This window comes from Emydura macquarii, unplaced genomic scaffold (genome assembly GCF_026122565.2).
Source record: "Emydura macquarii macquarii isolate MOO-44397 ecotype Brisbane River unplaced genomic scaffold, CSIRO-AGI_Emac_v2 contig_2935, whole genome shotgun sequence".
NCBI classification, from domain to species: domain Eukaryota; kingdom Metazoa; phylum Chordata; order Testudines; family Chelidae; genus Emydura; species Emydura macquarii.
Window position 1 is genome coordinate 219242 of NW_027133072.1, and position 288358 is coordinate 507599.

The 288358-nt window shown below is 46.9% G+C and overlaps 3 protein-coding genes and 5 pseudogenes across 6 annotated transcripts; 4 read left to right on the plus strand and 4 right to left on the minus strand.

Annotated features, from left to right (window-relative positions):
- Positions 1 to 1287: 1287 nt before the first annotated feature.
- Positions 1288 to 7362, minus strand: LOC137167556 (probable G-protein coupled receptor 174; annotated as a pseudogene).
- Positions 7363 to 16552: 9190 nt separating this feature from the next.
- On the plus strand, positions 16553 to 30451 carry LOC137167544 (zinc finger protein 154-like; annotated as a pseudogene).
- On the plus strand, positions 26802 to 42428 carry LOC137167557 (zinc finger protein 420-like; annotated as a pseudogene).
- An 11435-nt stretch (positions 42429 to 53863) lies between these two features.
- On the minus strand, positions 53864 to 54849 carry LOC137167548 (probable G-protein coupled receptor 174; annotated as a pseudogene).
- Positions 54850 to 61683: 6834 nt separating this feature from the next.
- On the minus strand, positions 61684 to 74909 carry LOC137167542 (zinc finger protein 436-like). The gene is made up of 4 exons (XM_067569757.1): positions 74751 to 74909; positions 69396 to 69568; positions 66601 to 66714; positions 61684 to 66292 (listed from the first exon to the last, which is right to left on the minus strand). The coding sequence occupies exons 2-4, from the start codon at positions 69532 to 69534 to the stop codon at positions 64956 to 64958; spliced, it is 1590 nt and encodes a 529-aa protein (XP_067425858.1). The 5' UTR covers positions 69535 to 69568; positions 74751 to 74909; the 3' UTR covers positions 61684 to 64955.
- Positions 74910 to 79265: 4356 nt separating this feature from the next.
- LOC137167553 (zinc finger protein 585A-like) lies at positions 79266 to 136877 on the plus strand (annotated as a pseudogene).
- Positions 136878 to 151755: 14878 nt separating this feature from the next.
- Positions 151756 to 217703, minus strand: LOC137167545 (zinc finger protein 271-like). Of its 4 annotated transcripts, XM_067569761.1 has the most exons (7): positions 187843 to 188020; positions 187047 to 187132; positions 185350 to 185446; positions 184544 to 184657; positions 183320 to 184316; positions 165069 to 165895; positions 151756 to 153123 (listed from the first exon to the last, which is right to left on the minus strand). In XM_067569761.1, exons 2-7 carry the CDS (start codon positions 187068 to 187070, stop codon positions 152669 to 152671), a joined length of 2514 nt encoding a protein of 837 aa, XP_067425862.1. In that variant the 5' UTR covers positions 187071 to 187132; positions 187843 to 188020; the 3' UTR covers positions 151756 to 152668. The 4 variants fall into 4 exon arrangements, with proteins under 4 accessions (XP_067425862.1, XP_067425861.1, XP_067425864.1 ...); XM_067569760.1 differs by lacking the exons at positions 151756 to 153123; positions 165069 to 165895 and having other exon boundaries at positions 181063 to 184313; XM_067569763.1 differs by lacking the exons at positions 151756 to 153123; positions 165069 to 165895; positions 184544 to 184657; ... (1 more) ...; positions 187047 to 187132; positions 187843 to 188020 and adding exons at positions 199644 to 200337; positions 213617 to 213620; positions 216693 to 217703 and having other exon boundaries at positions 181063 to 184068.
- A 14309-nt stretch (positions 217704 to 232012) lies between these two features.
- LOC137167541 (zinc finger protein 436-like) lies at positions 232013 to 237621 on the plus strand. Its single transcript, XM_067569756.1, has 3 exons — positions 232013 to 232139; positions 232523 to 236345; positions 237059 to 237621. Exons 1-2 carry the CDS (start codon positions 232049 to 232051, stop codon positions 234172 to 234174), a joined length of 1743 nt encoding a protein of 580 aa, XP_067425857.1. The 5' UTR covers positions 232013 to 232048; the 3' UTR covers positions 234175 to 236345; positions 237059 to 237621.
- The last annotated feature ends 50737 nt before the right edge of the window (positions 237622 to 288358 follow it).

The following is a 288358-nucleotide window of genomic DNA, read 5'->3' on the forward strand; positions in this document are numbered from 1 at the left end:
TTAGCAAGGTGATTTAATCACAATATCCCAACTGTTCCCTTTTGTAACATGCACAACTGGGATACTTTGTTTTTTAATTTTCCTGTAGGGTCTTCTTATAGTATTAAACAATAATGATCATACATAACAGTGCTTAATGTTACTCTCTGACTGCAGAACCTTGCAAATATCAATGAATGGCATGCCAATGTATGCATATGCATATGCACATACTATTTTAAAGCTGTCATGATCCAGCAATTCCTGAGGTTTTATTTTTAAACAGTCCAATAGCATTCAGTTACCCTCTCCTCTCCCACTCCCCCCACCTCCCTTTACTGTACATAAGGCACCCCAGACCTATTAGCTGAAAACAAAGGTTGGCTTCTTGGAATTCAGTGGGGTGGGTATTTGGTAAGTCAGACCCTTGCCTCAACCATTCCTGCAGCCACCTTGAAACATTTGTCACATATATATATATATAAGGCCCACACAGGCCATCTTACAGAAACACAGGTAGTCACAAAACCCCCTTTTCAATACTTTTATTTACAGCTAACAAGCCTGATCCTTACTGTGAGTGAGACTCCCCCAGACCTATTACCCGATAACTCTAGCCCCTGGCTGGCTTTTTGGAATTCTGGGGGTGTTGGTAAGTCAGACCCTTGCCTCAAACATTCCTGGGTTTTGGTTTTTTTTAATACTTTTTTCCCCCCACAGGATTTTACTATACACATTTCGTCTGATACCTTGCGCATCACGTGGCTGAAAACTGATAGAAGAGGGTAGTGGCAGGTCACATCTTTACACTCCCTGTCCTACAAACAGCAATAGCTGGATGCAGAATTAGTACTCTGGCATGACCTCTATTCAACAAGTGAAATCCCAACCTTAAATTCATCAGTTTCACATAAACAAAGCTATTTTATTCCGGCTTGGCCAGTTCAGGATTGGGCACCATATCAATTCTTTTTATAATACACATAATACGTTGTTTAAATTCAATATTCACAACAATTTTGCAAGAAAAAGGTGAAAGCCTCAAGTCCTTTGTCAGTTTTTTAATCGGTCAAATGATCATTGAAATCAACAGATGTTTGCCTGAGAAAGGTCCTCAGAATTTTCCCCGATGTACTGGGCCACATGAATATGATGTTGAACATTGACGTTCTTTCAATCATTTCAGAAAGTGCGATGTTAATATCATAGAATCAGAGTTGGAACGGACCTCAGGAGGTCATCTAGTCCAACGCCCCTGCTCAAAGCAGGACTAACCTCAGCTAAATAATATTCTACCACTTTACCTTATTACACAGTTCTGCAGTGCTTTTTCGCATAACTTCTGTTGTGTAACTGAATACTGTCATGCAAATCTTGTCTTGAAAGTCGTCTTCTGAATTCATCTGTAGTAAAGTAGTATATGACTGGGTCTACACAGGAATTCAAACTGGCAAGACACAAAGCCACTGCAAGAAATATTGAAATCACATTTCGGGCATGTGGGTTTTTTTTATCTGATGTGATTTAACAAGGAAATCTAAAGGAAAACTGATATGATAAGGTGCAAAGCAAATCAGAAATACCACAGCACAGGTGAGGATCATCTTTAAAGCCTTTTTTTTCTCTCCAAAGTCATGGGAAATGGAATTCTTTTCTTTTAATGATAGGATAGTCTTCCAAGAGCAATACAGAATTATCAGCAGAGGGGTTACAAACCCAATCATCTCACCTATGGTCATCATCACAATGGAGTTGGAAAGTTTAATATCATTTATGGGGAGGTCTGCAAAGCACTTATTACTGATATTCATCTCACTATAGTTAAATCTTAGAATAGGAAAAGGCAAACAGCCAATGCAGACTACAATCCACCCTGCGATACTGATGTACACATAGAATTATAGAATCACAGAGTTGGAAGGGACCTCAGGAGGTCATCTAGTCCAACCCCCTGCTCAAAGCAGGACTAAATTTAGCTAAATAATCCCAGCAATGGTTTTGTCAAGCCGCATCTTAAAAACCTCTAAGATGGAGATTCCACCACCTCCCTAGGTAACCCATTCCAGTGCTTCACCACCCTCCTAGGGAAAAACTTTTTCCTAATGTCCAACCTAGACCTCCCCTCCTGCAACTTGAGACCCTTGCTCCTTGTTCTGTCGTCTGCCACCACTGACAACAGCCTAGCTCCATCCTCCCCGGAACCCCCTTTCAGGTAGTTAAATGCTGCTATCAAATCCCCCCTCATTCTTCTCTTCTGCAGGCTAAACAAGCCTAGTTCCCTCAGCCTCTCCTCATATGTCTTGTGCTCCAGCCCCCTAATCATCTTTGTTGCCCTCCGCTGGACTCTCTCTAACTTCTCCACATCCTTTTTGTAGTGGGGGGCCCAAAACTGGACACAATACTCCAAATGCGGCCTCACCAAATGCTGACTAGAGGGGAATAATCACTTCCCGCGTCCTGCTGGCAATGCTCCTACTAATGCAGCCCAATATGCTATTAGTCTTCTTGGCAACCAGGGCACACTGCTGGCTTGTATCCAGCTTCTTATCCACTGTTACCCCCAGCTCCTTTTCTGAAGAACTGCTGCCTAGCTCATCGGTCCCCAGTCTGTAACTGTGCATCAGATTCTTCTGTCCTAAGTGCAGGACTCTGCACTTGTCCTTGTTGAACCTCATCAGATTTCTTTTGGCCCAATCCTCCAGTTTGTTTAAGTCCTTCTGTATCCTATTCCTACGTTCCAGGGTATCTACCAGTCCCCCCAGCTTAGTGTCATCTGCAAACTTGCTGAGGGTGCAATTTACCCCATCATCCATATAATTAATGAAGATGTTGAACAAAACCGATCCCAGGACCGACCTCTGGGGCACCCCACTTGTGACCGGCTGCCAGCTAGACATACAGCTATTGATCACTACTCATTGAGCCCTATGCTCTAGCCAGTTCTCGATCCATTTTACAGTCCATTCATCCAACCCATACTTTTTTAACTTGCTGAAAAGAATACTGTGACAGACCGTATCAAAAGCTTTGCTAAAGTCAAAGTATATCACCTCCACTGCTTTCCCCATATCCACAGAGCTAGTCACCTCTTCATAGAAAGCAGTCATGTTGGTCAGGCATGACTTTCCCTTGGTGAATCCATGTTGACTGTTCCTGATCACCTTCCTCTCTTCCAAGTGCTTTAAAATGGATTTCTTGAGGACCTGCTCCATGATTTTTCCAGGGATTGTGGTATGGCTGACCGGTCTGTAGTTCCCCGGCTCTTCTTTCCTCCCTTTCTTAAAGATGGGCACTATATTTGCTTTTTTCCTGTCATCAGGGACCTCCCCCAATTGCCACGAGCTTTCAAAGATAATAGCCAATGTCTCTGAAACCACATCAGCCAACTCCCTCAGCACCCTCGGGTGCATTCCATCTGGCCCCATGGACTTGTGTATGTCCAATCTTTCTAAATAGTCTTGGACCTGTTCCTTCAGCACTGCGGGATGTTCACCTCCTTCCCATACTGTGCCGCCCAGTGCAGCAGTCTGGGAGCTGACCTTGTCTGTGAAGACAGGCAAAAAAGGCATTGAGTACCTCAGCTTTCTCCATATCCTCTGTCACTAGGTTGCCTCCCCCATTCTGTAAGGGGCCCACACTTTCCCTAATCTTCCTCTTGTTGGTAACATACCTGTAGAAACCTTCTTGTTCCCCTTCACGTCCCTTGCTAGCTGCAACTCTAATTGTGCTTTGGCCTTCCTGATTTCATTCCTGCATGTTCGAGCAGCATTTTTATAATCCTCCCTAGTCATCTGACCAAGCTTCCACTTCTTGTAAGCTTCTTTTTTGTGTTTAAGTTCACCAAAGACTTCTTTGTTAAGCCAAGCTGGACGCCTACCATATTTGCTATTCTTTCTGCACATCGGGATGGTTTGCTCCTGTGCCCTCAATAAGGTTTCTTTAAAATACAGCCAGTTCTCTTGGATTCCTTTCCCCCTCATATTAGCCTCCCAGGGGATCCTGTCCATCATCTCCCTGAGGGAGTCAAAGTCAGCTTTTCTGAAGTCCATGGTCCGTATCCTGCAGTTCTCCTTTCTTCCTTTTGTCAGAATCCTGAACTCGACCATCTCATGGTCACTGCTGCCTAGGTTGCCACACACTTCTACTTCCCCTACCAAATCTTCTCTGTTTGTGAGCAGGAGGTCAAGAGAAGCATGGCCCCTAGTTGGTTGCTCCACCACTTGCACCAGGAAGTTGTCTACAACACTCTCCAAAAACTTCCTGGATTGTTGTACTCTGCTGTATTGCTCTCCAAGCAGATGTCTGGGTGATTGAAGTCCCCCATGAGAATCAGGTCCTGTGAACTGGAAACTTTCCCTAGTTGACCGAAGAAAGCCTCATCTCCCCCGTCCTCCTGGTCTGGTGGTCTATAACAGACACCCACCACAACATCACCCTTATTGTTCTTGCTTCTAATCTTAACCCAGAGACTCTCAACTGGTTTATTTCCAGTTTCATACTGGAGCTCAGAGCAATCATATTGCTCTCTTACATACATCATATATGCGTTTGCAGTCACTGAACTTGAAGGGATACATAAGAAACAAAAATTGTCTTACGCTGATGCAAACCAAGAAGTAGATGCTTGCATACATATTTACATACTTAAGGTAGAAACAAAATATGCAGACGCCTTCTCCAAAGGGCCATGTTCTAGACACGTAATAGAAAATCCTAGAGGCAGGGATAAAACTTGTGCTAAATCAGCAATGGCTAGATTGATCATAAATATCACAGCCCTTTTAGTTTCTTTCATGTAGCCATAAAAGATCCACAGAGCTAAAAAGTTCCCTATTAATCCAGGGACCAGAATCAAAGTGTATGTAATTGCATAGTAACACTTAACGTCAGTATTGTTGTAACAGATTGAGTTGTCAGTTGTCATGTTTATTTTCATTTAGCACAGATGCAAACTCTAATGAGACGTTTAGGTATTCAATGGAATTTCCAGCTAACTTCATATTTCTTAGAAAGATAATGATTAAAAAATATGGGAGAAGATGCAAATTTATCATTTATTTGTCTTGTTCCTTTGCATCCCCTTGCTTTTCTGTCCAGCACTATTTTGCTCTTCACAGTGTGGTTTTTTTGTCTAGTTTGTGTTCATTTAACTATGTAAGACTGTTGCTTACAAGGCTTGAAAACATTTATTCCTCTGAATCTTCTTGCTGACCAGGTTATACCGAGGTACAAACTGCATATGACATTTCCTTCAGCCTTAACTTTTACGTTGAGGTTTCAGTTTCTATGTCTTCTATTCTGATTTTGGAATCATGCTCGTTCCTTTACCTGCGACACGTTTCTTCCTTCGGCCTGTCCCGCCGGCGACTCCTGTGAGCCACCTTCCTCCACGGGCATGGACAGCGTGAGGCCGTCAGGCTTGTCGGGCGCTTGGGTCGGATTTTGGCGTGTCGAACAAAGGCTGGGGCAAAGGGGTGTCCTCCTCAGAACTGTCGCTAATGTAGCGCTTTCTACACCTCAGGGCCAAGAATTTAGAAGCCAAAACAAATCTCGAAGGCCTCACGGGGGTGGTGAAGGCATCCATGTTCCCCTCTCTGCGTTTTTCCACAGCTGTGAACCATGCGGTCTCGAAAACGAGACGCTTTAAAGGCCCCAAAACTTCCAGGGGCTGCGCTGCCACCACCCGAACATCCCCATTGGTGCACCTTTCCCTTCTGGGATGGCCTAAGCCCGTTCCACTTGGGGGATGGAGGCGCCCCGCTCCTCCCCATAACCTTGCTGGGCCAATCCCAGCTCTTGGCACAAATTCAAAAACCCTTGCTGGGCCAATCCCAGCTCTTGGCGTGAAGTACCCACCGATTGGCGGAGGGGTCGCACCGACCGCTTCTGGTCATGTGACCGTTGGGGGGGCCAATCCTGCTCTTGGGGTGGTCCCTCTGGGACAAAACCCTGTCCCATTGGTGGGGAGCGGAAGGGGGGCATTCTCGGAGGGATTGCATCGACCGCTTCCAGGCAGGTGCCCATCTTGACCAGGAAGTCATAACCCGAGGAGGGACTGATGCCAGGTGAATGGATGGTGTGGGACTTCTGGTGATAGAGGCGGGTAGGGCTGGGCTTACGGTCACGTGGACGTTTGATTGAAGGTAGGTCCTTTGTAGTACTATCCCTATCCAAAATGTTAACCCAGGTAAATGATCAAGAGTGCTAAGAACAGTAAGAGTAATAAATATAATTTGTAAAACAAACAAGGAGAAGGATGGAAACCACATTTACAAGTACTCCAGTTTAGGTCATCAGAAAAGCACCTAGCTCAACTCCATGAACTGCTAGGAGGGTATGTATGCATCTGCATGTTACATTGACATCAACTGAGAAAGAATTCTTTCAAACACCAAAAACACATATGAAATTTCTGAATTGTTCAGGTGTGTATGAAATATTTCACTGAATCCAGTCTCCTGTAGCAGCAGCTCAGTACATCATTTCAGGTAGAGAAGAGCTGCCCTGTTTAGGTATTGGGCGACACTGTGCCTTTAATGCTAGTCTTGGGACGCGGGTGGTAAGAGCTTCTCCTCCTTCTTTCTTAACCAGTCCCAGCTTCTGCACCCTGTCCCTGATGTTACCTGTCTGCCTCTCTCCTGCTGCCCCTGCCCTCTACCCATCCCGCCCTTCTGATTTCACCCTCCCCTTTCTGATCCTCCCCCCCAGGAAGCAGGTTCTGATGGTAGCAAGGGCAGAGGGAGGGCAGCGGCTTCAGCAGATCGGGGCGGGGGCTGAACTTCCTGGGTCAGACGCCGCCGCCGCCTCCTCCGTATAGCTGGAGGAGTGGCGTGTGTCTCCGGACTCCATTGTGATTGCGGGGTTCGGGCTGAGCCGCTTCTGCTGCTCCCCCGCGGGTCTGCGCAGGGAGCGCCCTTCACTAGCGCCCCTCTGTGCCCAGCCCGGGGGGACTTTCTCCGCTGGCTGGAACCAGCCCCTGGGGCAGCCCCGGGCTCTGCCGACACCAGCTCCCGAGCCGCAGACTGCAGGTGAGGGGAGAGACCCGGGGAAAGTGCCGGGGCCGGGCAGGAAAGTGACTCTGCCCAAACTGCCCCTCCTCGCCCCATCTCTGCTCCCGGGTCTGCGGGTCCCGGAGCAGCTGCCCGCACGCACGGACACAGCCAGGCTCTGACCCCTTAGCGCCTGCAGGGACCGATCCTGCCCCGGGAGCGCGAACGCCCCGCAGTAAGTGCTGCCCCGGGGGAGGGCAGCTGCAGGCTGAGCAGAGCAGCCTGAAAGGGTCACGCGCTGCAGGGCGGCGATGGAACGAGGGTTTCTCACCGATGCCGCGGCCTAACGGGATGATCCTTCAAACACCTTTGGTGGCTTGCGCAGCACGGCCATGGTGTCAGGGATTGTGTGATGGGGGCAAGGTTGTGTCCACATCCCTGCTTAGGCCGCGGCTGCTTGGTCCCAGCCTGGTGAGAGGCGGTGGGGACATGGTGGCCAATCCTATCCTGAGGTGTAGGGGGGGCTGGATGGGTGTCTGTCCCTGGGCAGGCCACGGGGCCTGGCTTGCTCCATGCTGCTGCCTATGCAGCAGGCAGGAAGAGGGGGCGTTGCTGACCGGGAGTAGGGGCCCAGCCCAGCCAGCCCCACAGCAGTCTCTGTAGGCACTGGGTTGTAAACTTTTGGTGGGGCCCAAGGATAGGTGACACCCCTCCCGCCCCTGCACGTGGGATCTGATGTAAAAGTGTATAGGACCGAAGCGACTCCTTTACAACAACAGCACTCCTGTTTCAAAGGGGATGTCCCATAAAGACAGGAGTGACCCTTCTGGCTTCCTGACTCCCCAAGTCTGTTCTCCTTTTCATGGTGACAGAGCAGCAAATATAGCTACAGGCTTTTCTGAAAGGAGTCTACTGGGGTCCCTGACCCCAAGCAGCTGGTAGCCCAGCCCCATGGTGATTTTTTGGGGGTAGAATCTTGTGCTGGGACTCAGTGTGAGGATCCATCTGCCCACCCAGCTAGATTCTGGGCCCCCCCTCCCCCCATCCTGAGTGAGCCCCTCTGGGTGTCAATCCAAGGGTACTCTAGGGTGCAGAGAGCTGCATTAGGCTAGACAGGGTCCCAGCCATAAAGCTGAGGGGGAGGGGATGCCATGCAATACATGGGTGGAACAATCGGGAAGATAATACAGGGGGACTGGAGAATAGATATGTGTGGGAAAAGGGATCAGGACTTGGGGAGAAACAAGGGCACATGAGACAGATGGGGTGGGGTTCAGGACCCAGTGTGGGGAAAAGTGGGGTGGGGGCACTAAAACAGGGGAATTAGATGGGTGGGGTAGAGATCATGGGGCAGATGGGTGGGAGGATAGGACCCGAGGGACCAAAAGTACCCCTCTGGAAGTAATGCTAATGGGAGATTAAAATAATCAGAAATATAAAATATATGGGTTTGTGATGACAGGGAGAACTTCATGGTGAATTGCCTGCTGGATGTGAGTCTCTTGAGACATCTAGGCAGGCTTCTGTGCAGTGTTGGGGAGGAGCTGGTGGTTATGGAACATATAGGTACCAGTGACATAGGGAAGGATAGGGGAGAGGTGTCCTGGAAACCAAATTTAGGCTGCTGAATAAGAGATTAAAGTCCAGGATCTTGATGCTAGCATTCTCAGAAATGCTTCAGTTCCACTTGCCAGACCAGTTAGATAGGCAGAACTGCAGGGTCTCAATGTGTGGATGAAACAAGGGTGTAGGAAGGAGGGTTTTAGGTTTTTAGGAGTTGGGGAACATTTTGAGAAAGGAAGGCCCCATACAGGAAGGATGGGCTCCACCTAGACCAAAACAGAACCAGCTTGCTGACATGTATAATTAAAAAGATCAGGGGATTTTTTTAAACTAAGGGCTGGGGGGAAGCCAACCGTTTGTATAGGAGCACAGTGCAGACAGAGGCATCCCATTGGGGAGGCTTTATTAACAGAGATTCTCTGTATCCTAGTAAAGAGAGGATGGAAATTGATAATGTCCGGGTAGGAACAGAAGAGAAAAGAAATCGAATGAAAAGGTGTCACATTCAATTACATCACATAATAGCAGACAACTAAAAAGTGTGAAATGTTATAAATACGTGTATACAAATGCTAAAAGTCTAAATACTAAGATGGGTGAACTGGTACTAAATGAGGAAAATTATATAGTAGGAATCGAAGAAAACTGTTGGAACAATGATAATCAAGGGATATAGTAATACCAGGGTATAAAATGATAGGAGGCCATGCTGGTCGGGGAATGGCACAGTATGGGAAAGAAAGCCTAGTCAAATATAATAACAAACTTAAATGAATCAAACTGTACCATGGAATGTCTATGGATAGAAATACCATGTTTGAATAATAAGTATAGCCGTAGGAATATGCTACCGACCACCTGATCAGGCTGGTGATGGTGAAATGCTCCAGGAGATTAGACAGGCTATAACAGAAAACTCACTAATAATGGGGGATTTCAACTATCCCCATGTTGACTAGGTACATGTCACCTCAGGACGGGATTCTGAGATTAAGATTCTAGATACCATTAATGACTGCTGCCTGCAGCAGCTAGTTCTGGAACCTGCAAGAAGAGAAGCAATTCCTGACTTGCTCCTTAGCGGAGCACAAGGTATTACCAGGTGAGCTGGGAAAAGGGGGAGCAAAGAGACGGCAAAATTTGTAAATGATATAAAATTACTCAAGATAGTTAAATCCAAAGCAGACTGTGAAGAGTTAAAGGGATCTCACTACAGTGGGTCTCTGGGCTGCAAAATGGCAGATGAAATTCAATACTGATAAATGCAAATTAATGTACATTGGAAAACATCATCCCAGCTATAAGTAAAAATGATGGGTGTCTAAATTAGTGCTTACCACTCAGAAAGTCATCTTGGAGTCATTCTCTGAAAACATCCACTGAAAATGCAGGGGCACTCATAAAGTTAAATGTTAGGAACCATTTGGAACGGGATATATAATTAAGACAGAACATTTCCCAATGCCACTATACAAATCCCTGGTGCACCCACACCTTGATAATACTGCATTGCCTCATCTCAGAACAGATGAATTAGAACTGGAAAAAGTAAAGGGAAGAGCAAGAAAAAAAATTACAGGTATGGAACAGTTTCCATATGAGGAGAGATTAAAAAGATTGGGACTTTTCAGCTTGAAAAATAGAGGACCAGGGTGGGGGATATGATAGAGGTCTATAAAATCATGAATGGTATGGAGAAAGTGAATAGGGAAGAGTTATTTATCCCCTTGACATGACACAAGCATGAGGGGGTCACACAATGAAATAGGCAGCACTACTTCAGACAGCAAACCTGTGGAACTCATTGCAAGGGGATGTTATGAAGGCCAAAACTATAAAACTATATGTTATGAAGGCCAAAAATATAAAGGGGCTCCAAAAGAATTGGAGAAGTTCATGGAGGATAGGTCCTTCAATGGCTATTAGGCAATAGGGTCAGTGATGCAACCCCATTCTCTGGGTGTCCTAAGCTTCTAACTGCCAGAAGCTGGGTGCAGACAATAGGGGATGGGTCACTTAATTGCCTTGTTCCATTCATTCCCTCTGAAGCATCTGGTAGTGGCCACTTTTGGAAGAGAGGACACTCAGCTAGCTGGACCATTGGTCTGACCCAGTATGGCCCTTCTTATGTTCTTAACACTAGAGAAGGGGGAAATGGCATGAGGAGACAGGACCCCAGGGGTAGAGAAGATGGAGCCCGGGACACATTAGAGGTAGAAAACAGGATGGGGCTAGACGGGGTGGGAGGCAGATTGGGAGGGAGGAGGAGGACCCTGCAGAGCAGATAGGCTAGAATAAATGAGGATGTTTGGGGGATAAGAAAGCCAGGGCAGGGGTTTAGGAAACAGGGAAAATGGGATGGCAGGAACCAAGGGTTTCAGAGCTGCTGTGGTAGAAGACAAGGTGGAGGTGCAAGAGGATTGGGGAAGGAGTGCCGCTGACCTTGGCATCACCTGCCCCAGGAGGGCCGTCATCCTTGGGCACGTCCCAGGGGAAGCTGCTGAGGACCAGGTGGGTGTCAAAATCTGCTGCCCATCAGGATCAGCTGCCTTGTGTTACTGAACAGGCTGCAGCAGTTTGAGGATGCATAGGGCTGGTCTAAACTGCAGTTGACAGGAGATATGCAAGCTATGTGATATGCCCTCTGGGTGACACAGCCTTTACTTTCGGGGAGGTGGATTAATGGTGTCAACTGGAGAGCACTTCCAGGATTGATTGAGCAGATGTCCACAACTCGCTCAATCGATCCTGCTGCATCGATCCCCAAGTTGCTGACAGTGTAAACATACCCTTAGTAACATCTTCTGAATCTGCTGCCCTCAACTTGCTCTTACTTGGCATCAGACTCTGCTACCTGTTGAAAATGGGAGGTCAAAGGGGGCAAATTGGAGAGGAGGGAGGTGCAGAATTTGTGCATGGGCCAAACAGTTTCCAGCACAGGGTAAAGGAGATGGAGAGAGAGGAAGGAGCTATCCCCCACTTTCTTATAGCTACACCTCCTCGTTTCTGCTCAGGAAGCTCATTCTGATGTAGGGGGATCTTCCTCTGTCAAAATGAGCTACCCCCACTTTACTTTTAGAAGAGCATCCTTTCTATGCTGAGACCTCTGTGCAGTCAGTTGAGAGGGAGAGCTGGAGGGGCTGAGCTGGGCGTGGCTGGGGCTGGCTAGACCCTGATTTAAATGTAACTTGGCACTTATAGTGCCTCCTGCAGGCCCAGGGGAGACATCACAGCTCCAGCTGGCAAGGAGATATGAAAATCTTCTGGAATCAAGAGAGTGCTTGAAAATTGCTGCTTTCATAAATAATGATGATTGATTTTAAAAAATTCTAACCTTCAGGGCTTTGGGAAAAAGCTTGAAATATTCCCTAAAAGATCAGAATCAAAAAAGGCAAATAAGAACCCCTAACATTTTTTAAAATGCTAGTTCTTTGGTGCGTGACTTGCTATTTGAATTCCTGGGGTTATCAATACTGTATTATCTATGGTTAGCAAAAATTCCAGTAGAAAGTTGCCTTTTCAGAGGCATGTTGTATGAGCTAGTGTTACCCCTTTTGAAGTCAGTCAATAGCCACAGTTGAGGACTGTGGGTGGTTGCAGGTGGGAGAAGAATTTGACAATGGAGTCTGATACTTTGTAAATAAACACAGCTGTATCAAAGATACCTATACATTCCTGTTTCTGTGAACACAGAAGGGAGCAAAAAAAAAAAAAAAAAAAAAGCTGGTGTCTTCTTTGCTCACAGCATCAAACTCTATCATCCAGTTTGTTAGGCTGTGCGAGTCTGAAATCTCTGTCACACTCACACGAAGTTCCTGAGTGGACTTGGTAGTGTCTTTGCTGTCCTATCTTACATGTAACCTGAGTGAGGGGTAGCTGCCACTTTCATCTGGTTAAGGGAGTGTGAAGAGGTGCTCTGTTCATCGCAGGTGTGGCACCACCTTCTGGCCGTTTTGGTAAATAGTTCACCATGTTGATGCCTCTCCCTGTAGTTGCCAGCCACCCCTCCACCTCTGTCTCTTCATCTGCAGCCCCGCTGTCAACCCAGGAGCTGCTGCAACCTATTCATGATTCAGCCCTCTAGCTAGGTCACTATCATGGCTTCTGCTTTCGGGGGAAGGGTGGGGGGTTGTGAGTGTCTTCTCCAAACAGGCTCAGACAGTCTTCAATTGCATTGCCCTGCCATTGCCACTTCCCCAGTAGCTGGTTGGGGAACCCAGGCCACCCTCTACTCCAGGTTCCAGCTCAGGGACCTCCTGGTCAGCGCTCAGTCTGCTTCATTTCCCGGAGCCCTTTCCTAACCTTCTCTGAGTCTGCCAGTTTCACCACCCCATCCTCCCAGGGAGCAACTGCAGGCTACACCTCTCTGCTGCTTCAGACACTCCTCCCACTGCTCAGGGAATGACTGCAGCCTTTCCCAGTTGCCTCTTCTTTTGCTGGGCTCCCGGCTTATATAGGCCCACCCTTAGGCTTTGTTTACACTTACACTTTCGTCAGTCAAGGATGTGAAAAAAGCACCCCCTAACCGACGAACGTTTTACCGATAGGGGCACCGGTGTGGACGGTGCTATGTCAGCAGGAAACGCTATCTACACCATATAGCTACCACAGCTCATCGGGGGTGGTTTAATTAGGCTGATGGGAGAGCTCTCTCCCGTCAGCACAGAGCGGCTACACGGGAGACCTTGCAGTGGTGCAGCTGTAGCGATACAGCTGCCCCGCTGTAAGGTCTCTGTCTACACCAGCCTTAGTAATTATCTTTGAGATCTCAAGGAGAACAGGTCAGGTCAAAGAGGACTGGAGAACAGAAAACACAACATCAGTTTTTTAAAAAGGGGAACAAAAGAGACCCAGGCAATTATAGATCTATCTGCTTAACTTCAATACCTGGAAAGACACTGGAACAAATTATTTAAAAATCAATTTGTAAGCATTAGAGAATAATAGGATTATAAGTAATAGCCAGCATGGCCTGTCAAGAACAAATCATTACAAAGAACCCCTATGTTCCTTCTTTCACAGAGTTATTGGCCTACTGGAAAGGGCAGAAGCAGTAGATGTGATATCTTGATTTTAGTTGTGCTTTTAAAATCCCACATGACATTCTCATAAGTGAAGTAGGGAAATGTGGTCTAGATGAAATTACTATAAGGTGTTCGTATTACTGGTTGAAACACTGTACTCGGTGTGTACTGTTCAACAGTTTGCTGACAAATTGGGAAGATACATTTGGTGAAGTCTTGCTAAACTCTACCCTGGGTTTGGTACTATTCAATATTTTCTTTAATGCCTTGTGTAAAGGAGTGGAGAATGTGCTTATAAAATTTGTGGATGACACCAGCTTGGGTGGGGTTGCGAGCACTTTGGAGGACAAGATTAGAATTCAAAATGTCCATGACAGATTAGAGAATTGGCCTGAAATCAACAGGATGAGATTAAATAAAGATATGTGCAAAGTACTACACTTAGGAAGAAATTAAATGCAGAGCTACAAAATGGGGAATAGCTGGCTAGGTAATAGCATTACTGAAAAGGATCTGGAGTTATATTGGATCACAGAGTGAATATGAATCAACAGTGTGATATTGTTTTGAAGGCTACTGTAATTCTGAGATGGATTAACAGGATTATTGTATGTAGGACAAGGAAGGTAATTGTTCCACTCTGTCGAGCACTGGTGAGGCCTTAGATGGAGTACTTATCCAGCACTGTGCGCCACACTTTAAGAAAAATATGGACAAATTGGAGTTAGTCCAGAGGAGAGCAAGAAAATGATAAAAGGTCTAGAAACTCGGGCCTATGAGGAAAGATTAAAAGAACTGGCATGTTTAGTCTTGAGAAAAGAAGACTGAGGGGAGGACCTGATAAGTCTTCAGTGTATTAAGGCCTGTTATAAAGAGAACTGTAATCAATTGTTTTCCACGTCCACAGAAGGTAGAACAAGGAGTAATGAGTTTAATCTGCAGCAAGGAAAATTTAAATTGGATACTGGGGAAAAACTGTCCAACTCTAAGGCTAGTTGAGTTCTGGAACAGGTTCCCAAGGGAGGTTGTGGAATCCCCATCACTGGAGGTTTTTCAGAAGAGGTTGGATAGATACCTGTCAGGGATGGTGTGGGTTTAATTGGTCCTGCCTCAGCACTGGGGGCTGGACTAGATGACCCCTGAGGACTCTTCCAAGCCTACATTTCTATAATTTGATGGTTCTGGCCCATGTCCAGCAGCTGTGGGGTTAACACAGTAATGCCAGATTGCTCTACTTACTGCAAAGAGAGAGGAAATTGTTCTGGCTCCCTCTTGCTGCTCAACATATCAGGGTTGAAATTTTTGGGTCAGAAGCTAGTGCTGTTGGTTCCATTGTGGTCTGCTTCCCAGTCGGGGAGGGCAGAGCGGGAGGGAGAGAGACTGAACGTGGCAGCAGGAGCAATACATGGGGAGGGAGGTTCCAGGCTCCCAAACCTGCCCAGATCCATTAGATGCAGCATCCTGTGGCAGACTGACTTTCCTGGGAAAAAGGTGAGGAGCAGAGAGAGGAAAATCCAATTCCTGCCTCTTTCTAGGCCCCATGCTGCTGAGGAATGTGCTGTACTCATGTCAATGTCATAGGAGTTCCCCAGAGCAGCTCCTTTGATTTTGCACTTTCATTGTCATGGGAGCACATAGTGACAACTACAGTTAGTGTTGGCTGCACGATTTCAGCCTAAAAGGACCTTTTTGGTTGCTCATAAAGTGCTCGGAGTTACTAGATGGACCATGGGACTGACCAAGTCTAGTAACTACTATGGTCATCTTTAGGGTAGACAGTTTCTGTCCTGTGTGAATTTATTTTTTAAAGCTTCATGAAAAACCACTTACCCTGTTTTTGGGAAGGGATCTTGGGAAAGAGGAAATTACATGTATACCCTTTCAATAAAGTGTGTGTTTTATCAATGCTGGTTCCTTAAAAATCTGGACTAGAAATTTTACATTTGATAGAGAAGTACTTCTTATGTTTGACATGATCTTGTCTGTAATATGGTAAAAATCTGTTTTGATGTAGATTTGGAGAGAGTGGAAAAAACAGTCACAAATATGGTTCAAGTGCTGGAGAAAAATCCTTACCATGAGAGACCTAAAGAACTCAACTTGTTTTGTTTGTCATATAAAATAAATATGTTCAAAGACTAAGAGGTATAAGTATCTTCTCGGTGGGAAGGGGGGAAATAATGGCCTCTTTAATCTGGTGGAGAAAGGTCTAATGTGAACCAATAGCTGAAAGCCAAAGACAGATGAATTCAAATTGGAAAGTAGGCGTACATTTTAATGCTGAAGGTGATTAACCACTGGAACAAATTACCAAGAGAAGTGGTGGATTCTCCATCACTTGATGTCTCCAAATCAGCACTGAATTACTTTCTGGAAAACATGTTTTAGGCATACACAGGGAACTGGGCTCAGTACAGGGGGATTAAATTAACATACAGGAAGTAAGACTAATTGATTTAATGATCTTTACTGGTCTTAAATTCCATGAATCTATGAATTTTAGGTTCTCATCCTGAAAATGGCACACACATTTAATATTAAGTATCTGCGTGGTCCCATTAACTTAACTTAATCTCTGTTATTGAGAGGGTTATTGTAGGCTTACTCCTTGTGGAAGGGTGCAAGCTATGAATAAAGTGATGCGGGGCCAGGATCTATCAATAGAGGACGCTAAATATAGACCCCTAAATGCATGTACAGGCAGCTGCATAAGTGGCCTGATGATCAGCAGTGCTGGACATGCACAACTGAGCGCCAGCATTGCAGGCTCAGTATCTTTGAAACTCCAGCTCTTACTGAGGAACTGAACGTGGATTTGGGAACTAAGTTTAAGTTGTTTTTTAATATCTTGGCTCATCTATTGACACAAAATGGCAGAGTCTAGAAATGGCAGCAGGGAAATTTTCTGGGAGAAAATCATGGTGTGAAATGGACTAAGCCATTACTGAAGCCTCCGCAGTCGCCCTTCTCACCCTGACAGGCTCTAGACTAACATTGATGTTTTGATCCAGGTCATCCCATCCCCTGAAGAAACAGGACAAAGATATGGTTGCAGAGGAGCTGGTAACCTTTGAGGAGGTGGCTGTGTATTTCACCGAGGGGGAATGGGCTCTGCTGCACTCGGCTCAGAGAGCCCTCTACAGGGACATCATGCTGGAGAATTTTGAGATTGTGACCTCGCTGGGTAAGGATTCCTGCCCCCCTCGAGTATGAGAAGCTGTGTGGGCTCTGAATCTTCTGGATTAGATTCTGTACAGGATTTTTTATTGGTCCCCCAGATTTCAGGGGGTCAGCTAAAGTAATCCCCAGCTCCTGTGTATGGGAGATTGTGCCCTTCACACCACCCCATTGGACAGAAGATTCAGGGACTTAACGATGGTATTATTCTTCCCATTAAGTAGGGTTTTCAAACGTGCTTCACCTCCGAATTGCCTGTATGCCACTTCATCCTTCTGTGTTAGCAGCAGGCCCTGGATTTTCTTGACTCTCCTACAATTCAGGAAGGGCACAGACCAGTGCCTTGGGTCTATGGCTGGCTGCTATTGGTGCCTCCAGGACTACCTTTTGAGCCAGTATACTAAATTATTGGGAAGAGGGTGTTGTGGCTGTGGTAGATCTCTGAAATGATGAGTCTTTTCTGTGAGAGGGGCTGTGTTCCGGGTCTGAGTGAGGGTTTATGAAAGAGTCTATGATCTGTGAGTATTCTGTACAGTATATCACCATCACAGTGTCCCGCAGTGGCTCTCTGAGCCCAAACCTCAAATTGGTTCTGTTATACCGGGGGTTTTCAACCTTTTTTTTTTTTAAAGAAACTGTACCCCTACGGTCTCAAGGTTTTACCTGAAGTACCCCTTCGTGATTTTTCCACCTGGCTCCAGTGGCATGCGCTCAGGGGCCAAGCCTGCATTTGCGCCTCCCCCCTCCCAAAGCCTCACGCCCCCTCCCTCACAGGGCAGGAGGGGTCCCCAGCTTTCACAAGATGACGCTGCCCCCCCCAGCTGCCCCAGGGAGGGGGGCCTGTACCTGTGGGGGAAAGGGGGAACATGCCCCTTACCTCCTCCTGCGTGGGGCGGTGGTGCCTGGCTCTGGCCAGGTTCCGCTGCCTCCCCTCAATAGTTATCTGCCGCATGGCACCTGGCTCTTCCTCTCCAACCTGCAGCCCAGTGCTGGCTCGGACAGGACAGGCTCTCCCCCGGCCTGGGGAACAGTACCGGGCTGGCCCTTCACAACTCGCTGTATGGATGGGAGGGCGGGGGATCCAGGAGGCTCCCAGCTGTACGTCGTGAAGGGCCAGCCCGGTGCCCACCTTGCAAGCCAGCACCCGGGGGCCTGGCCCAGCCCCCTTGGTATCTGACTGCCCGCCTCCTGCTCAGTCCGGCATGCAGCTGGGAGGCAGGCTGTAGCCACCCACTTCTCACCTAGTCCCTGTTCCCAGCTAGGAGGTGGGCTGCAGCCTCCCACCGCCTGCCTCCCACCGGGTCTGGAGCAGGGCCCCCCAAAGTGCAGGGCCCGGGGCAGTTGCCCCGAACCTCTTGTGTATCCCCTACAATGCTCTGAAGTACCCCCATGGGTACGCCTACCCCTGGTTGAAAACCTATTATATTTAAGCTATGTCTACACTCCCACTTTTGTCGGTATAATTTGTCATTCAGGGGTATGAACAACATAAGTTACATTGACAGAAATGCTGGTGTGGACAGCGCTATGTCGGTGGGAGAGCTTCTATTGCCAACATCTACCAGCACTTGGGAGGAGGGGGTTAATCATGTTGACGAGAGAGCTCTCCTGTGGGCAAAGAGCAGCTAACGAGAGATCTTATAGTGGCACAGCTGTACTGATGCAGCTGTGCTGCTGTAAACTCTCATGTTGACATGGCCTTAGATTTCACTTACATAGATTATCAAATGTAAACTCCGCAGGCACTATAACAGCCTTAACTTGGAGTCACAGATAGATGGGAGCTTACCTTTATGGTGCTTTCGTACACCAAGAATCACAGCAATATTCTGGTTAATCCCAGTCCCAAAGGACCAGGCCAATTGCACTTTAGACATTACAACAAAGATGGTGCTTATTATCAGTCCTATAATAAACTACCTAAAGATTTATTAACAAGGAAACGAGAGTTATTTACAGGGTAAGTACCAGAGGCTTCTATAATAAGCCAGGTCTCTGTCATTTAGGGCTAATTTAGGCTAAATACTGGAATCTCTATGCCTAGAAAACCTTGTGCTGCAGAGTCCAAGCAACACAGATATACAGTTCCTCTTCCTTGCTAGGGCTTTTTATTCCCTTCTCCCCCTTCTGCTCTGAGCTGCAACCTCAGCTGATGGAAGTAATTCACTTGCATCACTCCTCTTCATGGGGATGGGGAAGAGTAAACAACAAGGTCTTTCATCCTCTTTAATGTTTCTCAATAGCCCATCTGGTGCCAGTGGGCCTTCCTTGTTGGGCAGGACATAACACCCTCTGTTGCAGACCAGCATTTCACACTAATTAATCTCTCTCTCCTGTCTGTTGATCTACACCATTACAGAGGCTTAAAATGCAAATGATCAAATATTACCTTATAATATGGAATACAGATGGTATAAGTGAGATTAATGCATGCAGCAATTTACAAGCATTCCATAAAGTCTAAACACTAAACATGGTCTTATCATTCTAATATCTATTTTAACCATACTAACAAAGGTGAGTAGATTGATTCCAGCTGTGTATTTGTCAGTGTTCAGTTGAGGCATGGGGACCTCTGTAGGTGCTAGCACCTGGTATGCCAGTGTCACAATCAGTAAGGTAGAAAAAGGTGGAGAGGGTAGTTCTTGTGTTCCACACATTGCCCTTGGACTCCAGTGATGTGGGTTCAATTCTGTGCTTTGCTAGAAGCTCCCTGACTTAACTCTTTTAAGTCACTGAGGCTGTGGCTTTCAAAGAGACCCCAGAGAATTAGATGTCCTACCCCATTGACTTGTGTGTCTAGGCCCCTTTAAAAGTGCTGGCTTTAATCTCTCTGGTAACCAGTTACACTTTGAAATGGAAAACATGATCCACACTGTCGTCTTCTTTTAGATTGGAGCAGGGACTTTCTCTTCCCATGTGAATGTCTGGTGCAAAGTATGAAAGAAAGAATGCTCCAGTGATTTGGGCTTTGGCCTCAATCTCAGAAAAACTGAGTTCCATTCCCTGTTGTGCCACAGACTTGCCATAGGACTTTGGGCAAGTGACTTAGAGTGTGCGTTCCTCCAGTGTTAATATGTATAATACCCATCCCTGGGAAATAGGGAGGTGCTAAGGATAAATGCTGTACTATAGACAGTTACTATCATGATGTGGCAGCCAAATTGCTAGAACAATGGAGCCTTGATTTCCATTGGAAATTCCTGGTGTTTCAGTAATCAATATGTTTGGCTTCCTGCAGCACAAATTTTACAAGAATCCCTTATTCCAAAGTCACTCTCTCCTCTTGAGTAACCAATCACCAGCTTTCTGTTTCCTCTGCCTCATGGCCATGGAGGTTGGGGAGGATGGGCTTCTCAGTGCCAGACTCTCAACAGCAGCAGGGAATTAGGGAAGCAGTTGTTGGGCATCACTGATATGTCTCTGTGTTCCTCGGCCCCTTGGTTGGCTGGAGTTTTCATGTGTTTCTGGTGATGAAGCATGATTGCTGCTATTGTTTCTGCATAGATTAGCAGGACTCCGTCTGCAAATAGGGAGGATCCTCCACGTTGTGCACAGATTAGATCGAGTGGGTGAGCTGAGCAATCCTTGTGAAAGGGACAGTTCTGGTTTGTATCTGAAGTAGGAGTGGTCTGACGGCTGGAGGCAGGGTCAGGTCTGGAGTTGCTGATGTCCCTGTCCAATCCCGAGTGTGGCTGACTATGTGTGGGGGAATGGATGGTGTCTGTGAGAAACTAAAGATGTGTCTTCACTGCAGATTTAACCCAGGTGATTGACACCTGGGCCTGAGCACTCAGATTAGCCTAGCTGGGGTATGAGCCACCACATTGCAAAGCCCTGCCTGAGTTACTGTGTCCACATTGGTGCTGTACTCACCCTTGAGTGTATTTAAAACTTCTGGGGGCCCATCCCATGATTCTTAGCACTGCAGTGAGCTAAGCTACTCTATGGTTCTTTCTCAGTGAATTGTGGTAAAAAACATCTGTCCTTCTGGGCACACTGGAACAATTGTGGGAAGGCTTTGAAGGACTCTTAGCACTTGAGTGATTAGCCTGCTTCCTCACTGCAAAGCAGATGGATTACCAGCCTGAGTGAAAGCAGCACAGGGCTTTAGCCTTTACCCCCAGTTGAGCCAGCTAACCTGGAGTTACTTCTCTTTGAGGCACTGGATACTGTGTTTTGTTCTGGTGTCCACACTTCACGATATTGACACATTGGAAAGGGGCTTATGAAAGTGCCACAAGAAGATTTGAGATCTGGAAAATCTGCCTAGAGTGAGAAACTGAAGGAGCTCAATCTATTTAGTTTGTCCAGGAGAAAGTTAAGTGGTGTTTGAATACTGTCTATATGTACCTACTACGGAAGAAGATTTCTGCAGCAGAGAGTGCCTTAACTTAGCAGACAAAGTCAGAAATGAGATCTAATGGCCGGAAGCAGAAGCTGGATAAATGTAGTTCTGTGATAAATGCAAATGTTTAACAGTGAGCTGAGCTAGCCAATGGAGTAACTTTCCCAGAGATGTGATGAAGTCTCCATCACTAGGAGTCTTAAATCAAGCCTGGATGTCTTTTTCTAAAAAATATAGTCTAGCTCAACCACAAGAAATGGGGGAAGGGCCCAGAAAGAAACCAGGGAATCCACTAATTTGCAGACAACAAATGAAAAAACAGAAATTGTATGTGTGTTATAGGTTTAAAATTAGCGTTCCAGAGCTGAAGAGGAACATAGAACCCTGTACCATGCCCATGCTCCCCTAAGGAGTCCAGAGAGTTAGTAAATGCCACCCAGAGGAAATCTTCCCAGAGACATGAATGGACTAGGAATGAACGTGGACTTCACAGTCAGAGGATCCCCCATCCAACCTCTTCAATTGATATATGACCGTCTTGGCCATGGTGAGGAGGAGGAGGTCCCAAGACTTTGTGTAGTCACATATGGGCAGTATGTACATGAAAAGCAGAGAAAAGTACAGCCAGAACCTCAATAAAAGATTCTGAAAGAGGGGGTAAAGGGGATACAAATTAGCACACTGCAGATATGCATGCTCCAGGGTTTCCCTCTTTCCACAGAAGGAACGAGTGTCAGGAAGAGAACTATAAAGCTATGCAGCCACCATCCACATAGTGGTTCCCAGAAGTTGGGAGTGCGGTTCAGGAATTTTCCTGAGGACATTAGCAGTGGCCCGGCACCTGAGTCTCAGTATGGTTCTACACATCATACTGGTGATGGTGAAATTCGTACCCATAACCAAGAATTCATTAGCATTCAACATGCTGAGGAAGATGGACACCAGCCGATACAAACACACCTGATCCAGGCCTGGTATCAGTGCATAAATGTTAACAAGGTTTAAAAGCAACCCCACTACACAGACCAGGAAGTGCAGCAAGCAGTCCAGCACAACCTTGGCTATCCCAACACCTTGGGTCTTAGGTCCAGGAAGAATAGGAAGATGCTGTGAGGTGGCTAAAATACACCCTGTCCCCTCATCTTTCAGCTGCTAGCTGACCTCAATGGCCAGATGGGTGTGAGTCTCCTGAAAGAAAATCACAGAATACTTCCCTGTAGCAATGTAGGATCTGGCCCCTACAGCGACTCACCCTCTGCTGTGGTTGTTTATCAAGGCAAAGAGGGTATCTTTCATTGGGAAAGGAGTTGAAGATCCTCGCAGACAATGGCATCCCTACACCAATGGCACAGTGCAACAATCAGGCTCCACCCCCTCGTTCAGTAGAGTCCTATGGAAGCAGCAGGCCCATAGGTAGTGTTTAGACTGATATCCCTTTGCTCTCCTTTGTAAAGGCCCTCACAGAGTTGAGGATCAGTGAGTGACAAGGAGCTGCACACTTCTTTGGGACATTCACACTGCCTCCAGGAACTAGCATTGTCTGTCCTGTGACAGAGTGGGGGCCAACCAGCCCAAAGACTCCTAATTGCCCTGGCAGACACTCAGTCATCCCCACTCTGACTCCCATGGAGGGACAACTCCTCTCCCCACTCCACGTTACCAACTGGAGGCCTGGGACAGCTCCTCCCAAACCCCATCTCCTGAGGTAGGTGGAGAAAAAAGGGAAGACCCAGAGTGAGGGGGAAGGGAAGGCACAACGAATACCATCTGCTGGGCTACACACCCAGATGATAATTGGGGATTTCCTCCTGAGTAGTGAATAAATGAGGGGCTCGAGGCCCCCTTGGGGGCACCATACCATGGCAGGCTCAACAGAACTAATGGCCCCTTTGTCCGTGGCCCAAGCTCTGGTGCCAAGGGGCTTGACAGCAGCGTGGGTGGTGACACATTAACAAACTGGGTGCTTGCCAACTCAGCATGGGCAGCAATCTCCTCAGTGGTTTCACAATCCTTGAGTCATGGTGCTTGAATTGGCTTATGGCTGAGTTGCTTTGTCTCAGAGGAGAACACCCCAAAAGGCCCAGCACTCATTGCTAGCCAATGTCACCGCTGCAATGAGCTTGATGGCCAAAGAGCCTTTGTCATCATGTACTGGGTCTGGACCAGCACTGAAGGACATCCCCGGCATTGAGGCAGGGATGAAGGCAGGAGGAGAATGGGGACCCCACTGGCAATCTCCTCCCCTAAAGGCAGAGGAGGAACAACAACAATAATAATGTCCCTCCTTAGCTGTTCCACCTGCTGAACTTTCCCAGGGAGCACTAAAGAGGGTGCAGCAGCAGCTCCCCCTTCTGAATGGTAAAAGGGAGGGCCTCTTCCAATCTGAAGGAACCAGCTGCACCCCACCCTTACATTTAGCATTTGTTCTGTGCCTGCCCCCTGAGATCTTCTCCCAAGCATCATTTTCAGGGTCTGCAGGTAGGATGGTATCTGGCTGCTAGGACTGCAAGGCAGAGGCCAGCTATCGGCCACTAATCCCTCTACAAAAGGTCGGCTGCCGCCTCCTGCTGCTGCTGCCGCCTCCCTCTTCAAGGACCTCTTGCAAGTTGGTGGCAACAGCAGTGTAAGGGAACTCCGTATCCCCTTCTCTATCTCCCCAACCCCTCTACAGTCAAGGCCTGTAAGTGAGAAGCCTCAGCAAGGGGCGACTTGGGACTGGTCATAATGGCAACTGAAAAAAAGGGGAAATGTAATGTTAGGGCAACACTGTACACCTTCTTCTTGTCAGGAGGGGAAACCACACTAAAAAGGGAGTAAAACTGCAAACAAAAGCCAGGGGAATTCACCAGAAGTTTGCCTGTCCAGGCTACTCTTCGGTGAAAGGGGAAGGCATACACCCAAGGAAACAAAAAGGCGGGGGTGGGGAGGGGAATGGGCTGGAAAAGGTGGGGGTGAAGAAGGGAACCAAAACCAGTGAAGGGAAGGGGGAAGCAGTACCCCGTAAAGGGAAGGGGTCTCCCTCAGCATGGATGGGCAAGGCTGGGGAGAGGGAAAGGAAAACACAAGGGAGCCAGTCTACCGAAGGGGAAAGGAAAGGGAAGGTGAAGTACAAAATGGGAATGAGGATGGGGAGAAATCATCAAACAGACAGAGCAGCCTATCACAAGAACGGAAGGGAGAACATCAGCCAAACCAACCAAGCAAAGGGAAGGGGTAGCAGAATGGAGGGCAGGACTCAGCACAAGATGGAGGTTGGGATACAGCACAAAGAGGTTGCTGCTGCCAGGGGAGAACCAAGGTGACAGACAGGGAGCTCAGCTGCAGTAACAGCCATGGGAAAGCAAGCATGGAGCAGCAGCATAGCTGAACAACTCCATCTTCAGGAGCAGAAGCAATTTCAGCCAGCTGGAAGCCTCACCCAGGGATAGGCTGGGAGACAGGAACCAAGAATGAGGCAGGGTCCAAAGCTGCAGCCAGCCAGGGATTCACCCAGCTGCTCCGACAACTTTCTGTGCCTCCTTCTGGCTTAAGTAGTGCACCCAAGACAATCAGTGGGACTGGACACCTCTCCCAATCAGGAGCTTTGTGTGTGAAGCCCTTGGTGAGCTACAGCTTCACTGCCCCCTTCCAGGGAGCTGCCGCTTTGGGGGTCCTGCTTGGGGCCCTGTGAGCCTGGGTTAATGGGTTTGAGGCCTGTTCTGGTCTATGTTGCTGTGGGATGGGGAGGGGCGGGTGTGCAATTAGCAGTTGTGGACATGTAGTTATACCTCAGAATGTAGCAACTCTGCTCATCTCCCTGGGAGAATATGTTAATGCCATTCTCTAGGCAGAGATGATGAACCTTGGCTCCAGATGAGTGCATCATGGGATCTTGTACAATTCGTAGCCCAGTTTCTGTAGGGTGATGGTGGGAGTGGGGAGGGATAGCCGCCTCTCTAGGTGAGCTACTCATATCCTGTGTCTGGAAACAGTAACAGCACTGACCTTAATGAACAAGATCAAAACCTGTTTCCTTGCCCCACCCCCCTAGCTGGATTTCCAGTTTCCAAACCAGATGTGATCTCCCAGCTGGAACAAGGGGAGGAGCCATGGGTCCCTGATTTCCATGGCTACGAGGAAAGAGAGATCCTGAGAGACAACCACCCAGGTAAGGAGTCAGACTCAGAACCAATTATTGGATCCTCATGGTAGATGTCACTTGTGCCTTTTCATCAAGTCTGTCTGACTCTTCAGCCCCTGCCTTCATCTATATTCAGAGGATGAGGAGGGAGGATGGGTTCTCTCCTTTGGGAAAGGTTTTTTTCAGGCAAGAGAGTCCAATCAGCTCCTGGTATTTCAATCTCCTCAGCAGTTGTTTGGGTTTGTTCCCCTCTTTCCTGTTCCCCTTTCAGAGGTTCCCTTCCCTCCCCACCCTCCTCCCACCAGCACAGGTAATGACTCCTGACCGGATTCTCTCTCTATCCTAGCAGGTGGTGGGATGGGGAGTAAAAACGAGGAGAAGAATCTTCAGCAGGAAGGGTCTGAGCAAAGGGAACCACACAGGACTATATTGGGAAGAGATGAAGGTGACATTTCTGAGGGTCCTGAGCAGGGAGAAGCCCATGAGATTCAGCACAGGGCAGAGACGCAGCAGGGAAACCATCCCGAGGAGAGTCAGGGTAAATCCACTCAGAGGACCAAAGAGGTCAAGAAAATCAAAGAAACTGTTCAGCAGAGAATCTGTACTGGAGAGGGATGTGACGTGTGCAGTGACTGTGGGAAAAGCTCCCACTGGAGATCAGCCCTTATTAGACATGAGAGAATGCATATGAGAGAGCGCTCCTACAAGCACCGGGTCAGCATGGACAGTTTCAGTCAGAGCTCACACCTTATTAGACATCAGAGAACTCACATAGGTGAGAAACCCCATTGCTGCCTTGACTGCGGGAAAAACTTCAGTCGGAGCTCATGCCTTATAGAACATGAGAGAATCCACACAGGGGAGAAACCGTATAACTGCCCGGAGTGTGGGAAAAGCTTCAGTCGGCGCTCACACCTCATTAGACATCAGAGAATCCACACTGGCGAGAAACCCCATACTTGCCCTGACTGCAGGAAAAGCTTTAGTCGGAATTCAAACCTCATTGAACATCAGAGAATCCACAAAGGAGAGAAACCATATAGCTGCCCTCACTGCGGGAAAAGCTTCAATCGGAGATCAAGTCTCATCACACATTGTAGAATCCACACAGGAGAAAAGACCTATAACTGCCCTGACTGCAGGAAAACCTTCAGTCGGCGCTCGTATCTTATTGAACATCGGAGACTCCACACAGGAGAGAAACCCTATCACTGCCCTGATTGCGGGAAAAGCTTCCATCGGAGCGCAAACCTTCTATCACATCAGCGAACTCACAGCGGGGAGAGACCCTATGAATGCCCTGACTGTGGGAAGAGCTTCAGTCGGAGGTCAATCCTTATTAAACATCACAGAGTTCATACAGGAGAGAAACCGTATGACTGCCCCATCTCTAGAAAAAGCTTTAGTCAGAGCTCCAATCTTCTATAACATCAGTGAACAGGATAGAAACCCTAAAACTGACCTGACTGCGAGAAAAGCTTCAGTCAGAGCTCAAAAGGTACTGAACATCAGAGAACTGATTCAGGACATAACCTGTAACTGCCCTCACTGTGGGAAAAGATTGCTGCAATCTGTGGTATGACAATCACCAGAGAAACCATATGGGATGGAAACCCTACAAATTCATCAAGTGTGGGAAAAGCTTCAGTAAGCATTCCCAACTTCTACCACAATAGAAAATCCACATGGGAGAGAGACTGTATAGCTCCCCTCACTGTGGGAAAAAATTCAGTGAGAGGTCAATCCTTATTACTCACCAGATAATATGCACAGGGGAGAAAATCCAGTACCTCAAATGTGGGGAAAACTTGAGTCAGAAATCACACCTTATTAGTCATCAGGGAATCCATATAGGCCAGAACCAATATAACCACCAAGTCTGTGGGAAAAGCTTCATTAAGAGTTCAAAACTTGTGTCACATCAGAGAATCCATGTAGGACAGAACCCTATAACTGCTCTGACTGCAGGAAAAGCTTCAGTCACACTAAAGAGCTCACTGATCACCAAAGAATCGACACAGGCGAGAGACCCTACAAATGCGGTGAGTGTGGGGAAAACTTCAGTAAGCATTCCCAGATTCTATCACAACAGCGAATCCACATGGGAGAGTATCCCTATGAATATCCTAAGTGTGGGAATAGTTTCAGTCAGAGGTCAAGCCTTGTTACCCACCTGAGAATCCACATGGGAAAGAAACTCTTTAAATACCCTGAATTTGTGCAATGCTCAGGGAGAGCTCAGCCCTTCATAAACATCAGAGAACCCGCAGGGAAGAGTGCCCAGACTGCAGGAAAGCCTTCTAGTACAACTCAACCCTTTTCAAATGTAAGAAAACCACACAGGACAGAACCTTAAAATTGTCCTGGCTAGGGATGGGCCAACTGAATAACATCTTGGCTTATTGTCACAAATCTCATAGGGGCAGGCCGAAGTGGCCATTTAATGAGGACATGCAACAGTATTAAAGCAGAAAATGAAATCTTTCCTAGAACAGAGCCATGCAAAGTAAAATGCTGAAATAAGATTCCCATGTTATGATGGGATTGGATGATAACATTTTGGGAAGTCTAAATGGCCTCTGTTCAGCTCTTATATTTAAGCATGATGTTATGCACTTGTGATAAAGTGGTAATTTTTGTAATATTTTTATGAAGTCTGTATGTGTCTCAGTTTCCTCTATAAGCTGTATTGTTTCCCAGGGCAGGGAAAAGAACGGTGTGCTCTCTGGGCAGGCTAGCAGACAAAGGTGTGGGAGTCACCTCGTTGTGTGGCCTTAATCCACATATTAGTGGTGCATCTCTAAAGTCAATAGCAAATCCAATCACTAGGACATTGCCACCTACAACCACTGACCCTGAGGGGTATAGATTTCTCCACCTCTCTTTAGAGAAGCTAAACAAGATTCCCCTAGGTCAAGATCAAAGGCCTGGAGAGGTGTGTGGGCGGGATAAGTGTTGGCTGCTAAAGGCAGTCAGGATTCTCATCTGGAGTCTGACAGAGGAGATCAGATGGAGAGTCAGAGAATTCAATTTTGGTTACTCTGCTTCATAATAATGTCATAACTAAATGCTTTTTCTGTCATTTCAGGCCTTTCATATTTTGGAAGATGTAACAGTTCTTGTGGAGCCGTACTGGCAGAGAGAGATGTTATTCCAAGCTGCTGGAGGGAAAACTGCAGTGTATGCAGCAGAAGTATTCAAACAAATAGTAACCGAACAGCACATTCGTGAGTGGAGCGGACTAGTCAGCTATTCAGGAGGGCCTGGAAAATACGCTCTTCCCTGCAAAGAGACAAGCTATCTGGAGTTCCTGCTTCAAAAAAAGTTTGCAGCTGTCAGCAGCCAGGATTGGGTCAGAATCCTGAGGGAATTAATGATGCTGTGTTAGCTCAGACATGGCTTTCCTTGTTATTGCTGTACACAAAACTCTGTGAAATATGCAGCTTTACCCCACCCCTGCATGGACTCCCTCTAACTGGAATGGATTAGATTTGTAAATATAGAATAGTTTCCTGAACACACACACTCATTTCACTAGTTACAGGCAGCTGCATAGACCTAGAAGGAGTGATTGCAGAATGGCAAATTTCTAATTGCTGAAAGAAAACCAAGAATGACCAGAGCAAGTCTTTGTGACTTAACAGTTAACATAATCTTTACAGCTGTGTATGAAACTTTGAAATTCCAAGTTTCCATTTTGAACAACACCTGGAAGGAGGGGGAGGTGGTCATCAGTGGCCAAACACTGTCAGTCAGTGCTCACCAATTTTGCACAGTGTCTTAAAGCAGAAATCCCTTCCATTACTGTAATAATAAAATTTGAATGTGAATAGTGTACTTACCAGGCTCAGTGGTGGCTTCTGTCTCCAACAGGTTCGCTGCAGGCTCAGCAGTGGACTATTCCTTGGGGGAGGGAGACATCAAACATCTCTTCTGAGTAGAGACTGAGAATTTGCTATTGATCCTGATCTACAGCCTTTTCTAGGACTGATATTACAAGAGTCACTTCATGCTCTTGGCTGGAGGCTTGCTGCTGGCTACAGTCAGTCCCCATGCTGGATTCAGGGTCCAGCAGGTCATCATCCAGGCTCGCCAGGTTGTAACAAAGCATGGCCGGGCACTGTGGCCAGGACCTGGTCAAAGTCATCATCAAATGAGCATGTCATTGATGAGTTGCCCAAGGTGCAATTCTTATCCCTGATCTTCCTGTATTTTCTCTTTAGCCTCTTAATCACTCCATGCACTGATCACCTGCAGGGAAAATCTGTAGAAAGGCAAGCGTTAAGGCTATCTGCTGGTATGTGTGGTCAGAGGTGGATTATGATTTATTGGGGCCCTGGGCACAAAGGACATTTGGGCCCCCCACATCCTGGGGATCAAGGGGCACTGGAACCAGGGGTCTATGCCCACCCCACTTTTAAAAGTGGGCAGCTGTGGAGCAGGAGGGTCAGGGGCTGCACTTCATGGCAGGCTGATCAGGCGATCAGCTCCGCTGCCATGAAGAACAGCTCCTGCTAGCAATGCCAGCCTCTTCCCAGTGGGGGCTGAAGTGGGCCCCTTTCTTCTCTTCTCCCGGAGGCCCCGCCTCCTAGCCAGGCTGGAAGCCAGAGCAGGGCCATCTCATGCTTCTGTTCTGGTCCATCCCTAGTCTTGACTTAAAACATGCTCAAACTTACTAGATGGATCTGGGGTGTGATCCAATTTGGCAAACCCTATGTTCTTCTGTAGGGTTAAAAGTCTCTGTCCAGAGGTGAATTGATATGAGAAACTTGGTGAAAAAAACACTTAACCTGTTTTTGTTAGAATGGGTCAGGATGGGAGGAAATTACACTTTTGCATTTTTAAAGAAAAGTGTAATCAATTTTCAACAATTCTAGCATCTTAATTATTTGAGCTGTAAGCTTTACATTTGACATAATGAAAATTCCTAGTTCAGACACACACTTTTCTGTAGTCTGGTAAATATTTGTGTTGATACCAATGTGTTGTTATGATTGACTCTAACTCCAATGTGCATACACACAGATTGTTTTCTGTTTTTTTACTATCTCACGATGTGGTCCCACAAACAGTTACACATATGCTCCTCTTTGAGTATGTGAGCATTCACTTTGATTTCATTTTCTCTCTCTAGTACTGGGAGAGTTTCAAAATATCTTGGTGGTGCAGTGATAATTAGCGCCTAGTAGTTCTACCACAGATATGAGCCTACCTGTGGCGAAGTGAATAAATTGAATAATTTTACAATAACCTATAATGTTATAGGGAAAAGGTGCTCTGCCTGTGTCTTTTCCAGAAGTCAGGCTGCATGTATAGTAATAATTAACACCAAAGAAAAAAGTGCATGTTCTATCGTTGCTGTTCTTTTCTCTTCAAGAAAACAGGCGTGAACTTTAACAGGTGCATCAATAATAACAGCTTCAGCCCATCTAAACTAACTTCTTCTCTTTCCCTCAAAAGGACAGTTATTTTTAATAACATTTAAAGACTGTCAAACAAAGGGTGGTGGTTGGAAGCCCTTCTAAAAACTCTTCATCTAAAGAAAAAGCGAAGCAGGGATAATGTTAAAATGAAAGCCTTATTTAATACTTTACATTTCAAATGCTTTAACTTTTTTTTTCTTTTATGGGTCTTTAATAACAGGTTTAAATAAAAGTTAATGGTGTTTTCCATTTTACTAAGCATGCTTTGTTTACCAAATCTTGGACCTTGTATAAAACTGTTTGATTATTGTCTTATTGTGATTACATTTACATAGACATTCAAGCTAAGCATATTAGTCTAAATAGCTGAGGCAAGGATATTCTGCAAGGCCATGAGGGAACCTAGCAGTGCCATGTCCATGAGAAAAGCTTCAGCCAGTGCTGAAACCTTATTAAACATCAGAGAAAGCATACGGGAGAGAGACCCCATAGATGCCCCATCTGTCAGAAATGCTTCTGTGTCAGCTCAACCCTCATTAACCATCCGAGACTACACATGGGAGAGAAGTCCTATAAATGCTCAGAGTGTGGGATAAGCTTTTTTTGACTCACACCTGGTTATTCACCAGTAAATCCATATAGGAAAGAAACCCTATAAATGCCTGGATTGTAGCAAAAACTTTGATGACACTTTATTACACGTCAGAGAATCCACACAGGAGAGAATTCCTGCAAATTCTCTCTGTGTGGGAAAAAGTTCAATGACAGATCACATTTTAATAAACATCAGAGAACTCACTTGAGGGACAGACCTTATAAATGCCCAAATTGTGGGGAAAGCTTCAGTCTGAGCTCAATCTTTAAAACACATCAGAAAATAAACATGAGAGAAAAACTTATAAATAACTCAAAGTGTGCAGGATCTCCCATTTGAGGGAACAACACTTTGCTGAAAAGACCGATGCCTCCCTCCACACATTAAAGGAATCAAGGACCAATCTTTGATCACTCAGGATATATACACATGGGTACAAAAGAAAATATAACACTCAGCCATCATTTAAGCCTTGTTCGCAATACTCATCTACCTATTCATATCAATATCTGCCTCAATATGCACAGAGGCCGTATAAGTCTCAGAGGAAGAAGCCCAGGTTCCCCGGATGAAAGATGTCAGGCTCTCAACAAACTTCATCCCAACCCTCCACCTCGAAGAGACAGTTTTGATGGGTTGGTCAAAGTGCCCATAGAACACTCTCCTTGTTGCTGCTTCATGCTGGAAAACCCCACCCATCCCTTTGGGGACCGTCTTACTCCATTCTGCAATACCTGGGAATGGATAACTTCCGAAAAATGGGTACTGCAGATTGTCTCGGATGGATATTCCATCCATTTCTCCACCTTCCTTCCTCCCAAACACCCTTCCCCATCCGTCTTCAGGGACCCTTCTCACAAGAGCTTACTACGTCAAGAGATAGACCATCTCCTTAGCTTAGGACCAATAGGGCCAGTGCCCACACATCTAAGGGGTAAAGGCTTCTGTTCTTGTTACTTCCTGATACCAAAGAAAAAAGGGCATTGGAGACATCTGCTGGACCTCAGAGTGCTCAATAAATTTGTCAAGGCTCAGAAATTCAAGATGGTCACATTATTAATGATCATTCCCACTCTAGAAAGAGGAGATTGGTTCTCAGCCCTCAATCTTCAAGATGCATATTTCCACATCTCAATCATACCAAGCCGCAGGCGCTACCTCATGTTCATGGCTAGGCCAAGACCAATACTAATACAGAGTACTCCCTTTTGGCTTCTCATCAGCCCCCAAAGTGTTCTTCAGATCCTCTCAGTGGTGGCAGCACACCAATGCTCTCAGGACATCATGATTTATCCTTACCTGGACAATGGATCCTTACCTGGATCATGATGGACAATATGGCCTGCATGTATTCCGTAAACCAACACGGAGATGCCAGGTTACATTCCCTATGCATGGAAGCACTGAAACTTGAAATTGGTGCATCTTCCACAATATGTTAATATTGGTGGCCTACCTACCAGGAATACACAACATGATAGTGGACAGTCTGAGCTGCAAATTCACTCAAGTTCAGGAATAGGATTTAGATTCAATAGTACTCCACAACATATTTTGGCTATGGGGACCCCAGTGATTGATCTATTCACCACTTACCAGAACAGAAAATGCCACAGTATTGTTCCAGAGTGGGAACTGAATGTCACTCCATGGGCAATGCTCGCTTTCTCCCATGGGACAAAGGCCTCCTACATGCCTTTCCCCCATTTCCTCTATTAATGAAAATCCTGCTGAAAATAAAAAGAGAGAAAGCAACCATCATATAGATTGACCCCACCTGTCCCAGACAGATATAGTATCCTTACCAGTCACAACTGGCACTATGTCCACCGAGGACTCTCCCGACCACTTCATGCCTTCTATCACAGAACGAGACACATACTCTCCATCCCAATTGGTGGGTCCTATGACTCAAAGCATGGTTCCTTCATGGTTCCAACACAGACACATCTTACTCTAATGAGGTACAGGGAGTACTGCACAGTAGGCAGGGAAGACTCGTCATACCTACCTACAGCAATGGAAAAGATTCCAGGTATGGTGCCAACCCAAGGGTGTCACCCCAAATACAGCCACGCTACCAATAGTTCTGGACTATCTATTGACTCTAAAAAAACTGGGACTCTCTGTTACTTCACTAAAGGTTCACCTAGCAGCAATCACAACCTGCCACAGCAGGTGGAAGGGTACTCTACCTATTCCCATCCAACTATGTAGATAGCAAACCTCTTCCCACAGTCCAGACTTTCCACTCCTCAATGGGATCTCAACAGTGCTATAAGGACTAACTAGACTGCCATTTGAACCCATGGCCACTTGTTCATTAACTTACCTTTCCATGAAAACAACATTCCTCATCATTATCACTTCAATGAGAAGAATAGGGGAAATCGCGGCTCTGATGGAGCATCCCTCCTTCATTGTGTTCTTCCCTGACAAGGTCACGCTTAGACAACATCCAAAGTTCACTCCCAAAGTGACTTCTGCATTCCACATAAATCAGCTTATTCAGCTTCCAGCCTTTTATCCCAAGCGTTATCAGGATAATAGGGAACCCAGTGTCCATATGCTCAAAATGAGGAGAGCCTTAGACTTCTATTTGGACCAGATCAGAGCCTTCAGAAAACCCCTGATATTTTTCTTCTCTGTTGCGGATAGGTCAAAAGATACAGCGATTTCAGCTCCAAGGCTGTCTTAGTGGGTCTCAGGCTGCATTAAACTCTGTTACCAACTGCATAATGCAACACGCCATGCTCTACAAGGTCAGTCTTCTCATCTGTTGCCTTCTCTAAGGGTATCCCTATATAAGAAATCTTCAGAGCAGCTACCTGGGCATCTGCGCACACCTTTGAGGAACACTCTGCCATCCTGGGGGATTCAGCTGGAGATGCCAAATTTGGTGCCACAGTACTAGCATCCATATCAGACTCTACTCTGAAGTCTCAGCCACTAGTGGTGGGCACTGCTTGGGAATCACCTACAGTGGAGCACCCATAGGGATGCTACAAGAAGAAGAAAGAAGACCAAAAAGAGTAATTGTTACACACCTTGTGCAGTAATGATGGTTCTTCGAGATCTGTGTTCCTATGAACCACCCTCCTCCCTTCTACTTCGGAGTTCTAATAGTTGACTATGATAGAGAAGGAACTGAGAGAGGGAATGTTTGTGTGCACTGGCTAGCCTCATGGCAGGTGGGGAGCAGCACATGTGCGGGCAGGATATACTGCTACTAAAATTCTATAACCAGCAGCTTGGGGGTGCAGACACACCTACAGAGCAGCACCCATAGCGGGACACATCTCAAAAAACCATTGTTACTGCACAAGGTGAGTAACGTCTTTTTTAATTGCATTGGTAGCCCATTTCATGAGTTTGATGCATGATTTGCATGCATGATTTATCCCTGTCATTAAAGACAATAAATTTGCATGCTAAGATCTGTACTTCTGTATTTATTCATGCCATATATAATAATTAAAAAATGAGTTTCCTCTAAGCTTATAGAAACCTTTAAATTTTAAGAATAACTTAAATGTACTTCTTATACAGAGCTCCTGAAGGCTTTTTCAGGGGCATCTTTTATTTTCTACAGGGGAAAATAGACAGTATTAGGGAGAGCAAAAGTCTATGTTCCGTAGTCTTAGAATGTCATCAAACATTACATGTTAAGCATGGCAAAAGAAGTAACAGTATATCCTTTATATTGTTGCATAGATAGGGGTTCGATAGATATCTCTGGTGTCTCATTAAATATGTCCTTTATTAGTTGCTACTTACATTTAAGTCTTAAAACACAAGTACACTTTCACAATTAAACAATAAAACAAAGTCAACAATATCGCAGCTGGTCTCACTTCACTTCAGTTTGTTCTTAAATCTCACTGACTGACTGGTGATGTCCCACCTCATATATACCCACAAAGGCATGGCTGACAACATCCTAGGAGGGTTGAGGAAAATGTAGTTGTCAGAAAGTCTGGAACGTTCCATGAGAGTCTACAAAGGTCCAGAACATTCTAGGAGGTTAGTGAAAAATAATCCACATATGGAACACCTGAAACATTTTACTTCAAACATTCTATTTTCTCTTTTGTCATTAACAACAAAAACAGCACCTTGAGCCCGGCACCCCCCAAGCCCAGCATCCAAAGGTGTTTGCCTGGGTTGCGTGCCCCTAAATCCAACCCTAACAAAATACCTTGTTTAGCAAGATGTGATTGCTAAACCTACTAGTATCAATTAATATTAATATTATTCTTCATGTTAATAATGACATTGTAAATGATGATTTACTGTTAAAACAACATAGCAAAATGACATCCCTCTCCAAAATGTTAACCCAGGTAAATGATCAAGAGTGCTAAGAACAGTAAGAGTAATAAAAATAACTTTGTAAAACAAACAAGGAGAAGGATGGAAACCACATTTACAGTGGATTACAAGTACTCCAGTTCAGGCCATCAGAAAAGCACCTAGCTCAACTCCATGAACTGCTAGGAGGTTATATACATATCTACGTGTTATGTAGACATCAACTGAGAAAGAATTCTTTCAAACACCAAAAACAAATATGGAAGTTCTGAATTGTTCAGGTGTGTGAGTGTGTGTGAAATATTTCACTGAGTCCAGTGTCCTTTAGCAGCTCAGTACATCATTTCAGATAGAGAAGATCTGCCCTGTTTAGGTACTCTGTGCCCAGCCCGGGGGAACTTTCTCCGCTGGCTGGAACCAGCCTCTGGGGCAGCCCCAGGCTCTGCCCAGACCAGCTTCCGAGCCGCAGACTGCAGGTGAGGGGAGAGACCCGGGGAAAGTGCTGGGGCCGGGCAGGAAAGTGACTCTGCACAAACAGCCCCTCCTTGCCCCATCTCTGCTGCCGAGTGTACTTCCCATCAGACTCAGCTATCTGTTGAAAATAGGAGGTAAAAGGGGGGGGGGCAGAAGGGGCAAATTGGAGGGGACGGGAGGAAAGGGCAGAATTTGTGTTTCCAGAGCAGTGTAGAGAGGATGAAAGGAGAGGAAAAAGCTACACCCCCCCACACACTTTTTATGGCTAATCCCCCAACTTTCTCCCATGGGTAGCTCATTCTGACACAGGGGGTGATCCTCTGTCAGAATGAGCTATCCTGCAACTTTACATTCATTTAGAGGAATATCCCATCCATCAGAATTAGATAACCCAGGGGCAGAGCTTGGGGTAACTAATTCTGCTAGAGAAGCAAAACCTGATACACATAGGCTATGTCTTCACTGACAGCAGCAAATTCGCAGCCGTGGAGACGCTGCAATAAGTAGATGTTAGGAAGTTAATGTTAGGAAACTGTACGTAGCTTGCATATCTCCTGTCGACTACTGCCGAAATCCGTGGCCAGTGTAGACCAGGCCTGAGTCTTTTGTGGAACAATAATCCTATACCTTTGGCTGCAGAGGAAAAATTATTAAACAACCCATCCCCTGTCCATCCCTCCCAAATTTCTCCACCTCCAAGTCATTAAGGAGGATTTGCTGTAGGAAGATAACATCTGTTTTCAATGCTTTTAGATGAGTGATAATTCTTTCTTATTTCTTTTTATTGCATCCATTGATCTTCCAGGAAACACAATTTATAATATTAGCCACAAGAAATGCTTAGCTCAAATATCTCTATTTCAGATGCCTGAATAGGGCCATTGCTTGAGCCATTGTTAGTTCCAGATCTAAGAAAGGTATATCTGGATTCCCCTTCACTACCCCGGGGACCTAAAGGGGACTGGAAGGTGGGTCAGGGTAAGGTAGATCAGGAAAGGTGAAAGATAGGTATAACATGGGAAACAGAAAAACTGAGAAAAAGAAATGAATTAATCAAAACTGATTAAGAATCACTTTAACTCTTATCCAAACTGAAGTAGAATCTAAGCCCAGGAGGTTTATAAGGGGGTGGGCCTCATCATTCACTCTCCCCTGATCCCCGAAATACCCAGTAAATACCCTTTAGCTTTATAAAGAAGCAGTCGTCTCATATCAAGGGAGGGCATGGTTTCTGCACTATTCACAACAACAAAATAGGGGGAAGAAGGCTAGCGTCTAAATTTAAGAACAAATGTATAGTGGATAAATAAAAACATTATACAAATTGTTTAATCATATTCCAGCATAATGGTATCATTTTCAGATAAGGATTCATGAGCAGAACAGTTCTGCTGTAACTTTGCCTCTAGAGCTTTGTCCACGTTGGACAGAAAGTTGGCCTTCCCATCCTGCTGCTGCCATCTCCCACTTGGAGGACCCTGAAAGTTGTTGGTCTACCTGCTAAGCAAGGTGCATTCAAGGGCCCCCCCCCCCCCCCGCCACCTAAGTTGGATCTGACATAGTACTCGAGGAAGGGACCTGCCAGAAATTGTATTTGCAGGGGCTCTATTGGAGCCTTTCTGTGCCTCAGGGGAGGGGGCCAGCACCTCGTTATGCCAGGCTGTTGGGCAGTCTGTACAGATATGGCGCAGTTTCCAGCACAGGAAGCACCTTGTATCCCATGACATAGATCCCTCCACTTCACCACATTGTGCACCTGCTACTAGCTGGATGTTAACCTGTTGACAGAAAGACTGGATGTGCTGGAAGCTTGGGTCTTTACTGGAAGCTCGGGTCTTACTACCTAAGGGTAGAGCAACTATGTAGAAATCAATGTCCCCCAGAGGGTGGCAGGAAGGCCACACTTGAGAGAAAGGGAAGCATGGAGCTAAGCACCATCCTAGTCCCCAGGCCCTCGAGTGCTCCCCATTGAAATCCCCCTCTCGACCACTACTCTGTGGTGGCCTCCATGCCAAGAAAGAGAACCACTTTGCCATATGTTTTGTAGGCCTCCTCCACAATGGCAGAGTCTCCCCACCCCAGTCAACTTCCACATGGGGCAAAGTGGCCACCAGGAAGCAATGAAACCGATGCCTGCTGCTGAGGTCAGGAAAGGGCCCTGGACACCATGGATGGAATTAGTAGAGGCAGTTGGCACTGAGGCTATAGCAGATTCTGATGCTGTAGACATTAAATTAGCCACAGTGACTTGGTCATATGCCCAGGGTCTCTGGGGAGAAGGACCTCAAGTCTTGGTAGAAGATCTTGCTGGGGAAGGTGAGATGAACATATTCATTGCATCATTCTTGGCAAAGCCCTTGCTTTTCCCCTGAAAGGAGGAAGAGCCCTTTCCTAGAAACTTGGTAAGTAATGTTACTACACTATTTAGGGTTGTATCCATATGCCAGGCAACAACGGTGGCCGGGAAACTCCCTATCCCCTTTTCTCCCTCCCAAATCCCTCCACAATCAAGGCCTCTGGGCAAGAAGCCTCACTGAGGGACAACTTGGGCCTGGTCATGGTGGCAACTGAAAAAAAAGGTGAGGCATGTTGGTAGGGCAACATTGTTCTCCCTGTTCCCATTAGGGGGGAAAAAACAAAAAGGGAGTAAAACAGCAAATAAAAGCAAGGGGAATTCACCAGGAGTGCACCTGTCCTGGCTGTACTTTGGTGAAAGAGGAAGGCAGAGACCAAACTAAACAAACGAACAGAAAGGCAGGAGAGAAGAGGAATGGGGAGGAAAGGGGAGGGGAAAAGGGGAAAGAAAATAGTGAAGGAAAAGGGAGGAGCGGTCCCACCTAAAGGGAAGAGGATTACCTGGACTAGGAGTGGCAAGGCTGAAGGGAGGGGGAGATAGGGAGATACAAGGGAGAAGCAGGTGAAATTGAAAGAGAAGCAGGAACAAAAATGGAGAAGAGAGTGAGAACCAAGCAAAATGAAAAGAGACCAAATTAAAACAAGAGTGGAAGGGAGAACAGCAAACAAACAAAGGGAAGGGGCAATAAAATAGAGGACAGGACTCAGCACAAGATGGAGGTTGGGAAACAACACAAAGAGATTGCTGCCGCCAGAGTAGAGCTCAGGTGACAGAGAGGGGTCTCGGGTGCAACAACAGCTATAGTAAAAGCAAGCACCCCCACCTTCTCCTGAAGGAGCAGCAGGACCAGGGTAGCTGAACACCACCATCTTCCACAGCAGGAGCAGAAGCAGTTTCGGACAGCTGGAAGCCCCGTTGGCAAATAAGCTGTGAAACAAAAACTACCAACAAGGCAGAAACACTGAAGCCAAATGTGTAGGCATTGTCCAAAATGGCAGCCAGCAAGGGATTCATCTAGTTGCTCAGACAACTTTTTGTGCTTTCCTCTGGCTTGAGTGGGACATATGAGTCAACCAGCAGGTCTTCTCCCTGGGATGGAATGCACCCTTGTATTCTCACCTTGTACACCATTATAATAATCTTTGTACAAAATATGTCTTTTGAGGTATCATTTGAAAACTAATAACTTCCTGGACAATAATATCATGATAAAATGTGTGTAGCAACATCATATATAAAGTTAAGAATTCCCTCAGAATGATGTTGGTAGCATATGTTCAAATCCACATAGCCCCAATTGGGCAGGACTGGTCAAACATGTCTTAAACAAAGAATTATGTGTTTAACCTCAATGTACATATACATTGTAAACGGGATCCTCAGACGGTGAAGGGGGAAGATAGGAGACAAGGAAAAGCTGCATTTCAGCAAAAAAAAAAAAAAGGTGAGAAGAAACAATGTGCAACCTCTTTCACCACTAGACATCATGTTGCCTTCTTTATTGTTTCAATGAACTTTAAATAGGGGTAATCCTCAGGAAAATGCATTTCAAAGGGAGACTGAACTATAAAAGTGAGGGGCAAAACCACCCCTAAGTTATGTCTTCCTATCCATCTCTCTCCCATTCATCTAAGAAGACCAAAAAAAACCAACAGTCTATGGACTTTGGGAGCAGATCTTGACCTGAGAGTTTGGTCAGCAATGTTACTGGAAGCATGGGGTAAGAATTTCATCTTGAACCCAGTCTAGTTAAGTTTAGAAAGCATTTTATCTTTATTTCTCTTATAATCATTTCTGAGTTTAATTCCTTATAGTTGTATTCCCTTACAATATCTCTCTTTGTAGGTAAATAAACTTGTTTTATTCTTTAATTAAAACTAATCCTATGTCATGAACTGTGTGGGTAACTATCTATGGGGTACCAGACTATTATATATTGATCCCCTTAGGACAGTAATGGACTTAATGTATCTGGGGTGTCCAGAAGAGGACTGGACAGTGCAGAACAGTTTTTGGGGAAAATCTGGGACTGGGAGTGCAGGTAGTACACGTACCTACAAGTAGTAACCAAGGCTGCTGGAAGCCAGAGTGTGGCTCCTGGGGTCAGAGTTGCTGGATCAGGACTGTGGCTATACACACACACACACACTCAGGCTGTGACCTATATGCTGTTTGGGTGGAGCCCAGGTTGAGAAATAAAGCAACAAAACATTGTGAGGTACCCCAGGTTACAGGACAAGTGGTGACATAGCCCCTCACTGTCCGGATTGCACTCTGAAATGTCCTACTGCCCCAATCATAAGTTTTGTGGGTGGAGCCCTTGATGAGCTAGAGTTCCATTAGCTCCCCCTCCCTAAAGTGAGCTGGCGCATGGCAGCTCTGGTCTTAACCCTGCCTGGGGACTGGTAAGCCTGGTTTGAGACCTGTTCTGGTCTATGTTAAGGAGGGAGGTGTTTGTGTGGGGGGGTGTAGTTAGCAATGGTGGAGATGTAATTGTACCTCAGATGCCTAGGTAATATGGAAACTCTACTCAGCTTCCTTGGGGAAAATGTTAGGAGCATTCCCTGGGCAAAGGTGATGAACCCTGGCTCCATATGAGTGCATCATGGGATCTTGCACAATTTATAGCCCAATCCCTGTATAGTGATGGTGGATATGTGGAGGGGAAGAAGCCTCTTTAGGTGGGCTACTTATATCCTGGGTCTGCAAATAATAGCAGCACAGACCCTAATGAAAAAGATCCAATTTTTTTTCTTTGCCCCCAAGCAAGATTTCCAGTATACAAACCAGATGTGATCTCCCACCTGGAATTTGGGGGGGAGCCATGGGTCCCAGACCTCCAGGGCAATGATGAGAGGGAGAACCTGAAAGATGCACACACAGGTAAAAAATCAGCTAAACTGACTCAGAAACCAATTATTGTATTCTCATGGCAATGTCACTTACACATTTATATAAAGTCTGTCTGACCCTTCATCCCCTGCCTCCATCTATATTCAGAGAACAGGGAGAAAGGATAGATTGATCTTTTCCTCTCTCCTCTGGGAAAGGGCTTAGTGGGGAAGAGGGTGGAATCAGCTCCTAGTATTTCTCTCCAGCAGTTATTTGGGTTTGTTCCCCCCATTCCTGTTCTCCTTTCTGAGGTTCTCCCTCTAATCCTGCAGGTGATGGAACAGAAAGTGAGAACGAGGAGGAGAATCTTCAGCAGGAAGTTCCTGAGCAAGTGGATTCAAATGGGATCATATTGGAAACAGCTAAAGAGAATGTTTCCCAGAATTCTGAGCAGGGAGCAGCTCGTGACAGTCAGCATAGGCCAGTGAGGCAACTGAGAAACTATGCAGGGCAGAGTCAGGGTAAATCTACTCATAAGAGCAGACAGGTCAAGAAAATCAAACAACTGTTCAACAGATAATCCCCACTGGAGAGGGACCCTATATGTGCGATGACTGAGGGAGAAGCTTCTCTTGGAGATCAATTCTTATTAATCACCAGAGAATCCACATGGGAGAAAAACCCTATAACTGCCCTGATTGCGGGAAAAGTTTCAGTCGGAGCTCAAACCTTCTGTCACATCAGAGAACTCACAGCGGTGAGAGACCCTATGAATGTGCTGACTGTGGGAAAAGCTTCAGTCGGAGGTCAATCCTGATTACACAACAGAGAGTTCATACAGGAGAGAAGCCCTGTAACTGCGATGACTGCAAGAAAAGCTTTAGTCAGAGCTCACAGCTTATTCTACATCACAGGATCCACACAGGAGAGAAACCCCATGCTTGCCCTGACTGTGGGAAAAGCCTCAGTCACGGCTCAAACCTTTCTAAGCATCAGAGAATCCACACAAGAGAAAAGCCCTATAACTGCTCTGACTGTGGAAAAAGCTTCAGTTGGATATCAAACCTTACCACACATCATAAAATCCACACAGGAGAGAAGACCTATAACTGTCCTGACTGCCAGTCATGATGAAGATCTCACTAATCACCAGAGAACCTAAATGGGAGAGAAACCATACACATTCAGTGAGTGCAGAAAAAGCTTCAGTCAGAGCTCACACCTTCTCTCACAATGAGAATTCATAGGGAAGAGAGATGCTATGAATGCCCCAACTGCAGGAATAGCTTTGGTTAGAGGTCAATCCTTATCACATACCAGAAAATCTAGATGGGGAAGAAACCCTTTAAATGCCCAGACTTTGGGAAATCTTCAGTGTCAATTCAGCCCTTAATAAATATAAAAAACGCACAGGGGAGTGTGCCCAGACTGTAGGAATGGCTTTCCACACAGCCCAACCCTCATTAGATGTAAGAGAATCCACAGAGAACACAAACCCTAAAGGAGTCATGTCTAGGGATGAGTCACATGAAAAACATCTTTGCTTATTCCCATGAATCTCAGAGGGTCAGGCCAGGCTGGACTGGCCATGTAGTGAGGACTTGCCACATTATTGAAGCAGAGAATGAAATGTCCTTCCTTGGTTCCCACATTATGATGTGATTTGATTATAACATTTTAGGAAGTCTAAATATCCTTTGTTCAGCTCCTACATTTAAGTTTGGTGTTTTACAACTAGAACCATCTTTTTCTTATATGCTGTGACTTCTCATTCATCCTTGATAATGTTTTAGGCAGGGATCTACCAAAGGACATAGGTATTGTGAGCCTGAGCATTGCAAAGAGTAAATTTTAGGCACCTACAGAGGAATCAGAGGTATCAGAGCATTGGGATACACAAAGCCTGAGTTAGGCGACCAAGCTCCTTATAAAATGAATGAGGAGAGACGGGTGCTTTAGAATGTGATCCCCAAGTCCCAGCATATTAGTTGGAGAGACATCTAAGCTAGCCAATGTGAGATGCTGACAAGAGTGTATGTTCTAAGTCCTGCCCCTGTCATAGAAACAGATGCCTATCTCTGCTTCTGATTCATGAACTGAAGAAGTTAGATGCTTCTCTGCTGATGGGTCCCAGTCCAGTAGGTGTGTTCTGAGGCCACCTAACTCCACACAAAACACTGACGTGAGGAACCTCTCTCATAACCGTAGCCCACCACTAAGTCAGCTCACCAAGGATGTGGGAGACCCAGTTCAAGTCCTCCCTCCACCAGCTGAAGCAAAGGGATTTGAACAGGGATCTGCCACTTCTCAGAGAAATGCCCTAACCCCTGAGCTCTGGGATATTAAGATGGGGTGGTCTCTCAGTCTGTCCTAGTGAAGCAGATCCACTTGTATAAATACTTAAAGAATCATTGGGCTAGAGAGAGACTGAAAATGACTCTATACCTTCGTGGTTAAAGCACCTACCTTTAAGGTGGAAGACCCTGGGTCTGGTTCACTTGTGTTTCCCTATGTTTCCCTAAAGAAATAATCCTAAATCCTCCATGAAAAAGAAGATTGCACACTGAATAATAGCAGGAACGATGATAAATTCCACCTGCTGGAAAGTTTTGGGAAATCAATGTTTATTGTTAATAGTCAGTAGAGAATTTCTGTACTTCAAAAGTCAGTATTTGGCTTTGAAAAGTATAATTATTGTTTTCCTAGAAAACTGAACACACTGGAGTTCAGACCTATTCCATAAAACCAGACTCCTGGGCTGGTAGGAACTCTTAATTGGGAAATGCAAGTTATAAAACTAACAATTTCCATCCAACAACGATAAATATCATAATTTTAAATAGTAAAAAAGAAAAGAATTACATTAGAAATAGTAAAAAGATATAGAAGCTTAAAGCTTGGTGTATTTTTAACTATATTTATTTAATGTGTTAATATTTTATACTCCACACTGGCCTCATTCAAGTCTTGGTATGGGATCTTCACTAGTTACTATTTTAGCGTTGTCTGTTTTAAATACCAAAAGCAGGGTACTTAATGATAGTTCTTTTTCTTTATTTCAGCGTTACAGTGTTTTGCTATTGTTGTATGAAATTACCTTTAGTAATCTCTCTCTCTTCTGCCAATTAACTCAAACACGAGGATCTCCCTGTACTACATTATCTTTCTGTCTGTTCTCTAAGACAACACCCTTTACTAGTTTAATTCACTTTAATTTGAATATCTTGGTTAATCAAACTGCTTTCTGATCTTTCACAGTTGTGAAATTGACTATTAACTTCACCATATCTGAGATAACCCTCTTGCTCTGCACTGTTGTATAAAAATCAGACTGGGTGATTTGTGCATCCCAGCTTTTGTATGCATTACTGTAACAATTTCTGGCTAAACACGTGTCTAAACGCTGCTGAATTTTGAGTTCTTGTAACCATATGACTGTGAATTTGTTTTAATAATCATACTTAGCCTCTCAATACTATTTTCTTAAGACATAAGTATAAGTAGTAGTAATGGTTTTGCTGGCATTGGTTAATTTGGCTCTACTTTTAATTATATTGACCTATTCAACCTACCTAATTTTGTCCAAATTTGTTTTTAGTTTAAAAGTTTCAATATCAAGTTGAATTATAGTCATTGTAATCTAGTTACTTCAGTGACCTTATTCTGGTTTGTCTGAAACTATTTTGTTAAGTGTACCTCTTGGATTCTGTTAATGCTTAGCTACTAGTTAATTTCAATTAGAGTAAACAACCTGTGGAGATTGTTAGTATCCTAAGTAATTAATTGAATGCCATTGTGATTGATGTTCATAGCTTTTTCAGTTTTATACTCTGTTTTATAACACTAGTCTATTCAATACCGTTAATCTACCAAGTTTTAATTTACTATCAATTTTAAAATTTTGTGTTTAGTTAAGAGATTGTTTTAAGAATCTTTGTTGATTTAAGTTTTTATTGGTTTCTTCGGTAATTTTTGATTACCTTAAATAAATGTTTCTGTATTTCAAAGAGTCCCTTAGCATATAGGAAAAAGAATAATTGGCAAATTTTTATGTGGTTAAGCCCAAATGCAGTTGCATTGTTGACCAAATTAAACTGAAAATCCATACTGCTTCATGACTGTTTGCCAAACCAAATCAAAGTACCCATGATGTTTCATGGCCAGGGCAAAGGAAAAGTAGAAAACTACAGCATGTGAAACTATAGCACTAATATTGTAATGACAGCTGCCATATAATAAATAGAATTTTACAAACCTGAGCTCTTACAAACAGAAATATTAATCAGGAATGTAAATATCTTTCTTATGAACTACAGATTGTCTGGATAGAATGTATTGGAAAATCAGTTCTTATAAATAAAATGTTAAAAGGTATTGATTAAAATATGGGAATTCGTTATTGTACAAACTATCATTATAAATGAGAAAGTATTGTTATGGAAGCAAAATAAGGAAGTAATCAATAATGAATGAGTATATTATATTTGAAGTCCTTTATATTAATTCTCTAAACTTAGTTTTTGCTAAGCTTGCATTCTGCAGCTCAGATGCAAAGTTCATTTACCTGAGATGCAAGAACCTTATGAAACACAGTAGTCTCTTGGTTTTGTACTGCAGCTGGCTAATAAAATACATAAGGAGCTAGATGAGAGAAAGTCTGTAAGGTCTATGTTGTTAACCAATATTAATAGCATAGATAATATTAGCATAGATAATGTCATACATGTTTCTCAAATTGTTCTCATGTTAAGATCTTCCCAAAATATTTTTACTTATGTTAATCAAAGAGAGTGCTAAATAGTTATAATTCCAGGACTAGACAAACAAACCAAGACAACAAATGCCTTTACAATTTACTATTTTCTGGAACGCACTCCCTGGAATGTTCAAAACAAAATTCATCTAATTTCATCTAATCATCTAATCATCAAATTTCATCTAATCCACTGCTGTTTCCTCCAATTATCAATTTAGTAATTGTTTGATTTTTTCGGTAATTTTAATTTGAAAATTAGCAGGCATCCAAAATGCCACACTCCTGCCATTCTGGGAGATAACTCTCTGTATCGCTGGCTTATGAACCATTTTCTTGGGTACTTGTACAGGAGAAGGGAGATGTTTAACTATTAACTATAACTGAATAGCTGAAGAATGACAGTGGAGTGGCAGACTGAAGGGAAGGAGGAGGAGCCTCCTGAAAGTGCTGGTGGCTGCTGAGTAATATCTGCTTCATGTGATAAGTGCTTGCTTTCTTTTGCAAAAAATCTGTGTGAGTGCAAGGGAGAGATTCCCACCCAAAGGCTGGGAGCTGGAGATGCATGGACTTTCTGTATGTTATGAACAGTTTCTAAACAGTGCCCCAAGTGGTCAAGAGCTTAGGGCAAGGATGAGTTGTCTGTCTACTTTGATGTCAGAGTGTACTGGTGGAATATGAATGTGCTTTAACCAAGGAAATGAATACAGTGTGTCCATGTAAAGATTATATTAATAATTAACATTATGGGGGGAGCTTTACTTTCCAGCCAAATTGTACATAACAAAACCCTTAATTGATTTAACATAACAGTGCAAATTTCAGATCAATGGACCTGTGCCTGAATATGGCCAAAGTGCTGAATGCACACATGACTGTGCTGATGGATTCACAAAAAATGTGTTAGTGGAAGCTATTCTTCCTGTGTTGGTGGGTGGAAGGGCACAAGGGAGCAAAAGGAGGCTCCCAATATGCTGTATTCTTCAGAGGCTGCAGGACATGGCTAGGTTGGGGTGCTGGCTGTGAACATAGCAGCATAATGTTCTCCAGCAAATCTGTTTGCCTCTGCAACTGTGAGGGGGTCTCCAGGGTGAAACCTGGGCAGTGGGACCGCTGAGCCCTCCAAACACAACAACCTGGCCTGTCTCAGATACTGTGCTGCCGATGTCAAGCTACAAACCTCTGACAGGCACTGCACTTACACAGCCCTCCACAGGCAGGGACACACCCAACTGAGTGACATGAATGATTTCCAAGTCACTCATGAACCACCAATAGAGCGGCTCCAACCAGTTATCACCAGCACCAGTCCTAGGACTGTACTGCTTTACACTGCTCAAAGCTCCCCTGGTCAGAGCAAGTTCACTACTCTCTCATGGTAGAGTGGACATGCACTACCCTTATAACCTGAGCTGCACTTTCCCAAGCACTGCAACCAAAACACATTGTTTTAGGTAAAATATAAAACAGGTTTATTAACTTCAGAATGATAGATTTTAAGTGATTATAAGTGGTAAGCATAAAGGTCAGAGATAGTTACCTTCAGAAAAAAAAATAAACACGCATTTCCAAGACTATTTAGAAGGATTAGACATACACAAGTCCATGGGGCTGGATGCAATGCACCCGAGGGTGCTGAGGGAGTTGGCTGAGGTGATTTCAGAGCCATTGGCTATTATCTTTGAAAGCTCGTGGCAACAGGGGAAGGTCCCTGAGGACTGGAAAAAAGCAAATATAGTGCCCATCTTCAAAAAAGGGAGGAAAGAGGATCCAGGGAACTACAGACCAGTCAGCCTCACCTCAATCCCTGGAAAAATCATGGAACAGGTCCTTAAGGAATCCATTTTAAGGCACTTGGAAGAGAGGAAGGTGATCAGGAACAGTCAACACGGATTCACCAAGGGAAAGTCATGCCTGACCAACCTGACTGCTTTCTATGATGAGGTGACTGGCTCTGTGGATGTAGGGAAGGCAGTGGATGTGATATACCTTGACTTTAGCAAAGCTTTTGATACTGTCTCTCACAGTATTCTTATCAGCAAGTTAAAGAAGTATGGGTTGGATGAATGGACTATAAAATGGATAGAGAACTGGCTAGAGCATAGGGCTCAATGAGTAGTGATCAATGGCTCCATGTCTAGCTGGCAACCGGTCACAAGTGGAGTTCCCCGGGGGTCGGTTCTGGGGCCGGTTTTGTTCAACATCTTCATTAATGATCTGGAGGATGGGGTAGATTGCACCCTCAGCAAGTTTGCAGACGACACTAAGCTGGGGGGAGTGGTAGATACCCTGGAAGGTAGGGATAGGATACAGAAGGACCTAAACAAACTGGAGGATTGGGCCAAAAGAAATCTAATGAGGTTCAACAAAGAAAAGTGCAGGGTCCTCCACTTAGGAAGGAAGAATCCCATGCACAGCTATAGACTGGGGACCGACGAGCTAGGCAGCAGCTCTGCAGAAAAGGACCTGGGGGTAACAGTGGATAAAAAGCTGGATATGAGTCAGCAGTGTGCCCTGGTTGTCAAGAAGGCTAATAGCATATTGGGCTGCATTAGGAGGGGCATTGCCAGCAGGTCACAGGAAGTGATTATTCCCCTCTATTCGGCATTGGTGAGACCGCATTTAGAATATTGTGTCCAGTTTTGGGCCCCCCACTACAAAAAGGATGTGGACAAGTTGGAGAGAGTCCAGCGGAGGGCAACAAAAATGATTAGGGGGCTGGAGCACAGGACTTATGAGGAGAGGCTGAGGGAACTGGGCTTGTTTAGTCTGCAAAAGAGAAGAATGAGGGGGGATTTGATAGCAGCCTTTAACTACCTGAAAGGGGGTTCCAGGGAGGATGGGGCTAGGCTGTTCTTGGTGGTGGCAGATGACAGAACTAGGAGAAACCGTCTCAAGTTGCAGGGCAGGAGGTCTAGGTTGGACATTAGGAAAAAGTTTTTCGCTAGGAGGGTGGTGAAGCACTGGAATGGGTTACCTAGGGAGGTGGTGGAATCTCCATACTTAGAGGTTTTTAAGCTGAGGCTTGACAAAGCCCTGGCTGGGATGATATAGCTGAGGTTAGTCCTGCTTTGAGCAGGGGTTTGGACTAGATGACCTCCTGAGGTCCCTTCCAACTCTAATATTCTATGATTCTATGATTTTAAATCCTAAACTTTTAGTCTAAGCAAGAGCCAAATCAAACAATGTCTCACCTTGACAGATGGTACAAACAGGTTACAGTTCCTCAATACACGATTGGCGGAAGGGTCGCACCACCCACTTCCAGTCAGGTGCCCATCTGGGGTCCAATGCCACTCTCGGGGCAGTCCCACAGGGCGAAACCCTCTCCCATTTGTGGGGAGGGGGTGGGAGGCATTCTCGGAGGGGTCACACCACCCATTTCCGGTCAGGTGCCCATCTTGATCTGGAAGTCATAACCTGGGGTGGGACCGGATGTCTGATGGCCGGTTGGGGCAGGACTTCCGGTGACAGGCGGGCGGATGGGGCAGGACTTCTGGTAACAGGTGGATGGGGATAACATTTGATTGATGGTAGGCCCCTTGTACTACTTCTGTTGCTCCTGTAGTCTGGCAAAAATCTTTTTCAATGCAGATTTGGAAAGAGTGCAGAAAACAGCCACAAATATGATTCAAGGACTGGAAAAAAAAATACTTACTGTGAGAGACTTAAATAGTTCAATCTGTTTGCTTTAAATACAGTGTTGGTTTTAAAAGTATATATGTTGAAAGACTGAGAGGTGATGATTTCACATTCATCGAGAGAAAATAATGGGTACCCATGGGCTTTTTAATCTAGTGGATAAAGGTTTAACAGGAACCAATAGCTGGAAGCTGAAACACGCAAATTCACATTTGAAATTAGACATGAATTGTCAGCAGTGAAGGTGATTAAGTGCTGGAACAAATTACCAAAGTAAATGGTGAATTCTCCATCTCTTGGTGTCTTCAAATCAACACTGCATGTCTTTCTGGAAAATATATTTTAACCATATGCACATCGTTGGGATCTATCACAGGGGTAACTAAAATAATTTTAATGGCCTGTAACATACAGGAGGTCAGACTAAAAGATCAAATTTCCCTTCTGGCCTTAAACTCCATGAATTTATTAATTTGATTCTGCAAGCATGCACACGTAAGCATCATAGTAGTCCCATTGACACTATTTAAACACTCTTATGAAGAGGGTCTCTGTGGGAGGGACAGGATCTGTGCTATAGTAAAGTAATGAAAGCCATGAACTCTGAATACAGGTGCCTGAATTTAGACATCTACATCCATAATCAGGCCGCTGAATAAGTTGCCTGCTTATCAGCAGTGCTGGACACTCAAAACTGAACTGTAGTGTTGCAGGCTGAGTATTTTTGAAACTCAAGCCACCAAGTGAGAGAACTGAATATGGATTTGGGATCTACCTTCAGGTTGTTGGTTTTTAACATACTCACTCAAGCATTTCCCAAAAATGTCAGATTCTGTCAGCAGGAAAAAGGTCTTGGGGGAATCAAGCTGTAGCATGTAGCCTTTTCTGAAACCATTCCAAATTCCCTTCTTCCCTTAACAGGCTGCAGAATATTATACACATTTTGCTCCAGATCATCCTATCCCCTTGAAAGACAGAGGAAGGAAATGGCTGCAGTGGAGCTAGTGACCTTCGAGGAGGTGGCTGTGTATTTCATGGAGGAGGAATGAGCTCTGCTGGACCCAGGTCAGAGAGCCTTCTACAGGGCCGTCATGCAGGAGAATTATGAGCCTGTGACCTCGCTGGGTAAGCATTTCTGTCCCCTCAGATATCAGAAGTTGTGTGGTCTCTGTAGCATCTAGGTTGGCTTCTGTTCAGGATTCTTCATTGGTCGCCCATATTTCCGGGGTATCAACCCTGATATTCCCCAGATCCTGTGTGTGTGAGACTGTCTCCTCCCTACCCCCTCCCACAGGACAGGAGATTCAGGGACATAACAATGGTGCTACTTTTCTCATAACCAAGGTTTTCAAATGCACTTCACTTCCATCTTGCCTGTGTTCTGTCTCAGCCAGCTGTGTTACCAGGAGACCCCAGATGTTCTCAGTCAGGGAGGGCATGGACCAGTGTCATGTGACTGGGTCTGGCTTCCATTAGTGCCTCCAGGGCTACCACTTGTGCCAATGTGCAGAATTCTTGGAAGGAGGCTGTCGTTCCTGGTATCTCTTTCTGGACATGGTTGGTCTTTGTAAAGTGATGGTTCCTCACAGTGAGAGGGCCTGATATCTGGGACCCAGGGAAGGTTTATGAAGTAATTAATACTCTGGGAGTGTTCTGTGGAGTGCATTGCTATAGTAGAAAAAGTGAGAAGGGCTCTTCTTGTGTTTCAGGCACTGTACTTGGACTCAGGAGACCTGGGTTCAGTTTCAGGCTCTACCCCAGACTCCCTGTCTCACCTCTTTTAAGTCACTGAGGCTGTGACTTTCAAAGGGACCCAAGAAAGTGAGATATCCAACCTTCTTGACTTGGGATTGAAAAGCTGGATAAATTCAGGCCAATGATAAGGTGCAAATCTTTAACAGTCATTTAATACATCACAGAAAGATGTTTGCTTTTCTTTTTTGCAACAGTGTTACATTGTTGATTCATATTTAGTTTGTGATCCACTATAACCCCTAGATCCTTTTCTGCAGTACTCCTTTCCAGGCAGTCATTTCCCATTTTGTATTTGTGCAACTGATTAGTACTTCCTAAGTGGAGTTCTTTGCATTTGTCCTTATTGAATTTCATCCTGTTTATTTCAGACCATTTCTCCATTTTGTCAAGATCATTTTAAATTCTAATTCTGTCCTCCAAAGCACTTGCAACCCCATTCAGATTGGTATCCTTCGCAAACTTTATAAGTGTACTCTCTATCCCATTATCCAAATCCGTTATGAAGATATTGAATAGAACTGGACCCAGGACCAATCCTTGCAGGACCCCACTCAATATGCCCTTCCAGCTTGATTGTGAACCATTGATAACTACTGTTTGTGTAAACTTTTCCAGCCAGTTGTGCACCCACCTTATAGTAGGTTCATCTAGGCTATATTTCGCTAATTTATTTATGAGAAGATCATGTGAGAAGTATCAAAAGCTTTACTAAAGTTGAGATATATCATACTTACTACTTCCCCCCGCCCCCCCTTCACAAGACTTCTTACCCTATCAAAGAAGAATATTAGGTTGATTTGACATAAATTGTTCTTGACAAATCTATGTTGACTGTTACTTATTACCTGTATTTTTTCCTAGGTACTTACAAATTAATTGTTTGATTATTTGCTCTATTATCTTTTAAGGTACTGAAGTTAAGCTGGCTGGTCTAGAATTTTCTGGGTTGTCCTTATTTCCTTTTTATAGATTAGGTACTATATTTGCCCTTTTTCCACTCCTCTGGGATCTCTCCCATCCTCCACAAATTTTTCGAAGATAATCACCAATGGTTCATAGATCTCTTTAGCCAATTCCATAAGTATTCTAGAATATATTTCATCAGGCCCTGCCAACTTGAAGATATCTAGCTTGTCTAATTAATTCTTAACTTGCTGAGGGAGAGGGGGCTCTCTGGACACCTCTCCTCCCCCCATGTCCCACTGGCTATTGTTACCCTCTCTTCTTCCTCAGTTGGCGGCCTTTGTATAAGCTCTCTGAGGGTATCTGCCCACGGGCAGAAGGCTGGCTCCTCCTCTTCCCTTCCCCTTGCAAGAGAGGAGAATCTGGTTGGAAACCAGACCAGTCTCTCAGGAAGCCCCTAGATATTGAGATCTAAAGGCTCAGTCTCCCAGGACTGTTGCCCATTTGCAGGGCTTACCTTCTGCATCCCTCCCTGTGGCTTATTGCTTTGCTTTGCTTTCAGTCAGGGCAGCTTTGGGAGTGATGCATCTCATGGCTGTCTCCCTTCTCAGCTGGACTACGTCTGTTATCAGCAGCCCTTGGGCAGGGCAGGGCAGGGCAGGGCAGCCTTCTTCCTGTTCACTGTCCCTTCCTGTGGTAAATTCCCCCCTTTTAAGTGCCTCCTCTGAAGAAGCCTTGCAGGTATATCTCATTAACATGGAACATGCCTGGAGGAGCTTGTTAGCTTCCTTCATACCAATGTGAGGACATGTCCCTTCACATATTTGACTTGGCTGTCTGGGTGGAAATCAAAGGGTTGGATTGCATCAAGGGACCTGTGCTTTTGGCTTCTGCATAACCAGTAAAGTACTGTAGCAGTTATTTCTGCTCGATTGGTGAATCTAATCATTAGAAATAACCACCAGTTTTGGGGAGTGCCTGCCCCATTCTTTGCAGTTTACCTTAACTGAGTCAAGGTTAACTGAGTTAACCTACAGGTCAAGATCACAGACCTTAATAATGTCTCTTTTAAAAAATATAAACTCTCCTGAACTCTTTTTTTAGATATGCTTCCCATGGGATCCTATCTACCAATTCTCTGTGTTTGCTGAAGTCTGCCTTCTCAAAGTCCGTTGTGTTTATTCTGCTGTTTACTCTCCTACTATTCTGTAGAATCATGGATTCATCATTTCATGATCACTTTCACCCAAGTTGCCTTCCACCATCAGATTGCCAACTACTTCCTCTGTTTGTCAGAATCAAATCCAGAATAGCCTCTCCCTAGTCCTTTTCTCCACCTTCTGTAATAAAAATTGTCTCCAATGCATTCCAAGAACTTCTTGAATAATCTGTGACAGTTGGATAATCATGACTGTGATGCTGGCAAATCAAGTGGGCCAATAAGCTGGGCCACAGGAATACGATGTTGAACATTGACGTTCTTTCAATCATTTCAGAAAGTGCAATGTTAATATCATAGAATCATAGAATTGGAAGGGACCTCAGGAGGTCATCTAGTTCAACCCCCTGCTCAAAGCAGAACTAACCTCAGCTAAATAATATCCTACCACTTTACCTTATTACACAGTTCTGGACTGCTTTTTTGCATAACTTCTGTTGTGTAACTGAATACTGTCATGCAAATCTTGTCTTGAAAGTCGTCTTCTGAATTCATCTGTAGTAAAGTAGTATATGCCTGGGTTTACAAAGGAAAGCAAACTGGCAAGACACAAAGCCACTGCATGAAATATTGAAATCACATTTTGGGCATGTGGGTTTTTTATCTGATGTGATTTAACAAGGAAATCTAAAGGAAAACTGATATGATAAGGTGCAAAGCAAATCAGAAATACCACAGCACAGGTGAGGATCATCTTTAAAGCCTTTTTTTTTCCTCTCCAAAGTCATGGGAAATGGAATTCTTTTCTTTTAATGATAGGATAGTCTTCCAAGAGCAATACAGAATTATCAGCAGAGGGGTTACAAACCCAATCATCTCACCTATGGTCATCATCACAATGGAGTTGGAAAGTTTAATATCATTTATGGGGAGGTCTGCAAAGCACTTATTACTGATATTCATCTCATTATAGTTAAATCTTAAAAGAGGAAAAGGCAAACAGCCAATGCAGACTACAATCCACCCAGCGATACTGATGTACACATCATATATGCGTTTGTAGTCACTGAATTTGAAGGGATACATAAGAAACAAAAATCGTCTTATGCTGATGCAAACCAAGAAGTAGATGCTTGCATACATATCTACATACTTAAGGTAGAAACAAACTATACAGACACCTCCTCCAAAGGGCCATGTTCTAGACACGTAATAGAAAATCCTTAGAGGCAGGGATAAAACTTGTGCTAAATCAGCAATGGCTAGATTGATCATAAATATCACAGCCCTTTTAGTTTCTTTCATGTAGCCATAAAAGATCCACAGAGCTAAAACGTTCCCTATTAATCCAGGGACCAGAATCAAAGTGTATGTAATTGCATAGTAACACTTAACGTCAGTATTGTTGTAACAGATTGAGCTGTCAGTTGTCATGTTTATTTTCATTTAGTACAGATGAGAACTCTAATGAGACATTTAGGTTATCAGTGGAATTTCCAGCTACCTTCACATTTCTTAGAAAGCTAACGTTTACAAATATTGAAAAAGATGCAAATTTAACACATTTATTTGTCTTGTTCCTTTGCATCCACTTGCTTTCCTGTCCAGCATTATTTTGCTCTTCAGTGTTTTTTTTTTTTTTGTCTACTTTGTGTTCATTTAACTATGTAAAACTGTTGCTTACAAGGCTTGAAAACATTATTCCTCTGAATCTTCTTGCTGACCAGGTTGTCCTGAGGTACAGACTGCATATGACATTTCCTTCAGCCTTAACTTTTACGTTGAGGTTTCAGTTTCTATGTCTTCTATTCTGATTTTGGAATCATGCTCGTTCCTTTACCTGCGCCGCATCTCTTCCTTCGGCCTGCCCCGCCGGCGGCTCCCGCGAGCCGCCTTCCTCCATGGGCACGGACAGCGTGAGGCCGTCAGGCTCCAGCGTGTCGAACAAAGGCTGGGGCAAAGGGGTGTCCTCCTCGGAACTGTCGCTAATGTAGCGCTTTCTACGCCTGGGGGCCAAGAACTGAGGAGCCAAAACAAATTTCGAAGGTCTCATGGGGGTGGTGAAGGCGTCCATGTTCCCCTCTCAGTGGTTTTCCACGAGCTGTGAACCACGCGGTCTCGAAAATGAGACGCTTTAAAGGCCCCCAAAATTCTGGGGGGCGGGGCTGCGCCGCCGCCGCGCGAACATCCCCATTGGTGCACCTTTCCCTTCTGGGACAGCCTAAGCCCGCACCACTTGGGGGATGGGGGCGCCCTGCTCCTCGCCATACCCTCGCTGAGCCAATCCCAGCTCTTGGCACAAATTCAAAAACACTTGCTGGTCCAACCCCAGCTCTTGGCGTGAAGCACCTGCTGATTGGCGGAGGGGTCGCACCGACCGCTTCCGGTCATCTGACTATCTGGGGTCCAATGCCTCTCTCGGGGTGGTCCCTTGGGGTTAAACCCTCTCCCATTGATGGGAAGTGGGCAGGGGGCGTTCTTGGAAGGATTGCACCAACCGCTTCCGGGCAGATGCCCATCTGGGGTCCAATCCCATTCTCGGGGTGGTCCCCTCGTGCGAAACCCTCTCCCATTGGTGGGGAGCAGCTGGGGGCCATTCTCGGAGGGCAGTCGCACCACCCGCTTCCGGGCAGGTGCTCATCTTGATCAGGAAGTCATAACCCGAGGAGGGACCGGATGTCAGGTGACCTGAAGGGGGTGGGACTTCCAGTGACAGAGGTGGGTAAGGTGGGAGTTCCGGTCATGGGACCATTGATCGAAGGGCAGATAAGGTGGGCCTTCTGGTCACGTGACGTTTGATTGAAGGTAGGCCCTTTGTACTACTGGCGTCTGTGCCCCTCATTATTTTGAATGACCCAGCCTATCATCTGGTGCCCTGGCTTCTGAAACCCTGACCTGAGGTGAGAGCACCTGGCAGAAGCAGGGTTAATGAAAACATGCGCAGGTGCCAGATGGTGGTAGAATCTGCATTTGGCTGACTAAAGGCAGGAAGGCTCTGCCTTCAAACCTGTTGTTATGTTAGTGTGCAGAGTGCCAGGTCTGTGTCCTGCATGATATATGCAAGGAGTGGGTCAATCGTTGTTTTGGTTTATGGGCCTGCTACAGAAAGTGCACCTTTGATAAGATGGGTGGGGTACAGAAGAGTGTGGGAAGTGAGAGATGCCCAGTGTGCCCACTTTTGTGCTATGCAGGGAGAATGATTATCATAAAGAATAATATAAGGTCATCATCAGTGTGTTGTATAGGTCGGCCAGTGAGACTCAATCTATTTCACCATTGCTACTGGTTTTCTAATGATATGTGATATTGATCTGAAGCTTTCTTAGAAGTTTTGCTCTGAAATTCCTCTCTCTCTATTGTCTGCAAAGCACTCACAGATCAAGAGACTGAGCAGCAGAAATAACTTAATCAGCACATTCAGCCCAACTGTCATAATGTGAAGAAAGAAAATAACCCACCTCCCTCCACCAAAAATATATACTGTATTTCACATGTAAGAATGTAGTTGCTCATGGCCAGTGCACCTGCTCTCCTTTACCCATTGATGTTTGGTTGTGGAGTGCAGTGGACACACCTGCCCATGTACCTGCATGGAGTGTTTCATTCTCCACCCAGAATTGCTTATTGGGCAAGCTAGGACAAAACGCCTGAGAGCAGGGACTAGGGAAACATCAAGGTTTGAATCTGCAGCTGTCTGCTGCTGAATAACATGACAAGCAGCTGCTCCATCAGCTGTTACTCTTATAGTTGTAGCAGTCAGTCCTGCTGTCTCATAAAGCAGTCATAGCCAATGAAGGATTGCAATATTATACAGGAAGAATTGGATAACCATCAGGACTAGAGTAAAAGAAATTAAATGAAATTTAATAGTGCAAAATGGAAGGCTAGGCACTTTGGGACGCATAGCAGGAATTTCTGCTATAAACTGCTCAGCTACTGGAAACAGCTGAGGAATACAGAGACCTGAGTGTATTATAGAATGATAGATTCATAGAGTTGGAAGGGACCTCAGGAGGTCATCTAGTCCAACCTCCTGCTCAAAGCAGGACTAACCTCCGTTAAATAATCCCAGCGAGGGTTTTGTCAAGCCGCAGCTTAAAAACTTCTAAATATGGAGATTCCACCACCTCCCTAGGTAACCCATTCCAGTGCTTCACCACCCTCCTAGTGAAAAACTTTTTCCTAATGTCCAACCTAGACCTCTCCCCTGTTGCTCCTTGTTCTGTCGTCTGCCACCACTGACAACAGCCTAGCTCCATCCTCCCTGGAACCCCCTTTCAGCTAATTAAAGGCTGCTCTCAAATCCTCCCTCATTCTTCTCTTCTGCAGGCTAAACAAGCCTAGTTTCCTCAGCCTCTCCTCATATGTCTTGTGCTCCAACCCCTTAATTATTTTTGTTGCCCTCCGCTAGACTCTCTCCAACTTCTCCACATCCTTGTTGTAGTGGGGGGTCCAAAACTGGACACAATACTCCAAGTGCGGCCTCACCAGTGCCGAATAGACAGGAATAATCACTTCCAATGAGCTGCTGGCAATGCTCCTACTAATGCAACCCAATATGCTATTAGCCTTCTTGGCAACCAGAGCACACTGATGGCTCATATCCAGCTTTTTATCCACTGTAACCCCCAGGTCCTTCTCTGCAGAACTGCTGCCTAGCTCGTCGGTCCCGAGTCTGTAGCTGTGCATTGGATTCTTCTGTCCTAAGTGCACGACTCTGCACTTGTCGAACCTCATCAGATTATTTTTGCCCCAATCCTCCAGTCTGTTTAGGTCCTTCTGTATCCTATCCCTACCTTCCAGGGTATCTACCACTCCCCCCATCTAAGTGTCATCTGCAAACTTGCTGAGGGTGCAATCTACCCCATCTTCTGTTATTAAAACACTCTTTGTCACTCTCAAGGTGACCGGTGTATGGCTTCATTAGTCAAGGGAGCAAGGGGTAAGCAGGATCCCCCCGGATCACTATGGGCATTTCCACACCCCAAATCTCAATTTTTTGGTTGGGGAAGAAAGTTCCCGCCTGCATCATAGAGAACAGCCCTGAGTTACAAAATACACGAGTGTCATGCACCTTCCCAGACCACCCCACATAGATGTCTGTGAAATAACCCTTGTGATCCACAAGCCTCTGCAGGACCATGGAAAAGTACCCCTTGCGGTTTATGTACTCGGTCGCTAGGTGTGTAGGCGCTAAGATGAGGATGTGCATCCCATCAATACCCCCCCACCCGTTTGGGAACCCCATCATGACAAACCCTTCCACTATGTCCTGCACATTTTGTAGCAGAAGTCTATTGATGGCACTGCACACTTGATTCATGGCTATGCCCACTGTAGATTTACCGACTCCAAATTGATTCCCAACCGAGCAGTAACAGTCGGGAGTTGCCAGCTTCCAGAGAGTGATGGCGACTCTCTTCTCCATCATCAGAGCTTGTCTCAAGCGAGCGTTCACGCTGGTAAGTGTGAACGCAAGAGACCAGCGCACACACTGTAGTGTGTACACTCCACTGTGATTTCTAAAAGTCGCCGGCTGAAAATCGAATGAAACAAAGTCAACTTCCCGCAGCAGTGCAGATATAGCCGCAGTAGCATCAATTGAGTGGGTTTAGTGAAGACACGCTCAGTCGATTGCCGCCCGCTCTCCTGTTGACACTGGTACTCCATGGGAAGGAGAAGTGTAAGTTACATTGACAGGAGAGCATCTCCCATTGACTTAGCATAGTGAAGACAGTGCTACTCAATGTAAGATACATCAACCTCAGTTACTTACATAACATAATTTGTGTACTTTACATAGACCTGGCTGCATAATGAAGACAAACACTAATTCAAGAAAGAAAAACATTTTTCTTTTCTGATTGAGACGTGGAAGTACGGACAATAACTTTCTCTGATTGCTGTCAGGAGCAACTGAAATGCATAAGGGAAGCACTGAATGTCACACTGAAAATAAAACTGATCAGCTTTGTGGGAGAGACTTAAGGAGATAAGCACTCAACAGGTCTCTTCTCTTGGGCAAGACTAGCCAGAAATTGCTCTCCTCTGGCTCTCATCCTGTCAGCTGGGTAACAAAGAGCTATTTACCCACATGAAGTGCTTTGAGTGCCCCTCAGGTCCCTGGGCTCCTAGCATGGCTGCTGGCTGTGAGGGTTGGCTGTGAGATTTGTTTACTAAATTGCTTGAGAGGTCTATGTGTTTCTGTACCATTCTCTAAGGCACTGGTCCCCAAACTGTGGGGTGCAGCGCTCTATGAGGACATGGAGGAACATTCGGGGGAGGCACAGTGGGTCCCAGGCCAGCCCCCAATAGGGGCGGGAAGGCAGCACCACCCAGCCCCACTCTGTCCCCAGCTTCGCTCCACCATGGGCTACAGCTCTGTATGTGGCACGAGATCTGCTCCGGAGTGCTATCCATGGCCCCACTGCTGCCCCCACATCGCAAGCCACAGCTCTGGTCCTACCCACCTTCCCTGTCTTGCCCCCGGGACACAGCTCTGCTCCCAGCCATAACTCCCAACCACCACTTTCAGCCCCCACTCCTGCTCTGCCTCCAGCCAGCTCTGACCTCATTCCCTCAGGCCAGCTCTGCCTTTAGCTCCAGCTGCTCCCCCATTTCCAGTTCTGCCTCCAGCTCCACCTTCAGCCCAAGCTCCTCTGCTGAGCAAACTGTACAGTAATGAGGCGGGGAGGGAGGGGGGAAGTAGCCAGATTCCATTACTGGTAAGGGACCATGATTGGAAAAGTTTTGGGCACCACTGCTCTAAGGTCAGGAATGTGCTTACTATTCTAGCCAACCCCTAGTGCATCACTGTTCTTCCAAGGCTGACTCTAAACCTAGAACTCCATCAAGGCCTACAGGGAGATTTGCCACCACTCAGGGTTAAGTGCTGTATTACAATACAACTGTAGAAAGAGATTTAAAATATTTTGTGCCATGTACAGGCCGGGTGCTGCCACGTTAGGCCAACGAGAGGTATGAGACTCTCTCTGCCTGCTCTGCTTCCCCCCACCCTGACACCCAGTGTCCACAAAATGGTACCCACAGGAGAGACTTTAAGGGTTTAATTAAAGTGTTTGTAAAACGGTAATTCAATTAAAGGGTTAATTTCCCTGAAGTTTCCAGTTTCACAATCATTGCACAAACATGCCACTGCCTACCTGGCTTCCCATGCTGCTTGGTACAGTGTTTCTCTCCCAGTCTACTGTAGCCCTCCATCCTCCCCTGCTCAAGATGATGGCATGATGTCTGTTTAAAGAATGCAACACATTGCAACACAGACATGTTTTTTGTATCAGCAGATACAGAAAGAAAAAAAGCAATAGAGAAATGCCTTTGGGTCACAGGGTGTTCAGTGCTCAGAGCTTTTAGTTACTTTCAAATTTTCAACTACTTCCTGTTATGAGGATAAATGGCACAAATGAGGTTAAATAGCTATTTCATAATATATACTGTAGTAAATAAGGCATTTCTTGGTATAGTGTAAAGATCTTATAACTGCAAAAATCTATTGAGCTTCCAGTGTTCTTTATACTATCTGTAGGTGTTATAAGAGATATTGTGAAAGAGAATTTAAGGCACAGGGACTGCTGTATTTTGACATGCACATTGTAAGCAAATGCAACTGTTGCTAAGGTTGCCATATAGGTGGTGGTTTCCTTTCACTCTGGCAGCATCTGGGAATGGGGGAAAATCACCATCCTGGTGAAGAGCAGTGCTGAATCTATTCCCATTGTGGTCAACTGCCTTTTTGAATGAGACACTTCTCCCTCTTGGGAACTCACTTCAGGGTAACATCCTCCATATAAGGACTGCCGGAAGAGGTGTACTTACAATTACTCTCCTGGCCTCTCTGTGACAAGTTCCCCCGGAGTACAACCTGAGACGGGAGTACTGTTGTGCCCCCTTAACTCTCCAACCTGGGCTGTCCCTCACAAGGCTCTGCTAGTGACCAGCACAAACCCCTTCAGGTGCTGCTATCACTCAGCACAACAGCATGTGAAGCCCCACACCCAGCTAGATAGCATGAATCCTCCCAGAGCCACCCATGAATCTCACAGAGAAAGGCACCAGCCAATCAACCCAGCCCCCTGCCTTTTGGTCCAAGGTTGCCCTATCCTGCCCTTTTCAGAAGCCTGACCAAGATAAATGTATTACCCAGTTCGCCCTCCCTCAATGTGGAGAAGATACACACCAGCTTTTGTTAACTGAGCTGAGATTTTCCAAACATTTCAACCAACACACACTGTTTTAAGGTAAAATATAAAACAAATTGAATAACTACAGAAAGATGTATTTTAAGTGAGTATAAATGGTACACATAAGAGATCAGAAATACGTACCAAAGCAAACAAAGATAAACATGCAATCTAAATCTTAAACATTTAACACTAGGCCTTGAAGGACAATAGTCCTGTAACACCCTCCTGGGAAGAGACCACCACCTTTGTAGAAGAGATTTTTTAAAATTTACAGCATATACAGAAAAATCTCATAATTTGATACACACTAACAATATACCTATATGGTTAGCATGGTGGGTTTTAGCAGATCATGACTTTTCCTATGATATCTTACACAACACGCTTTGTATGAAATATATCATAATTATATATGAAGGATGAATATGGGTATTACAAGGGTGCTGCTTGGCGATACAGTGTGTCACACCCTCCTCTCAAGGGAGCCTGTGGACAAGGGAAAGGACATGCTGGAAAGGATGCTGGATGTGATGAAGGGGCAAATAGCTCTGCGGAACACCACTGTGATGATATATTCCTGGCCAGTGTGACAGAATGCAGAGCCCCTGGGTACCACTGAGCCCTTTGACCAGCTTGGGCTCCCTCTCACACTGTGCTGCTGTGACAAGCCATAAACCCCTGGCAGGTATTGCACTTACACAGCCCTCCACAGGCAGGGTCCACCCTCAGCTTAGTACAATGAATGCTTTCCAGTCACTCACAAACCAACAATAGAGAAGCTCCAGCTGGCTCCCGACCCCAGGACCATACCATCTTGCTCTGGTCGAAAGCCTGACCACGGAAGTTTATTATCCAGTCCACCTTCCCTCAAAGTGGAAGGAACGTGCACCAGCTTTTGTTACTAAGCAGAGTTTGTCTAAACATTGTAGTCGAAGTTCTACACACTAACAGGATTTGAATTAGCAATGTCTCACCCTTGTTAGCTGGTACAAGCAGTTCCTTTAAGCAGATGGGGTAGCCTTCCCTGCCTGGGACTCCCCTCTGTTGGGATGGTGCTGAATTACTATATAGTATCACAATGAACAAGTTTGGTGAGCCTGAGTGCTAGAGGATTTTGGGAGCAGGGCCTCGTGGCACTCAACTATGGAAAAATCACTGAAAAGGCCAAACTTGCACTTGGCATCAACATATGTCAGAAATGTTTGTCCAGACCCCTTGCTCCAATAACTCTGTAAATTTCCCTGAAGACAAAATCCTAAATCCTGCCATGAAGAAGGACACAGAAATTCCAGCTGCTAAAGAGTTCACCCGGTTTTTAGCTTCTTGATAACCAGTGTGGGGTCATTTTCGCTCTCTGTCTGGCCTAACAGCTCTTGGTATTTATACACAGCTGAACTGCTTCACGAGGACAGAATAGAAACACACATCAGTATATCTTATAGCTGAGTGGCGAGCGCTCTTCTCTGAGAGGAGGCAGATTCCTGTTCTAAACCCTTGGTTTTATTAGGTGGAAAGGGGACTTGAACTGGTCTCTCACATCATGGGTGAGTACCCTTAGCACTGGCCAAAAGTTTATGAGAGAGAATGCACTGCAGTTATTTGTTTGGAGCTAGGTGGCATCTGAAAACATCAACTGGACTGGCCCGATCATTAGAGGATCATGTCACTTCCATAGCTCATGAATTGGAAGCAAAGATATGCACCTATTCCCATGAGAGGGGTGGAACTTTGGACATATCACTCTCATCAGTATGTCACACTGGCTAGCACAGGCGGCTCCCCACATAAGGTGCAGGGATTTGGGAATCACATTCTAACACACCTATCTCTCCCTATTCATTTTATAAGGAGCTTGGCCACATAATTCAGTCTTTGTGGATCCCAGTATTGTTTCTCTGATACGCTAGGTACCCAAAAGTTATGCACTGCAACATACAGTGTAACACCTAAGTCCTTTGGTGGATTCCAGCCTAAAACACTATCCAGGATGAATGAGAAGTCACAGCATATAAGAAAAAGATGGGTTTAGGCATATAACATGGTATTTAAATGAAGCAGCTGAACACAAAACATTCAGATTTTCCCAAGAAGTCATAAAATCAAGTCCAATCATGACTTGGGAATGATATCTCAGCCAGAGTCTGTATGGTTCTGCTCTACGAAGGAGATTTCATTCTCTGCTTTAATAATGTTGAATGTCCCACTACATGGCCACTCCAGCACTGCGTGATCCTCTGAGATTTGTGGGAATAGGTACAGATGCAAAGACTTTTTCCATCCCTAGCCAACACAACTTTTAAGTTCTGTGTTCTCTGTGGATTCTCTTTACTCATTAGATGTATGTCTTTTGCTAAATGGTTTTCCCCACAGTTAGGGCACTCTTCCTCATAGATTCTTTAAGGTTTATTAAGGGCTGAGCTCTCACTGTACTTTTCCCAAATTCAGGGCATTTAAAGGATTTTTTCCCTGTGTGGATTCTATGGTGGGCAACAAAAACTGACCAACTAAGACTTTTTCTACACTTGGGAATTCATAGGGTCTCTCTCACCTTTGGGTTCTCTGATAAAATGTGTGAACACTGACTGAAGCTTTTTATGCTGGCACAGCATCTGTAGGGTTTTCTTCTGTGTGGGTTCTCTGGTGATTAGTGAGGTCTTTACTGAGAGCAAAGCTTTTCCCACAGTCATTGCGGTTTCTCTCCTTTGTGGATTCTTCTATGTCTAACAAGGTCTGAGCTCCAAGTGAAGCTTTTCCCACAATCAGGGAAGTTATAGGGTCTCTTTTGTATGGCAATTTATGGTGGTCAAGGGACATCTATTTAGAACATAGCAATGGACATCAGCAATATCAGGAGAAAAGAGCCAGAGTACCATGGAGAAGCACAGCTAGGAAAGAAACAAATTTTTTTCTGAGGGATTGTATACATTGAGGGACAATATATCCTAAAATTCTCAGTCTTTGAGTGACAATCTACACTCATTGCTATATTTGCTTTCCACAAGCTATGGTTAGTATAATTTTTATGAGTGATATTCCCAAATATTTGGATGCTAATATTTTAACTGTATTGTTAAATGTATTAAATGTGTTAACCTTAATTTGGGATATTACAGATTATGTACTATCTGTATGCATGACTTTTAAACCAAACTCTGTACTTTTGGAGAATGTAAGCATTATACCCAGATGGATAGAAACTCTTTCCTTAACCTGTGCATTAGATAACATTAACATTAGCTTTAGCTTTAATAAAAAAATTTAAATCTGATGTTCAATAAAATATGAGCTCCAATTTAAGCTTTTCGCACAGTCAGAGCAGTTATATGGTTTCTGTCTTGTGTGAATTCTCTAATGTGCAATAAGATCTTCGCGTTCACTGCAGCTTTTCCTGGAGTCAGAGCAGTTAAAGAGTTTCTCTCCTGTGTGGATTGTACGATGACTGTTAAAATGTGAGCGCCGACTGAAGCTTTTCCCACAGTCAAGGCAGTTAAAAGGCTTCTCCCCTGTGTGGATTCTCTGATGTTCAATAAGGTTTGAGCTCAGACTGAAGTTTTTGCCACAGTCAGTGCAATTAAAGGGCTTCTCTCCTGTGTGAATTCTCCTATGTCTAACAAGATCTGAGCTCCGACTGAAACTTTTCCCACAGTCAAGGCAGCTAAAGGGCTTCTCCCCTGTGTGGATTCTCTGATGTTGAATAAGGTTTGAGCTCTGACTGAAGTTTTTGCCACAGTTAGAGCAATTAAAGGGTTTCTCTCCTGTGTGGACTCTCCTATGTCTAACAAGATCTGAGCTCCGACTGAAACTTTTCCCACAGTCAAGGCAGTTAAAGGGTGTCTCTCTTGTATGTAGTATCTGATGAGTCATAAGATAGGAACTCTGTCTGAAGCTTTTCCCACACTCAAAGCAATTAAAGGGCTTCTCCCTTGTGTGGATTCTCTGATGTTCAATAAGGTGTGTGCTCTGTCTGAAGTTTTTGTCACAGTCAGAGCACTTGAAGGGTTTCTCTCCTGTGTGGATTCTCTGATGTTGAATAAGGTATGAGCTCCGACTGAAGTTTTTGCCACAGTCAGAGCACTTGAAGGGTTTCTCTCCTGTGTGGATTCTCTGATGTTGAATAAGGTATGACCTCTGACTGAAGTTTTTGCCACAGTTAGAGCACTTGAAGGGTTTCTCTCCTGTGTGGATTCTCTGATGTTGAATAAGGTATGAGCTCTGACTGAAGTTTTTGCCACAGTTAGAGCACTTGAAGGGTTTCTCTCCTGTGTGGATTCTCCTATGTCTAACAAGCTCTGAGCTCCGACTGAAGCTTTTCCCGCAGTCAGAGCAGTTAAAGGGTTTCTCTCCTGTGTGTATTCTCTGGTGTAAAATAAGGACCGGTCTCCACTGGAAGCTTTTCCCACAGTCACTGCAAATGTAGGGTCCCTCTTGATGGGGGATTCTCTGTTGAACAGTTTCTTTGTTTCTTTTGATCCATGTGCTCCTGTGATTGGATTTTCCCCGTCCCTCCTTTGGATGGTTTCCCTGCTGCCTTTCTGGCCTACACTGACTCTCACAGGTTTCTCCCTGCTCAGGACTCTGGGAAACATGTACTTCAGATCTTCCCAACAACATCCCATGTGGTTCCACTTGCTCAGGATCTTCCTGCTGAAGACTCTCCTCCTTCTCACTCACCTTCCCACCACCTGCTGGGATAGACAGATAATCCCGACAGGAGTTATTCACTGTGCTGTGCAGAAAGGAAACCTCTGAAAGAGGAACAGGAAAAGGGGGAGAATAAACCCAAATAATTGCTCAGGAGGTTGAAATATTAGGAATTGATTTCATCCGCCTACCTCAAAACCCTTCCCCAGAGAAGACCCATCCTTCCTCCATATCCTCTGACTGGAGATGAAGACGGACTGAAGGGTCAGATAGATTTCATGAAAATGCACAAGTGACATCTGCCATGAGGATACGGGAATTGGTTTCTGAGTCAATTTAGCTGATTCCTCACCTGTTTGGGTATCGCTGATGATCTCCCCTTCCTCATAGGTCTGAAGATTTGGGACCCACAGCTCCTCCTCTGACTCCACCCAGGAGAGCACATTAGGTTTGGAAATTGGAAATCCTGCTTGGGGAGCAATTGCAGCTCAGAGCAGAAAGGGGAGAAGGGAATAAAAAGTCCTAGCAAGGAAGAAGAACTGTATATCTGTGTTGCTTGGATTCTGCAGCACAAGGTTTTCTAGGCATAGAGATTCCAGTATTTAGCCTAAATTAGCCCTAAATGATAGAGACCTGGCTTATTATAGAAGCTTCTGTTACTTACCCTGTAAATAACTCTCGCTTCCTTGTTAATAAATCTTTAGGTAGTTTATTATAGGACTGATAATAAGCACCATCTTTGTTGTAATGTCTAAAGTGCAATTGGCCTGGTCCTTTGGGACTGGGATTAACCAGAATATTGCTGTGATTCTTGTGTATGAAAGCACCATAAAGGTAGGCTTACCTGGGTGGCAAGATAGATGGGAGTACCTAAGGGGTCTGTCTGTGACTCCATGTTAAGGCTGTTATAGTGCCTGCGGAGTTAATATTTGATAATCTATGTAAGTGAAATCTAAGGCCATATCAACATGAGAGAGTTTATAGCAGCACAGCTGCATCAGTACAGCTGTGCCGCTATAAGATCTCTCGTTAGCTCTCCTGTGGGCAAAGAGCAGCTCTCTCATCAACATGCTGGTAGATGTCAGCAGAAGAAGCTCTCCCACCAACATAGCGCTGTCCACACCAGCATTTCTGTCAATGTAACTTATGTTGTTCATACCCCTGAATGACAAATTATACCGACAAAAGTGGGAGTGTAGACATAGCTCAAATATAACAGGTTTTCAACCAGGGGTAGGCGTACCCATGGGGGTACTTCAGAGTATTGTAGGGGGTACACAAGAGGTTCGGGGCAACTGCCCCGGGCCCTGCACTTTGGGGGGCCCTGCTCCAGACCCGGTGGGAGGCAGGCAGCGGGAGACTGCGGCCCACCTCCTAGCTGGGAACAGAGGACTAGACTAGGTGAGAGGTGGGTGGCTCTAGCCTGCCTCCCGTCTGTGCGCCGGACTGAGTGGGAGGCCTGCAGTCGTGTGCCAAAGGGGCCAGGCCAGGCCCCCGGGTGCTGGCCTGCAAAGGGGCACCGGGCTGGCCCTTCACGACATGCAGTGGGAGCCTCCTGCACCCCCCACATCCATATGGCGAGTTGTGAAGGACCAGCCCGGTACCGCTCCACAGGCCGGGGGAGAGTCTGTCCTGTCCGAGGCAGCACTGGGCTGCAGGGATGGAGAGGGAGAGCCAGCCGCCATGCGGCAGGTAACTATGGAGGGGAGGCAGCGGAACCTGGCCAGAGTCGGGCACCACCCCCCAGATGCAGGAGGAGGTAAGGGGCATGTTCCCCCTTCCCCCCGCAGGTACAGACCCCCCTCCCTGGGGCAGCTGGGGGGGGGCAGCATCATCTTGTGGAAGCTGGGGACCCCTCCTGCCCTGTGAGGGAGGGGGGCGTGAGGTTTTGGGGGGTGGGAGGGCAAATGCAGGCTAGGCCCCCGGGCGCTGGAGACCCAGGATATGCCACTGGAGCCAGGTGCAATAATTACGAAGGGGTACTTCAGATAAAACCTTGAGACCGTAGGGATACAGTTTCTAAAAACAAGGTTGAAAACCCCCGGTATAACACAACCAATTTGAGGTTCGGGCTCAGAGAGCCACTGCAGGACACTGTGATGGTGATATACTGTACAGAATACTCACAGATCATAGACTCTTTCATAAACCCTCACTCAGACCCGGAACACAGCCCCTCTCACACCACAGACCCATCATTTCAGAGATGTACCACAGCCATAACACCTCCTCCCAATAATTTAGTATACTGACTCAAAAGGTAGTCCTGGAGGCACCAATAGCAGCCAGCCATAGCCCCAGGGCATTGGAGTATTGTGTCCAGTTAGGGCTCCTCACTACAAAAAGGGTGTGGACAAGTTGGAGAGAGTTCAGCTGAGGGCAACAAAAATAATTAGGGGGCTGGAGAGCAAGACTTATGAGAGGCTGAAGGAACTAGGCTTGTTTAGTCTGCAGAAGAGAAGAATGAGGGGGGATTTGATAGCAGCCTTTAACTACCTGAAAGGGAATTCCAGGGAGGATGGAGCTAGGCTATTCTCAGTAGTGGCAGATGACAGAACAAGGAGCAACGGTCTCAAGTTGCAGTGGGGGAGGTCTACGTTGGACATTAGGAAAACATTTTTCACTAGGAGGGTGGTGAAGCACTGGAATGGGTTACCTACGGAGGTGGTGAAATCTTCATCCTTAGAGGTTTTTATGTTGCGTCTTGACAAAACCCTTGCTGGGATGATTTAGCTGAGGTTAGTCCTGCTTTGAGCAGGGGGTTGGACTAGATGACCTCCTGAGGTCCCTTCCAACTCTATGATTCTATGATTGGTCTGTGCCCTTCCTGACTTGTAGAAGAGTCAAGAAAATCCAGGGCCTGTTGCTAACACAGAAGGATGAAGCGGCATACAGGCAATTCGGAGGTGGGGCACATTTGAAAACCCTAGTTAATGGGAAGAATAACAATATCGTTAAGTCCCTGAATCTTCTGTCCAATGGGAGGTGGTGTGAAGGCACAATCTCCCATACACAGGAGCTGGGGATTATTGGGGCTGACCCCCCTGAAATCTGGGGGACCAATAAAAAATCCTGCACAGAATCCGATTCAGAAGATTCAGAGCCCACACAGCTTCTCATACTCGAGGGGGAGGCAGGAATCCTTACCCAGCGAGGTCAGTGTCTCAAAATTCTCCAGCATGATGTCCCTGTAGAGAACTCTCTGAGCCGAGTGCAGCAGAGCCCATTCCCCCTCGGTGAAATACACAGCCACCTCCTCAAAAGTTACCAGCTCCTCTGCAACCATATCTTTGTCCTGTTTCTTCAGGGGATGGGATGACCTGGATCAAAAGATCAATGTTACTCTAGAGCCTGTCAGGGTGAGAAGGGCGACTGGGGAGGCTTCAGTAATGGCTTGGTCCATTTCACACCAAATCCACATTCAGTTCCTCAGTAAGTGCTGGAGTTTCAAAGATACTGAGCCTGCAACGCTAGCACTCCAGCACTGCTGATCATCAGGCCACTTATGCAGCTGCCTGTACATGCATTTAGGGGTCTATATTTAGCATCCTCTGTTGATAGATTCTGGCCCCGCATCACTTTATTCATAGCATGCACCCTTCCACAAGGAGTAAGCCTACAATAACCCTCTCAATAACAGAGATTAAGTGAAGTTAATGGGACCAAGCAGACACTTAATATTAAACGTGTGTGCCATTTTCAGGATGAGAACCTAAAATTCATAGATTCATGGAATTTAAGGCCAGTAAAGATCATTAAATCAATTAGTCTTACTTCCTGTATGTTAATTTAATCCCCCTGTACTGAGCCCAGTTCCCTGTAAATGCCTAAAACATGTTTTCCAGAAAGTAATTCAGTGCTGATTTGGAGACATCAAGCGATGGAGAATCCACCACTTCTCTTGGTAATTTGTTCCAGTAGTTAATCACCTTCAGCATTAAAATGTATGCCTACTTTCCAATTTGAATTCGTCTGTCTTTGGCTTTCAGCTATTGGTTCACCTTAGACCTTTCTCCACCAGATTAAAGAGGCCATTATTTCCCCCCTCCGACCCGAGAAGATACTTATACCTCTTAGTCTTTGAACATATTTATTTTATATGACAAACAAAACAAGTTGAGTTCTTTAAGACTCTTACGATAAGGATTTTTCTCCAGCACTTGAACCATATTTGTGGCTGTTTTTTCCACTCTCTCCAAATCTACATCAAAACAGATTTTTACCATATTACAGACAAGATCATGTCAAACATAAGAAGTACTTCTCTATCAAATGTAAAATTTCTAGTCCAAATTTTTAAGGAACCAGCACTGATAAAACACACACTTTATTGAAAGGGTATACATGTAATTTCCTCTTTCCCAAGATCCCTTCCCAAAAACAGGGTAAGTGGTTTTTCATGAAGCTTTAAAAAATAAATTCACACAGGACAGAAACTGTCTACCCTAAAGAGGACCATAGTAGTTACTAGACTTGATCAGTCCCATGGTCCATCTAGTAATTTCGAGCACTTTATGAGCAACCAAAAAGATCCTTTTAGGCTGAAATCGTGCCGCCAACACTAACTGTAGTTGTCACTATGTGCTCCCATGACAATGAAAGTGCAAAATCAAAGGAGCTGCTCTGGGGAATTCCTATGACATTGACATGAGTAAAGCACATTCCTCAGCAGCATGGGGCCTAGACAGAGGCAGGAATTGGATTTTCCTCTCTCTGCTCCTCACCTTTTTCCCAGGAAAGTCAGTCTGCCACTGGATGCTGCATCTAATGGATCTGGGCAGGTTTGGGAGCCTGGAACCTCCCTCCCCATTTATTGCTCCTGCTGCCACGTTCAGTCTCTCTCCCTCCTGCTCTGCCCTCCCCGACTGGGAAGCAGACCACAATGGAACCAACAGCACTAGCTTCTAACCCAAAAAGTTCAACCCTGATATGTTGAGCAGCAAGAAGGAGCCAGAACAATTTCCTCTCTCTTTGCAGTAAGTAGAGCAATCTGGCATTACTGTGTTAACCCCACAGCTGCTGGACACGGGCCAGAACCATCGAATTATAGAAACGTAGGCTTGGAAGAGTCCTCAGAGGTCATCTAGTCCAGCCCCCAGTGCGGAGGCAGGACCAATTAAACCCACACCATCCCTGACAGGTATCTATCCAACCTCTTCTGAAAAACCTCCAGTGATGGGGATTCCACAACCTCCCTTGGGAACCTGTTCCAAAACTCAACTAGCCTTAGAGTTGGACAGTTTTTCCCCAGTATCCAATTTAAATTTTCCTTGCTGCAGATTAAACTCATTACTCCTTGTTCTACCTTCTGTAATCAATTGTTTTCCACATCCACAGTTCTCTTTATAACAGGCCTTAACACACTGAAGACTGTTACCAGGTCCCCCCCTACCGCTCAGTCTTTTTTTCTCAAGACTAAACATGCCAGTTCTTTTAATCTTTCCTCATAGGTCCGAGTTTCTAGACCTTTTATCATTTTCTTGCTCTCCTCTGGACTAACTCCAATTTGTCCATATTTTTCTTAAAGCATGGCGCACAGTGCTGGATAAGTACTCCATTTTAGCCCTCAACAGTGCTCGACAGAGTGGAACAATTACCTTCCTTGTCCTACATACAATAATCCTGTTAATCCATCTCAGAATTACAGTAGCCTTCAAAACAATATCACACTGTTGATTCATATTCACTCTGTGATCCAATATAACTCCAGATCCTTTTCAGTAATGCTATTACCTAGCCAGCTATTCCCCATTTTGTAGCTCTGCATTTAATTTCTTCCTAAGTGTAGTACTTTGCACATATCTTTATTTAATCTCATCCTGTTGATTTCAGGCCAATTCTCTAATCTGTCATGGACATTTTGAATTCTAATCTTGTCCTCCAAAGTGCTCGCAACCCCACCCACGCTGGTGTCATCCACAAATTTTATAAGCACATTCTCCACTCCTTTACACAAGGCACTAAAGAAAATATTGAATAGTACCAAACCCAGGGTAGAGTCTAGCAAGACTTCACCAAATGTATCTTCCCAGTTTGTCAGCAAACTGTTGAACAGTACACACCGAGTACAGTGTTTCAACCAGTAATACGAACACCTTATAGTAATTTCATCTAGACCACATTTCCCTACTTCATTTATGAGAATGTCATGGGGGATTTTAAAAGCACAACTAAAATCAAGATATCACATCTACTGCTTCTGCCCTTTCCAGTAGGCCAATAACTCTGTGAAAGAAGGAACATAGGGGTTCTTTGTAATGATTTGTTCTTGACAGGCCATGCTGGCTATTACTTATAATCCTATTATTCTCTAAAGCTTACAAATTGATTTTTAAATAATTTGTTCCAGTGTCTTTCCAGGTATTGAAGTTAAGCAGATAGATCTATAATTGCCTGGGTCTCTTTTGTTCCCCTTTTTAAAAAACCGATGTTGTATTTTCTGTTCTCCAGTCCTCTTTGACCTGACCTGTTCTCCTTGAGATCTCAAAGATAATTACTAAGGCTGGTGTAGACAGAGACCTTACAGCGGGGCAGCTGTATCGCTACAGCAGCGCCACCGCAAGGTCTCCCGTGTAGCCGCTCTGTGCTGACGGGAGAGAGCTCTCCCAACAGCCTAATTAAACCACCCCCAATGAGCTGTGGTAGCTATATGGTGTAGATAGCATTTCCCGCTGACATAGCACCGTCCACACCAGTGCCCCTAGGTGGAGCCCATCCTTCCTGTATGGGGTCTTCCTTTCTCAAAATGTTCCCCAACTCCTAAAAAACCTAAAACCCTCCTTCCTATACTCTTGTTTCATCCACACATTGAGAACCTGCAGTTCTGCCTATCTAACTGGCCCGGCATGTCGAACTGAAGCATTTCAGAGAATGCTACCATCAAGATCCTGGACTTTAATCTCTTTCTCAGCAGCCTAAATTTGGTTTCCAGGACACCTCTCCCCTATCCTTCCCTATGTCACTGGTACCTATATGTTCCATAACCACCAGCTCCTCCCCAACACTGCACAGAAGCCTGCCTAGATGTCTCAAGAGACTCACATCCGCTGGCAATTCACCATGAAGTTCTCCCTGTCATCACAAACCCATATATTTTATATTTCTGATTATTTTAATCTCCCACTAGCATTACTTCCAGAGGGGTACTTTTGGCCCCTCTGTCCTTCGGGTCCTATCCTCCCACCCATCTGCCCCATGATCTCTACCCCACCCATCTGCTTCCCCTGTTCTAGTGCCCCCACCCCACTTTTCCCCACATTGGGTCCTGAACCCCACCCCATCTGTCTCATGTGCCCTTGTTTCTCCCCGAGTCCTGATCCCTTTTCCCACACATATCTATTCTCCAGTCCCCCTGTATTATCTTCCCGATTGTTCCACCCATGTATTGCATGGCATCCCCTCCCCCTCAGCTTTATGGCTGGGACCCTGTCTAGCCTAATGCAGCTCTCTGCACCCTAGAGTACCCTTGGATTGACACCCAGAGGGGCTCACTCAGGATGGGGGTGGGGGGGTCCAGAATCTAGCTGGGTGGGCAGATGGATCCTCACACTGAGTCCCAGCACAAGATTCTACCCCCAAAAAATCACCATGGGGCTTGGGCTACCAGCTGCTTGGGGTCAGGGACCCCAGTAGACTCCTTCCAGAAAAGCCTGTAGCTATATTTGCTGCTCTGTCACCATGAAAAGGAGAACAGACTTGGGGAGTCAGGAAGCCAGAAGGGTCACTCCTGTCTTTATGGGACATCCCCTTTGAAACAGGAGTGCTGTTGTTGTAAAGGAGTCGCTTCGGTCCTATACACTTTTACATCAGATCCCAAGTGCAGGGGCGGGAGGGGTGTCACCTATCCTTGGGCCCCACCAAAAGTTTACAACCCAGTGCCTACAGAGACTGCTGTGGGGCTGGCTGGGCTGGGCCCCTACTCCCGGTCAGCAACGCCCCCTCTTCCTGCCTGCTGCATAGGCAGCAGCATGGAGCAAGCCAGGCCCCGTGGCCTGCCCAGGGACAGACACCCATCCAGCCCCCCCTACACCTCAGGATAGGATTGGCCACCATGTCCCCACCGCCTCTCACCAGGCTGGGACCAAGCAGCCGCGGCCTAAGCAGGGATGTGGACACAACCTTGCCCCCATCACACAATCCCTGACACCATGGCCGTGCTGCGCAAGCCACCAAAGGTGTTTGAAGGATCATCCCGTTAGGCCGCGGCATCGGTGAGAAACCCTCGTTCCATCGCCGCCCTGCAGCGCGTGACCCTTTCAGGCTGCTCTGCTCAGCCTGCAGCTGCCCTCCCCCGGGGCAGCACTTACTGCGGGGCGTTCGCGCTCCCGGGGCAGGATCGGTCCCTGCAGGCGCTAAGGGGTCAGAGCCTGGCTGTGTCCGTGCGTGGGGGCAGCAGCTCCGGGACCCGCAGACCCAGGAGCAGAGATGGGGCGAGGAGGGGCCGTTTGGGCAGAGTCACTTTCCTGCCCGGCCCCGGCACTTTCCCCGGGTCTCTCCCCTCACCTGCAGTCTGCGGCTCGGGTGCTGGTGTCGGCAGAGCCCGGGGCTGCCCCAGGGGCTGGTTCCAGCCAGCGGAGAAAGTCCCCCCGGGCTGGGCACAGAGGGGCGCTAGTGAAGGGCGCTCCCTGCGCAGACCCTGCTGGGGAGCAGCAGAAGCTGCTCAGCCCGAACCCCGCAATCACAATGGAGTCCGGAGCCACACGCCACTCCTCCAGCTATACGGAGGAGGCGGCAGCGTCTGACCCAGGAAGTTCAGCCCCCGCCCCGATTTGCTGAAGCCGCTGCCCTCCCTCTGCCCTTGCTACCATCAGAACCTGCTTCCTGGGGGGGAGGATCAGAAAGGGGAGGGTGAAATCAGAAGGGCGGGATGGATAGGGGGCAGGGGCAGCAGGAGAGAGGCAGACAGGTAACATCAGGGACAGGGTGCAGAAGCTGGGACTGGTTAGGAAAGAAGGAGGAGAAGCTCTTACCACTCGCGTCCCAAGACTAGCATTAAAGTCACAGTGTCGCCTAATACCTAAACAGGGCAGCTCTTCTCTACCTGAAATGATGTACTGAGCTGCTGCTACAGGAGACTGGATTCAGTGAAATATTTCACACACACCTGAACAATTCAGAACTTTCATATGTGTTTTTGGTGTTTGAAAGAATTCTGTCTCAGTTGATGTCGATGTAACATGCAGATGCATACATAGCCTCCTAGCATTTCATGGAGTTGAGCTAGGTGCTTTTCTGATGGCCTGAACTGGAGTACTTGTAAATGTGGTTTCCATCCTTTTCCTTGTTTGTTTTACAAAGTTATTTATTACTCTTACTGTTCTTAGCACGCTTAATCGTTTGTCTGGGTTAACATTTTGGAAAGGGATGTCATTTTGCTATGTTGTTTTAACAGTTATTAACAAAATAAACAATAGCATTATTAACATCAATCAATTACATTTGTTAGTCTTTAAAGTGCTACAGAACTCTCGTTCTTTTTGCAATAATAGTATTAATATTAATTGATACTAGTAGCTTAAGTAAGCACATCTCAAAGGCGTCAATAGTACAAAGGGTCTACCTTCAATCAAACGTCGGGTGACCGGAAGGCCCACCTTATCCGCCCTTCGATCAACGGTCCCGTGACCGGAAGTCCCGCTTTACCCGCCTCTGTCACTGGAAGTCCCACCCCATCCGGTCACCTGACATCCGGGCCCTCCTCGGTTTATGACTTCCTGGTCAAGATGGGCACCTGCCCAGAAGCGGGTGGTGCAACCGCCCTCCGAGAACGCCCCCTGCCCGCTCCCCATAATTGGGAGAGGATTTCGCCCCGGGGGACCACCCCGAGAACGGGATTGGACCCCAGATGGGCACCTGACTGGAAGCAGTCCGTGCAATCCCTCCGAGAATGCCCCCCACCCGCTCCCCACCAATGGGAGAGGGTTTCGCCCCAGGGGGCCACCCCGAGAGCGGGATTGGACCCCAGATGGTCACATGACTGGAAGTGGTCAGTGCAACCCCTCCGCCAATCGGCAGATGCTTCACGCCAACAGCTTGGATTGGCCCAGCAAGCGTTTTTGAATTTGTACCAAGAGCTGGGATTGGCACAGCGAGGGTATGGGGAGGAGCGGGACACCCCCATCCCCCAAGCGGAGCAGGCTTAGGCCGTCCCAGAAGGGAAAGGTGCACCAATGGGGATGTGCAGGCGGCGGCAGCGCAGCCCCCCCGGAAGTTTTGGGGCCTTTAAAGCATCTCATTTTCGAGACCGCGTGGTTCACAGCTGTGGAAAACCGCTGAGAGGGGAACATGGATGCATTCACCACCCCTGTGAGGCCTTTGAAATTTGTTTTGGCTCCTCAGTTCTTGGCTCCCAAGCATAGAAAGTGCTACATTAGCGACAGTTCCGAGGCGGACGTCCCTTTGGCCCAGCCTTTGTTCGACACGCCGGAACCCGACGAGCCTGACGGCCTCACGCTGTCCATGCCCGTGGAGGAAGGCGGCTCGCAGGAGTCACCGGTGGGACAGGCCGAAGGAAGAGATGCGGCGCAGGTAAAGGAACAAGCATGATTCCAAAATCAGAATAGAAGACGTACAAACTGAAACCTCAACTTCGGGGAAAGGCGGGACTTCCGGTCACGGGACCGTTGATCGAAGGGCGGATAAGGTGGGCCCTCCAGTCACGTGACGTTTGATTGAAGGTAGGCCCCTTGTACTACTGAGAAATATTCCGTAACATCAGATGTATTCTATACACAAACACAAGAAGCCTGGGACACAAGCAGGAGGAATTGGAAATCCTGGCACAGTCAAGGAACTATGATGTGATTGGAATACCTGAGGCTTAGTGGAGCACTGTCATGAATGGGTATAAACTGTTCAGGAATGATGGGCAGGAGAAAAAAGGTGGAGGAGCTGCACTGTATGTAAGAGACAAGTCTGATTGCTCAGAGCTTCAGTATGAGAGTTGAGAGTCTCTGGGCTAGGTTTAGAGGCAAGAGCAACAAGGATGGTGTCATGGTAGGCATCTGTTATAGACCACCAGTCCAGGAGGATTAGATAAATGAGGCTTTCTTCAGACAACTAACAAAGGGTTCCATATCACAGGCCCTGGTTCTCATGGGGGACTTCAAGCACCTTGACATCTGCTGGGAGAGCAATACAGTAGTGCACAGACAATCTAGGAAGTTTTTGGAGACTGTTGTGGACAACTTCCTGGCGCAACTACTGGAGGAACCAACTAGGGTTTGTGCTGCTCTTGACCTGCTGCTCATGAACAGGGAAGAATTGGTAGGTGAAGTAGAAGTGGGTGGCAACCTAGACAGCAGGGACCATGAGATGGTCGAGTTCAGGATCCTGACAAAAGGAAGAATGCAGAACACCAGAATATGGATCATGGACTTCAGAAAAGCAGACTTTGACTCCCTCAAGGAGATGATGGGCAGGCTTGCGTGGGAGGCTAATATGAGGGGGAAAGGAGTGCAAGAGAGCAGGCTATATTTTAAAGAAACCTTGTTGAGGGTGCAGGAACAAACCATCCCAATGTGCAGAAAGTATAGCAAATAGGCAGGTGACCAGCTTGGCTTAACAGAGAAATCTTCAGTGAGCTTAAACATGAAAAGGAAGCTTACAAGAAGTGGAAGCTTGGTCAGATGACATGGGAGGAGTATAAAAATACTGCTCGAGCATGCAGGAGTGAAATCAGGAAGGCTAAAGCACAACTGGAGTTGCAGCTAGCAAGGGACATGATGGGGTAACAAGAAGGGCTTCTACAGGTATGTTAACAACAAGAATACGGTCAGGGGAAGTGTAGGCCCCTTACTGAATGGTGGAGGCAACCTAGTGACAGATGATGTGGAAAAAACTGACCTACTCAATGCTTATTTTGCCTCTGTCTTCACAGACAAGGTCAGCTCCCAGACAACTGCACTGGGCAGCACAGAATGGGGAGGAGGTGAGTGGCCCTCAGTGGTGAAAGAACAGGTTCTGGACTATTTAGAAAGGCTGGACATGCACAAGTCCATGGGGACGGATGCAATGCATCCGAGGGTGCTGAGGGAATTGGCTGATGTGATTGCAGAGCCATTGGCCATTATCTTTGAAAATTAATGGTGATTGGGAGAGGTCCCGGATTATTGGAAAAAGGCAAATCTAGTGCCCATCTTCAAAAAAGGGAAAAAGGAGGATCCAGGGAACCACAAACCAGTGAGTCTCACCTCAGTCCTTGGAAAAATCATCGAGCAGGTGGGTCCTCAAGAAATCCATTCTGAAGCACTTTGAAGAGAGGAAGGTGATCGGGAACAGTCCTCATGGCTTCACTAAGGGGAAATCATGCCTGACCAGCCTGATTGCCTTCTGTGATGAGATGAATGGCTGTGTGGTATGGTCTCCCACAGTATTCTTGCCAGCAAGTTACAAAAATATGGGTTGGATGAATTGATTATAAAGTGGATAGAAAGCTGGCTAGATCATCAGGCTCAACAGGTGATGATCAATGGCTCCATGTCTAATTGTCCGGTAACAAGCGGAGTGCCCCAGGGGTTGGTGCTGGGGCCAGTTTTGTTCAACATCTTCATTAATGATCTGGGGGATGAAATGGATTGAACCCTCGGCAAGTTTGCAGATGACACTAAGCTGGGGGGAGGGGTAGATACGCTGGAGGGTAGGGATAGGATACAGAGTGACCTAGACAAATTGTAGGATTGGACCAAAAAAAATCTGATGTGGTTCAACAAGGAGAAGCAGGAGTTTTGCAGAAAAGGTCCTAGGGGTTAGAGTGGACAAGAAGCTGGATATGACTCAACAGTGTGCTCTTATTGCCAAAATGGCTAATGGCATGTTGGGCTGCATTAGTAGGAGCACTGTGATAGCAAAACCCCTATCTCAGTTCCCTGGCCTGTGACCCATTCTACTTGAGGGAGCATCTACAGATCATGATTATATTAACCCTTGGCTTCCCCACCTCTCACCAGCTGCGGGTGAGGAGCCAATGGGGAGGGAAAGGTACATTCACAAGGTGTAGGAACTGTTGCTGGTGGGAATACAAAATAACTTACTCCAGGGCTGATGAGCATCAGGTCCCAGGGACATCCGTAGTTGTGGATGGCAATAAGAGACACGCTCCCTGGGATTCTGTGTCGATTTTTTTTTTTTTTTTGCTCTGGAAGTTCTTGTTATTTTCAGGAAGGAGCGAGGGCCTCTGATGAGTGTCTTGCAGATGAGGGATGATGCCAGCCTCCTCTGCTGGTTGCTAAGGGAGGGGAAGTGGCTCTCGTTCTTGCTGCTCAGCAGCAGATTTGTCGGGGGTTGAACTTCCTGTGTCAGAGCCTGGCTGCTGCTGCCTCCGTTGAGCCGGGAGCCCACCTGCCCCTGGCCCTGAGCAGTAGCTGCTGCTCCCCAGCGGGGTCTGTGCGGGGAGAGACCTTCGCTAGCGCCCCTCTGTGCCCAGCCCGGGGGGACTTTCTCCGCTGGCTGGAACCAGCCCCTGGGGCAGCCCCGGGCTCTGCAGACACCAGCTCCCGAGCCGCAGACTGCCGCAGGTGAGGGGAGAGACCCGGGGAAAGTGCCGGGGCCGGGCAGGAAAGTGACTCTGTGCCCACAGCCCCTCCTCGCCCCATCTCTGCCCCTGGGTGTCTGCGGGTCCCGGAGCTGCTGCCCCCACGCACGGACACAGCCAGGCTCTGACCCCTTAGCGCCTGCAGGGGCCGATCCATTCCCGGGAGAGCGAACGGGCCAGGACCGAGTCTCCCAGCTGAAGGGAGGGGAGGGCGGGGAGGAGAGAGGCTGGAAGGGGCAGCAGGAGCAATAAGTGGGGAGGGAGGTTCCAGTCCTCCACCCGTGCACCAGCTCCATTTCCTGCAGCATCCCGGGGCAGACTGACTTTCCGGGGACCTGGTGAAGAGCTGGGAGAGGAAAAGCCAATTCCTGACTCTGCCTAGTCCCGGCACTGCTAGGGGAATGTGCTGACCTGTGGACAGTGTCGGGGGATCTCCCAGAGCAGCTACTTTAATGGTGCTCTTTCATTACAGCTGGAGCACGCAGTGACAGTCTTGGCTGCACAGTTTCAGTCTGAAGGGACCTTTTCCTTTGCTTTTAACATGCTCGTGTTTATCTTGAGGGATTAGACAGTGGAGAGACAAGCTGGGTGAGATAATACCCTTATTGGACCAAGTTCTGTTGGTGAGAAAGACAAGCTTTCCAGCTACAGGGAGCTCTTCTTCTGGTCACAGCTCTGGGTAGTTTGAACACTTGTGTCTCTCACCAACAGAAGTGGGTCCAATAAAAGATATGACCTCACTCACCTTGTCTGTCTAATGTCCTGGGACCAACATGGCTACAGTAATACTGAAATCTTTAGGGTAGACAGTCTCTGTGACTCTGGGTGAATTTATTTTTTAAAGTTTGATGAAAAACAACTTAGTCTGTTTTTTAGAAGGGGCTGGGGAAAAGAGAGTTACAATTTCACTATTTTTTTTAAAATCACTTCTCATGCCTTAAGAATTTGGACTAGAAATTTTACATTTGGCAGAGAAGGGATTTCTAAGTCAGGCATGCTTCTCTCTGTAGTCTGATAAAAATCTGTTTTGATGTGGATTTGGATAGAGTGTAGAAAAGAGCCACAGATATAAGTGCTGGAGGAAAATCATTACAGTGAGATATAAAGAGCTCCGTCTGTTTAGTCTATCTCTGAAAATGAATATGTTGAAAGACTGAAAGGTGTCTTGATTACATTGTATAACTACCATCATGAAGAGAAAATGTGTACCAAAGGGCTCTTTAGTCTTGAAGATAAAATATGAATATGAAGTAGTAGCTAGAAGCTGAAGCCAGAGGTATTCAGATCATAGAAGATTAGGGTTGGAAGGGATCTCGGGAGGTCAGATAGTCCAACCCCCCCCCTGCTCAAAGCAGGACCAACCCCAACTAAACCATCCCAGCCAGGGCTTTGTCAAGCTGGGCTTTAAAAACCTCTAAGGATGGAAATTCCACCACTTTCCTAGGTAACCTATTCCAGTGGTTCACCACCCTCCTAGTGGAAATTTTTTTCCTATTATCCAACCGAGACCTCCCCCACTGCAACTTGAGACCATTTCTCTTTGTTCTGTCATCTGCCACAACTGAGAACAGCCTAGCTCCATTCTTCCTGGAACCCCCCTTCAGGTAGTTGAAAGCTGCTATCAAATCCTCCCTCACTCTTCTCTTCTTCAGACTAAACAAACCTAGTTCCCTCAGCCTCTCCTCATACGTCATGTGCTCCAGCCCCCTAATCATTTTTGTTGTCCTCCACTAGACTCCCTCTAGTTTGTCCATATATTTCCTATAGTGGGGGGCCCAAAACTGGACACAGTACTCCAGATGTGGCCTCACTAATGCTGAATACAGGGGAATAATCACTTCCCTCGGTCTGCTGGCAATGCTCCTACTAATGCAGCCCAATAGCCATTAGCCTTCTTGGTAATAAGGGCACACGGTTGACTCATACCCAGCTTCTTGTCCACTGTAACCCCCAGATTAGAAATTAGTCACAAATTTTTAATAGCGAAGGTAATTATCACTGGAACAAATTACCAAAGGAAATAGTGGATTTTCCATCTATTGATGTTTTCATATCAATACTGGATGAGGTTCTAGAAAATTAGGCTTTAGGTAAATACAGGTAATTGGGGTCAATCAAGGATAACCAGGTCAATTTTAATGGCCTGTGACATACAGGCCAATTAAATAATCTAATGGTCCTGTCTCACCTTAAAGTCTCTGAATATTTGACTCTTAAATTCTGATCCCACAACTAATCACAAACCTGTTTAATATTAAGCATCAGAAAGCTGAAAGAAGTGGTCTGAGTATTAACAACACTGGACACTGAAAACTGAAATGCCATGGTGCAAGTTCAGTCTTTTGAAACCTCCCCAATTGCTCTTTTCACCCTCACAGGCTGCAGAACAACATCCACATTTTGTTCTAGAACTAGATCATCCAACCATCCTGGAACACAAGGAAGGGAAATGGCTGCAACAGAGCCAGTGACCTTCGAGGCAGTGGCTGTGTATTTTACTGAGGAGGAATGGGCTCTATTGGACCCAGATCAGAGAGCCCTCTACAGGGATGTCATGCAGGAGAATTATGAGACTGTGACCTTGCTGGGTAAGGATTTCCATTTCCTCTCTTACTAGAAGCTTTGGAGTCTCTGACGCATCTGGGTCAGCTTCTGTGAAGGTTTCTTAACTGCTCCCCCATATGTCAAGGGGATCAGCCCCAATAGTCCCAAATCACGTGTGAGAGACATGGGACATGAGATTCAGAGACATAACGATGGTGCTACTGTTCCCACAAACAAGGATTTCAGGTGAGACAAACTCACTCTCTTCTACCCCTTCCCAAGGCTAATTCCATTTTCTGGGGCCTCTGACCTGTTTTAGGTCTGAAGGATAGACGAGTTCCTCATGATTTGGCTCTGCCTAAATCCACAGTCACCAGATTTTCAAATGTTCTTCATCTCAATTTTACCCATGTTCCACCTTGGCCCACTATGCTAGGAACGGCATGTACCAGTGTCATGGGGCTGGGTCCAGCTGCTGTTAGTGCCTCCAGGGCTATCTCTTGTGCCAGTGTGATGAATTCCCTGTCTGATCTCCTCTAAGGGCTGGTCTACACTATACAGTTAGGTCAACCTAAGGCAGCTTTGTTAATCTAATTATGTCAGTGTCTACACTACGGCCTTCCTCCCGCGGATGTAAGTGCTCTACTATACCGACATCATAACTCCACCTCCACGAGAGGCGTAAGGCTTATGTCAGTGTAGTTAGGGCAACATGGTGTCTGTGTAGTCACTGGGTCTCTTACATTGGCTGTGTCTGTCTTGTCAATTTCATGGCAGGAGCTCTGAAATTGACAAGAAAGCTGGGTAGCTAGAGCCCAGCTGCTTCCTGCTCCCCTGGAGAGCTGGCTGGCTGAGCCCTGCTCCTGGCTGGGAACAGTTGTCTGTCTCTAGACTGTCTCTGTTTCAGGCTCTAGAGCTGTGAAATTGACAAGGCTGCCATACCTGGAGGGGGTGGGGGGAAAGGGAGCTGAGAAGCCAAGGCAGCTTGACCTTGCTCCCTGTGGGGCGAAGCCCCAGGCGGCTTCCTTCTCTTCCCCCCACCCGCTCCCGGCAGGGCTCTCAGCTCCTAGGTGGATGGAAGCGCTGCTGGTGAGGATGTTCACCACTGACCCAAGAACGGTAGTGTGGACATCAGCCACTGCAGTAAATAATGCAGTGACTAGAAATAGACCTAACATAGGTTGACGTATCACTGTAGTGATAGACGGTTTGTGCCTCACTTCCCTGTCTAGTTCCTGGGTGGGGGATGAGAATAATTTTGTTAAATACTGTGATGTGCTCAGATATAATGCAGCAGACTGTGCAGGTAAGTACCATTGATAGCACAATGGGCCCGGATTTCCATGTGAGATTCCAGGTGCTGCTGTCATTAATGATCTTTGTTTCCTGCAGCAGCAGCAGCAAAAGGTTTACAAGTGTCCTTGTCTCAAAGTCTCTCTCTCTGCTGCTGGTAACCCATCCCCAGTTTAGCTGTTGCAAGTGCCCCAGGACTGTTGTAGTCCATGTGGTGAGTGGGAGAGCTCTTTGGTGACATATTGTCAATAGCAGCAGTCAGGAAGAGTTTCCTGTGCTTGGCTAATACTTTGGCCTCATGGCTGGGTAAAAATTTCATTAAGTAAGTGATAGCATTTAATGAGGTTCTGAGTTTCTGGGGATAAAGCATGATGGTAACTGTTGCTGCTTCTTCATAGAATAGCAGGACTGTCTGCCTTTGAGCACTGGTGGGAATAGAGCGGTTCCTTTGGGTCTGTGGTATGCAGAGTAGCTGGAGTGGATGAGCTGAGCAATCCTTGCTAAGGGGAGAGTTCTGGTTCATGCCTGAAATAGGAAGCAGCATGTCTGGGCTGGGGACAGGGTATATGTGTGGCTATGTGTGGGAATAGACATTCTCTGTGAGAAACTTTGGAGATATCTTCATAGAATCATAGAAGGTTAGGGTTGGGAGGGATCTCAGGAGGTCATCTAATCCAACCCTCTGCTCAAAGCAGGACCAACCACAACTAAACCAACCCAGCCAGAGCTTTGTCAAGTTGGGCCTTAAAGACCTCTAAGGATGGAAATTCCACCACCTCCCTACATAACACATTCCAGTGCTTCATCACCCTCCTAGTGAAAACGTTTTTCCTAATATCCAACCTAGGCCTCCCCTACTGCAACTTGAGACTGTTGCTCCTTGTTCTGTCATCTACTACCACTGAGAACAGCCTAGATCCATCCTCCCTGAAACCCCCCCCTTCAGGTAGTTAAAAGCTGCTATCAAATCCCCCCTCATTCTTCTCTTCTGCAGACTAAATAAGCCTAGTTCCCTCACCCTCTCCTAATAAGTCATGTGCTCCAGCCCCCTAATCATTTTTGTTGCCCTCTGCTGGACTTTTTCCCATTTGTCCACATCCTTCCTGTAATGGGGGCCCCAAAACTGGACACAGTACTCCAAATGAGGCCTCACCAGTGCCAGATAAAGGGGAATAATCACTTCCCTCAGTCTGCTGGCAATGCCCCTACTAATGCAGCCCAATATGCTATTAGCCTCCTTGGCAATAAGGGTATACTGACTCATATTCAGCTTCTTGTCCACTGTAATGGGAAGCAGAAAACTGGACACAACACTCCAAATGAGACCTCACCAGTGCCAGATAGGGGGCAATAATGCAGATTTAACCCAGGTGATTGATACCTGTGTCTGAGCACTAGTGTTAGTCTGGCCAGGGTGTGAGCAGCCACACTGGAAAGCCCTGCCTGAGTTAAAGTGTCCACAGTGGTGCTGCACTCACCCGTATGTGTTGCTATAATTTTTTGGGGCATGTCTCATGGTTTTTAGCACTGCAGGGAGCTGAGCCACTCTGTGATTCTTTCCAAGTGAATTGTGGGAGAATTTGTCTGTCCTTCTGGGCATATGGAGGGAATTGTGGGAAGGCTTTGATGGACTATTAGCCATTGGCTTCATTGCAAATTGGACAAGTTATCAACCTGAGTAAAAGCAGCACCTGGGCTTTAGCCTATGTCTCCAAATGAGCCAGCCAACTGGGATTTACATCTATTGAAGGGATTAGGAGACTGTGACTAGATACTGTGTCCAGTTCTGGCATTCACACTCTAAGAAGAATGTTGCCAAATTAGATAAGGGCTTATAAGAATGCTTTGGGGTCTGGAAAATCTGCTTTAGCCTGAGTGCCTTAAGAAGCTCAGTCTATTTAGTTCATCCAGGAGACAGTTAAGAGGTGCTGTGAACAGAACCAAAAATACCTACATGGGGAGAAGATTTCTGACAGAAGAGTGCTCCTGGATAAATCCAGGCTAGTGATGATGTACAGATGTTTAACTGTGAGGCGAGTTAGTCATTGGAGCAACTTAACCAGGGATGTGGTGGATAGTCCATCACTTGGAGTCTTTAATTCAAGCCTGAATGTCTTTTTTCTAATAAATATAGTCTAGCTCAATCTCAAGATATGGGCGCGATGCAGGAATTTCTTTGTGAGGTTCTCTGGTCTGTGTTTTATGCAGGAGATCAGATAAGATGATCACAATATTCCTTTCTGGTCTTAACTTATATGAATCTATGTCTGCAGGTCTGTACATTAGTCAGAAAACTGGTCAGTCTTGTCTCTGGACTCAAGCCCGAATCAGCAAACCATCCCTATTCACCAAACACCTAAACATGGGTTTAATTCCATAAAACTCAAAGGGACTCAAGCATTGAGTTGAAATGATTTCACTTGGGAGATTTCTGAATAAGCTTGGTGGGATTTGTTTGGATGGAGCCTCCCCTGCATCTCAGGAAAAGAAGGAGTGAGAGCAGCAAAATAAGAACAATGAACTTCAAAAAACAAACAAACCAGACTTTACCAAATTCAGAGAACTAGTAGGCCTGGTCCCATGGGAAGAAAATCTAAGGGAAAAAGGAGTTTGGGAAAGCTGGCTTTTTCTCAGTAAGATAATATTAAAGGCACAACAGCAAACTATCCTGAAAGAAAGATAGGAAGAATTGTAAGAGGTCAATATGACTGCATCAGAAGCTTTTTAATGACCTGAAAATCTAAAGTGGAAACAAGAAACATGAACAAAATGCTATGAAAGAATAGCACAAACATGTAGGGGCAAAATCAGGATGACTAGAGCACAAAATGACTTACACATAGCAAGGGACATACATTTATAGAATCTCTTATTGCTTTTTATTAGAATCAAGAGAAAGATGACGAAATGGGTAAGTCAACTACTTGGAGGGGAAGGAGATGTAACAGCAGATGACATCAAGAAGGCGGAGCTTTTTAATGCCTATTTTGTGTCTGTCTTCACTTGAAAAGTGAATGGTGACCAGATACTTAACATGTTAATTAATGTTAATGCATCCAAGGAAGTGGGTTTCTGCCCATGAAAGCTTATGCCCAAATAAATGTGTTAGTCTTTAAGGTGCCACAGAACTCTCGCTGTACAGCTAATATTAACAACAAGGGAGAAGGAGCAGAAGTCAGAACAGGGAAAGAACAGATTCAAGAATATTTAGTAAAATAGAAGCATTTGGCAAGGCCTAATGAAATTTACCATATGGTATTTAAGGAACTAGCTGAAGCAATCTCAGAACTATTAGCATCTATCTTCAAGAATACATGAAGGGTGCGGTTCCGGAGGACTGAAGAAGGGCAAACAAAGTACCTGTCTTTAAAAATGGTAACAAAGAGGACTTGGGGAGTTAAATACCAGTCAGCCTAACTTCAATACATAGAAAGATACTGGAACAAATTATTAAACAATCAATTTTAATGCACATACAGGATAATTGGATTGCAAGTAATAGCCTTCATGGATTTTTCAAGAAAAAAATCATGCCAAATCTATTTAATTTTCTTCTTTGTCAAGGTTACTGGCCTAGTGGATAGGTAGGAAGCACTAGACATGGTTCATCTTGATTTTAGTAAAGTGTTGACACAGTCTGAAGTTATGTTCTCATAAGCAAACTAGGGAAATATGGTCTAGATGGAACTATTATAAGGTGGGTGAACAGTTAGAAAAGTTATACAGAAAAAGTAGTTATCCATGTTTTGCTGTCAGACTGAGAGGGATGCTTTGGGGTGTGTCCTGAGTCTGGTACTAGTCAATATTTTCATTAGCTACTTGGGTAATGGAGTGGAGAGTATGCTTATCAAATCTGCAGATGATACCAGGATGGGAGTGATTACAAGCACTTTGGAGGACAGGATTATAATTCAAAATGAATTTGACAAATTGGAGAATTGGTCTGAATTCAGCAAGATAGAATTCAGTAAAGAAAAGTGTAAAGTACTCCACATATGAAGGAAAAAGCAAATGCACAGTGACGAAATGGGGAATAACTGACTACTCAACAAACTGAAGAAAAGGATCTAGTGGTTATGGTGAATCACAAATTGCATATAAGTGAACAGTGTGATGCAGTTGCTAAAAAGGCTAATATCATTCTGTAGTTTATTTATAAGAATGTTGTATAAGACACAGGAGTTAATTGTCCAGTGACTCTGCATTAGAAAAACCCCATCTAGAGTTCTGTGTCCAGTTTTAGGCACCACACTTCTGGTCTGATATAACTACATCGCTTAGGGATGTGAAAAAATTGACACCCCTGAGCAACAGTTATACTGACCTCACCCCCTATAGACAGCACTATGTCAAAGAGAGAGCTTCTCCCACTGACATAATTACTGCCTTTCAGGGAGGTGGATTAGCCAACAGGAGAGCTCTCTCCCATCATTTTAGAGTGTCTTAATTAAAGCAATACAGTTACACAACTACACCAATGCAGTGTGTAGCAAGTTCACGCAGGCCCTCCTGTTGCTCAGGTCTTCTGCACCCACACACTACTCAGAAATCTCAGCTTCATGCTCCCTCCAGGGAGGTTTATTTACAAGTTGCTTACCCACCACCTTCTACTTACAAACAGTCCAGCTTAACCACTCACTCTCCTAACCACTCTGTGGCTCCTCCCTTTCTGGCTTCCCCCTCCCCCCTGCACTGCCTGCCTCTGAGCCTTTTATAGCCCCTGGCTTATGGGGCTGGCAGCTGCTTCCTATTGCCCACTGTGTGCAGGCTTACTCAGCTGGCTCCAATTCTCCTTTCTTAATTGGGTCACGTGACAGTGGGCTGGCTCAGCTTTCTTTGCCTAGCACCCTGTCACCCAGTGTTTAAGTGTTGACCTGCCCTAAGAAAGATGTGGACAAGTTGGAGAGAGTCCAGAGGAGAGCAACAAAAATTATACAAGGTTTAGTGACCTATGACTACACTCTACAGAAAAGAAGAATGAGGGGGGATTTGATAGCAGCCTTTAACTACCTGAAAGGTGGTTCCAGGGAGGATGGAGCTAGGCTGTTCTCAGTGGTGGCAGATGACAGAACAAGGAGCAATGGTCTCAAGTTGCAGTGGGGGAGGTCTAGGTTGGACATTAGGAAAATGTTTTTCACTAGGAGGGTGGTGAAGCACTGGAATGGGTTATCTAGGGAGGTGGTGGAATCTCCATCTTTAGAGGTTTTTAAGCTGTGGCTTGACAAAACCCTCTCTGGGATTATTTAGCTGAGGTTAGTCCTGCTCTGAGCAGCAGGTTGGACTAGATACCTCCTGAGGTCCCTTCCAACTCTATGATTCTATGACAAAGGGTTAAAAAATAGGCATATTCAGTCTTGAAAAGAGAAGATTGGGAGAAGACCTGATAATTCTTCAAATCTGCTAAGGGCTGTTATAAAGAACAGTGATCAATTGTTCTTCATGGCCATTGAAAGTAGGACAAGAAGAAGTGGGTTTAATCTGCAGCAAGGAAGGTTTAGTTTTGATATTAGGAAAAACTTTTCAACTCGAAGGATAGTTCAGCACTGGAACGGGTTACCGAGGGACGTTATGGAATCCTCAACATTGTGGTTTTTAAGAACAGCTGTCAGGGATGATCTAGGTTCACTCAGCTCAGGAGGGTGGGCTAGATAGCCTGCCAAGGTCCCTTCCAGATCTACATTACTGTAATTCTACAGTTTCTGCCCAGGTGAGAGGAGAATTACAGTGGTCTTGTCTTGGGTCTGTGCTGTATGGAACAGGCTGAGGGGGTGAGGAGAGCTAGATCCAGGCCTGTGGTGTCAGCCAGCAGCTGTCTGCAGGGGTAGAGCTGGTCTCATGGGTGATTGGAAAGGGCAGATTGCACATTTATCAGCAAGGGGGTGAGGCTCTACTGAGATCCCATGCTCTCTGTGTTGCACTGGGGGCAGGGTCTAGTGATTTTTCTTTCCTGGCCTTGGCTGGCATTTCCTTTGTTTATTTCTTCACATCTTCTGTTAGGGAAGCACCACTTAGCTGCCCCATTAAAGGATCACAGCCCCAATGAGCTAGGCACTGCACAGTCACCAACTTACGGACCGTCTCCACCCCAAAGAGCTCACAGTCTAAGTCATAGCTTCCTGTTCTGGTTTGTGTTAGAGAAGGATATGGGTGACTTTGTGCTAACTGGCCGAGGGCTCTGCTGTTATATAGAAGTGCTGGGATCTGCCTGTGTTCACCAAAAGAATATCATGTAAGGTCTCGAATAAAAGCCTGTGCCACACTGGTCATTCTATCCACTGTGAGATGTATGTCAGAAAATATGTGAGAGGTTGTGTGTGTATATACTAAAATTATATATATGTTCGCTTGGTCTGTAGCTAAAAGCAGATCATGCAAAGGGAGCATGTCTTGAGACAAACTCCTTCACATAGGGGTTGGAGATACTATCTCCATGCTGGGGGGGGGGGACACTGTATATTATATGCTATACCATAGCATTCTTCTTAGTTATTCAGTGCTAATGAAGAGTTGGTAGAGACTTCAGCAAGAAAGTAACAGGAAGAGGTCAACTGCCTGAGTGGGAGGGAACCCTATCTTGAAGTGTACTCAAAAGGCTGTGCTGCTATATTGGAGTGCAGAGAGACACCTCGCATCTTTCACCTATGAAATAAACTGACTGAGTTTGCTTCATGAAATGGGAATCACAGTCAGGCTTGGCTGAAAACACTGGAGAGAACTTTGAGTGAGGTAATGTTCCTTAGACAGGAGGATAACTTGCTAGTTAAGTTTAGGCTTTAGCATGAATGTCATGATGTTTTTACACATAACCATTTGTTCACATCTCCCACACTGATTTTCATTTGAATCTCTATTCTTCCTTAAATAAATTTCATTTTGTTTTATAATTGAATTCATGTGCTGTGTGTAATACAGGAGTGGTGGTCTAAGATAAAAACTGGCAAACTGTGGCACACTGTTCCTTTGGGAACAGAAGATCTGGGATTTCTGTGGGTATCAGTGATTGGGGCCAGCTATCACAGGGGTAACTTTGATGTGCCTGCAGCTTCAGGGACTGGAGTGCATCTGTTGTCAGCCTGCCAGGCAAACAGAGGACTGGTGTAGCCCAAAGGAGAGTGCATGAATGGCTGGCAGGCTGGTGGTGTTAAGGAGTGAACACTCAGCTGGCATAGACTATTGGGATTCCCTCCTAGACTTTTCCACTCACTTATCCAGAATACCTTGTCCAGCTCTGAGAGAACACTTCATCCAGTTCTCTGGGATCGAAAAACCTCAGTCCAACTCTAGATTTCATCATTCATGTATCCTTGATCAGAGTCAAATATAGGGGGTGGGCATAGGGCATATCACACATCCAAAGTTACACAGAAAACCTCTTTCTTCATATACATTTGCACATTGTGTTGGATCACATGTTTTGGGATTGGCTTGGTTACTTTGCAGGAATCGATCTCTGTGCAGCATGCTCTGTCCATTCATTGCCTACACTCGACCAGGTCTTTACCTCATTTCTACATTTCTAACATATCTTGTCCATTGTTAGTAAATGGTTCCCTGGGTGTTCTCCCTCTTATCTTAGCTGGCTCAGACATTCTGTCTTTTTAGCCTACTGACTATTTTCTTATTTTATTTAGCACAAACATTCTGTTTTCATCCTAATGATCTGTTCACATCCCTAATTCTATCCTCCAAGAAATGGGGCCTCCCCTTATGTGTCAATTATTCACCTCAGGACAGGCTTCAGCAACACAGGCAAGACTCCCTCATGTTGGAGGCAGGTGATAACAAAGTGACTCACAGCCCTGGATGCAATGAGAAGCATCACAGGAGGTGGGGGGCAGGGCAGATTGGCTGGAAACTGGTTATACCCAGATACCTACTGAGTGTAGCAATTCTACTCAGCTCACCATGGAAATAATTTAAGGCTATTCCCTGGGCAGACTGGATGAATCCTTGCTCTAGATTAGTGTGTTATCATGGGATATTGTACGATTTATTGCCCACTCCCTCTACGGTGGGTGTGGGGAGAGGAAGAAGCCTCTCTGGGTGGACTACTCAGGTCCTGGGTCTGGAAGTAATAACATCACTGACCTTACTGAACAAGATCAACACTTGTTTCTTTGCCCCCCAAGCAGGATTTCCCATTCCCAAACCTGATGTGATCTCCCAGCTGGAACGAAGGGAGGAGCCATGGGTTCCCAATCTCCAGGGCTATGAGGATAGCGAGATCTCGGGAGACGGCCATGCAGGTGAGGAATCAGCTGCCTGAGAAACTAATTGTATCCTCTAGGCGGACATCACTCAAGGGTTTTCATTAAGCCTGTCTGAGCATTCAGCCCCGCCTTCATCTATATTCAGAGGATATGGAGGAAGGATGGGTTCCCTTCTCTCTCTTCTCTGGGGTATGATTTGGGAGGGTGGGGTGCATTTAGGTCCTGATATTTCAATCTCCTCAGCCCAGTTATTTGTGTTTGTTTCCCCGTTCTCTCTTCCTCTTTCTGAGGTTTCTTCTACCCCCCGAGGGAATGACTCCTCTCTGGATTCTTTCTCTATCCCAGCAGGTGATGCAACACTGAATGAGAATGAGGAGGAAAATCCTCAGCAGCAAGTTCCTGAGCAAGTGGAATTGTACAGGATGATATCAGGAAAAGCCAAAAAGGATGTGTCTCAGAGTCCTGATCATACAGATGCCTGGGATAGTCAGCACAGCTCAGAGAGGCAACAGGAAAACCAGCCAAGGGAGAGATGGGATAAATCCTCTCAGAAGAGAAGAGGGAACAACAAAATCAAATACATTGTTCAACAGAAAATCCCTACAGGAGAGAGACCCTATATGTGCAGTGATTGTGGGAAAAGCTTCCGTTGGAGATCAGCCCTTATTACTCACCAGAGAATCCACACAGGGGAAAAACCCTACAAGTGTCCTGACTGCGAGAAAAGCTTCAGACAGATCTCAGCCCTTACCTATCATCAGATAATCCACACGGGAGAGAAACCCTATAACTGCCCTGACTGCGGGAAAAGCTTCAATCAGAGCTCACATCTTATTAAGCATCAAAGAATCCACACTGGTGAGAAACCCTATAGCTGTCCCGAGTGCAGGAAAAGCTTCAGTCAGAGCTCACACCTCATTATTCACCAGAGAATCCACACGGGGGAGAAACCCTTTAAATGCCTGGAATGCGGGAAAAGCTTCAGTGTGAACTCACACCTTGCCGCACATGAGCGAATCCACAGAGGAGAGAAGCCCTATAAATGTTGCAACTGTGAGAAAAGCTTCAGTCAGAGTTCATACCTTATTATTCACCAGAGAATCCACACAGGGGAGAAACCATTTAAATGCCCAGAATGTGGGAAAAGCTTCAGTGCAAGCTCAAATCTTGCCGCACATCAGAGAATCCATAAGGGAGAGAAGCCCTATAGGTGCCCCAACTGTGAGAAAAGCTTCAGTCAGAGCTCAGCCCTCACTAATCACCAGAGAATCCACACGGGAGAAAGACCCTACAGATGCAATCAGTGTGGGAACAGCTTTAGTCAGAGCTCAAACCTTATTTCACATCAGAGAATCCACACAGGACACAAACACTAGAAGTATACTGTCTCGTGATTGGCCAAGAGAATAACACCTTTGCCAATTCCCCTGAATCTCAGAGGGTCGGGCCAGGCTGGAGTGGCCATATAATGAGGACATGTAATAGTTATTAAAGCAGAGAATTAAACCATCTTTCTGGAACTGAGTTGTGGAGAGCCAGAGGCTGAGATAAGATTTCCATGTTGTGATGGGATTTGATTATTACTGTTTGAGAAGCTCTCAAAAGCCTCTGTTCTGCTCCTACATTTACGCTAGGACTCACTTTAGCTTATATACTGTGACTTCTCATTTATTCTTGATAGTGTCTTAAAGCCACATCCATCATGGGAATTAGGTATTGTGTCACTCAGCAGCACAATCATGGAATCATGGAAGTGTAGAACTGGAAGGGACCTTGAGAGGTCATCTAGTCCATTCCATCGACTCAAGACAGACTACATAATAACCACACCATTCCTGACAGATGTTTATCGAATCTGCTCTTAAAAGCCTCCAGTGATGGAAATTTCACAACCTCCCTAGGCAATCTGTTCCAGTGTTTAACCTCCCTGACAGTTAGGAAGTTTTTCCTAATGTCCACCTTAAACTTCTCTTGCTGTAACTTAAGCCCATTGCTTCTTGTCCTGTCCTCAGAGGTTAAGGAGAACTATTTTTCACCCTTCTCCTTGTAACAACTGTTTATGTTCTTGAAAACTGTTATGTCTCCTCAGTCTTCTCTTCTCCAAACTAAACAAACCCATTTTTTACTATCTTCCTTCATAGGTCATGTTTTCTAGACCTTTAATCATTTTTACTGCTCTCCTGCAGACTCTCTTGAGTTTGTCTACATCTTTCCTGAAATGTGAAACTCAGAACTGGACACAATACTCCAGCTGAAGCCTTATCAGTGACGAGTAGAGTGGAAGAATTGTGTCTTGCTAACAACACTCCTGCTAATACATTTCAGAATGGTGATTGCTTGTTTTGCAACAGTGTGACACTGTTGACTCATATTAAGTTTGTGATCCACTATAGCCCCCAGATCCCTTTCCACAGTACTCCTTCCTAGGCAGTCATTTCCTATTTTGTATGTGTACAACTCATTGCTCCTTCCTAAGTGGAGCACTTTGCGTTTGTCCTTACTGAATATCATCCTATTTACTTCAGACCATTTCTCCAGTTTGTCCAATCATTTTAAATTTTGCTCCTATCCTCCAAAGCACTGGCAACCCCTCCCAGCTTGGTATTGTCCACAAACTTTATAATTGTACAATGCATAAATTGTAGAAAATCAAGGAGTAACACTGAGTTAGGGTGATTTGAAATGGGGTCTTCCACAAATCCCAATCCAAATGAGTACCTAAACCACTAGGCTAAAAGTTTTGAGGGTCAGCCTCCTCCTTCCTATCTCCCAACTGAGAATGCAATTTACAAAACTCAGTACACTAGGCAGGGAGCAGCTTAAGCTAGTGCCTGGGAGATGTCAATGAGAGGGGTGTGTCCTTAAACCCCTCTGAAGCCCCCGTAAAACCTCTGAAGGAGGTAGGTGCTTAAATCCAGATGTCTGATTCTCAAACTGGGACCCAGTCTGGGAGGCATGTCCAGAAGCCACCTATCTCCACAGTAAATGGCAGCAGCCTTTCCTCATAACCTTTAGCCCTGTAGTTAGGGTACTCACCCAGGATGCAGGAGATCTCTTGTTCAGGCCTCCCCTCTACATAATGAGGAAAAATGATTTGAACAGAAATAAAGAGAGAATGATAATGAGTCATAAGCCACACGCCAGGTAAGAGATTCAGGGTTCAGTCCTCAAGCTCCAATGATTCTTTGTTTAAATATTTAGTCATAATGGAACAGTTTCAACAAGAGAAACTGAGGGAGCCCTAACACTGACTATCCTCTTGAGAGGTGGCAGATCCCTGTTCAGACCCCTTCTCCCCATCAGGCAGAGGGGTGATTTGAATTGGTCTTTCACAAGTCACAATCTAGACAAGTACCATAACCGCTAGCCAAAAGGTTATGAAGGAGGGTTCCCTCCCTCTGGCTGATTTTCAAGTGTGCATGCCCAGAGGAAGAAGCGTGGGGCCTAGAGCACTTTTAGTGTAAAAACCTAGCTGCTGAGTGGGTGTAAATGCCTACAGGGTTAGGTGTCAGCCACGTGGGAGTTTTGTGACTCACAGTGGTGCTTTAAAATGGGAGTTAGGTGCCTACGTACCTTTGTGAATTCCACCCTGGGTTAAAAACATTCATGCCTTGAGGAACAATGATGGGCTCAGTAAGATTAAAATGCAACAAACTGGGCTGTGGGCTCTGAGTGGATGGTGGATTATTTGTGATCTTCTTGCTTTGAATGAAGATCCGAGTTTCTTGAATTTGGAGTGCTTTCTCTGTGGAGGACAAATGTATGAAAATGGATCTCTGTGGGCTGTGATGCAGGCACCAGGAAAGTATCTGAAAAGGTTTATTTTACACTGTACAATCTAGCAACTCTAACCACCGTGGGATTTTGCTTTTTAGTCTCTTTACTTCCCATGAATTCAGGGTTTATTTTGCATTGTATAATCTAGCAACAGTAATTACAGTGGGGCTGTGCCTTTTATTCCCTTTTTTCCCCATGAATTCATAGATCTAGGAGGTTTTACTATATGTCTGAGTTACTGATTATTACTAGTAGAGTTACAAACTTACACTGTTGTGGGTCTGCAAGTCTCATTTTTGATATACGTATCCACTACACAGTCCAGTAATGAGGAGATAAACTCTGACTAAATTCCACAGAGTTGTTAATTAATCTTATTACGTTTAGAATTTAGGTTAATTAAATACACAGTAGTTTTATTGTAATTTTGTAGTTTGTTATCTCACAAATACCACAAAGTTTACTTAAGAATCAGGACAATGTAAATACAGATAAATTAATTCCCTGCAATGTAAAAATACCTGATCAACAGAGTATGGAACAAAAGAAACAATAAGATTTTATTTTAAATTTAAGTTGCTTCTTATATGAACTAGTGATAAGGATGGGTGAAAAGAAGGTCACAGTCACTGGGCTAGAAAGAGAATACAGATTACTTACCTGGAACTGGCATATGATAGGATCACTGAAGTTAGGCCATGTCTACATGGTTAAGATTTTCTGGTATACATTTTTCTCCTGTACCTATACAGGGGGAGGTCTAGGTTGGACATTAGGAAAAAGTTTTTTACTAGGAGAGTGGTGAAGCACTGGAATGGGTTACCTAGAGAGGTGGTGGAATCTCCATCTTTAGAGGTTTTTAAGCTGAGGCTTGACAAAGCCCTGGCTGGGATGATATAGTTGAGGTTAGTCCTGCTTTGAGCAGGGGGTTGGACTAGATGACCTCCTGAGGTCCCTTCCAACTCTAATATTCTATGATTCTATAGTGAAAGTGAGTGTCCACACTGGTTCATGCTGGTTTAAACTACTTCCCTAGTGAATCATTGCATATGCACAGCTCTGCAATTTTTCAAAATAAGTGCACAGCATTCCTGGCAGTTATCCCATGGTGCAAGTTCCACAGCCAGGCTCTGTGCATTCTGGGATTTTTCACATGGTGCATTGTGGAATACCTTCCAGTACCTACTGGAATTTTGGTACTTCAGATCATGGCCCATCTCCTGAGAATTGATCATTCTTTTTGTAGAAACAAATTCTAGTTTCCAACTGCTGCCAGGGGCCATACAGGAAACATTGCTGAGTATCCTGATCCTGAAAGTCATTAATACAAATAAGCTGCTCCACATGAATTGGCTTTCACACAAACAGATGGCCTTAGATGGTTGGGAGTCAGCCACAGCGATACAAGTATGGAAGAAGGAAGAGGAGACAGAACTTCAGTGCAGAGTTCACCCAGAGCTGCAGTGGTGGAGCACCAACATGAAAGTTCACCTCAGCATGGAGATGTGTGTGGCCATCACCATCTTGAAGTTCCACACCCTTGACAGCCACAGGTCAGTAGCTCATCATTTTATTGGGGGTAGATGAATTGTTGGGACTGTTCTTATGGAGTCGTGTGCTGCTATGAAGGATGCTGCTGGGCTGGGACATAAAACTTGGCAATGCACATGGATTTGCATGGAAGGGGTCCCAAATTGTGCATGGTCTATTGATGGGACCCACATTCCTGATATTTATCCACAAGCCTAGGCCTCAGAATTCTTCATAAGAAAAGGAGATGGTACTGCAAGGCTTCTTTGATCACCATGGAACAACTGAACAGGTTTATTAATCTTTCTCCTGCATCCTGACTTAACATATATATAGTTAGAAAGATCTGTTATCTGGTGACCTCCAAGAGAAATATATGGCTGTAAGGGAAGGTATAAACAAAGGGCTCTCAATGTCTCCACACATTCCAAACCCTAAAAAAGCAACATGTCTTGCCCCCTGCTTCTTACAGATTTCTATTGAATATTTTGAATAAGCTAAACCCTATCTGCCGTATCATTCATCAATTAAAACTCACAATTCATGGGGACCACAATGTGAAATAAATCTTTCCTGACCCCCCACTTCTGGCCTTCAAAGAATCCCTCAACCTCACCAAGCTCATCAGAAGCAAGTTCTGCTCAGAACAAGACTCATCAACTCAAAGTGATGCCAGACCCTGCCAGAACAAAAGATGCAAAATCTGCAGCCTTGACTCCACTGCTATAATCATAGAAGATTGGGGTTGGAAGGGACCTCACAAAGTAATTCAGTCCAATCCCCTGCTCGAAGCAGGAACAACCCCAACTTAACCCACCCCAGTCAGAGCTTTGACAAGCCGTACCTTAAAAACCTCTAAAAATGGAGATTCCACCACCTCCCTAGGTAACCCATTTCAGTGCTTCACCACCTTCCTAGTGAAAATGTTTTTCCTAATATCCAACCTAGACCTCCCCTACTGCAACTTGAAAGCATTCATGCTAGTTCTCATATCTGCCACCACTGAGAACAGCCTAATTCCACCCTTCTGGAACCCTCCTTCAGGTAGTTAAAGGCTGCTATCACATCCCCCCTCATTCTTCCCTTCTGAATACTAAACAAACCAAGTTTCCCCAGCTTCTCCTCATAAATCATGTGCTCCAGTCCTCTAATCATTTTTGTTGCCCTCTGCTGAACTCCCTCCAATTTTTCCACATCCTTTCTGTAGTGGGTGGCCCAAAACTGGACACAATACTCCAAATGAGGCCTCACCAGTGCCGGATAGAGTGGAATAATCACTTCCCTCAATCTGTTGGCAATGCTCCTACTAATGCAGCCCAATGTTGACTCATATCCAGTTTCTTGTCTACCGTAACCCCAAGGTCATTTCTGCAGAACTGCTGCCTAGCCAGTCGGTCCCCAGTGTGTAGCAGCACATGGAATTCTAGTGTCCTAAGTGCAGGACTCTGCATTTGTCCTTGCTGAACCTCATCAGATTTCTTTTGGTGCAACCCTCTAATTTGTCTTAGTCACTCTGTATCCTATCCCTGTCCTCCAATGTATCTACCACTCCCCCCCAGCTTAGTGTCATCTGTAAACGTGCCGAGGGTGCAATCTACCCCATCCTCCAGATCATTAATGAAGATGTGGAACAAAACAGGAACCAGCACTGACCCCTGGAGCACTCTGCTTGTTACCGGCTGCCAACTAGACATCGAGCTGTTGATCACTACCTGTTCAGCCCAATGATCTAGCCTGCTTTCTATCCATCTTACAGTCCATTCATCCAACCCATACTTCTTTAACTTGCTGATAAGAATACTGTGGGAGACCATATCAAAAGGTTTGCTAAAGTCAAGGCAAATTACGTCCACCACTTTCCCCACATCCACAGAACCAGTCATTCATCATAAAAGGCAATCAGGTTGGTCAGGCATGACTTGCCCTTGGTGAAACCATGTTGACTGTTCCTCTCTTCCAAGTGCCTCAAAATGGATTCTTTGAGGACCTTTCCCCATGATTTTTCCAGGGACAGAGGTGAGGCTGATTGGTATGTAATTACCTGGCTTCTCCTTCTTCCCTTTTTTGAAGATGGGCACTACATTTGCTTTTTTCTACTCATCCGGGACCTCCCCCAATCACCATGAGTTTTCAAAGATAATGGCCAATGGCTCTGAAATCACATCAGCCAACTCCCTCAGCACCCTCGGCTGCATTGCATCCGGCCCCATGGACTTGTGCATGTCCAGCCTTTTTAAATAGTCCAGAACCTGTTCCTTCAGCACTGAAGGCTGCTCATCTCCTCCCCATTCTGAGTTGCCCAGTGCAGTAGTCTGGCAGCTGACCTTGTCTGTGAAGACAGAGGCAAAGAAAGTATTCAGTTATTCAGCTTTTTTCACATCTGTCACTAGGTTGCCTCCCATATTCTGTAAGGGGCCCACACTTTCCCTGACCTTCTTCTTGTTGCTAACATACTTGTAGAAACTCTTCTTGTTACCCTTCACATCCCTTGCTAGCTGCAACTCCAGTTGTGATTTGGTCTTCCTGATTTCACTTCTGCATGCTCGAGCAGTATTTTTATACTTCTTCCTATTCATCTGACCAAGTTTCCACTTCTTGTAACTTCCTTTTTGTGTTTAAGCTCACTGAAGACTTCTTTGTTAAGCCAAGCTGGTTGCCTGCCATATTTGCTACTCATTCTGCACATTGGAATGGTTTGTTCCTGCACCCTCAGTAAGGTTTCTTTAAAATACAGCCTGTTCTCTTGCACTCCTTTCCCCCTCATATTAGCCTCTCAAGGATCCTGTCCATCAGCTCCCGGAGGGAGTCAAAGTCTGCTTTTCTGAAGTCCATGGTCCATATCCTGCTGTCTTCCTTTCTTCCTTTTGTCAGGATCCTGGACTCGACCATCTCATATCACTGCTGCCCAGGTTACTATCCACTTCTACTTCCCCTACCACTTCTTCCCTGTTTGTTAGCAGCCGATCAAGAGGAGCACGACCTCTAGTAGGTTCCTCCAGCACTTGATCAATATACACTGCAACATGCCTTTCAAAATCATTGGGTCCTACACATGCTTATTACAACAGGTAGTACATCTCATCCAGAACTCTAAATAGCCCAATAACAGATATGTGGGTGAAACCAGACAATCAAATGACAATCAAATGCTCTCAAACGAACTCACACAGAAAAATTATAATAGACAAAAACACTCTATCACCCATGGGCAAACACTGTTCACAAAATGATCTTTCTATACCTGAACTTTCATTCCTCATACTGAAAGAAACTTGCACAAAACTTCAAAAGTTGAACCTGAGAGCTTAAATTCCTAAAGGCTTGTCTACACTTAAAACTTAAGCACTTGTTTAGATGTGTTATGTCAACGGGAGAGAGTTCTCCCGCCGACATAATAAAACCATGTACATGAGCAGCAGTAGCTACGTTGGCAGGAAAGAGTCTCCTGCTGACATAGTGCTATCCACACTAGCACTTATGCCAGCAAAACTTGTTGCTTGGGGATGTTTTTTTCACACACCTGAGTGACAAAAGTTTTGCTGGCATAAGTGTTAGTGTAGACAAGGCCTTACTCTGCTAGACACCAAAAATCATACTCTATACGGTCTGGTCTACAGTACAGAGTTTTGCTGACAAAAGTCAATTTTTGTCGATAAAACAGTGGAGATATACATACTGAAATGCCCCTCCCCCCAATTTCACTTCCCTGTTATGCCGACATAATAAAACCACCTCAATAAGAGATGTAGGGCTTATGTCGGCGTACATAGGGGCAAGGCAGTGTCAATGTAGATACTGAGTTCCTTATGTCGGCTGTCATTCAACAAAATTGAGCAACTAGAGCCCAGCTGCCCCCTGCTCTCCTGGAGAGCTGAGTGGCTGGACCCCACTGCTGGGTGGGAGCAGAGAGATGAGGTGGAGAGGAAGGGGGCAGCCTGCCAGGAGCCCAGGAGCCTGTTGGGCAGCCAGGCTCCCAGCAGGGAGATGCCAGAGGAGCTCAGAAACTTGGCTCTCTGCTCCCTACACTGCCCCCCTTAGGTCAGTGGAAGTGCTCCCAATGAGCGGTGGTAGCTATATTGGTGGGAGAGCGTCTCCTGCTGACATAGCACTGTCCACACCAGCGCTTCTGTCGGTAAAACTTATATCAGTCAGGGGTTTTTTTTTTCCCACATCCCTGACTGATGAAAGTGCTACTGTAGACAAAGCCTAAGGGTGAGCCTATATAAGCTGGGAACCTGGCACAGAAGGGGCTGCTCATTCCCTGAGCAGTGGGAGGAGTGTCTGAGGCTGCAGCAGCTCCTGGGGTGACAGCAGGGCTGCAGACGAAGAAACAGAGGTGGAGGGATGGCTGGCAACTACAGGGAGAGGCATCGACCTGGTGAACTATTCCCCAGAACAGCCAGAAGATGGTGCCACACCTGCAGTGAACAGAGCACCTCTTTGCACTCCCTTAACCAAATGAAAGTTGCAGCTACCCTTCATTCAGGTTAAATGTAAGACAGGACAGCAAAGACGCTAGCAAAGAGTACAGCTAACTCCACTCAGGAACTTCAGCACATGCTGGGTGTGTGTGTGTGTGCGTGTATGTATGTCCAGACTCACACAGCCTAAACAAACTGGCTGATAGAGTTTGATGTTGTGAACAAAGACACCAGCTTTTTTTTTTTTTTTTTTTTTTTTGGTCCCTTCTGTGTTCACAGAATCAGGAATTTGTAATACCTTTGATACAGTCCTGTTTAATTACAAAGTATCTGACTCCATCATAAAATTCTCCTCCCACCTGCAACAACCCCCAGTCCTCAACTGTGGCTATTGACTGAATTCAAAAGGGGTAAAACTATCTCATATGAAATGCTTCTGAAAAGGCTACTTTCTACTGGAATTTTTGCTAGCCATAGATAATACACTATTGATTACCCCAGGAATTCAAATAGCAAGTCATGCACAAAAGAATTCCCTTCTTTTTGTTTCTGACCATTTAGTGTGCATTATCTGAATATTTTCAAGCTCTATCCCATAGTTTTGAAGGTTAGGATTTTTTTAAAATTAATCATTATTATTATTTACGAAAGCTGCAGTTCTCAAGCAATCTCTTGATTCCAGGAGATCTTCATATCTCGTCAGCTGGAGCTGTGGTGTCTCCCCTAGTCCTGCAGGGGCCGCTATAAGGGCTGGGTAGTGATCAATGGCTCTGTGTCTAGCTGGCAGCCAGGCACAAGCAGAGTGCCCCAGGGGTTGGTCCTGGGGCCGGTTTTGTTCAACTTCTTCATTAATGATCTGGAAGATGGGATAGATTGCACCCTCAGCAAGTTTGCAGATGATACTAAGCTAGGGGGAGTGGTAGATACCCTGGAAGGTAGGCATAGGATACAGAGTGATCTAGACAAATTGGAGGATTGGGCCAAAAGAAATCTGATGAGGTTCAACAAGGACAAGTGCAGAGTCCTCTACGTAGGACGGAAGCATCCCATGCACAGCTACAGACTGGGGACCGACGGGCTAGGCAGCAGCTCTGCAGAAAAGGACCTGGGGGTTACAACGGATAAGAAGCTGGATATGAGTCAGCAGTGTGCCATGGTTGCCAAGAAGGCTAATAGCATATTAGGCTACATTAGCAAGAGCATTGCCAGCAGATCGAGGGAAGTGATTATTCCCCTCTATTCAGCACTGGTGAGGCTGAGTCTGGAATAGTGTGTCCAATTTTGGGCCCCTCACTACAAAAAGGATGTGGACAAGTTGGAGAGAGTCCAGCAGAGAGCAACAAAAATGATTAGGGGGCTGGAGCACAAGACTTAGGAGGAGAGGCTAAGGGAACTAGGCTTGTTTAGTCTGCAAAAGAGAAGAATGAGGGGGGATTTGATAGCAGCCTTTAACTACCTGAAAGGGGCTTCAGGGGGGATGGAGCTAGGCTGTTCTCAGTGGTGGTAGATGACAGAACAAGGAGAAATGGTCTCAAGTTGCAGTTGGGGAGGTCTAGGTTGGACATTAGGAAAAAGTTTTTCAGTGGAGGGTGGTGAAGCACTGGAATGGGTTACCTAGGGAGGTGGTGGAATCTCCATCTTTAGAGGTTTTTAAGCTGCGGCTTGACAAAGCCCTGGCTGGGATGATTTAGCTGAGGTTGAGCAGGGGTTTGGACTAGATGACCTCCTGAGGTCCCTTCCAATTCTAATATTCTATGATTCTATCCCTTGTGTTATTAAATCCTCCAACAGTTCTTCGATATGGGCAATGGTTTCCACTGGTTTCAAGTATTGAGTTGGCTTCACGAATTTTCCCACTATGTCCACAACTACTTCTGTGCCTCCACATTCAGTTTTCTTTCTAGCCCATGCCAAGAGAAATTCTCTTGTCCACTCATTGTCTGGCTGCACCACTACAGTCATAGTTTTATAAGCCTACTTTCTTAATCCTCCTGAAATAATTTGTTCATCAACATTTTTTCCTTCTCTTTTCCACGACCAGGCTCGTGTCTCTCGAGGGGATGTCATGAAATACATGCATGGAACAATGGGGGTGATAATACAGGTGGACATGAAAATGGATATGGAGTGGGAATGGGGATAAGGACTCCGGAGAGAAACGAGGGCATGAGACAGATGGGCTGGAGGAAAGTCAACCGTTTGTAGAGGAGCACAGTTCAGACAGAGGCATCCAGTTGGGAAGGCTTTATTAATGGAGATTCTCTGTATCTTAGTAAAGAGGAAAGGATGGAAGCTGATAAAGTTCAGGTAGGAACTGAAGAGAAAGAAATCAAATGAAAAGGTGTTACATTCAATTACATCACATAAAGCAAGACACTAAAAAGTGTGAAATTTTACAAGTACTTGTATACAAATGCTAGAAGTCTAAATACTAAGATGGGTGAACTTAAGTACTTGGTATTAAATGAGGAAAATGATATAATAGGCATCACAGAAAATTGGTGGAATAATGATAATCAATAATGATCGTAATACCAGGATATAAAATATATAGGAATGAAAGCAGGCCAAGCTGGTCAGGGACTGGCACAATATGTGAAAGAAAGCATAGTCAAATATAGTAAAAAGCTTAAATGAACCTATGGATAGAAATTCCAAGTTTGAATTATAAGTATAGCCGTAGGAATATGCTACCGACCACCTGATCAGGATGGTGTTGGTGAAATGCTCCAGGAGATTAGACAGGCTATAACAGAAAACTCACTAATAATGGGGGATTTCAACTATCCCCATATCGACTAGGTACATGTCACCTCAGGAAGGGATTCTGAGATTAAGTTTATAGACACCATTAACGACTGCTGCTTGTAGCAACTGGAACTGCAAGGGGAGAGGCTATTCTTGACTTAGTCCAAAGTGCGGCACAGGATCTGGTCCAAGAAGTGACTATAGCCGAACTGTTCAGTAATAGCAACTAGAATGTAATTTAATATCCTTGTGGAAGGGAAAATGCCAAAGACGTCCATCACAGTAACATTTAACTTCAGAAAGGGGAACTACACAGAAATCTAGTTAAATGGAAATTAAAAGGTACAATCAGAAGAGTGAAATGTGTGCAAGCTGCATGAAAACATCTTAAAAATACCATAGGATACTCCAGTTAAATGCATACCACAAATAACAAAAATAAATGAATGGGAAAAAATAGTATATGCAAATTAAACATAGGAAGAGGATTTAAAAAGTGCCACCCTGGCTAAACAGAGTAAAAGACGCAGTTGGAGGCAAAAAGGCAGCCTTTAAAAATTGGAAGTCAAATCCTACTGAGGAAAATAGAATGGAGCATAAACTCTGGCAAGCCAAGTGTAAAAGTATATTTAGGCAGGACAAAAAAGAATTTGAAGAGCAACTAGGAAAACACACAAAACTAACATTTTTTTTAGTACGTAAGAAATGGGAAACCTGCCAAACAATCAGTGGGGCCACTGGACGACCAAGGTGCTAAAGGAGAATTAAAGGAGGACTCGAGGAAGACAAGGCCATTGCGGAGAAGCTAAATTAATTCTTTGCATCAGTCTTCACTGAAGAGAATGTGAGGGAGATTTCCACATCTGAGCTATTTTTCAGATAGCAAATCTGAGTGTAGCCTATAGGACTAGCCTGCTTGCTTGCATATATATACCTTTCCTTATAGATTTAAGAATTGTTGTTTTATTATAATAGAGTCATAGATTCATATTAAAGTATTATAGCTGTAATGCAAGGTACCTTATAGGCCACATCCCGTATGAAAGCTAAGGCAGTTCGCATACATACCTTCGGGACCTTTGGCCCTGATAAGTAATGATGAGTTAAAAGATAAGACTTATATGATTATAACCTTTACCCTAGATAAGTCAGGGGGCATCAAAATAGGGAGGGCTGTCTCAGGTTATGTCCCGAGTAAACTTCACAGATACCCCACAAAAAGGGTCAGAAATAACAAAGGTGAGAAACAAACCATCTGGAAGCATCTGGAAAGAATGTGAATATGTAATTAATACGCACAAACCTTGCCAGCCTATAGAATAAGTGTACCCTAATAATTTGGGGGTGAAGAATCCAAGTTTGAACTTAGAAGGAGGATCCGTAGTGATCAGGGTATAAGAAGGGGCAGACCATGTTACTCGGGGTGATTGTCAGCTACTCCTTCTTGAAGCTTCTTTTAGTTCGTGTGTTACGATTTTTGTTCTTCGTTTATACTTAGTATTATTTGTAGTGTTAGTCTTAACCTTATAGCTCTTAGCTCTTGAGCATAGCTCTCTCTGCTCAAGAGCTAAGGAACTGGACATCTCTCTCAACCAGGTCATCAGGGAAGGATGTGAGTATATTAATCCAAAGCATATCGTAGAAATATATATCACATGTGTCTTTAAAATAGGACTGTAATCCTATCCATTATCCATTTGATTATTCATTTTCTTTTAATCAGTCATTTGTCCATCATTTTATGTTACCTTAATAAAAGCTTATAAAATTATACAAATTTGGCTATCAGTGTAAGCATTCCTGTCGTGCACCCCAGGGTCCCTATAAAACTCTTCTGGAGCCTGATTCCAGTACAAGAACCTCATTATCTTCTGATCAGATCAATTGGTGAGCCTATAACCCCATTCAAATTACTAAACACTCAAAATCAGGCAACATGAGGAACTCTCCCAGCTTGAGGTGTCAGTAGAGGTAGTTTTGGAACAAACTGATAAAGAGCAATAAGTCACCAGGAACATAAGGTATTCACCCAAGAGTTCTGAAGGAACTCAAATATGAAATTGCAGAACAATTAACTGTGGTATGTAACTGTAGGCTGGTGGCATGGTCCAGCCAGCAGCGTCACAACCCTTCCTTGGGCCCAGGCACCAAGGAAGGCCACAGCGCCTTTTGCCAAGGGGAATAAGCTTCCCTGTTTATGAGTCTGTAGCCCCGGCCCCCAGGTGGGGCAGGCTTCCCTGGCAGTCTATAGCCCCCTGGCTCTCTCGTAGGGCAGGGCTGGTAAGGGGTCTGTGGCTCCCTGGCCTTCCAACAGGCAGGGTGGGTCAGTAGTCTATTGCCCCCGGCCCCCAGACAGGGTGGGGCAGGCAATGGAGTCTTTAGCCCCCAGCTCGCAAGCAGGGCTGGAAAGTACCAAGGTCCCATAGCCCCCAGCCCTCAAAGTCTGGAGCCCCTGGTGGGGCGGGGCAGATGAGCAGTCTGTTGCCCCCGGTCTTCAAGTAGGTGGGGCAAGTATAGTCTACAGCCCCTGGCCCTCAAGCCGGGGAAGTCAAGCGAAGGAGTCAATAGTCCCCAGCTCTCAAGCGGCAGGGCACTTAAGCAGGTTGCAGCCCCCAGTCCTCAAGCCAGGAAGGACTGGTGCAGCAATCAATAGCCCCCGGTTCTCAAGTGGGCAGGCAGGTATAGTGGTCTATAGCCCCTGGCCTTACAGTCAGGCAGGGCTGGCAAAGCTCAGGGTCCTCTGGCCAGCAGTGTAGAGGATGCCAAGCACTCCCGGTATGGTTAGGGAAGGGGGGAAGGAGACGCAGGCTCACCCAACTCCACTGCGTCCAAGCCCAGGGCCCTATCAGTGGCAAAGTGGGATCCAGCAGCAACGCACTGACTGACTTAGTCACTCTCTGGTCAGCTGTCCCTGGGATACTTCCTCCCACTCAATCCCCGGGTACCTGCATCCACGTAGCTCCCTCTGGGTCGCTGGGGGAGGCAGCGAGCGGGCGTCCTGTGAGTCCCTCACTGTTGACTGGTGGCAGGTCCAGAAACTCCTCCAGGTTGTCCATGGAGGATAGCTCCTACAGGTCACAGGGCCCCAGGGGTCCCTCTGGTCCACAGGGTTTGGTCCACTCTGGTGGGTCCTCCACGTGAGGCAGCTCCTCCAGGTCAGGGCCAGTGTCAGGGGGTGCTCAGGTAGCTGCTCCCAGGATCCAGCGACCCTACCCAATCGCTTGGGCCCGGCGGCCCTCTCCAGTCACTTGGGCCTGGCAATTTGGGCAGGCTTTGGAGGCTCTGGTCAGTGGGGCAGTTGCACCAAACCACTGCAGGGCCTGGGTCCAGCCTAGACTGCAGACTCTGGGAAGACACATGTGCCTCCAGCAGCAGCTTCGCCCTCACTGAGCTGCTGGGCCTGCCTTTTATACTTCCCGCCCTGGCTCCGCCCCTCCACTTCTGCATGGCTTGGCCTGCAGGGCCTTGTTCTGTCCAGCGGGGGCGTCGTGACCCTTCCTTGGGCCAAGGCTCAGAGGAAGGCCACAGCATCTTGTTACACACTGCCGCTCTCAAGTCCAGCTCCCAGTCTCCGGGGCTGGCCTGCACCCCTTCCCCTAAGTGGGACAAGGCATCCGCGTTCGCGTGCTCTTTACCGGCCTGATGTTGGACAGTAAAGGTGAAGGGTTGTAGGGTGAGGTACCAGTGCATAATCCGGGCGTTAGTCTCCTTCATTTGGTGGAGCCAGCAGAGGGATGCATGGTCCGTGATTACCACGAATGGGCTGCCAAGGAGGTAATACTGAAGGGCCTCCAGTGCCCACTTCATGGACAGCACCTCTTTTTCGATGGTTTCTGCTCTCACGGAAATAGTTTGTGGCTAATATACAGAAAGGAGTGCTCTTTTCCATCAAAATTCTGGGCGAGAACGGCCCCCAATCCGACAGCCGAGGCATCCGATTGAACCACGAAGGTGCGATTGAAGTCAGGCTGTAGAGAATGGACTCGTGGCACATGTTCTTCAAGGCCGTAAAAGCCTGATCACACTCCGGGGTCCACCAGACTAGGAGTGGCTGGTCCTTCCTCAGCAGGTCTGTGAGGGGCACAGCAATGGTGGCAAAGTCTGGTACAAAGTGCCGCTAGTATCCGGCCAACCTCAAGAATTGCCTCACCTGCTTCTTGGTAGCTGGTCGGGACAAGTCTTGCGGGGCTTGTACCTTCCTGACCAGGGGCCTCAGGGTCCCCCGGCCTAGGATATACCCGAGGTATGTGGTCTCCTGCCACCCTATGCAGCATTTTTGGGGGTTCGCTGTTAGCCCCGCATTTTGCAAAGTCCCCAGGATGGTGGCCACCTGCTTCAGGTGGTCACTCCAGTGGCGGCTATATATGACTACGTCGTCTGGGTAGGCGGCGGCATAGTTCATGTGGAGCCCCAGGAGTTAGTCCATCAGCCGCTGGAAGGTCGCAGGTGCCCCCTGGAGTCCGAAGACCATCCTTACAACTTGGTACAGCCCAGTGGGGGTCACAAACGCGGTCTTCTCTTTTGAGCTGGCATCGAGGGGGATTTGCCAGTACCCCTTCATGAGGTCAAGTGTGGTAAAGTATTGGGCCTCTCCGAGCTGATCGAGTAGTTAATCGATCTGCGGCATGGGGCAGGTGTTGAACTTGGAGATGTTGTTGACGTGCCGAAAGTAGATACAAAATCTACGGGACCCATCGGGTTTTGGGACCAGCACAATGGGGCTTCGCCATTCGCTTGCAGAAGGTTCTATCACCCCAAGTTTCAACATCGCATGAACCTCCTCTTCTACTGCAGCCGGTAGATGGCAGGGGGGTGATCTTGCGCTGGTCTGAACCACCTCGCCGGGGCGAGTCTGGATGGCATGGTACACCTGGGTGGTTTTCCCGGGGGTGGTGGTAAATGTGGTGGCGAAAGTCTCCACCAGCCGTTTTGCCTGTCGCCTCTGGGCCTCTGATAGTTCGGCGTCCAACTGGGGCTCCCCGGGGTCTTCCCATTCAGGTATCTGCAGTCCCAGATCTGAATCCAGGGGGTGAGGGTTGATGAACAGACTCTCCTGCTCTCGCCATGGCTTCAGCAGGTTACTGTGGTACACCTGCTTCTTCTTCCGCTAGTCGGGTTGTCTGGCCTCGTAGTTCACCGGGCCGACCTGGCGAATGACCTCATATGGCCCCTATCATCGGGCCAGGAGTTTGGACTTGACGGAGGAGAGTAGCACAAGGACGCAATCCCCTGGCTCAAAGGAGTAGCTGCGCGCACCCTGATTGTATGTCCGGGCCTGGGTTGCTTGGGCGGTTTGCAGCCTTTCCTGGACTAGAGTCTCTGCCTGTTGAAGGCGCTCTCGCAGGTCTAGGACATACTGCAGCAGCCCCTGCATGGGTGAGGGGGCCTGCTCCCATTGCTCCCGCATTAGATCGAGCATCCCTCTGGGCTGTCAGCCATACAGCAGTTCAAAAGGTGAGAACTGGATAGAGGTCTGTGGAACTTCCCAGATGGCTAAGAGTAGGGGAGGGATCAGCTGATCCCACCTCCGCAGATCATCCGGGGGGAGCTTCTGGAGCATGTGTTTCAGGGTCCGGTTAAACCTCTCGACCAGTCCGTCAGTCTGCAGGTGGTATATGGAGGTCTGTAGTTTCCTGATCCAGAGGATCTCACATACCTCCTGGAACAGTCGGGAGGTGAAATTGGTTCCCTGGTCCATGAGGAGTTCTTTGGATAGCCCCACCCTGAAGAAAACCTTAACAAGCTCCCCCGTGATAGTCTGGGCGGTTGCATTCTTCAAGGGGATCGGCTCTGGAGAGCGAGTGGCATAGTCCATTGGAACTAAGAGGTAGTGGTACCTGACTACACTCCGCTCCAGCAGTCCCACGAGGTCAAGAGCCACCCTTTTGAAGGGTGTTCCGATGAGTGGGAGGGGAACTAGTCGGGTCCAGGGCACACCAGTTGGAGCTGCTAATTGACATTCCAGGCAGGAGGCACAGTAGTCCCGGACTTCCCAGTATAGCCTAGGCCAATAAAACTGGGCCAGTAGTCGGGCCAGGGTCTTGTCGAGGCCCAGGTGGCCTGCAGCAGGAATATCGTGGGCCAGTCTCAACACAGCTCTTTGATGGATCCGGAGCACTACCAACTGGGCGCAGGAGGTCCGTGTCCGAGCGTCCCACTCCACCCAATACAGTCATTCGTGGTGAAGTTCAAACCGCAGCCACTGGGTTGCCCGTTGGGGGTCGGTGGTCACCCCATCCACCGCGGCCAGTTAGTTATAGGCGTGGCTGAGGGTGGGGTCTTCCCTCTGGTCCCGACAGAAGTCATTCCCTGGCTCCGTCAGGTCTGTTTCTGCCGGTGGACCCTCTTCTTCGGGTGGAATCCAGGGCAGGGCCCAACTGGTTGTCCTCAGGGTGTAGCTCCTGGCCATCTGCGCCCTGTCCCTCCGGGGTCCCCCCCGCCTGAGGCTTCTTGGCCTACCTTCTGGAAGATCCCCATGAAGTCTGGCCAGTTCCGGCCCAAGATAACAGGATATGGGAGACGAGGTGCCAGCCCCACAGGAAACACCCGGGTGACCTGTCCAATAATCATGGGGACCGAAAAGTGTAGGATAGAATTTTAGATCCCCATGGATGCATCGCAGGCCAACCTACCTGAGAACCCACCCATCCTCGGTGACCAGCCCCCTCAGAATGTGGGTTTGGCCACACCCTGAGTTGACCAGGGCCTCCAGGTGTCGCCCCGCAATGCCGACAGTAATCATCGCTTTCAGGGTAGTCGGGCCCCGGGCTTGCCCCTCTCTGGCATAGATCAGGCCGAAGGTGCAGTCCATCATCGGGCACTGGCGCCACAGGTGTCCCATTTGGCCGCAAGTAAAACAGGGGCCCGCACTTCTGGGGGCCTCCCAGGCCGGGCCGTTCAGATCCGGGCCGGTCATCCCATGGGTTGCCCGGGCCTGGGGCCAACTATGGCCTGGTTCCTGGGTCCGGTGGGGCCGTGTCTTCCGTGAAGCTGGGTTCCGGGCAGTCACCCCAGGGCTCATCCGCCCAGGGCCGGTTAGAGCGGCCAGTCTCTTGGCAGCCAAGAAGTCCTCCATCAGCCGTACGGCCTCAGCCAGAGGGGTGGGGCAATGCCTCATCACCCAAGTTTTCGCCTGGGGAGGCAGAATGTGTACAAATTGCTCCAGCACCACCTGCTCCATCACAGCGGGCGCAGAGTGCTGCACTGGCTGTAGTCATCGCCAGCAAATGTCCTTGAGTTCCTGCGCCATGGCCTGAGGACGGGCCCCGGCGGGGGGGGCACATCATCTCCTGGAACCGGCACCAGAAGGTCTCGGGACTGATGTCCAGAGCATCCAGAATGACGGCCTTTACAGCCTGATAGTCGCGTGCCTCGTCATTGGCCAGGGCCCGGTAGGCCACCTGGGGAACCCCCGTCAGGTGGGGGGCCAGAAGGACTGCCCATTGGTCTGGGGCCCAGCCTGCAGCAGAGGCAACCCATTCGAAGGTGGTCAGGAAGGCCTCTGGGTCATCGTCGGGTCCCAACTTCGTGAGGCATAGTTGGGGCAGGGTCGCCTGCGGGGATCGATCCAGGGGTTCATCCGGGCCTCCCGGTTTGGGCAGCAGGGCCCCTAGCTGCTGTACATACTGTCTTTGCAGGTCCTGCTGCTGGGCCCCCAAGTCCCGGATTAACTGTTGCTGCTGTGTGCCCAATGTCTGGAGCAGTTGTTGCTGCTGCTGCAGCTAGGCTGCTTGTTGCTGCTGTTGATGGTCAGCCCGCCGTCTGGGCCAAGTTTGAGGCCAGCGGAGAGCTCCCCCTCACATGCAGGCAAGCCATGCTCACCCTGCTGCCCAAGTAGGGGGACCTCCGTGACCTTCAGAACTGGCGTCCCATCTCGCTCCTCGACACGGACCATAAAATCGTGGCCAAGGCCATCTCACTGAGCCTTGGGTCAATGCTGCAGGACGTGGTCCACCCCGACCAGACCTACACCGTCCCATCTTCAATAATCTCTACCTGGTCCAGGACCTCTTGGAGCTCGGGTGTAGGAACGGTCTGTTGTTCGCACTCCTGTCCCTGAACCAGGAGAAGGCATTTGACAGGATGGACCACGAGTATCTCCTGGGCACCCTGTGGGCGTTTGGCTTTGGGCCCCGTTTCGTGGGTTTTCTCCGGGTGTTGTACACCTCCGCGGAGTGCCTGGACAAGCTCAACTGGACCCTGACCAAACAGGTCAGCTTCAGGCGAGGAGTGCATCAAAGCTGTCCGCTGTCGGGCCAGCTGTACGGTCTGGCCATCGAGCCCTTTGTATCCTCTGCCGGAGGCTGACAGGATTGGTGATCCATGAGCCAGAGCTGAAGCTGGTCCTGACAGCGTACGCCGACAACGTATTCCTCACAGTCCAGGACCCGGACGACCTGGTGCGGTTGGAAGCCTGCCTGGCCATCTACTCAGCAGCTTCCTCCGCCCAGGTCAACTGGGTCAAGAGCTCTTGCCTGATGGTAGGGGCCGGGTGGTGGGCGAGCTCCCTCCCACCTGTGCTTCAAGTCATCCGGTGGAGCACAGGTCCGCTGCTCTATTTGGGCGTTTACCTCTCCACCACCCATCCCTCCCTGCCGGAGAACTGGCAAGATTTGGTGGGCAGGATGTCTGAGCGGCTCCTGAGATGGACAGGACTGCTCCAGTGCCTCTCCCTTCGGGGGAGGGCACTGGTGCTCAACCAGCTAGTCCTGTTCATACTCTGGCACCGGCTCAACACTCTAGTCCCACCCCCGAGACTCCTGGCCCACCTCCAGCAGTCGATACTGAAGTTCTTTTGGCCAGGACTGCACTAGGTCTCTGCAGGGATCCTGAGTCTCCCCCGGAGGAAGGAGGGCAGGGCATGCAGAGACTCCTTTATAGTTCAGGTTGTCTGGCGTGGAGCCACTTGGTGCACACCTTCCTCCACCGACTCCAAGGGCTCCAATACAACCGGCAGCTCCTGTATCTCCATCCAAGAGGTCTTCCACGAGACCTCTCTGACCTGCCGATCATCTACCAGGACCTCCTCCGGGCCTGGAGGCTGGTCTTGGCCTCCAGGCCCCTTGCGGCCACCGAGTTGGGGGGATCTCCTCGCAGAGTCCCTGCTACATAATCCCCCAACTCTGTGTGCAGGTGGTGGAGGCCCCGTCGGTGCGCCAGAGGTTGGTCCTGGTGGGAGTCACCAAGGTCGGAGATCTCCTGGACTACGAACGGGGGGACTGGGTGGATCCCCAAGTGCTGGCTTGGCACATGGGGCTCTCCACCCTTCGAATCCCTGGCGCATACTCCAGGAGGTGAAGGCAGCCTTGCCCCCCGCTGCTCGGGCCTACCTCGAGCAGGTCTTGTGAGAGGGCGCTGCCCCACTCCTCCCCAGTCCCAGCCCTCCGGTGCTTTCCATCAGGCCCTGGCCCCATGAGCCCCCCTGGCCTCCCTCTCCCCATGTACCGAGCTGGCTGCATGACCTGCAGCTGGTCCTCTTTCGAGCCGCGCCAACGGACCATCTCTACACGCTCGTGCTACAAACCCTTCACTTCCTCGCCCTCGTGTCCTGCCCTGACACCAAATGGCGGGACCTGTTGCATCCTGCAGAGGGCAAGGACCGTCAGTGGGCCTGTGTGTACTCCACCCTGACCCCATGGCCCACCGGGAACATCAGTTGGCTGCTCCTTCATGGAGCCGTAAGCACGGGCGTGTACTTGGCACGGCTCACCCCTCAACCTGACACCTGCTCCTAGTGCAGCGTGAGGGAGACACTGGCGCACATTTATCTGGAGTGTGCCAGGTTGCAGCCCCTCTTCCGGCTCCTCCAGAATCTCCTGCTGAGGTTCTGGCTGCACTTCTCACCACACCTGTACATCTACGCACACCCCATCCGTGGCCCCACAAAGTTGCAGGATCTCCTCGTCAACCTCCTCCTGGCCCTGGCCAAAATGGCCATCTACAAGACCAGGGAGAGGAGGTTGGCTGGGGGGGGCGCTCTGCGACTGTGGCGCCTACTTCCTTTCCCTTGTGCACTTACGCATCCAGGCGGAGTTCCTCTGGGCAGCGTCTGCTGGCTCCCTTGACACCTTCCGGGGGCAGTGGGCACTGTCTGGGGCTCTCTGCTCGGTGTCCCCTTCCAGTTCCCTTCATTTAAACCTGTGACCTCCATGCCCCTTCCTGGTTTTTCATTCGTTGTCCCACATACTCAGTTGTATCCCCTGCTCAGTGACTCCTCCCCTTAGGTTGGGGGAGGGGCCTTTAGCAGTGGGCGGGCACTGGTTACAAATAGTACAGTAACCTATCGCTGACATCAGCTTCTGTTCCAGATGACTGGAGTTTAGCTAATGTAATGCCAATTTTTAAAAAAAGATTCCAGAGGCAATTCTGGCAATTACAGGCCAGTGAGCCTAACTTCAATACCAGGCAAATTGTTTGAAACCATAGTAAAGAAGAGAATTACCGGACACATAGATGAGCAGGATCTGTTGGGGAAGAGCCAAGCATGATTTGCCGTTAATAAATCTATTAGAATTCTTTGAGTAGGGTCAACAAACACTGGGAAGAGTGAGTCGGGGATGCAGTGGACTTGGACTGTCAGCAAGCCAATGAGAAGGTCGCTCACCAAAGGCTCTTAAGCAAAGTAAGCAGTCGTGGGATAAGAGGGAAGGTCCTCTCCTGGATCAGTAACAGGATTAAAGACAGAAAACAAAGAATGGGAATAAATGGTCATTTGTTACGAATGGAGAGAGGTAAACAGTGGTGTCCTACAGGGAGCTGTACTGGGCCCAGGCTGTTCAATGTAGTACTAGGTGATCTAGAAAATAGGGTGAACAGAGAGATGGCAAAATTGGTAGATGATACAAAATTACTGGAGATACTTAAATCCAAAGCAGACTGCGAAGAGTTGAAGGGATCTCCGTGCAGTGGGTAGGTCACTGGGCAGTAAAATGGCAGGTGAAATTCAGTGTGGATAAATGCACAGTAAGGCACGGTGGAAACCAGAATCGCACCTGTCCATAAACTGGGGGGCGGGGGGATGATGCTCGAGCTGTAATGAAAGAGCAGAATCAAATGAGCTACTTTGGATCATCCCCTGACACTGTCCCAGGGCGGCACATTCCTCCAGCAGCGGGGGCCAGGCACAGGCAGGAACTGGCTTTTCCTCTCTCTGCTCCCGCACATACCTACAGCTCCGGGAAGCAGCAGCAGATGCTCCCAGCCCGGGCTCCCTCCCTCCCAGATCACACAACAGAGGCGGCGGCAGCAGCGTCTCAGACCCAGGAAGTTCAGCCCCCGATCTGCTGAGCCGAGACAGAGGAGAGCCTGCAGCAATATCCAGCGTGGGGCTCGTGGATCCTTCCGTCCCTAGAACCTCCCTCTGCCCCACTCGCCCCTGAGACACACCAGGGGGCGGGGAGCGGGTGTCTGTCTCCAGGCCAGGGTGACAGCCTGAGAGCGCCCTCCGAGTTCACTCAGTGACCGTCTGACGCTGCTGCTGCTGCTGCCGCTGTGCCCCCGCCCCCGCCTGGGCGTTCAGCAGCTCCCGGAGCTGAGAGGTTAACACGGCCCTTCCCCTTCCTCTTCCCCGCGGTGCTAGAGGGCGGCTCTGGCTGCCCCATTGCTAACGGAGGAGGGGTGCTCAGCGGTTCTGGGCTTGGACTTCCTGGGTCAGACGCCGCCTTCTGCCTCCATTGTGGTCTGGGTGAGCCGGGCTGAGCAGCTGCTGCTCCCCAGCGAGGGCTGTGCCGGGAGAGCCCCTCTGTGCCCAGCCCGGGGGGACTGTCTCCATCTGCTGCTTTGCTGGTTCTGAGCAGCCTCCTCCGAACTGAGGATCCCGAGTCACATCTGCTGATGCCCCTGCTCCTACCCTGCCCTCCCTGGACCCTTGGGAGGTCCCAACACGCTCCGGCTGTTCATGAGGTTCGAGGGGGCACGTCGGAGGGGAGGGATGAGCAGAGTCTGTGCAGGGACAAAACTGACTGCACTGGGGTGTAAAAAAGCTGGAGGCAGGGCAAGGAGAGGGGCCAAGGGGCAAAATCAGGGGCACGGAGTTGAGAACGGGGTACAGGCACTGCCAGGCAGTGGCAGAGGGAAAACCCAGGGCTAGGGAGGGGCAGAGGGGATAGAAGTTACCCCCGAGGTGATGAGCCATCTGTAGTGTTTTAAAAAATAGAGTGTGGGGGGCAGTGGGGCTCCCCTACCATGCAGCTCAGCACCCACTTCTAGGGCTGTGTTCTTAAAGGCAGGGTAGCCCCATGCCTACACCTGGCAGCTCTTCCCTAAATAATCATGATGTACTGAGCTGTCAAAGGAGACTAGGTTCTGTGAAATATTTTACATACAACACCACCCCCACCCAAAACAAATGATAATTGTCAGACATGTTCTTAGTATTTAAAAGAATCCCTTGTCAGTTTCTGTGTCTGCATAAAGCCTCATGGGAGTTCACAAATGTCCTAGCTTCTGTTCTCATTCCCTGAATTGCACTGTCTTTTTCTTGTAATGCATGTAAAGTAGTTGCACTCCTTTAAGTCATTTACTTTTTAAACTGTTATTTTGATTACTCTTAATACTTCATGATGTACCTGCATTAACATTGGGCAGGTGGATGCATGTCATTGTACATCATTGTGCATATTTTTAATAGCAACTGATCGCTGAAAATATTAATTTGCTAGTAACTTCAGCAATCTATCTCACTTCCCATTTGTCTTGCAACATTTTAATTTTAAATGTTGGGGGGCTGTTTGCTCTTTTTTTAATACACAAGCTTATTCTTTGAGATTATGTTTTCAAGGCTTTCTGATTTCCTGGGTTGGTGTCAAAACTTCTTTAATTTCTTTGATCCACCAATGGAGATTGTTTTGTCGACTATTATTTTGCTTTTCTATACAGCAGCCTAATGTTTTTTCTACACTTGGCTGTAGAACTCAATTGCCAAATGTTCACTAAAGGCCATGTTTTTAAATCCTTCCACCTCACAGGGTCCTAGAGCCCAGGCTCCAGCTCAAGCCCAGATGTCTACACAGCTGTGAAACAGCCCCACAGCCTGAGCCCTGAGAGCCCAATTCGCCAGGCATGGGCCAGCCACGGGCATCTTGTTGCTGTGTAGACCTACAGAAAGGAAGTGTAAGCCCAGATCCCAAAATAGGGACTAGATCTCTGTGTCATGAGAATGGCCAGAATGGACTGCACAACAGCTCTTCTGTCTCTCGGGGCCCATGGGGGCTGTAGGAAGCAAAGTGTCAGTTAGAGCAGCGCTCAGGTTGCTCTGACTTAGACCAAGAGCCAGGTGGGGCTTTGCATAGACCCTGAATATAAGGAGTGCAAAAATGTTATGCAGCCTGGCACGGTGGGCAAACTGAAACCAAGGTAAATTAAAGAGCCAGAAACACAATGAAAATGAAGCTGAAGTTTCTGCCTACTCTGTCAAGCACCACAAAGGGAGTGAGATTTTAACATCTATTTAACTGTAGGCAACATGATGCTAGAAACAGCGCAGGGGGCAGCAGGTTTGTGTGGAACAATGACTTGGGGCTGACAATAGGGGCCAGTGAGTAGGGGATGTATGCCAGGGCTCCTGGGAGCTCTGACGCTGGCAAACAGGCAGATGGCAAAGGAGGCTGGGGAAGGGAGCCAGTGACTGAACTTGTGGGATTGTGCTGGGGCAGTACATACTGAGTGAGGGACCCTTGCTGTTTCTGCAGCTGGTGACCTTCAAGGAAGAGGCTGTGTATTTCCCTGGGAGCAGTGGGCTCTGCTGGACCCGCGTCAGAGAGCCCTCTGTAGGGACGACATGCAGGAGAATTCTGAGACTGTGACCTCACTGGGTAAGGATTCTTGTCCCCTTGTCCACTGCAAGCTGGGGGTCCTGGAACAATTGGGTTGTGTTGTGTTCAGGCATGTTCCCTGGCCTTCTTGATTTTAGAGGGCTTAACCTCTGTCATCCCCTATCCTGTGTGTGAGACCCCCCTTCTGCACCTCTCCTGCGGGACCAGAGATTCAGGGACATAACGATGGTGCTTCTCTTCCCATAAGTAAGGCCCCCAAGTGGGAGAAACTCCCTGTTCCCACGTCCTCCTTCCCAGGGCAAGTTCCATCCTGTGGGGCCTGTGAACCCTCTGCCAACTCAGGGGTGGACACATGTCTCATGAGTCAGCTCTGCCTAAGTCCCTTAAGAGCCAGATTTTCAAGGGTATTTAGGCATCTAACTATGCAAAGAGATGCTTAATAGGATTTTCTAAAGCACAATGGAGATCGGTGCCTAGGCACTATTGAAAATCCCACTAGAAGCCTGTCCACATCTTTAGGCACCTAAAGACCTTTAAAAATCTGGCTCCAAGTCTCACGTCTGTGCAGATCCCTTCAGGCAACTCGACACGTCTCCCCCAGGTGCTGGCCTTTCCCAGAGGGCTCTGTGAATATTTCTCTTTTTGTTCATATTAAATGTCCTTACAGTAAAGAAAGGGGCTGGGCTAAAAATCCTGGATCAGCCTCCCTAACAAACACTCAACAAATCGTTAAATATGATCCCACGTGATTTCTATCCCCTGAGCAGGATTTCCCATTCCCAAACCCAGCATCATTTCCCAGCTGGAACAAGGGGAAGAGCCATGGGTCCTGGATCTCCAGGGCTCTGAGGAAAGGGAGCTCCCCAGATGTGATTAAACCAACTCAGAAACCATCAGTGAGGGAAGCAAAAATCTGAGATTCCCACAAAAGGCCCATGAGCTCCCCCAGTTCTGCCACATCTTACCAAGGTCAGGATTGTCCCCAGCAGGTGTCGTATTCTCATGGCAGATGTCACTGCTGGCTTCCTACCCACCCTGACTGATAGCTGGCAGTAGCTCCCTCTCTGAGTGTTTAGAGGGGATGTGGAGGAGAATTGGTCCCCTCCTCTCTCTCCTCTCAAGTATTCAGCTCTTGATTCAGCTCTCTCCACATCAGTTACTTTGGTTTGTTCTCCCCTTTTTCCATTCCCCTCTCTGAGGTTCCCTTTCCCCGGGCACAGGGAACAACTCTTGGCTGGATTCTCTCTCTGTCCCAGCAGGTGAGAACGAGGAGGAGAATCTGCAGCAGGAAGGTGGTGAGCAAGTGGAACAGCAGGGGATGTTATTGGGACAACCTGAAGGGAATCTTTCCCAGTGCCCTGAGCAGGGGACTGATGGTTGGAATCGGCGCAGATCCCTTAGGCAGAAAGGAAAATCACATGTGGAGAGAGAGTTCAAAGAAACCATCCACAAGGAAATCCCCAATGCAGAGAGACCGAACATGTGTGGTGAGTGTGGGAAGAACTTCCGCTGGAGATCAGCCCTTATTGATCACCAGAGAATCCACACGGGAGAGAGACCCTATCAGTGTGATGAATGTGGAAGAAGTTTCAGCCGGAGTTCAAATCTCGCCACCCATCAGAGACTGCACACAGGAGAAAGACCCTACAAGTGCTTCGACTGTGGGAAAGGCTTCAATCACAGCTCCAATCTTTCTGCACATCAGAGAACCCACACGGGAGACCTGCCTTACAAGTGTCCCGAGTGTGGTAAAAGCTACAGCGTGAGCTCCTACCTCCTGAGACATCAGAAAATCCACACAGGAGAGAGACCCTATAAGTGTGATGAGTGTGAAAAGAGTTTCGGCCAGAGCTCAACCCTTGTTATCCACAAGAGAGTGCACACAGCAGAGAAGCCCTATAAATGCCTTGAATGTGGGAAATGTTTCAGGAACAGCTCTGACCTTATTAGACACCAGAGAACTCACACAGGAGAAAGACCTTATAAATGTGGCAAGTGTGGGAAAAGTTTCAATGAGAGCTCACACCTCACCAGGCATCAGAAAACACACACAGGGGAGAGATCCTATAAATGCCTCCAGTGCAATAAATGTTTCAAGAACAGCTCCAGGCTCATTAGACACCAGAGAACCCACACAGGGGAGAAATCCTATAAATGTCCTGACTGTGGGAAGAGCTTCAATCGGAGCTCAAACCTCATTGTCCACCAGAGATCCCACATGGACCAAAAGCCCTACAAGTGCTTAGACTGTACTAAAACCTTCAGCTGCAGCTCCCAGCTGATCAGGCACCAGAGGATCCACACGGGAGAGAAACCCTATAAATGCCCCGACTGTGAGAAAAGTTTCACCGTGAGTTCACAACTTACTTCCCACCAGAGACTCCACACTGGAGAAAAGCCCTATGGATGCCCTGAGTGTGGGAAAAGCTTTCGTCACAGCTCAGGACTCGTATCACATCAACGGAAACACAGGAAGGAGAGCTGCTCCGTGACTGTCCCCATTGTGATGACAGCCCATACTTTATTACATATTACAGTGGTTCCCATACAGAGCAGCAGTGCCTAGGTCCCACACAGGAGAGAGACACTATAAAATCTGTAGAATGGGTTGAAAGTTTCCCATCAAAACCATTTTTGATGGAAAACTGGCGGGTTTGATTTGACTAATTTTTTGTTTGTGAAAAGTGTCTTCTTTCTGTTTAAAAAAAATAGATTTTTTTTCTCAAAAAAATGAAAGTCCCAAACCTGAAAATGTTTGCTTTGGAAATGTTGCTACAGTGCCGCATGGGAGTTATAGTTCGGTTGCCTCCCTCATGTCCCCATTCTCCCCTGTATGCCAGGCTCCCAACTGGATTACATCTCCCATGATGCACCACCTCCCTTCTCTAAGAATACATCTGCACTGCAGCTGGAAGCATGCTTCCCAGCTTGACTAGACAGATAGGTGTTTTCTCTGCTCAAGTTAGTATGGTGAAAATTGAAGAGTGACAGGGGAGGCAGCTGGAGCCAGCTGCCCAAATACAAACCCTAAAACTACCCCTGGTTGTGCTGCTATTTTAGTGCACTAGCTTAAGAAAAGCGAGCACGTCTGCCTACCCTCTGTGGGATGCACCATCCCAGATGCTGTGTAGATGTACCGCAAAAGGTAAAAGGGACACATCATGGGACACATAGGGAACCTAGCCTAAAGAGAAGAATTCTGGCTTGAGGGATCTGAACTACAACTCGCATGAGGCACTGGGATGACATTTCCCAATCAAAATATTTCTGGTTTTCACCAAAATTTTCTGTTGGGTGTAGAAGCATTTTTCACAAACTAAATGTGAGTCAATAGTGTAACACTGTTACAAAAAAAGCAAACATTCTGGGATGTATTAGCAGGAGTATTGTAAGAATTGGAGTATTGTGTCCAGTTCTGGCTGCCAAAATTCAGGAAATATGTGGACAAACTGGAGAAAGTCCAGAGAAGAGCTACAAAAATGATAAAAGGTCTAGAAAACATGACCTGTGAGGCAAGATTGAAAAAACTGGGTTTGTTTAGTCTGGAGAAGAGAAGACTGAGGGGGGACATGATAACAGTTTTCAATTACATAGAAGGTTGTACAAGGAGGAAGGAGAAAAATTGTTCTCCTTAACCTCTGGGGATAGGATAAGAAGCAATGGGCTTAAACTGCAGCAGGGTGGTTTAGGTTGGACATTAGGAAAAACTTCCTAACTGTCAGGGTAGTTAAGCAATGGAACAAAGGAACAAGCAATGGAACAATGGAAAAAAAGGTTGTGGAATCTCCATCATTGAAGATTTAAGAACAGGTTAGACAAATACCTGTCAAGGATGGTCTAGATAATACTTAGTCCTTCCACGATGCAGGGGACTGGACTAGATGACCTCTTGAGATCCCTTCCAGTCCTATAATTCTACAATTCCACTAGTTCTAAAATCTCTTCATGAAGAGGAGGCTTATTAACCGTGAAACAGCTAGCAAAGGAGAGAACTAGATTGACCTGTCCCATCAAATATGTGAAAGCAGGGCACACCTCAGGATCCAAAAATTATAAAAAGGAAATGGGCAGCAATTATTAAAATTAGGTAGAGATTACATTAAAACACAGTCATACAATACAGACTATCAGCCACCTTGCAACCACCTCTCAGGGAAGCGCCACTTACATTCCCCCAACTGCAAGATATTATCCCACAGTATAGCACTCCCACTGCACAGCTCAGCAGCACTGGTGTGCTGTGAACTACCAGAGTTTATGATGCATTGGAGGGATCTCTGTGTTTGTGCACAGGAACATTCTTAACACACTACTGGAAAGCAGTGTAGTCACAGCCGTGTTGCTCCCAGAATATGGGAGGTGGGGGAAGTAATATCTTTTACTGGACCAACTTCTGTTGGTGAGAGAAACAAGTTTTTGAGCCAGAGAGCTCTTCTTCAGGTCTGGGAAAGCATCACAGCTAAATGCAAGGTGGAACACGTTGTTTAGCATAAGTAGTTAGCATATACTCTAAGGGGCCATTAGCGCTCAGATACTATGAGGATGAGCACAGTGTAAGAACCTATATGAAAGAATAGATAGAATAGAACATAAGATTGAAAGGGACCTCCAGGTCATTGAGTTCAGTTCCCTACTACTGCAGGCAACCCCATCATATAATCCCATTCATAAATGTACCAAGCGCTATCTTAAAACTAGCTATGTTGTTTGACCACTCCTCCTCCTCCTCATGGGAGGCTTTTCCAGAATCTCATTCCTCTGATGGTTAGAAACCTTCTCATTTCCAGTCTAAACACATTCATGACCAAGTTATACCCAATTGCAGTTTATCTCTGGGGTGTGTGGGGTTCTGTACTGGGAAGAAGAGATTTGAAGTATTGTGTCCAGTTTTGAGCCCCTTACTACAGAAAGGACAAATTGGAGAGAGTTCGGTGGAGTGCAATAAAAATGATTAGGAGGCTGGACTACATGATTTATGAGGAGAGGCTGAGAGCATTAGGCTTGTTTAGTCTGCAGAAGAGAAGAGTGAGGGGGGATTTGATAGCGGCCTTCAACTATCTGAAGGGGAGTTCCAGGGAGGATGGAGCTAGGCTGTTCTCACTGGTGGCAGGTGATAGAACAAAGAGCAATTGTCTCAAGTTACAGTGGGGGAGGTCTAGGTTGGATATTAGGAAAAACTTTTTCACTGGGAGAGTAGTGAAACACTGGAATGGGTTACGTAGGGAAGTGGTGGAATCTCCATCCTTAGAGGTTTTTGAGGTCCAGCTTGACAAGGTCCTGTCTAGGATGGTTTAGTTGGAGTTGGTCCTGCTTTGAGCAGGGGGTTGAACTAGATGACCTCTTGAGGTCCCTTCCAAACCTAATCTTCTATTATTCTAAAACAGTCAAAAGTTTATGGTTAGTGGTACAGTTGTTTGTGAAGTTCAAATTTTGTCAGTGGAATGGACTTTTTATTGGTGAATTGCATAGTAGCAAATGTGGTGAGTGGAAATTATCAAAACATACAGATTAACTGGAAGATCTTTGGCACTCTTCACTTGCCTACTCATGGAAGTTGTGCATAACATGTTAACATAAGGTGTGAATTTAAAGCAATTTGGTTAAATCAATGCAAACTCATTTGTGGACATTCTTATTTTGATTTAAGAGTGCCCCATTTCAGTGTAGCTTCAGTTGATTATGAACAGCATGAAGTTAACTGAAATAAGACACTCTTAAAATGATTTAAGAGTGTTCCAATGTGGAGGTTTCACTGATTTAACTAAATAATTTTTAATCTTTTTAGATCTGTGTGAAGCAGGACTCTGCTCTCATTTTCAAGGTTTTCTTTGCAAGCATGACATGAAGAGATTTTGGCCTGTATTCACAAAGGTACTTAAACACCTGAGCCCCAGATTTAGGCACCCTAATTCTAACCCTATGCTCCCAGCACTGGGTTATTGCAAAAAACAAACAAACAAACCCATGCCCACACCCCATAGGTGCCTAACTCCATGAGAGGATTTGCTAGATTTAGTCAGCTATCTCAGTGGGGGCATGGGGAGAAGGCTAGCACACTCCCCTGTCATCAGAATCTCCCAGTGGCCAGTTTAGATGGCTCCCACCTACTGTGCTATATGTGGGAATCACAGTCTAAGGCAGCTACCCCCTCTCCCACCCTCCATTCATTGTACAGGGAGCCTGGGCTCCTACCTCAGGCTTTATGGATCCCAATGGTGTTCCTGTGGCTTTTTAGGTGCCTAAATGTTAGTTGTGATGTTCAGTGTCACAACACTGGAGTCTATTTGAGAATCTAGGCCTTAATTTTTACAAAGAAAATTGAAAAATTGGAGCCCAGAATGGTAGCTTGGAAGCAGGGCTGGTATCTGGTACCATGGGGTCCTGGCCCAATATGATGTAACCCGGGGAAGAAAGCAGCATTATCTGGACTGAACAAGACAACAGCTGAGGCAAGGAAGGCCTGGTCTACACTTAATACTTAGGTTGACCAGCTCTGGCACTCAGGGGTGTGAAAAATCCGCATCCGTGAGCTCAGTAGCTATGCTGAACTAATCCCTTGTGTAGATGCAGCTAGGTCCATGGAAGAGCGCTCCCATCAACCAAGCTATGGTCACTGGGAGAGGAGTGTTCCTACAGCAACAGAAAAATCCTTTCCATTGCCGTGCTGTACGTCTCCACTGTGGGGTTAACTACGGCGCTGGAGCTATGCCATTATCATCACTATGGTGTAGACATGGCCTAGAACTTCTGGGAGCTGGAGTGAAGAAAAACCAGCCATTGTGTCCTGTCAGATTAAACTGGTGGGTTTGTCTATGCACTGGTTTAATTGGTTAAGCAACAAAGACCAACACTCAACTCAATGGCATTTCACTGTCTGTCTGTGTGTAGTAACGTGATAACTTCTGAAAGCTGTACCTGATCAATTCCAACATTTCATGGAATGTTCTAGGCATTAATGGGCAGAACCCTATTGATTTTTGTGAGAATCAGACCATTGTAAAATCACAATTTGGTCACTCAGGAGAGAGGTGTGAGGCAGTGATGTGAGGGTTAGATTAGGTTTAGGGCTAGTGGGGCCCCTGCCCCCCACTCCAGAGAGCCCTCCTTCAACTGGATTCCTCATCCCCAACTCCAAACAGTCCAAATTGGGTCTTGTCCCCGCTCCAGTCAACCCCTTTGTCCCCCCATTCTGGCGAGAACCCTTTTGATTAGAATGAAAATTGGAAACCTATAAAAGACTGATTTTAGTGGAAATCCAGTTTTCACCGTATTCAGTTGGGTTCTGACTGGACTAGTAGGCGTGGCTGCCTGCTGACCGTAAAGCTCAGCCTGCATAAACAATTAAGTGTGTGACTTGCTAGTACCAAGGGATGACCTAGAAGGGTGGGATAATGGGAATGAAGTGCCTAAATATCTTTGTGAATCCCCCCTGAAATAGTTCTCTTAGACTAATCAAGAAAGTATGATCCTTTGTTATAAAAGATGGGCCATGTGTCCTTCTCTTTCTTCTCTGACATATGCTATTCCAGAGTTCAGATTGGATGACCATAATTGTCCCCTCTGACCTTAGAATCTATTAAATAAAGAATTTAACTCCCAGCGTCTTGATATAATGCTGAGCCAATAAAAGGTTAAGAGTCCTGAGACTAGGGAGGAAATGCTTTACAAGATAGGAAGGGAATTTGGTGTCATAGGTTTCAGAGTGAACACATGTGGCTATTAATGTTACCATTTCAAATTCTCTTGGCGCTCTTGTATCAGCATGTTAGCCCCTGACACCAGTGGCACAATGGTGCTCTGACAGGATCGCTGCAGCTAGGAGGGTAAAGTCTGCAAGAAATCTCAGAGACCAAAGAATCCCAGGAGACTCAAAATCTTTGGATTGGGCAGGAATTCTGCTCCCCCAGTTTCCAGTCCTCCAGCCCTGCCCATCCTCCTCTGCAGCAGTGTCCTGAGTGGGGTAAAAGATACCCAGACTCCCTATCCCCACTCACCTTCCACCCCAGCACACACGCACAGAGGACATTCCCACCAAATACAAGCCTTGACTGGGATGGGTAACACAGAGGGTGCTGGAACCCGCTCCCAGCAGAGACATGATCAATGGATGCGATAAAGCCTAGAGATGCTGGAGGGTACTAGCCCTGAGGTTTGAAAGGCCAGCTCTAAACTACACTTAGGGGGTGATTTTTGTCTGTGACATTTCTATGTCCATAAAAGGTCTAGTGTAGGCAGGTAGAGCAGCATCAAAGTGCTTTAGCGGTGCCTCCGCAGATTATTTTGCTTGGCAGCTGCTATGAGCTCTCCTGGCAAAAGCACATCTTTGCTGGTCTACGGTGCATCCACACCAGGAGGTCTGTGCAAATCTTCTCTGATGTAGAAACTAGCTGCTGCCACAGGAGGGCTCTGGATAAAGCTGCGGGAGAGGGTGGCTCGCTCTCGGTACTCGGATCAGGATATCAGCAGTTGAGCTTCCGGGGTGAGACATTCTCCTGACACCTCCATTGTTAGGTGGGCGAGTCCGCCCCGGCTGAGCGGCAGCCGCTGCTCCCCAGCCGGGAGAGCCCTGAACTAGCGCCCCTCTGTGCCCAGCCCGGGGGGACCAGCTCCCGAGCCGCAGGCTGCAGGTGAGGGGAGAGACCCGAGGAAAGTGCCGGGGCCGGGCAGGAAAGTGACTCTGCCCAAACGGCCCCTCCTCGCCCCATCTCTGCTCCCGGGTGTCTGCGGATCCCGGAGCTGCTGCCACCACGCACGGACACAGCCAGGCTCTGACCCCTTAGCGCCTGCAGGGGCCGATCCAGCTCCAGGGACCGAGTCTTCCAGCCGGAGGGGGGTGGAGATAGGCTGGAAGGGGAAGGGGGCAGTAAGCGGGGAGGGAGGTTCCCGGCTCCCAGCCCTGCCCAGCTCCGTTTCCTGCAGCACCCGGGGCAGACCGACTGTCCTGGGACCAGGTGAGGAGCAGAGAGAAGAAAAGCCAGTTCCTGCCCCTGCCTGGTCCCCGCGCTGCCCTGGGAACAGTGTCAGGGCCCCGCACCCCCCAAGCGGCTCCTTTCCTCTCTTTTCTAGTACTTGGTTAAGCGATTCTGGTACTGGGGCGAGGAGGGGGATGTAAACGTGTCAGTGAGTTTAGTTCTGGTGGGAAGAGCCGGGTCTGTGCTGGAATAAAGTGGCCGAGCCTGGGTCCTGTCCCCCCCATCACCAGAACATCTGTCCGCAGGGAAGGAGCCTGGTGGGAATCAGAGCATGAAATGGACCAAAGCCCTTTCTGAGACCTGCTCCATCGCCCTTCTCCGCCTGCCAGGCTGCAGACCCAGGTCCGCGTTTGTTCCAGATTGCACCGCCCTCCTGGGGGATGGGGAAGGGAAATGGCTGGAGCAGAGCTGGCTCAGGTAGGGGATTCTCAGCACGCTGCTGGGGCGTTCGTATTGGGGTTCACAGAAAGGAGAAGATGGCAGGAAAAAGCTGGGGTCAAACCGATCTCATGCTTTAGGTACAAATCTGTCCCAGAGAGCTGGGAATTCCCTGGGCTGTGGAAGGTGACCCAAACCCCTGCAGCTCCTGAAGCCATATTTAAGCTCCTTTAGGGGCAGAAGCTGCTGGGAGTTTCTGAAGGAACCTCTCCTCTCAGCTACAGACCCAGTTTTGGCCCCACTGCTCCTTAGTAGTAGAGAGCAGCATGCTTATGACTGGGAATATCCAAGCCACATCATCCGATTAAGGAACCCTAGTGAGAATGAGAGCATGAAGCCTCCGGCTACAACTCTGATAAGGCACCAGGGCAGCTTTTCCAAATCAAAATATTTCTGATTTAAGATACAGTTTTCCCTGGGGAAGGGGGAGGGGTTGATTTTTTTTAGCCTGCATTTCAGAATTGAAATATTTCAGGTTTTGTCCCATTTTTTCCAGTATTTGAATTTTTACCAAAAAATGTAAATTTGCCATGAGGAAAAAAAAATCCCATTTTCTGCCCAGCTCTACTGATTACATTAGTGGGAGGCAGCACTGCCTGCAGCCAGTTCCCCAAGTCAGCATTGCTGCTATGAGTCATGAAAACAGGGAGGGAGCCATCATGTGTCTGTGGGGTACAAGAAAAGTGGGATGAGGGCCTTTTGGAAGGTGAATCTAACTCTTAAGATCAGGTTCTGGGGATCTGAAAGTATCCCTGCAAGGCAGAATTCAGCAGAGGGCTCAACCAGGTCACCTGTGACTGAGCTGGTGGGACTGTGGTTGGGGCAGGAAGCTCTGAGTGGGGGATTCTTGCTGTTCCAGGGGCTGGTGACCTTCGAGGAGGTGGCTGTGTATTTCACCAAGGAGCAGGGGGCTCTGCTGGTCCCAGGTCAGAGAGCTCTCTACAGGGACGTCATGCAGGAGAATTATGAGACTGTGGCCTCCCTGGGTAAGGATTCCTGTCCCTTCAGATATTGCCTATGACAGCAGGAGGCCTCGTCCAGTCTTATTTTCTTATACAGGACGAGGGAAGGAACCCTGAGCAGAAGCCAATACAGGCACCTCAGAGATCCTACATTTCAGAGATATATTTCATAGTCCCAAGATCCCATATGATCTTCCCTGCGGCACAAGATTCTGGGACCCACCAGTGATGCTTCTCTTAATATCTTTAGTGATTTGAACAGGAATGCACTCACTTCCCCCGCCCCCCAATTCCTGATACTGCTTTAAACCCCCAGTGGTTCTCTGTCCTTTTCTTAATCATTATTATTAGCATGAGTATTTAGCATTTAGCTTGCAGTAGCAGACAGAGGCCTAAGAGGTCAGGGCCTCATTCTACTAAGCACTGTACAAACTGATAGTAAATGACAGTCCTTGACCCAGGGAGTTTACAAACTGAAAATCTAGTGTGCCAGGTCAGTGCTGATGCACACTGAGAGACAAGGCACATCTGTGGAATCTGTAAAGAAAAATGAAGTTCCCTCTCAGACGTTACTTCAATTCAAGGCAGAAATATTTCTCCCTAGCTGCTTAATAATTAGGTCAGATACATTGATCGTAGATACCTCCCTTAAAACCACAACAGACAAAACAACAAAGAGTGTTTGAGGAGGCAGGGAGCACAGCCTGCTTCAGAGTTTCATAAAGAGACCATTATAATAATCTAGTCTGACCCACATCACACAGGCCAGTGAATTTTACCCAGCAATTCCCAATATCTTGTGGTCAAGCTGGAGTGTCTTTTAGAAAGACATCTGGTACTGATTTGAAATCTCCAAATGATGGAGAATGCGTCCTGCCCTAGGTAAATTGTTCCACTGGTTAAACAACCTCACCTTTAAACATGTGCACCTTATTTCGAGCTTGAATTTGTCTAGCTTCAGAATTTGTCACACTTTTGCCTACTAAATTAAAGACCTGACTACTATGTGAAATCTCCTACCCATGTGGGTTAGGTGCTCATAGACTTTTCAGGTAAAGGTAGATGAGAAATTGTTTTCCTGTCATTTGAAAATTGAGATTTCAAAAGGTTTGGGATTTTGTTTTGTTTTGTTGTCCCATTTCACATCAGGACAAAACTGAGACCTTTTGAAATGTCTTTGCAAAGAGACATGGTGTTATGGTGGTTTTTTAAATACTTTCCATGTGACCTGTAGGCATATCACTCTTGTGACTGTTCCTTTAAATTTCCATTTAACTAGCTTTCTCATTTTTGTTTAACTCCCGTTTTGGAAGTCAAGTGCTGCTGTGGTGCGTTTCATTGGTATTTTCCCCCTATGAGAGTGTTAAATTTAATTACATTCTATATTCACCTTTTGGGCCAGAACCTGTGATCCACTTAGGACTAAATCAAGAATTGCCTTTTTTTGTGGGTTTTAGGACAAGCTGTTCCAAAAAGCAGTCATTAATGGTGTCTAGAGATTTATCTCTGCATCCCATCCTGGGGTGACATGTTCCAAGTCAATATGGGGATAGCTGAAATCCCCCATTATGATTGGGTTTTCTGTTTTTGTGACCTTGCTAGTCTCTGAGCATTTCACAATCACTGTCACCATCTTGGTCAGGTGGTCGGTAGTAGATTTCTACTGCTATACTCTTATTATTCAAGCATGAAAATGTCTTCCATAAAGATTCGATGATAGTTTGATACATTTAAAATTTGTATTGTATTTGACTGTTTGCATTCATATATAGTGCCACTCCCCCACTAGTGTGACCACCTCCGTAATTCCTATATATTTTGTACCCTGGCACAAGTCCCATTGATCATCATCAATCAAGTTTTTGTGGTGCCTGTTATATAAATATCCTCCTTTAATGCCAGGCACTCAAATTCACCCATCTTAGTATTTAGACTTCCAGCATTTATATACAAGCACTATTTAGTTTTGTGCCTTATTGTGATGGGTTCTTTTTTTTGCTGGACTCTCTCTTTCTTCAGTTCCTACCTCTATTTTATCATCTTCTAACCTCTTCTCTTTACTAGGATGAGGAGTGTCACCTTCAATAAATCGTGTTCTAAAGGATGTGGCTGTCCAAACTGTTTGGTCCTCTGCACCTGTTGGCTTTCCCCTAGCCCTTGATTTAAAAACTCCTCCACAATCTTTTTAATTTTACTCTGTTTCGGTTTAAGTGGAGCCCATCTTTCCTGTATAGGCTCTTCCTTTCCCAAAAGGTTCCCCTGTTCCTAATAAACCTCAATTGTTTCTCCTAACACCAACATCTCATCCATGGGCAGTGCCTATAAGAGGCTTGGGGAGGCTATGCCTCCCCAAAATAAAAAAGGCTGGCCATGCAGGATGGAAATGCAGGATGTGGGTCATTTCTCTTTGAAAGCGTGCCGCTGGCCTGCTGCCTTTATGCCCTGGGAGCAGGAGCATCAGAAACTCCCGAGAAGTCGGGGGGGGGTGCTTGCGCCTCTCCGCCTCCAAGGCCCCACTCGCTCCTCTCCACCCGTGAGGCCCCATTGTTCTCCCTTAAGGCAAGAAAAAAGTGGGAAGGCATAGCATCCCCAAATGAAAGACTCATGCACCGCCTATGATCTCATCCACACACTGAGATCCTGCAGTTCTGCCTGTCTAACTGGCCCTGCATGTGGAACAGGAAGTGCTTCAGAGAGAGGTCCTAGATTTTAATTTCTTACCTAGCAGCCCAAATTTGCCCTCCAGGACCTCTTCCCTACTTTCCCTATGTCATTGGTATTGTGAAGGGGTGAACTCATCATTCTGGTGCCTCCTGCTGGCCATTCCTCACCACAGTCACTTCTTCTCCAGGACCCACATCACGCCCAGGATTGCAACTTCCTCTTCAGTGACAGCCCTCTGGCTGTGCCGCCCCCCCCCACACACACACAGAATGAGGCACAGTCAGAACTCTGCTGTTGGGCTTCTGCCTGTATTCTTTTTTATTTTTGCAGGGTTGGTTTGTTTGTTCTTTGGGGGTTTGGTTTTGGTTTTGGAGGTTTTCGGGGGGTATTTCTGTGGGGTTATTGGCCTAAGCTGAGAGTGTGTTTGTCGGTGTATCTTGCTCTCACGCTCCCCCTCTAAGCTTCCTTCCTTCCTTCCTTCCTTGTTCACTAGCTCCTCTGGTCACTTAGGAGCTGGTTTTTTAAACAGCTTTCTTCCCCAAGTTAACCCTGCTCCTTGTCAAGGAATCAGGGATCAAAGGCTGGCAGGCTAAAGCCTCATTAGTAAGGTCTCAGCCTAGCCTGGCAGGCCACTTGGCTCAGTATACAACTCCCAAAACAGACCACGCTATAAACTTCAGTCAAGCAGGCACACAACAAACAAACCAACAGACAACGAAGTCACTGCCAGGATCACATAGTCACTTTTCCTTCACCTGGAGAACTCGCTCACATAACTCCCCTCTTTGCAAGACTCTGTTCTGCCTGATTTGGAGTAGAGACTTGGAACTCAGAGCATCCCAATGGGACTGGGGAGAGCCAGGTTCAAGTTGTGGAATCAGTTTCTCTTTTGCGTTGGCCCAATGAATAGGGACAATTCAGAAAGGGGGAGAGATCAGACTACTCACTTGGGATGTGGGTGATATATGTTGAACTTGCTGCTCTGCTGGATTCTGAGCAGGGACTTGAACCTAGATCCCAGCTGTGTGCCCTGCCCATTGGAATGGATGGGGCTGTCTGATCCCATGCTCCACCTTGGACCTGAGAAATAATTTTGATAAATTGGCATTTTCTTTTCTTTAAAAAAGTCATTTTGTTGAAAAATTCCCCACCCGCTCCATTGCAGGGGGATTTCCCACCTGCCCTGCTTTTGGGGAAAGGCATCTGAGGGTGACAGCCTGGAATCCCCAGGAGTCGTCATGGCCCATCACTGGCAAGTGGAGAGCCAGCTTCTCTTGAATGGCTTGTACGACTCCAGCCTCAGGCAGTTAAGCTGAGGTCAGCAGTTGCTTCCTTGTTAACTCTAGGCTGCTTCTCCAGTTCAGTGACTTGGACTTTTGACCAAGGAGCCTGGTACTGGCTTATGCTGGCAGGTTTCCCATCCTGTGCCTCAAAAAGTCAGTGCACCATCCTCTAACACTATGAAATGTGCAGATGGCTTTTTACAACACAGGGACCTTTGTGTGTGTGTATGTGCATGTGTGCGCATGTGCATGCGGGAGCCTTAAATGGACTACAGAACACTCAGTTTGTCTGCCACCAAATGTGTGACCCCACAGAGTGGGTCTCCATGAATATTTTCCAGTCGCTTTGTCTCAAACGCCCCCTCACCCAGCAAAGAAAAGAGCTGATATAAAAACATAGAACTGTCTGCACAAGAAGCATAACCTGAACACCAGCCTCAACCTCTCCCATTTTCTATCCCCTGAGCAGGATTTCCCGTTCCCAAACCCATTGTGATTTCCCAGCTGGAAGGAGGGGAGGAGCCGTGGGTCCCAGATCCCCTGGGCTCTGAGGAAAGGGAGATCCCAAGAAGCACCCACACAGGTGAGGATTTAGTTAAACTATCTTGGAAACCATTCAAGTCCTTGGGAGCTCCCCCAGTTCTGCCGCATCTCACCCAGGTCAAGATTGTCCCCCGCAGGTGTCATATCCTCATGGCAGATGGCACTCAGGGCTTCCCACCCACCCTGACTGACACCTGGCTGGAGCTCCCTTTCTCCTGCGTGTCCAGATGGGCTGCAGGGGCAGAACTGGCCCCTGCTCTCTCTACTCTGAGAAGATGGAAGGTCTGGAGAATCAGCTTCTGATTTCTGACCCTCATAATTACTTTGTGACACTCACTTTAGCATCCCCGTTCCTGACACTCCCTTGCTCCCTGGCAGAGGCAATGACTCAGTGATTCATATTTGGATTCTTTCTATTGCAGCTGCCGAGAGGATGGCGAGAGAGGAGGAGGAGAGTTCCCAGACGGACATCCCAGAGGAGCTGGAGGCACAGAGCCCTGGCCAGGGGGCAACCTGTGTGACTGAGGGCAGCTCAGAAAGGCAGCAGAGAAACCCCCCAGGGAAGAGACAGGGTCAGTCCCCTCCTGGGGTCAGACCCTTTGAAGGTGAAAATGGAGCCCAGAGACTGCTGACCAGAGAGGACTTGCCCTCAGAGTTGGAGTGCGGGCGAGGCTCTGGGCTGCATTCAGCCCATGGCCCGTCCCCTCCCTGTGGCAGAGCCGTGGAAAGTCACAGCCAGGCCAGGGAGCGGCCCAATGTGTGCAGCGAGTGTGGGAAAGGCTTCCGGCGTGGCTCGGACCTCATCAAGCACCACCGGTCCCATGGTGAGCGTCCCTACCAGTGCCCCGAGTGCGGGAAAGGCTTCCCAGTCCGCTCAGCCCTGGCCACGCACCAGCGCATCCACACAGGGGAGCGCCCCTACTCCTGCGATGCCTGTGGGAAGCGCTTCGGCCAGAGCTCCCACCTCATGCAGCACCTGCGCTCTCACACAGGGGAGAAGCCCCACCGGTGCCCTGAGTGTGGGAAGAGCTTCCGGGAGGGCTCCACACTGGCCCGGCACCGCCGCACCCATCGCCAGGAGAAGCCCCACACCTGCCCCCACTGTGGGAAGGGCTTCCACGAGCGGTCCAATTTTGCCCGGCACCAGCGCACCCATGTCGGGGAGCTGCCCCTGACCCCGGAGGAGGAGGGGAAGTCCTTCATCTGCTCTGACTGTGGGAAGGGCTTCGGCCGCAATGCCTATCTGACCCTGCACCGGCGCGTGCACACGGGGGAGAGGCCCTACACCTGTGCTGACTGTGGGAAGAGCTTCAGCGCCAGCTCCAACTTGACCCGGCACCAACGCGTCCACACTGGCGAGAGGCCCTACCCCTGTGCCCGCTGTGGGAAACGCTTCTCCCAGAGCTCCACCCTCTTCGTGCACCTGCGCACACACACCGGGGAGGCGCCCTACCGCTGTGCTGTCTGTGGGAGGGGCTTCAGCCAAAACTCCACCCTTCTGGCGCACCAGCGTACTCACAGGAGTGGGAAGGCCCATCGCCAGCACCTGGAGGTCTGTGCTGGGGATGGGCCCTACCAGAGCAAGTGCTGTGCCAGTGACACGCTGCTCCAGAGACACCAGAAGACACACCTGTGATGTGGGACCTGGCCCCACTCAGAGGCATGATACAGCACAGCCTTGAGGAATAGCCCAGGGATCAGGACACCAGCCTGAGGGATAGGAGATGCAAACTCAGTTTCTTGCACTGCCAAAAATCACTTAGGCCCAGGTCATCAAAGGTATTTAGGCTCCGGACTCCTATTGATTGAAATGGGCTTTAAGGCAAAATTTTAAAGGTATTTGGGTACCTAAAGATGCCTAAAAAATCAGATCCAAAATGGGGGGGAGAGGCAAAATTTCCTATAAAACAAAATTCCATCATGTTTTGATTTGTGTGTGTGTGTGTGTGTGTGTGTGTGTGTGTGCATATACACATATTTATATAATACTATATATAGTAGTATGCAATATCATTTTTTTTTTAAATTTGAAAGAAGTCATTTTAAAATGGGAAATCAAAATGGTCCCTCCCCAAAAGGTGTAAATGGAACATTTCAGCCTTATAGAAATGTTCCAGTCTCCTTTTATTTTTCCTAAATGAAATTTCATCAGAATTAATACATTTCCCCTATTGTGATGGAACGGAATCTTCCAACAGAAAATCGTTCTGTCAGAACATTTTTGGCCCTCTCTGGTGCTTAGCCTCCTCCAGTGCTTTCGAAAAAATCCCTCCAGGCATCTATCTGTAGCTTTAGGCACCTAAGTACCTTTGTAAATCTGGCCCTTAGTGTCTCTGGATCTCAGTGCCCCATCTGTAAAATAGGGATAATAGCTCTGCCCTGCCTCGCAGAGGTATGCAAGGACAAATGTATTAAAGGTTGTGAGTTGCCCAGATGCAGCAGTGATGGGCACTCTTTCCACACCATAGATAGGTAGAATGGGGTTAGCTAATTGCCATTGCATTTCCCTGGCGTTTGAGTGCCTAACTCCCTTAGGTTCATTTGAAAATCTCAGTCCACATTGTTTCGGAACATAAGAGGATTGACATGTGTGCATATGTAGGGAGGGGGAACAGTCAGAGGAGGGAGCTAATATTTGAGTGGGGGAGGGAATCGTTGCATTAGGAAACACGGATGATGGCAAAGGAGCTGGGGAACTGCATGAATGGATTCTTTGTCTGGGCTTGTGATGAACTGGGGAGCCAAATGGGAATTTTATTTTTCTTGAAGTCCAAAAGTGGTGAAGGCCTCTGGTTCTCTGTGATGGTAGGAAGGGACGTAACAAGCTATCTGGCCATGTGGTATATTCCCCCCGCATTCCCTCCACACACACATTCTGGGCAATTACCTATGTTTGTAGCTCTCTGCAATGGTGGCCAAAAGTCCTGTAGCAACCGCACCATGGCATCTGGTCACAAAACAGGAAACATCATTCACAAATGTGTTTCAAGGAATGTTTCTGTTCTTTCACCTGTGTGCGGAGTCCAGATCAAAGACCAATCCCATTTGTGCCATAATTTGAGGAATTAAGTGGGATTTAATTCTATCCATCCATCCATCCATCCATCTAATCTATCTATCTAATCACATTAAAGATATATCCCTTGGAAAATGATAATGAAAAATGAGGGGGGAAATGTTGTTGTTGAAATTTTCCACAGGAAATTTCAACTTCTTAACAAAAAATTGAAAATATTTCCATTCTGAAATGTCACCATAGTGCCTTATGGGAGAGGTAGTTTGGGTGCCTCTTGCCCCCATTCTCCTTTATGGGCCAGGTTCCCTGGTTGGCCTAGATCTCCCATGATGCCCTGCTGAGGGAAGGTGGTACATCATGGGAGTCCCATGGCCACAATACATTGTGGGAGATGAAGTCCAGCTGTGGAAACTGGCCCATAGAGGAGAATGGGGTCATGAAGCAACTGAAACTACAAATCTCATTAGGCACCATAGCAGAATTTCAAAATCAAAACATTTATTTTTGGGAGTTCAGGTTTTTGATTTTTGTTTTGTTTTGATTTTTAGATGAAAAATTGGTATTTTTCTCAGAAAGCAGATATTTTCCTTTTCATGAAAAATTTAGTTTAGTCAAAATCCAAATTTTCCATCAATGAAAAGTTTAGATAGCATATGTTTGGCCAGTCGTAATCACCATGCATATCCTGTCAATCTAGCTGTACTTCATATCTGTGTTTGGTAATATATATATGGGAGAAAAAATGCCAGTCATCTCCTTATTTGTAGTCTGTCTTTCTCTGTTTTGTCTTGTTTAGACTGTAAGCTCTTTAGCACAGGGACCATGTCTTTCTATGTGTTTATGTAGTGCCCGATGCAATGGGGCCCCAGTCAGAACTGGGCCTGTTTGTTGCTATTGTACTGCAATTAATAAATGCTAATTATTACTTCTGTTTAATTATGAATCGTGCTTGGAATACGCAGAGAAAATACCGTGTGTGTGTGTGTGTGCGCGCGCGCGCGAGCGAGCGAGCGAGCACATTCAGTGGCTGAAATTCCCTCTGTGCAAAGAGACCGCATAAATGCTAGGCTTCCATTAAACACAAGTAGGAATGGAGCAGGACTTAAATGGTAGAATGGGGCAAAATATTTTGGATAAAACTTTTGTTTGGAGGAAAAAAATGCAGATTTAACTGCACGAAAACATTTCATGTATTCATGTTGATTTCTCCAAATTGGTTCAGTAAAAAACAAAACAATTTTAAAAAAATGTTTGACATTTTTTTAAATGAAACATTTTGATTTTTGGTTTCAAGCAACTTTTCATTTTGTAATTTTCTTTATTTTTTTAATTGAAAATTTTTAAAAGTAGTTGAAATTGAAATGAGAAACCTTGTTCGATCCAAAACAATTTTTTTCTGACTTTTCTATTCACTTGGAGTTTTAAAAAAATTGTGTTCAGGTTGACCTGAAGTTTTTTTGATTAATTTCAGAATTGCCAGTGAACCAAAAAATCCGTTATTCACCTAGCTCTAATTAGCAGAGTGTGGCTCTTAGGTTGATCTTCTGCAAGAGAGGAATAGTGGCCAATGTCTACTAGCTGTAAAGGAAATGTAAATGTTATGGGATAAATACTCAGTTGGTGCAATGACTCCAGTGAAGCAATGCCAGTTTACACTGGCTGGAAGTTGTCTGTAGTGGAGGTAGGGCTGATTCACACCAGCCAGGGATCTGGCCTCATTTACTTCTGGGTGGGCTATTGACAAACACATGTAGCTGGCTCTAGATGAACCCAGGTGATGCCTTGATACACCCCATTATCCTGCATTAGACAGCTCCCGCTATGTTAAGCAGCCTCATGGACTCCTCCTCACTGATCCTAGATACCCCTAATGGTACTACTACCTGGGGTCAGCTGTATGTTTCCAACCCGGGACCTCACCACAGAAGCCTCTACTGCCTGAGCAAAAGCGCCATTAACTCATGTTACTGCTTTTTGGCCAAAGTTAGTAGCCAATTTTTGAGGTCCTGTGAGTTGTTTCTACTTGGAGGAGAAATTGATGATAGAGACAGGTGTTTCTTTAGTTCAGTCCTGTTAATTCACAAAGAATGTGAAATCCCTGTTTTCCTGAACCAAGTCTGCATCAAACAACAGGAGATATTTTCTCTGATCACAGCTCTAATACTCTTTAAGACAGCACTCTTCCCAAAAGCTTTCCCTTGGCTTTTCTCAGGGTCATGTTTACAAGTGCCTTTTAAGGCTACCTCCCTGACTTTTCTTGCTGCCTTCTTTCTCAGCTTTTTGCTGCTTCTGTTCCAGACACATGAAACAATAGCCAGCAAACCCACTCCACCACATCGCTCAGTTTCTGAAGGCTGTTGCTTTGGGAGGTGAGGTGTGCTTTTGTTTTGGGTGGAGGCTGCTATTGTTTCAGCTATTACATTCCATAAAGGAGCTTCATTGTTTCTTACATTTATCCCAGTTGAAGGGTAGCTGTTATACTCACCAGCGTCACTGATTACCCAACCATAACATCTCAAAAGCAGCAGCAGACTCTGTATCAGGGCCCACATATGGGGGGGAGGGTACACTTTACTGGGGCCCAGAGGCCTGGGGGCCCGGCCCAGGCTGCAACCCCCATTATGGGAGGGGGCCTGTGTTAAAAGTTTGTACCGAACCCGAAAAAATTATGCTTGGGCCCTGCTCTGTATATGTTACCTAGCCACTAAGGGAGGCCAGAGAGCAGCACTGGGTTAGCCTGTGTTATATCCACTATCATAATTTTTGTCTTCTTCCACCAGCAGCAGGACAGGAGGGTTCATCCTCTTCTGGCAGATACAGACTTGCCATGGAGGTCTATGCCCACGTGACCACAAGAGTGGGCTTGAAATGAGGAAGGGTGGTCCAATGGTCAGAGATATAGCTTAGAACTTGGGAGACCTGGGTTCAATTCCTTGTGCTACTATGGACTCCATGTGACTTCTGGGCAAGTCACTTAGCCTTTCTGCACCTTAGGTCCCAAACTGGATGATAGCACTGCTGAGGGAGTTGGTTGAGGTGATTTCAGAGCCATTGGCTATTATCTTTGAAAGCTCGTGGCAACAGGGGGAGGTCCCTGAGGACTGGAAAAAAGCAAATATAGTGCCCATCTTCAAAAAAGGAAGGAAAGAGGATTCAGGGAACTACAGACCAGTCAGCCTCACCTCAATCCCTGGAAAAATCATGGAGCAGGTCCTTAAGGAATCCATTTTAAGGCACTTGGAAGAGAGGAAGGTGATCAGGAACAGTCAACACGGAGTCACCAAGGGAAAGTCATGCCTGACCAACCTGATTGCTTTCTATGATGAGGTGGCTGGCTCTGTGGATGTAGGGAAGGCGGTGGACGTGATATACCTTGACTTTAGCAAAGCTTTTGATACGGTCTCTCACAGTATTCTTATCAGCAAGTTAAAGAAGTATGGGTTGGATGAATGGACTATAAAATGGATAGAGAACTGGCTAGAGCATAGGGCTCAACGAGTAGTGATCAATGGCTCCATGTCTAGCTGGCAACCAGTCACAAGCGGAGTGCCCCAGGGGTCGGTCCTGGGGCCAGTTTTGTTCAACATCTTTATTAATGATCTGGAGGATGGGGTAGATTGCACCCTCAGCAAGTTTGCGGATGACACTAAGCTGGGGGGAGTGGTAGATACCCTGCAAGGTAGGGATAGGATACAGATTGACTTAAAAAAACTGGAGGATTGGGCCAAAAGAAATCTAATGAGGTTCAACAAAGAAAAGTGCAGAGTCCTCCACTTAGGAAGGAAGAATCCCATGCACAGCTATAGACTGGGGACCGACGAGCTAGGCAGCAGTTCTGCAGAAAAGGACCTGGGGGTAACAGTGGATAAAAAGCTGGATATGAGTCAGCAGTGTGCCCTGGTTGTCAAGAAGGCTAATAGAATATTGGGCTGCATTAGGAGGGGCATTGCCAGCAGGTCACGGGAAGTGATTATTCCCCTCTATTCGGCATTGGTGAGGCCGCATTTAGAATATTGTGTCCAGTTTTGGGCCCCCCACTACAAAAAGGATGTAGACATGTTGGAGAGAGTCCAGCGGAGGGCAACAAAAATGATTAGGGGGCTGGAGCACAGGACTTATGAGGAGAGGCTGAGGGAACTGGGCTTGTTTAGTCTGCAAAAGAGAAGAATGAGGGGGATTTGATAGCAGCCTTTAACTACGTGAAAGGGGGTTCCAGGGAGGATGCGGCTAGGCTGTTCTCGGTGGTGGCAGATGATAGAACAAGGAGCAACGGTCTCAAGTTGCAGGGCGGGAGGTCTAGGTTGGACATTAGGAAACAGTTTTTCACTAGGAGGGTGGTGAAGCACTGGAATGGGTTACCTAGAGAGGTGGTGGAATCTCCATCTTTAGAGGTTTTTAAGCTGAGGCTTGACAAAGCCCTGGCTGGGATGATATAGCTGAGGTTAGTCCTGCTTTGAGCAGGGGGTTGGACTAGATGACCTCCTGAGGTCCCTTCCAACTCTAATATTCTATGATTCTATTTCACAAGGGTCTTGTGAGAACATATGTAGTGAAGATCATGCTGGGGACCACATAAATACCTGAGGCTGACAAAATGTCCTAGATGTAGGAATGAATAAAGAATCCTAAAGAAACCCCTCAGCTAGGCCCAGAATGGGGCAGCGTGCCAGCTGAAGAGGCCTGTGCAGAGAAGGGAAGCTGTCTTCTTGAGTTTGAAATTTTGCTTTGTACTAAATTGGAATGAAAATTGAAAATTTTGAAGTTTTCAGTAAAGAAAAATTACCCCTCTCCCAAATTGTTTCAGTTCAATCAACACATTTCAAAATGTTTCATTGTGCAAATGTCAGAATAGGATGTTTTGAAGTTTTGTTTCTTTTTTTCTTCCAAAATGAAATTCCTGGGCAGAGTTTTGATTTTGATGGAACCACATATTTTGATGAAATATGGAGAATGAATAAACGGGAATCTGAAGTAGGAATAGAGAGGTTATTTACCTCTCTGTTTGAAGATTCCAAGGCCAGAAGGGACCTCTGTGATCATCTAGTTTGACCTGTGTAACACAATGAATCCACCACAACCTTTGGCACTAGTGCAACTTCTGCTGGAATAGTGTGTCCAATGTAGTGTAATATAGGTTCATTTTTCAGGCCCTGGTTGGAAGGTTATGTGGATTAAAAAGAGCATTTTATTGATATTTCTAAGACATAAAACTACAGAGTGTCCCTGAGCAGATGGATGAGTTGAAAAAAGGTCTTTTTTTCTATACATTTTTATTTATTTATAATTTTCTCAGGCTTTTTTTTCATTAAAAAAAAACTAACAAAAAAGGTCTACTTTTGTTCTTCCTCAACTATACCCATCATTCTACAGTGGCAAAAATAGAAAAAGTGGGAAAATAAAGGGAAAAAGGGCAGAGAAAGGCCAAAAAAACTCCAAAAACTCTCCAACCTGAAAATACCTGAATGGATTTTTTTCAATCAGAAAACAAATATTTTGTGTGAAAAATTTTGAAAAAATGAAATCGTCCCATTTTACAAGTGGGAAATGAGGCTCAGAGAGACTAAGGGCTGGATTTTTAAAGGTATTTAGGGGCCTAATCATATACCTAGGTGCCTCATATGATCTTTCAGAAGTACTTAGGGTCCTATCATTAGGCCTCTAAATATTTTTAAAAATCTGGCCCCCATGAGAGTTATCTACAAGTGATTGGTGTAACATCACACAGGAGCTTTTGCAGAGTACAGAATTGAACTTGGAACTTAAACACTGGCCCGCTGAACTAGTTTTCCTACCTTGTACTTTAGAAACTGATTTAGTTATTTCTGTGCAGCTCCCTTGAGTGGACACCTTATAGTTAAAGAGTTCGCTATGCTGATTTAGCTTAATTCGATTCTGAGGCCTGGCCTACACTACAGGGATAGCTCAACGTAAGCTGCCTTGCGTTGACCTACCTGTGAAGTATCTTCACTCAAATTTGGCTCCCAATGACATAAGTGCCTCTGTACGCTGATTTAGTAACACCACCTCCCCATGTAGCGTAAAGTCACCGTCAATGTACTTAGGTCGACACAGTTTCAATGTAGATGCTGCATTGCTCACATTGACTGCTACTGGCCTCCAGGAGCCACCCCATAATGCCCGACACTAACAATACAATCGATACATGCACTCCTGGTGAGGCCTCGCACCACTAAAACAAGGAGCCACATGTGCGCACACATAAACGATTTACTAACTGTGGTGGCTGTATGTTGACGTAAGTTAGGGCAATGTAATTTTGTATTGTAGACAAGGTCTGACTTAAATCATGCAACTAGTTAAATGAGTACAACTTTCTCATGTACACAAGGTCTGGATACAAAACCCCTCCCTGACGCCTCTCATTTCCTCCTGCGATATCACTAGTCTGATTCTGCCGTGGTCTACACAGTAGAGTTGGGTCGATGTAAGGCAGCATACATTGACCTAACTCAATTAGCATCTACATTAAAATGTTGCTCCCATGGATGTAACTTGCCCACTACACTGATTTAATAACCACCTCTGCGAGAGGTGTGGTACTTAGGTGGCTGTAGTGAGATGGTGAGACCTCCCTCTGAGCCAGAGGGGAAGGAGCCACCCTCCCCATCCAAGTGGGTGGAGCCAGACCAACATCAGCTCTCCCACCAGATGTGGGTAAATGGGACAGGCAGTAGAAAAGGCTTAGTGGGAGGTGAGACAGTGATGGACATGGATGCACCCTGCTCATTCCAGGCTGCTGACCTTCCTGCTGCACCCAGAGACACCCTGCTGGCTGCGAAGCCTGTGCCTGAAGGGGAACCACTGGGACTGCCACTAGCTGCCTACCTCAGTGAGACCAAAGATGCCCCATGGACCCAGGCTCACCCCCAGGGGAGGATAGGAAGTAGCCCAGGGGTAGCTGACTCCAGTCGGTCTGCAGTGCTGCCAGTGGCATGGTCAGCATGTTGTGGCTGGAGCTAGGGCTCTGGGCTGAGACACAGTGGAGTCAGGCGGGCCTATGTCCCCCTAGCTTCCTGCCATTCCGCCCCCCTGCCCCCACCCCCTTATATGGCAGCAACCCCCTACCTGAGCCCTAGACTGTAGAGGTGCTCAAACCCTGCCAGGGACTATAGACGGCCTGCCTGCCTCATCCTACCTGAGGGCCCAGCCGGGCTATAAAATGCTTGCTTGCTGTGCCCTGCCTGAGGGCCCGGGGCTATTGACTGCTTAGTTGCTCCGCCCAGCCTAAGGGCCAGAGCTTCCCAGACTGCTTAGTTGCTCTGCCCTGCTGGAGGGCCAGATCCTCCAAGACTGTGTGCATTCCCGGCCCAGCCTGAGGGCCAGGAGCTCTAGAGTGGAGACACTGTCCTGCCTGAGGGCCAGGGACTATAGGCTGCTTAGCTGTTCAGCCCTGCCTGAGGGCTGGGTTCACCCCCTACCAGTAGGCAGTAATCCAGTGAGGCGGTGTGGCCACCCTCCAACCCAGAGGGGGAGGAGCAACTGACATTCCTCTACAGTTACTGTAGTTAGGTTGATGCAGTGTCAGTGTAGACACTGCATTGCTTACATCGATTGTTGCTGCCTTTCAGAAGCCGTCCCACAATGCCCCTCAAAGACCAATGTCCCACAGTGCCTCCTAATGAGGCTGTGCACCATTGACACAAGGGGCATAGTGTGGACATGCAAAAGCAGTTTAATTACTGCAGTGGCTGTAAATCGAGGTAACTTAGGTCAACTTAATTTTATAGTGTAGCCTTGCCCTTAAATGCAGGTCAACTACACTTGAAACACTACACTGACACAGCTGTGCTGCTGTAGTTCTTCAGTGTAGACTCTCACTACAATAATGAGTGGGGCTCTCCTGTCACATAATTAATCCACTTCCTCAAAAGGTGGTAGCTACATTAACGGAAGAATTCTTGTTGACCTAGCACTGGCTACATCAGGGGTTAGATCAGTTTAACTAGGTGGCTCGGGTGTGGATTTTTTACAGCCCTGAGCAATGTAGCTGACTCAACTTAAGTTTTGAGTGTAGACCTTGCTTAAGGCCCTTAAATAAGCGTTTCCCCACAACAGGTGTGAATCAATTCAATCAGTCAGGCTGTAAACCATGTGAGTGAAATCATTGCAAATATCTCACATGGAGTAATTAAAACTGATTTTTTGGTAGTTTTTGTTGGCAGGTATTTAACTGCAATGACTTAAAGCGTTGAAGAAAGCAGCCTTTGTTACAGATTCAGTATCATCAACCTTGCAAAGAAAGGGTGAGACTTCACTAAGCATCTTCCTGAGCTTTCCAGAGGTCATCTGCCAAAACTCAGTTAGAGAGGCCTGATACTTCTAAAGCCTTTTCTTATAGTGGGATGATTTATGCCTATGTTTTAAGGAGTAGCCTGCTTTGTCTCTCTCTGTACTTGCGTATTATTGTTCTAGAGTCTAAGAAATAAAATAGTGTTACTCTGTAACCTTCCAACAAGAGTATTTATGTTTTTTAACTATTTTCTCTGCTTGTATACCATGAACATAGCATTTTTTCATACAACAGTTGTAAGAGTTTGAGGGGTTGTCTGCATGGGGAAATTTTAAAAGCATAGCTTCATCAGCATAAATGCACAAATATAGTTCTGCTGGTATAATTCCCTTAAACTAAGGGTTGAGGAAAAGCTGACGGGGCGAAGGAGCACAAGATTTGGACAGAGACATCTCTTAGGGAAGAATTTTATTTTAGGAGATACTCTATATCCTAGTAAAGAAGAGAGGATAAAAGTTAATAAAACACAGGTAGGAACTGAAGAGAAAAAGTCAGTCAAAAAAGAGTCCCATTCAATTACATCACATGGAGGCAGACAACTAATTATTGACATATTGTATAAGTGCTTGTATACAAATACTAGAAGTCTAAATACCAAGATTGTTAAATTTGAGTGCCTGACATTGAGTACGTTTCCCAGACCTGAAGAAGAGCCATGTGTAAGTTTGAAAGCTTGTCTCTGTCACTAACAGAAGTTGGTCCAATAAAAGATATTACCTCATCCACCATGTTTCTCTAATTTCATATTTGAGTTCCCTCAGAACTCTTGGGTGAATTCTATCTGATCCTGATGACTTACTAGTGTTTGATTTATCAATTTGTTTTGAAACTTCCTCTACTGACACCTGAATCTGGGACAGTCTCTCAGATTTCTTACCTAAAAGGAATGGCTCAGGTGTGGAAATCTCCCTCACATCCTCTGCAGTGAAGACTAATGCAAAGATTAATGGGTTGGATGAATGGACTATAAAATAGATAGAGAACTGGCTAGAGCATAGGGCTCAACAAGTAGTGATCAATGGCTCCATGTCTAGCTGGTAACCGGTCACAAGCGGAGTTCCCCAGGGGTCGGTCCTGGGGCCGGTTTTGTTCAACATCTTTATTAATGATCTGGAGGATGGAGTAGGTTGCACCCTCAGCAAGTTTGCAGATGACACTAAGCTGGGGCGGTGGTAGATACCCTGGAAGGTAGGAATAGGATACAGAGTGACCTAAACAAACTGGAGAATTGGGCAAAAAGAAATCTAATGAGGTTCAACAAAGAAAAGTGCAGAGTCCTCCACTTAGGAAGGAAGAATCCCATGCACAGCTATAGACTGGGGACTGACGAGCTAGGCAGCAGCTCTGCAGAAAAGGACCTGGGGGTAACAGTGGATAAAAAGCTGGATATGAGTCAGCAGTGTGCCCTGGTTGTCAAGAAGGCTAATAGCATATTGGGCTGCATTAGGAGGGGCATTGCCAGCAGGTCACGGGAAGTGATTATTCCCCTCTATTCGGCATTGGTGAGGCCGCATTTAGAATATTGTATCCAGTTTTGGGCCCCCCACTACAAAAAGGATGCAGACAAGTTGGAGAGAGTCCAGCGGAGGGCAACAAAAAATGATTAGGGGCTGGAGCACAGGACTTATGAGGAGAGGCTGAGGGAACTGGGCTTGTTTAGTCTGCAAAAGCGAAGAATGAGGGGGGATTTGATAGCAGCCTTTAACTACCTGAAAGGGGGTTCCAGGGAGGCTGGGGCTAGGCTGTTCTCGGTGGTGGCAGATGACAGAACAAGGGAGGTCTAGGTTGGACATTAGGAAAAGTTTTTCACTAGGAGGGTGGTGAAGCACTGGAATGCCTAGAGAGGTGGTGGAATCTCCATCTTTAGAGGTTTTTAAGCTGAGGCTTGACAAAGCCCTGACTGGGATGATATAGCTGAGGTTAGTCCTGCTTTGAGCAGGGGGTTGGACTAGATGACCTCCTGAGGTCCCTTCCAACTCTAATATTCTATGATTCTATGATTCTAATTCATTTAGCTTCTCTGTCGTGGCTTTGTCTTTCTTGAGTGCGCCCTTAGCACTTTGATCATTCAGTGGCCCCTCTGATTTTTTGGCAGGCTTCCTACTTCTGACGTACTTAATTTTTTTTCCTGTTAGTTTTTGTGTTTTTTGCTAGATGGTTTTTGCCATGCCTATTTATATTTTTACACTTGACTTGCCAGAATTTATGCTCCTTTATATTTTCCTGAATAGGATTTGACTTTCAATTTTTAAAGTATATTTTTTGCCTATAACTGTCTCTTTGACTTTGCTGCTTAGCCACTGTGGCCTTTTATTGGTTGCCTTACTGTTTTTTGTTTTGATTCTTTTATTTGGGGGGCGTACATTAGTTCAAGCCTCTATTATGATGTTTTAAAATAGTTTCCATGCAGCTTGTAGGCACTTCAGTCTTGTGACTTTTCCTTTTAATTTTCATTTAACTAGCTTCCTCATTTTTGTCTGGTTTCCCTATTTGAAGTTAAATTCTAGTCTGGTGGCTTACTTTAGTATTTCCCCTCCATATGGATGTTAAATTTAATTACATTCTGGTTGCTATTACTGAGCGGTTCAGCTATATTCACCTCTTAGAGCTGATCCTTTTCTCCACTTAGGACTAAATCAAGAATTGTCTCTCCCTTTGTGGGTTCTAGGACTTTATCTCTGCATCCTGTCCTAAGGTGATATGTTCCCAGTCAATATGGAAATAGTTGAAATCCCCCATTATTACTGGGTTTTCTGTTTTTGTAGCCTCTCTAATCTTGCTAAGTATTTCATAATCACTGTCACCATCCTGGTCAGATGGTCAGTAGTATATTCCTACTGCTCTACTCTTATTCAACCATGGAATTTCTATCCATAGAGATTCGATTGTACAGTTTGATTAATTGTGGGATAACAGGGAAGGTCTTCTCGTGGATCAGTTAGAAGATAGTAAACAAAGGGTAGGTATAAATGGTCAGTTTTCACAATGGAGAGCATTAAATAGTGGCGTTACCCCACGGATCTGTACTGTTCAACATATTCAGAAATGATCTGGAAAAAGGGGTAAACATTGAGGTGGCAAAATTTGCAGATGATACAAAATTATTCAAGATAGTTAAGTCCAAAGCAGACTGTGAAGCGTAACAAAGAGATTTCACAAAACTGGGTGACTGGGCAACAAAATGGAAGATGAAATTCAGTGTTGGTAAGTGTAAAGTAATGCACATGGGAAAATATAATCCCAACTATACATGCAAAATGATGGGGTCTAAATTAGCTGTTACCACTCGAGAAAAAGAGCTTGGAGTCATTGTGGATAGTTCTCTGAAAACATCCACTCAATATGCAGCATCAGTCAAAAAGGCTAACAAAATGTTAGGAACCATTAGGAAAGGGATAGATAGACAGAAAATGTCATATTGAATCATATCAAATGCCACCTTGAATACTGTGTACAATTCTGGTTGCCCCATCTTAAAAAGATATATTAGAATTGGAAAAGGTACTGAAAAGGACAACAAAAATGATTAGGGGTATGGAATATCTTCTACATGAGGAGAGATTAAAAAGACCGGGACTGTTCAATTTAGAATAGAGATGACTAAAGGGAGATATGATAGAGACCTATAAAATCAGGAATGGTGTGGAGAAAGGGAATAAAGAAGTGTTACTTACCCCTTAATGTAACACAAGACCCAGGGGTCAAACAATGAAATGAATAGGCAGCAAATTTAAAACAAACGAAAGGAAGTACTTTTTTACACAACACACAGTCCCAGCCTATGGAAGTCGTTACCAGGGGCTGTTGTAATGGCCAAAATTATAACTGAGATCAACAAAGAATTAGATAAATTCATTGAGGATAGGTCCATCAATGGCCATTAGCCACGATGGTCAGTGATGCAAACCCATGCTGTGGGTGTCCCTAAACCTCCAAATGCCACGATGGGACTAGATGAGAAGGAATGGATCACTCAAGAATTGGCCTGTTCTGTTGATTCCCTTTGAACCATCTGGCCCTGGCTACTGCTGGAAGATAGGGTACTGGATTAGCTGGACCATTGGTCTGACCCACTATGGCCTTGCAACAGTATGTCCTTATGTCCTTACAACAGTATAATTACATCAGTTTAAATATGCTGGTAAATTTCCCCATGTAGACAATCCCTAACTAAACTGGTTTCTAAACTGATTTAGTCAAATCAGTACAACTCTCTTGTGTGGATATACTTAAACCAGTTTAAGAATGCTATATATATAGCTTAAATTTAGTTAGTTACTGATCAGAAACCAATTTAATTAAATCTGTGTAAAAGCTACATATAGACAGGGCCTACACTTAAAAAATAAATAAATAAAATAAAGCTCCAGTGTTTTCACTGTCTAGCCCAGCCATTTATTGACTCCTTTTGGTTGCCAGCATTGCTCCTCTCAGATTAACTAGGTGTCCCTGTGCTGGGTTTTTTTTGGGTGCAGAGAATACCCCTCCAATACCCCCTGTCAATCTAGAACCAGAGGTGACCTTGCACAAGCCCCCTCATGTCTTCTGCCTCCAGTCCCACAGACTCCTGTCCAGAAAACAGTGCCCTTGATCAAGGGGGATGGGTGAGGTCTGTCATGGAGGGGTTACAAATAACAATAGGAACATGGGCCCAGCTCCACAAAGGTGTTCAGGTGCCTCTCTACTTCACAGGCACCTAATTCTGCCACTGAGGCAACACTGACATTGTGAACGCCTCCATATAACTTTGTAGCCTACGTTCCCCAGCCACTTACGTTTCCACTGGGCGACATTCACAAATCTGCCTAAATGCTGATGCCACCCCACAGCTAACGAGCTGGTCAGTGCCCTCGCTGAAGACAATGCCCCAGAGGCCTCGAAATAGGATTCTCAAATTGGGTGAGGGAATGCCTATCTCACCAGCCAGGCCTGATCCAGAAGGGGTGCTCTGAGCACCCCTAACTTCTGTTAGCTGATGGGCCCTGAGGCAGGAGGGCCAGAGGTGAAGGGAGTGGGGGCAGCACAGCTCCCACACAGAAGACAGCTGGAGGCACAGGGAACTGTTGGGCGAGCGTGAGAGATGTACTGGGTGTGATCAGGAGCCAGGGAGAGAGAGATGGTTTAGGCTGCTAGGATCTGGGATACCTTAGCAGCTGAACTGGCTCAGCTGCCTGACTCCAGGAGAGGATTTGCAGTGGAGGATCCCAAATGGAGGGACAGCCCTGATCCACAAGAGTAATTAGGCCCCTAACTCCAGACCTAGGTACTAAATCCCAGTGTTATGCTCCTCTGTGACCTACAAAACTCTCACTGAACCCTGTAGGAGCCTAAACTCACTCTGCACCTAAGTTTCAGGGTAAGAGTCCCCTTAGCACCTACATTCCTGCCTCTGGGCATGTGCATGGCTGCCTCACTCTGGGCATCTGGGCACCTATGTGTCCTGCCTCAGCCCAAATGATCCATGACCAGGGAAAGGCAGGTGTTCAGCCACTGAAGGCATGTGCGGGGCCTGATCCAGTGGGTGGTCAATGAGCGCACCGACCAGATTGGGTCCCATCCAAAATCTGGCTGGAGGATGGGGGGAGCGGGGGAGACCCTGTTCAAACCCCCGCCCACACCCAGAGGCAGAGGGGAGAATTGAACTTGGATCTCCCACATGAGTGAGGTAATCACGGCCAAGGGGTGGCACCTCCTCCAGCTATTGTGCATAGAGTGAGACAGGTGCTTAACTCATTCTCACAAGAAACTGCTTCAGCGCCACCGGATTCCAGGCAGAGGTTTCCTGCCGGGGTTCACAAGCAGAGCTGGGTGCCTCTCTGCTGCCTGGTCTTAGGCACCTAACTCAGTGAGAGGAGCGGAGTTTAAGACACACTCTCAGCTGGGCATCTCCCTTTGGCTAGTCAAGGTGAGGCACCATGTACCACACTGAGTTTTGTGGATCCCATTTAAGGATGCCTATTTCCCTATCTCAACCCATTCATTGGTGAGGGAGCCCAGGCACTGACCTCAGGCTCTGTGGATCACAGTTCCACCACTGTTCCTGTGATTCCCTAGCACCACAACACTGAGCTCTGCACTGCCTAAATCCCTTTGTGGATCTGGGCTGCGATTCCCCCTCCCTTGGCAATAATCAGAGCACTGTAATGGCAGCAGCTAATTAATCCCTCCCTCTGCTCCCACAGGGACAGAAACAGCGTACAGGGGGGATCCGGACAGAATTCTTCTCTCCACCATGAGCAGAGGAAAAACCTCCAGAGTAAATGAACTAGACACAGAGCCCAGAGAAAAGTGCTCCCTGCTGCCAGCCAGAGCTCCAGGCAGCCCCTGGGGCCAGATGTCCATAAGCCCTAGGAACCTTTTATTTCAGGGATAACACCAGGTCATTCCTGGGTCACTGCAGCTCCATATTCCCCTCCAGCCACCCTATTTATGCTCAGACCACAGACATACACCCCCCAGTGGCCAGGCGTTATTGAGTCAGAATCACATTCTTGTTATTTGAACGATAGAAAGAATCACAAAAGAACTAGGACAGTGAGACACGGGTAGCTGGGTCCCTGCCGGTAAGGGCTCTGGGCAGCTGCACTGGATCCAGCTCCCAGATGGGGTCTGCACAGGGCCCTATTGGGTACGTCTACACTGCAGCTGAAAGCAAGCCTCACATAGACTCACACTAGCATGCTAAAAATAGCGGTGTGGACATTGTGGCCTAGGCTGTATGTCGAGCGCTCAAGCCCAACTGATGCACTTGGTTCAGCCTGCCTGCAAATTCACACTTCTATTTTAGTGGGATAAACCAAGCTCTGCTAGTGCAAGTCTGTTTACCCACGCTAAGGCACACCCCCAGCTGCAGCATAAACATGTCCTATCTGGCCTGTTGGCCACGTGCACCAGGTCAGCTGCTCAGGCAGCTAAGCCCCTCTCCCTACCCCTCTGCTTGGCATTTCATAGACTCATAGAAGATTAGGGTTGGAAGGGACCTCCGGAGGTCATCTAGTCCAACCCCCTGCTCAAAGCAGTACCAACCCCAACTAAACCATCCCAACCAGAGCTTTGTCAAGCTGCACCTTAAAAACCTCTAAGGATGGAAGTTCTACCACCTCCCTAGGTAACCCATTCCAGTGCTTCACTGCCCTCCTAGTGAATTTTTCCCCCCAATGTCCAACCTAGACCTCCCCCACTGCAACTTTAGACCATTTCTCCTAGTTGTGTCATCTACTATCATTGAGAACAGCCTAACTCCATTCTCCTTGGAACCCCCTTTCAGGTAGTTAAAGGCTGCTATCAAATCCCCCCTCACTCTTCTCTTCTGCAGACTAAACAAGCCCAGTTCCCTCAGCCTCTCCTCATAAGTCATGTGCTCCAGCCCCCTAATAATTTTTGTTGCCCTCTGCTGGACTCTTTCCAATTTGTCCACATCCTTTCTTTAGTGGGGGGCCCAAAACTGGACACAATACTCCAAATGTGGCCTCACCAGTGCCGAATAGAGGGAAAGAATCACTTCCCTCGATCTGCTGGCAATGCTCCTACTGCAGCTACTAATGCTCCTAATGCAGCCCAATATGCCATTAGCCTTCTTGGCAATAAGGGCACACTGTTGACTCATATCCAGCTTCTTGTCCACTGTAACCCCCAGGTCCTTTTCTGCAGAACTGCTGCCTAGCCAGTCGGTGCCCAGTCTGCAGCAGTGCATGGGATTCTTCTATCTGAAGTGGAGGACTCTGCACTTGTCCTTGTTGAACCTCATCAGATTTCTTTTGGCCCAATCCTACAATTTGTCTAGGTCACTCTGTATCCTATTCCTACCCTCCAGCATATCTACCACTGCCCACAGCTTAGTGTCATCTGCAAACTTGCTGAGGCTGCAATCTACCCCATCCTCCAGTTCATTAATGAAGATGTTGAACAAAACTGGCCCCAGCACTGACCCCTGGGGCACTTTGTTTGTTACCAGCTGTCAACTAGACATCGAGCCATTGATCACCACCTGTTGAACCCGATGATCTAGTCAGCTTTCTATCCACCTTATAGTCATTTCACTCCTGGCTAGCTTCGATGGCTCTGCACACAGCTTGCTGGCTTCAGGTATCTTTTCCTTGGGCACCTAACTCTCCCCATGCATTGTACAGGGAGCCTGGACTTCTAAGACAGGGCAGAGAACTCCACCAGAGAGCAGCATGCCAAGGAATTAGGTGTTGGAACACTGAGCAGAGCAACACTTAAGTACCTTTGAGGATCTGGGCCATGGATCCTCACACCCCTTTCTGACTCCTACAATCTCAATAACCAGCACCTCCGCTCTGTCTCTCTGAACAGATCAGTTCCCTTATACCCCCTCCCCAGACAATGCATTCCATACTTTATTTGTACTGCTTCGGGCTCCAGTATAGGATCATTGTTAATTTCTAGTCTATGTGGGTTCTCTGGTGTCGAATAAGGATTGAACTCCGGCCAAAGCTTTTCCCACAGTCAGGGCAAGAGTATGGCCTCTCTCCCGTGTGGGATCTCTGATGCGTGATGAGGTTTGAGCTCTGACTGAAGCTTTTCCCACAGTCAGGGCATTTGTAGGGTCTCTCTCCTGTGTGGGTTCTCTGGTGCCTGATAAGAGTTGAGCTCTGGCTGAAACTCTTCCCGCACTCAGAGCACCTGTACGGTTTCTCTCCCAGGAGGAGTCTCTGATGCTGAATAAGGTACCTCCTGGCACTAAAGTTTTTCCCACAGTCAGGGCATTTATAAGGTTTCTCTCCAATGTGGATTCTCTGGTGCTCAAAAAGGGTCGAGCTCTGGCTGAAGCTTTTCCCACACTTGTCACATTTATAGGGTCTCTCGCCCGTGTGGATTCTCTGGTGCACAATGAGGGCTGATCTCCAATGGAAACTCTTCCCACATTCCCCACATGTCATTGATCTCTCCTTTCTCCGGTTTCTCTGCTGAATGATTTCTTTGAGTTTCCTCACTCCTCTTCCCGTGTGAGTGGTTTTACTCCCTGCCTTCCGTGGCTGATTTCTGTTTTGGCTAGATACCCTGTGTTGACTCTCACAGGCTTCTTCCTGCTCAGGACTCTGGGAAACGTCCCCTTCAGCTCTTCCTGATACCATCCCATGTGGTTCCATTTGCTCAGGACCTTCCTGCTGAGGATTCTCCTCCTCATTCTCACTCACCATCCCGTCACCTGCTGGGACAGACAGAGAATTCAAACAGGAGTCATTCCCTGTGTGGTGGGAAAGGAAAGCTCAGATGAGGAATGGGAAATGGAGGAACAAGCAGAAATAAATGCTGGAGAGATCAGGAGCTGAATCCTCCAAACCCTTCCCCAGAGGGGAGGGGACCAGTTTATACAAACACATTCCACCTGAACACCCAGAGGGAGAGAGCTACTTCCAGGAGTCACTCATGGAGGGTGGGAAGTGATAAGTGACGTCTGTTGTGATGATATGACACCAGCTGGGGACAGTTTTGTCTGGGTGAGACGAGGCAGAATGGGAGGAGCTCATAGGACCTTTGTAGGAATCCTATCTTCTTCCTTAATCCATTGATGATTTTTAAATCAGTTTAGCCAGTTCCTCACCTGTGCAGGCCCCTCTCAGGATCTCCCTTCTGACAGAGACCACAAGATCAGGGACTCACAACTGTTCCTCTCCTTCCATCTTGGCCATCATGTCCACTTTCCAAACTGGGAAATCCTGCTGGGAAGAAAGAGAACAGGTGAGTTCAAGTTTGTTATATTCACACTAAGTATTTGTTATACAGAATTTTAAACCCAGGATTTTAAACTCAGTCCCATTTACCTTCCTCTCCACTAGATATTTCTTGGAAATCCCTAATGCTAACAGTACCCCTGTGCTGGCAACCCCAGCAGCACCAGGGTAGACAGGATCCAGGGAGACACAGGTACTTTTATGACAGTGCCATCTGGACCTGCTCTATGACACTGGCATGTGGAATATTTCACACCTGAATTTCCCCCAGGTTCTTTCCCTGCAGATAGAAGTTCTAGACAATGCAATGCCAGGAAAAAGAATTGGTCCATATGGGTAAAAGTTTCAACAGCACTTAAGTGTTTTAGAAACCAAAATCCTATTTTCAAAAGTGGCCTGATCTACACACAGGGGTCTTCTACCAATTTAACTATTCATGTGTCTGTGGGAGAGAGAGGTGATTCTCTACTCAAATAGTTAAAGAGAATAAGCTGTACTGGTATAAACTCTTTATACTGTCAGTAATAAATACATAACTGACAGTTATGCGTATTTGTAGTACCATAGCACCTAGAACTGTAGTCATGGACTGGGACCTAGTGCTATGCACTGTACAAACAGAACAAAAACAGACCATGGCCCAAAGAACTTACAATGTAGTTACAAGACAAGAGACAACATCTGGGAATAGACAGGCAGATGGCGAAGCACAAGGAAACAATGAGACAATACTGGTCAGCATGACAGGCAGTTTGAAAATTTAACAAGAGGGAGGTGGAGGTTGACATCATGGGCAGACAGGGGGCAGGAGCTGACAACCCAGGAGCAAATGAAAAATGATAGGAAGAATGGAGACAGACCATGAAAGGCCTCGAAAGTGAAGACAAGCAACTAGATGTGGCAGAGAAGGGGCAGCCAGCAGAGGGATGCAAAGGGGAGTTGACAAGGTCAAAGCGAGGGCCAAGAAAATGAGCTTTGCAGCAGCACTCTGAATACATATGAGGGGGGCTAGAGGATGGCAGGAGGGATTGTACCATTCTAACTCTCAGGCAGTAGTGAAAGCAGTACAGGTACTATGGGCAGATAAGGCCATAAGCCAGGGGTATCAAACTCATTTGCTATGGTGGGCCAGATTTGAATTAAATGTACTGCAAGTGGGCCATACATACCATAAATCAAAATACTAGGCACAACCATTTTTATGTAGTATTGTATTTTATTTGCTAGATGTCAGCGATATAAAAACTGCAGTAAATTCATTTCTACAACTACTACTGTTTTACGATTAAAAGACTCGATCAATGATTAAGAATTATAGGGCTGTGCGATGCCCCGAGACCACACCGTCCCTCTCCCGCCTTTTGGAGTGCTGTGTCTCGTACACACAGCGCTCCACGCGCTGCCGCCAGAGTACACGGATCTCGTGGCAGCGCGTGACACCAGGACATCTCGCGGCGTTGTACTCTCTGGCGGCAGCGCGCACTGCCATATACAGCCCACGGGCCGGATGTTTGACACCCCTGCCATAAGCACTTTACACACCCGGCTCTCACTGAAAAGCTGTTTTGAGAAGAGGGATTTCAGCTCCTAGATCATTTACATGCATCTGAAAATTCTACAGAGAAACGCAGCACAGGCCCAGACCCACCCACCAGGGCTAAACCCACTGAGGCATTTTAACAACAGAGGCTCTAAACCAAGCCTAAAAAAGAGCAGAATCAAAGGAGCTGCTCTGGGGAATCCCCCTGACACTATTCCCAGGGCAGCACAATCCCCCAGTAGCAGGAGGGGACCAGAGAGGGGCAGGAACTGGCCTTTCCTCTCCCTGCTCCTCAGCTGGTCCCAGGACAGTCGGTTTGCCCCGGCTGCTGCGGGAAATGGAGCTGGGCAGGGCTGGGAGCCTGGAACCTCCCTCCCCGCTTATTGCTCCTGCTGCCCCTTCCAGCCTCTCCCTGTGTCCCTCCTTCCCCCTCTCCACATCCCTCGGGCTGGGAGACTCGGTCCCTGGCCCGTTCGCGCTCCCGGGGCTGGATCGGCCCCTGCAGGCGCTAAGGGGTCAGAGCCTGGCTGTGTCCGTGCGTGGGGGCAGCAGCTCCGGAACCCGCAGACACCCGGGAGCAGAGATGGGGCGAGGAGGGGCCGTTTGTGCAGAGTCACTTTCCTGCCCGGCCTCGGGTCTCTCCCCTCACCTGCAGCCTGCGGCTCGGGAGCTGGTGTCGGCAGAGCCCGGGGCTGCCCCAGGGGCTGGTTCCAACTAGCGGAGAAAGTCCCCCGGGCTGGGCACAGACAGAGCGGCGTCAATGAAGGTGTCTCCCCAACCCAGACCCTACTGGGGTCAGCAGCAGCTGAGCCCGAAGTTTCACCCCCAGATCACACAATAGAGGAGGGGAGGGACTCGGGAGCAGGGACTGGCTGGGAGGCTGTAGCAGCAGCGTTTGACCCAGGAAGTTCAACCCCCATCTACTGAGCAGGAGGGAGAACACTCCAACAGTCTTCTCTCTTAGCAAAAAGCAACTTGCAAGCTGTCTAGCATCACAGTGTTAACCCCCTATCTACCGACAGTAGCCAGAACCCTTCTCTTCTTCCTGAAAAGGGACCATCCAGACTCAGAGTGAATAAACCAAAGACAGAGTTATTTTGTTGTCTCAGCAGGAACAGTCCCCAGCCCTGGTAAAATTACCCTCCCAGAGAGGGGGTCCTGGACTGGAGTCTTCTCATTCATAAATTAAAAGGTCAGAAGGGATCATTGTGGTCATCTAGTCTGACCTCCTGTATAACACAGGCCAGAGAACATTCCGAAAATAATTCCTAGAGCAGATCCCTTAGAAAAACATCCAATTTTGATTTTAAAATTGCCAGAGAATCCACCACAACTCTTGGCAAATTGTTCCAGTGGTTAATTACCTTCACTGTTAAAATTGTACATCTTATTTCCAGTCTGAATGTCTAGTTTCAACTTCCAGCCATTGGATTGTGTTACATCCGTCTCTACTAGATTGAAGAGCTCATGATCAAATATTTGTTCTCCATGTATGTACTTGTCAACTGTAATTAAGTCACCCCTTAACCGTCTCTTTGTTAAGTTAACTTAAGCTATCTCTGGCCTATGCTTGAGTCTACCACTATATAAAGCCATGTCTGTACTACAAATTTCTGTCTATGCAAGTTATGTCAGCATACAGCCACCAAAGTTTATACATCACTTGGGCATGTGTATACTTGGCTGCTTGTGTTTGCACTGCATGTACTCGCCTGGAGTGTTTGTATCATTGAAAACTGTGGTGCATCATGGGTAGATATCCCAGTGTGCTATGAGCTGTGTGAGTGCAGTGCACGTGAGGAAATTTTCACAGTGTTGTAGACTGGAGTATAATTGAGGAGGTTTTGTTACTTTTTTTGTGGGGACAGGAACCATGCTTATTTCATATGACACTGACTTTCACTGGTTAATTGACACCTCGGGAATACTCAGGAAGCACAGCTCCCCCCCCCCCACATACACTTGGCTGGGGTGATGGTGAGGAAACTGAATTCACACACACAGATGATTATTTCTTCTGTGGGGCCAGCAGGCCTCAGATCAGCAGACACGGTTCTATGCACCTGGGCTCCTGCTTCCAGCACAACAGAGCAACATCCTATGTACAGTCAAGTCAGCAGGGAGGAAGTTGGGGTGGGGGAAGAGAGGGGGGCAGGACAGAATGGGCAAGGTAGCATGGGACTCAGTCACTCATTTTAAAATTGAATTGTGCAGAGATCTTTGGGAGTTAGGAGTCAAGTTCCTAGAATCCAACTTTCTCCATCCCATAATTATGTGCCTTTTTTAAAAGATCCCACAAACCCATGCTGCATTTTTTGCTGTCTCCAATCTCTGACAGAAGCCTGGAGCCTGCAGAAGTCTGCAGTCTTCTCATGAACATAGCAAACACAGGATGCATGATCCTCCTGTATTTTCAGATCCACAGGAAGTACCGCAACAAGTGGGGATGTGACAATTTTTTGGAGGACATTTTGCAAAGGGACATAGTGGAAAACAATTCAAGATTGTTGATGGCATTATGGAGCAGCTGCAGGTGGTGGAGACCTGCTTCTGGGCCCAAGAAATGAGCACTGACTGCTGGATCACGTCATTATGCAGCTTTGGGATGACGAACTGATGGCTGTAGAACTTTCATGTGTGAAAGGCCACATCCCTGGATCTGTGTGCTGAGCGCACCCCAGCCCTCCAGTACCTGGACACCAGAATGAGAGCTGCATTGACCAGACAAGATAGTGATGAGTGCACCGTGGAAGCTTGCAATGCTAGATCACTCCTGGTCAGGAGGTGCTCATTTTGGAGCAAGAAAATCCACAATCAGGGCCATTGGCATGCAAATGTGCAGGGCCATTAATAATCTCCTGCTACACAGGACTGTGGCTCAGGGCAATGTGCAGGACATAGTGGATGAATTTGCAGCAATGGGGTTCTCGAACTGCCATGGAGCAATAGATGACATGCATATTCCTATTTTGATACCAGACCACCTTGCCACAGAGTACATCAACAGAAAGGGCTACTTTTCTACGGTTACTCAAGTGTGGGTCGATCACCAGAGTTGCTTCAATGACATCAACGTTGGCTTGTCAGGGAAGATGCATGATGCTCACATCTTCAAGAACACAGGATTGTTCAGCAAGCTGCAAGCAGGAACATTCAATCCTGACCACTGGTGATATTAAAATGCCAGTAGTGATCATGGGGGACCCAGCCTACCTCTTGTTGTTTAGGCTCAGGAAGCTGAACACTGGACATCTTGACAGCACCAGGGAAAAATTAAATTGTGGACACCAAATCTGGACACAGTATTCCAGCAGCAACTATAAAGTCCACATGTAGAGGTAATATAACCTCTCTTTTCCTACTTGCAAGTGCCCTGTTTATGTGTCCCAGGATTGCATTAGATCTTTTGGCCACATCCATTTGATGATGATTTCCTGTTTACAATTACAGTTTGAAAGCTATAATTTAGCCAATTTTGAATGTGTGCCATGTTAATTTTATGTTCTTGGTTTTTAATCAAATGTTGTGCTGTACCAAATCAAATGCCTTACAGCAGTCTAAGTATATTACATCGCTATTACCTTAATCAACCAAACCTGTAATCTCATAAAAAACGTTATCAAATTAGTTTGACATGATCTATTTTCCACACACCCTTGTTTATTTACATTAACTACATTACCCTCCTTTAATTCTTTATTAATTGAGTCCCAAATCAGCCACTCCATTATCTTGCTCAGGATTGATGTCAGACTCACATGCCTATAATTACCCCAGTCAACCCATTTACCCTCTTTAAATATTGAAACAACATTAGCTTTCTTCTAGGGTCCTTAAACTTCCTCAGTGTAAGACCTACTGAAAAATGACATTAATGGTCCAGAGACCTTCTCAGCTAGTTCTTTTAAAATTCTTGGTTGCAAGTTATCCAGACCTGCTGATATAAAAATATCTAATTTTAGTAGCTGTTGCTGAAAATCCTCCTGAGATATTACTGGAATGGAAAGAGTATCATCATATGATACGACTACATCCTCTGCTTCCCCCACCCCAATATAGAACATAAATATTTACTGAAAACTTCTGATTTTCTGCCTTATGATTGATAAATCTACCATTTCCATCTAGCTATAGACCAAAACCATTGTCAGGATTCTTTCTGTTCCTCATATACTTAAAAGCCTTCTTATTGTTTTTAACTCTGCTGGCCATAGATTTTTCCTTGTGTCCCTTGTCTTCCCTTATCAATTTTCCAAAATTCTTAGCTTCTGATTTATATTTATTATCATCAGCTTCCTCTTTCTTCCATTTGCTTAAATATATATATATTGTTTTTTATTTTTTAAAGTTGCCTTCACTTTCAGTTTAGATTGGGTCAGTTTCTTTGATCTTCTCCCTTGATTGTGGGATTATGGCTTTTGGGGCATCTAGTCAAGTGTTCTTAAATAATTCCCAATTATCATTCACATTTTTTTGATTAAATTCTTTCTCCCTCCTGATCTGGCTCATAATTTTTTTTCAACCTTATGAAAGTGGCCTTTTTAAAGCACCAAGTGTATATATCACTGGTGTGGGCATTATTCAGTTTGCACATTATAAATATGATCAAGCCATAATTACTTGTATCTAAACTACTGTTAATTTTTAGTTCTATGCTCAGTTCCATTTTTCTGTCAAGACGAGGCCTAGTAAAGAATGTAGCTTGCAACATTTTTTGAATTAGAAAATTGTCATCTATAATATTTAAAAATTCAAAGGATGTTTCATTACTTGCAGCCTGAGACCTTCAGCATATGTAACTGAAATTGAAGTCCCTCATGAACATGCAGGGGTTTTCCCCACACATACACCTTTTTCTTCCCTGACACATTATAGATAGGTGCACCCAAGCAGCCCACCATGGTAGCATTTAATTTCAGAAAGGGGAACTACACAAAAATGAGGACATTAGTTAAACAGAAATTAAAAGGTACAGTGCCAAAAGTGAAATCCCTGAAAGCTGCACAGAAACTTTGTAAAGACACCAGAATAGGAAGTCAGTTTAAATGTATACCCCAAATTAAGAAACATAGTAAGAGGACTCAAAAAGTGCCACTGTGGCTAAACAACAAAGTAAAAGAAGCAGTTGGAGGCAAAAAGGCATCCTTTAAAAAGTGGAAGTTAGATCATATTGAGGAAAATAGAAAGGAGCATAAAGTCTGAAAAGTGAATTGTAAAAATATAATTAGGAAGGCAAAAAAAAAATTGAAGAATAGCTAGCCAAAAACTCAAAAAGTAATAGCAAAAAAAAGTTAAGTATATCTGAGGCAGGAAGCCTGCTAAACAGCCAGTGGGGCCACTGCACTATCGAGATGCTAAAGGATCACTCAAGGAAGATAAGGCCATTCCGGAAAAACTAAATGAATTCTTTGCATCGGTCTTCATGGCTGAGGATGTGATGGAGATTCCTATACCTGAGCCATTCTTTTTAGGTGACAAATCTGAGGAACTGTCTCAGATTGAAGTGTCATTAAAGGAGGTTTTGGAACAAATTGATAAATTAACATTAATAAGTCACTAGGACTAGATGGTATCCACTCAAGATTTCTGAAGGAACACAAATGTGAAATTGCAAAACTACTAACTGTGGTATGTAACCTATCATTTAAATCAACTTCTGTACCAGATGACTGGAGGATAGCTAATGTGATGCCAATTTTTTAAAAAGTCTCCAGAGGCTATCCCAGCAATTACAAATCGGTAAGCCTAACTTCAGTACCAGGAAAGTGGTTGAAACTATAGTAAAGAACAGAATTATCAGACAGATAGATTAATATGATTTGTTGGGGAAGAGTCAAAGGGAAATCATGCCTCACCAATCTACTAGAATTTTTGAGGGGGTCAACAAGCATGTGGACAAGAGTAATCCAGTGGATATAGTGAATTTAGATTTTCAAAAAGACTTTGACAAGATCTCTCACCAAAGGTTCTAAAGCAAAGTAATCAGTCATGGGTGTGACACTAGCTGGATTAGGAGGACCCCTGAGATGTATTCAGGAGCTCTGATTATTCCCTTCTACACCAATCTCGTGTTGGGGGTGTCACACTGGCTGGATTGGGGGTGGGGCATTTATTATATTTTTTAACATCAATATGTCAGAATCATAGTAATTCATGTGAGATATGCCATGTCAGGTACTGTTAGCAAGGCTGTAATGTGCTAAATAAGATGATAATGTTTATGTTCATGTGTTATATGTGTAATGGAAGTTATGGATATGTTTGTATCTATATTTCAGACAGGATGGCTGCAGCACAAGCACCTGTTTAATGGCCCATTAAGGAAACTCACAGGTAAAATGGGCCCAGAGGGAGAAGCCAGGGATACACCGGGTGAGTCACGAGGACTTACTCATGTGACTCTGGACTCCATCTGATTCCTGTAAATTTCCACAAGCAGCATGGCAAAGGCCAAAGGACATAAAAGGCAGCTGCACCACATCCATTTTGTCTTCAGTCTTCACTCACCGGCCTTCACCTAGCTCTGGATCAACTCATCTACAACTGAATTGAACTGAAGCTGTGAAACAAAGGACTGAGACCCATCCAGATACTGGATGTACACCAGAGGGACTATACAAGCCTGCAAACTCCACAATTCTTCTAGAAACCTGATATATTTGGACTTTCAAATCATGTGTATGTATCTGATTGCTTTAATTATTTAACACCCCTCTTACAGTTTGTTTCTTTCCTTTTATAATAAACCTTTAGTTTTAGTTACTAAAGAATTGGCTGGCAGCATATATTTTGGGTAAGATCTAAACTTATATTGATCTGGTACTGTGGCTGACCCTTTGGAGCCAGGAGAACCTTTTTGGTAAAGATCATAGAGTTTTAAATAACTGATCCCTTTACTGGACCTAGTGGCTGATTTGGAGCCAGAGACTGGAATGCAGTAAAGGAGGCTGTGTATATTTTTATTTTGGCTTCTTGATAACCAGTTTGGGGAATCAGAAGCACTGTTTGTGACTGGTTGGGAAGTCTGACTTCAGTGTCACCCCTCCCAGTGTTGGGAGAATCTGCTCTCCTTTTACAGCCTGCCCTGACCTTGGCATTTTCAGGTGGCTACCCTAAGCACGGATGGGTCACAATGGGATATGAAGGAAGGTCCTTTTCTGGATCAGTAACTGGTTAAAATATAGGAAACAAAGAGTAGGAATAAATGGTAAATTGTGGTGTCCCCCAGGGGTCTGTACTAGGAGGAGTACTGTTCAACATATTCATAAATGATCTGGAAAAAGGGGTAAACAGTGAGGTGGCAACATTTGCAGATGATACAAAACTACTCAAGATAGTTAAGTCCAAAGCAGACTGTGAAGAGTTACACAAGGATCTCACAAAACTGGGTGACTGGGCAACAAAATGGCAGATGAAATACAAATTGATAAATGCAAAATAATGCACATTGGAAAACATAATCCTAACTAAACATATAAAATGATGGGGTCTAAATTAGCTGTTACCACTCAAGAAAGAGATCTTGGAGTCATTGTGGATAATTTCATCATTGCTGCCATGGAGACTACTACTTTGGCAGTAACTACTTGTGCTGCTTCTGAGTTCCTTTTGCATCCTGAGGTTCTGCCACCACTGCCATTCATCCCTGTTCCGCAGCGCTATCCCATCCCTCCAGTCAGTGCTAGCTGGCAGAGACCTCAAGCGGTGCTCCCCTGAGGAAGCTCATGTAGAAGTAACGGCTCTGTTTCATTCTTCTCCTCCAGCCATATTGCCATGGCTGTCTGCCAGCCCATCTGAAGCTGTCCAGCTGCATAGCTGCCAATACACACAGAGCAGCCTGGTTGTATTAGTGAATGTCAGGACCATGGCCTCAGCAGTATCTTCCTCATGCTGCCTTACAACAGTTTGAAAATGGCACTGGCTAGGGGAAAAATAACCAAAACAGATGAATTGTGGGCTGCCAGAAGAGGAATCCTGGGAGTTTGTTAGTTTGACCCCAAGTCTCAATAGGTTGCGGTAGGCATCCCACAATGCACCATGAAAAAAAAATCCCACAATGCAGAGAGCCCAGTGGTGGAACATTGCATCCTGGGATATCTGCTCAGAATGCTGCATGGTTATTTTGACCAAAATGGGCAGAGCTGTGTGGATGCAACAATTTGGAATGGAAGTAGCTAAAACTGGCATGAACAAAGAGGAGTAGACACACTCTTTCCTTTAGTTATACTGCTATAATTAGAGCAGAAAAACATACACCAGAAAAATCTTTCCCATGCAGACATGGCCTAACACCAATGACTCCATCAGCCTCAAATTCAAATTAAACAAAGTGGATTCCCTTTTTAACCCTATTCCTGTAATTATGCTGCATTCTTTTTTCACCTGTCCTTAGCACCAGTTCATACAAACAGCAGATTAATGGAATCTTTTAATATTAACTTTTCTCCCCCACCCCAAACTCCAACGGACAGGTATTTTTAGAGTACAGAGAATTACCTTGTGTATTTAAACTGTCCTGACTCTGAAATGAACTTTGATTTTTGTGTGTTTTAAGTACCTGTATTTAAAACAAAAGAAACAACAAACTAATGACAGTGGAACTATGGTATATTTAATGGACCTGGTTTCTAAATGTACAAGGGATAATTACTCAGCCTTGCAGAGTAGGAACAAGTAACTGGGTTGTGGAGATCACCTACTCATTATGGGGGTTCTGTAGTGGATATTTGTATCAAAAAGGAGACCTGCAGACCCATGACAGTGTAAGTATGTAACTGTACTGGCAGATATCAGTAACTCAGTCATCTAGCTTAACCTTCTAGATCTATGAATTCATAGATCATATGAATTCATACAGAGAATAAAAAGCAGAACCCAAGTGTAATTACAGCTCTAGATTATACAGCATAAAATAAACCCTTAAAGAGACTTTCCAGGAGACCCCATTTCACCCCTTGAAGACCAATTTTCACACTCTCCAGATACAGCACTCTGAGCATTTGAGAAACTGGAACAGACCTTGTTCCTTCTTGTTCAAAGCAAGAAAACCACAATTAAGCCATCACCCTGACTCAGTGCTCAGAGCCCAGACTAGGATGTTTTGAATTTGAGTCCAACATGGCTCCTGTATCAATTTCATTAATAAAACACCATGAAGAATAAATCCGAAGTCACAACTGTAAGATAAAGATTGTTCTAGGTTTCTGGCAAGAAACTTAAATGTTGGCACTGAAGAGGGGACATTCAGAGCTTCCTTGAGAAGTGATAATCAAGTTCCATCATAACATCTCAGCCTCTTGCTCTATATGACTCCCTTCCAGGAAGGTGGTTTCATTCTCTGCTTTAATAGCTGTTGTGTGTCCTTGTTACATGGCCACCCCAGCCTGGCCTCACCCTCTGAAAGTCATGGGAATCGGCAAAGGTGTTATCCACATGGCTCATCCCTAGCAGGGACACTTCTAGGGTTTGTGTTATGTGGATTCTCTGATATGAATTAAGGTCTGCACTGAAACTTACCCTCATAGCACTTTTAGGGTTTCTCTTCTGTGTGTTTTCTTTGATGTTTACTGAGATCTGAGCTGTATCGGAAGCTTTTCCCACAGGTCATGCATTTATAAGGTCTCTCGCCTGTGTGGATTCTTTGATGTGCAATAAGGTTTGAGCGCCAACCAAAGCTTTTCCCGCACTCAGAACATTCACAGGGTTTTTCTCCCGTGTGAGTTATCTGGTGTGAATTCAGGTGTGAGCGCTGACCAAAGCTCTTCCCACAGTCGGGACAGTTGTGGGGCTTTTCTCCTGTGTGGGTTCTCTGATGTTTAATAAGGTTCCACTTCTGATTGAAGCTTTTCTCACATTGGTGGCATTTATAGGAGCTCTCACCTATGTGGGTTCTTTGATGTGAAATAAGGTGTGAGCTCTGGCGGAAGCTTTTCCCACATAAGGAGCATGTATGTGGCTTCACTCCTGTGTGGCTTCTCTGATGTGTAATAAGGTACCAGCTCCGACTGAAGCTTTTCCCGCACTCGGGACATTTATAGGGCTTCTCTGCTGTGTGAATTCTTTCATGTCTAATAACAGATGAGCTGCGTTTGAAGCTTTTCCCGCACTCGGGACACTTATAGGGTCTCTCTCCTATGTGGATTCCCTGATGTGCAATGAGGTGTGAGCGGAGTCTGAAGCTTTTCCCACACTCACTGCAGATGTAGGGTTTTTCTCCCAGATGGTTTCTCTGATGTTTTGTGAGGTCTGAGCTGAGACTAAAGCTTTCCCCACATTCACTGCATGTGTAGAATTTCTCTTCTGTATGGATTCTGTAATGTGCAATAAGGTTTCCACGCTGGCTGAAGCATTTCTCACAGTCAGGGCACTTGTATGGCTTTTCTCCAGTATGGATTCTCTGGTGCGTAGTTAGAACGGATCTCCACGGGAAGCTTCTCCCACAGTCATTGCACATGTAGGGTCCCTCTCCAGTGGGGATTGTCTGTCGAACAGTTTCTTTGATTTTCTTGACCCCTGTGCTCCTCTGAGAGGATTTACCCTGTATCTCCTCTGGCTGGTTTCCCTGCTGTTTTTCTGGCTTGCTCTCATTCTCATGGGCTTCTTGCTGCACAGGACTCTTAGAAAAGCTCCTTTCAGTTCTTCCTGATATCACCCTGTGCGGTTTCACTTGCTCAGGACGTTCTGGCTGAGGATTCTCTTCCTTGTTCTCACTCACTATCCCATCACCTGCTGGGACAGAGAGAGCATCCAGACAGGAACAATTAAGAATATTGAAGGTAGGGAACCAACCAAAATAATTGATTGGAGCGATTGAAATATTAGGAGCTGAATCCACCAAACCTTTGTAGGTGAGAGGCCTCAATATTATAGCAAAATATTAATAAATTTTAGTATAATGTCACTAAACTTTCCTGTGCTTTTACTGAAGCTTAAAATGTATTTATCATTGCTTTCATACATGTGATACTTGCAGAAAAGTACCTCACATGCATATATTTCTGTTTATTTGATTACGTGAAAAATTCAAGCTAACCAAAGGAATCTCAGGAGGCTTCTACCTTATCTCCCAAAGACAAACAAATGTCAGGAAAGAAACATAGTTTTATGGCTAAGGAAAGTCTATTACCTCCTAGTGTGTTTACACAGACTATAGAATGAAGCTATATAACTTCTATTGCACCTTAACATTCAATGCTGGTTTTTTTATACTATGCTTTGAAAGATGTATACAAGTGTTAGGTATTGTGATTCCTACTTTGTATAGAATATTTGTTAAGAGTCTGTAATTACAATATCCTGTAAATGGTATGTTGTAAATCTAGGAACCATTTGGTCAAAAAGCAACCAAACCTATTAGAGTGTTTCATGAAGAAACAGGACACATCCCCCTTGGATAAGATGCCAGTGTGGTATAGATATGATCTTTATCTCAAGAAAATGGATTTTGTTAGGTATTTTTGTTTGAGAAAAAGTCCTAGATGTGAAAAACCATGTGAAGGGTTTTTTTAAGAGAAAACCTCAAAAAGAAGTAATGATTAAGATGTGCAATCAGAGCTATAAACCAAGTCATAAAAGTGAGCCTTTTAGCCATCGTCTTTGCAAAGAAAAACTGTAGTTAAACTCATACAAAGATTTCAAGAAATATCCATACAGAAATTAATTTTTTTTTTCTAAACACACTAACATGTTCATTCTTTAAACCTGGAGAAAATTTATAGTGGGAAATATTTTACAGAAGATTTTGGTTACTTCCAACTCATGTTTCCACTTTAAAAGTTTGTTGTTTCTCAATTTCTTAAGAGAGATGTAGATTTGCAAATATTTTATATCTATATGAAAAGATTCATATAATTGCCTGATATCATTGTTGTATGAGTAGTAAGATGTCTTATGTACAAATATAGCAAAGTAATTTGATGCTTATGTACTGTGGCAAGGGAGACCTATTCGGCCCCATGGGTCTTGCGCTTCCTTCAGCTACACTGGTGGTGTGGCGGGGGGGGGGAGGAGGAGGAGGAGGAGGCCGGTCCCGCTCTCTACCCCAGACCCTGAACCAGGCACCTTGCAAGGAGTAGCCTCAAACTGCTTAGTTTATGAGCTACTGCTTAGTTCGTGAGCTACTATCTTCCCTGGGTCGCTTGTCTGTGGCCCCCCTGCTTGCAGTCCACTTCCTGGAATCGGGGAGAAGGGTTTTCCCCCTTCCTCGAGTCTCTCCATCCAGTTGTTTGAGCAGCGGGGTCCTCCTTCAGTCCTTTGGGCCTGAGCCCCTCCCTATCTCCCATACCTTGGTGCTGTGGCAGCAACAGTACTAGTTCCAAGTTTTGTAGTAGCTCTACTCCGCTCTGCTCCTTCGCCCAACTCCCTTTCAGCTGCCTGTCTGCCTGAAACAGAGGCTTTTATCTGCTGTGGCAAGCTCCTTAATTGGCTTCAGGTGACCTAACTGACCTGACTGTATTACCCAGGGAACAGGGATTTGTTAAGCCTGGGGCTGATATATATCACATCCAGGAACCATCTCTACACGCTCATGCTCCACACCCTTCATTTCCTTGCCCTCGTGTCCCACACAGACACCAAATGGCGGGACCTAATAGCACCTGCGGAGGGCGAGGACCCCTGGTGGACCAGCCTCTACTCCACCCTGACCCTGCAGCCCGCCGGGGACATCAGTTGGCGGCTCCCTCATGGAGCCGTGAGCACGGGTATGTACCTGGCGTGGTTCACCCCTTGCCCCGATACCTGCCCCTTTTGCAGCACGAGGGAGACCTTGGTGCACATTTATCTGGAGTGCGCCAGGTTGCAGCCCCTGTTCCGGCTCCTCCAGAACCTCCTGCTGAGGTTCTGGCTGCACTTTTCCCCACACTTGTTTTTATATGCACACCCTGTCCGTGGCCCCACAAAATCATGGGATCTCCTCATCAACTTCCTCCTAGCCCTGGCCAAAGTGGCCATCTATAACACCATGGAGAGGAGGTTGGGTGGGGGCACCCTGTGACTGTGGGTCCCATTTCCATTCCTCCATCCGTTCACGCATCTGGGCAGAGTTCCTCTGGGCAGCGTCCGCTGGCTCCCTTGACACCTTCCGGGAGCAGTGGGTGCTGTCCGGGGTTCTCTGCTCAGTGTCCCGTTCCGGTTCCCTCCGTTTGATCCTTTGACCGTCCCTGTTTTTTCATTAGTTGTCCCACAAAATCAGTTGAGTCCTGGGTCCAGTGGCTCCTCCCCTTAGGCTGGGGGAAGGGCCTTTAGCAGTGGGCAGGTGCAAGGAACTCAAATAGTAGCACCCTCCTTTAGTCATCAGGCCTGGCCCTGTCACAGTACAAACATAGCAAAGTAATTTGATGTTACTAATTTTACTAATGTAAAAAGCCATTTAAGCATCAGTTACTTATATTCATGGGGAATTAATTAATTAATTACTGGCAGTGGACATGCAAACTCTTACTCAATTCTGGAAGACAAAGCTGTTATAAGAGTCAATCACTGTTAAATCATTTAAGCTAAAGGCTTTGTAAGAGTCATTTAATTGAAAAAGACTGTTTTGAGAACTAAAAATCTTTATATAAAGAACAGGAGTGTTTGAACTTTTTGAAAATAGAATATTATTTCCTGTCAAACTCTAATAAAATTGAAAGAATATCTCAGAAAATGGATTGAATAAAAAGAAAGTTTCAAACATAACTTTTAAAGTTATCAGATGCTTTCCTGCCACAAGGACAAAGGCAATATAAGAAATGTTGCATACTCATTAGGCTGATTGCATATTCAGGAGCTGAAGGTGTCCCCTAAGCCAACCCCGAAGGCATGGAGCCAGTGAAAGAGTGACTGCAACTAACTTTGAATATAAACAAGCCTGAAACAAGTTTTTCTATTATTTCATGGAAATAGGAAGGAGTACAAAAAAATACTGAAATGAGCAAAACTCTCTGCTACCCTGCTTAGACAGGAAGCACTCCACAACTCATCCTGACCCTCTCTCGAAACAAGTTGCCACAGACAACTAAGAAAAATAGAGAAGATTCAAGAAGAAACCAACCCCAGGAAAATCTCCCCAAGACTTCCACATGGATTGGTGAGAGAAAGTCAGCTAAGATGCCAGGGGATTAGATTTGAAATTGCTGTAATGATTTTATTGGGATATGAAAATGCTGCTGTAACTTAAAATATGAATAGTTTCTCCTGTTAATCACCAAGTGGTTAGGCCATGTATTCCTGGAGACAGAAGGATGTAATCTCTTTTAAAAGATCTCCACAGAAAAACATACAGCAGAGAGTATAATGGAAGTAACCAGTTCATCATTTAAGTTTGGTCATTTGTGTTGTTTTGTTTAATGCTTTCTTTTCTTTAATAATAAAATAGCCATAGTTAATCATTGTAATTATTTGACTTGATCTTAATCGTGGTGTCCCCTAAGATATTTTCACCCCTTTTGACCCGAGTGTCTAATCAAAGTTTGGGACCCTGTGGGTGTTCCAGTTAGGAGTAGAAATTGGTGATAGTCAGGTATTTCTTTGATGCAGTTTTGTTTATTTACAAATAATGTACAAAGACCTGTCTGTCTGAATGCAGAGGGAATCAAATAGCAGGAAACAGTTTCTTTTGCTCACAGCACCAAGAGCACACTTTTTTAGCTTGCACTCCTGACCCAAAAATCTCTTCTTGGGTTTCTTTCAGGTTCAACCACTGTTGATCCTCTCAGGGTATGTCTACACTACAGCGGAACAGCTACAGCCGGGTAGCTATGCCACTGTAGTGTAGATGCTTCCTACATCAACAAGAAGGGTTTTTTCTCTCAATGTAGGTAATTCACCTCTCCAAGTGGTGGTAGGGTTAGGGTCAGAATTGATGGAAGAATTCTTCTACAGTGAAGAGTAGGTCAACCTAGCTACATCACACAGGGCATGACATTTTCCTCACCCCTGAGTGATATAGCTAGGTTGACCTAAGTTTTAGGTGTAAACCAGGCCTCAGTCTGCTCTTGTCTGACATCAGTTTCTGTGTTATCTCTCTTCCCACACACATACACCTACCCAAAACAATACTCAGCCAGAAACTCCTGGTTAGGCTCACACACACCTTTTGCCTTAGATAGGGCTTATGCTTACAGTTATGTTGACCAAAGCGTGAGTTCAGATCTACCAATCTCAATGGAGTTTTAACTCCTATAACAAGGTTTCACCCAGCTCAGAACAGTATGTCAAAGAACCCCTGTGATTAAAGATAGTGGGAACCACATCACTTAGTTGGCAGAAGAGAAACAATTAGAAAGAGCCAGCCTGCCATTGCTTGTTTATCTACACTATATATTTTTAGTAATTTTTCAAATAAAATGCCTGAGTATTGAATAATTATATCTTTCTACCTCACACCCTTTCCCAGAAGACACAGAACCAGGTACCAATTCTACCTCCTCATCCCAGCCAAATATAGATTTGGGGAAGGGGAGGGGACCGCTACAGGATCACACAGATCTGGTGAAGCCCCAGAGTGACATCTGCCATGAGGATACAAAAACCGAGTAATTTTAGCAGATTCATAAGAACATAAGAACGACCAGACAGGATCACACCAATGGTCCATCTAGCCCAGTATCCTGTCTTCTGACAATAGCCAATGCCAGGTGCTTCAGAGGAAATGAACGGAACAGGTAATTGTCAAGTGATCCATCCTTTCATCTATATTCCTCACCTGTGTGGCTCTCTCTCAGGATCTCCCTTTTCTTGCAGCCATGATGATCAGGGACATATGGCTCCTCCCCTAGTTCCAGATGGGAAATCATGTCAGGTTTGGAAATTGGAAATCCTGCTTGGGGGGGAGGCAAGGAAACAAGTGTTGTTCTTGTTCATTAAAGTCAGTGCCATTAGTACTTCCAGTCCCAGGATATAAGCAGCAAAACGCAGATAAGCTTCTACCTCTCCCCAACCCCACTCTGCAGGGATTGGGCTACAAATCGTACAAGATCCCATGAGGCACTGGTCTGGAATAAGGGTTCATCCACTCTGCTTAGGGAATGGCCCTAAGTTATTCACCTGGGAAGCTGAACAGGTTGCTACACTCTCTAGATATCTGGTTTACAACTAAGTTATCATCACTACCGATTATAACCTCTACACACACACACCCCTACACACCTACCCATAGGCCTCCACAAACACAGGCCAGAAAAGGAAGATGTTACTTAGGGTAGGTCTGCACTAAAAAGTTAGGTGGACCCAACTACCTCACTACTGGTGTGAAAAATCCACACCCCCTGAGCAACGTAGTTATGTTGACCTAAGTCCCCATGCAGACAGCACTAGGTTGATGGAAGAATTCTTACATTTATCTAGCTGCTGCCTCTTGGGGGGGTGAGGGGGAGTGGATTTACTACAGCAATGGGAGAAACTGTGAGAAACCCTCACTTCACAGATACCAGCCAGAGCCAGGAAAGGACACCAGGAACAACACCCTCCTTCCGGGGGTTCAGCATATTGGCAAAAGGGGTAGCCCTGGAGGAAATAATAGCAACTGGACCCAGCCCCATGACTCTGGTCCGTGCCCTTCCTGGCTGGTGGAAGAGTGTCGAGAACATCCTGCTAACACAGCTGACTGAGGCTGAACACAGGCAAGGTGGAGGTGACGCACATTTGGCCACTGGGGACTTAGGCAGAGACTAGTCAGGAGACATTTGTCCATCTCTTAGATGGCAGAGGGGTCAACTGCCCCAAAGGGTGGAACCTGTCCTGGGGAGGAGAGGAAAACAATGAGTTTTTCCTACTTGGAAGTCTTGGTTATGGAGAGAACAACACCCTCGCTACATCCCTGAATCCCCTGTCCCATGAGAGGATGGGGAGGGGACACATGGGTTCTGGGGATTATAGAGCCTAATCTCCCTGAAATCCAGGGAACGCATGAGGAACCCTGCACAGAAACTTCAGACACTCCACAGCTTCTAATACTCAAAGAGACCAGAATCCTTACCCAGCAAGGTCACAGGCTCATAATTCTCCTGCATGATGTCCCTGCTGAGGGCTCTCTGACCCGGATCCAGCAGAGCCCACGTTCCTGTTACACAGTCTCTTCCTCCAGTGTCGCCAGCTCTGCTGCAAGCACCCCAGATGGATGGGGAAAGGAAGTGTGGGGTGATCTGGACCGTTATTCTGCAGCCTATCGAGGTGAGAAGGGAGACTGGAGTGTTTCACACACTGATTCCCTCCATGTTCTTTCCCTGCAGACAGATGCTCTAGGCTCTGCCATGCTGGGGAAACGGTTCAGGCAAAATTTTCAAAAAGAGCAACCTAAAGTTAGATCCCAAATCCATACTCGGGTCTCTCAATAAATGGCCTGAGTTTCATAAATGCTGAGCCTGAAACACTGGGGATCTGTTCTGAGTGTCCAGCACAGTTGATAATCAGGCCATTTATTCAGCTGCTCGACTATGGATTTAAAAAATTAATTTTAGGCTCCTGTATTTAAAAATCTTGGTTATGGTCACTTAATTACAGCACAGACTCAGTACCTCCCACCAGGGCTTAATCCACTGAAACAAATAGATTCAATCAAGTCAATAGGACCACCCTGGGTGGGAAAGTGTCTCCCACTGACATAGCACTGCCCACACTAGTGCTTATGCCGGCAAAATGTATGTTGAGCAAGTCAACCTAGTGCTGTCTACACCAAGAGTTAGGTCGGTACAGCTGATTCACGGGGAGTGGCTTTTTCACACCTCTGAGAAACGTAGCTATACTAATGTAAAGCCTTAGTGTAGACCATGCCTAACTCCTTGCAGGCTCAGATACAATGGCTGGTCTACACTGGGAACTTACATCAGCACAGCTACGGCCCTCCAGGGTGTGAACAATCCACATCCTGAGAGACTATGTAGTTAAACTGACCTAACCCCCAGTGCAGAGAGCGCAAGGCAGATGGAGGAATTCTTCTGTTGACTTAGCTACTGCCTCCATGGAGGTGGATTACCTACAATGGCAGGAAAACCTCTCTCACTGGCATAGGTAGAGTCTACACTGAAGCAGCTGCAGTGCTGCAGCTGTGCTGCTGTAGTGCTTTAAGGAAGGCTGGCCTACACTAGGAAATTAGGTCGGTATAACTACAATGCTCCAAGGTGTGAAAAATCCACACCCCTGAGCGACGCAGTTATGCTGCCCTCACCGCGGGTGCAGACAGTGCTAGGTCAATGGGAGAATTCTCCCATCAACCTAGTTACTGCCTATGGGGGAGGTGGAGTACCTACGCAGATGGGAGAACCCCTTCACTGAAGTGATGCAGCTGTGTTCTGCACCATTTTAAGGGTAGACAAGCCCTAAGTGAATACACAACTCTTGTCGAATGGGGGATGGGGGAATATCAATGTGTATGCACAAGGGAGATTTATTCAAGCCATTCCACACATACACATAGAGCTCAACACATTTTTTTCCAGTCTATAGAGAGGAGAGTGTTTGACCTAGTAATTCCTTATCTGTCAGCTATAAAGTTTATAGCCAAAATACTTAACATGTTAGAGCTTTGAAAATTTGATAAAACTTTTTAAAGTGATAAAAGAAAAATTCCCCACCCCCACTCGGTCCAGCCCCTTCTCAAAAACAGGCTAAGTGGTGTTTCCTGAAAATTTCTAAAATAAATTCACTCAGGACAGAAATTTTCAGCCCTAAAGATGAACATACGATTTGCCAGACTGGGTGAGACCAAGATCCATCTAGTAATTCTGAGCCTACTCTAAGCAAAGGAACTGGTCCTTCAGGCTGACGCCGTACAGTCAGAGCAGAATCAAAGGAGTTGCTTCGGGGAATCCCGCTGACACTGTCCCCAGAGCAGCCGCAGCACATTCCCCCCGCAGCGCGGGGACCAGGCAGGGGCAGGAACTGGCCTTTCCTCTCCTGCTCCTCACCTGGTCCCAGGACAGTCAGTCTGCCTCGGGTGCTGCAGGAAACGGAGCTGGGCAGGGCTGGGAGGCGGGAACCTCCCGCCCCGCTTATTGCTCCTGCTGCCCCTTCCAGCCTCTCCCTGTGTCCCTCCTTCCCCCTCTCCACATCCCTCGGGCTGGGAGACTCGGTCCCTGACCCATTCGGGCTCCCGGGGCTGGATCGGCCCCTGCAGGCGCTAAGGGGTCAGAGCCTGGCTGTGTCCGTGCGGGGGGGCAGCAGCTCCGGGACCCGCAGACACCCGGGAGCAGAGATGGGGCGAGGAGGGGCCATTTGGGCAGAGTCACTTTCCTGCCCGGCCCCGACACTTTCCCCGGGTCTCTCCCCTCACCTGCAGTCTGCGGCTCGGGAGCTGGTGTCGGCAGAGCCCGGGGCTGCCCCAGGGGCTGGTTCCAGCCAGTGGAGTAAGTCCCCCCGGGCTGGGCACAGAGGGGCGCTGGCGAAGGGCTCTCCCCGCCCGCACAGTCCCGGCTCCCAGAAAATGGAAGCAGCAGCAGCTCCAGCAGCAGCCTGGGAATCGGGGATCGGGTCGTGACCCAGGAAGTTAAATTTTAAGCTCTCCTGAGCGGACAAAGAGTTAAAGATCGAGAGCAGCCCCTCCACCCCCCCGGCGTAGCAATAGCCAGGGCCCTCTAGTGACTGCAGCCAATGCACGTCGCCCTCCCGCGCTCCCCTCGGGGTCACACACGTAGCACTGGGGGGCGGCCAGAATCCTGCTCTCCTTCCTGCGCAGAGCCAGCTCCCGAGCCGATGAACCAGGTGACAGCCCCTGAGAAACGCCTGGCAGCAGGGGCACATCGGCCCTAGAGCCATTAAGCGGAACAGGAGTCGCTGGCCAGGGAGCTGGCTTGGGGGTTTGCTCTCACAGCTGTGGGTGGACCCAGGGCCCATCCAGGCTGTCATGGTGGGTGGCGGAGAAATGACTGGCCGAGGTTGTGAGGACTGGCGAGGAGGCTGAGACACCCCTGAGAGCTGCTGGAAGAGGGAACTGGCCCCAGAGCTGGGGATGTTAGGGAGGCAGTCTGCCGTGTTTTACATTCCTGCTGCAGGGGCTGATTTAAAACCAAATGGTCAGAAGAAATGATCTAATATAAGTCAGCCTACCTCTACCATCCCACTGTGCTGCTATGGGGCGATGGGCAGCAGGGAGCTCTCAGAAAAACTTAAAAAGCGTTGGCAAGGCATATGTTACTCAACCGGAGAGGTTGTTGACTAGGGAAAGGGACAAGGTCTCCCTTTCAATAAATGGCGGAGGGCGTAGCCCAAGGTCCAGGGTGCTTCAGAGGCAGCAGCAGCAGTGGGAACTACAAGTTGTGGACTGTCCACAAACTGCAGCATGTTGGGAGAACACCCTCTGCCCGCCCTGCTCTGCCCTCCCCAGCAGGGAGTTCCAGCACTGACTGAGGCTGGGAGCATGTGGCAGACAAGCGGAGAGGAGGCCGATGGACTGTAATCCTGTTCTGTGTTTCCTTGCAAAATAAAATCTTGTTCCTGGTGGTTGGTCTGGGTGGGTCTGGTCTGAGGTGAATACACCCTGACACACAATGCAGAGCACACAAAGGACTTTCCCTATCTTGAACACCCTCATGCTGGGCTAGTAGACAGAGGGTGCTACACCAAGAAGAACTCACTGCCCCATTTCCCACACAGCCTGTCCCCTCAAAGACAAACCACCCCTGTGAGGTAACCCTGAGCAGGGTTATTAGGGAACTGAGGCCCAGAACAGATTAAAGGATGTGCCCAAGGTCATACAAATAATCTGTGGCTGAGCCAAAAACTGAACACGAGGCCCAGTCTAACACCACAGCCACTAGACCATCCTTTCCTCCTTCAGAGGCACTTCCTCTGATTGGGAGTGAAAACTGGCTGATGATAGTGTCCCAAATCCTACTCACAAGGCTCCTAAGGTGCTGACAATCAGTGCACCTCACCTTGTGCACACAACACCCATCATCCTTGCTTCCTGCAAAGGCGCCAGAGCCTGGGTCTGGCTGCTGTGAAAGTTCTGCCTCTTGCCATCAGAGCTGCCCCGTTAGTTCTCCTGTGACTGTCACTGCCAGCAGATGACAAGGCAGTTTCTCAGATAGCCCTGGCCAGTTCCAGGGAGGGGGTTAGATATCAAATGGAACTCTTCACTAGGGCTCGGTATTCAGTGGAGTGTCAATCTGTTTACTTATGTGCCCTCTACTGCTGCAGCTCCAGGGTCATCTTGACTGGATGTCACTTTCCTGTTTAAATACCAGCACATAGCTAGGTGTGCCCATCTGTGACTGCAGCTCATATTGTGCTGATCTGCGGGCATTATAAAAGAGAATTTAAGGCACAGTCAGAGAGTGCTTTATTTTGGCACATACATTGCAAGGCAAGGCAAGGCAAGGCAGCCACCTCTGGTGGTGTTTCCCTCCCACTCCTGCACCAGATGTGGAGTACTAGCCTGGTAAATAGCACTGTTGCAATTCTTCCTGGTTTGTCCATTGTCTGTTTGAACAAGACCCTTCTCTGCTCCCTGGGGACAACATCCTCCAATGTAAGGACACCCTGCAGAGATGCACGTGCACTTACTAACTGCTCCCTGCTGTCACCCACCCCCTATCCACCCAGCCTTTGCACAGGATTCCTATATCAGTGTTTCTCAACCTTTTAAGCAGCAAGTACCCTCTCACTTCTGAAAATCTTAATAAGTACCCCAACACTCAATCTTCCACAGGATTTTAGATTTACAGACTAATGTGAGCCACATGTTGGAAGAAGGGCTGAGTATACAAGGCCGTGATATGACAGATGTGAGATCTAGTGTGGGTAGGGTTACCAGCTTTACACCAGGGGTCCGCAACTCAAGTATGTACCTGGGCTAGAGGTGATGTTGGCCAAAGCTAGGAGGCATTGAGTGGCATGCCAAGGCTGGGGAATATAAAGCGCCGCACCAAATTTTATGCCATAGATTTGAGAGGAGGAAGGGGTGAGAGAGAGAGACAGGGAAGGAGGACGAGAGAGAGAGACAGGAAAAGAGAGTAACTGGTGAAATCTGGGACTGTCATAGTTGTCCATTTCACTGCTCAGCTAGAGCAGTGAAATTGACACGTTTTCTGGGCACTGGGCTTTGAGCCAGGGAGGGGGGCTGCAGCCTGGCTGCCAGCCCAGGAGGTGGGCAACTGCTACCCAATCCGAGCTGGGGCCGAGGAGGCTTTCGTGCTGGCTGGGACCCAGGGATGTGGGCAGGCGTCTGCTGCCCGTCTTCAAGCCGGGGCGCTGGAGGCTGTCCCTTGGCTCGGAGTCGGGGCACAGATGGCTGCCACCCAGCTGCAAGCCCATCTTACAAGATGCAGGAGGCTGCCACCGGGCTCCCACCTGGGAGCTGGGACCCGGTGGGAAGTGGAGGACTGCTGCCCGCCTCCCTCAGAAGCTAGCGGCTGCTGCCCGCCTCCCAGCTGGGAGCTGTAACAGGGTGGAAAGCGGGCGTCTGCAGCCCGGCTTCCTGGGACTGTGGCGGCTGCTGCCTGACTCCCCTTCACTGTTTTTCCCCGGGTATCCCCTGCCTGTCTCATGTACCCCCAGGGGTGTACCACTGGTTGAGAAACTATGTCCTATATGATGAGTAAATCAGGTGGAAAACAGCTTACCATGTCCAAGCACAGCCCAGACTGGGAATGGCATTCCAAAATTAAGAGGGGGAAAAACCAACATTTGATCATTGCTGGACACTAATAATGGGATAATCACTACTTGTGCTATTTCTCTGTTCCTCTAGCATCTGAAACACCAGGGCCCTCATGGACAGGTTCCTTATCAGCCATTGATCACGGGGCAAACCTCTGAAGGAAGAAAAGAGAGCAAGGGAGAACATGTTCATAGACCTAATGACTGCATCCCACCAAAGGGTCAGGAGACAGAAGAGTGGAGGCAGGTCTCCTGCAGAAGGAAGAGAGGCTCTCAAGCAAAAGTCTGAACAAAGGAGAGGACACACAGGAAAGGATGCTGGATTATACCCTGCATACAGAAGCAAACAGCTCTTCTGGAGAACATTGTGGTGCTATGTTCACAGCCAGCACCCCAGCCAGCTATGTCCTGCAGCCTGTGGAGAACATTGGATTCTGGGAGCCCCTTTTTGCTCCCCCAAATGGCAGGCCCTGCCCATACCATTCCACCCACCAAACAAGGAGAACAGGTCCCACCTACACATTTGTTGTGAGCCCATCAACATTGCCATGTCTGCTCTCAGCACTTTGGGCAAATTCTGCCACAGGTCCATTGTCACTTTGAACTGTTACGTTAAATCCAGAACCATTCCATGTACAACTCAAAACTGGAAAATTTCACTGAAGTACGGCTCCCTCCAGGAACATCAGTTCTTAATCAGATCTTTACACAAACACACTGCATTCATTTCTTTGGTTACGGGACATTCATTTTCTACCACAACACATCCCTGACCACCTGGAGCGGGCTATTAATAACATACAGAAAGTACCTCATCTTCACCTCCCAGCCATCAGTGAGGATCTCTCCCTTGCTCTCACAGATGATGTGCAAACACAGCAAGTACCTATCACACGAGGCAGATATTGCTCAGCAGCCTTCAGCCATGTCAGGAGATCCAGGTAGGCAAACTGGATTCTCTCCTACCTCACTGACTGTAATTACACTGTGAGCTTCTTTTTATCCACCTTTACCACTAGTTTGTACACGCAGCAGATTAACTTTAAAATGGAATCTCTTGCTATTATGCTTTTGTTGCATATTCAGTCAATCGGGTATTTTTAGATACTGGTGAATTAGCTTCAAAATATTTACAGTGTCTTGACTCTGAAGAGATTTTTCTAAATATATTTTTTATGATTATTCCCTGTACCCAAAAAGTGAAACAACAAGCTAATTACAATGGAACTACAGTGTAGTTAATGGGCCTGGCTTTGAAATGTACAAGACTCCCACATCTGATGAGGAAAAGAAGCTTTTCCTTCTTAGCAATAACCAGAGCCCTCTGGCATTACTGGGTTAGCCCCATGGCTGCTGGAAGATGCTCCTGGCACTGGCATGTTCCAGCAGCATCCATGTCTCCAATCCCACCTGAGAGTATGATCCCCTGGGAATGTTCCTGATGGATGTGTGCATGTAGAGCAGAAGGAACCTTTGGCTGAGTATATTGTGCCCCCCACTGGGCATTGCTGCAGAGATGGAGGCAGCAGGGGGCACTAGAGCAGAATGTTGCCTCTTGGGGATTTTGCAGAATTTACCTTTCTTGTTTTGGAGAATCTGCTGGAATATCACTGGTGTCTGGAGCTGACACACTAGAACCATAACACTAAGAAAGATCAGAGCTGCCCTATTTATCACCTTGGACTGTTCACTCTGAATCATAATGATAACATCACATTCCAGTATTGGTAATATTTTCTCCTGCTCAATGTGTTTCTTCAGCCTGGGTGGATGACCTATTAATTTGACAGGGCTCTGCACAGGGAGAAAGATGCGCCTTCTGCAGGGGAGGTTGGTTTTTCATTTTCCTCTCCCCCCCGCACCCACAAATTACTTAAATACATTTACTAAGTAGAATGTATGTTTACTGAGTGTAATTTCCAGATGTCCTAACTTGAGAACCTTTGTCAAATCCACTACAAAGTCTGTAGGAAATTTCTCTCTCAGCCGTAATGCACCAACTTTGAGGTCCAAATGCTTTATTAATTATTATTATTTTAAATCAGGGACAAAAATTGGGTTCCGAATGAAAACTTGGTATGGATTGCCATTGTTCTAGAATGGATTCCCAGCTGCACCATGCAGAGCCATAGGAAGCATTAAACAAATAGCATGATAGCCTCTCCAAAGTGACTCTTTGCTGCAGACTAATGACTCTTTGGGATCCCTAGGTCTCTATGTTGCTCTCCGTAGCTACAGTCAGAAGACATTCCATTCTATTCCATGCAGGTTCTCAGCTCACCCTCAGCACAGCTTTGTGCGAATGCCTTCCAGCACTGGATTAGGCCCAATGGCCGAGGGCTGGTCTGCAATAAAAAATTAGATGTGACGTAGCTACAGCACTCAGGGGTGTGAAAAATTCACACCCCCTGCACACCATAGCAATGCTGACCTAGTGTAGATGTGGCTAGGTCAATGGAAGAGTGATTCTGCCAACCTAGCTACTGATGCTTGGAGGTGTTGTTGGTAAAGCAACAGAAAAAACCCTTCTGTCTCTGCACCTACAATACAGGGTTACAGCAGAATAGCTGTGGCACCATAGCTATGCCTCTGTAGCCCCAGTTGTGTAGATGAGTCATAACGTTTGTCATGTGTGGTTCATTCTTTCTCACTGCCTCTTCCCAAGTAAGAGAATTTGGGGTAGTATGTGGTGCTTGGTTTGTGTTTTTAATTACGTTTTGGCAGATACGACTAGATCTTCAGTTGTTGTGAATCACTGTAGATCCATTGAACAGCTGGGGATCTGACATCACACTGACTCCCATGGAGCTACAGACAATGTACACTGGCTGGGGACCTGGCCCATTGACTCCAGTGAAACTGGGGATCTGGCCCACACAGTACAGAACATACATTTAGTGAATATTTACCATTTGAAGTGTTCATGCTGCTCATGAATTCAGTGGATTTCACGTTGCTTAGCTAATGTACAGACAAGAAGCTTCTTATCAATCAGGTTTATTACTCAAACAGAACTTGAAAATGAACAGGGCAGAGCTCATGAAGTTAAAACAAATAATTTTAAGATATGGTGTTAACCCTCCCTACCGCCCCTACTTACCAACAAGTAATAAATCAAACCACCAAGTTTTACCAATCCAATAGGAAACATACTCTAGCACTGGGAAGGGGGCTTTCACTACAACACTGAGTCCTTAGTACAGGGCTGTATCAATTTACCAATCAAACCTTGTAACACACCAAAAATTATGGGACTTTGAGTGACAGCTCAACAAACAGCCATCCTTAAAAGGCAACCATTTGCTTGGTTACTGACATGTCACATCAGTTTACATTTGCCTTGAGACAATGACAATTGAGAGCCAAGCCTCAGAGATACCACCCGTTAACATAACCACACAGTAACCGTTATCAAAGTTATTTCTATGGCAATTCACCAGAAGGCGTCACCATAAATAATCTGCAATCCCAGTTAGGTTTTACTGGAAGCTCCTATGTTACTTTCACCAAGTGGTAAAACAATGATTTATAAAGTCACCCTAATTCAAGCAAGCATCCTCTGTGACTGAGAAGTTGTGGGATTTCAAGTGCCTACCAGTCCGCACTGTAACTGCCTACAGGCTGCCAGCTGTCCTTTGGGGGATATACATACAGCTTCCTGATAAAGTAGCTCTATGCTGAGCTAGTGTAACAAATCCCCAAGACACATTTACTGACTAATTTTAATCCTGGACAGCCACGGTGAGGCTGGTGTGGCAAAGTGGGAATTTACTGTAATATTTTTATGGTTCCTATGCATGCCTCAGTTTCCCTCTGTACTTTACCTGGCTACCCAGTGGGTGTAAAAGGATTAAAAATGCTGCTCTTAGACATGAGATGTTGTATCGTGTAGCTGTCTGGGGTGGAATGACTGGGTCATTAAAGGATAGGCTGAAACAGACTCATGTTAATGACCAGGACATTCAGACCTGAGAACCAAACCAAGAGGAAGGAGGTTTTCCCCCACCTCACTGCAAAGAAGTAGAACAAAGGCCCCTGCTCAAGAACAATGGGTCAAACTGGCATCAGGACACTGGGATAACTGCTGGCTTTTATAGAGAGTCAGGAGCTCTCACCTGGGGCTGACAGTGAGAGATGGAGAAAGAGACCGAAAGAGATTCTGGCTGATTGCACTGGCATGTGTTAACCTTTGCCTTCCTGGGCTAACCTAAGGACTTTCAGATTCTTTACATCAGGTAACTGATGAATTGTCACCTTCTTTTGAAAGGCCTGCCTGGTGTCACTGCAGATACTCACTGAGATCATTGTGCTCTGAAGGACTCTGGCTTGGCTGGATTTGCTGCAGGGACCCAGAGAGAGACAGGGATCACTGGTACATGAAGGCCCAGTCTTGGAGTCAGGGAGGTCAGAGGCCTCCCTCTCTGGACCTGTGTGGGTCCTGGGGGCTGGTACATTAAAGGGGTCACTCCCACAGTACTGATAACGAGCTGGGACCCTGTGACTCTGTGACAGCTGGCTAGTGCCACACAGAACACAATATAAATTGAAATCATGTACAGGCTTCTACTAACTCAGGGACACACTTCCCGCCACTTAGAATGACCAAGCTGCCACTGGCCAAGAGCAGACATATGTTTGAAGTCTTTGTTACTTATCACGTGAAACCATTGCATAGATAAATTTTCCTGGGGGCGTCTGTATCCAAATGCATGCTTCCAATGCCCTTAATTCAGCATATAGATTTTCAAACTTAATGAATCTCTTAATATCAGTATGCTTTTTCACCGACAGTTTGATTTGTGTAACCTCCACGGGCAAATGGTGCAAATATAACATAGATATAGCCCATAGTCAGGCTTATTAATGTAACTCATGGTTTATAGGCATCATCACAAGAACAGGCAGGGTAAAGTCAGCTGGCATGATCCCGCCTGCTGATGCTGCTGCATTAGTGGGACTACATTTAGAAAAGTTTTTGAAGTCTAAAAAGAAAACTATCCCTCCCTTTCTAGAAATAACCATCTGCCCCAGTCCTGTGTGCCCCAAAACCAGTGTCCCAGATTCCCAGACCCCACTGGAGTCTGCTAGCCATGCTGAGCCAATTCCTGTCTCCGAGCAGCTCATGCTGAGTTGGCACGCCTAGGGCAGGGAAATCAGAGGATGTGGGTTTCTACCCCATGTGGATTCTCCGATGCGTAAGAAAATTGGAGCAGCGAATGAAGCTTTTCCCGCAGTCAGGACACTCATAAGGCTTCGCCTCCCGGTGGGTCCTCTGGTGTTTGATCAGGGCTGAGCTCACAGTGAAGCTCCTCCCACACTCCGGGCATTCGTAGGGCTTCTCTCCTGTGTGGATTCTCTGGTGTGTCATGAGGTTTGAGCTGCGATTGAAGCTTTTCCCACAGTCAGGGCACCGATAGGGTCTCTCTCCCGTGTGAGTTCTCTGGTGTCTAATCAGGTCCGAGCTGTTCCTGAACCATTTGTTACAATCAATGCACTTATAGGGCTTCTCTCCCGTGTGCACTCTCTGGTGGTTGATAAGGCTCGAACTCTGACTGAAGCTCTTCTCACACTCCTCACATTTGAAGGGTCTCTCCCCTGTGTGGATTTTCTGGTGCCTGATGAGGTAGGAACTCACGCTGAACCTCTTCCCACACTCGGGGCACTTATAGGGTCTCTCCCCTGTGTGGGTTCTCTGGTGGGAGGTGAGGTTGGAGCTCTGATTGAAGCCTTTCCCGCAGTCGGGGCATTTGTAAGGTTTCTCACCTGTGTGGAGTCTCTGGTGGGTGATAAGGGTGGAGCTGTCACTGAAGCTTTTCCCACAATTGGGGCATTTATAGGGCTTCTCACCCGTGTGCAGTCTCTGATGGGTGATCAGGTGGGAGCTCCGGCTGAAGCTTTTCCCACAGTCAAGACATTTATAGGGTTTCTCTCCTGCATGGAGTCTCTGATGGACAATTAGGTTTGAGCTGCGACTGAAGCTTCTGCCACATTCCTCACAGATGGTTGGTCTCTCTTCATTGGGGATTCTCTGGTGGGCAGTTTCCATGGGTCTGTGACACGATTTATTCAATCCTTTCCCTGGTTGGGTTCCCGGCTGACTCTTACAGGCTTCTTCCTGCTCAGGGCTCTGGAAAACGTTCCCTTTGGCTCTTGCCGACACCATCCGGTGTGGTTCCACTTGCTCAGGACCTTCCTGCTGAGGATTCTCCTCCTTGTTCTCACTCACCGTCCCGTCACCTGCTGAGACAGAGAGAAAATCCAGCCAGGAGTCATTCCTCAGAGAGAATGACACAAAAAGGGGTGAAACAAATCCATATCAGGATCCAAACCCCCACAAATCCTTCCCTACAGGAGAGAGGGGGAAGGGGGCTAAGCCAGATAGCAGACAGGGTTGATGGAATCCCATGAGTGATGTCTGCTGTGAGGACATGACATTAGGTTAGGAGCTGACTGAAGTAATTCCTCACCTGTGTGACCGCTTCTCAGGATCAGCGTTTCCTCAGAGCCCTGCAGATCTGGGACCCATGGCTCTTCACCTCGTTCCAACCGAGAGATCTCACTAGGTTTGGGAACAGGAAACCCTGCTCAAGGGAAAAAAGCAAGTGGGATCACATTCATTCTCTGTTTGTTAAATGTAGGTTAGAGAGGCTGCCACAGGGTTTCCAGGCCAGCCCCTTTCTTTGCTGCAGGGAGATTTCATCTGAACAGATGGGGAAATGCTCCCGGCGTCCTCTGGAGAAGACTAGCATCTGGGGGAGACATGTTGTGTCCCCTGAAGTGAGTCAGCAATCCACACAGACAGGGAACTTGAGGCCAGATCTGTAAAGCTGTTTAGGCACCTACAGACGCAGACAGATGCCTAGTGGGATTTTGTAAAAACACAATGGGAGTTAGGCACCTAGGAGATTTTGAAAATCTTTAGGCTGCTACATAACTGCAAAAATCTGGCCACTGGGGACTAAGAGAAGCAGAATCATGTCCATCCCTGAGATGGCAGAGGGGTCAGAGGCCCCAGAGGGTGGAATCTGCCCTGGTAAGTGGGAGAGACAATGAGTTTGTCCCACTTGGGAGCCTTGATTAAGAGAACAGCACCATCATCATGTCCTGAATCTCCTGTCCTGTAGGAAGCAATGTGGGGTGGGACAGACTTTCTCACATGGGGTCTGGGGACTACGGGGGTTGTTCCTCTTGAACCCGAAGGGACCAGATCAGAACCTGCTCTGGGCATGACAGGGAACCCCAGTTTATAATACCGAGACGACAGGAATCTTACCCAGGAGGTCCCTGTAGATGACTCTATGATGTGGATCTAGCAGAGCCCACTGCCTCTCAGTGAAATACACAGTCATCTCCTCGAAGGTCACCGGCCCCTGAAACAGCAAGGGTCCCCCACTCAGTGCCTGCTGCTCCAGCCACAACCACACCAGCTCATCCACGGCCTGTCCCAGCCTCCCCACCATCTGCTGTCGCCGCTGCTCCGCTCCCACAAGCCTTGGCTTACATTCCCTGCCCACCAGCCCCTCAGGACAGCCCAAATCACCCCCTCTCCTGACCCACACAGACCTGCCCCTGCACTGTTACCAGATCTGAACTGCCCCTTGCCCCACAGAACCGAATCCGGCCTTCCCCTGTGCTCCCAACTCTCCAGACTCCCCCTCTTGGGGGCCGCATCTGGGCTTTGGCAGGGCTGACAGCCCACATACATGTGAGCTCCTCAGGGTGCAGTTGTGCCGGAAATGCTCCTGCAGCTGCCTTGCGGGCTGCTCGGAAGCCACTTCCTCTTGCCAGCTCTGAAGAGCTGGGACAGAGGAGCAGCCGTTATACCCGCCTCTGTCACATCCCCTGCCTCACCCTCTGTGGTGATAACTGGGCTTGCAAATTCACCCAAACTGGGAGTTGCGTTGCAGAAGGTGCGTGTAAGTTCATAAGATGTCACAATACCCTGTAATAACAAACGGTGCAAGGAAACCAGACTGAGAGACTGGTTTGGTCTAAACCACAAAGGCCATGCTGATGTAATCCAACGACTGCTGACATTTATGCTTGTTAAAAACTGATGATAGGGAGCTGGAAATTAATGAACCAAAACTGGTGTGACGAATATTAGGTCTAACTGGTGGACAAAATAAAGAGGGGATGGGCTATCTCCTTAAAGAAAGAGACTTTGGGAGGAAAAGCCAGAAAGAACAGATAAAAGAACAGATGGAGACTATTGGGGTGAGCTTCACCACCATGGCTGCCACCCCCACTGTGTCCCGGGATCCTGGGCATTCTTCATTCTAATCCTGCAAGATGAACTGACCAGCCCAGGCCAGAGAGCGGGACCCAGATAACACCACCACCTCTGCTGGCTGCGGCTGAATCCCAACCACCACCGGGGGATGAAACGGGATCAGACTTTAACAATAGTTACAGCCCACCTCAGCTAACTTCTTTTTTCCCCAAAAGAAAAGGACAGTCTTTGAGATTACCTAAGAGACTCTCAGATAAGGGGTTTTTCCTTCTAAAACTCCAGCTAACACGAAAGGCAGCAAGGGGTATTGTAAAGATGAAGGCCTTACTTGATGCTCTACATTTCAAATGCTTTATCTTTAATAAAAGATTCAAAGGGTGTTTAATGGTGCTATAAAGGCTGAGGTCTCTGTATACCAAACCTGGAACCTTGTTTAACATTAGACAGTGACTGGGTTACGTTAACATCTTTGGCCCCTTTATTCCATCTAAATTTATACAATGTCCCCCACAACACTTTACACAGGAGATCAGCATCATTAGCCCCACATTACAGATGGGGAAACTGAGGCACAGAGTGGGGCAGTGACTTGCCCAAAGCTGGCATAGACCCTGGGTGTCAGTCAGGTGCACTGGTCACTAGGCCTCTGTTTACATACAGCCACAATGGGGAAGATCCTCAGCCAACGCACTAACCTTCCCCTCCCACAGCCCACTTCCCCAGGTAAGAGCCCCTACCTGAGCTGGATCCGCTGCAGCCATTTCCCTTCCCCGGCCCCTGGCAGAAGAGGGTGACTGACCAGGAGCAAAACGTGGCTGTAGTTCTGCAGGGTAAGAGGGGAGGTTTCAGGAGAGGCTTTTGTCCATGTCACAGCCCCATTCATCCCAGGCTCTTTCCCCACAAACAGCCGTTCAGGACTCTGTAGTGCTGGGAACAAGCTGGTCACCTTATTTCAGCGCCACCGGGCCCCTTCCAGCAGGACTAAACCCCACCGAGATGTTTGTAAACCCCAGCAACAGAGTTGCTGACCCGAGCGCCAGAAAACAGCAGAATCAAAGGAGCAGCTCTGGGGTATCCCCTGACATTGTCCCCAGGGCAGCAGCAGCACATTCCCCCCGCAGCGGGGACCAAGCAGAGGCAGGAACTGGCTTTTCCTCTCCTGCTCCTCAGCTGGTCCCAGGACAGTCAGTCTGCCCCGGCTGCTGCTGGAGCTGGAGCTGGGCAGGGCTGGGAGCCTGGAACCTCCCTCCCCGCTTATTGCTCCTGCTGCCCCTTCCAGCCTCTCCCTGTGTCCCTCCTTCCCCCTCTCCACATCCCTCGGGCTGGGAGACTCGGTCCCTGGCCCGTTCGCTCCCCCGGGGCTGGATCGGCCCCTGCAGGCACTAAGGGGTCAGAGCCTGGCTGTGTCCGTGCGTGGGGGCAGCAGCTCCGGGACCCGCAGACACCCGGGAGCAGAGATGGGGCGAGGAGGGGCCGTTTGGGCAGTCACTTTCCTGCCCGGCCCCGGCACTTTCCCCGGGTCTCTCCCCTCACCTGCAGTCTGCGGCTCGGGAGCTGGTGTCGGCAAAGCCCGGGGCTGCCCCAGGGGCTGGTTCCAGCCAGCGGAGAAAGTCCGCCCGGGCTGGGCACAGAGGGGCGCCAGGCGCTAATGAAGGTCTCTCCCCGCACAGACCCCGCTGGGGAGCAGCACCTGATCAGCCTGGTCGGAATCTGGGCTCACAATGGAGGGCGGCGGCAGCAGCCTCTGACCCAGGAAGCTCAACCTCAGTATCCTCAGACAGGGAAACTCCCACGAAGAATTGTCCATAGTCAATATCAGACCATAGCCAGAGCCCTCTGGTGGCCAAAGTTAATGATTCCCTTTCCCCTCCCTCTTCCTCGAGTGGAGAGGAATTTCAGTACAAGAGGCATTTTTCTGCGGGAATAAAGAGCCCTCTAGTATTACAAATCTCCTCATGTAGGTACTTATAGCTCAGAGTCAAGTCACCCCCTAACCTTCGCTTGAATAAAATTAATAGATGGCTCTCATTCATTCTGAGGCAGGTTTTCCAGACCTTGAATAATTCTGGTGGCTCTTTTCTGTGCCCTTTGCAGGTTTTCAACATCCTTTTTGAGGTGAGAACACAAGAAGTGGACAGTTTCCAATAATGGTCTCATTAATGCCATACATAGAGACAATACCACCAGTCTACTCCTACTCAGTACTTCTGGGCTTATACATCCAAGGATCATATTGATTCTTTTAGTAACACCACCAGGTGAGGAGCATGTGTTTAGCTGGATTCCACCATGAATCCTAAATTCTTTTCAGAGTCACTACTGTCAAGGGTACAACAGTCTCTCTTCATTTCAGTGTGTCCAGCCTCCTTTGCTCTTAGATTTTAAATATAAGATTAAATACATAAGTAAAAAAGAAAAAACCCATAATATCTTTTGAAAAAAAATATTTTCAAGGTTTGAAACTTTTCAAAATTATTACAATAAAAGATCATTTTGCCAGGGATATTATAATTCTCCTGCTTTGGGAATTAAAACAATGTCTAGTGAAGAGATTAGAATGTAATCTATGAGGGGTCAGATTGTTTCATATCTGTTACTGCAGGGTTCTTACACAAGTCTAGCCATTCGTCTGGGTTTAAACCAGACGTCCTGGTTTTTTGTTTGTTTGTTTGTTTTTTAATGGTTTTTCCTCTGTCAAATACTGAGTCAAAAACAGGCATGGTTTTGTCCAGTATCACAAATGGAGGATGCCATTTTTCAGAGTGTAACACTTCACCCTCACTGCCATGACCTTGCACACCCTGAGAAATGGAGCTCAGCTGAGAAAGAGGAAATTCACAAAAACACAGGACTCAGATCAGCAGACAATGAGGAACTCGCAACATGTCACAGTCACCAAGTATAGAGACCAGGGGAGCTAAGAACAGGGAAACAATGCAAGCACAAGCCCCCACTACTCAAACCATGGGAGTTTAGAATTGGGAAACTTGGTGCATGGCACAGACACCCAGTGCTGAGACCAGTAGAGCTGAGAATGGACAAACTCAGTGCATGTCACAGAAATGAAGCAATGATACCTGTGGAGCTAAGGACAAGCAAACTCAGTATACAGGCCATTCATGATGTGTTGAGACCTGGGGAACTGAAAATGGACAAAATCAGTGTGTGAAACTCAGTATATGGAGCAGACACAGAGTTGAGACATGGGCAGCTGAGAAAGGGGACACATTGTGCAGAGCACAGACAAACAGTGATAAGAAATGGGGTGCTAAGATGGGCAAACTTGGTCCATGGCACAGATCTACAACACTAAGACCAGAGGAGCTGAGAAGAGAAAACTCAGTGCATTGCACAGACACATCATGCTCACACCAGGAGAGATGAGAAAGAGAATCTCAGCACGTTACCCAAAAATACAGCACTGAAACCAGGAAAGCTGAGAATGGGGAGACATGCATGACACAGACAGATAGCACCGACACCAAAAGAGGTGAGAAGAATAGGAAAATTTGGTGCATGGCACAGATATAAAGTACTGAGATTAAGGGAAATGAGAGTCCTGTCATCCATCTTCCCTGCTGAAGGAAAAGGCCCTGGTAGGGACCACTGAATTTCAGAAGTTAATGTGTGTTTACGCGGGTGGTGTTGGAGAGAGGGCTTTGGATTCTTTGACCATGGGATGCTGTTTCAGGAAGAGGGATTGCTAGGAAGAGACAGGATCCACCTAGCAAAGAGCAACTTCACAGACAGGCTGGCTAACTTAGCAAGGAGGGTTTTAAACTAGGTTCGCTGGAGGATGGGGACCTAAGCCCAGAGATAAGTGGGGAAGTGGGATACCAGGAGGAAGCACACGGAGGAGGGTGCAACAGGGGAAGCCTCCTGATCCCTCCTGAGGAAGTAAGGCAATTGGCTAGTTATCTTAGGTGCCTGTACATGAATGCAAGAAGCCTGGGAAACAAGCAGGAGGAATTGGAATTCCTGGCATAGTCAAGGAACTATGATGTGACTGGAATAATTGAGACTTGGTGGAATAACTCACAAGACTTGAGCACTATCATGTATGGGCATAAACTCTTCAGGAAGGATAGGCAGGGGCGAAAGGGTGGAGGAGTTGCACTGTATGTAACAGAGCAGTATGATTGCTCAGAGCTCCAGCATGAAACTGGAGAAAAGCCTGTTGAGAGTCTCTGGGTTAAGTTCAGAGAAGAGAGTAACAAGGATGATGTCATGGTGAGCATCTCTTATAGACCACCAGTCCAGAGGATGAGGTAGACGAGGCTTTCTCCACACAACTAACGAAAGATTCCAGATCAAAGGACCTGGTTCTCATGGGGGACTTCAATCACCCTGACATCTGCTGGGAGAACAATACAGCAGTGCACAGACAATCTAGGAAGTCTTTGGAGAGTGTTGCGGACAACTTCCCGGTGCAAGTGCTGGAGGAATCAACTAGGGGCGGTGCTCCTCTTGACCTGCTGCTCACAAACAGGTAAGAATTGATAGGGGAAGTAGAAGTGGGTGGCAACCTAGACAGCAGTGACCATGATATGGTCGAATTCAGGATCCTGACAAAGGGAAAAAAGGAGAAGAGCAGAATGTGAACACTGCACTTCAGAAAAGCAGACTTTGACTCCCTCAGGGCACTGATGGGCAGGATCCTTTGGAAGGTTAATATGAAGGGGAAAAGAGTCCAAGAAAGCTCACTGTATTTTAAAGAAACCTTATTGAGGGTGCAGGAACAAACCATGCCAATTTACAAAAAGAATAGCAAATATGGAAGGCACCCAGCTTGGCTTAACAGAGAAATCTTCAGTTAGCTTAAACACGAAAAGGAAGCTTACAAGAAGTGGAAGCTTGGTCAGATGACATGGGAGGAGTATAAAAATACTGCTCGAGCATGCAGGAGTGAAATCAGGCAGGCCAAAGCACAACTGGAGTTGCAGCTAGCAAGAGACGTAAAGGGGAACAAGAAGGGTTTCTACAGGTATGTTAGCAACAAGAAGAAGGTCAGGAAAAGTGTGGGCACCTTACTGAATGGGGGAGGCAACCTAGTGACAGAGGATGGGGAGAAAGCTGAAGTAATCAATGCTTTTTTTGCCTCTGTCTTCACAGACAAGGTCAGCTCCCAGACTACTGCACTGGGCAGCACAGAATGGGGAGGAGGTGAGCAGCCCACAGTGGGTGAGAGAACAGGTTCAGGACTATTTAGAAAAGCTGGACATACACAAGTCCATGGGGCCAGATGCAATGCATTCGAGGCTGCTGAGGGAATGGGCTGATGTGATTGCAGAGCTATTGGCCATCATCTTTGAAAACTCGTGGCAACTGGGCGAGGTCCCGGATGATTTGAAAAAGGCAAATACAGTGCCCATCTTCAAAAAAGGGAAGGAGGAGGATCTGGGGAACTACAGACCAGTCAGCCTCATCTCAGTCTCTGGAAAAATCACGGGGCAGGTCCTCAAGGAATCCATTTTGAAGCACTTGAAAGAGAGGAAGGTTATCAGGAACAGTCAGCATCGATTCACAAAGGGCAAGTCATGCCTGATGAACCTGATAGCCTGCTATGATGAGATGACTGTCTCTGTGGATGTGGGGAAAGCGATGGATGTGATATACCTTGACTTTAGTAAAGCATTTGATACAGTCTCCCACAGTATTCTTGCCAGCAAGTTAAAGAAGTATGGATTGGACAAATGGACTATTAGGTGGATAGAAAGCTGGCTAGGTCATCAGGCTCAACGGGTAGTGATTAACGGCTTGATGTCTAGTTTGCAGCCGGTAACAAGTGGAGTGCCCCAGGTGTCGGTGCTGTGGCTGGTTTTGTTAAACATCTTCATTAATGATCTGGAGGATGGAGTGGATTGTACCCTCAGCAAGTTTGCAGGTGACACTAAGCTGGGGGCAGTGGTAGATATGCTGGTGGGTAGGGATAGGACAGAGTGACCTAGAGAAATTTTAGGATTGGGCCAAAAGAAATCTGATGAGGTTCAACAAGGATATTAAAGGAACTAGCGCATGAAATTGCAAGCCCATTAGCAAGGATCTGTAATGAATCCGTAAACTCAGGGGCTGCACTATATGACTGGAGAATTGCTAACATTGTTCCTATTTTTAAGAAAGGGAAGAAAGGTGATCCAGGTAACTACAGGCTTGTTAGTTTGACCTCAGCAGTATGCAAGATCTTGGAAAAAAATTTGCAAGAGAAAGTAGTTAAGGACATTGAGGTTAACGGTAATTGGGACAAAATACAACATAGTTTTACAAAAGGTAGATCATGCCAGACCAACCTGATTTCCTTTTTTGAGAAGATAATAGATTTTTTAGACAAAGGGAATGCAGTGGATCTAATTTACCTAGGTTTCAGTAAGGCATTTGATACAGTTCCACATGGGGACCGCAGACCGATGGATTAGTCGAGAGATTTAACTGGATGATTAAACACATGTTCTGGAAGTTCCCCCCCGAAGATCTACAGAGGTGGGACCAGTTGATCCTGCCCTTACTCCTGGTGATACATGAAGTACCCCAGGCCTCCACCCAATTTTCCCCCTTTTTGAACTGTTGTATGGCCAGCAACCAAAGGGAATCCTGGACCTGATGAGAGAAAATTGGGAGCAGGCTCCCTCGCCAACCAAGGGGCTGCTGCAATATGTCCTGGATTTGCAAGAGCATGTCCGACAGGCGGGGACTCTGGACCAGGAGAAGTTACAAGCAGCCCAAGTCACTCAGGCCCGGACCTTCAACCAGGGCGTGCGGACCTGAGTCCTGGTACTACTACCGTCCACCAAATCCAAACTGCTATGAAGTCATCAGGCAGGTAGGCCTGGTAAACTTTGTGGTCCAACAACCGGACTGGTGAAAAAAGAGGCAGGGGTATCACACTGACCTCTTGAAGCCCTGGTGTGAATGGGAGGTCTACTGATTAACCTTTATCCCCCCCGATCCGGATCTGGGCCTGCAGATCCTAGAAAAAGAAGACCCCGGCAAACCCCAGCTAGGCGCAGACCTCTCCGAGACCCAGAGGCGGCAAGCCAACCATCTTCTGGAGACCTTCTCGATGACCTTCACAGCAACCCCCAGAAAAACAACCCGGGTGTATCGCACTATTCAAACCCGCCCCGGCAAAGTGGTGCATACTGGGATGAGGTCTCCCCCACGGCATCTACAGGTGGCTGTGGAACAAGAGGTCCAAGCCATATTAAGGCTTGGGGTGATTGAACCCTTGACCAGTGAGTGGTGTAGTCCCATTGTATTGGTCCCAAAACTGGACGGGTCGCACTGGTTCTGCATACATATTAAATGAACACCATATTAAAGTTTGATGTCCACCCTATGCCTCAGATAGATGAGTTGCTCAACCGACTTGGGGAGGCCCAGTACTTCACAACACTTGACCTCACAAAGAGGTATTGGCAAATACCCCTTGCAACGAAGTCTAGGGAGAAGACCACATTTGCCACCATGACTGGACTGAATCAGATCATGAGGATGCCCTTTGGCCTCCACAGGGCTCCCATGAGGTTCCAACCCGGACCAGCTCCTGGACCAGCTCCTGGGGCCCCATGTGAACTACGCCACAGCCTACCTGGATGATGTCATGGTGTACAGTCACCACTGGAACGACCACCTGAACCAAGTGGCTGCTGTCCTAAGGACCCTGTGTGATGCTGGCCTGACTGCGAATCCCCGAAAGTGTCACATAGAGTGGCAAGAAACCACCTATCTCGGGTACATCCTGGGTCGGGGAACCCTGCGACCCTTCATGAATACCCCTGGCCGACCACGAAAAAGCGGTGATGCAGTTCTTAGGTTTGGCTTGCTATTACAGGCGATTTGTGCCCAACTTCGCCACCATCGCCGCTCCCCTGATGGACCTACTTATGAAGAACCAGCCGCTTTGCATCCGGTGGACCCTGGAATGTGACAAGGCGTTTGCAATGCTAAAGGATGCTCTTTGCCATGAACCCGTCCTCTACAGCCCCGATTTTAATCGCACCTTCCTGGTACAACTGGACGCTTCGGCCGTAGGGCTGTGTGCCGTCCTCACCCAGAACATGAAAAGGGAGGAACACCCCATTCTCTACATCAGTTGCAAGTTGTTTCTCCATGAACAAAAGTATGGGACAATTGAGAAATCACTGCGATACTACCTCCTCGGGAGCCTCTTCGTCGTCATTATGGGCCATGCGCCCCTATGATGGCTACAGCAAATGAAGGAAACCAACACCCAAGTGATGCGCTGGTATCTCAGCCTTCAACCCTTTGTATTTACCATTCAACACCGGGCAGATAGGGACCATGCCAACACGGACGCTTTGTCACACTTAGGGGAAGGGGCACAGGCCAGCTCCGGAGACCGGGAGCTGGACGTGAAGAGGGTACGTGTAGCAAGGTGCTGTGGCCTTCCTCTGAGCCTGGGCCCAAGGAAGGACCGTGATGCCCTTGCTGGACCAACCCAGGAACTGCAAGTCTTAGACCCTGGAACCAGAAGGGTGAGGCCAACACAGGGAGGGGAAGCATAAAAGGCCAGCCTAGCAGCTCAGTTGGGGAGAAGCTGCTGCTGGAGAAGGATGCTTCTTCCCTGGGGCTGCGGCCTGAGCATAACCCAGGTCCCACTGCAGGGCAGCATGAGTCCTCCACTGGCCGGAGTACCGAGGGCCTTACCGACTGAGAAGGGCTACAGGAGACTGGTGACTGGAAAGGACCCCCCGAGGCCAGCCATGACCTAGAGAAGCTGCCTGTTACCTGGGACCCGCCAGAGCTGCCTGAGCCCAGTGGACCGGAGGACCCAGCAGGGCCCTGTGACTTGGAGGAGCTGCCATCCGCTGATGGCCCCGTGGAGTTCCTGGACTGGTGGGACTCCCACTAGCCACCTATCCTGGGGAATCTGAGGACGACCCCTGGCTCCAGGTATGCTGACATATTAATTTTAGGTTAAGCCCCAAAAGATTGATAGGTGACTTCTGGTGAGCTTTTATCATGTTTGTAGGAATGTTTATTGTTAATATGTTTTCTCTGTAATGTTTCCATCGTAGGGATAAATGTGCATGTTTATAAAGAGCTATGTGGTAACTTGTTACTTCTGTCATTTACACCTCTTCATAGACTTTGAAGAGAAAGCAAAGCACAGATGCTGGCCTGTTCAGACTGTCTGGTTTGCTGGAAATATCACTGTTTAAGCAGGGAACTGTGAAGTCTGATAAAACCCGTGGTCAGGAGGAAGAGAGTGCGTACTCAAGACAGGAGATAGATGAGGAGCTGAGAGCCGAGAGTGGGTGCCTTCCAGGGACCACAGAAGGGGAACACAGGTGCAGTTGTCCTGAGTTGTGACAGGTCTGATTAAAAAATTAACACTATGCAGTATCAGTAGAGCACACATTAAATGGATTAAGTACTAGCTAACTGACAGATCTCAAAAAGTGGTAATCAATGGGGAATCATCCTGGAATTTGGGTGTTTCCAGTGAGGTTCTGCAGGTACTGGCCCTAGGCCTGATTCTAATCAACATTTTTTCATCAATGATCTGGAAGTAAATATAAAATCATTGCCAACAAAATGTGCGGGATGGTAAATAATCGTTAAAGGAGGACAGGGCAGGCGTACAGAGTGATCTGGATTGCTTGGTAAGCGGAGTGTATTAAGGCAGCCAAATGCAAGGTCATATTTCTAGGACGAAGGAATGCAGGCTGTACCTACGGAATGAGGGACTGTGTCCTAGAAAGCAGGGATTGTAAAAGGACCTCGAGGTCATAAAGGACAAACAACTGAGCATGAGTTCCCATGATGCACTGCAGCACCATTTCCATATAGAAATATTTCTGTGTGTGGGTGTTTGGTATCTGACCACAAAAGCATGTCCTGTGGAAACCAGACACTCTCTGTGGAAAATGTCGTTTTGGTGATAACCCAATTTTCAGTCTGAACAGCGCTTTGACGGAAAATGTTTGGTCAGCACCGGTGTCTAGGTGGCCCTGCCTGGAGTAGGGGAAAAGGGGAGCCTGGCAGACCCACTGGGAACCTCCTGAGGGGCAGAGCTGCAGCTGCCCCTCCCCTTCCCCCCACTCATGGAGCCAAGGGTGTGTAGAGCCATTTCTCCCCGAACAGGGCCCCAATGTGATGTATGAACTCCAGGCCCCCACTCAGTGCTGCCTCCAGCTGGTAGCTACACTCCTCACAGCTCCATGGCTGCCAGCTTCCCTGCTCTCTCTTCCGCCTCCCCTCCCCCTGCCCCAGGGGTTGTAAAGGGATGCAGCATGTAACTAAGCAGCCACAAGGTCTGTTCAAGAGGCCACCCCCACACACGAGTGAGAATGGGATAGAAAAGGTGGGTCTTCCAAGCCCCACCCAGCCAATAAAAGCCCCAGCCATGTGAGACACCAAAATTCCTGAGTTTAAGACCAAAAGAGACCATGAGATCATCTGGTCTAATCTCATGCAAAACACAGGCCAGAGAATTTCCCCTTTGCTGTGTGCACCATGTAGCACCCTTGACCTGGGAAGCATTTGCTGCACATTGGCTGAAGCAAAGGGAGGTTCTCCCTCCCTGGGGCAGAGTTAAGGTTGTGGGACTGCACCGGGTGGGAGTCATCACCTCTACTCTGAGTTTCCTGGTTTTCCAACACTTGGGTTTTGTTTTTTCTTCTAATCTTCTCTAAGGGAGAATCTAAGGGACACCATAACCTGCCATGTCCCAGTTTGCCAGAGCCTGAGTTTAGGAAGGAACCCAGGGCTCTAGCAAGAGCCTGCTGTCATAATCCTCACTCCCTAGAGGGAGTCTGCACAGGATCCTTACCTGGGTGGCACAGTGGAAGGTCTCAGGTGTTCTGACTGAAGGAGCGGGCGGCACTGCTGTCTGCCCAGGTGGGGTCTCAGGAACAGGGTGCGGCCTGGAGCAGGATTCTCCCTTTTGTACATTTAGCTCAACTTGGGTCTTTCCCCACAGATTGATCTCAGGGACTAAGCTTCCCCCTCTGGATTCCATCTGTGGACTCAACAGGAATGGGTGGACATCCTGAGGTGTCCTAAATAAACCTTCTTAAGAAAACGGGATGTTTTTCTTTCCCCTACTGAATAATTCTGCCTCACACTACAGTATTGAGTTGTCAGGCCTCAGAAGACCTTTTAACCTCTAGCCTAGGCTTTCACCCTCAATATTCCTTTGGCTAGTCTTGTTGAACATACACCTGGCACTTTGAACCGCACTTTCCATTGCCCCTCTGCTACATTATTTTTCTCTCTCACAAAGACTGGTCTCTGTCCCCTACCAGAAGGGGAATGTAGCTATTTTTCTCAGCTGTCTTTTCAAAACTACCCCCACCCCTTCTCAGTATTGCCAAATCTACAGATTCAAAAATCATAGTCCCCCAAAATATAAGATCATTTAAAAAAATCTCATGATTTTTTAAAAGTAATATCTGTTGGTTCTTTTCATTTGCTCTCTGGTGTCTTTTCTCTGCAGCCTCAAGGTCTATAAACTTACTTTTTTTTCCACCAGTGGAAGCTGAGATACATCCGTAAACACATGACTCTGGGAACTAGGGTTTTAATAAAACACCAAATATTGCAAGACCGGTGATAAAACTGTGAGGAGAGTAACACTGCTTATTCCACTTCCTTAAAAATATTACATTGTACAAAAACCATAAGCACAGCCTTTTTGTTTTCATGTGAAAAAGTCAGAAACAGTCTTGTTTGTCCAGTAGAATGGAGCTGGTCAACAATTTTCCAATGAAATTGTTTTTCCATCAAAAGATATTGAACTGATTAAATCAAAACATTTCTCAGGAACATATTGACTTCATTACAATTTTCTATGGAAAATTATTGAAACATTTACATCTGATTTTATCATTTAAACTATATTATATTATAATCCCCATCACCGGACAAACACCTATCTGAGATGGTCTACGTTTACTTGGTCCTGCTTCACCTCAGGAGGCTGGACTAGATGACCTCTTGAGGTCACTTCCAGCCCAAATGTCTATGGGTCTATAATAATATGATATAATGAAATATAGTCAAATTATAACATTAAAATAAAATGTTTAGACCTTACCAAAACATTTCAATAATGTCAAAATGAAATTTTTCTCGATATTTCATTTTCTGAAAAATTCAGAGATTTCTACTTTTTGTCCCGAGTAGGGATGAAATGAAATGTCAGAATCTTGGAATTTTCTGTGCAATGGGAATTCCGTTTGTGACAAACTCTCCTCTTGAGGAAGGTGCACCTTAATACATTGTATTTCTCTTATGGTAAAAAATAGCTCAAACTACACTCCAAAGCCAATTTTCAGCAATTCCAGCCAATGCAGATAAAAATTACATTTCACTCTTTTAACCACACTTGACACATATTTCACCAGCTTTAATCATATTTGCACAACGAGGGAGAATGCAGCAGGTGAGTTTTACAAACAGTGGTGGGTATAGGGGCTTGGAAGGAGGAGGGTAACACTGATAAATGATGATGTGGTTACCTGAGCCAGCTACATCACAACAGAGCAAGAAAGGATTCAATGATGGAATAGATTTGGCGGTTCTTGTTTGTTTCTTTCATGTCTACCTATTCTATTGGTTACAATTAGTTTATAGATACTACTTTGTTCAATAATGTAGTTGATTATCCTCTACCTAGTGTGAATGACTTTTCTGCCTATTTCCTTTTTTTAGTTCCCAAAGTTCACCCTTTTCATAGGTGTGAAGGTCATTGCCCCAGCGAAGTCCTTATCCACACACAAACTCACATAGGTCTAATTAAAATGGTGCAAACACCTCAAGCTAAACCAAGCCAGTCAAGGTTGGAAATGATATCAGAGCACCCACACATACAGCTATGGCAGTTAAACTAAATCCGTTTATAATCCCACCTTTAATTAGGGCTTGTCTACATGGGAATATTGATTGACTACCACTATTCTAGAATAGCTCCTCATGTGGACCCTAAATCCAGAATACGAGTGTGTCCATATGGGGTGTCATTACAGGATATATGTAGAACTTTATATTCACAGTCTCCCTTATTCTGGAATAGCTTCCCTGTCTGGAGAAGCCCTCAGACTGGGCTAAATTTTTTCTGTAGAGACCAGACGTAATCAATTTAGGCTAAACCAAAATGAGCCTGGATTATAGCATGTTCACGCAGCCTAAAATCATCCTGTAAATGAAATGGTTGTGAATGAGCCCTTCTGCACTGTACCATCTGCAGTAAAACCTGGACTCTGGCAGAGGCTTTGCCCTCATTTGGAAGGCGATTTGGGAGGTTTGTTTACCAAGTGGGTTCTCTGATGAGCAAACAGGTTTGATTTCTGAATGAAGCTTCTCCCGCACACGGGGCATTCATAGGGTTTTTCTCCTGTGTGGATCCGCTGATGCCTACTGAGGTTCGAGCTCTGAGGGAAGCTTTTCCCACAGTCGGGACATTTATAGGGATTCTCCTCCGTGTGAGTTCTCTGATGGGAAGCCAGGCTGGAGCTGTAGCGGAACCTTTTCCCGCAGTCAGGACACTCATGGGGCTTCCCCTCCATATGGGTTCGCTCATGGGAAAGAAGGCTTGCGATCTGAACAAAGCCTTTCCCACACTCAGTGCATTTGTAGGGTCTCTCTCCTGTGTGGATTCTCTGGTGGGTCATGAGGTTGGAGCTCTGGGTGAAGCTCTTCCCACAGTCAGGACACGTGTACGGTCGCTCTCCCCCATGGGTTCTCTGGTGTCTGATCAGGTTGGAGCTCTGGCTGAAGGCTTTCCCGCAGTGCGTGCATTTGTAAGGCTGTTGCCCTGTGTGGGTCCTCTGGTGTGTAACAAGGGTGGAGCTCCGATTGAAGCATTTCCCACAGTCTGGGCAGATGAAGGGTTTATCGCCTGTGTGGGCTAGTTGGTGCCTCAGGAACCCAGAGCTGTTCTTGAAACATTTTGTGCAGTCAGGGCATTTATAGGGTCTCTCTCCTGTGTGCACTCTCTGGTGAATGATGAGGTTCAAGCTCCGGCTGAACCTTTTCCCACACTCCTCACATTTGTAGGGTTTCTCTCTGGCACTGTTGTGGCTCCTCTGATGCAGGCTGAGGGCAGAGGTGCAGGGGAAGCTTTGCCCACATTTACCACAGGTGAGTGATCTCTGCTCAGCAGGGTTTCTTTGCTGGACAGCTTCATGGAGATTCTTGTCCCCTCTTTTCCCACGAGTGGATTTACCCAGTCTTGCCTCTGGCTGGTTTCCATGCTCCCTCTCTGGCCTGTGCTCACTCTCACAAGCTTCTCCCTGCTCAGGGCCCTGGGAAACATCTCCTTCGACTCTTCCCAGTATTGTCCCATGCAGTTCCACTTGCTCAGAACCTTTCTGCTGAGAATTCTTCTCCTCCTCTTCACTCACCATCCCATCACCTGCTGGGACAGAGAGAGAATCCAGACAGGAGTCATTCCTTGTGGCTGTGGAAAAGGGAACCCCAGAAAGGGGAACTAATCACAATATCTGCTGGGGAGACGGAAAACTCACGAGATATATTTCCCACAATCACCTCTTCAGAGGAATGTATGGAGGGTCCACAGCCAGATATCAGATTGGATTGATTTGATCACCAATGACCAATTTAAATTCTACTGGGAGGGTATGCAAACATATGTGTATTTGTGCAAGTATATTCACATTTAAATTCTAGTGGGCTTTTTGGACTGATATGGATTGACAGCTGAGAGTGTGGTCTCTGCCCCCTGGCAAGCCCTGGCATATATGCTACCTCCACCCCAAGGATGGATTGTCCACTCTGCCTGTTACCAGATCATCCTGGCTGACTTCCTGCACATCACAGGCCACCAGTACAGCTCAGCACTCACACACAAAGCCCAACAACCAGAATTAGACCAAAACATTACAACACACAGGCAGGGCTGTCCCTAGGGTAGGGCGGATCAGGGCGACTGCCCCGGGCCCCATGCTTTGGGGAGCCCCGCTCCAGACCGGGAGGGAGGCAGGTGGCGGCCAGCTGCAGCCCGCCTTCCAGCTGGGAACAAAAACTAGGTGGGAGGCAGGTGGCTGCAACCTGCCTCCCAGCTGCACGCTGGACTGGGCGGGAGCTGGACAGTCATGTACTGAGCGGGCCAGGCCCCCGGGCGCTGGCCTGTGGGGGGGCACCGGCCTTTCACGATGTGCAGCGGGGATGAGGGACTCAGCCAGTCACTCCCAGAGCCTCTTGCACTCTCTGTCCCTGCTGCATATCATGAAGGACTGACCCGGCGTCCTCCCCAGGCCAGAAGGTGAAGCTGCCCCATCTGAGCCAGTGCTGGGCTGCGGGGCTGGAGCAGGAGAGCTGGGTGCCGCATGGCTGGTAAGTGTGCGGGATGGAGGGCGGCAGTGGAGCCTGGCCAGAGCTGGCTGTGCCGCCCTACACAGTAGGAGGTAATCGGCATGTTCCCCCATGCCCCATCCCACAAGTACAGATTTCCCCCTCTCCCCCGAGGCAGCTGGGGGGCGGCACCATCTTGTGGGAGCCGAGGACACCTCCTGCCCTGTGCAGGGGGGGTCTGAGGCCTGAGGGGGAGGCACAAATGAAGGCTTGGCCCTGGGCGCCAGAGACCCAGGGTATGCCACTGGAGCTGGGCTGGGGGGCCCACACAGTGTGCTTTGCCCTGGGCTCCGCACCCCCCTAGAGAGCCCTGACAGGAGACTAGACTATTATGTGTTACAGGCAGAGAACAGGAGGAACTGAGGTTCACCAGTGCTTGAGGCCCCCGCAATGGCAGGGGAATGATTTAAGTGAGATATACACAGATAACCCTGGCAAGTGACCAGTACCCATACGAAGCAGAGAAATGTGGAAAAACCCTAGAATCACTGCCAGAAAACTCCTTCCCAGCCCCAGATATGGCGATCAATTAGACCTTGAGCATGTGAGCAAGAACTAGCCAGCCAAGCACCTGACAGAGAGAATGCTCAGTGCCACCTCAGAGTCCTGCCCTCTTTGGCTAGTGTCCCATCTCCAGCCATGGCCATACTTCAAACGAAACAGACTAAAAAAGCCCCCCAATCTCCCAGAATACATTGGGAGGAATCTCTTCCTGACCCCTGAGCTGAAGCCCTGAAGCATGTGTTTTAGGAACATAAGCCAGAAACTGGAAAGGACTCCAAGGCCAACTGACCCCTTCCCCCTGCCATCACATGTAATCCCACAGCACAATCCCACTCATCAAACTGTCCAGCACTCTCTTAAAACGAATTAAGTTGTTTGTCCCCACAATCAGTATTGGGAGATTGTTCCAGAACCACATCCCTCTGATGGTTAGAAACCTTCTTTTAATGTCTCGCCTGAATTTGTTCATGGCCAGTTTATCCTCATTTGTCCTTGTTTAATGTTGTCCTTTAGCCTAAATAATTCTTCTCCCTCCCTGGTGCACCCCCCAATGTATTTATAGAGTAATCACATCCCCACTCAGCTGCATTTTGCTAAGCTAAACAAGTCAAGCTCTTCTCTTCTAGTCTCCTCTCAGAAGAAAAGTCCTCCATTCCCCTGAGCATCCTACCAGCCATACTTTGCACCTACACCAGTTTGAATTCCTCTTTCCTGGACATTGGTGACCAGGATTGAACACAGTATTCAAAGGAGGTCTCACCAGTGCCTCGCACAATGACATCTGCACTTCCCTTGCTCTAGTGGAAACACCTCGCCTGATATATCCTAGGATCGTATTCGCCTGTTTTGCGGTCAGGTCACATTGGTGACTCATAATCATCCTGTACCACTTCTGAGCCAGAAAACCCTGACTGACATCTCTTGCCGCTTTCTCTGCACAGACAGGCCGTGCTGAATTTGGAATGAAAGAGGTGCCCAGGCCCAGGCAATGTGTTTACTTTCATAACGGATGCAGCAAGCCGAGAGGTGCTGGGGCTCAGCCCTGGTTCAGACAAAGCACTGCAAACAGGGCTCACGGGGCCACCGCAGTTCAGGGATCCTTGGCACAGGCTAAAAAAGGACTTTTGCAGGAAAAGGTTGATAAAGAGATGGAAGCAGCAGCCCCTTGGGAAGCCACCATTGATTTCAATGGGATCAGGATTTCACCCTTGTTTGGGGCAGGAGGTGCAAGACCTGGAAGTGACTATTCTATAGCATCTATTCATGTTGAGAGGAGCATGGATGGGAGCTGTGGGCAATCTTCTTGCCTGGGAGTTATATTCCTCCCAGCTTCCCCGGCCTCTCCCTGTGCCTGTTACTTTGGGGGGGGGGAGGGGGGGGAAGGGCGGTGTGACAGAGGGGTGGGGGACCTTGGACCTATGGGAAGCTCAGTCCCCAGCCCTGCTCCTCTTGCTGCAGACCCGCACAGACACACCTGGCAGGATGCGTTTTGGAGCTGAATGTGGGGTGGGGAGCGGCCCGGCTGGGGCAGGTGGGCGCTGTACGGGGATACTGCGGAGAGTGGGGATGGGGGCAAAGTGCAGACTCAGCCAGCGAACCCCCAGGGCTGGGTCCTCAGCTGATTCCCTGCACGGTCGGAGCAACGGGGCGCCGGGGGGCCTGGCTGTGAGAGCGAGAGCCTGGCTGTGTCCGTGCGTGGGGGCAGCAGCTCCGGGACCCGCAGACACCCGGGAGCAGAGATGGGGCGAGGAGGGGCCGTGGGCGCAGAGTCACTTTCCTGCACGACCCCGGCACTTTCCCCGGGTCTGTCCCCTCACCTGCAGTCTGCGGCTCGGGAGCTGGTGTCGGCAGAGCCCGGGGCTGCCCCAGGGGCTGGTTCCAGCCAGCGGAGAAAGTCCCCCGGGCTGGGCACAGAGGGGCGCTGGTGCAGGGCTCTCCCCGCACAGACCCGTTGGGCAGCAGCAGCTGAGCCGGGCTCCCAGATCACACAATGGAGACGGGCGGCAGCAGCGGCGTCTGACCCAGGAAGTTCAACCCCCGATGTGCTGCTGAGTATTAGAGCAGCAGCAGCAGCCTCCCCCCGTAGCAAAGGAGCCCTCTGGTGTTGCTGGGTCATTTCGTTAACCCGCTCTCTGCCGGAGCAGCCGGGTTGCCAGTTTTAAGTGGAGGTATTCCTGGAGGTTTCCTCACATGGCATCATCTTTCATTAAAATTAATCTGTAATTCCTGGAGGGTTGGCAATTTTCAGTGTCTCCAATCCCAGCTGAGGCTTTTCTCCCCCGTGGGTAGCTGGAGTGTGTGGGTGTGTGATGACAAGTAGGGCAGAGACTCTTTGTCTGAATTATCCCCGCACTTGATGCTGCTGCAGAGGGAAAGGGAGCAGATCCCTGAGATCTGTACTGGCTCCCATTCCCTCCAGTGCTCAGACACACCCTGACTCGCACCTCCCACCATGCGCCTCTGGATGCAAATAGACACTACAAAATACTCACTCCCAGGTCTTCCACCTCCTCCCCCAAACAAGGGTGAAATCCTGATCCCATTGAAATCAATGGGGGTTTCCAGGGGTCTGCTGCTTCTGTCTCCTTATCAACCTTTTGCAGGAAAAAATATTTATTTATTTATTTATTTTCCCTGTGCCAAGGTTCCCTGAGCTGCGGTGGCCCTGTGAGCCACCTGCAGGGCTTAGTCTGCACCCGGGCTTGCCAGGGTTGAGCCCAGGCACCTCTGGCCTTGCTGCATCAGTTATGAAAGTAAACACATTGCCTGAGCCTGGGCACCTCTTTCATTCCAAATTAAGCACAGCCTGTCTGTGCAGAGGAAGGGGCAAAAGATGGATTTTAGACAGTATAAATGAGAGGCTCAGGGCTCCTGCTATCCCCTGGGCTGGAAGAGTTCCAGAAAGTGCCATACGTTGCAAGAGGTGAGGAGGTCCCTGTCCTGCTTGATGGCCCAAGACCCTACATCCCAGTTGGGAGAGCCCACGAATATCTGTTTGTCCACTCTCCTTTTTGCTGTGTTTTCCCTATAATCTGGAGGGAGGGGGAAACTATAGAATGTTGAACATGTATTTACATCTATAGTGTTAATATTAGGGTGGGTGGATAGGTCTTCATTCAAGAACCCCCTGGCAGATCCCCTTCTAACTGTCTAGTCAACGTCTGCCTCAGACCAGATCTAGCATGCTAATGTTGAGGCCAATGTAACATTTGTTTTGGATTTTAGAGGGGAGAGGGCAAAATACCAGAAATCTAATTACACCGTTAACTGTAGACCAAGCGCTATTACTCCATCATGGATTTAGAAGGCCTGATTCTCCTCTCACATGCATCAGTTTTACTCAGCTTTGACTTCTGAGAATCTGCTCCTGATTTTACATCCATGTGAGGGAGATCAGAATCAGTCGCAGAGCACTACAATGATATCTAGTGCTTTTCATCAGCACAGCTCAGAGCACTTTCCAAAAGAAGTCCATATAGAATCCCCATGTGACAGATGGGGAAACTGAGTCACACCGCTGGAAAATAACTTTCCCAAGGTCACCCAACAGGCCAGTGGCAGAGCCAGGAATGGAACCCAGTCTCCTGAGTCCATTGCTCCATCCACTAGACGACACTGCTTTGAAGAGAAACCCTCACTGAGCCACTCAGCTGTGGCCATTTGCTGTAATTTATGTATTCTTTTAGATTCCAAGACATGACCATCATCATGTCTAGTTCTCTGCTGTTACACATAAAATATACATATGATGAAATTGTTTCAATGATCCCACATAACATATTTCCCCAGAATTCACTGAGATCAGGTTGTTTACCTACAGTCCAGGCTATAGAATTAATATAACTTATATTAATCGGAATAGAATGTAACAGAAATCAGGAATGTCAGTGAGCAAACAGAGCTGGTGCTATCACACTGAGTGGAGCTGTTTTTAGCAGAACACCTGGTTCTCTCACTGTCATTGGAGTAGGGAACTAAGCACACCAAGCCCATGCCAAAAATGTCAAATCCCTGCTGACATTGCCCATAATATGGAAGGAAACAGACGACCCCCACCCTTGTACCAAACCCTTCCATTGACTCCTTAGGGCCAAACCCCCAAACTGCTTCCACGCTGGGAAGATGATTCCTGGCCCCATAGATCTCATTGCCAGCACATTTCTCCAGAGACTCAGCCTCACATTTCCATATCTTGACTTTAGCAAAGCTTTTGATATATCTCCCACACGATTCTTTTCAGCAAGTTACAGAAGTACGGGTGGACAACTGGACTATAAGGTGGATAGAGAGCTGTCTAGATCATTGGGCTCAGTGAGTGGTAATAAACAGCTCGATGTCTAGTTGGCAGCCGATAACACGTGGAGTGCCCCAGGGGTCGGTGCTGGGGCCAGTTTTCTTCAGTATCCTCATTAATGATCTGGAGAATGGAGTGGATTGCACCTCAGCAAGTTTGCAGATGACACTAAGCTGGCGGGAGCAGTAGATACCCTGGAAAGTAGAGATAGGATACAGAGTGACCTAGGCAAATTGGAGGATTGGGCCAAAAGAAATCTGAAGAGATTCAACATGGACAAGTGCAGAGTCCTGCAATTAGGACAGAAGAATCCCATGCACTGCTACAGACTGGGAACTGATGGGCTAGGCAGCAGTTCTACAGAAAAAGGACTGGGGGTTGCAGTGGACAAGAAGCTGGATATAAGTCAACACTGTGCTTTTATTGCCAAGTAGGCTAACGGCATATTGAGCTGCATTAGTAGAAGCATTGCCAGCAGATGGAGGGAATTGATTATTCCCCTCTATTCAGCATTGGTGAGGCCACATTTGGAGTATTGTGTCCACCCCTCACTGCAGGAAGGATGTGGACAAATTGGAGAGAGTCCAGTGGAGGGCAACAAAAATGATTAGGGGGCTGGAGCACATGAATTATGAGGAGAGGCTGAGGAAACTAGGCTTGTTTAGTCTGCAGAAGAGAAGAGTGTGGAGGGATTTGATAGCAGCCTTCAACTACCTGAAAGGGGGGTTTCAGGGAGGATGGAGCTAGGCTGTTCTCAGTGGTGGCAGGTGACAGAACAAGGAGCAACGGTCTCAAGTTGCAGTGGGGAAGGTCTAGGTTGGATATTAGGAAAAGCTTTTTCACTAGGAGGGTGATGAAGCACTGGAATGGGTTGCCTAGGGAGGTGGTGGAATCTCCATCTTAGAGGTCTTTAAGGCCCAGGTTGATAAAGCCCTAGCTGGGATGATTTAATTGGGGTTGGTCCAGGGGGTTGGAGTAGATGACTTCCTGTGATCCCTTCCAACCCTCATCTTCTATGATTCTCTTTCCTAATTTCTCCGCATCCCTCCTGCTGCTTCTGTGAGCCCTCCCCAGGAGCTGTGCAGACAAATCAGATATAGATTCCTTGTTCTATTATATAAGTTAGATAGAGGTAGAGAGAAATTTTTCCTTTACTGTTATGGTAATGGTATAGCACTGTTTAGTGTGGCATAAGTGGATTCCATCTTGTTAGTTTCTTAAAGTGAGCTCTTTCCTAAAACTTGTACTATTGAATCTAAAATATCTTGATAAATTCTCTTTGCGTGAGTGAGGACTGTATGTGCAGGGCATAAAAAGACACCAACCTAAACTGCTCTAACAACAGAAAGGGGAGTAAAGACCCAACTGCCATCCTAACTGGGCAGGCCACCTCAAATGCTCTGTCTAGGGTCACACTACAAGCAACCTGCTCCATTTCCCCTCCTGCCTCCATTTACTGGAATGGTCCATAAACTGCATAGAGCCCTTGCCCATTTCTGTGCTTTATTAAGTTAACAAGCATTCAGAATAAAGTTCTGAAATCCATCCATTCTCCAGGCCTTTCCTGCCTGTTGTCTCATTTCCCGAGTTCCAAGTTTCCTTGCTGGAGCCCACTCTTCCCAGGCAGCTTCTGTGCTCCCTATAAACAGTCTCTGCAGTGTCTTTCCTGTGTTAGCAGGCAACGCCCAGCCCTTCCTCACCGAGGAAATACCCTCATATCAGGGTCTTCCCTGCAGGAGCCTTCCTCACTCTAGAATTTCCTGAGCTCTTCCACTCCACTCTTTAAAAGGAAACAGCTAATTTAACTCACATGTGCCCCTTCAACCGCAGGCCCTCCAGCCCTTAGTAGGTACCCTGCCCTGTTATAAGAACTCCCAGCTCATGGTCATCTCAAGTCCCGGCACTGGTTGCCTCTGATAGCTCCAATCAGAGTCTCAGATGTGTCCTGCCCACTTACAAGGCCACCTGCCTTCAGCCACTCATTCCTCTTCCCAGAGACCCATGAGGCTCAATGGATCTTGGGTCCCTATGAGGCCATGACTATCAAACCTATTCAGCTAGCTCTCCCCTGGTCAACGAGGGCCCCTTAAAGGGGACTCTAATGATCATGGCTGCATCATCATTAGCCCTTCCCCCTTGTGTGCAGCAGGCAGGGATGGATATCTGAGACTCCTCGAGAATGAGAGAAGGATTTTACATGGATCTAGGGCTGTCCCAGGGTATCCCCAAAATAAAAGGATCCTGGGCTGATGGGCACATGGTCCCAGGGACTTCCCAGAGTCCTGGATGGCAACAGAGGGCACATTTCTGTGGGGCTTTGTCTCTGGTTCATTCACTCTGGAGGTTTCTCTCTGTTCAGGAAGAAGGAAAGGATTCTGACCTGACCCAGATCTTCCCACCCCACTCACATCCTCCCCCTTTTCCTGTTTCTGTCCTCAGAGCGTGTGTGTGTGTGGGCAGGGAGGTCATTAGCTGTGACCACCAGAAGGCTCTGGTTATTGCAAGGGGAGAGGACGGAGGCAGGAAGGTCTGAGCAAGTGGAACTGCATGGGATGGTATCGAGAAGAGCTAAAAGGACCATTTCCCAGAACAGTGAGAAGCCTGTGAGAGTCAGCGCAGGCCAGAAAAACATGAGGGAAACCACTGAGGGAGACACATGATAAATCCACTCATGGGAAAAGGGGCCAAAAATCTCCATGAAGCTGTCCAGCAAAGAAACCTTGCTGAGCAGAAATCACTCACCTGTGGCAAATGTGGGCAAAGCTTCCCCTTCACCTCTGCCCTCAGCCTGCATCAGAGGAGTCACAACAGTGCCAGAGAGAAACCCTACAAATGTGAGGAGTGTGGGAAAAGGTTCAGCCGGAGCTTGAACCTCATCATTCACCAGAGAGTGCACACGGAAGAGAGACCCTATGAATGCCCCGACTGCACAAAATGTTTCAAGAACAGCTCTGGGTTCCTGAGGCACCAACTAGCCCACACAGGCAATAAACCCCTCATCTGCCCAGACTTCAATCGGAGCTCCACCCTCGTTACATACCAGAGGACCCACACAGGGCAACAGCCTTACAAATGCACGCACTGCGGGAAAGCCTTCAGCCACAGCTCCAACCTGACCAGACACCACAGAAACCACATGGGAGAGTGACCGTACATGTGTCCTGAAAGTCAAAAAGGCTGTTCATATCTCAAGCCTTCTTTTGCATGAGTGAACCCACATGGAGGGCAAGCCACACAAGTGGCTGTAGAAAAAGGTCCCACAATGGATCCAGCCTGGCTTCCCAGCAGAGAACTCACATGGAGGAGAATCCCTATAAATGTCCTGACTGTGAGAAAAGCTTCCCTCAGAGTTTGAATCTCAGCAGGCACCAGCGGATCCACACTATAAATGCCCCATATGCAGAAGAAGCGTCATTCAGAAATCAGATCTGTTTGCTCAGCAGAAAAGCGACTTGGAAAAGAAACCTTCCAAATCCACCCCAGGCCCCAAAGGAAGGGAAGGCCTCTGGCCAATTCCAGCTTTTACTGCACATGAAACAGAGCTGGAGGGAGAGAGTTAGGGCTAATCCACAGCCATTTAATTTGTGGGGTGATTTTAACCTGGTTTAGTAGGCTGTGTGAACGCTCTCTAATTCAGGCTCCTTTTCTTTAATTTAAATTGGTTAAGCCTGCTCTGCACACACAGAAAGTTACCATAGCCTAAGGGCTTCTCCACATACAGAGATTATTCTGGAATAAGGAAGAATTTGAATTTCAAGTGCTATAATTATTCCAGAGTGAAACACCCTATGCACTTTCTCCTTTTCTGGAATTAAGAGTGTCCACAAAGGGTGCTATCTGGAATAGTGATAGAAGAATACTGATGCTGGAATAGTGATACCAGTCAGTTTCCCATTTAGACAAGCCCTAAAGGTGGGATTATAAACTGATTTAAAGCAGTGCAGTTCCATCTGGGCTTGGCTTGGTATAGCTTGAGGGGTTTGCTTACTTTTAATCAGACCCATGTGAGTTTGTGTGTGGATAAGGAATTACCTGGGGCTCTTGTCCCCATCAAAGGGGTGAACTTTGGGGTCCCAAAATTAAAAAGGAAACAGACAGAAAAAAGTCATTCACAGTAGGTAGAGGATAAACAATTACATTATTGAATGGGGCAGAGGCACAAACTCATTGTAACTAATGAAATGAGTAGAGGTCAAAGAAATAAACAAGAGCCCCCACATCAACTTCTTCATTGAATTCTTCTTCACTGTGTTGTGCTGCAGCTGGCCTAGGTGACCACGTCATCATTTATCAGTGTAACCTGCCTCCTTCCCAGCCTCTTCTCCTAATTCTTGTTTGTAAAATCCACCTGCTGCATCTTCTCACACTGGCGAGATGTGATTAAAGCTGGTGAAATGTGTGTTGAGCGGTTGAGACAGTGAACTGTGATTTTTAGCTGTGTTGGCTGGAATTGCTCGGCCTCTGGGTTTAGTTTGAGCTATCTTTTACCAAAACAGGAATACAATGTACTAAGTTGTACCTTCCTCACGAGAAGAGCTGGTTGAAAAATAGAATTCCCATTCTACAGGAAATTCCAAGATTCTGAAATTTTATTTCATCCTGAATCAGGACAAAGTAGAAACCTCAGAATTTTCAGTGAAATGATGTATTCCCTTTTTTTTTTCTTTTTTTTTCTTTTTTTTTTTTAATTTTGACCTTACTGAAACCTTTCATTTTGAATACAGTATAATTATAATTAATTAATAATGTTGAGATGAAATGTTTTGATGATTTCCAACAGGAAATGTAGATGGGGACTCCAGGCTACCAAGTGGCAATAGGATCATGTTTTGAACATCTACCCAGGCTGCTGTGAGTGAGGAGAAAAGCCTAACAAGAACTAGCCACTGGAAGCTGAAGCCAGACACATTTATATTAGAAATAACCAGTGAGAGTGATTATCACTGGAATAGGCTCTCAGAAGAAGCAGTGGATTCTCCATCTCTCGATGTCTTCAAATCAAGACTGGATGTCTTTCTGGAAAATATGCTTTTAGCCAAACACAAGATATTTGGCTCAATACAGAGGTAACTGGGTAAAACATAAGGGTTTGGAGGACAGACTAGATGAACTAATGGTCCCTTCTGGCTTTAAACTCTATGAATCTATTAAGTAAATCCTTTAATTATTCCAGACAATAATAATGAAATAACCCAGAAGAAAGTGGCTTCCTCAAAATATAGCCTGAGAGTGGCCAAGTATTGAGAGAGGTTGTAACAACTTCCAGGTTAAAACACTGGATGTCAGGTGTCACCCAACACGGTCACTTTCAGAGTGGGTCAAAATTTTTCTGGTGAAATGTTTTTCCATTGGAAAACACTGCTTTGTTAAATTGAACCAGTCTGCAAGAATGTGTTGATTTTGAGGGAAACCAGGCAGGTCTCTGGTCAAACCCACATGAATAATTTCCTGTCTGTCTGCCTGCCCACCTGTCTCTTTGGCTGGCTGCCAAGAGCCAGGGATCCCAGAGTTTCCAGGTTCCTAAAAGTTATGGGAACATAGCCAGCATATTTCATTTTGAAAACACCAAAATCCTCCTGCTGCAGAAATATTGTGGGCTTCTAGTCTGTGAAAAATGTCAAGTGCTGAGATTTTCATCAATTCGGCACAATTTTTTCCCAATCCTCTAATTTCTGGGCAGCATCGGACGTCCATTTCACAACCACCTGTACTCTCAATATTTTTCCAGTCTGAGGAGAGTAACGACGCTAGCCTCTCACAAACAACGGAGTGTAGCCATTGCCCCAGACCTAGTGTCTTTCCCTCTTGGATCATTTAGGCTTGATTCTCAGTGGCACCATTCCAGAGCGTGGTGCTGTGTAGGGGTGGGGTTTTAGGATGGAGCTGTTTGTTCTTCTCATCCCATTAAACTGGTTCAGGCCTTGTGGGATTAGTGGGAAGCTGGTAAACATGGTATTTTCACAAAGAATGAGGAGTATCCCTCTCTTTTGATTGCACCCCTTGATTTCAGGCCACTCCCCAAGCTGCTCCCAGAGGCAAACTGTCCTGGATCCTGGTAGAGCATTTCCCATCCTGGACCCTGAGGTTGCCAGGCTGTCACTGGAGACACCCTGGAGCCTGGCAGAGAAAATCCCCCCAACAGTCTAGCCCCACAGCCAGGAGATGATTTCTCTCTGCTCTCTCCCTGCAGTGCTCCTGAGTTAGATCCTGCAGCTCTGGATCCCTTTGGTGGAGGAGTTTCCTCTCCCAGTGTGAAGAATGCAAAACTTGGGGGAACCGGAGCCAGGGGGCAGGAACTGCTGATTGTGTCCTCTGTGACTAGCTCCCCGAGGAGTGTCTGGGACTCTGCTCCTAATTCTCTGCACTGCCCCAGCAGCCAGTGCTCCCTGTGGTAGGAGACCCCTTCCCATCACTGTCTCTCCTTCCCAGGCTCTTGGGCTCCATACTGTGCTGTCCCTGCCTGGAGGAATGCTCACTTTCCCTCCGTCCCAGAAGGGTCCCTGGGGCCGATTCCTCCTGAGTTAACTCTTTCCCTGCCGCCAGCCCCAGATTCCCTCAGGGGAACCCTGATCTGGAGTGAAAGGAACAAAGTGTTTGCAGCTCTGGGATCCTTCTGGGGGTTGATTTCACTCAAACCAGTGACTCTGGAGTGCTCCCATGGGCCCAGTTATTCCCTGGAGTGGAGAATAGACAGGCACAAACTCTGAGTGCAGGAAAGACCCAAAGGGAGGAGAGACGAATGAACAATTCTAACTATCACTAATACTTTGGGCACTTCATAAACAGGAGTTAATTCCGATCTCTGATCTCAGCCTGCTGCCTGAGTTATGTGGCTCTGCCCCAGGGGTAGGGTGGATATGCTGCTGGTTTCTGCTCCATGGTTCTGTGTCGAATGTGATTCCGGCCAGCAGGGTAGGAATTGATGTCACTTGGGTAAGTCTCTGGATTCTGCAGGTCTCTGTAAACTGCAAGGTGACCTGGCTAAATTTGACAATATCTCACTGAACAGGCCTCACTCTCTCAGCCTTGAGATTCATATACACCTGACATCAAACACAGCCCCCTCCCAATCACTCACACTCCAGCACACATGAGAACTTCTGGAATGACCCCAGTTCTCTCACAGTGGTGTAAATCATTGGTGTCACTGGGGCTCAGTTCCCTCTCATTCACCCCGCTGTAAATCAGGAGTAATCTCACTGCAGTCAGTGGAGTTACACTGATAACAGCCTGGTTGAGCAGCCACCTTGGGATGTCTTCTGGATTCCTGTCCATTGTGCCAGTCTTAGTTTTCTGCGGGCACAGAGTATCTAGAATTGCGCAGAGTGGAAAACCACCCATCCCCATCTCCTGTGCATCCTAGGTACTGCAGCAGCTACCCCCTGCTTCCTAGCACTACTGAGACAGAGGTCAGAGGGAGTGTGATCAATTTATTCAATTTTTGTACTTGGAGAAAAAAAATACAAGCGGGGGAGGTTTACGGAACTCTCAGACATTAAGGCAGATTTTCAAAAGTGCCTAACAACCCATTTCACAAGGGGATTTAGGGAGCTAACTGCCACTTTAGGTGCCTAAATCCAACATTTAAGTGTGAATGGCAATCACAAAACCTCTGCTCACCTGCCACCTGACCCTGTAAGAACCTAAATTTCTGTCAGGGGACATACACAATGGTGCCACACAGCTAACAAGCTGCTCAGAGCCCTTGCTCATATCTAAGTCCTGAAAGGATTCTCAAGCTAGGCATTCCCCCACCAACTGGGCCTGAGCAGAACATGTCTAACCCACATCAGCAGCACTTGTTCCCATATACCCAGTAGATTAATAGTTTCATAGATTTCAAATGAGACCACTGTGATCTAATCTGACCTCCTGTATAACAAAGGCCAGAGAACTCCCCCCAAATAATTCCTAGAGCAGATCTGTTAGAAAAACATCCAATCCTGATTTAAAAGTAGTCAGTGATGGAGAATCTGCCACAAGATTTGGTAAAGTGTTCCAATGGCTAATTACTCTCACTGTTAAAAATCTATGCCTTATTTCCAGGCTGAATTTGCCTAGCTTCAACATCTAGTCATTGGATTATGTTAGACCTTTCTCTGCTGGAATGAAGAGACCATTATTAAATATTTGTTCCTCATGTAGCTACTTATAGGCTGTGATCAAGTCACCCCTTAACCTTCCCTCTGTTAAGCTAAATAGATTGAGCTCCTGCAGTCTCTCATTACAAGGCATATTTTCTAATCCTTTAAACACTGTCATGGCTCTTCTCTGAACCATCTCCCATTTATCAACATCCTTCTTGAATCGTGGGCACCACAACTGGACCCAATATTCCAGTGGTCACCCCAGTGTCAAGTGCAGAGGAAAAATAACCTCTCTAGTTCTACGCAACATTTCCCTGTTTATGCATTCAAGGATGGCATTAGCCCTTTTGGCTACAATGTCACAGTGGGAGCTCACGTTCAGTTGATTAATCACCATGAACCCCAGATTTTTTTTAGTCACCACTTCCCACAATATAGTTCCACCCTATTGTAAGGCTGGGCTGTAATCTATATTTTTCTGTTAGCTGAGTGGCTGAAGTGCTTAACTCCAATCCTGAAGACTGTAGGTTTGATTCCTACACTGGTTTTTGGCTTTCATTTCCTCTAAAGAGACTGGTGGTTAGAGATGGTGGGAATTTTTTTAGCAAAACATATTTTCATTTTAAATAAATGCCTGGCTTTGGCCCAGAACATCACCACCAAAAAACTGTTTTTGAAATTATTTTTCCTAAAATTTTCTTCAAAACTTTGTTTCCCATTTCCCAGTTTTGAAATAAAATAAAAAAGCAAGCTTTTTAAAATTTTGATTTGCTTCCTTCTAAAACTCTAAGAGACTATAGGACCCCAAAATAACTAATTTTATGAACATTTATTATTTCAAAAATGGAGAACAATAAAAGACAAATGCAACTTTTTGATTGAAAATGTCACAACAAATTGAAAAATAAAAAATAAAACAAAAATTTCAAATTTTTCCACAATTTTCCCTCTTCTCTGTTTTTGACTAGTCAGTGATGATACCTGAGCCCTTCAAATCCATCAGAAGCCAGGGCCTTTTCCCCAAACGAAAGGGAGCCAAGGCTGAGAAGAGGGAGCCCTGAAGTTGGGCAGACCACCAGGGTAGCTTCAGAGAGACAGAAGCCCCAACACAGCTCCAAACTCAAAGCTCCAGTCAGAGTGGCACTGTCAGCTGCCGACACAAGGCATCTTTATACTGCCAGTCAGGACCTCAGGGATCTTGCCAGGCCAGCATCAAGAGAGGAAAGATCCTTGTCAGGACAGGACTGCCTACCCCTGCCCGCTTTAGAAGTCCCCATTCCTGGTAGAAGCAAGTAATGGGTGAAGCTGGGGACTATCTCACAGTCACTTAATTGGTGTAGGCTCCACAACCTCATTTGTACTTAGAGACTCAACAGTTCCAGAGGGAATCTTTTCCCAACCTACTACATAGTCCCTGGCACAGCCAGCTGACAAACTCTTTTGCACAGCAAACTGAGCTTTTTGCCTCTGAACACTCAGTGTTACACATGAGGAGTTAATTGTCGTGTTGATGGGGATGCATTCAGCGGGCACAGCTGGCATTGGGTGTATACATGTCTGAGGATGCATTCAGCAGGCAAAACCAGCATTTTGTGTATATGATATGTGGGCGGGAGGGCTGGCAGTGTTTGTCTCATTGTGTTGCACTAAGACATCTACCATTTATCAAGCATGTATTATTTTCAGCTCTCCTGCAGCCTCCCTCCTGCTCCATCAGTTTAAATAAAGCCACATCAGTCAGGCCCATCCCCTACTGGTGATGTTGCTCTCCACTCTGGCTGCTTATCGACTTCCTTCAATGTATGTGGGGTTTCCTTGCAGAGTCTCCTATTCTCAGAGTGGAGAGACTACATACCCCCAGGTTGGGGCACCATACCCAGTTCCCAGAATGATCCTCCACCTGGGGAGCCCCCACCAGGTTCCATTCAATTCCTGTCTCCTCCTTCCAACCCAGAGATGTCCCAGGACAAGGAGGTGGTGGAGGCACTGCAAAAAAACAACAGCACCAGTATCCTCTGTTTCCCAACACTGCCCCACAATGATCCCAGCAACAGGCAGCTTCCCCTCCATCTCCCAACATACATTGGTCTCCATCCAACCTTCACACCATGTACTTCATCGCAGATTTGAATGTGGCAGGGCCCCAAATGTGGAGGGTTAACTCAAGTGGATCCTTTGATGTCTAACAAGGGCTGAGCTCCGGCCGAAGCTTTTCCCACAGTCATGGCACGTGTAGGGTTTCTCTCCTGTGTGGATTCTCTGGTGGGTGATAAGGTTTGAGCTCTGGCTGAATATTTTCCCACACTCAGGGCATTTATAGGGCTTCTCTCCTGAGTGGGTTCTCTGGTGTCTAATGAGGTCTGAGCTCTGGCTGAAGCTTTTCTCACAGTCGGGGCATTTGTAGGGTTTCTCCCTGATGTGGGTTCCCTTATGTCTAATAAGATCTGATTTCTGGCTGAAGCTTTTCCCGCAGTCAGTGCACTTGTAGGGCTTCTCTCCAGAAACATGAGATTTCTGGTGTCTAATGAGGTGCCTGCTGTCATTGAAGCTTTTCCCACAGTCACAACACTTGTAGGGTTTCTCTTCTGTGTGGATTCTCTGATGCTGAATGAGGTTTGAGCTCTGACTGAAACTTTTCCCACAGTCAGGGCATTTAAAAGGCTTTTCTCCCGTGTGAATCCTCTGGTGCACAGTAAGGGCTGAGCTCTCGTTGAAGCTTTTCCCACAGTCACACTTGTAGGGTTTCTCTCCTGTGTGCAGTCTCTGATGGGTAATCAGCCTTGATCTCCAAAGGAAGTTTTTCCCACATTCAACACATATGTTTGATCTCTTTCCACTGGTGTGTCTTGGCTGTGCAATTTCTTTGGGCTTCTTGATTGTCTTGCGAGTAGACTTACTCACTCTCTTCCTTAGAGGGTTTCCATTCTCCATAACTGGCCCACTCTGACTGTCACAGGCTTTTTCCTGTTCAGGACTCTGAGAAATGTTCCCTTTGTATCTTCCTGATACCCTCCCTTGTGATACCACTTGCTCAGGACCTTTCTGTGAAGGATTCTCCTCCCCTTTCTCCCTCACCATCCTATCACCTGCTGGGACAGAGGATCCAGACAGGAGTCATTCCCTGTGCTGGTGGGAATGGGAACCCGAGAGAGGGGGATGGGAAGGGGTTTTTCAGAAAAAACAAAATCAAACCCCAAACTATAAATCCCTGTTGGTAACATTCAAAATCAGGAACTGAGTTCCCTCAGAAAAGTGGGTATTAGGGAAAACTCTGCTTCAACAGGCTGAAATTGAAAATAAACAAATTCATGCTGGAAATAAGACATGCATTTTTAAGAGAGAGAGTAATTAACCACTGGAACTCTTTACTAAGTCTTGTGGCGGATTCTCCATCATGGACAATTTTTAAATCAGGATTGGATGTTTTTCTACAAGATCTGTTCTAGGAATTATTTGTGGGAAGTTCTCTGGCCTGTGTTATACAGGACATCAGACTAGATTATCATAATGGTCCCTTCCAGCCTTAGACTCTATGAATCTCATGAGAGTACACAAAGGAAAGGTTAGTGGCCAGATATCAACCAGGATGGGTGGGAAGCCATGAGTGATGTCTGCCATGAGAATACAACACGTACTGGTGACAATACTGAGTGAGCTGAGGTGCACTAAGAGAGCTCATGAGGCCTTGGAAGCCTTTTGAGTTGGTTTAACCACTTCCTCACCTGTGCAGGTGCCTCTCAGGATCTTCCTTTTCTTGGAACTTGAAGTTTCAGGACACATGGTGCTTTCCCTCACTCCAGCTGGGATGTCATATCATGTCTGGGCATTGGAAATCCTGCTCAAGAGAAAGAGAACAGGCTACATTAGGGTTTATTATGTATTTGCTGAATATTTGTTACACAGACTGTTCCAGGATTTTAGACCAACCTTCTTCGGCTTCGTCTAGAGTACATGTTTTATTTTGGAAATCTACTACCAGTGCACCCATACAGAAGCAGCTCCACTATCAGTAGCCACAATTGGAGCAACAGGATAGACAGGAATCAGGCAACTAACTTTATCACCACGGTAACATCTAGATGTGCTGTAAGCAGGGTTAGGGGACATGGCCACAAAAACGTCAACGCCCCATTTATGTGACTGCTGCATAAGAGCTGGAGCAAATTTTTTCTGGGGAATAGTAAATTCATTGAAAATTGCATTTTTCAGGGCACCAAAACTATCTGGTAAATCCCATCAGTGCATAGCTTTGGTCCCCCCAAATTTTCCCCCAATATTTTTTAAATTAAGCACATTAGCATTTCATTTCAAAATGGCATTTTGTTTGACACAAACAACATACTTTCAGTGAGAAACCATGAAAAAATTCAGTTCTGGTTCAAAACTCACCTTTTTTAAAAAAATTCAGCCACCAAACTGAAAAATCAATTATTCTTTCATCATTTAGCTGCCACTCCAAACCTCCTGGAGCCGGCTAGTGCAACGAGGAGGGGCAGAGAAGAGACAACCTTCCTTTGGTAGGGCACCCCTTTAACCCATATAGTGGGAGACCTGGTTTCTAGGGTAAATTCAAGGATACACACACAGGGGACCTGACACATTTTGCAAAGCCGGGATAATAAAGATACTTACTGAAGTTTATGTTTATATACATTTATGCAAATTAGCTCATTACATAATGTGCCCACAAGTTCAGGTGGAGCAGCCCAGAACACAGCTCAGCAGCTCGTATAGACACGCCGTCAACTCCTCCCTGCTGATTCAGTCCTTTCCTCTGTCTCTATGTGCTTCGGTGTCTTTCTTAATGGGAAGAGAGGCAAGGACAATCTCCCTCCCCACGTATTGCTCCTGCCAGTCTCTCTCCCTCCCCTCTGCGCCGGAGACTCGGTCCCTGGCCCGTTCGCGCTCCCGGGGCAGGATCGGCCCCTGCAGGCGCTAAGGGGTCAGAGCCTGGCTGTGTCCGTGCGTAGGGGCAGCAGCTCCGGGACCCGCAGACACCCGGGAGCAGAGATGGGGCGAGGAGGGGCCGTTTGGGCAGAGTCACTTTCCTGCCCGGCCCCGGCACTTTCCCCGGGTCTCTCCCCTCACCTGCAGCCTGCGGCTCGGGAGCTGGTGTCGGCAGAGCCCGGGGCTGCCCCAGGGGCTGGTTCCAGCCAGCGGAGAAAGTCCCTCCGGGCTGGGCACAGAGGGGCGCTAGTGCAGGGCTCTCCCCGCACAGACCCGCTGGGACGGGAGGCAGCCGCTGATCCCCCAGCAGCAATGAGCCGATAGAGTCTGTGCCTGGCTCTGACCCGGAAGCTCAGCCTGTAACAGCGAGCGACCACCGCCGCCCCCCGGGACCGGGCTGTTGTTGCCCGCCAAATGCTGGGCTGTCTCGCGGAATCGGGCTGTTTGTTATTCCCAGTTGCGGGTTTTTTAGCAGCTGCGGGTATTTTAGGCTGTTTTGCTGTCCCGGGCCATGATACCTCGTCCTGGCGAGACGCCCCGCCTCACTGCCAGGGGCTCACCCCGCGGCCCCCCTCTGCTGGTGTTTGCAGCAGGCAGATGCGTTGCTGGCACTGCCGGTTACTGTTACCTGCAGGGGTTGTGACTTGGGTTGTAGTGAGCATGCGTGCTCCTCGGGGGCAGGCCTGGACAAGGCTTCAGGAAGCTCAGATTGGGGAGGGGGCAGCTTCCCCCAGCACATCCAGGGGATAATTATCCTGACAGCAGGCCCAGGGGGAGTTTTTTCAGGCTGCAAGAGCAGCACTGAAGAAGGGTCACCTGGAAATCTGGAATTCTTCCCTGATGTCAAGAAACAAGTGTGTTTGTCACACCACAAATATTCTTCAAATTAAACTTAAAACTTTCCCAGTTTTTTTCCAATCCTAATTTTGTTGTGTGGCCCTTTATTCTGTCATTTAGCTCCACCTGTCTGTGGGAATCTTTCCATTGCCTACAATGGGTTTGGGGGCAAATCCATAGGCTGTGACACAGAAACACTGATTCCTCTGTGAATGCCTGGATCTTACCAAATCCCAGAGTTGGGCTGCGCTTTTCTAGGATGTTTTGAGGAGTTGCTGGTCCTTTACCTGTGCAGATACAGGCAACTGTTGCCCTCAAGCAGCCAGTTTGCAGCTGTCTGCTGTATCTCCTCTCCAGCCAGTAAGTAATCTTAGCTCCCGTTGTACTTGCTCTTTAATATTTCTGAGGATGGCAGAGTCTCCAGAACTTGAGTACCTTCCATGAATTTCATTGACATGATATTTACTCTTTTAAATCCTCACAGCAACACACTAGAAACCTCTTTCCAAGTACAACTATTTGCATAAACCCAAGCCAATCTGAACAATTTGTAAAATTTGGCTGTCCAAATTTGCTCATTATAGATCCATGCTGTTAATGTCCATAATCACTCCAGACAGTGATTTGTTTAAAGAGATTGTTTTTGAAAGTTTGTATCTCCAACCCATCGTTAATTTCATCCCCTCCTTTATTTGTTAATGTCCTTACTTTCCCTCTAATACTACCAGCGACAAATGTGTAAATGTTCATCTTAACCCCTGTAGTTTAGCGTCAGCTCATGTATGTTAGTGGTGAAAGATCAGGTTAGAACACAGAATCTGAACATTTGTTTCACGATGGATTAGAAAGATCTCCAAAAATACCATGCCCAAGAACAATCTAGAAATCATGCAGCCACTGTGCTTGCCTCCTTCACAAGTCATGGTTCCTATCACCAAGGAGTTAGGTTCTAAAGGAAAGTAGCAGCACATTTAGCATGCGTGGACAGTGAAAGGCAGGTTATGCACGTTTGCTTTTCAGCTGTTAGTGTTGTGGAGGCAGTGAAAAACAGGTGGTAGTGTAGCATGCTTTCCTCTTCACTGAAGTCAGGGTACATGCTGTAATAGGGAGGCTAGCCATCCCGGCCCCACTCCTTCCACCCCACACCCAAGCCCCAGCCCCTATGGTGGCCAGAGGAGCCTCGCCCCAGGCCAGAGTGTAGTGATCAAAATTGTGACTGCCACATTTTGTTCTGTCTCTGTTTCTAGCACACATGATGCCCAATGTGAAAACCTGTGACCATTGCAGTACTGCCACAGTCTCTGTTGTAAGGTCTGAGTCCTTGTTTTTGGCTAAGGTTAGGCCTTGTTCTTAGGCTAAGCAGTAGAAGCCACATCAGGAGCAGCAGCAGTCATAAGCTACATTTTTCACTACTTCGACACAGTATTCTTACATTATCACCATTACAGAACGAAACCTGAGATATACCTCACTAGAAGGTGTATTCAGATAATGGTTTGCTGTGTGACCTAATCCCACTCTTCCTGTTGTTTTACCATATACTCTGGCCTCAGTAGGTATAGGTAACAAAGTTATTACCTGACTCCATCAGTCAAGGGAATTGCTATTTTTCTTTGAAACCTATTCATAGCCTCTTCTGTGGTTTCAACATGCTCTAAATACATTTCTGCAAACTATGAACACTTTTATTTAGAAAACACATCATAATTACACAGCAATACAAATCACAAGGAAAGCTTTGTGTTCAATACCCTTAGGGTGTGTGGTCTGCAGTTGTGCCCATCAGTTTGTCTCCTGTGTTCCAACATTTTTGTTTTCCAACCCGTTGTGGATTTCCCAGTTTCTTGGTAGATGAAGGATCTGAATATGTAGGGAGTACAGTAGCCAGCTGTTCAATGTGTCAGGCTTTTTCTTATAGTTTGTGTACTACTCCTTTCTTTCTGTCTTTAGTGCATGGTTACAACTACTTAGTGCTTGTATGGATACATTTGGTTTCACATTATCTTGTCAGTCTTACTATATGTATGACTTCATTGCCTGTGTCCCATCTTGCCAACAACACCTTCTCACTCATGCCACATGCCCACCCACCTTCAATGAAGCTATCATGAAGATATTAGCCTCAAAGTTACTTTTGTTGAACATACTTTCACACTGACACAACATGTGACCTGTGAAAATAAATGTGTGAAAATCATTTCCAGTTCCTTTTCTTTCCATCAATGCTATCTATTAGTGTAAATACAGATACATTTGGTCTTGTTAATACAAGCATTTCAACAAATCCGTAATGCTTTTTCCCAAGTTTCATTCTGATTTTCTCACTTGTTCTGTAGCAGTAATACAAGAGAAAATCATATTGTGAATTTCTTCATAAAAAACAGTATAGACCATATTTGTAAAATTTACATTCAGAACATCATAATCCTGTCTGTACAGCAGTATTTTATATTTTAGAAATCAATCCTCAGAGTTGCTAAACCTACAGTGAAGTTCAAGTTTCATTTGTAGCAATTGAATGTATTGAAATCACACAATACAACAGAGTATATCACTGCTCCATAGCAGTATTTGAAACCTGTAGTGTAGTACTTCATGTACTGCAGACTCTCCCAAAGTCTAGCAATGAAAATCGTCTTACTACAATAACCCAATGCTCAGATGCATTGAAAGGAAGCAACAATATATCGTTTTGCGTAATTTCTCTCTGTATTCATTGGGAAAAAAAAAAAAGGAAATGCCATTATAGTTATCCATGAGGCAAACGATGCAATGTGGATTACACTCTACTTCACAAAGTCCGTATATGTCTCATTCCCCAACATAGCATTGGATTTGATATTTCTTAAGACTGTTCTTGATTTGGCAAATTTCAAGATTAAACTGAAAGTGAAATAGTTACATCATCAAGATGCACAGAGACCCATTAAAAGGAATGCTACTTTGCCTAATCAGAATTGCTGTTATATGCAACTACCGTGGTTTACTATCCCATTTTTCAGTATTAGTACCTGGAATCGCGTGTTGGAGAGAATTTTTGGTGTGTATGAAGACACCAAAACACAAAAAGTTTTACCAACCCTGACTGGCTTGACCAACAGCAGAAAAAAAGGTGGGTGTTGACAAAAACTTGGCATCAACAATCCACATTTAACAAAGATCCCCTGGTCAATGTAACCCATCTTCACCATCAAGTATCTGAGACCTGATACAGTGGTTGAAAAAACAGTAAACAAAACTTTGCAAAGATGTCTGTACCTTAATATTGAATTCAGATCCACGATCTGACAGAATCTGCTGTGGACATCCAAATCGAACAATCATTTTGCACATTTTCTTTGCCACCTCATATGCTGACTTATTTCGAAGTGGAAATGTTTCCATCCATCTTGCAAAATAATCTGTGGCTGTCGTTGTATACTGGTATCCCTGCTTTGTCACAGGTAATGGCCCTATTAAATCCATTCCAACCAATTCCCAGGGCCGACTAAACCTGCAGGGGTACAGGTTACGGTCATACTTTGCATTTCTCTTAATGAATGTTCTCAATAAGCTCATAGGTAGTAAGCTCCCGAAACTCTCTGATGTGGTTTCAACTGCCACACAATCAGAAGGTCTTTTACATTTTTAGAAACTGAAGACAAACAAAGGAAAACTGAGAATAAAACAATAACAATAAAACAATAAAAACTGAGAAATCAAAAACAAATGTAGGAATGGGATAGGAACAAAGATACAACAATCAAGCTGCACAAATATGCCATGACGGTTTGAAAACGCAATAAAATTCATTGTTGTATTTCACTATGACACTCATATACATAGCACTTGTGTCAAAAACAAGGCCTCTTCATGCAACAATAATGAACATGGATAATGATAAACAATTATGTGACACTGTCTTTAAAAGATTTGTTACTGCTTTTTAAGGAAGTGAACAAGACTATATGTCACATATAGGTTGTTGGCACTAAGAATATTCATAAATCTGTGACAATAAAAGCTCTGAAAAAAACTTTTCAGAAGAAAGATACTACTATATATGTATCAAAGTAAAAAATTGACCTTCATGCTTTTCAAGGTGGTATCCACATTTAATTCTTTTCCCACTTTCTGGCAATGCAAACATTGTGCAACCTAGTTTGGATGGAAAAATATGACATTAACTTTCTTATATGAAAATATTATTGCAAGGGAAGGGAGTTTAGATTTTCACATCAAACGTATAAATATCATTCTTTGTAAAGTCACAGTTTGTATTACAATTGTACATGAAATACTTCAGTATTTAGTTTAATTACTTTACATACCCAATCATTTGTCATCCCTGGCCAATAGTATCTGGAGGTCAGTGCAACTCTCATTTTACGTACTCCTTGTGCACTCTGTGCACTGTTATGATACAGGTGTAAGAGCTTTTGGGCTTCCTTCATGGTGTACACAACTGCAACCTTTCTTCCTTTTGCAGAATGGAAAAGTGTTCCCCCTGGTTATCATAAAACATAGTGCTGTTATTAATACATGAAAGGTTGCAGCTAAAAGTAATATAATTTATTTTCCAAAGTTTTGATTCATTATAATGGATATGCATATGAAAAATGTGTATACAGTCTGATTAGTCCTGGCATGAGTATGGGGGTGGGGAGAAAAATACATTACATGGTGAGAAATTGAGATTGAATTGTTTTCAAAGACTGGAAATCATTGCTCAGTGAACATATCTGGATTGTTGTTGCTGTTTGCAGGACACACTGGATAACCTACTTGAGAAACAAAGCTGAATTATAGGCATTTGGGGAAATATTTCAAACGTATTCTCAAGTGTCATGTAGTTGACAGATATGCTTGTTGCATTGCCTACATAGGTAGCAAAGGAGATTTCCATCAATTATACATTGAAGATTGATTGTCAGAGGTGTGTGTAGTACATGAAAAAATATTCTTTGCCTTCCAAAGAAAAGTTTGCAGCAAATCAACACAGAGTAAATCGGCATCTTTTATTCATTCCTTCAGAGTATGTGTTACTTGTCTTATATGCCAAAACCTGGGCAATTTTTTCCTCAAATGATTTCCTTGACTGTTGTTTATAGAAGAAAACATAGAATTATAGAATCATAGAGTTGGAAGGGACCTCAGGAGGTCATCTAGTCCAACCCCCTGCTCAAAGCAGGATTAACCTCAGTTAAATAATCCCAGCAAGGGTTTTGTCAAGCCGCAGCTTAAAAACCTCTAAAGATGGAGATTCCACCACCTCCCTAGGTAACCCATTCCAGTGCTTCACCACCCTCCTAGTGAAAAACTTTTTCCTACTGTCCAACCTAGGCCTCCCCCACTGCAACTTGAGACGGTTGCTCCTTGTTCTGTCGTCTGCCACCACTGAGAACAGCCTAGCTCCATCCTCCCTGGAACCCCCTTTCAGGTAGTTAAAGACTGCTATCAAATCCCCCCTCATTCTTCTCTTCTGCAGGTTAAACAAGCCTAGTTCCCTCAGCCTCTCCTCATACGTTTTGTGCTCCAGCCCCTCCAATCATTTTTGTTGCCCTCTGCTGGACTCTCTCCAACTTCTCCACATCCTTTTTGTAGTGGGGGGCCCAAAACTGGACACAATACTCCAAATGCGGCCTTACCAATGCCGAATAGAGGGGAATAATCACTTCCTGAGATCTGCTGGCAATGCTCCAACATTTCACAGTGTTAACAAGTACATAATTGCAAACATATATTATCTATCTGTATAATAATCAGACTTCATGCATTAGGTATGACATGTAAATTGCAGACATATAAGCAAGGTAAGGCAACATTTACAATCTTAAGACAATCACAACAGAGACATAAGTGAATCTGAGCAATTTGCATAAGCTCAAAGTATTTGTGTCTTACCAAATCTGGCTGTACTAAATCAATGGAGATGAAATTTCATTCTAAATGATTATCTCACTTATAGGATGCTGACCAAATACAGTCACAGTACATCACTACAGGAAATATAACAGCCAAAGAATGTTTGTTTGAAAAAAAAAACAGAAGCAGGTGAGTTTGAAGATAATGTATAATGTGTTCAGAAAACAAGAGAAATATATATATTTAAACCCTCTTCTTACGTGCTGTACTGATGTTGACCATAGTTAATTTTTTGCCTAGGACAGCTCTTTTCAAGATAACAGTTTTCTGCAATTCTAAAGAATCTGAAATAAAGAAACCCATGTAACATACACATCACAGCATCATAACAATTTGAGGCATGGAAAAGGTTTAGAAAGCAGAAAGTAACCACATAGTTTCTGTGAAGGTCGAGGAATGAAGGGTGCACAGTGCTAAAGAAAAAGTGGGTATGGCAGGATATTTATCTCTCTGGACAATGGTAAGTAACTCTAGGCAGCATCTACATAAAGCAGTTTTCTCACCCCAGTAGATGTTATAGCTCTTCCACTGTCTTGTTGCAGTCTCTGTCTTTCAGTGTTTCTGTACCTTTCAGCATAGATTGAGGGAGGAGAAAGGCAAAGGCAAGGAAGCAGCCTCTGTCCCTTATTTTGTATCTTTTGATCATGTGGCAAGTAGGTATGTTCAGGTGGGCTCTGCTGACTCACAAGGCTGATTAATTGCCCTGTATGGTGCTTGTATCATGAACTCTATGCTACTATTAATGTTGGTGAAACGCCACTGAAGATACTGCAGCTTTCTGTCACAAGGTGGCTTTGCATTAGTCCCTGTGTGAACAGGGTTCTTGATCAGTTTGACAAAATGAGGCTACACTTTCAGACAATCAAAGACAAAGAAAGAAACTACAGTGCCGAACTTCTTTATCATATGTACAGTGATCTGGTAAACAAAATGTACCTGATTTTTCTATGTCTAATCCTTCAGGAAGCCTGGAGGATAAACCAAATGTTTCAGCTGGAAAGTGCTAATACAGGAAAGCTGCTGCAGGAATTGATGACATTCTACCGGAGCCTGTTGGTAAGAATTATGAAACTGTGCATTTTTGAGAACTGGACTGCTTTGTTAAACTACGACATCGTCTATGAGTCGAATTACTTTACCACTTTGCACAGTTGATTTTGGCGTCGCTTTTCAGATAGAACTTCCAAATTCCGCACTAACCATTCGTGTTGTCGAAAACATCAAAAATAATGTTATGGTTTCGTGTTGGAGTTTGGGAAACAGAGATTGCCACCAAACATCCAGGTGATTGAATTGCTTGTAGTACTAAACCCTTCTACTGCGCTAAGCCCTGCGTGACCTAAATTGGCTGATATCTCATTTTTGCCAATGTTTTGTGGAGGCCTTGAACAGTGGGAGCAATAGTGGAGAGTTTTGCCCATGGTTCACTGGCATCATACTCAAGACAACCAAGTAGAGCAGTTTTGAAGGGTGGAAGGCCACGGATGCTGTTGGGGACAAAGGTTTTAGTGAACTTGGCTCATTTGCTCTTTCATTGCTGTCGCTACCTTTCAGCAATGCTGCAGTTGAAAGATTGTTTTCTCAGATGAATTTGATAAAAACAAAACTGCGCATCAAGATGAAAAGGTAGTTTTAGAAAACATTCTTCCTGTTATGACGTATATACAATGACACAAAACATGGTGTGAACAGTTTGCACCAACAAAAGAAATGATTGCACTGGTCACTGCTGATATATATGACCAGCAGCAGAAGCTACAAGTCTTCCACCAAAGACTACAAGGATGAAATGTTGCCAGTTAGAGACTAACAGTAACAAACTAATTCAGCAAAAGTATGGACATTTACTACCATCACTGAATGCAATTAGAAAGACATGTATCATAATGTTATTTTTAATGTTTTTTATTAATGCTTTTTAAAGATCAGTTCTGTACTACATATCTAACATATTTTTTCATTTGTTATTTGATGTACAGACCAATACGTTAATAAAAAAAACCTTTTGTTTCAATAAATAGATTGGGCTACTTTGGGACTAGTTTTTAAGTGACTTTGGGCTATTAATGCAGTAGAAATGTGGCAATCTCCCCCCACAGAAATCACGGGGGGAGAGGAATAGTCACCTGCCATCCTGGCACAGGCCAGCTGGAAACAGGCAAAGGGTTCTTGCTCCCCACCCAGACGAGGGTGCATGGGAACCCCACCACCTCACTGAGAGCAGCGGGCTGGGTCATTTCTCCTTACTGTGCTGCAATGAGCCAGGGTGTCATGGGGATCCAGTCCCCAGGTGGATCTGGAGGGCCAGCAGTGAGCTGGGTCGTGTTTGCAGCTGCACTGACCCCCAGGGCCAAGGCTCAGGCGTTCCCAGAGTAGGGACAGTGCTGGGCACGCAAAGAGGGAGCCTGCCTCAAACCAGCCAGGAAGGGGATCCTCTTCCTCCAGCTGGGGCGCCGGGGGGGGGCTACGTCCCCAGACCCGAGCAAGGACCGGGAACTCTCTGCCTGCGGGTGGATTTTACAGGAAACAGGAGACATCTCGGGATCCCGGAATAAAGGACCCTGGGGTGACGGGCGCCTGGCCTAGCGGCAACCCGGAGCCCTGGCTGGCGGCAGGGCACGTTTCTCTAGGGCTCGGTCTGTGGATCTTTCACGCTGGGCGGTGGTGTCTCACTCTCCCTTCAGGAAGGAGGGAAGGGAAGGACCCTGGGCAGGTCCCTCCCGTGCCGCGTTTCTGTCGCCCGGCGGGCGGAGGTTCCGTATAGCGGTGGTCGCTAGAGGGCCCTGCGGGCTATTGCGAGGGGAGACGGGGAGGGGAAGCTGCTCTGCTCCTTGCATGGAGGCTGAACTTCCTGGATCAGAGACTCAGACACGGTTGCTCCATCCGGAGCAGCTGCCCGGCCTGCTCCCGTCCTGTCCTGTCCTGTCCTCCACCGCGGGGTCTGTGCGGGGAGAGCCCTTCGCCAGCGCCCCTCTGTGCCCAGCCCGGGGGGACTTTCTCCGCTGCCTGGAACCAGCCCCTCGGGCAGCCCCGGGCTCTGCCGACACCAGCTCCCGAGCCGCAGACTGCAGGTGAGGGGAGAGACCCGGGGAAAGAGCCGGGGCCAGGCAGGAAAGTGACTCTGCCCAAACGGCCCCTCCTCGCCCCATCTCTGCCCCCGGGTGTCTGCGGGTCCCGGAGCTGCTGCCCCCACGCACGGACACAGCCAGGCTCTGACCCCTTAGCGCCTGCAGGGGCCGATCCAGCCCCGGGAACGGGCCAGGGACCGAGTCTCCCAGCCCGAGGGGAGGGGAGGGCAGTAAGTGTTTATACATAAAAAGTCATTGGGCCGGAGCGAGGACGTGCGAATGACTCGATGGTCCCAGAGCTCGGTGCCCAGCTGCGGGTGGCCGGGGTCAAGTCCCCGCTCCAGTCACGCTCATTATTTCTCCGCAGCGGAGTAGCATCCAGGGGAGAGTCTGAGGAAGCCCCACCCCACGAAATCCCATAGGTAGCTAGCTCAGGGGCTGTCTGGCGGGAGACGCCGGCTCAGATCCTTTCTCCCCCTTCGGCGGGGGTGGGAGGACTGAACCTGGGTGACCCAAATCCCGCTGAGTGCGCTAAGGACGAGGCTGCGAGGTCTAACCTAGTTGTTTTCCCCTCTGGATTTTGAATGGGCCCTGACAGGTAGGCATGGGCTGAGCACACCTGGGTGGGTCAGGCCTGCAGGGAAGTTCATTCACCTGCCTGTCTTACCCTGGTTCAGGGATCGTGCTGGGGCTTTGACTGGAGCTAGGTGTCCAGATGTCTGGAGGGAGGCAGCTTGTGCATGACCAGAGGCAGAAACGTAGGTGCTGGGGAGCTTTTATAGCAGAAATGGAGATGCAGAGTGAGTTTAGGTGCCTACAAGGTTAGGTGGCAGCTGAGTGGAGGTTTGGTGGATGGCAGTGGTGCCTAAACCTGGATCTTAGGCACCTAAATCTGGGCCAGTTAGCTTGCATGAATGATTACACAGGCCCAGGAGAAGGCTGTGGACTTATGAGTTTAGGAGAGTATGCCTGTCTGTCTGAATTAGCACCCAGGGGCTTAGAAGATGGATGGATTCAAAGGGCGAAAGAGTTTCTACTTCAAAGTTAATAAATAAGTCCTAGGAAAAGGGGAATGTTGATCTCAGCATTCTGGTCTGGGAGTGATCATTGCGAGACTGCAAGAGGGCCAGAAAGAGAGCCACAGGTCTGCAGGGCCAAGCTGTGCCCCAAGGGGGGGTGCCTGTGGGTGGCACCCCTTCGCACCAGTCAAGCATGAGAAAGCCAGGAAATGCCAAAGGTGATGTGCATCTTTAACTGCCCCCTTTGCTTATGCTCTAGGATTCTGTGTTTTATGATATGCTCACATTATATCTCAGGACTCATTGCCACAGGAAGTTGTTGAGGCCAAGAATATAGTAAGATTCAAAAAAGGATTGGACATTTATATGGACATCACACTGCAGGCCTTAAACCAACCTCTAGCTATTAGAGACCAGGAAAAGACCTAATATGGGGGCACATTATCCCATATCTATTACGCCTTCCTCTGAAGCAGCTGGTGCTGGCCATTGTGAGAGACAATATTGGGCTAGGTCCATACCTGGGTCTGATCCAGTCTAGAAATTCCTATGTTCATATTATACACTGCAGGGTTTGGGGTTTTTTTACAACCTTAAATGCATGTGTGTGGCACCCTGTATTTAACTGTGTCACCTAGCATGCTGACACCAACTTCCCCATGGACAAAATCCTACAGTAAATCTTTAGTGAATCAGATTTGTCGTATGGTCACTTCTGTCTTTTGTAACGGTGTATGTCGGTTAATTATTGTGCTGCTATATGTACAAGCAGAATTTCTATCCCTCTGAACTCAGATACACTTCTGGAGGGGAGTTTTGTTATCACAGCAGAACCGAAACAGTTTCTTGGAGAGAGAGTTGCACCAATGCCTGGATGCCTGTAATATACGGTTGCCCCCTTTTCTGATATCAGCGTCCTCTTCTGACACCAGCCTGGCCCCTTTGTCAAACAGTAGCAGTTGTCTGGGATCTTGCAGGTTGGCTTTGCAGTGGGGGAGAAATCAGTGATTATCCATGAGGGTTTCCAGCCAACTACTTTTCATTCTACACGGGTGGCTCCAGGTGACATGCTGTGGCCACTGAACCTGAGCTATACCAATGTACTCTGAAGTTTGAAATCGGTCTGTACATACTGTAAGGGTAACTTGCAATACACCAGCCCTGACATGAGAAGGTCAAACTGCATGCAGGGCATCCCTTCCCCTAGGAATCTCAACCCCATGCCAGTTCTCAGGGAGAAACTTTGTCTCAAGCAGACTGTAATCAGAGAGCATTTTCTCCTGCTCCTTGCGCAGCTTCTCCTGTCCTGAAGCTGCCTCTACTCCACACCTTGCATAATCTAAAACTAACAAAGCACAATATATCTCCCCAAGAGTCAAAATCCAGCCTCATGGCTCCAGTGAGACCTGGAAGGGGTTGCTCTTTGTTTCATAGACAAATAGTGTGTGCTTTAGAATCCTTTTTTGGTTCGTTGCCTCTCCTAACGTCAGACTAAATGATCATGATGATTCCTTCTGGTCTTAAAATCTACAGAGGGAACAACGCATTCCCCAGCAGACATCTGACTCTCACAAAGGGTATCCATGACCATGTTCCCATCCATTTGAATCCCATTCCCCTCATCACAGAATAGGGCTGGGTTAAAAAAACATGTAATGGTTTATTGTAAGCAAATAGTCTCAGGAAATGGAATAAACCCTGATCTCAGTTGTTTTGTGTGTTTTTTCCTGAGCAAGATTTCTCATGCACAAACCCAATGTGAGCTCTCAGATGGAACAAGGGGAAGAGCCAGGGGACATAGATCTGCAGGACACTAAGGAAAGGGAGATTTCAGGTGAGGTTAAACTAACTTGGAAGCCATTAGTGAGTGAAGCAAAAATCAGGGATTCCAACAAAACCCCATGTGTTCCCCCAGTTCTGCTTCACCTCACCTAGATCAAGGTTGTCCCCAGCAGGTGTTCTATCCTCATGGCAGACATCACTCATCACGGCTTCCCACCCACACTGATTGACACCTGTTAGTAGCTCCTTCCCCAGCGTGTTTGAGTGGGAATTGGTCCCATCTCTCCTTTGCTCTGGGGGATTCAGCTCCTGATGTTTCAATCTCTCCATCAGTTATTTGGGTTTGTTTCCCCCCTTCCTGTTCCCCTCTCTGAGGTTCCCTGTCCCCTGGCACAGGCAATGACTCCTCTCTGGATTCTCTCTCTGTCCCAGCAGGTGACGGGATGGTGAGTGAGAACAAGGAGAAGAATCCTCATCAGGAAGGTCCTGAGCAAGTGGAACCGCACGGGACGGTATCAGGAAGATCTAAAGGGGATGTTTCCCAGAATCCTGAACAGGGAGAAGCTTGTAAGAGTCAGCGCAGGCCAGAAAAGCATCAGGAAAGCCAGCCAGGGAAGGGAGAGAGTAAACCCACTTGCTATGGAGAAGGACTCAAGAAACCAAAGGACATCTTGGCCTATCAGAAAGAAGGGAAAGGAGGTGAAAGTGGAGATACACACACTGTATCTGGGAAGAGCTGTAGTGAGAGCTCAGAACTTAGTGTTCACCAGAGAATCCACACAGGAGAGAGGCCCAATAAATGCCCCGACTGTGGGAAAAGCTTTAGCCAGAAATCAGCCCTTGTTAGACACCAAAGGCTCCACACAGGAGAGAAGCCCTACAAATGCAGTGACTGTGGAAAGAGCTTCAGTGTAAGCTCACACCTGATCACCCATCAGAGACTGCACACGGGAGAGAGACCCTACAAGTGCCTCGACTGTGGGAAAAGCTTCAGCGAGAGCTCGAACTTTATTCACCATCGGAGAATCCACACAGGAGAGAGACCCTATAAATGCCCTGACTGCGGGAAAAGCTTTAGTAACAACTCAGACCTCACTAGGCACCGCAGGATCCACACAGGAGAGAGGCCTTATGAGTGTCCTGGCTGCGGAAGGAACTTCAGTGTGAGGTCACATCTAGTTAGGCACCAGCAAGTGCATGCAAAGGAGGAGGAGGTTGAAAGCATGGATAGCTCCACCCTTATCGCACAGCAGAGACTCCCGTTGGATGAGAAGCTGTGCAAATGCCCTGACTGCGGCAGAAGGTTCAGGGACAGCAGAGGCCTCATCACACATCAGAGAATCCACACAGGGCAAAAATCCTACAAGTGCTCAGACTGCGGGAAAAGCTTCGGGGTGAGCTCCGCTCTTACTGAGCATCAGAGAATCCACACTGACAAGAAACCCAGAGTATGTCCAGACTGCGGGAAATGCTTCCTTCAGGCCTCAGACCTGCTTCTCCATCAAAGTACCCACAAGGGGGGGAAGCCCTACAAATGTGATGAGTGTGATAAACGCTTTGCTCAGAGATCGAATCTCCGGGCGCACCTCAAACACCACGCAGCAGAGAAGCCCCATAAATGCACCCAGTGTGGGAAAAGCTTCGTCAAACGGTCCATCCTGGCCAGGCATCAGATCACCCACATGGACATGAAACCTTTTAAATGCTCCTTGTGCAGCAAAAGCTTCACTCAGCTCTCCAGCCTCACTAGACATGAAAGGGTCCATGAGGCAGAGATGCTCTCCGAGCCTCCCGACTGGATGGCAGAAATGAACAATACGTTCATCGATTCCAGCGGGCGGGCATGGAACTGGGCTCGAGAATACCCAGCTGCCTGTCTCTGGGGTGAGGAAGCATCCATAACCAGCCCCAAACAGATGAGTGATCCTCGGTCTATGCCTGGTCTGGCAAACCCCAGGCAGGACAGGGGAAACCTCAGCCAGCCCCTTCTGAGTGCTGCTGAGCTGCCGAGCTCCTCTGCTTCCTGCCAGGACAGTTTAGGGAGGGACAATGAAGAAAATCCCAGTGCTGCCATCTCCCTGGACTGAAAGATCCCTTCTGTCCCCTCAACTGCTTCCCCAGGCTACCAGCCTCAGGGAGCAGCACTAGAGGAGGGCATTAATGCTGGGATTTCCCAAGGAACCCAGAGGGCAGAATTGGGGGGCAAGGGGGTGGATGGGCGATGGGAAGCAGAGAGGCAGGTGGCTGGTTGCTGGAGGTATCGGGTATCTGGAGATTGGGGGATAAGGGAGAATGGGCAGGGTTAGGATGCTCTCGTTCCCCTCAGTTGGAGTCGTGGGTGCTCAGGATCTGTGAAAGCCAATCCTGACACTTTTAATGCCTCCCATTAGTTACTTGCACCATCACTTCATGGTAAAATCTGCTTTTTCCCACCTTTTGGGTGGCTTTCTTCCCTATCCTTCTTTCTAGGTTTCCCTCCCCGTCTTTGTATTTCTCCTCCTGTCTTCCTTCAGCATTTCCTCCCCTGCAGCAGCTCACAACTCTGACTGCCAGGCCATCATAGAATCATAGAATATTAGGATTGGAAGAGACGTCAGGAGGTCATCTAGTCCAACCGCCTGCTCAAAGTCCCAGTGCCTTTCCCCCATCCCATCTGCTAAAAGAATAAGCAATAGAACAGTCTGGGCTGGCATGTATAAACCCCACCATGAGAGGAAAGGGGATGGGGCTTTCTGCAGACTCGGGAAGACACTGCTGAGTTAGACTTGCCGCACATTTGGAAGGTTCCCTTCCTAATAAATGAAAGCTTAAATTCTGTGGACTCTCTACCTGCCAGACAGACCACACAAATACCTCAGACATGCTGGATATTTGATCCCACTCTCTTACATACAACGATTATGGTCAGTCGAGAGAGATATGTATGGAGAAAATAGATAAATAGAAAAAAGACTTTCTCCTGTAGACCAATAAAAGATCATTCCCTCTTGAATATTTTCTAGTGTGTGTTGGAAGGACTGGAATCCAAGTAGAATTTTCCACCATTGAAGAAGACCCAAGTATCTTGTGGTGTGTTGTAAAGAGGATTTTTCATTAAATTTGAAAGGGGGAATGGTTGGAAAGTTACCTGAGTTAATCCAGTAGCAGGAACCTTTTTGTAGTTGATGGATGTCCATCTGTTTTGTACTTTTAAAAAAAAAACTATATATGATTTGAGAAAGCTTCCAAAGGAAACTTTATAAATCAAAATAAAATAATTGTACGATGGCAGAAATGCTGGCACAATCCTGTAGGGGGTTATTAAAGAAAGCTGAGAGAGAGTGTGTGTGGGTACACATACCCAAAATGTTATTTGTGATTAAAAGTAACTGAAACTAATATTGATAATGAAATAATAACAATAAATATACTAAAACCATTAATACAGGAATATTAAAATGAAAATAACATCTCCCCTATGTATGTCCCTAAAGGACAGCAATAACCCCATAAAGTCATCTCAGTTCCTGAATCATCCTGCTAACAGCCAATAGACACTGGGGTTTTGAGTCGTCTACATTTGCATAGAGCAGGGCAGGGCTCCTAGTGCACATAGTGTGGCACTGGGGTCTGACACAATGGGATGGGTTGGAGTGGTGTCTCTGCCAGCCAAGGAACAGACCTAGCGATGGCCAGAGCCATTATAGCAGGATGGTGGCACTGCTTTAGTTAAGGTGGAGACTGGATTACTGTTTACCAGCCAATATTTCAAAGCGTTTTAAAATCCACATGCTGGCTAGGATAGCCTTGAATATCGTTGCCCTGGGTTTGAGTTATTTAAAACCTATTAGGCTAAAAGCTGAGTCTGCTGGTAGCACAAATCAAGGTGACAAGCCAGAGAAAGCCATTGCATGCAATTTACTGTTAGAGCGAGAGCAGTGCCGCGTGAAGATCAAGGAGCTGCGCCAGTCATATCAGAAAGCCAGGGAAGCTAACAGCCGTTCTGGCTCCTCGCCCAAAACATGCCGATTCTACAATGAGGTGCACTCAATTCTCGGTGGCGATCCCACCATGGTGCTGCCCCGCAGCATCAATACCTCTGCTAGGTCACAGTCCATGGACAATGATGAGGACTCCGTGGACAAGGAGGAGGCTGAGGAGAGCGGGGTGCAGGAGAGTGGGGTGTCCATTCTCCCTGAAAGTCAGGACCTATTCCTGACCCCAGAGCAGTCCAGCAGCACACAGGACAGCACTAATGATCCTGGGGAAGGCACATCTGGTGAGTTTTTTTCCTTCTTAGCAGTTCTGTCCTTTTACATGGGGGGAAGGGGGCAGGAAGGGAATTTCAGGCATTTCATTGACTGTACTGGGGGGTTACCCAGGGAACAGTTTATTTATGTGATGAGATATGCTCCAGTAATCATCAGTTGATATCTCACAGAAACTTTCATGTAGGTAATCGGTTATCCTTTGCAAACATTTTCTGGGGAGGGCTTCCTTGTTCCTTCCACCACGGTAGGATACTTTGCTGTGCCACACTGCAATCAAGGGAGCCTGCATCATGGCGGAACACAGCTGGTACCCCGCTGTGTGCAGTAAATCTTCCCTTTCCTTGTGCGTTACACTCAGGAGACTGATATCGCTCATGGTCACCTAGGGAAGACGGCGCATGTTTAAAATACCAGAGCTATACAGCAGATGCCCTGTACCTTTGTATTTCACATTGTAGTGTCCTACCAAGTCACTTTCATTACTTTTATTTGGTTTAAGCAGAGACTATATACCGCCCCCCCCCCCCCACCACACTGTCCGCAGATCCCCTGGCTTACCATCTCTGTAAGGGCACAGTGAGCCAACCCCTCTGGGATGTTAGGAATGGAATGAGGGTCTGTGTTTGCCCTGTGCACTGCATGGGGAGTATTGTCTGCATTGTTGCAGTTGTATCATTTTCTTCACTCTGCTAACAATGGCTACCTTGTGCATTTCTTTTAGTTCTGTAGACACCTTGGCCTTGGCCCCACCTTCAAGAAATGCTGCGGAAAGACTATTGCAGATTAGAAAGAGGAAAAAAACAAAACAAGAGATGACATGTTTGGCAAGCTCATGAATGCCTCCGCGGCCGCAGAGACAGATTCAAAGCGTGGCGGCTGACCTTGTCCCAGAATATGGACATGGAAAGGGAGAGTCACAGAGAAATGCAGGAGCATGATCGCAGTACCATGCAGGAGATGCGCCACCACGCAGGAGATGCTGCAAATTATGCGGGACCAGGCAGACATGCTCTGGCGTCTTGTGGAGCTTCAGGAGGAGCGAAGGCAGGACAGAATCCCACTGCAGCCCCTCCATAATGCTCCTCAACTGAGGGCTTTGCTGCCCTGCCCCTCCCTGGCCCCCAGGAGGTCTCAGAGGACAATGGCCAGGCTGCAGTATGTGGTGCACTCCACCCCTGAGGCGAGCAGAAAGCAGCAGCAGCCCGCTGACAGCTGGCCAGCAAGCTACCATCCTACCCCTTGAGACTGTGAATGAACACTTCCCCCCTTCACCCATGACTTGAATGTTCATAAATAAAAGTTTGCATCATTTCAACACGTTTCTTTATTAAATCATATCTTGTTCTGGAGAGATTTGGAGGGTACAGATATCGATGGGGGGGGGGGGTGTTTAGCAAAGGCTAACAACATACAGGAACAGAAATCAGTCCTGCATCTCATTGCAGAACCTGGTTTTCAAAGCTTCCCTAATGCAAAGCGCTCTGCATTCGCTCTCAGTGTACTGCTGGCATCTGGCTGCTCATAATTGGTGGCCAGTCTTTCTGCCTCCACAGCCCAACCCTGGGGGAACCTCTCACCCTTCACTTCACACACATTATGAAGAACACAGCACACAGACATCACTGAAGGGAGGTTCTTTTCACTCATGTCCAGCCTAGTGAGGAGACTCCTCCAGCTGCCCTTTAAACGCCCAAAGGTACATTCTACAGCCATTCTGCAACTGCTTAACCTGTTATTAAAACACTCTTTGTCATTGTCAAGGTGCCCAATGTACGACTTCATTAGCCAAGGGAGCAAGGGGTAAGCAAGATCCCCCAGGATCACTATGGGCATTTCCACACCCCCAATCTGAATTTTTTGGTCAGAGAAAGAAATGCCTGCCTGCACATTAGAGAATAGCCCCCAAATATGCATGCGTCATGCACCTTCCCAGACCACCCCACATAGATGTCAGTGAAACACCACAAGGCCCTGCGGGACCCTGGAAAAGTACCCCTTGCGGTTTATGTACTCGGTTGCTAGGTAGGCAGGCACTAAGATGGGGATGTGCATCCCATCAATGGCCCCCCCTGCAGTTTGGGAACCCCATTGTGGCAAACCCCTCCACTATGTCTTGCACATTTCCCAAAGTCACTATCCTTCATAGCAGAAGTCTACTGATGGCCCTGCATACTTGAATGACAGCGGTGCTCACTGTAGATTTACCGATTCTGAACTGATTCCCAGCCGAGCGGTAACAGTCGGGGGTTGCCAGCTTCCACAGAGCGATGGCGACTCTTCTCCACCATCAGAGCTTGTCTCAAGCGAGTGTTCATGCACTTCAGGGATGGAGCCAGCTCCAAGCACAGTTCGAGGAAAGTTGCCTTTTGCATACGAAAGTTTTGCAGCCACTGGTCATCATCCCACAGCTGCATAACGATGCGGTCCCACCAGTATGTGCTTGTTTCCTGGGACCAGAACCGGCACTCCTCAGACTGCAGATGATGCGTTACCGCCTGCAGCAATCGGGAATTGGTCCACTTGATGGCTTGTAGCAGGGCAGCCTCGGTGGCATCGCTGGTGCCTGTGCTTCAGCTTCTTGCTCTACTTCAAAAATACTCGATGATAAGCCGTGATGTATTTGTGACACTCACGATAACAGTGCAGAGTTGAGCTGGCTCCATGTCTCCGCAGCAGTGGTGAGTGTGCGGAGTAAAAAAATGGCGTGAAAATAGTTGTCTTGTTTATTTGGGGGAAGAAGAGAGGGGGAAGCAGCGTTGCATCATGGGACGATGACACTTGTCCCAACAGCCACCGCGACTGGTTGCACTATGGGATAGCACAGTGCACTGCTTTGAAAGTCGAAATAAGCGTGGTGAGTGTGGATGCAAGAGACCTGTGCAAACAGCGTGGTGTGGAAGCGCTGCTGCGACTTCTAAAAATCAACGGGTGAAAGTCGATTTTAAGTAAGTCAGCTTCACTCGGCAGTGTAGACATACCCTCAGTACTGTCAACATGTTCAAAGAGGTTGCTGAGCCGCAGGAAATGCATCCACAGTAGAAAGCCCTAGTAAGGGGTCCTGATCCTCCCCTCCCTCACCCAAGAGAAGATGATGTTAATAATCAGAGTGCTGTAAAATCCACAGGCATAGGGAGCTTGCCTTGAAAACTGGACTGACACAATCATGGCAGAATTTGGGAGAGGATATCACCCACTGAGATCACAGTGAGTCAGCAGCAGAAGCATGAATACATAACCATGATCTCATGACCCTGTATCCTGCGTGTTAGCTACAAGACTCTCCTTCTGCCCTGTTTCCTTTTAGCTTCCCTAGGGCAGCTCATCTAACTATTTCTTAAATTAGTTACATCCAGCCAAAAATAACAAAGGCACCAAAACGTTAGCAAAAAAGATCATTTTCCTTCCTTCTCTCACACACATAGGACCCTCAGAAAGCAGATGAGCCAGCTCCCAATTTTGGGGCTGCACTGGTCACTCTTTACCAGTCTAGACTGGTCAAAACAGGACTGAGAGTCAACCAATCCAGCCCCAATTCAATCCAGCCCCAATTCCACCATAGACTCTGTGTAACCTTTGGCAAATCACTTAGGTGCCCTTGAAACACTTCTACACAAAGTGATCTAGGAACTTAAGCCCCATTTGAAAAACAACTTCACTTTGATAGAGGAGCCTAAATTTCATGGTGGGAAGGGGGGAAATTAATGACAATTAGTCTCCTAAGTCTTCAACTTTCTTTTGAAAGTGAGACTCAGGAACCTTTAAAAATGTATTCCTCATCTCTCTCCAGGTCCTCAGTCTCTGCATTTTTGATAACATAGGGACAATCCATACCTCACAGTGTGGGTGGCCAGGATGATTTCTGGCTCTTTGTAAGGTGTGCAAAGACCCCTGTATGGAGGGTGCCATTGCAGTATTTGAATAAATGACTGTGTCCATTCCCTGTTTTGGGCAGAAGATAATGGCTTTTTTTTTTAAATCCTTCAATCATGGAATTTAATGCGTAACAAACATCAAAATATTCCAGAGAGAAGCATTTCAGAGGGCCCGGCGAATGAAGCCACTGGAGCAAGTGTGCATTTGTGTCTGCGGTAACCTGTGTTTGCATAAATAAGCTATCCAGTTTCCCTCACACACACACACTATGTTACTATGGCATCCTCATGGCCAGGATGGAGTCTGGTCTGCAGGCAGCTCCAGCCAAGAAACAGCACATTCAGGAATACAGCAGGGAAACTCCCTTCCAGCCCAGGGGTACTTGTTACACACCCCTGGGAATAAAAACACAAACACACCACAATAGTCCAATACAGGAAAGGAAGTATTTATTTACAGAAGAATGAATGGAGAAAAACAGGGGGGAAGAAAGGGGGAGCAATAAAACAGGGTTACATTCAACACAAGGCTCCACAGGCCCGTGGTACCGCAGTATGAATGGGCAGACATGAGCAATGCGTCTATACTCAGAGGTCAGAAGTCCTGGGCAGAGTTGCAGTCCAGCAGTGGGTCTTGGGTGCTGCTGGTTGTCTTTCGCGCCAGTAAACTTTCCCCAACAACTTCTCTGGTGCCCTCTTCTGCCACTCTCTGCAACCTCCCCTCCCCCTCAGAGCACCAACCTCCCCACTTAGCTACAGCCTCCCTCCCTATTCCCAACGCAAGGTCTCAAGCTCCAGTAGCTTCTCATTTCCACTGGTGCAAGCTTCTGCAAAAATCTCAGCTTTTCTTTGCTAGTCCCAGAGGGATCCCAGAGGGATGCAAGCTGCCTAGCTTGTCTTGTGTCCAGCTCCTTACACACAACACAGCTCTTTGCATCCTTCATTTTCCCCCCCCCTCCCCCCGATGCCTGAGGGCTAGCCTCTCATCTCTCTCTATTGCACAAACTCTCTGCAACTCCCCCTTCCTCCCTCATGCCAGGGGCTCTGTGTGCTTCCAGATCCCCTGTCCCCCATGCCTGCTAGACCAGGATCCCCCATTTTCCCCTCAGGCCAGGGGCTTTGTGTGCCACCTTCACAATCCCCCTCTACTGCAGGCACTTCCTGATCCCCCCTGCAATGATAGCTGCTCTGTGTCCCGCTCCTATTGCCAGGGTCTCTGTGTGCCCCCATTCCTACCCCCATCTGTGTGCCCCTCCATGGCAGGGGCTCTGTGTATCCCCATGTCCCCCTCCTCCCATACCACTCTCTCCCATTCTCACCATCATGGCAAGTGCTCTGGGTGCGCTCCATTCCTTCTTCTCCCTAGGGCAGGTTTTCTGTGCAGCCCCCAACCCCCACGTCCTCCCTCATGGTTACAAAGACCAGCTTCCAAACATGCCCCCAAGTGTAAGTGACACAGTGGGGTCTGCCTGAGTCTGAAGAGAGCCTGCTCCAGAAGGCCATTGGTGTTTCATAACAGCCAGGGCCTGAGCACCACTGATAGGAGCAGGGTGTCCTAGGGAAGCTCCAGGACTCTGCTGGGATGCTAGCAACTGGTTTCCCATCATACAAAGCCACCTGCAGGGGTTGCAAAAAAGGCCCCTCCTCCCCTTTGATGGTGTGGTGTAGATGGAAGACCAGTTGTAGGGGGGTGAGCAGGGTTCCCACTGCCTGTGGTCTTCATTCGGATCAGGGCCTCCTTGCCCACTGTACCCTGTTTCTCCAGCAGGGAGCCCTGGGGGTTGGGGTGGGGAGGAATGACTAACCATGCCAACAGGGGGCACAGAGAAAAATCACTAGAGGGTTGCACAGTTTGTTGCTGATGTAGGCTGAGCTTTATTGCAAGTGAGAGAGCGCGGCATGTTAAGTGGCCACCTGCGATATGTGTAGGCAGCAGCTGTCGCACTGAAAAGGGCCTCTGTGAGCCCTAGTTTCCTCTGACTTGCACCAGTGGAAATCAGGCTGCAAGGCTGTTTCATTGCTGTGTAGATGTCAGGGCTAGGGCTGCAGGGTGGGAGGGGCCCAGAGCCTGAGTCCAGTAGTCTACACAGCAGTGAAACAACCCTGTGAGCCTGAGTGGCTGACAGGGCCAGCCACAGTTTTTTCTTTGCTGTGTAGACATACCCTCACTGGCCTCTAGGCCAGCACTGGAATCCCATGGGCTGTGGGAAAAGAATTTACACAGACTAGATTAGACTAGAGGGAGGGATAGGGGTCCCAGAGCAGCACAGATAGACACACAGCAATAATCCAAATGCACCTCCACGGTAAGGAGAGAAAGCAGAGGCAGCAGCCCCTGCTCCTTTCTTCAAGAAAGAGAAGAGATCACAGGAGCCAGCAAGGCTAATCCGCCAGGTGAGTGGAGCTGGGCACCACATGATGGCTTGTTTTTTATTTATTACAGCTGAGCCAGAGGGGAATTTCAGGCTCCTCGCTCATGCACAGTGGCCTGGAAATGTGAGAAGGGCCCGTCTGCTCTAGGAATTTTTTGGGGGGGCAGTTTTCTGGCCTGTGTTATTCAGGAGGGCAGACTAGATCAGTGGTTCTCAATCTTTCTAGAGTACTGTACCCTTTTCAGGAGTCTGATTTGTCTTGCGTACCCCAAGTTTCACATCACTTAAAAACTACTTGCTTACAAAATAAGACATAAAAATACAAAAGTGTCACAGCACAGTATTACTGAAAAATTGTTTACTTTCTCAATTTTACCATATAATAATAAAATAATTGGAATATAAAAATATAAATTGAAAAAAAATATAAATATTGTACTTACATCTCAGTGTGTAGTGTATACAGCAACATAAACAAGTCATTGTCTGTATGAAATTTTAGTTTGTACTGACTTTGCTAATGCTTTTTATGTAGCCTGTTGTAAAACTAGGCAAATATCTAGACGAGTTGATGTACCCCCTGGAAGACCTCTGTGTACCCCCAGGGGTACACGTACCCTTGATTGGGAACCACTGGACTAGATGATCACAATGGTCTAGCCATTATGTAGTCCTGACTTGATGGCAGGGGACTGGATTGGAGGATGTCTCAAGGTCCCTTCCAGTCCTATACTTCTATGATTCTATAGTTCCTTCTGTCCTTGGAGTCTATGAATCACCATTTAATAAAAGCAAACTAATCACACTTAGTTATTATTCCACCTATGGTTGTAGTGTTTTGCACGGCCCACTACACACAGAGGATGGTAGAGGGACATTTTGTTATTACTTATGTGGTAATCGGTGTGTTGGTCACCGATGTTTATCAGTGTAGGCTGCGTGCATGTGTCCCCGTATAGATGCTGTCCCAGCTCTGATCAGGAAACTGAGACGGCTCTCACGATCGAATGAGTCGACACGACCACAGATTAGCTGAGCAACAAAGGCGCCCAGGCCAAGTTTATTGCATGCAGCACAATGAGAAATGACTTACAGAGTATCTCTGGGTCAGTTTCGCATAGGCGTCATTACAATGGTCTCGGCCCAACGGCGGGACTTTCCGTTATCCCCTAGACCGGACGCTGGTATTCCCTCTGACACCCTCTTTTATACACTGTTATATACACTTTCTTTCTGCCCCCTTTGACGTAGGTAGTTGCCACCCTCCTGACGTACTCTAATACCACCTTTTTCCATTGATTGGCTGATTTGGGCACTGCCACTCCATGTATCATTTCTATCCATAAAAGTGTCATTTCAGAGAGTTAGTATCTTGGTACCTCTTACACCTGCTACATATTTTAGTAATATTTTGGCAGTCTTACAATCTTGCAGTATCAGCACTTTCCTGTACCAGTTTCAGTTAACTTGAGTGACCCCTTATACGTCTGTTCACTCGGCTTTTTCCATTTAGGCCTTAGCCTGTTTTACAGGCCTTAAGCTCTCACTTCTTACTACAACTTATTTATTAGGTGTGCTATACTAGTACCTAGGAGACCCAGGCATGAACCAGAACTCCTTGGTGTTAGACATGTAGATTATGTGTTAGATGTATTAGGGTAGCACTCAGGAGCTCTAGTCACAGACCAGGACCCCATGGTGCTAGGTGCTGACCAAACACTGTTCCTGTCCTGCTCGCTGCCCGCATGGGACCCATTGTATCAGTTTTAGGGGATAGGAGGAGACCGCAGAAGGAAAACGGTGACACAGTACAGTGAAACTTCTTCCCTGCACATGGTGCGACAGATCCCCATGCTGTCAAAAGGAGGCCAGGGTGGGAGTGCAGGGATGGGGAAGGCCTGGGGAAGATGGCTGGAGTGTGGGAAAATGTGAAGGGGATGCACAAAAAGGGGAATGGGGCTGGAGTGGGTGGGTGGGGGGAGGAGTCAGGTGAAGACATATAGCTGGAATAACAGAAATTGGGGAGCCGGGATTTGGGGCTGGGGAAGGTAAGAGCCAACCTCTCAGTTTCCTTGAGCTGACAATGATCCCAGCGGCTACTTCTGTGGTCAGCAACCAATCGGAAAATGGCCTCAAGGGCACCAACAAAAAATGTTAGCATGAGACTGACCCACAGGAAGCTGCACTCATCTCAGCTGCCTTCTGGTCCCTCGGTGTGGTTGGTGTCAGTGGGTGTTAATGGAGATAAGATCAGACACATTTCTGATCAGACCATCTTCCCTGGTGTGAATCGGTCAGGGCAGGCAGGGAGGAAGGAAACAGACAATTAATCATACATAACACCTATCTAGGGCATTTCATGCCTAGATCTCAAAGTGCTTTATGAAGGGGGACCAGTATCACTATTCTAGTTTTATACAAGGTGAAACAGGAACAGAGGGAAGAAAGGAACTTGCCTGAGGTCACACAACATTTCTACTTGACCTGGGGATAGACCCCACTCCCCCTCCCTGACCTGGAATTAGAACCCAAGGAGTCCTGACTCCCAGGTCCCCTGCTCTAACCCACTAGACCCCACCCTCTTTATAAAGCGCTTTGAGATTTAGGGATGAATGCCCTAGGTAAATGTTATGAGAGATTAATTGTCCGTTTCCTTCCTCCCTGCCTGCTCTGATGGGTGAAGTTTCTTCATCTGAGGCCCATCCTAGGGACCTGCAGATGCCAAGTGATTCCCTGATACTGTCCTTCCAGCTCATTCACTGTTAGCCACGCCTGCTGGCCCAGTGATGAGCTTGGTGTCAGCACCCCCATTGGGCTAGGACTAGCCGGTTGGCCCGGCCTGCTTCTCTTCCTTCTGGGCCTGGTAATGGCAGTGGTGCACAATCACCTTCCCTAGTTTACTAATCCTAGCGAACACCCTGGAAGTGAAGAGATAGGACACTAAGTGTGCAATTTCCAGAATAGGCCATAGCATCCCTATGAACTTTGGTGGGAAGTATGGCAGGGAGGGAGAGCTGTGTAGGGACTGCATCATTCCTGCTTTTTAGTGGATGGGGATATAACAGAACCTTGTCATTCCCATGTGGAGAATCCATTGCCCCTTTACCCCGACACAACACAAGGTGTTCTCAAAGGGAGCCAAGTTCTTTTGTAAATCTGTTTGTCGTTACTGCCCTCTGATGGGGGGCTATCAGACCTGGTGTGTGTGGAGAGAGAGAGAGATACAGACAGAGACAGACTGCCCTTACTGGGGGGGGGAATCAGACCTGCTCTGTGTGTGTGTTAAAGCCTATTGAAGGGAAATGAGACTGGTGGAGTGTCTCCTGATGAAGGGAATCAAACCAGCTGGTGGGGGCGGGGCATGACACACACACACACATTGGCAACGGCTTACCCAAACTATTTCCTAGACAGCAGAATCCAGGGAGCAATTACTGGCTCCATTCTTGGCTTTGAGTGGGGAGCGTGCCTGGTTAGAGTCAGGGTTGCAGCCGAGGATCTGGCCCATTGACTCCAATAGAGCTCCTGCTGATTTTCACCAATGTCTGTTGAGGAGGGAATACAGAGAAGCTGTCTAAATGCATAAGAGACCAGCGCGTTTTGCTGATCAGTGCTCATGTTAGTTTGCTACACTTTGTTCTCTGACACTTGATACACCAGTCCTACCCTGCACCTAGGACGGAAGAACCCCATGCACAGCTACAGACTGGGGACCGACTGGCTAGGCAGCAGTTCTGCAGAAAATGACCTGGAGGTTATAGTGGACAAGAATCTGGATATGAGGCAGCAGTGTGCCTTTGTTGCCAAGAAGGCTAATAGCATATTGGGCTGCATTAGTAGGAGCATTGCCAGCAGATCAAGGGAAGTGATTATTCCCCTCTATTTGGCACTGGTGAGGCCACATTTGGAGTACTGTGTCCAGTTTTGGGCGCCCCACTACAGGAAGGATGTGGACAAATTAGAAAGAGTTAATCAGTGGCAACAAAATGATTAGGAAGCCGGAGCACATGAATGAGGAGAGGCTGAGGGAACTAGGCTTGTTTAGTCTGCAGAAGAGACGCATGAGGGAGGATTGGATAACAGCCTTCAATTACCTGAAGGGGGGTTCCAGGGAGGAAGGAGCTACGATGTTCTTAGTGGTGGCAGATGACAGAACAAGGACCAATGATCTCAAGTTGCAGAGGGGGAGGTCTAGGTTGGATATTAGGGAAAACTTTTTCACTAGGAGGGTGATGAAGCACTGGAATGAGTTACCTAGGGAGGTGGTGGAATCTCCATCCTTAAAGGTTTTTAAGGTGCAGTTTGATAAAGCCCTGGCTGGGGTGATATAGGTGGGGTTGGTCCTGCTTTGAGCAGAGGGTTGGACTCGATGACCTCCTGAGGTCCCTTCCAACCCTAATCTTCTTTGATTCTATGATACCCTATGTCCAATCAGTGGACTCTTTGCTAATGAGAGTCAATCAGTATTCAGTGTCATGGCTAAATCACATGCTTTTGAATATCTTGCTTAGGTGCTTGTGTTGCTTGGATTGGAATATGGGAACTGGGGAGTCCCGAGTATTCCTTGTTGCAAATGCTCAGAGAGGGGGAGGTGGCTGAGGGGTGTAATCTGCATGGGATACTGCACAGACAGGAGATCTTCAAGCAGGTAAGATGTGAACTTCCTTTATAGCAGTGCCTTGAAAGGGGATCCTTCCCCTGTTCCCACCCTTTAGAATGGTTGGCCTGTGTTCAGGGAAGACGAGGACCAAACAACTCTGGAAGTGCTGTTTACATCCCGTGCTAGGAGGGAAACAAGTCCCAGAGCTCCCAAGGAGTGCGTGCTGCTGCCTATGACCTTCCTTCTTTTCAGGAGCAGCCCTTGACAATGCATCTCACACCCAGGCTCTTCCCTGTCTTCTAAGCCTCAGTGAAAGGAAATCTCTAAACTCAAGATTTCTCATTCAGTTCCATCTGCATGCACACGCACTTTTCTGCTGACCAGCAAAGCAGCTTCTTCGTAATGCCTGAACTTCTGCTCTTGGAAGAGAATGGCATCTAGTGGTTAGAGCTGCAGGGGTCCTGGGAATCAGGACTCCTGAGTTCTATGGCTCTGGGTGTGGAGTGGGTTAGGACGGGAGAGGGAGACACAGATGACTTGGAAAATAGCCTTGGTCTGAAAATGCTGTCTCAGTGGTGAGTTTGATCCTACGAACATGTGTGGCATGGAACTACCCAGAGTGAAGTCAGATCCGTGTTTAGGGGCACCCGTGCCTGCTGGGAGACCCACTGAATTTAATGTGGGGGGCTCTGCTAGAAGCAATAGCATCTGGCTCTGCACAACTGATCAGAGGATTGGGACCCACCTGAGCAAAGATACTTATGTGGCCTGGTGTTTGCAGGGCTGGGAGCTCATGCAGCTGCAGCTGACTCTGAAGATGAGTAAAACTGAAAGGTAGCTGGTCTCTCTCCCTCTCCTCCCCTCCAAACCAAACTACACCACAGTTTCTCTCTCTTCTGGCTGATTCCTTTGAGCATGTGTGTCAGTTTCATCTGTCCTTGGCCATTGTTGGAGTGGGGAGTTTGGAGAAGCTAGTGTGTAATGATCTGTCCCTATTTCAAGCTAGTCCAGTGTCCCTCTGAATAACCCAAGGTCTCCAAAACCTGGTTCTCTTCCAGCCTGCAGGTGAGTGTGGGAAATCCTTCAGGATTTGTCTTCCACTTGAGCATTTTTCAATTGTCCCTTCCCTTCTTCAAATATGTAGGTAGGTGGTGGCTCCATCCTTCCACCTGGCACCTAGATCCAGCCAGTGGTGCTGGATTATGCAAGTTAATGACATGTAGTGGCACAGTTTCCCAGGTAAATACAATCTGGGGAAGACTCGAGCCATTTTTCCTGTGCATCATTTAAATCGTTTCCCTGGGAATTGCAACCTGGGATAGACACAAGAGCCATTTGCCCTAGGAAACTCTCATGGCAGCTGCTGGGACCACTCGGGCCAATTGGGGGACTGGAGAAGATACTGATCCTTCTTGGGTCACTGTAGGCTGGTGGCACGGTCCAGCCGGGGCTTCACGACCCTTCTTCGGGCCCAGGCTCCGAGGAAGGCCACAGCGCCTTGGTTTAGGGGAATAAGCTGTGCCGATTACAAGTCTTTAGCCCTGGCCCCCGGCGAGGCGGGCTTCCCTCACAGTCTGTAGCCCTCTGGCCCTCACATAGGGCAAGGCTGATAAGGAATCTATAATCCCGGCCTTCCAACAAGCAGGGCTGGTAAACCTTCTATTGCCCCCGGCCCTCAGGCGGGGTAGGGCAGGTGAAGCAATCTATAGCCCCCGGCCTTCCAACAGGCAGGCTAGCAAGCAATCTGGTGCCCCGGGCCCTCAGGCAGGGTGGGGCAGACGAAGGTAGTCTGTAGACCCTGGCCCTAACGTGGTGCAGGGCAGGCCAAAGCAATCTGGTGCCACTGACCCTCAAGCGGGACAGGGCAGGCGAAGCACTCTAGCCCCCGACCTTCCCACAGGCGGGGCAAGCAACGTAGTCTGTAGCCCCTGGCCCTCAAGCAGGAGGGGCAGGAAAAATGGTCTAAGCATCCAGCCTTCTTGGCAGGTGGGGCTGGTAGAGCTCGATATCTCTGGGCACTCAGAGGAAGCCAAGCATGCCCAGATGGTTATGGAAAGGGGACGCAGGCCCACCCAACTCCACTGTGTCCCAGCCCAGGGCTCTGTCAGTGGCAAAGCGTTTTGCCACTGAGTCAGCAGGGATCCAGCCACAACACGCTGACTGGTCTGGCCACACACTCAGCCACTCTTTAGTCAGCTGTCCCTGGGCTACTTCCTCTCACCCAGTCCCTGGATACCTGCATCCAAGTGCTTCCATCCATGTTGCTGGGGTAGACGGTGAGCGGGCATCCTGCGAGTACCTCACCATCGACCAGTGGCTGAGCTGAAAACTCCTCCACGTCATCAGCGTAGGGCAGCTCCTCCAGGGTTCCAGGGGTTCCTCCGGTCTATGAGGTTCAGTCCACTCCTGTGGGTCCTCCACATCAGGCAGCTCCTCCAGATCAGGGTCAGCCTCAGGGGGTTTCTCCCACCCAGCAGGCTCAGGTAGCTCCCTCCGCAGCACTGCAGTGTCCCTCAGTCCTGACCTGCAGCCCTCTGCCATCCACACCTTGGGCTGCCCCCCCTACCTCCAGCTCTTCCTCAATCCCCACCTGCAGCCTTCTGCTAGCCCAGCCCACAGATACCTCACCCACACCCAGCTTTAGCACTGCTCCTCAGTCCTGACCTGCAGCAAACAGACTGACTTCCACTGCCACTGCTTCCTTTCCAGGTGATATCCGCGTCTTCCACAAGAGTCCACTTGTCGCCTTTTCCTTCTAGAGCCTGGAGACTGTCCCCTCTATAACCTGTCTGTGCCCAAAGGCTTCTCTGGGCTTATTGACATTGACATGCCCAAGAATTCATCTTTTTTGTGTAAGATGCAAACCGCCAGCGCTCTCACCGCGTCTCCTCCGACTCAGTTTGTAATCATATCATGATTTTAAATAAAGGAATCCTGAAATACCACAACAGCACATTCAAGGGATATATATCTCTCTACCAGACAGACTCGTTGCTGTGAAGAACACAAGTAAATGAATGGCCACAGAATACCAAATTGTTAGTGCCCTTCATGAAATCTGCATAGCTCATATCGTTCTGACAATGCCTGGTAAGTTTCCCATGTGGCTTGCTGCAAGATTTATGGCCAATGGGATTCCAGTTCAGTCTCACACAGAGCCTCTCCCCTCTCCATCAGGTGTGCGGTAGTGCTGTATAATTCCCAAGGACGAAGTTCAGAGCTGCTCTTCTGGCCTGTGCATCCCTGAAATCCTTGTAGACAGCTGGGATGCTTTCTTGGAGGCAGATAGGTTGAGTGGGTAAGGCACTGGACTGGGACTTTGAAGACCTGGTTTCAGTTAAAAGTGCTGTCCCTGATTTGCTGGGCAAGACACTGCACCCCCCCATACCTCAGTTTCCCCATGTGCAAAATGGGGATGATGATATTGACTCCTCTATAAAGCAGTTTGACAACTGTGGACGAGAAGTTCTGTATAAGTGCTTAGTGTTGTGACTTTCTGTGCCTCTGTTTCTCCTCCCACATTTAAGGAGGAATGATAGCCTTGTGCTTGGCCTGTTGGCTCAGGATTCAGGAGACCCAGGGTCAATCCCAGCTCTGCCACGGACTGTCTGTGTGACCTTGGGCAAGTCACTTAGGCCCAGATTTGTAAAGGTGTTTAGGTGTTGCTGCACACAGTATTGCAGTGCCTAACTGATCTCTCTTTCAAAGGGCACATGGGTACCAAATGTCATTAGCTGTCAATGGGAACTTGGCTCCTCAGTGCCTAAATCCCTTTTGAAAAAGGAGATGTAGGCTCCTAAATCAGTTTGGCATTGAATACTGAGCAAAGCAATACCTAAATACCTTTACAAATCTGGGGCTAAGTTTCTGTGTGCTGCTCTCAGGGGCTATAGTACCATGACCACCAGGCTGCCCCTGTTTCCCTTTCAGCAGGTCCCCTTTCAGAACTCACTCAGGTTCCAGTCACTTTCTGTGCCTGGAATCACTGACCCGCACTTCACCAGGCTGGCAACGGAGTTTGTCAAAACACAGAATTCAACAGTCCCAGAACAAACACAAAGTATTACATCAGTTCCTGTCAACAAGTCTCCCGATTCCTAGACTTCCCTAGCTTACTGGCAGGCTCCACTTTCTATCAGCCACACCCACCTGCTGCCCTTTATATCAGAATCACCTGATTCTCTTCTGGTGCGACTCGTCCTTGGATCAGGACAGGCTTAGCACATGACTAGGTTCTCCAGCCCAAGGGCAAGCCACCCTGCTACAGGGGATAACGGCGCTTCTCCACCATGGGGGGATGTTGTGAGGATAAATACTCTCAAAGGAGAGTGGATGTGCTATGTTTGTCTTTCTCACACAGGATAGAGGTGACTTCATCTGTGCAAAGTGCAGGCTGGTTTCCATATTGGAAGAGAAGGTTAAAGGACTAGAGACCCAAGTATCAATCCTGCACTGCATTAAAGAAAACGAAGTCTTTCTCAATCGAAGACATGATTTGTTACTGCAGGCACAGCATGAGGAAGAATCAGAGAAGACAGTGTCAGGGGAGAGTAAAGAACGGGGAAGAAAATTGGCAGCATGGAACCTCCTGAAGAAAGAGAATCTATATGCCCACCATGCAAATAGAGGTAAGAAATGATTTTCAGGCTCTCTGCACAGGTACTACGACTGAGAACGATTTGGAAGACTCATCTGAGGGAATGGATCAGAAGGAGACCCTGTTGCTCAGAAGGCATGGGATGCATTGTCCTAGAGATAGGGGTTCCATGACCACCACTCCCAAGATGAAGAGAAGGGTGGTGGTGGTCGGGGACTCCCTCCTAAGGGGGATGGAGTCATCCATCTGCCATCTGGACCAGGAAACTAGAGAACTGTGCTGCTTGCCCAGAGCTAGGATTCAGGATGTGTCAGAGAGACTGCCGAGACTTATCAAGCCCTCAGACCACTACCCCTTCGTACTTCTCCATGTGGGCACCAATGACACTGCCAAGAACGACCTTGAGCAGATCACTGCAGACTATGTGGCTCCAGGAAGAAGGATAAAGGAATTTGAGGCGCAAGTGGTGTTCTCATCCATCCTCCTTGTTGAAGGAAAAGGCCCAGGTAGGGACCAGCGCATTGTGGAAGTAAATGCGTGGTTACGCAGGTGGTGTCGAAGAGAGGACTTTGGATTCTTCGACCATGGGATCTTGTTCCAGGAAGAAGGATTGCTAGGAAGAGATGGGATCCACCTAACGAAGAGAGGGAAGAGTATCTTCGCAGACAGGCTGGCAAACCTAGTGAGGAGGGCTTTAAACTAGGTTTGATGGGGGACGGGGACCTAAGCCCAGAGGTAAGTGTGGAAGTGGAAACCAGGAGGAAGCAGAAGGAGGAGGGTGCAACAGAGGAGGCCTCCTGAATTGCACTGAGAAAGTAGGGCAATCAGCCAGTTATCTCAAGTGCCTGTACACAAATGCAAGAAGCCTGGGAAACAAGCAGGAGGAATTGGAAGTCCTGGCACAGTCAAGGAGCTATGATATGATTGGAATAACCGAGACTTGGTGGGGTAACTCACACAACTGGAGCACTGTCATGGATGGGTATAAACTGTTCAGGAAGGACAGGCAGGGGCGAAAGGTGGAGGAGTTGCACTGTATGTAAGAGAGCAGTATGATTGCTCTGAGCTCCAGTATGAAACTGGAGAAATGCTTGTTGAGAGTCTCTGGGTTAAGTTCAGAGGAGAGAGTAACAAGGGTGATGTCATGGTGAGCATCTCTTACAGATCACCAGTTCAGGAGGATGAGGTAGACAAGGCTTTCTTCAGACAACTAACAAAAGTTTCCCGATCAAAGGACCTGGTTCTCATGGGGAACTTCAATCACCGTGACATCTGCTGGAAGAGCAATACAGCAGAGCACAGACAATGTAGGAAGTTTTTGGAGAGTGTTGCGGACAACTTCCCGGTGCAAGTGCTGGAGCAACCAACGAGGGGCCATGGTCCTCTTCACCTGCTGCTCACAAACAGGGAAGATTTGGTAGGGGAAGTAGAAATGGTTGGCAACCTAGGCAGCAGTGACCATGAGATGGTCGAGTTCAGGATCCTGACAAAAGGAAGAAAGGAGAACAGCAAGATATGGACCATGGACTTCAGAAAAGCAGACTTTGACTCCCAGAGGGAGCTGATGGGCAGAATCCTTTGGGAGGTTAAAATGAACGGGAAAGGAATCCAAGAGAGTTGGCTGTATTTTAAAGAAACCTTGTTGAGGGCGCAGGAACAAACCATTCCGATGTGCAAATACAGCTTGGCTTAACAAAGAAGTCTTTGGTGAGCTTAACACAAAAAATAATCTTATAAAAAGTGGTAGCTTGGTCAGATGACTAGGGAGGATTATAAAAATACTGCTCAAACATGAAGTAATAAAATCAGAAAGGCCAAAGCACAGTTGGAGTTGCAGCTAGCAAGGGACGTGAAGGGGAACAAGAAGGGTTTCTACAGGTATGTTACCAACAAGAGGAAGATTAGGGAAAATGTGTTCTCCTTACAAAATGGGGGAGGCAACCTAGTGACAGAGGATGTGGAGAAAGCTGAGGTACTCAATGCCTTTTTTGCATCTGCCTTCACAGACAAGGTCAGCTCCCAGACTGCTGCACTGGGCAGCACAGAATGAGGAGGAGGTGAACATCCCTCAGTGCTGAAGGAACAGGTTCAGGACTATTTAGAAACACTGGACATGCACAAGTCCATGGGGCTAGATGCAATGCATCCGAGGGTGCTGAGTGAGTTGGCTGATGTGATTTCAGAGCCATTGGCTATTATCTTTGAAAGCTCGTGGGAATTGGGGGAGGTCTCTAATGATTGGGAAAAGGCAAATATAGTGCCCATTTTCAAGAAAGGGAAGAAAGAGGATCCAGGGAACTACAGACCAGTCAGCCTCACCTCAACCCCTGAGAAAATCATGGAACAGATCCTTAAGGAATCCATTTTAAGGCACTTGGAAGAGAGGAAAGTGATCAGGAATAGTCAGCATGGATTCACCAAGAGCAAGTCATGCCTGACCAACCTGGTTGCCTTCTATGAAGAGGTTACTGGCTCTGCGGATGTGGGGAAAGCGGTGGATGGGATATACCTTGACTTTAGCAAAGCTTTTGATACAGTCTCCCACAGTATTCTTATCAGCAAGTTAAAGAAATATGGGTTGGATGAATGGACTATAAAATGGATAGAGAATTGGCTAGAGCATCGGTCTCAACGGGTAGTGATCAATGGCTTGATGTCTAGCTGGCAGCCGGTCACAAGTGGAGTGCCCCGGGGGTCGGTCCTGGGGCCAGTTTTGTTCAACATCTTCATTAATGATCTGGAAGATGGGGTAGATTGCACCCTCAGCAAGTTTGCAGATGACACTAAGACATGGGGAGTGGTAGATACCCTGGAAGATAGGGATAGGATATAGAGTGACCTAGACAAATTGGAGGATTGGGCCAAAAGAAATCTGATGAGGTTCAACAAGGACAAGTGCAGAGTCCTGCACTTAGGATGGAAGAATTCCATGCACAACTACAGACTGGGGACTGATGGGCTAGGCAGCAGTTCTGCAGAAAAGGACCTGGGTGTTACAGTGAATAGGAAGCTGGCTATGAGTCAGCAGTGTGCCCTGGTTGCCAAGAAGGCTAATACTATATAGGGCTGCATTGTGGTAGATGCTGTGCAAACACAGAACTTGGTGGCAGATGCCATCATGTTGTTCTCAGTAAGGCTCTTCACAGTACTTATCTAGCCCCGATCATGTTAGTATCTGAGCACCTCATATTCAGCCTCACAACATCTCCCTGTGATACGGCAGTGCTATTGAAAATGGGCGATGGGATGGATCACTTGATGTTTACCTGTTCTGTTCATTCCCTCTGAAGTACCTGGCATTGGCCACTGTGGGACGACAGGACACTGGGCTAGATGGACCATTGGTCTGACCCAGTATCACCGTTCTTCTGTTCTTGTTATCCACAATGTACAGAGGGGAACTTGAGGCAAAGAGAGGGACTTAGTAGTAGAGCGGGGAATTGAACCCTAGTCTCCCAGCCTAGAGCTCTACCACTGGGCCATCCTTCCTTTCTCATTCCAGCTGTGTCTAAACTGACTCTTCTTCTCTGTTTCCCTTCCAAAGCCAAGGGGACACTATAGCTTTTGGGCCTCACTGGGGTTCGTTGTTGCTTTGTTCATTAGTGCTTTACTTTGTCTGCTGGAAATGTGGGGAAGAAGGACCAAAACCCATTACTGTTGTGAAGACTAAGGGGCCTCAGATTCAGCAGATCCACCCCTTTGTGTGTGTAAGGGTCTGGGAGAATTAAAGACAAAAAGTACCAGGGAGCCAAAGAATACAAGCAACCACACGTTTATTTACAGAACTTTAATTACTAGAAAGCAAGCACAGGGGGGACCCATAATGGATAGGTGACATTCCTTTTAGGTGCGGGACCCACAACGAATAGTGGACATTCCCTTCAGGTGTTACCTGACTTCTTGGGACCCCCACCCCCAGTGTCCTGGGTGGTGAGAATCCTTTCTACCAATGATTCGTTTTTGTCCGTGATGGCTCGACTTGGTTTGGGTGCTTTGCCCTTCTATAGACCTTGTTCCCTGATAGAACTTTTTGTCACCTTGTTAGTGTTTTTTCACTGCCATTGTGGTGGGGGGAGGGGTTTTGCCATTGAGGTGGCGGGGGAAACTAACACAGGCCCAGTACTCAAAGTTAATAAACAGGATGTTTAAGCCCGGTCTCCGCCAGCTTTTAACTTCCATCTATGCAACAAGCTAGGTGTTTGCGGTTACTCACCCGGCTCTGGGCCCCACAGCAAGCCAGTCCGTGTCTCACAGCAGCACGAGGCTGGAACCAAAGAATCCAAGGGAGAAGCTGGCGAAGAGATTCCCACCTAATGGGGAGGTAGCACAGCCACAAGGACTGAGCTGTCTGCCCCAATTCAGCGGAGAGGGAGCACTTTAGCAGAGTTGAATGGATGAGATGCAGGCGCCTCCTCTGTGGTGTTAGGTGTCATTGCACTAGCTGGTTGTTTGAGTATAGATGTGCCTTCTTCATGTGTGTGGGCATGGATGTCCTTGTGCTTAAGGCTCTGGGCTGGGACTTGGGAGACCTGGCTTCCAATCCTGGCTCTTCCACAGACTCCCTGTCTGACTTTGGGTGAGTCGCTCTTCTGAAAATCTGGCCTTTCTTCATCCTCTGCCTTAGTTTCCCCTCTTTAAAATGGGATACTCCATTTAGATTGTGAAATCTTATTGTGTGTGTGTGTGTGTGTGTGTGTCCCATCGATATCGGACCCTGAGTGGAGCTGTATGCTCCCTTATAATATTAATAATCATAAGTAAGGTTATAAATCTTGCATGGAGGTCACAGATTCTGTGTGTGGGGTTTTTTTTAAAACAAGATCTCTGTAACTTGAAAATTCTAATAATTCAGCGGGGCTCGGTCTTCTGTGATTTATTGTTTATTGCCCGCGTCCTGTCCATGACTTTTAATAAAAATATCCGGGCCAAAATTGTAGCCTTAATCATCATTAAAATTACATCTACTTGTTTAAAATCTGTTTTATTACTGTATTTAATTATCTCTGTGCCTCTCTTCCCTGTCCCTCTTGTCTGTGACAATATTTCTACTTAGATGGTAAGCTGTACTGCAGCGGGAGTATGTCTCATTATCTTTGCACAATGGGGCACTGATCTCTGCTGAAGCCCTCTTGGAGCTACTGCAATACACATAATAATAAAAATCACATCTGTCTGAATATTTTTTAATGTATTGCGAACCTTCACAGCGTCTTCAGAAGCTCCCACTCCCTGTCGAGTGAGCATTGGCTCTAGTTCTCTGGAGTCTCAGATGCACTTTGGTCTGCTCTCCCCTCTCCTTTTTTTTTTTAGGGCAGAATATTGGACTATCCTTGCTGTCCGAGTGTCCTAACACCTAAAAGCTTTCCTCACCATTTACCAGTGAGATCAGATTTCTATATGGCCATGAGGTGGCCATATAACACGCTTCCAGTCTGTTAACTAAGGGTAAAGCAGAATATTCTCTGGCTGCTATATTGTAAAACAAGTCGTAACAGCAGGGTGTAAAGTGAAGTGACTTAAACTTAATTCACGCCCGCTATCCCCAGCGCTAAAAGCTCCAGGCTGCCCTCGCATGAGCATGCCCTGCTTTCATTCCCTTCAGGGGAATCTCATCACTCATGCCAGGACCAAAGCTGGTCCGTGTTATAGCATGTCCTTACTGGAGCACCCCTTTGTGAGCCACTCAGCCTCAGCTTTCCTGCTGATCTTCTCCACCCACCCTCCAACACTGTGCGGGCTGAGGAGACCTACCTCTCTAACTGGGTCACTTACCGTTCTATCCTTTCTAGGGCACGCAAAGTCCAAAGCAAGCATGAAGCAACAGAAATTAACTTCTTTTCTGGGAGATCAAGGTTAGTCTCAGATCTGCTCTCTCTGCCTGCAGTGAGCAGAGCTTTTCCTTTTAAGCGTCTCCCTCCAGCTGTCTCAATTTGCGCTGACTGGGCCATCATTAGCTCACTAACCCCTTCCTACTTCTTGTGCCCCAGTGCAGTCCCCAGAGGCTAGGAAATCAGGATCAAACACATCATGTTACAGGCGTAAATCTATCGACCAATTAACACCATTAACACATTAATCCTTTGTGCCACGCTGTTGATCTCAGTGGGATCACGCAGGGGATGGCGATAGCACTGGATCAGTCATGTATTTCTATTACACTCACATCTGGGGGACCTGGGCTGCCAGGAAACAGGTGGGGAGAGGAGAGATGGATAGCCCTGGGACTGGTGGATAAGGGTATCTGGCTTCTGTGCATAGCCTCCAGATGATCTGCCAAGACTGGCACCTCTGTCTGTGGATCCAGGTGTTCAAGCCCCCCAGCTTATGCCATGAAAGCAAGGGAGCGAACCCCACTCCAGACAGAATGAGTCGGGGCCCACTCCAGGCAGGAAACCACAGCATTATCCTCCCCCACCCGATGTTATTTCCACAGGAAGGGCTGACTGCAGCCAAAGTTAACCTGACGGAGAAAGACGGCCAATCAGCACTGGCCCTAAGGTGCCCAGATGAAAAATAGCTACACACGCATGAGCAAAGACTGACCCACAGGAAGCTGTCTTCATCTCAGCTGCTGTCTGGTCAATCAGTGTGACTGGTATCAGTGGGCGTTAAGGCCAATATGATCAAAATGATTAAGGGTGTGAAACAGCTTCTCATATAACTGGAGGTTACAGCTTGGAAAAAAGTTAACTAAGGGGGATGTGATAGAGATCTATAAAAATCATGACTGGTGTGGAGAAAGTGACTAGATAAGTGTTATTTACCCCTTCACACAACATAGGACCTAGAGGTCACCCAATGAAATTGATAGGCAGCAGATTTCAAACAAACAAAAGAAAGTATTTCTTCACACAATGCAGTCAATCTGTAGAACTCACTGTCAGGGGATGGTGTGAAGGCCAAAAGTATAACTGGGTTCAAAAAAAATTGGATAAGTTCATGGAGGATAGGTCCATAAGAACAAAAGAACATAAGAATGGCCATACCAGGTCAGACCAATGGTCCACCTAGCCCAGTACCCTGTCTTCTGACAATGGCCAATGCCAGGTGCTTTAGAGGGAATGAAAAGAACAGGTAATCATCAAGTGATCCATTCTGTCGCCCATTCCCAGCCTCTGGCAAACAGCAATCCCTGCCTATCCTGGCTAACAGCCATTGATGGACCTATCCTCCATGAACTTATCTAGTTATTTTTTGAACCCTGTGATAGTCTTGGCCTTCACAAGATCCTCTGGCAAGAAGATCCACAGGTGTGTTTTGTGAAGAAATACTTCCTTTTGTTCGTTATAAACCTGCTGCCTATTAATTTCATTTGGGTGACCCCTAGTTTTTGTGTTATGAGGAGTAAATAACACTTCCTTATTTACTTTCTCTACACCATTCATGATGTTATAGACCTCTCTCATATCGCACCTTAGTCATCACTTTTCTAAGCTGAAAAGTTCCAGTCTTATTAATTTCTCCTCATATGGAAGTTTTTCCATACCCCTAATAATTGTAGTTGCCCTTTTCTGTAGCTTTTCCAATCCTGATATATCTTTTTTTTAGATCTGTACACAGTAATCGAGATGTGGGCATACCATGGATTTATAAAGAGTCAATATAATATTTTCTGTCTTATTATCTGCCCTGTATTAATGATTCCTAACACTCTGTTAGCTTTTTGACTGCTGCTGCACATTGAGAGGATTTTTCAGAGAACAATCCACAATGACTCCAACATCTCTTTCTTGAGTGGTAACAGCTAATTTAGACCCCATCATTTTGTATGTGTCGATGGGATTATGTTTTCCAATGTGCATTACTTTACATTTATCAACATTGAATTTCATCTGTCATTTTGTTACCTATAGGGCTATGTCTACACTGCAACACTAATTCGAATTAGCTTAATTCGAATTACAGAAAGTGATTTATAGAAAGCACTGCAGACTGTCCACACCACAGTGTTTGTGCTGGTTTCTTGCATCCACACTGGCCAGCCTTAATTTGAATTAGAAAGCAATGTGATGTGGGAAGCTATCCCACAGTGCAACTAACCATAGAGGTTGTTGTGACGAGTGTCATCATCCCAGGATGCAGCGCTGCTTCCCTCACTCTCTTCCTCCACCCCCCCACACAAACAGGAAAAGGATTTTCATGCTGTTTTTTTACTCCCCCAATCGCCATTGCTGCAGGCACATGGAGCCAGCTGAACTATGCTCTCATTTTGACCGTGACAAATACATCACAGCTTATCCTGGATTACTTTAGAACCATATGCTGTTTGCCTTTTATGCTCCCCCCACCACCCGCTGTATATTGCTTGCCTTTGATTTTGATTCTACAGGTGACTGTAGAATGTAAGATAAATAACAACGGAATCAGTTAGTATATTAATACAGTGATACAAATGTTTCCATTTCACTGATGGAAAGCATGATATAATGTATCCACATGTAGCATTGTGAATAAACTCTTAAGAAAGTATCAATTTCCATCATTGTCACTGAAACAATGTAGCAAAGAATTTCCTCTCACTGCTGGCATTTAAAATGCATTCACCACGTGTGGAGGCGGGTGGGTGGTGAAATCTTTTAAAGGGACAAACTTTAAAAGGCTAAACTTTCAAAGGGACAAACTTCAAAGGGCTTGCTGGGCAGTTAAAACGCATTCACCAAGTGGGGAGGGGAGTGGTGAAATCTTTCAAACCCTTAAAGAGACAAACTGCAAAGGGCTTGTTGTGTGTGTGGGGGAGTGATTGCATCTTGGATTTTAAACCCATTCACCGCAGGAAATGAAGATTTAAATCTTCCCTGGGCTGCTTTGGGGGAGGGTACTGAAATGGGGCATCATGGGATACAGTCTGGAGGCCAATTAATTCGAATTAAGTCCCATTGCATCCACACTCACACTAATGCGAATTAACTGATGCGCTTCAGGCACTAATCCACTTGCAGAGGTGGTTTTATTAATTTGATTTTAAAGGCTCCTTAATTCGAATTAACAATGTGCAAGTGTAGACTTGGGAGTAATTAATTCGAATTATGGGACTTTAATTCAAATTAAGACACCAGTGTAGACCAGGCCCTAGTCACCCAGTTTTGTAAGACCCTTTTGAAACTCTTCACAGTCTGCTTTGGACTGAACTATCTTGAATAGTTTTGTATCATCTGCAAATTTTGCCACCTCACAGTTTACCTTTTCCAGATCATTTATGAATATGTTGAACAAAACTGGTCCCAATACAAATCTCTCGGGGACACCATTATTTACATCTCTGCATTCTGAAAACTGACCATTTATTCCTACCCTTTGTTTCCTATCTTTTGATCAGTTACTGATCCAGGAGGGGATCTTCCCTCTTATCCCATGACTGCTTACTTTGCTTAAGAGCCTTTGGTCAGGGACATTGTCAAAGGCTTTCTGAAAACCTAAGTACACTATATCCACTGATTCACCCTAGTTCACATGCTTCTTGACCCCCTCAAAGAATTCTAGTAGATTGGTGAGCCATGATTTCCTTTTACAAAAGCCATGTTGACTCTTCCCCAACAAATCGTGTTCATCTATGTTTCTGATAATTCTGTTCTTTACTAGAGTTTCAACCAATTTGCCTGGTACTGAAGTTATGCTTACTGGTCTGTAATTGCCAGGATCACCTCTGGAGCCTTTTTTAAAAATTGGCGTCACATTATCTATCCTCCAGTCATCTGGTACAGAAGCAGATTTAAATGATAGATTAAATATCACAGTTAGTAGTTCTGCAATTTCACATTTGAGTTCCTTCAGAACTCTTGGGTGGATACCAGCTGGTCCTGGTGATTTATCATAGAATATTAGGGTTGGAAGGGACCTCAGGAGATCATCTAGTCCAACTGGGGACCGACGAGCTTGGCAGCAGCTCTGCAGAAAAGGACCTGGGGGTAACGGTGGATAAAAAGCTGGATATGAGTCAGCAGTGTGCCCTGGTTGTCAAGAAGGCTAATGGCATATTGGGCTGCATTAGGAGGAGCATTGCCAGCAGGTCACGGGAAGTGATTATTCCCCTCTATTCGGCATTGGTGAGGCCGCATTTAGAATATTGTGTCCAGTTTTGGGCCCCCCACTACAAAAAGGATGTGGACAAGTTAGAGAGAGTGCAGCAGAGGGCAACCAAAATGATTAGGGGGCTGGAGCACAGGACTTATGAGGAGAGGCTGAGGGAACTGTGCTTGTTTAGTCTGCAAAAGAGAAGAGTGAGGGGGGATTTGATAGCGGCCTTTAACTACCTGAAAGGGGGTTCCAGGGAGGATGGGGCTAGGCTGTTCTCGGTGGTGGCAGATGACAGAACAAGGAGCAACGGTCTCAAGTTGCAAGGCGGAAGATCTAGGTTGGACATTAGGAAAAAGTTTTTCATTAGGAGGGTGGTGAAGCAGTGGAATGGGTTACCTAGGGAGGTGGTGGAATCTCCATCCTTAGAGGTTTTTAAGCTGAGGCTTGACAAAGCCCTGGTTGGGATGATATAGCTGAGGTTAGTCCTGCTTTGAGCAGGGGGTTGGACTAGATGACCTCCTGAGGTCCCTTCCAACTCTAATATTCTATGATTCTAACCCCCCACTCAAAGCAGGACCAACTGCGACTAAATTATCCCAGCCAGGGCTTTGTCAAGCCAGGCCTTAAAAACCTCTAACAATGGAGATTCCACCATCTCCATAGGTAACCCATTCCAGTGCTTCACCACCCTCCTAGTGAAAAAGTATTCCTAATATCCAAGCTGGACCTCCTCCACTGCAACTTGAGACCATTGCTCCTTGTTCTGTCATCTGCCACCACTGAGAACAGCCTAGCTCCATTCTCCCTTGAACCTCCCTTCAGGTAGTTCATAGAATCATAGAATATTAGAGTTGGAAGGGACCTCAGGAGGTCATCTAGTCCAACCCCCTGCTCAAAGCAGGACTAACCTCAGCTATATCATCCCAGCCAGGGCTTTGTCGAGCCTCAGCTTAAAAACCTCTAAAGATGGAGATTCCACCACCTCCCTAGGTAACCCATTCCAGTGCTTCATCACCCTCCTAGTGAAAAACTTTTTCCTAATATCCAACCTAGACCTCCCCCCCTGCAACTTGAGACCGTTGCTCCTTGTTCTGTCATCTGCCACCACCGAGAACAGCCTAGCCCCCTCCTCCCTGGAACCCCCTTTCAGGTAGTTAAAGGCTGCTATCAAATCCTCCCTCATTCTTCTCTTTTGCAGACTAAACAAGCCCACTTTCCTTAGCTTCTCCTCATAAATCCTGTGCTCCAGGCCCCTAATCATTTTTGTTGCCCTCTGCTGGACTCTCTCCAACCTGTCCACATCCTTTTTGTAGTGGGGGGCCCAAAACTGGACACAATACTCTAAATGCGGCCTCAGCAGTGCCAAATAGAGGGGAATAATCACTTCCCTCAAGCTGCTGGCAATGCTTCTATTAATGCAGCCCAATATGCCATTAACCTTCTTGGCAATAAGAACACACTGTTGACTCATATCCAGCTTCTTGTCCACTGTAACCCCCAGGTCCTTTTCTGCAGAACTGCTCCCTAGCCAGTTGGTGCCCAGCCTGTAGCTGTGCATGGGATTCTTCTGTCCTAAGTGCAGGACTCTGCACTTGTCCTTGTTGAACCTCATCAGATTTTTTTTGGCCCAATCTTCCAATTTGTCTAGATTATTCTGTATCCTACCCCTGCCCTCCAGCATCTCTAGCACTCCTCCCAGCTTAGTGTCATCTGCAAACTTGCTGAGGATGCAATCCATTCCATCCTCCAGATCATTAATGAAGACGTATGAAAAAAACCAGCCCCAGGACTGAGCCCTGAGGCACTCCGCTTGTTACCAGCTGCCAACTAGACATCAAGTGGATGTTCAGCCATTCCCTCCTCTTCCCTCCCTCCCTTTCCAGGTCGCTATCCCCGTTCTCATCCCTGGGGTGCCATTGGGCACCTTCACCTCTCCGGCTGACAGCAGCACTCTGATTGAGGCTGCCAAGCCCTTCATGGTGATGGTGGGGGCCTAGCAGTCGGGCTATGAGCCCCTGGGTGCCCCTTCCTTTGAAGTGGGGCAGCCGCCTTTCTGACCGCCTGAGGGCATTGGGCTGGTTGCCCCTCCACCTGGGGCTGTGGTCATGAGCACTGAGGCCACCAAGGCGCCTGGGGCCCAGCACCCTGGTGGATACCCTCCCGTCACCCGCGCCTTTCGCTCCCGACCCCATCCTGATGGCCCAGTTGCTGGAGCCTCAGCTCCCATCCTTAATCCTGGCCCTGACCCCTCTCCTGCACCTGACTCCATTCCCATTCCTGTCTCTGTCACCGACCCCCCCCTTTCCTCTGCCTCCTCATTGCTGCCACCCCGGGGATGTCTCTTTACCCTCTGAAGCTCCCAGGAGGTGGCTTTTGTGTTCCCCTCTCCCAGCCCATCTGGGGCTGCTGTCTTCCCTCCACCGCTGCTCCCAGTGCCCACTTCAGTGGGCTGCAGAGCCATCACAGGGGCCTAGCCAGACAACTGCCCCGATGCGCTTTGGGACAAGCTGTGCTCCTTTCTCCAGGACATGTGTGGTGCCAGGAATAGGATGCAACTTGTCCTGCAGTGCTGGGGGGACTTCCACTGCATCCTCTGGGCCGTGAGGGCCATCCTGGGGGAAGGCAACGGGACTGGGAGGCAGGATGCTGCAGCCTACCAGCAGGCCCGCAGCTTCCATGACTCCCTACTAACCTTTGGGTTTAGTCATGGATTGTTGTGGGGCCTGCCGGGGGCTGTCAGTGTTCCTGCCCATGAGGATCTCCCCAACCTCCTCATAATACCTGTCACCTTTGCCACATTGAACACCTGGGTCTGTAGGGTGGGTCTCCACAGGTGCCAGGTGCTCTCCTTCTTTCGGAAAGTGGGGTACTTGGTGGCCTTCCTACAAAAGACCCACATGGTTCCAGCCACTGAGGCTAGCTGGCAACAAGAATAGGAGGACAGGGTGTACTTCAGTTACCTCACGGTTCATTCAATTGGAGTGGCTACCCTGCTCTCCCCCAACCTATGGCCCAAGGTGCTGGGGGTTGCCGAGGTCATGCTGGTCCGCTGCTGCACCTCCAGACCTGTGTGGAGGGGCTGACATTGAATCTTCTCAATGTCTACATCCCAACAACGGGCACGGAGCAGGTGCATTTCTTTCAGCAGGCATCCTCCCCCCTCGGCTCCTTGGGTCCTTGTAAGTGCCTGGTCCTGGGAGGGGATTTCAATACCATCCTCGAGGAATGGGACCACACAGGGACCAAGCAGTTCCCGGCCACCACAGACGTCCTCCGGGAGATTACAGACCATCACTCCCTGTTGTACATCTGGCACAACCACCACCTGGATGACATGTTCACCTTTACTTTTGTGCGGATGGGGGAAGATCAGTTGCACTACTCCTGTTGGACTGCATTTATCTGTCTCGTCACCATCTCGTGCAAGCCCACTCCTCTGGCGTTTGGCTGGCTCTGTTCTCGGATAACCACCTGGTGACCGTGTTGGCCTTCCTTACATCAGAGGGGCCAGGGCCAGCCTATTGGCACTTTAACAACAGTTCGCTGGAGGATGTTGGATTTGTGGCATCCTGCCAGGAGTTCTGGCTGGCCTGGTGGGGGCAGAGGTGCGCCTTACCCTCAGCGTAGTGGTAGTGGGAAGTGGGGAAGGTCCACACCTGGCTCTTCTGCTGTGACTACACTTGGGGAGCCAGCCAGGGAGGGATGTGGTGATAGAGCAGATGGAGAGGGAGGTCTTAGAGTTGGAGAGGTGTCTGACTGCCAGTCCCAAAGATCTATCCCTCTGTGGAGCATGCCGGGAGAAGCGGGAGGAGCTCCAGACCCTCAAATACCTTCGGGCCCACAGTGCCTTTGTTTGATTCTGCACCCGTCTCCTTCGGTGGATGGATTGTAGCTCCGACTTCTTCTATGCTCTGGAGAAAAGGAGGGGAGCCAAGGAGCACGTCACCTGCCTTTTGGCGAAGGACAGCACCCCCCCACATGGATCCAGTGGAGATGTGCAGGAGAGCCAGAGCCTTCTATGCCAGCCTCTTCTCCCCTGATCCAAATGACTCCGATGCCTGCAGGATGCTCTGGGACGAACTGCTGTCGGTCAGTGTGGGTGACCAGGACTGGCTGGAGCTCCATCTTACTCCGGCTGAGCTCTCAGAAGCTCTCGGTCTCATGTCCACTAATAAATCTCTGGGCATGGATGGGCTGGCTGTGGAGTTTAGCACGCGTTCTGGGATGTCCTTGGTCTGGACCTCACCATTGTCTGGGCCAAGTCCTTGGGGAGTGGGGCAAGCGGGATGCACTCACCTTGTTGCCCAAGACGGCGGACCTCCATGACCTTCAGAATTGGTGACCCATCTTGCTCCTCAGCACAGACTATAAAATCATAGTGAAGGCCATCTCGCTGCAGTTGGGGTCCATGCTGCAGGACAAGGTCCATCCCAACCAGACCTACACTGTCCCGGGCCGTACCATCTTTGACAATCTCTATTTGGTCCGGGATCTCTTGGAGCTTGGGTGTAGGGATGGGCTGTCGTTCACCCTCCTGGCTCTGGATCAGGAGAAAGCGTTCGACAGGAGGGACCACAGGTATCTCCTGGGCACTCTGCAGGTGTTCAGCTTCAGGCCCCAGTTTGTGGGCTTTCTCCAGGTGCTGTACGCTTGCGCAGAGTGTCTGGTCAAGCTCAACTGGACCCTGACCAAACCGGTCAGCTCCAGGTGCAGGTGCATCAGGGCTGTCCACTGTCAGGCCAGCTGTATGCTCTGGCCATTGAGCCTTTCCTCTGTCTCCTCTGCAGGAGGTTGATGGGATTGGTGCTTCATGAGCCAGAGCTGAGGCTGGTCCTGTAAGTGTATGCTGATGATGTACTTCTCGTGGTCCAGGACCCAGGCGAGTCCTTGGCCGTCTACTCAGCAGCCTTCTCCACCCAGGTCAACTGGGTCAAGAACTCTGGCCTGATGGTAGGGGCCAGGTGGTGGGCAACCTCCCTCAAGCCATCCAGTGGAGCACATGTCTGCTGCTCTATCTGAGCATTTACCTTTCTGTCACCCATCCTTCTCCACTGAAGAACTGGCAAGATTTGGAGGTCAGGGTGTCTGAGCTGCTGTGGAGGTGGACAGGATTTCTCTGATGCCTCTCCCTTTGCGGGGCACAGGTGTTCAACCAGCTGGTCCTGTCCACACTCTGGCACTGGCTCAACACCCTGGTCCTGACCCCGAGTTTCCTGGCCTACCTCCAGCAGCCAATTTTCAAGTTCTTTTGGCCAGGACTGCACTGGGTTTCTGCAGGGATCCTGAGTCTCCCCTAAAGGAAGGAGGACAGAGCTTGTGCTGTCTCCACAGCTAGATCCATGCCTTCTGCCTCCAGGCCCTGCGGAGACTGCTTTATAGTGCAGGTAATCCAGCATGGAGCAATTTGGCACACACCTTCCTCCACTGCCTCCGAGGGCTCTGATATGGCCAGCAGCTCTTTTATCCCCATCTGAGAGGTCTTCCACAAGACCTCGCTGAGCTGCCAGTCTTCTGCCAGGACCTCCTCTGGGCCTGGAGGCTAGTTTTGGCCACCAGGTCTGATGTAGCCATCGAGTAACAGGATCTTCTTGTGGAGCCCCTGCTACACAACCCTCAACTCCATGTGCGACGGGAGATTGGTCCTGGCAGCAGTCACCAGGATCAGAGATATCCTGGACTATGACCGGAGGGACTGGGTGAATCCCCAGGTGCTGGCTTGGCGCATGGGGTTCTCCACCCTTCAAGCCCCCCAGTGCATACTCCAGGAGGTGAGGGCAGCCTTGCCTCCCGCTACTCTGGTCTACCTTGAGCGGGTCCTGCGGGAGGGTGCTTCCCACTCACCCCTCACTCCTAGCCCTCCAGAGGCCTCATTGGGCCCCAGTCCCGCGAGCCCCCCTCCCCAAGCGCATTGCAAAACTCAGAGGTTCTAATGCATTTTGATCCATCCTTACCTCTACAGTTAGCCTGAGAGGCCTCCCCTTATGGAGTGGGAACGGTCGTGTCACACATCATGCCTTCAGGAGAGGAAAGACCCGTTGCGTTCGCCTCACGCACCTTAAGCAAAGCAGAAACTAACTATGCCCAAATCAAATGTGAAGCACTGGGAATCGTTATCGGATTTTGGAAATTTCACCAGTAACTGGATGGATGGAAGTTCACACTTTTCACCAACCATTGACCTCTAACGTCAATTTTTGGACCATGCCCGGGCATTCTACCATTGGCTGCTAGTTGTATGCAGCGATGGGCATCGCTGCTTTCCGCACACACATATGAGATCAAATATCAGAAATCCACTCTGCACTGTAACACAAATGGTCTCCCAAAGCTGCCTTTACCAGTTAAATATCAGGATATTGGCCAAAAAGAAATCTTCTACTTTGAACAGGTAGAGAACACACCCCTCACTGCTACTCAAGTAAAGAAGGTAACTTGAGTTGACCGAGTACTGTCCCAAGTTATGGACCTAGTGATGCATAGAACATCTGTTGGGTTCCATGCGGGGCCGGATAAAGCACAACAACCAATATGATTGCAAGCTAAATCGTTTATTCCATCTTGTTCTCCAGCTTATATACCTTTTTATCATCTCTGCATACAATGATCACACAATTGCTGATTGGCTATTATATAATTTCACACACTTAGCATGCGAACAGCTTACATATTATTGGTGGCTTCTTATTTTACATAACTCCCTTGTTTATGACCTTGGTTACAATCTTTTAGCTAGTGGATGGCGGCCAAGTCCGCGAAACTCGCCGCCAGTGAGGCGCCTGAGTGAAAGTGGCTACCTTCCAGCTTTCCTGTATGCAGCCTCACTTGACCCGGTGTCCACTACCAGGCCTGCTGTAACTTTCCACTTAAGTAGCCATCAGGTCAGTGTATAGATGATACACTCCCACATCTCCCCCCTTTCTTTTAAATATGCGCTCAACAAAACTCTCCAAACTACCTTGCAATAAGCGAATAAAACAGGGGGCACAAATAAGCAAAAGGAATACAATCCCTACAATAATGATTCCCGTGTGAAGAAGCGAAACAAGCCAAGAGGGCCAACCAAAGCTGCTAAGCCACTCCCATAAGGGATTATGGTTTGCGTAATCTTATACATATTATCTGCAAGGCATTGCAATAAAGCATGAACAAAATATAACTGATCTGATAAATTCATACAACACATGCCTTTAAAATCCTCACAACCGTGTCCCTGTGCCAACAAAAAAAATCGATAGCTGCACGATTCTGCAGCCGTTAGGTCAGCATATGGATAATATACCCCCACAGCTCCCCCCTTTGAGCCATACTGTATTACCAGTGTGGCTCACTTATAAACCTGAGCTAGCCTTTGCTTAAGTTTAATAATTTTAACTTGAGTTAACATTTGCACGACAGGCACCCTGGCCTTAACAAACCAACTAAAAGCAAAGCAAACAGAGGGCAAAGTACCCAAAAACTAAAAACAACAACAAGTAAAAATAACAATAAAACAAATTATACACACAAACAATTACTTAAGCCAGAATAAATTTGGTAGCCATGAGGTTAAGGCATGAAATAGATCTGTGAAACCCCATGAAATATCATCTTGGGAAATGTTATGGAATAATGATGCGATTTGTAAAATATCATGTGCATTGGTTTTTACTTTGCCAGATTTAATTACATAAAAACAACAGATATAATTGATTAATTAATTATAAAGATGTGTTAGTATAGTCCAAGAAGCGTTGTCTTTTATGGTTTAGTTGCTTGGGTTTTAATTGTAACTTGGATCAAAAAAGAGTCATCCAGATAAGGCCAATACAGAACATCCAAAAGATCACTAGCCATACCCATTTAGGGAACCAGTGATCTGGGGAGTTTTTAAGTCTTTGGTGGTAGGGATGACATCGTGGTATATTCTCTTCGCTCTGGAGTGGTTTTAAATCCTCTTCGCTCTGGAGTGGCAAATCCTTTTCTTGAGCAGGTGAGAGGTTACAAGCACTTGCACCCTGTTCCACTGACCTTGTCATTACAGGTGCAGAGGTTCTTTTACAGTGTCAGGCATGTATTCAGGGCTGGTAACCTTGGCACTTTACAGCAGTGTTGGTGGTGAAAAGTACTTGGAGTGGGCCTTTCCAACGTAGTTCCAGGGCTGTCTTTCTTGGTGGACCTTTACGTGAATTCAATTACTGGGCTGTAAATCATGACATGCTTTTTGAGGGTCTTGGGGAAGGGCTTCTAGGACCTGTGAACGAAAAGCCTTAACACACTTCATTAACGCTTGACAATAAGTCAAATCAGTTTCATCAGCTAAATTAATATTTATTAGGTGAATTGATACTGGTGGAAAGCTAAAAAGCCTCACGGGTCAGCCCATTAGGATCTTGTGTGGTGATAGTCCAGTCTTTCTGTTACATGATGATCTTATACTTATAAGGGCTAAAGGCAGGGCATCTGGCCATTTGAGGCTGGTTTCATGACAAATTTTGGCTAGTTTATTTTTTCAGAACACCATTCTGTCTTTTTACTGCCCCTGCAGACTGAGGGTGATGTGGGCAATAAAAGTTCTGTTGGATATCAAGAGCCTTGCAAACTTCTTTTATAACTTGACCTGTTACTGTTGGTAGACAGAGGGATCCCAAAGCGAGGGGTAAATTCTTTCACAAGCCTCTTGCTGACTATAATATTGTCAGCCTTTGCACATGGGTAAACTTTTACCCATTCGAAAATAAACATACAATCACTAATACATATTAAACTGGACTAATATAAACACAAAACAACATAAATGTGGCCTAAAATGCAAAAAGGACTGCAGCCTTAGCAGCAAAGTCTGTTAAAGCATACCAATGAGCTAAACATTTAACAACAACAATAATAAAAAATAACCATACAACATTTATAAAGCAGCAACATAAAATCCATTTAATATGGAAGCCTCCCAAAGTGGGGAAGCCTCTTTGTTTTCAGAGTTAACCATAATTATGGACAACACCAAAGGCATAATGGGAATCAATGAAAACATTAACAAATTTACTTTTGGTCAGGATACAAACTGTAGTTACAGGGAAAAAAATTTAGCTTCTTGATCAGGGTTCACAGAAGGGAAAGGGTTACTTTTAATTACCTCATGTTGAGAACAAACAGCATAGTCAGCCACAAAAATACCTTTAGAATTTCTTTGATAAGAGCCAGTAACATAGAAAATCAATTTTGGGTTCTACAAAGGGTGGATAACAATGAGGCAGGATCAAAAACTGGACATCGGGTGAGTGTAATATGACCTGCAAACAACAAAAGAATTTCATATTTTGTTAAACAAATATGAGGTACAAAAATGATAAGTGGAGAACCAAGGACCAAAGTTTCCGAGGTTTTACCCAAGGCAGCTACAGCTGCAATGGCACGGAGACAAGGTGGAAGCCCTGCAGCTACAGGGTCCATGGCATTACTGTAACAGGCAATGGTCTTATGCTTATCCCCACACAATCTTACACAAAGCAATAAATATTTTCCAGGTTTCCTAATAGGAAAAATTGGGGTGTTTCAGAGGATTCAAGTAGGCACAATAATTTCTTGTTTAAGGAGAGATGTAATCACAGGACACATTCCTTTTGTATGCTGGATATTTCAAAATCCTGTCTCTATTGAAGAAATACAGCCAAAATAGAATTTTCATTTTCACAAGGAAAATAACAAATTAATCCCATCTGGTAAACAATAAATAATACAATCAAATTTTACAATATAAATGTCTACCTACCAGGTTAACCGGAAAATAAGAACTTAAAAGAAAAGCATGCTGATTAGAAATAGGTCTCAAAGAAACAGATAGTGGTTTAGACACCAAATGCGGCATTAATTGGTTTACATTCTTCCTTGATAAGGGAATAGAGAAAACTCCTAAACTTTTAAGGTGGATCTGCTGACTCCAATGTCTGGGAAGTGTCTATAAAACATTTTACTGGTTTCCCATCAATAAGACAAGACACATAAAGACCTGATTAATCTATTAACAAAAAGGGTGCATTAATGAAGTTACTATTCCCCAGGCTGTCCTAATATAAAGGTTGAGTCTGGTCTCGGGGAGGAGGTGGTGGTGGCCCAAATGTCCACTCTGACTGGCCAGATCGCTTTGGACATTTTGCTTTCCAGTGTCCCAACTGTCCACAGTAGTGGCAGGAGGAATCTCCTGGGGCCAAAAAGGTACCACGTCCCACTCCCCAACCCTGGCCTTGACCTCTCTATATACTCTTTATCTAAATTTTCACTTTTCCTTTTTTGGAGTCCTTTAGACTCCTTACCCGGGATTCATACAGTCTTTTTTTAGAGTTTTCACCCTGTCTGCATTTTATCTTCGGCCGTCACCGACCAATCTTCTCGCGGAGGTATGGAACTGCGGTTCAGGTCTCCACACTCACTTTGTCCCCTTCTTTGTCCCCACTTCAATAATCGAGACAACGTTTCCGGGGACAGCTTTTTTCTCTGTCGTTCTGCAATTCGCCTTAAAAATTCATGCACAGTCTTTTCTTCCGCTGATGCAGCGTTACCCATCTTAAATGAAGTAGTCGCTCACCTTTGAGCTCAAACACGTCTCTCTCAGACGACCACATCTCTGGACGACCACGTCTCTAGGACGACCACGTCTCTGGACGACCACGTCTCTGGACGACCAGGAGCTGCGTCCAGCGCAGTACCTCCTGCCGCGACTACGACCCCCGCGTTTCTTTTCACTTCCCGACGTACAATCCAATCCTTTTGAATTGTATCACGTCGGGGTCACCATTTGTCGGGTTCCATGCGGGGCCGGATAAAGCACAACAACCAATATGATTGCAAGCTAAATCGTTTATTCCATCTTGTTCTCCAGCTTATATACCTTTTTATCATCTCTGCATACAATGATCACACAATTGCTGATTGGCTATTATATAATTTCACACACTTAGCATGGGAACAGCTTACATATTATTGGTGGCTTCTTATTTTACATAACTCCCTTGTTTATGACCTTGGTTACTATCTTTTAGCTAGTGGATGGCGGCCAAGTCCGCGAAACTCGCCGCCAGTGAGGCGCCTGAGTGAAAGTGGCTACCTTCCAGCTTTCCTGTATGCAGCCTCACTTGACCCAGTGTCCACCACCAGGCCTGCTGTAACTTTCCACTTAAGTAGCCATCAGGTCAGTGTATAGATGATACACTCCCACAAACATCTCTACGGGACTCTCAGGTCTCACCCAACCTTCTTCCCTACATGTCCAAAAGGATGGAGTTATCAATCCATTCTGGTTGCTTGTTGTGGGGGATGTGCGTCATTATTCCACCACTACACTTACTTCAGAATTTGGCGGCAGTCGACAGGAGTTCCGCAAGCTACACAGAGTAGCTTGTGGAACTCCCGTCAACTTCTTAACTTCCATTGTGTGCGGCATCTTTACTGTGCTGAGCTGACGAGAAATGTGTTCCCGTTGATGCAGCACTACGCCACTTGAGAGGGTAGTTTTAGTGTGTTGACTTCCTGATCGATTGAGCAGGTCTTTATTGACCACCCAATTGATCTAGAAAGATTGATCAGATGGCAGCAAATTTGTCACCATCTGTGTGTACATAGCCTGAGATTACAGATGTTAGAACAGCTACATTCAGGTCACTGTGGAATACTGCACATGAAAGAAATTGCACAAAGCTACTTTTGGTGGTCTGGCCTGGACAGTACCATTGAAGAGAAAGCAAGAGCTTGTACTTCATGTCAGAGTGTGAGGAACGCGCCTCAGTTGGTGCCCCTACACCCATGGGACTGGCCTGAAAACCCCTGGTAGTGTATTCATGTTGATTTTGCAGGCCCATTTGAAGGAAACATGTTCCTGGTTGTTGTAGATGCCCACTCTAAATGGCCAGAAGTCTCTGTAATGCCGTCCACTACTGCTGAAAGTACTATCCAGAAACTGCGTGAAATCTTTAGTCATTTCGGTCTGCCAGAACAACTTGTGCGCGACAATGGACCACAGTTTGTCTCTCAGGAATTTGAAAATTTTATGAAAACAAATAGAATACATTAGCTGAAAGGTTTGTGCAGACCATGAAACAAGCTTTACAATCTGCAAGGGGACATTCGTCCATTCAAAAGCATCTGGACACCTTCTTACTATCCTACAGAAACACAGCTCATGCTACAACCAATGCATCCCCCGCCTTTCTAATGATGGGATGACAGCTGCACACTTGCTTTGATTGGCTGAAACCCACCAAATCACAAGTTGTGCAACGTCAACAGCAAAACCAAGTCGTTAAATGTGCACACAGAGCAAAAGACCGAATCTTTATCACTTTTGTTATGTTAAATCCTTGGAAAGTACTTGTATTCAGAGAGAAATCAGCATGGAACACAGAGAGATGCAAACCCATGAAAAGTTTTTATTGAACTACACTAAAACCAGCCAGGACTGGCTGAGGTATCCCCTAATAGTCTAACTCTATTGCTATGGCAACAAGCTAGGCTCTGTTGCTACGGCAACCTAGGCAATAAGGCAAGACACAAAATACACAACAACCTTCACCCACCCCCCCACCTCTAATTCCTGCCTCAAACCCCAGCTAGCCAACTAACCTCCCAACTACCTGCTGTGTCCTCCCCAGCTCCCCAGTATATCTACTCCCAGTTGACAGTCCATGTAATTGCAAGGAGAGCAGCAACAGAAAACATATCACCCTGATTCTGGGAATTGCTGTTTATTATCTATAATAGTGAGGCTTTGACAGTTTTTCCAACCCTGTCTGTTTGTAGCACATGATTCTCTGAAAAAGTGCTGGTGGTAATTTCTGCCCCACCCCTAGCTGGCCAAAGTGGGTCTCAAGATAGCTTGCTGTGCAAACAGATGGCATTGGGCCAGAGGCCACATCCTTTCTTGCTGAGATCTGAACTGACCATCACATTAGAACTTGCAGTTTCTCTTGTGAGGAAATCTGGCACAGGGCTTGTCTTAAAATTAATATCGAAATGGGAGACATTTTCATAATGAAACTGTTTTAAAGAAATGGCTTTCTTTGTAAAGAGGATCTAAGACAAAAATTTGCCTCTCTGAAGGCCGGAAGCTGAGGTTGTAGCTTGAACAAGGCTTATGAGGTGCTCAGTTGTGTGTTCCTCCACTGCCATGATTGGTGTGCTACTTCTCTGGGCTTTCACAGGTGAGTACGGATCTAGGAGACTGCTGCTTCAGGGGGGCTGAGAAGAGGGAGGAAAGAATTTGGTAGCTTACAGAATATTTTTAGAAGATGAAGAAACCCCATCCAATCTCCTGTTCCATGCCGGTCAGGGGCCAATGCTGCATTGTCCCTCTGCTCAGTATTTCTGCAGTGTTAAAGCTCTCCCTGGATGGGGCAGCCACCTCTTCCCTTTCACAGAAGGGCACCCTCTGCCCGGGGTGGCAGAGCTGCCTCTGCTTCCCAGAAGGAATTCTCTTGGAGCCAGCTGCAGTTCCTCCTGAGGGCTTGCACTCAATACAGTTTAGCATGAGCTTTAGAGCCACAACATAGCCTTAACTGTAGAAGACTGCAGTCTCTAGCACAGCGGGTTCACTCAGTGCAGTGTGCTGATCCCTGATTCGTAGGGACTCCACCCTACCAGGAACGGGTTGAAATGGTAGTGGGATTTTACTTCTTTACTACACAGTGTGGGATACAAGCTGGCTGAGAGCTCTGGGGAGATAAACAGAATCCACAGGAGGAAACCAAGTCACCAGTTAAGGACCTGTTCTCTACAGGCCCCCACCATATGGACCTAAAACCTTGCCCTGTCTGGAATGGCAGTGCAGTTTGAAGTAAATTGGCTGGGAAAAGATCTCACTAAATTTTAGGCTCTGCATCCAGGTGCCCAGAGGAGTTTCTTTGCAGGGCTCCATATTTGTTTGAATTGATTCTTTTGGAACCTCCCTGGGTAATTTGTTCCCCTTTTCTCTTCCATGCAGATGTCTCAGCCGCACTCTCTGTAATTCCATTGCAGAACCCAGTCCAGGTCTTCCCTGGTCAGACTGCTATCCTGCCCATCTCCCTCCAGTTCCAGAATCCAGCATGGGAATTCTACCATGTCAAGTGGGATTTCATCACAAGGCATCATCCTGTCTTGGTCTACATGGTGGACAGTTGTACTAGGGCCCCTGGGTCACAGGAACGTACTTGCCAGCACAGCGTGGAGCAGGGGGGATTTTATCAGCAGCGGGCAAATGTCTCCTTTGACAGCGCTTCGCTGGTGCTCAAGGCTGTGCAGCCAGAGGATGCGGGGACGTATCAGATAATAGTACGAAGCCTGGATGTATCAGATACTGCGCTAGTGAACCTGATTGTGGGAGGAGAAGCAAGCCCAACAGTGATGGAAGGTATCAGAGGGGAAGCCAATACACTGATGATGGGAGCTAACAGCGGTGATATGAGCCCACCTGTCACAGAAGGTAACATAAGGGAATCCAGCCCACGGGTGACAGGAGGTGACAGAGGGGAAGGTGGAAATGGGTCTTTGTTCTACATAAGGATATTTAGGTGGCGAGGGGACAGAGAGGGATTTAATGTCTCCACACAGCACGCAGGGAGTCGGAGGGCACCATTACTGGCAGCTCTCTGGCCAGTATAGCTGGTGTAAACTGGATATGCCAGGGCTGAGTCCTGGTACCTCTAGGTTTGGCAGAAGGGAGAGAGAGCAAGTGAAAGAATGAGAGATGACATGCTGTAGTTACATTTCACTGCAGGTGTGAAATGATGGCAACAGCATTGCTAGAGTCTTCAGAGGAAAGAAAATGATGCCTTGAATAAAGAGCTCAACCAGGCTGGGCTGAGGCGATGCAGTATAGGGGCAATGAGAAGCACATTTGCCTCATACAGCATAAGTGGGCTGAGGCGAGTTGAGGAAGACCAACACATGTTATAGAAAATGATGCACATACGGGATCTGAGATGAGGTGGAAAAATCAGTTTTGTTCTTTAACATGCTTTTTGTGACCAAAAGTAGCACTTCTGCCTTTGAGACACTGAGCTTAAGGAAGCTGAGATGAAACTGCTGTAAATTGTGGCAAATGACAGAACTAGGAGCAATGGTCTCAAGTTGCAGTGGAGGAGGTCTAGGTTGGATATTAGGAAAAACTTTTTCACTAGGAGGGTGGTGAAGCACTGGAATGGGTTACCTGGGGAGGTGATGGAATCTCCATCCTTAGAGGTTTTTTAAGGCCCAGCTTGACAAAGCCCTGGCTGGGATGGTTTAGTTGGGATTGGTCCTGCTTTGAGCAGGGGGTTGGACTAGATGATCTCCTGAAGTCCTGTCAAACTCTAATATTTTATGGTTCTACAACACCACGAAGCTGGTCAACACAGGCTGAAAACATGGTCACAAAGAAGCTGATAAAAATGTCAAAAATGATGTACAGTTAAGCTATCATGAGTGTTAGAGGGGCAGAAAAGATTAAAGGCAAAGAAAAATGAGGGAGCCTGAGAAGAAGATAGAAGACAGCAGAACTGAATTTACTGGGATTCCACAAGACAATGGGGGAGACAGAGGAAAATGGGGGTTGAATGAGGGAAAGAGGAAAAAGAGAAGAGAGCAGATAGTTACAGAAGAAAAAAGGGGGGAACTTTTGGGAAATCCACACTCTTTGGGTCATTGAGGGTATGCCCAGCAGCAAGCAGAAACCTGCAGCAGTGAGTCTCAGAACCTGGGTCACTATGGCACTAAAAATAGTTTTGTACACATTTGGGCTCAGGCTGGAGCTTGGGCTCTGAAGCCTGGAGAAGAGGGTGGGCTTCACAGCCCTGGCTCCAGCCTGAGCCCAAACTTCTACGTAGCTATTTTTAGCGCTGTAGTGCAAGCCCCACAAGCTCTAGTCTGTAGCTGCAGACTCTGAGATGCCTGTTGTGGGTTTCTGCTCGCTGTGTAGACATACCCTAAAGGTCTCTCTTGCTACACCTCATGTCTTACTGCAGTCCATAGGAAGTGGGCAGTATTCTCTTTAAGTAGTTTGTGAGCCCTCTAGTGGCCCTCACTATCTTCTGTTTCAGAAGCCACTACAGAGCAAGATTAACCCAGGGGGTCCAGTGAGATTCCCCCTTCATACACCCACAACCCATTCCTTATTCACTGTGAGCTGAAGTGACACTCTTAGAGAGCGACAGCTGGATAGTTTAATGAGTGATTCATTTACGCCTGTTACCTTCTCTGTCTTTTTATGGTTATCCCACCTCTCCTTACTTGCAGGAAAATTTACCTGGAAAAGGCTCAGCACCATTAACACTATCCGGCTGGTCTTTGCCTGCCTGGTTCTCTGCATCTTGGGATTGACACTGGGAGAGGTGAGTGATTGCTGCTGCCATCTTTCCATCCCCAGCATAACATGCTGGAAGAGATCAAAGGAGACATATGAGCACGGGGAGCCAGCTGGGTGTTGTAATGAATGAGTGTGTTAGACACTGCTTCTTAGGGCTCACATCAAATTAGAACATGACCCTGAGAAGTCATGTTTACTATCAAGATATTGGTCAAGATATTGCAGTTGTTTATATGATTTCTTCAGTGTGTGTTAGAATTTGATGTGATTTGTCTAGAAAAGACAAACCCTTGGTGACGAGGAATATAGCTTAACCATGAACTGCGATGGGCTGGCATGTGTGCAGGAGAAATATCAAGTCCTCCTGAGTTAAAGGGGAAGGGGAGTGCTAGGATACTATGGTCATGGGAGCCAATATAAGAATCTGGCTGTTTGGCTGGATATAGAGAGATTGAGAAATTAAAAGGATGCAAGTGAGGGACATACTAAAAAGAAAGGGCTTAAGTTTATCTAGTGACAGAAGTGTAGCTCTCAGGGCAGACTGCCACATCACTTGGACATAGATCCTATGGTGAAACCATTACAGGTTTGGTAGCCAAACACAACTGATAATATTTCTTCCCTTCTGCAGTATATTTGTGCATCAGGCAGCAACTGCACTCAGTGTGAGGAGACTCTGGGTCCATGCGCAGTGCCAGATGGAGGCACACCTCTGGTTGGGGCTGCACAACCTATCATTGTTGATCCATCTACTCCAGCCTCCTTCCATGGATAATGACCAACACAAATGCTTCAGAGAAAGGAGGGAAATGCCCATAGTGCACTGTGTATGATTATTTCTTGACCTCTTGCTTGCGGCTTATCTGTCATTTTAAGACCTGAAACTGGAGTTAACCATGAAATGAACTTGACATATAAATGTTATTTCCTCTCATTTTATCCAGCCCTCTAAAAACCATCCCCCTGTATTTGACTCTTTAATCTCCTACTACAGCAAGTTCCACAGATCAACCCACACATTACACGTAGGAGTTATATCCTTGTGTTAACCCTTAAAATAAATGTAACAATCTCCTGTTCTCCTGTGTTCTACTTGCAATTGAAAAATTTATTGTCATCAGATAAGAGGATCTGTGGAATTACAGACTGGTCAGCCTCACCTCAGTCCTTGGAAAAATCCTAGAGTAGTTCCTTAAGGAATCCATACTGAGGCACTTGGAAGACAGAAAGATGATCAGGACCAGTCAGCATGTATTCACCAAGTGCAAGTCATGTCTGACCAACTGGATTGCCTTCTATGATGAGATGACTGGCTTTGTGGATGTGGGGGAAGCGGTGGACATGATATATCATGACTTTAGCAAAGCTTTTGATATGGTCTCCCACAATATTCTTGCCAGCAAGTTAAAGAAGTATGGGTTGCATGAATGGACTATAAGGTGGACAGAAAGCTGGCTAGATCATCGGGCTCAACAGGTACTGATCAATGGCTTGATGTCTAGCTGGCAGCCGGTAACAAGCGGAGTGCCCCAGGGGTTCGTCCTGCGGCCGGTTTTGCTCAACATCTTCATTAATGATGGAGTGGATTGCACCCTCAGAAAGTTTGCAGATGATACTAAGCTGTGGGGAGTGGTAGATATCCTAGAGGGTAGGGATAGTGTTATTCAAAAAACAAATATCACAGGATCTTTTTCAGGGGATAAGGCAACAAGCCACGTTTATTGTGAATACAAAAATTTAGTAAATGGTATCAATAATGCAAATAGTATCAACACTGTAACAATATCAATATTGTGCTTTACTTAGTGATTACAAATACAGAGACTTGCTAATAAAGTATACTTCATTGACACATGTTTCACTTGGTACCTTCATTCACACTCATACACAGAGACAGGCATACACAGACAGGGAGACAGACAAACATACATAGGGGTCTCACAGATGTTATAGTTACCAGCCTCTTGGTGCTCGTGGTAGTCACTGACCAGGTGACTGTAGCACGAGGGTGAGGAGCAAGGTTCTGCTGATGCGCACCGGTGCTGGCTGGTGTGGTGATGTAGACCCGAACCTCCAGCCTTCATCTTTCTGTCCCATTTTATAGGAAAAAAATCCCATGTAAGTCTATGGGTTTTTGCTCTGTCATGCTTCATCTGCATTTGGTGTGATCCTTAATCACCCACATTGTTGCAAGCCTGATCAGATTTTGTCCTTTGAAGTGGGCTGACTCCAAAGTTATCAGGGTGGACTCCTCTTCAGCCAGTTGAGTGGTAAAAGTTATTATCTTCGTTCCTTTCTTCCTCCTTCAAATGTCTGAGATGTGGCTGGGTGTTTTCTTCATCATGTTTTGACATCCCTTACTTAGACCAATTGTTCAATCACTCTCCCTGTCTACACCCACCTCAGCTGCTCAGTCATTCACACTCCAATCACTAAGTGGCAACTCCTAGCTGAAAAATTCACATATTTTTTTAAAGCAAACATTATTTCATTTTTTCCAGTGTCTTTCACAATTAGGTAGGTATATTACATTTCACAGTGTGGCTTATGCTTAAAATAAGATTTTTTACAAATATTCATAAAATGGGTAAAATTAACAGACAAAATTGTCAGTTGGAGTGGTTTTAGCTTTTGATTAAAGTTATAATGTATCAGGCTGAAATGCCTCTTGGTAGGAAGAGCGGGGCAAGGGGTGCTTGTGGCTCTGTTCTTTCATGTATTTTATAAAAACAGGATTGGGCCAACAATAGGATACAGAGTGCCCTAGAAAAATTGGAAGATTGGGCCAAAGGAAATCTGATGAGGTTCAACAAGGACAAGTGCGGAGTCCTGTGCTTAGGAAGGAAGAATCCCATGCACTGCTACAGATTGAGGACTGACTGGCTAGGCAGTAGTTCTGCAGAAAAGGACCTGGGGGTTACAGTGGACAAGAAGCTGGATATGAGTCAGCAGTGTGCCCGTGTTGCCAAGAAGGCTAAAGGCATATTGAATTGCATTAGTAGGAGAATTGCCAGCAGCTCAAGTGATTATTCCCCTCCATTCGGCACTGATGAGGCCACATTTGGAGTACTCTGTTCAGTTTTGGGCCCCCCACTACAGAAAGGATGTGGACAAATTGGAAAGAGTCCAGCAGAAGGCAACAAAAATGATTAGGGGGCTGGAGCACATGACTTATGGGGAGAGGCTGAGGGAACTAGGCTTGTTTAGAGAAGAATGAGGGAGGATTTGATAGCAGCCTTCAGCTACCTGAAAGGAGGGATGTAGCTAGGCTGTTCTCAGTGGTAGTAGATGACAGTGTCATGCTGGCTGGATTTGGGGGGAGGGAGGGGCATTTATTATATTATTTAACATCAATATGTCAAAATCATAATAATTCATATGAGATATGCTGTGTCAGGTACTGTTAGAAAGGCTATAATGCGCTAAGTAAGATGATGATGTTTATGTTCATGTGTTATATGTGCAATGGAAGTTATGGATATGTTTGATATATCTGTATTTCAAATTGTGCTGTGTCTGGGCGACACCCCAGACAGGATGGCTGCAGCACTAGCCTGCTTAATGGCCCATTAAGGAAATTCACAGGTACAATGGGCCCAGGGGAAGAAGCCAGGGATATACCTGATGAGTCACCAGGACTTACTCATGTGACTCTGGACTCCATCTTATTCCTGTAAAATTCCACAAGGAGCATGGCAAAGACCAAAGGACATAAAAGGCAGCTGCCTGAGATCCATTTGGTCTTTCAGTCTTTGTCTTCAGTCAGTCTTCACCTACCTCTGGATCAACTCATCTATAACTGAACTGAACTTAAGCTGTGAAACAAAGGCCTGAGACCCATCCAGGTACTGGATGTATACCAGAGGGACTATACAAGCCTGCAAACTTCACAGTTCTATTAGAAACCTGATATATATGGACTTTCAAATCAACTGTATGTGTCTGATTGCTTTAATCCTTTAACATTTCTCTTATAGTTTGTTTCTTTCTTTTTATAATAAACCTTCAGTTTTAGTTACTAAAGGATTGGCTGGCAGCGTGGTATTTTGGGTAAGATCTAAACTTATATTAATCTGGTACTGTGGCTGACCCTTTGGGGTCAGGAGAAATCTTTTTGGTAAAGAGCATAGAGTTTAAATAACTGGTCTCTTTACTGGACCTAGTGGCCGATTGGGAGTCAGAGACTGAAATGCAGTAAAGGGGCTGTGTATATTTTTATTTTGGCTTCTTGATAACCAGTGTGGGGAATCAGAAGCACTGTTTGTGACTGGTTGGCAAGTCTGACTTCAGTGTCACCCACCAGTGCTGGGAGAATCTGCTCTCCTTTTGCAGCCTGCCCTGACCTTGGCATTTTCAGGTGGTTACCCTAGGCATGTTGGGTCACAGACAGAACTAGGAGCAATGGTCTCAAGTTGCAGTGGGGGAGGTCTAGGTTGGATATTAGAAAGAACTTTTTCACTAGGAGGGTGGTGAAGCACTGGAATAGGTTACCTAGGGAGATGGTGGAATCTCCATCCTTAGAGGTTTCTAAGACCCGGCTTGACAAAGCCCTGGCTGGGATGATTTAGTTGGGGTTGGTCCTGCTTCGACCAGGGGGTTGGACTAGATGACCTCCTCAGGTCCCTTCCTACCTTAATCTTCTATGCAGCTATGACTTTGAAGAACTGAGCAAGTGAAGGGGGAAGAAAACATCTTTGAAAACAATCACTGCAATTGTTAACCCCCTGGTCAAGCTTTCACATTTTATAATGAAGTTAACCAGCAGTGTCACCTGAGGGATCTCTCCTGATTGAAAAGGGAATGGAGTGGGAACAGACACCAAAATCAAGTCAATCTCCTGACCCCATGGGGAAACAGTTGTGAAGATAGAGCCACAACGGCCAGAATCAGGGCAAATGTATTGGTCAATGAGATGCTGGAGCTGAGCTCCTTTTCCTATTATCAGAGATCTAATGTAAGCTGTGATGGGAGCACCTGACTAGTCAGCCTTCATGTCCTTGTCATCGTCCAGTAACAGGCCCAGTGGGTTTATATATTCTTGTCCTGCAGGTGGAAAAAACTAAAGACTGACTGTGTGAACGTGGTCCTCAGGTTAACACTAAAGATAGCAAGGCCTCCTGGGGCAAAGAAGGTCTGGAGGGTGGGGCTCAAGACATTTCTCTGGCTTGTTGATCAGTATTCTTGTTAGGTGAGCACCCAAGTGTCCTGTTTGCCTTCTTTCATGATCTGCACAGTGGCTCCCTGTGTGTTTCTTGTTGCAGTGCCCTCTAGTGCATAGTTTCTCAACCTGTGATATGTGTACCCCTGGGGGTACACGAGACACAGGCAGGGGATACGCAGCAAAAAACCCAGTGAAGGAAAGCGGATGGCAGCCACCAACTTCTGGGGAAGCCAGGCGACAGCCGCCCACTTCCCGCCCGGTCCCAGCTCCCAGCTGGGAGGCAGGCAGCAGCTGCTGCAGGCTTCCTGCCCGGTCCCAACTCCTAGCTGGGATGCTGGCGGTAGCCGCCCCAGTCCTGGGACGCCGGGCAGCAGCTTCCTGAATCCCGCCCAGACCCAGCTCCCAGGTGGGAGCCTGGTGGCAGCCTCCTATGCCCTGCGAGCTGGGCTCCCGCAGCTGGGTGGTGTTCCAACAGGTAAATGATGATCCCCCAGAGTCAATAATGAATCGATTGAAAAGTTAAGGATTTTATTAAAACAACAGGAATATAAAAACTAGATTACTTTTTACTTATACAGTTGGAGGAGGGGGGGGGGACTATTGCTTTCAAAGCAAGTTTAAAACTGAAACTAAAAGAGAGAGAGGAGAGAAAGGGTTAACATCTGGGGGGGGCTGTTGCTTTCGGAGCAAGTTTAAAACTGAAACTAAAAGAGAGAGAGGAGAGAAAGGGTTAACATCTGGGGGGGGGGCTGTTGCTTTCGGAGCAAGTTTAAAACTGAAACTAAAAGAGAGAGAGGGTTAGCATCTTACCAGTCGCAGAAGGAAGAGTTGCAACATGACACCCAGAAGCTAAACAGCAGCAACATAGAGCAGGCTTACACGTTCGCGCTTGGAGTCCGGGAACGGGAGAGACAGGGACAGGCCAGCTGATCAGTCTGGTGGATGGTGAGTTCTCTCTACCGGAGCCTGGGGCGTGCCCCGGCTTTATGCTAATGGCTTCAGATGGCCGTGGTTACTCCTGATTGGAGGGGAGACATTTGAACCAGGACAAACCTTTGGCTGGGTGATGAGCTGACCGTTAGGGTGGCTGTGCTACAGGTCACGTAGACAGCTGCTCTCGGTCACCTGGTCAGTTTCAGGAGGGGCGAGGAAATGGCCTAATAAGGTCAGGTCAAGGTTTTACTGATGCACCAGGTGGTTAGGTGGGGGCGAGAGGTGGACATATCAGGTACTGTGTTGCAACAGGTGGCTGCCACCCGTGCTCTGGCTCTGAGCCGAGAGACAGCCTCCTGTGTCCTGGCTTGAAGATGGGCAGCAGCCGCCTGTCGCCTGCCCACATCCCTGGGTGCCAGCCTGCGCAGAAGCCTCCTCCTTCCAAGCTCGGAGCAGGTGACAGTAGCCCACCTCCTGCGCTGGCAGCCAGGCGGCAGCCACCTGCAATTTGCTCAGGTGGCAGCCCCCCTCCCTGGCTCAAAGCCCGGTGCACAGAAAGTCAGGTGGAGAACCCAGCAGCTTGCCCAGTCCTGGAGCCCAGCTTTACAGGCAGGCTTACTTGTCAATTTCACTGCTCTAGCTGAGCAGTGAAATTGACAACTATGACAGCCCCAGATTTTACCAGTATAAAAATCTTAAGAGGCACCCACACAGTGTGATTTGCCCCAGGCCTGCACCCCCCACAGGGATGACCATGGAGAGTGCTGCTATCCACTCTGGTGGGCCACTAGTGCCTGCTTATACCTCATAAGTTCCCGCCTGTATGAGGAGAACACCACGTGACCCACCATCAGGCCATAGTGATTGGCTGGCATTGACCTTTGCTCCTATGTGAAGGAAGGGGAGGAGGAAGGAAGGGAGAAACAGCAGGGGATTTTGTGATCTGTCACAGCCACACAGCATTGCAGAACTCAGAACCCTCCTGCTTTACAAGAAATACAGTCGTCCAGTGGTAAAGGGGAAAAAGATTGTATTTCTCAGAGTGGAAAATTGAGTGTTGGGGTACTTATTAAAATTTTCAGAAATTAGGGGGTACTTGCTACTTAAAAGGTTGAGAAACACTGCTCTAGTGCAAGCTTTCACAGCCTGTGGGTTGGAACCCAAAAGTGGGTTGCCAGAATGCTTCAAAGGGTCATGTGGCAGCTCCTGTCTCATGGGGCTAGCTGGACTCACCTCCCTGCTCAGGCACTGCAACCTCTGGGGTCACAGCATCATTCCACTTTGGCCCAGCCGTCATGATGATGGGAGTCCGGATAGGCCACATTTGAGTGAGTGGCTCTGCAACCCTATGAGCCAGGTCACAGCTCCACTCACAAAGATTTGGTCCAGTTAATGAGGTGGGGCCAAACCTGAGCTGTGCTGGAATCCTGGAGGTTGCAACACTGGAGCAGAGAGTCAAGCCCAGCCAGAGCCACCACTGTGGGATGGGTGCCAGGCATGACCCAATTCCACCTGGGGGGCAGGATCCAACCAAAAACATCCCAGGACCTCCATCCCTAGACTATTTACAGGGTTGCAACAAGCCATAAACATTTACAAATAGGTCCGGAGCCCAAAAAGGTTGAGAACCACAGTCTAGTGGTTATGTAGTTATTTCTTAGTGCATGCAAGTTTTGTTGTCTTCTACCAGATATATTACCATTTCGGCATTCTCTCAAAGGCACAGAAGGGAGCAAAGTGATTAAAGAAAAAGAGAGAAACATTGCTAATGGTGAGGCATGCTGAAGGAAAATCCAGCATTTCCACTCTTAATGAGAATTTGGAAGTACTGTAGCAAGTTCCCTAAAGAAACAAGACAAGAAATTGTGAGCACGGGGACAAAAGATGTCAGCGCTGGGCCACATTCCTGGGGGGCTGGGAGTTGGACCCAGGCTTTGGACACAAATTGTGCTCTGCGGGACCCCTGACTTGGGCTAAAAAGGCCATGTACTACACAAGCAATAATCATGTGCAAACCACAGCACTTTTCTAGCCTTGAAGTTAAGGAAGAAGAGAGCAAATCAGGGCAACTTTCTAGCAGTGTCCAGAACAGGGAAAACCTGCCCAATAGGCACCATGGTAATGGGATCGTAATACGGGAAGGCTATGTTCCCCCTCCCCCCCCGACCATTCCTCCCCTCACCACCTGGACAAAGAATGTGGTAAAGGGGTGTTATCTCTTCTTTCCCAGGCAGTATGTGTTAGGGAAGACTCAGGATCTCTCCCCCTAGTTCTTCCCTTGTTGCTAGCTTGTTAAGGGGCTTCATGGTCATTCCTGCTGTTAAGATAAATGTATATGCTATGCAAGTTTCGTGGGAAATAACAAACAGGGGCGGGTATAATATCCATTAATATTCATTTTATAACCATTTATAACATCAAATAGGGATTTATGGGGTGTTGTAGAAGTGTGAGTGTTTACGTATTCTTTTAGATAAAAACTTGTATAGTAGCGAACTCAGGGCCCTCTTTGTTGGTCAGGAGGCAAAGGGGAATGAGTGGACTTGAAGCTGTAACCGAATAAATGCTCCTTATCACTCCACCCAGCTCAATCTCTCTCTTCAACCGACCCTGCAACAGAAACTAGCAGTGGGAGGGTTTCTTTTCCACCGCCATTTTTGTTTTAAGTCATCAAGTAAAGGACACTGATGTCATCAATCAGCTATTTCTGCTTTTAGGGCTTTTAAAATACCTCCAAAGATTTTCCAAGTTGAGAGGATCAGAAAGAAGGCCGAGATTTTCTGGGCTTAGTGATTCCCCTTTTAAGTAAAAGTTTCTTTTCAACACATAGACTCAGTACTTGCGAGAAGGGAAGCATTGCCTCTTGGAGGCACTCAGTGTAGGCCCCAGCTCTGTGATGTCAGCCTGAACCAGAGCGGGCCTGGACCATGGATACATATATGAAGCTTAAGGGTTAATCCTCACACTGAGAGAGAACAAAACTAGGCATTATAGATAGGGATGTTCCAGACACATTGATTGTTTGTTCATGCCACCCCAGGCTCCACTATGATAATTGACTGCTTGAACATATTAGTGGGAACATCCTGCCTAAACATTTTGTGATTTAACATTTATGACACATTGGGGCCCTGTTTGTCACATCTACGTATGAATGTTTGGAAACATCTTGAAATCTAATTGTGATAATTTACAAGTGAAGGAAAGTGCCCAAAGCGTCTCAGGAATGTGGTTGATGTGTAACTTATAGGGCAATGAGAGAGCAAATAAAATTTATTTTATTTCTTTTTAGTAAAATTGGTATTCATAGAATTGGTGTAGGTATAAGGATTTTATTATGTTAGTAAGTATAGGATAATGTACCAATGTAACGGGATAAGAATGTAATGATTTTTAGTAAGTATGAATGAGAAGTGAATGCAGTTTGAATCTGCCGAGATAAGATGGTGAGGAAGTAATTGCTGAGGTAATGGTTCTCAGCCTCCACGGGCAGGAAGGAGAGAAGATGCTTTTGTTTAAAAAAAACCTTTTACAACCCAGATGGCCAAAGATGGCCAAGGACAGGAACAAAACAAAGTGTGAAATAGGAATGAAAGAATAATGAGAAAGCTGTCACACTTGCGATATCAAATGTAATTGACGATTACATCAAACAAGGAGGCTATCTGACACAACCAAATCCATAGACCCGAATGGGGATGGATAAGTATAAAAATGGAGAGAAGAAACCTGGACTTTGGGCTCGTTCTGTAAACCCCAAGGAGCATCGTGTCGCAACCAACAGAGTCTGGCTCCACCCTCGTGTCTGAATCACCTGGCCAGTTATTCAGCTGGGGCAACAAGGGACTGATAAATATATCCCTTCCTGCAGAACTGTGTGTGTGTGAGTGAGAGTGTGTTTTAGGCAATTGCTTTTCAAAATGTTTTTCTTTTTTGTATTCTTAATAAACGTGGCATACTGCCTTACCCCCTGAATAAGATCCTGCTGTTTATTTTATAAGTATAACATCAGGGGTGGTGTGTAATTTTCCCAGGTTACTGGGTGGGGACTTGAGCCAGTTCTGTGATGTATTGTTAAAAAGGAATTCATACATATTGAACATGGCCTTTGTTGCTACCAACTCCACATGGCAGAAGGGTTACAATTAATAATAATGAACTGATTAGAAAATCCTTTTTATTAA

Bases quoted from the DNA above. Each gene is read 5' to 3' on its own strand.
- LOC137167545 (XM_067569761.1), bottom strand. From the start codon at position 187,070: ATGGCTGCAGCGGATCCAGCTCAG. The intron at 185,447-187,046 runs GTAGGGGCTCTT...TTGCTGTTTCAG, and splicing joins CTGCAGCGGATCCAGCTCAG to GGGCCGGTGACCTTCGAGGA. The intron at 184,317-184,543 runs GTGAGGAATTAC...TCTCTGTCTCAG, and splicing joins CCTGAGAAGCGGTCACACAG to CAGGTGACGGGACGGTGAGT.
- LOC137167541 (XM_067569756.1), top strand. From the start codon at position 232,049: ATGCACAAACCCAATGTGAGCTCTCAGATGGAACAAGGGGAAGAGCCA. The intron at 232,140-232,522 runs GTGAGGTTAAAC...CTGTCCCAGCAG, and splicing joins TAAGGAAAGGGAGATTTCAG to GTGACGGGATGGTGAGTGAG.
- LOC137167542 (XM_067569757.1), bottom strand. From the start codon at position 69,534: ATGGTTGCAGAGGAGCTGGTAACTTTTGAGGAGGTGGCTGTGTATTTC. The intron at 66,715-69,395 runs GTAAGGATTCCT...CTCCCCAAGCAG, and splicing joins TGAGACACTGACCTCGCTGG to GATTTCCAATTTCCAAACCT. The intron at 66,293-66,600 runs GTGAGGAATCAG...TGTCTATCCCAG, and splicing joins CATCAGCGATACCCAAACAG to CAGGTGGTGGGAAGGTGAGT.